Here is a 288,358-nt window from a genome sequence, read left to right as displayed (position 1 = left end):
CCAGCATGCAAGGAACAGAAGCTTCCATTTATTCCCAAAAACACAAGGTAGAATGTGTTTATTTTCTTCACTGGCAATTTGTAATAAAATGATGAAGATAAAATAATATAACATACATGAGTCTTACCAAGCCTTAAAAGTGAAAATAGACTCACCATTTAATAAATAATAGAAAAGTCATTAATGTAAATAAGTCACATATATGTCAGGGTACTATGTGCTATTGACAGGTTGCAAGATGAGCAAAATAAAATTAACTAAAATTTTCTTGTAATTCAATTTTTAAAGAAAAATAACATTAATGTAGTGACACATTCATGGCTTAGAAGAATTCTGCTGCTTGTGGTGTTATGTGTTCAATTAAATATTTGTCCATCCCCATGTATATGTAAAGTCCTAACATCAGTAGCTCAGAATATAACCTTTTTAGAAGTCAGGTCATTGCAAATGTTAGTAGGTAAGCTGCAGTCATAGTGAGGTAGAGTGGCCCTAAATGACCCTCTGATTGTTAGCTTCATAAAAAGGGGAAATGTGAATACACACAGATACTACCATGTGAAAACAGTGTTAGTAATTACAAGCCATGGATGGAGCACATTCTTCCTTCACAGTATACGGTGTGAACAAACCCTATATCCATGTGATACCAGATTTCTAGCTTTAAGAACTGAAAGATAATAGAGTTCTGTTTTTTAAGCCACTCAGGTTTCAGTACTTTACATGATAGCCCTGGAAATCTAATACACAGGATGTTTGCAAACATGCAAATGATGAATTTGAACTCACCACTGAGTTCAGACCTAGATAATCAATGAGCTGTAGTATGATTTCAAAAAGTCACATACTTAAACATACAAGGGACAGGGAAAGATAAGGGGTGGGGAGAGAGAAAAAAGAAAGAGAGAGGGAGAGAGAGAATGAGAAATGAACTGGCTTATTTTAAGGGGTAGGGTGTTGGCACTTCTGCTTCCTCTGGGCAGATGGGCATCAAGAAACCTCAGGCAAGAATGGAAATTGAATCTCCAGACACAAGTCAGTAAATAAAATTCAAGTCTTTTTTGATGTTGCTTAACTTCAGTTCTGGCTTTAGAACACAGGGACTTGTGCATGCTAAATAAACTTTCTGCCTATGAGCTGCATCCCCAACTCTTTATTTTTGTCTTGAAGTAGAATTACTATTTCTCTCTGAAATTGAGGTGGGGGTTCTCTGAAGTCATTTAATTGATTGTATCAGGCCCAGACATAACCAAGAGTAATTTCCTTTACTTAAACTGAGTGTAAATACTAACCATACGTATAAGATCATTTCATAGTAACATTTATATTAATGTTTGCCTAAAGAATTTTGCACCATACAATAGCCAAGTTGGCAATTCAATTGGCCATCCTGCAGATACATTGTGTCCTTCTCTTTGGATGAATCTCAGGCAAGAGTTTTCACTCAATGTTATACTCAGGTAACAATTTTAAAAATTATTTTACTATTAGTATAATTAACATTCTTTATTCAATTATTAAAATTTCTAATGCATTAATGAAAATTACAAGCTAAACCTAATGATATCATTTTCAGATACATCCAGTCAAAATTCATATATACTTATCTTCTTTCCCTTTCAAAACTCTACTAAAATAATGTAAAAGACTGATCATACCAAATTCTGTCTAGATTATGGAAAAACTGGACATACATTTTTTGTTCTAAATTGAAAATAGAAGTATGTTGAGAAAGCCATTTGAAATCTGCTAAAATTTTACATGTACATTTTCAATAAATGCCTATGTCCACCAGTAGACATGATAGGAGTTAAGTTAATAACTTTAATGATAGGAGTTAAGTTAATAATTCATTAGAGTATCAGTCCACTTTTTGTTACTATAACTTATTACCTTATGCTGGGTACTTGTAAAGAAAAGAAGTGCTTTTAGCTCACATATTTGAACAATAACAGTCAAAACAGCATAGCACCGGTTCTGGTGAAGTTCTTGGCTGTATCACCTTATGGAATGTGGCACTACAATGAAAAGATTGCATGTGAAAAAAAAAAATCTCTCCAGACAGAAAGTAGTGGCCAGGTTGTTTTTTTATAATGACACTTTCCTGAGAACTGACTCATAGTCCTAAAAGAACTTCTTTAATCTTGTATAAGGGCAACATCTCCCACTCCCCAAAAAGAACCTAATGGCTTTTCTGTACACCTCATCTTTTTTTTGAGGCAGGGTCTCACATTTCAGCCTAGGCCAATCTCAAAATTGTGATCCTTCTGTCTCCACCTCTTGTAGTAGTCCCCACCTCTTTAAGGTGCCACCAACTTTTCGAATACAGCCCGGAGATGAACCATCCAACACATGAACACTTGAAGAACAAACTTCATCCAAACCTTTGCAATTATAAAAGCATAAAATTTTGTACATTCATTATTAAACAAATAATGTAAATAAAAATGTATTGAATCATGAAAGATTTTAGACCATTAAACATGTAAAGTAATGGCAATATGATTTTATTTATAGTATATTCAAAAATGGGTAAAGCATTTAACAATGATAGTTCGACTGGAGGCAATGAGTGACAGGAGTTAGGAATGGGGCTTCCATGTGTTACTGTGAAATTCATTAATCTTTGCCATTTTAAGAGTTCACTATTTAATTTACCTACAAACTTAAGATTACTGTGTTTTTCTTAGTGAATTACACCTTAACTAATGTATTAAAAAATAAAAATCCACATTGACAAAGAGAATGGGAGAAAGTATAATAATTCTGGATCTTACACAGATGGATAAGTGATAAGTTTGAGTGCTATGTATTGATTCCTTCTAAAAGGAATTTATTGTTGACAATGGCTGCATTTGTTGTAGCAGAAAATTGTTAGTTAAATGGACTTTGTTATTAGCTGTGTCTAAAAATGTGTAGATATCAAAGCTAAGTGACTTCTCTGTACTGCTTCTACAGCATTTGACAAATGTAATAAAAGTGCTTAATGGCAAATATTCCCAATGTACTGAGAATGGGGAGGGTGTTGGTGGTATTACATTTTTTTCCTTTAAATAAAACATACTTCAAGCCAAATCATCTTTCATTCTCACTTTCACAGATACTTTGGGACATCAATTCGTGATTTGAAGGAATTTCTGCACTATTAGTTAGATTGCATCTCAGATTCCATTATTAATAGAAGATTGTATTTTCTGGTGTCTTCTAATAAATTTATTAGTTCATTTATCTTTTTCTAACTATTAAATTAATTTTTAATTAGTTAAATAAGTAATATAAATTAACTAAGCAAGTTAACTTTAGTAACAAAGATATTTGAGATAAGCCAAAGCTCCCTGAGTTACAAAACTGTTGTTAATCTTTTCCACAGATACTAAACTGATTAAATGGAATTAAGTTTAAGTTCATGTAACAAATTAATGTATAAAGTTATTCATCAATTCAGTTCAAAGAATGACATTTTAGGATATAGTCTCTAAGTTTCATATCTCAAGAGTTGATTTGAATTAAAAATATAATAGCTTCCTTATTCTCCATGGGGAACACATTCCAATTCTCTCAGAGAATACTTGACACCATGAATGTACTGAATGAACCCTGTACATAATATACTTTGTTATTCTTTCCATGTACATACCTATAACAAAGTTTAATTTATAAGTAAGCCATAGCAGGTGAATATTAACAGCAAAATAAAAATCACTGATAAGAACACATTGTAAGACAAATTATGAGAATATGGTCTCTGTCGAAATACCTTCCTGTACAGTACTCATCTGTTGATGAGAGCTGTGGCACTGCCTCTGTGATGGGATGCAGTGTGAAGATCAATGCATGCCATGTGATGTAGCTATAGGCTGCTAGTTAAGCGTTGGTTGAGCACAAGCACGGACATACAGTTGTTTGTCTTACTGAGATAGATACCACATAAGTAAAGTGTAGGTGATATATACAGCATGGCTATGCCTGTCAAAAGGACATTTCACATCTCAGGTAAGACTGAATAAGATTGTGTGAAAATCCCTAATACTATTCAGAACTGCAATCAATCTACTACTTATAAATGTTTATGTTTTGATTTTTGGAATTTTTCTGGTTAGTGTATTCAGCCCATAGTTAATTAAAGGTTATTCAAACCCCGGAAAGCACAACTATGAGTAAGAGGAGATTTAGCCCATGTCCATAATAGTGCTGATTTCAGGGTTTCCAAAATATAGGGGTGGCTAGTGAGGCCATCCTTATCATCCTTTTCCCCTATACTTTATAGTCTTCTTGAGAATCCAGTGTCAAATAAAGGTTTTTGGCTCAGAGTTTTATCTCTGTCAGAGCATAAACCTCATATACACATAATATTATATCTGAGATTCTACATCACCTAAACCTTTATCAGGAATCCACCCATCATTCATATTTTATTAATTTTGCTCAAATAAATTGACTTATCTTTGCTGAATACCCATTTATTTTGTCCCAAATCATGCTATGTCATAAGCATCTCTATAATTCTATGTGAATTTCATCGAGCCATCCCCATTCTGCCATTCTGATTGTATCAAAATAGAATAATTACATTAACATAGTATGTATAGTTAAACACTATAACTTGCACTCTATTATGTTACTACATCTATAATCACCATTTTTGCCAGAAAACCTAGTTCTAATACAGTGTATTCTCTTAGCAGAATAAACTGCAAAAGACAGTTATCTTTAGACACATCAGTGATGTGAAGGCCCTTCTTAACAACATAGACCTAGAAGTATTGGTGGGTCCTACCTTTATTCTGTAGAATATAAACATCTAGTTGATCTTCCAGCCACACCCAGAATGCCCATTGCAGTATGAAATTTGGAGAAGATGGTCAACTTCTGTTCTCCCTCCACAGGATCATCTCTTTATGCACCATGGTCTTGATGTCTTTGACTCTAGAGTTCAATGTCCCCCTTTTAGAAAGGAATCATCAGAATTGATTAGGACCCACATAATATAGGAGATAGTGTACATTTCCTAGATGCTGTGAGTCAACATAACTAGCAAAGGCATTATTTACATCCTTTCCTAAGCTGCTACTTGATTGCTAAGCCTCTTTAGAAAGAAATGAATCAATATATAGGAATAAAAAAATATTAATTTTAGAACTGACTTAAAGTGAATCTGTTATTAGAATAAATAACCTAATGAATAATGCCTTAAGCTCTTCTCAGTTTTCAATAAAAATATAAAAAGAGAACAGGAGACTAATTCAGAGCAAAATCTTCTTAGGAAAACAGGACAATGTGCACAGAGAAATGAAAACATTTTAACAGCAGGAGTTTTATGCATAAGGTGGGATGATATTTGCTGCTTAGTGGTTTGATTAAGAATTATAAACTGCAAGACATTACTGAAGGGCAGAGAATTGTAGCTGAGACTGATAATTGTGCCATTTATTATAAAAGATTAGATATTGTTATATCTCAGAGAAGAGAGGGAAGATATTACAACAAATGTATACTTGCTGTATACACTATTCATTTTAAAGGAATAGCATTAAAATAAGATTTGTCTGTCAGATACAACTGAATAAGAAAATTGTAGTGCACCACATGAATAAGCATCAACTCCCATGCATCAGAGTGTTATTTGTGAAGAATTTGATCTAAGTTATGCTTATCTACTCTTGGCTTCAAGTTTCTGTTTGGGTCTAGATTGGTCCATGTTATCAACATCTTTGTACCAGCTAACCTAGTATGTAGAAGTACAACAGGGCAGATAGTAAGAAAGGATTTATCTTAAGTCTTAACTTCATAACTGGCATAATGTAACTGTCAGCCATTATTTGGTCAAGTGACCTAACACTAAATCAGGTATAGTTTGCTCATTGTGAAAATGATGGCAAAGTAATCATAAATTATATGCATGGGGGATTATGTTTGTGAAAGTGTGAAAAAGAGGAGCCAAGTATACTATATAACATCACAGAAATTATTATAATCATTTATATTACAACAGTATTGTTGAGAAGCTGCTCCATTTCAAATAGTTCTCATTTTCTCAGAGATGAATTTAAAGAATGGTGGAGGGGGTGAATTCAACTATGATATAGTTGATACATTGTAAGAACTTGTAATTGTGGGGGTAAATGCCACAATGTACCCCCACCCAGAACAATAATTAAAAAACTAATGATGAGTTATAATAACAGCTAGCATTGTTATTTAAGAGGTTTACTTGACTATCCATAGACAATGGGTACTACACTCTGTTAAAGAAATGTAGCACATTTCCACAAAAAGAGCAAATTTGTTCATATCAGTTTTTTTTCTGGCTGGTATTATAATACATTAGATACAAATACTCACATGTAGATGTTTGAGATACACAATTAGTTTCCTGAAGCTAATACCGGCTTCTTGCACATTGAACTATAAGCTTGAAGAGTAATCTTCATAAGAAGAGAGCCTTCCGGTAGTGACAAGAATGACTTTAGGATGTGATTGTAATTGTGGTGCTCACTACATGAATTAAGGAGGTATTCTACTACCACTGAATTCATGAAAAGTTAGGCAAATTATAACATAATTTAATAGAGGTTTACAAAGTTTTTAACACACCACTGCTGACTTATGAAAGAGGTCACTTGGCAAGGAATGTAGCTAACTAAAAGGTGCTGAGAAAGACGACCCAAGGCAATAGTTGGCAATCACTAAAATGTTCATACCTATTGTTGCAAGACATTGGGTTTTACAGACAAGCAGAACGATCTTGGAAGCAAATTATTCACAATATACTCTAGAAAAGAAAGAAACACCTTTCTTTCATCACAGAATTCAGGTCATTTCCAAATCTCTCATTTAGAGAGACAAATACTTGCATTATTGAAAGCTACGAGGTAATTTCGTTTACAAAGTACACCATGACAGAACTATAGTGACAAAAGTGATAAATCACTATATACATTTAATATTGATTCATAAAAGGGCACTTTATATTTCTATGCTATCATTTACAAGCAAACACAAACTTTAAAGCTACCACAGGGTTCTCTGGTAAATGCTTGTAGTTTCAGCCACTTGGACAGCAGATATCAGGTGGATTTTGGTGTGAGGCCAGACTTTGAAAAAAGTTAGCGAGACTCCATTTAAACAAATATGGTGGTCATGGTGGTACATGTCTATAGTTCCAACTGCATGGGAGGAATAGACCAGACCAGACTGAGCCAAAAGCAAGAGAGTCTATTTAATAAAAGTATAACTAAAGCAAACAGGACTGAGGGAATATGGCTCAAGTGGTAAAGCACTTACCTAGCAAGTGTGAGGTCCTGAGTTTAAAACCCTAGGACTGCCAAAATAAAAAACATAGATTATGTTCAAAGCATTTTTGGTTGGCTTGGCACTCAAAAGCAGCAATCACAACTACATAGCATACACATGATAATTTAAATGGTTTAAAGAACAACCTGCTACTCAACAATTCTATATACCCAAAAAATATTCAATGATTATAGCAAAAAGAAATACTTAAGCAAAATAAAAATTATTTAATTATGTAAATTATAAACTGAATTAAGGACAATTTGAAAGGTTTAATGCCTGTTGAAACTGTTCCATGGATTGAGGAGGGAAGTATACAGGAAAATTGTAGAGTGGGCAAACTAAAGTGTGATGTGTTTGATAGATTCGAAGGACCTGTATAAAAGCCACAATATACCTCTACCCAGAACAACAATAAAGGAAAGAAAGAAATAAGACAGTAATTCACCCCAGACAGACAGACTGATACATTACAAGAAATCCAAAACAAAAGAATTGTTGAGTATTTTGTTGAACTAAAAATATCACTGATTTTATGTACTTTATAACAGGAATTGAAAAAATCTTAAAGGGCAATATAATAAATACTCTAAAGATAAGGGCAAAACAGTATCTGCTTGGAAGCTAGGGGATGGGAACAAAAGAGAGGAGGGAAGAGGGGGGTTAGGAAAGGGAGGGGGCAGGGGGAAGGTGGAGTAATGACCCAATTGTTGTATGTACATATGAATAAAGGAAATAAAACAATAAATAAATAAATAAATTCTCTGAACTTTATTCACCAGTCACTGATATTTAACTGAGTTGCCATACTGTGAAAACAGCCATAAAAAACACATAAATAAGTGGGTGTGGCTATTTTCTATTGAATTTTATATACATCAAAAAGCAACGAGTTTTAATTTGCCAAATTTTGTTGTAAAACATCATAGAGTATGTGTGATAAAAAACTAGAGTGCAGAACAAAATTAAGTGATAATAACATGTAAGTTGGAAGAAGATAGTGAAAGTTACTTGTTTTAACATCCCAAATGGTGATATACATGAAAGAAGACAAAAATAGAGTAAGGAGGCATAATTTCTACATAGTACAGACAAGTTAATGATAATAGGTATGTAATAAATTGAAAAGATTAAATGAAGAGGAGTAAAACAGACAAAATATAAGATGATGAAAACACAGATTAGGTGGCTTATTTTAAACAATTATGTATTTAATGCTAAATAAAAGTGACAAAGAAATAACAAATAATGCAATAAAAACATCATTACATAAAATATTTATTTAAAATGAAGGATACTGGATGTCTGAAAATAAAATAGCTATAAATAAACTTTGACACAAATATTAACCAAAAGAAAGTCAATGAAATTATTGATACTGCACAGATAGACTTTATTACCTGAAAAAATCATTAGTACAGAGGTTCACTTCATAATGACAAATGGATTTATTGAAAATATGCAGCTCTACACATTGTGACTATTCAGGTTTTATACTTTGGTTTGGGACATACCTCAGTAGTAGATTGCTTGCCTGGTACGTAAAAAGCTTAGGTTTGACAACTAAAAGTACAAAAAGTTGAAAATAATAGTATAGCTAAAACATAATCATAAGCAGCTAACTAAAAAGTAAATAAATGCACAACATAATGGAAGATTATGCACATCTAGTTCAAAAATAGAACTTCAGAATTATAGTGCAAATATGAATTATTTGAATGCTTCAGTTAGTAACATATAACATTAAACTTCTGAAAATATATTTACAAGCACATAGAAAATAATTACAAAAATTAATCATGTTATAATAAAACCTAACAAATACCAAAGGACTGAACTCTCATGGTATATCAAACAGGATCACAACAGACTAAAGAATAGAAATTAATAACGAGACTGTTAAAATGATTCTATTATGCATAAAAACTTAATGAGTACATGTAGAAATAATTCATAGAAAAAGGGAAATCATAATAAAAATTAGAAAACAAAATTGACTAATGATATTAAACTACTGCACAAAAAAAATCTTATAGGATGTAGTAAAAACTATATGTAAAAAGATAAATTAAATTTACATATTTAACAAAACAAAAATGGAACTCACATAAGCCTCCAACTCAGGAAGCTGTAGATGTAAAAGCAAGTTTAACTTAAAAAATAAAATAAAAGTAAGTGAAATTGACCAGTGTAAGAAGCAATTGCATAAAACAAGTATACATTATAATACCTAAAGCAGTTGTTCTTTCATTAAATTATTAAACAAAGAAACAACCTTAAGAAAAACTAGCCAAGAAAAGAAGAGAAATAGGTAGAAGGAAAAAAGCAAGTACAAATAATCAGTTTCAGAAGTGAAAATGATGACATAATTTTAGATACTTTAAAATGTATAATTATAGAATACTAAAAAAGCTTTTAAAGCAACAACTAAAGATCTAAATAAAATGAGCACATTTCTTCCTTAACTATGTGCTCTCAAAACAAAATTATTTGAAAATTCCTCTAACCAAAAAGCAAATAATTCTTTAACAAAATACAAAATGAAATCAAAATCTTTGTTGTCATTTTCTATTAAATTTGCATTTCCGTTTTCTTGATTTTGACTACTTTTAATTTCTTATTATTATCAGGTTACATAATGAATAGAAATTGTTATAAGTATATTCATAAATATATTAAATAAGTTGTTTTTAAGTTAAATCACAAGGGTAAGAATTGATTAATTGATAACAGTGTGACCATGAGTCCTCAGACAACTAACCCTCTATTTCTTCCAGGAACAATAGCTCCACATTAACTAACTTAGTGTTTATGGTGACCAATTGGGAATTATCTACCACAAATAGCAATTGTATACTATAATTCTTTATTTACAATCATGTGGTGATAGTTTCAACATCCATCAACACATTAGTCATGTCTGTTTGTGAATTACACCACAAATATTTAGAAACTTATTTTTATATAAAATACTTCTGTGTTTATATAATACACATAGCTGTATTAAAATATTTTATTTCTATTTGTTTTATAAAAGTGTACATGGATAATTGTTAGTTATACAAATATCTAAGTCCAATAAGAATATGCAGAAAAAATCAATGCTAAAAGTAACAACTATCATTATAAGGTCAGCATAGGGGGCTTCACAAATTATTTGGTGTTCACTAAAGAAGCCATGGGAGCCCAATTAGTTTCCCTCTGATGGGAAGAAGTTCTTATGAGGCAGATAATAAAAATGAATTCTCTTGCCTTCTGTAGGAGCTGCTTTCAAGTACATAGAATTATTAAAAAGATGATACCCTGAAAGAAGTTTGAGAGATAGTACTACCTCCAAAGAAATAGCAACTAGAATAATAATGATTACTCAAAAGAAAAGCCCCCATTAAGAGGTCTCCGAGTGAAAGTTAAAATACTGGAGATTTAAAGATCTTCAAAGTTTCCACTTTAGGATTATAAATCTGTTATAATAACATCAGGCTGTTCTCATTTTAAGTGATAATTGTGACAACTGACATTAAAGAAAGTGTACTTAATACTAGTTGGGAAAGAAGCCACAATGTAAAAAAATATATGCTCATGTATGAAAAGGGAAAACTGAGACCTATAGAAATTATTTTAGGAATTTGAGGAGGAAAGGAGAATGATAGAGTGAGTGAATTCAACTATGATATATTGAAGAACTTTTATAAATGTCACAATGTACCCTCAGCACAACAATAATATGATAATGACATGAATAAATAAATAAATAAATAAGAAGAGAGGCTAGAAACGAGTACAGATTTTCTGTTTCTGAGACCAGTTTTCTGTCCTGAACTCATGTCTCAAAACAGTCTCCTAGTACAAACTAGAAACAGTACCTCAATAGCTCAAAGAAGTGGTCATAAAGTTTAAATCTACAATAGGTCTTTGGAGTGAAAATATGATACCCAAGAGAAACTTAAAACATTAATGTTCCTTACTACTTAGTGTTTGATGGTTGAAAAGCTCCAAGTAAGAATATTCTATGACATCATTGAATCTCTCCAGAAACCATGTAAAACCACTTAAAGGACACCATTGTAGTTATAATTTAAGAGAACACAAACCCTGGACAACCAAATATGATGACAAAATAGTAAGGGATGCACTAAATTAAAAACAAAATGAAAATCTTGTTTCCCATGGAAATTTAAGAATATAGTAGAATGACATACATCTTTTAAATAAAAAACATAGTGCTTATATCATCTTAAATACATCATTAACAGATAAACCCAAAGCATAATATAAAAATATTGAAGTATGAAAGAGTGCAAGGCATTTAGTCAATATCCAGGGAAATTTAAGCAGTGACATATCAAGAAAATTAATACAAAAAGGGCTAATACTTTAAGAAAATGTAAAAATAATATGCAGAAAGTTTTGCAGTAATATAAGAACTATTGATAACTGAGAATAAAAGGTAACATGTTCTAAGTTCAATCTAGGACAAAAGAGGAAATACTCAATTACCAAGTAGAGTGCAAAAATTTTATAAAGATCTAATGAAATATTTTAATTATATACATTCCAGTAGTGAAAGAAAGATCTGTTAAAGTAAAAAAAAAAAAAAAACGTAGTTCTAATAATAGAAAGGCAAATTTCACAAAGAAAACAAAAATAACCTTTGATAATATAAAATCTTAAATAACATACTAAATAGTATTACTCTGTATCAAAATCTTCAGTTACAAAATGTTAAACTTACATATATTACTTAAATTCTCAGAATAAATAAAAAATTAATTTGGTGTAAATGCTATGTACGTATGAAAGAAAAATGGCAACATAAAATAAAAAGCAACAAATTGGAAGTAAGATATTAATCAAAATTGTGAAAATGTACGAACATCAATATCAATGAATCAATGAAGCTGTCTATAAGGGAAAATGTTTTATATAATTAAAAATCAATTCAAATTTAAAATAAAAAATTACTAGAAAAATAAAAAGCTCTTCTGAAGTTATCCACCCAGCAAAACTTTGCATGTGTATATGTGACTATGTATATGTTAATAAGTAAAATATGTAAATATACACTTTATGTGAGTGTGTGAATATGTCCAAATACAGTTACATATCATGGCAGATGGACTTTTAAGGTGATCCTACTCCTCTTGATTTTCATGTGCTTATGTGATCCATTCTGTGAAGTTAGATTTTCTGAATGCAAAGTCTTAACTTCTAACCAATAGAAGAAGGCAAAAATCATGGCAGAAACACTACATGAGGATGATTTCACGACCATTTTTAATACAGTTTTAGAACTTGTCTGTGACTTTCTGTTACTAATTGTGGGAAACAATCCACAATATTATAATACTCCATATGGCAAGGGATCATGAGTTGCTTCCCAGAACTGAGAAAAAGTAGCTGTGAGTGGCCTCGCTATAACACTTTTCAGTCACCCTCAATTCTCAGATAGGTCTATACCCAAAGGAACTGAAATTCACCAGCACGCACTTGAGTGAAGAGGTGATCTATCCTCATTTAAGCCCTTAAGTGAGAACTGAGACCTGACAAAAACCTTGATCACTGCTTTGTAAGGCCAATGTGAGCAGCACCTGCACTCTCACTCACAGAAACTATCCCACAATAAACGTATATTGTTTTCAGGCAGGAAGGGTATCAGAAGGATCTTGTTTTTAACAGCAGAAAGTTTCCATCAGGATGAAGAATTCAATTGAACTGAAAGCTGAGAAACCTGCCTGGTAGCCAAACATTGTTTCTCCTGCTTCTGAGTCAGTGCCCAAAGGGGTTATAAGCTGGCAAGTCGATTGGTCATACTACCAAGGGGATGTTTTCTTGATAAAGGAGTATATATGGAATGTGAAAAATCCTGTAGTGTGCCTCTTATGACTCCCAGGGTGTATGTTTGAGGCCAATGAAAAACTACAAAACTCTTATTTGGGCAGGAATGCTAATGGATCATCAATCATGGTTTGATCACAACCCAGGCAGTAAACCAAGAACAGAGATGTGTTTGTTGAGAACAAAGAGAGTAGGTAAAGAAAATACTTAAAAATAATATCTTTCTAAAGTTTATCTGATGGAAGCTGAGAGTAGAATGGTGATTAATACAGGCTGGGACAGAAAGCAAAGACAGAAAGATGGGAAAAAGTTTGATCTACAGGAACAAAGTTAGGAGAAATAAGTTCTGGTGTACAAATGCTAACACAACAATATTGTACTGTATTTTTCAAAAAAGATAGAAAGGGCTGGATGTGGTGGTGTAAGCCACTAATTCCCGCACTTGGTAAGCTGAATTGGGAGGATCTAGATTCCAGGCCAGCTTGGGGTGCATAGTTAGACCCTGAACAAAAAAAGAAGAAATGAAATAGGAAAGCAAAGATAGAGGAAAGGATTTTGAATGTTTTCAATACAAAGAAATCATAAATGAGAAGAAAAGCAAGTTTATTCAGATTTTAATGTTATAAAATACCACCAGGTGTTGGTGACTCATACCTGTAATCCTAGCTACTCAGGAGGCAGAGATCAGGAGGATCACGGTTCCAAGCCAATCCCGGTCAAATAGTTCAAGAGAACCTATCTCAAAAAACCCGTCACGAAAATAGGGCTGGTGGAGTGGCACAAGATGAAGACCCTCAGTTCAAATCCCAACATCACAAAAAAACAAAACAAAACAAAATATCATAAAGTATCACATACATATGTAAATTTCATGTACTAATTAAATAAGTACTAGAAATTATCATATAGTAATCAATAGATTATAATAGTTATGAACATAGAAAAGGAAATATGAAATATACATAGAAGAAAATTGATGATTTTATCAAAAAGTGCTAATTTCCCAAGCATGATAGTTCATATTTGTAATCCCAGCACTCAAGATTCTGAAGCAGGGGGATCCTAAATTTGAGGCCAGCATGAGCTACACAGTAAGAACTTTCTCAACAACCAAAACGAAGACTGGAAATTCAGCTTACACAACTAAGAAATCCGGTTAAACCTGTAAGCAATGGAGTAACAACTATAATTCAAATGCAAGCATTCCTGCAAATGCCCATTATATATAAATTAAACTAGTTATGGCCAATAATATACAAACTCATAAATAAAAAAAACTCCTCTATACTTTATAAACACTTTCAAAATTTGAAGCACTCAAAGATTCACCATTTTATTCCTAAAGCTGAAATAGTCTAGCTAACACAAAAGGAGATTCATAGAATACAAGAAAGAAAAAAGTACAAAAACACAAAATGAAATATTGAAGTCAAATCCAGCCATGTATTTTTAAAAAGAAGATACCATTATGTCATCACTAAATAAGATTTACACCAGGAATGCAAGAACATATGCTAGTTTTGACACAGTGAAATTAAACAAGATAAGCTTTTTGGTAATATAATAGTCTCAGGAAAGTTATCTGCAATCTTTCAATATGTTGCTCAATAAAATTCTTAGTAAAATGGGAATAGCAGGATAGTGACTTAATGTGATAAATGATATTTACCAAAATACAGAAGTAAAGTTTGTATTGAAGCATGATATGTTTCTAGTACATAAGAAGGATTACTACCATTCTTTTTAGCATTAAATTAGTTTAAAATTCTGCAGTAAGACAAAAATTCAAAGGTCAATATTATAAAACAAAAATTTAAAACAAGGGGATGGAATACGAACTAACCAGTTATATTGCTTATGAAAATATAGACCGTACAAGGTAGAAAAATGATATTTGGAAAGGGTAAATAACAACATAAGTACTATGTTTATTGTTGAGGTCTGGGACTGTGGAAATAGAAAGTCAAAGACATTGTTGATGATAACTGTAATACCTTAATTCTGAAACAACTAGAGCTAATATTAGTATTTGTTCAGTTTGAGAGACAGGTAAATAGGTATTACATTTTTACAAATTTAAAAGATCTGAGTGTGCTTGGGGGTCACATGTATTTTATACACATATAAATGAGAGACAAAGACAGGCTGTGTGTTAGGTTGAGAAAAGTGAGTTCACAATTGCTCAGCATTTGACTGATAAAAGTCATGCTTTACTCAATAAAATTTCACTTTGCATATAAAATTTCACAATGGTAAAACAGAAATTATGATATAATGTAAGTTATTTGTTATGGGCATTTCTATAATGCTCTTCCTGGTGATTATTGGCCTTGGTTTTCTACAAATTATTTGTACAGAAGAAGTTAATAGCTAGATTTCAAAAGTTGGTCTACTTTCTTTCATTCTGTTAAAGGTATGGGGACCTATTCTAAATGAATGTGCTTACAAAACATGCACACCACCTTGGAAATGATAGGAAAGGTGAAAGTTCATAGATTTTCATTTAATGTGTCAATGAAACAGAAGAAGGAGCCTGGGAAATTTTATTCACTGTTGCTGCACAGAGTGACAAAGACATTATAAATGACTGCTTCCCAGATGGTTTTGGACATAATTATTTCCTTCGGCCCTAAGCAAATATCATAAATTGATTTGGTTCATAAAAAACGAACAATAATAATAAAAGGAAATGATGAATGCAGAAACTGAACAGACTTTTGTTACTTCAGTCTCTCTTTTCATATGTACTTTATGGTTTAGAGTCCATATACCTACATCTTAAAATCAATATAATGAGAATTGATGTGAATCAAACAGCTGTTTGGGGACTGAAACAAGAAATTTAAGTCTGATTTTATCATGCTAGTTTGAAGCAGAACAGAAAAATTTGGCTTCTTTCAATTGGTTATCAGCTTGCTTAATTAGAGAAGATATAATTTTCCAAATTTGTTCTGCAAGAGCTACTTCTGACTTAAGCATGCCATGTGTCCCAAGTAGACAGTCTCTTTTGTAATTTTATGTTATTCTAAATATTCTGTTCAAAATGAGTTTTGCCTATACTATATTTTGTAAACAATTTGCTTCTTTACCACATTTCAACATCTTTCTATACTTATTTCCATTTTAAAATTTTTAAGTTCCATATACTTATTTCTTATGTTGATTTTAGTCTCTCAAATTATAAGCTAACATTTTCTAACATGTTTCAGAATTCATATTTTTACGTTAATGTTTTTGCTTTAATACACATAGTATTTCCTGTGAACATCATTGTTTAATACCAGCTCATGTATCGACGCATAAATTTACTTTCAATAAATATAGCATATATTTCAAACTTTGGATAATGTATTTATTCATTGCTAAGTATGTTCAAAAAAGTCAGCTGGTCAAATTGTTTTCCTTCACCTTAAATAAAGCCCCATAATTTTATCAGTGATGATTTTGGGCTATAAAACAAGAAACATCCACATAAATCTTCACAAATAACATCTCAACTACAAAAGTATTCTTATAGATCAAGTATTCTTATATAGAGATATGTATATACCTCTATATAAGTTTGCTTACATATTCTAATATGTCTATCTATCATATAGATAGATCTTTTGTTGCTATAAAATATTCTAATGTACAACTTTTACAAAACATTTTTATCTTGGGGGGCATTTTAATTGTTCCTAAGTTGGACTATTCTGAGTAAAGATATTATAAATATTCTTAAAGTAGTATGGTTCTAGTATCATATAGACATTAGCATGCATTTTTCTTATAAGAGCTTAGAATTTCTGGGTAATATGTAAAGTAAACCTTTACTTATATCAAATATGACCAAAGAGTTTTGTAAACTCAATTGAATAATTTCACAATTACACCATTAATAAATGAAATTCCACTCACTACACATTCTCAGCAACATGTTAGATTTCAAGCTTACTTGATTTTTCTCTTTTGGTAGATATGTTTTTAAAGCTCCTTTTGGCTTTAATTTGAAATGCTGAGCAACTAGTTTAGGTACTTATTGGCAAAATAGATATCTTCTTCTTTGGAAATAACTATTTAAAAATTAGTCTAGTTTTCAGGTTTTCTTTTCTTTTTTCTTACAGCATTTTAAGATTATATAAAACTGAGTTACTTCCAGATATGTTAATCTGAATATCTTATCTCATTTTGTAACTTAACAAATTATGTGCTTAATACCTTTTTAGATAAACCTAAGTTTTGAAATCATTTATGTTATACATTTTCACATAATTTAGTTCATATTCTATCTTGTGAAAGTCAGTTGGCTTCTAATATTTTTTAGGTCCATCTTATTCAATGATCTAGGGATCTATCAGGATGATTTGTTTTGGGTTTTGTTGGTTTTGTTTTGGTTTGATTTTGAGACAGGGTTTCACTGTGTACCCCAGGCTTGCATCTGGCTCAAAATTCTCCTAACTCTTCTTCCCAAATGGTAGGATAAAAAGACTGCACCACCACACTTGTCAAAGTATTTTTTATTTTAAAGAAAAGATCACTACATTTTCTCTTAGTCTTTTGTAGTATAAAAATTTAGGAATAGAACTTCTCATAGATTCTCTTTTACAGATTAAAAATAATTGACTTTGTTTTATCTGTTGATTTAGCAGCATCCTACAAACTTTGCTGTCTTATTTTTACACTTAGTTCAAAAATTTTTGTTTATTTTAATAGTTTCTCCTATATTTTTGAACTATTTGATTTAATTTCTAAACATTTGCTATTTTTGAATTTTCTTATTTTATTTCTAGTTTTATTTTATTACAGTAAAATAGTAGTGTAATGTTAATCTTTTAATTGAAATTTGTTCTATAGTTTAACGTAGGGTCTATTTGGCTATTTTTTCCTGTACAATTCAAAATAATTCCTTGTTGAGTTGCCCACTTTTAATAAAAGCTAATTAGTATAGATTGGAGAAATATTAATAGTACACTTAGTTATAGCATTGAACATACATAGAGGAGATACAGAAAATGACAACATGAGTCTTAATGGTGACTTCGTGGTTAAGAAAAATTGATTAAACTTAGATGTAGCAGAAGCAACCAACATTAGGTACTTTTAAAAAGTTAATTCAATGTGTAGTTTTCTTAGCCTGGATTCACAGTGACTGAATCTTGCTGTCTTCTGTTGTTTGCTTCCTGTACTTTCCTCTCACCTCATTCAGGCTCTCCTCACCATTTGAAGTCATTGTTTATTACCACAATCATTTTATGACAACATCCATATGGCTTCTGCAATTTGATGACTTTTGCTGGCACATAGAGATTTAAGTGGAGCAATTTACTGTGTGCTTTCAAACTGCAGGGTCATTGCAATACACAGTGTCTTTCTTTTATATTCAAAGGAAGAAACAAATGAAACTTCTTTGTGTTTTCTTGAAATGAAAAGAACAGAAAATATAAGCAACATTTTTCTCAGCACAATAAAATATAATTTATATACAGATAAGTTAAATTTTTCTTTGCAAATACTAATAACTATATTTAGAATTCTATGTTTAAGTTTATTAACAAATGTTTATGTGAGATATCCAAGATGGTGACTAGGGTATAGAAGCAGAAAGCCTAAGCTCCGTCACTCCAAAAACCTCCCTGAGACATTGGCATCACAATTGGGTAATTCTGACTGCTGCTAGCCAAAACAATAACTGTCATCACACTAGGTACAGAAAAAAATTCAAAGATTGACTCACAAATCAGCCTTTAATTGCACCTAACACCTGCTACCTACTACACAGCAGCAAGGTGAGTCCAGACCAAGGAAACACTCCTCCCCCAATGCAATTTTTTTTCTTATCTTTTTGTTTTCTTCTACTCTCCTTCCTCCATCAAGAGGAAGTAAAGCATCAGCCAGAATCAAACTGTTGATGTAATGAACCCCTAACCCATGGAAATCTCCCCATGCCATGTTACACTGAGAAATTTTGGTGCCATTACTTGCTGCCATTACTTGCTGCCACCACTGCCATTGCTGCCAGATCCAAACCTGCCTGCACATCAATTGACAGAACATACAGAGGAGTGCCACACACTGTGGGAATCCCCTACCCACCCAGAGGATCACAAACCAGCACAACCCATGGACAGACTGATCCCCCCAAAAGAAGCTGAATAACAAACAGCAAACTGTAATCAACATGAAAAGTAAAGGGGACAGGTGGAACATTGAAACTGCAGAGGAGAAAGGAGGCAAGGCAAGGAGTTAAACTCAGCACAAAACTATCAGTAAATAAACACAGGAAAGGCAGTGAAGACTGAGAGCAGGTGGGCAGTAAGCCACTCTCCAACACAGGAAAGGTAGTGGATCACAGAGATGATCTCCTGAGCCAGAGAGCAGAATCCAAAACTGAACTGTCCTGTAAAACTGAAAACCAAACAGTGAACTGTAATCTAGCACAGACAGCATAAGGGGTGGGTGAAGCACTGAATCTGCCCCAGAAAAGGGGGTGAGGCAAAGAAATAAACCCCCCAGCACTGAACCCTCAGTAAACAAACACAGGGATAAGCCACCTCCAAAGCAGGGCAGGTAGTGGATCACAGAACTGATCTCCTGAGCCAGAGGGAAGGATTCAAAATTGAACTGCCCCACCTTGCTGGGGGAGGATCTGACAGCTGAAGATAACATAGCTATTATCTGGGGATAACAATTTCTATAGCTAGCCTAACAAACATTAACTGCCCAACTCCCATTGCTTATAGATACTACAACCAAGAAGACTTTTATACAATATATAAACAAATGATCAGGTTTTGAACCTATGAATTAGTTATTACTAAATTATAACTGCAGACCAGGGACAGAAATAGCACACTAACAATAGCTCTGACCACCCTGCATGATCTGGCAAACCTACCACAATTCACAATTTCAATTAAACTGATAGACAGAAGAGCACAACACTACTTACAAGGCAATCACCTCGTGAGACCATGTCAGAACTTCGGCTTATATGCCAATATCAGGATTAGATGCTGGAGGAGTAACTCCAGAACTTAAACTAAGACTGAAATTCTATTGTTTCTGAACCTGGTAATTTTTTTATGGGTTTTTTTTCCTGCTTTTTGTTTGTTTCTTTTATTATTGTGGGGTGTTTAAAAAAATTTATTCGTTTTCTCTCTTTTTCTTTCTATAATATCAACTTTACCTTCATCATCTTCTCATCCCTACTTTCACCCCCTTCACATTCCTTTCTCCTGTGCTAAAATCCATTGTTCTCTTTCCCAACTCCTCTTTCTGCCCCTTCTAATCCACTCTCTCTCCCTGCCCTCACCTTTCCCTGCCATTCTCCCCCAACATGTCACCAGACTACTCCTTCCCACACACTCAAAACCTGCTGGCCAACCTACTATATCAACTTTATACAACCCCAACCCCTGCAATCTCTGACACAAGCACCCTACACTACAACAAGAGAAATACACTGAAACACATGGCACAAAACCCAGCAGCCCCCACTCTGCTTCCCTTACACACCCACCCAACTTCCTGTCCCCCTTTTAGTGCCACCCTAAACAACTTCCCAAATTTCTATAGCTAGCATAACAAACATTAACCGCCCAACTCCCATTGCTTATAGATACTACAACCAAGAGGACTTTTATACAATATATAAACAAGTGATCAGGTTTGAAACCTATGAATTAGTTATTACTAAATTAAACCTGCAGACCAGGGACAGAAATAGCACACTGACCTAGCTAACAGCCAAGACAGCCAAAACACAAAAATTAAAGAAAATAGTTGACTAAAACCATTAACTAGCTTATCAAGAACATAGTTTCACAGTACCAAGTGGAGTGATGGGAAGAAGAAGAAAGGATGGAAACCACTCTCCTCAAAAAATAATTTAATACAGGATCCTGGTGTCAGGATACCCAGTTCCTGACAACAACAGAACAAGGATAAATGATGCTACAAACTCAAATCTGCCCACAAAAACTCCCTCAAAGAAGAAATCTTGGAAGAAATCACTGATTATTTCATGGAGAAAATCCCAGACATGGTTAACCAAAATGTTCAAGATGCACTCAAGAAATATCAAGTCACCAAAAATTAAGAATAGAAGAAGACACAGAAACAAATAAATGAATTCAGAGGAGCCCAAATAACCACCAAAGTGAAACAGAGAATGTATAAATAAAGAGATAAATGGGTTAAAGATGAAAATCAAAAATATGAAAGAGAAAGTGACCCAAGATATGGAAAACCTGAGAAAAGAGAATGAAACAGAAACACAAAACACAGTGGAAGGCCATTCCAGCACACTAGAAAAAGCAGAAGACAGAGTCTCAGAACTCAAAGTTAAAATAGAAATCAAAGAAAAAAAACTGAAAAATGTTAGTCAAACATCTCAGGTGCTGTGAAAGGAATATGTAAGAACTCACTGACTCTATCAAAACAACAAACCTGAGAATCATGGGCATTGAAGATTGAGAAGATGACCAAGCAAAAGGGATTCATGATATATTCCAAAAAATAATAACAGAAAATTTCCCAAACTTCAAGAAAGCTTTGACCATTCATGTACAGGAAACCTCCAGGACACCAAACAGACTTGACCAAAATAGAACCTCCCCAAGGCATATTATCATTAAAACCACAAGCACAGAGAATAGGGAAAGAATACTGAAGGCTATAAGAGAGAAAAAACAAATAACATTTAAAGGTAAGCCCATCAAAATCACAGCAGATTTCTCAATAGAACCTAAAAAGCAAGAAGGGCTTGGAGTGAGGTACTTCAGGCACTGAATGAAAATAACTTCAAATCTAGGAAAGTCTACCCAGCAAAACTATGATTCAAAATAGATGGAACAATAAAAATCTTTCAAAATAAGCAGAAACTAAAACAATATATGACCACCAAGTCACCAGTACAGAGATTCTCCAAGGAATTCTGCACACAGAAAATGAAAGCAAACACAATGATGAGAGGACCCACAGTACCAACCACAGGAGAAGAAAAAACAAGGAATCAGAGAGTAACACTGATTCAGCTGCTCACAATCAAACCCATAAACAACAAAAACAACAAATTACAGGAATCACAACATACATATCAATATTAACATTGAATGTTAACTGACTCAACCCCTCTTTCAAAAAACACCATTCGGCAAACTGGATTAAAAGGAGATCCAATAATCTGTTGTTTACAGGAGACCCATCTCATTGACAGAAACAAGCACTGGCTTAGAGTGAAAGACTACAAGATTTACCAAGCCCATGGCCCCTGAAAACAGGCAGGAGTAGCCATACTTATCTCAGACAAAGTAGACATCAAACTTCATTGATCAAATGAGATAAAGAAGGACACTTCATACTAATAAAATGGTAAATACCAAAAGGATGAACAATTATTAACCTGTATGCACCCAACGTCAATGTACCCAGTCTCATTAAACATACTCTAAAGGGCTTAAAAGCACATAGAGATTCAAACACAGTGGTAGCAGGAGACTTGAATGCCACCTTACCACCAATAGATAGTTCATCCAAGCAAAAAAATCAATAGTGAAATTGCAGAACTAAATCACATCGTAGATGAAATGGACATAGCTGAAGTCTACAAAATATTTCATCCACCATCCACACAACATACTTTCTTCTAGGCAGCCCATGGAACTTTTTCCATTTGTCACAAACAGGCATCAGCAAATATAAGAAAATAGAAATAATCCCCTGCATTCTATCTCATCACAATATATTAAAACTAGATCTCAACAACAAAAATAGTGGCAGAAAAAATGCAAACAATTGGAAGCTGAACAACCCAATGCTCAATGATCATCTATGAAATAAATGAGGAAATTAAAAGGTTTGTGGAAAAAACCTATGGAACACAGCAAAGCCAGTCCTAACAGGAAAGTTTACCCATGACTACATATATTAAAAGGAAAGAAAGATCTCAAATAAACAACCTAATGTTACATCTCAAACTATTAGAAAAACAAGAACAAGAAAAACTGAAAACAAGCAGAAGGAGGTAAATAATAAAAATAAGGGCAAAATTAATGAAGTAAAGACCAAATAAAAAACATACAAAGAATCAATGAAACAAAAAGCTGGTTCTTTGAAAAATTAAACAAGATTGACAGGCCCCTGGCAAATCTGACTAAAATTAGGAGGGAAAAGACCCAATTCTGTAAAATCAGAAATGCAAAAGGGAAGATAACAACAAATACAAAGTAAATCCATGGAATCATCAGAGACTAATTTGAGAACCTATATTTCAATAAATTTGAAAATCTTTATGAAATGGACAAATTTCTAGATACTTATGACCATCAAAAATTAAACCACCAGGATATTAACCACCTAAACAGATCTATAACATGAAATGAAGTTGAAGCAGCAATAAAGAGTCTCCCAAAAAGGAAAAGTCCAGGAACTGATGGATTCTATGCTGAGTTCTATCACACTTTTAAGGAACTAATACCAATCCTCCTTAAACTTTTCCACAAAATAAAAAAAGAAGGAACACTGCCTAACTCATTCTATGAAGCCAGTATTACACTAATCTGAAAACCAGACAAAGACACATCCATAAAGGAGAACTATAGGGCAATATCCTTAATGAACATAGATGCAAATATCTTCAATAAAATAATGGCACACTGAATTCAACAACATATCAGAAAAATGTTTTATAATGACCAAGTCAGCTTCATACCAGGGATGCAGGAGTGGCTCAATATTTGAAAATAAATAAATGTAATACAGCAAGGACAAAAACCACTTGACCATCTCAATAGATGCAGAAAAAAGCCTTTGATAAGATCCAACACCATTTCATGATAAAAGCTCTAAGAAAACTAGGAATAGAAGGAATGTACCTCAACATTGTAAAGGTTATATATGACAAGCCTATAACCTACATCATACTTAATGGAGAAAAACTGAAACCATTCCCTCTAAAATCAGGAACTAGACAAGGTGTCCACTCTCCCCATTGTAATTCAACATAGTTCTGGAATTCCTAGACAAAGCAATAAGGCAAGAAGAAGTAATAAAAGGAATACAAGTAGGTAAAGAAAGTATCATAGTATTCCTATTTTCAGACAACAGGATTCTATAACTCAGACCCAAAAAACTCTACCCCAAAACTTCTAGACACCATAAACAACTTCACCAATGTGGCAGGATACAAAATCAACTTACAAAAATCAGTAGCTTTTCTATACACCAACAACAAACAAATTGAGAAAGAGTATATGGAAGCAATTCCATTTACAATAGCCTCAAATAAAATCAAATACCTAGGACTAAACTTAGTAAAAGATGTGAATGACCTCTACAAGGAGAACAACAAACCTCTGAAGAAAGAAACTGATAAACACTACAGAAGGTAGAAAGCTCTGCCGTGCTCATGGACTGGTAGAATCAGCATAATAAAAATGGCTACCCTACCAAAAGCAATCTACATGTTCAACACACTTCTCTTCAAAATCCCAATGACATTCATCACAGAGATTGAAAAATCTACCCTAAGTTTCATTTGGAAACACAAAAGGTCACAAATAGCAAAGGCAATACTGAGCAAAAAGAACAATGCTAAAAGTACCACAATACCTGACTTCAAACTATATTACAGAGCCATAGCAATAAAAACAACATGGTACTGGCACAGATACAGATATGAACACCAGTGGAACAGAATAGAAGACCCAGATGTGAATCCACACAGCTATGCCCACATTATTTTTGACAAAGGTGATAAAGACATAAGATAGAGAAAAGACAGCCTCTTCAACATATGTTGCTCGTCACTATTCACAATAGCCAAGTTATGGAAACAGTCAAGATGCCCCACTACTGATGAATGGATCAAGAAAATGTGGTATCTATACACAATGGAATTTTATGCAGCCATGAAGAAGAACGAAATGTTATCATTCTGTGGTAAATGGATGGAATTGGAGAACATCATTCTGAGTGAGGTTAGCCTGGCCCAAAAGAACAAGAATCATATGTTCTTCCTCATCTGTGGACATTAGATCAAGGGCAAACACAACAAGGGGACTGAACTTTGATCACATGATAAAAGCGAGAGCACACAAGGGAGGGGTGAGGATAGGTAAGACACCTAAAAAATTAGTTAGCATTTCTTGCCCTCAATGCAGAGAAACTAAAGCAGATACCTTAAAAGCAACTGAGGCCAATAGGAGAAGGGGACCAGGAACTAGAGAAAAGGTTAGATCAAAAAGAATTAACCTAGAAGGTAACACACACACTCAGGAAATTAATGTGAGTCAACTCCCTGTATAACTATCCTTATCTCAACTAGCAAAAACCCTTGTTCCTTCCTATTATTGCTTATACTCTCTCTTCAACAAAATTAGAGATAAGGGCAAAATAGTTTCTGCTGGGTATTGAGGGGGTGGGGGGGAAGGAGGGAGTGGGGTGGGTGGTAAGGGAAGGGGTGGGGGCAGGGGGGAGAAATGACCCAAGCATTGTACGCACATATGAATAATCAAAAAATTAAAAAAAAATGTTGCTCGGAAAAGTGGTTATCTGCCTGCAGAAAACCGAAACTAGATCCATGTTTATCACCCTGTACTAGTATCAACTCAAAGTGGATTAAAGACCTTGATATCAGACCCAAAACTCTGAAGTTAGTACAGGAAAGAGCAGGAAATTCTCTGGAAGCAATAAGTATGGGCAAGGACTTCCTCAAAAGAACTCCTGCAGCCCATCAACTAAGAGAAAGGATGGAGAAATGGGATACATGAAATTAAAAAGGTTCTGCACAATAAATGAAATGCCCTCTAAACACAGAGACCACTCACAGAGTGGCTGGCTATACATCAGATAAAAGACTGATAACCAGAATATATAGGGAGCTCAAAAAAAAAATTCTCCCAAAATCATTGAACAGATAAAGATGTGGGAAACTAAACTAAACAGAACATTTTCAAAGGAAGAAATCCAAATGGACAAAAACACACAAAAAATGCTCACCATCTCTGGCCATAAAGGAAATGAAAATCTAAACCACACTAAGATTCCACCTCTCACCCCTGTTAGAATAGCCATCATCAAGAACACCACCAACAACAAATGTTGGCAAGGATGCAGGGGGAAAAGGACCTCTCATACTGCTGGTGGGAATAGAAGCTAGTACAACCACTTTGGAAGACAATATGGAGGCTTCTTAAGAAACTAAACATAGATCTGGCTTATGATCAAACAGTAACTCTCCTAGGGATATACCCAAAGGAATGCGACTAGGCTATTACAAAGGCACCTGCACGCCCATGTTTATTGCAGCAGTATTCACAATAGCCAAGTTTTGGGAAAAACTAAGCTGCCCCACTACTGCCCAGTGGATTGAGAAAATGTGGTATTTATACACAATAGAATTTTAATCAGCCACAACAAAAAAATGAAATTTTGTCATTGACAAGGAAATGGATGGAACTGGAGGAGATCATCTTAAGCAAAGTTAGCAGTCTAATTTTTGTCTTTAGAAAGACAAAAATTGCATGTTCTCCTTCATATGTGAACTTTACACCTAAAACAATTGCAGTAATATTACTGGAATGGGTCACATGCTAAGGGGAGAATGTGTACAGGAGGAAAAGGGAAAAGGAAGATAATCTAAAACTTGAAAATGTTTGATGTGCCCACTGTAGAGGAGCTAATAAAGTAATCCTAAACTGACAGAGGGCACTATGGGAAGGTGACTGGAAGTAGTGAAGAGGTCTGGTAGAGATGAAGCAATTCGGGTTGTAATACACATGTGCATGGAAGCAATGCTAGGAATCTCTCTGTATAGCTATCTTTATCTCAAGCTAGCAAAAATGCTATGTCTTTTTATTATCACTTATGTCTTCTCTTCAACAAAATTGAAGAAGAGAGCACAACAGTTTCTGCCTGGAAGTGAGTGGAGTGAAGGGGAGGTAGAAGGGATGGGAGGAAATGGGGTAGAGATGGCCAAATAATGTATACACATAAGAACAAATGAATAAACAATAAAAAAATGTTCCCTTGCCATTGAGAGTTTAGAAATATGACTTATTTTGAATATATGGTTTGTTTTATCATAAATTTTACTGTTAGTCATGTAAATATTTTCTATTATTATCCTAAAGTGCTATACAAATGTAGGTATTCCCTTTTATATTTAGTGAATATTTACTATATGCAAAGCATTATGATGACTATAAAATCTATTAACAACCTTCTTAATCCACACCCAGGGAAGATAAATTATATTCAAATAAAATGTTAATTGCTCTGCTAGCTAATTAGAAAAAAAAAGTAAAAACTCATGAGCCTCTCATTATTCACCTAAAATTATGTCACAAATTATCCTTCAATTTAGCATCATAGACAGCAGACATTTCACAGGTTTTTTTTTTTTTTTAGATCAAAGTGCCAATAGCAGCTTTGATGATTGGATATAGCTTAGTGTCATTCATAGATTACAAGACACAATTCAGGCTCTACATATCTGAATGTCTGACGAGCTGAAGTACACATACTCAAGATAGCTTCTTAGCATGGCAGTTGTCTTCTTGCCTAAGTTACTGGTCTTCAGAGAAGCCTTCATTTCCTCACTAAGTTGGACTCATCATATGGATGCTTTGGTTTCTTTTCATCATGGCAGCTGTGTTCACTTCATTAATTCTTCTGAAAGGAAGGTGAATATCTTTTAGTGTGAAGTGATAGGAATAATACATCAAAAATTTTGCCATATTCTCTTTCTCACAGAAATTGACTCTTGTTTAAAGGGGGAAGAAGAAAACAGAGAGCATGAATACCAGAAATTAGAATCCTTTGTTAGTATCTTAGAGGCTATTTTCCACACACTTATATTCTCACATGTAAATATGACTTTCCAATACCTTGTCCCAAAGAATTCAATGACTTCCCAAGAAGAAATGATAAAATGTAAATTAGTTTGTAAAGTATAAAATGTTATTCTTGATCAGGTCCCTTCACAATGTGTTCTATTTTGTGTTCCATTAGTGACTACCCAAGTTCATATTCCATCAGTTCTTGAGTTTCTTGTTCAGGACTATTGAAGTTATAATAAGGATGATGATGGTAATTTCCATGATACTTAAAAATTCTGTACTATTTTGTGAGAGACACTAATACAGTACATTTACTAATTTAATTCATTTAATGCTCAATAAAACTTATGTCATACATGCTATCATTCCCTTTTTTAAGTTGAAGAAAGTAATGGTTAATATCTAGGTTCACGTGAGTACTAAGAGGTGGAAGTAAATGAATGATATTATATCAGTTAATGACATTTCCATTTAGCTGCAGGTTTACTCTGCTAATCATGAAGCTCATATTATAACAACTATTCTCTGTCTTTTTATAGACCATTTCAAATATCTGCAATGGTCATTTGGAAACTTGGAATATACTCTAAGTGTTTTTCCCATTAATAACTCAATTTAAATTTAAATATTGGTCTTCATAATTCCCAAACGCACATATATGTTAATCCATTATTATTCACTACCTGTCATCCATATCTAATTATTTTACTATATTTTTTTCCTTTACTAATAAGTTTAAGTATTAATTATCAGTTCATTTTACTTGAATATACTGAGTGGTATGTGGTATATAATTGAAAATTAATTCTTGAATAATTGAAATTATCATTGAAAGACATAATACTTATTTCATGAAAGGTTTGTGATATAAAATGATAAAACACTTGTGTGATGATAAAGGTATTTATATTTATAGTACTTCTACTAATGACTAACTTGTTTTGAATGTGTATAAGCAATAGGCATAATTCACAGCTCATATCAGATTTTATCATGTTTGCTTTTTCCTATCATACTATAGAATTTATAATAATTTGTCACTATTTTACAGATTATAAATTTAAGACAGAGATATAATTGGGTGATGGTAAATGATTTGAGTGAGGACTCTAATTTGAAATCTTTATCCTTAGTCAAGTGATTACTGGGGTTTATGGCCTATACTTTATTCAGTAAATGCAGAAGACATTATTTAGCATGGAATTGACATGTTTAAATGATATATTATGAAAACTGTTAATTTTGCTTTGTAGAATGAACTGAGTTAAGGAGAAAATTTAAGCACAGAGAAACAGAGTTTATAAATCTTAAACTTCATGTGTATACAACACAAAAGCACTTAATTATATCATATTGAAGTGACAATTTAAATATATTCCTCAATGGACTTTTACTTTACAATTCTATATATGGGTCAAGAAGTACACAAAAAGGAACTGGTAAAAATTGAATTATAAAGTAACAATCTATGGTCATATACTACAAGGAAATTAAGAAACTTGGGACTGAGATATTTCTTGAGTTTATATGACAAACTAAATTTGAAGATAAAGCTTATATAAGCAACATTCAGTTGTCTCTATTCTAGATTCATTTCTTCCATTAAAGTACAACTAGTCATTAGTTTGTAACTTCTTGCTGCAACAAGAAATATTGAACTTCTAGATCTATGAAAAATTGGAATAATAAAGATAAATCGGTATTGGGAAGTTTCTCTGGTGAATACTTAATGCCATATCAATTCAGAAAAATTATTCAGAGTGAAATATAAAGCAATTGTTTTGTTGTGTTTGTATTTGTCAGTAGCTCCCATTTTGTCTATAATTCTCATTATAGTTTCTAATTTTCAAACAGTTTTAAAAATTATTATTATCTCCATGTTGTCCATAGCAAGGAAGAAAATTTTGCATTTCATGTTAAGTGGGAAAGAAATACCCCAATTCATCATGCTAAAATAGCATTACAATATCAGGTATTGGATATCTTAATAATTTTCTGCCACACATTCTAGCAACCCATTTCTTACAATAATGAATCCTATGCAGAAACTCAACTCCCAAGAGCAAAAAAGATTAAATCTGATTTCTCTTCTCTCAAGATGCAGAAAATGAAAGTTATTAGTGACATTTGAACTCTTTCTATGCTGTATCTCATTTCTAAGTTATATGCTAGAAATGCTAAAAACTACTCTGCCATAAATGTAAGTCTTTTACAAGATTCATGGACTTTGCTGGTGCCCCTTTCACCTTTCAGACTCTTTCAAATATGGTTCATATCAGTTGTGACACAAAATCATTATAGAATAACCTTGGTTCATAGAAAGCAAACGGGTGGTCTCTGTTAAGTGTCCCTACATAGCTGACTATATTATAAGTGCTTCCGTGGCTTGTTTCAACACTGAAGTCAAAGGTTGAGTCTAGATAGAGATGAAATTCTATTATGAATCTTCGAGGGGAAATCAAATCCCCCTTGCAGAAGTAATATCTTCCTCATCAGAGCTCTCATAGTAAATTAGCAGGCTGTCTCTTCTGATGCTTCCCACTTTCTACCTTTTATTACAGTAATTCATATATATATTTTCATAGGAAGTTCTTGAAAGTAGAATCTTTATTTACCTTTGCATCACCTAGAGCACACAGCATAGTAGAGAAAAATATTAGTAGCCTAATTCATAAGAATACAAAAACCGTCTAGACCAAAACCTCCACTAAAGTTTGTAAAAAGCCATAAGTAAATTACATTCCAAAATTTTATGTTATGGAACTACAAAGGATCATTTCAGAATGTGAATTATTCCAAGTGTTGTAAAATAATTTTTATAAGTTGAATTAGACAGGATTAAACCAGAACATTAACATCAGTAGAATATATATATTAAGTGGTATATTGAATGGAAATGCTACATGTGAATGTGAGCATGGGCAAGAGTAGTCCAAAATTTGTAGGCCAGGATATCAGAAGGGATAGGATGTACTATCAGAGATAAACAGAAGTTACTACTTGGCAGGTTTTCTTCTTCCTCAGGGGATTCTCAGTTCTGCTATTAAAGTATTCCAAGTAAATGAATCAGCCCTGTCCAATTTATCCAGCATAATCACCCTTAAAGTCAACTATCAACTTTAATCACCCATATATAATATCTTCACATCAAAAACAAGAATCATCATTGAGTAATAGGAGATTATGTCCTAGAACAATTGACAGAAAACAGTGATGACAATATAGATTGTTGATAAACGTGATGTTGCAATCCATATCAGATAACACAATCATTGAGAAGTGAAAAAAAATTCACTTACATAACTGAGCAAAATGCCAAATCACATCTGTGATCTTCAAATATCTATTGCACCAAAGAAATTAAACAGTGCTAACCACACTCCAGTTTAAGGATCATTTATTCCATGTGATTATGCTAAGATTTCTGGTACCAATTGAAAGTTCAAGGGTCTACTGGGCTATGTTCACTTGGTTGAAGACCAAGGATATAGCTAGGCCATGAATTGACAAAATATTATGAAATTATGAAAATATTCTTCAAGAAAATGAGAAAATGACTCCAAGGGAGATCATTCGGGCTGCTTCATTTGTTCTAACGCTTGGCGATACCTCTGCAACAGATTACATGGCCTTAACCAGGAGCCTTGGGTATGTATTGCCTTGCAGATCTATGGAAGTGGGAGCACCCACGACCACATTACAGACCCTGAGTTGGATTAGCCACAAAAGCAGAATTTCCTCTGCCTAATGTAAGTAGGTTTAGAAGGCGGGATCACCACCAGGAAGTCATTAGACTAAAGAGGATATTTTTCATGCCTTAAGTTCTAAAAAATTTACCTTGCTAGGTTTTTGGGAATCATAACCCATTTTATCCTTCCATTTTTTAAATTTTGGGATGAGAGTTATTCTGTGTGTCTTACCTATGTATTTTTAGAAGCGCATAACTTTATTAACTTTGCAGGTTCACACCTGGAGAAGAATTACAGCTCATGATGAAATGCATATTAAGTCTTGCCATATTCACTTTAGATGATATTTACATAAAACTTTGGACTTAAGCTATTTAGACTTCATGCTGAAGTGATTATAGACTTTGGGTACTGTTATGATGAAATTTCTATAACTTGCATATGAGAAATATATTAATTTTGCTGCCCACCAAAAGAATTTTATAAATTGAATTATTTCCCTCCCCACAGAAATGGCTGATGTTGAATCATTAACATCCAATGTGGTTCTGTTTGGAGTAGTGTCCCTAAGGAAGTAATTAAGATTAATTAGGTGATAAGGGTGGGAGACTGATGAAATAGGGTTAGTATCCTCTTAAGATAAAACACCAGAAAACTTGATTGCTGCCTTCCCAAATAAGTATCAATAAAGACCAAGTGAGGATAAAGTAAAAGATTGCTTTCTAAAAGCCAAAAAAGATCCTTCCTTATAAACTGGTCATATTAGCACCTCCACCTTGAACTCAGTATCTAGAGCTCAGAAAAATGAATTGATGTTAAACTACATAGTATCTATAATAGTTTGCTATGGCAGTATGAACAGACAAAAGCTATGTATGTGTATATATATATGTATAGAAAGATATGCATATCTAATATATATACTCAAACACAAGCAAACACAAATACACATATGTAAATATGTGTATGTATACATGTATATACACAATGTGTATGGATTTAGCTACATGGCAATTTAAGTAAATATTATTCTGGAATTATTTTTTATAAATAATTTATTATTTCTATATTTGAAACTAATATATATTACTTTTTATAATAACCTTGCTTTGTAGCTATTCTTGTATATCTCATGTTCATTTTATTTCTGTTAATCTGAGTCTTAAATGTTTCTGTGCAGCCACAATACCGAAAGGTGAGTTGCCCCTGAACAATGTATTTACTAATGCTCCTTCATCTTCAAGGAAATTCAATCATACTGGCAAACATCTTGATACATTTTCTTCAAGTTTGAGCTGGGAGAAAAGCAGAATCAGATAAAGAAAAAAAGTCTTTTTACTCTTATAAAACATGGATTAGTGCCTTATTGGTAAAAAGTAAACACTAGAACCAGTAGTTTACAATCTGTTCAGTTGATCTAATTATAACTGCTCACTTTGACCATGTATCACAAACTCAATCAATGATTGCAATGATTCACTTTTAGAAGTGTGCGATTCAGCAACAATCTCACATCAGTGAATGAACTTCTGAAAATTAAAAAACAAAACCTCAATTCTACTGAAAGAATCACATTCCATACTGATCCTTAACCTCGCTCTGATAGCCATTTCTAAATATATGCTTTTCAAAATCTTATATTAAAGTAGAAATTAAAATTGTAAAATAGGCTTAAATGTGTCTATTATGAGCATAAAATAGGATCAAGTAGGTAAAGTCCTTGAATATAGCATCTCAGATAAAGATGTTCCAAAAACGGTAACTTTATTACTTATACTTTTTCAGCCATTGCCTTTTCATTAATTATTAGGAAGAAAAGAAGATAGAAGAAAATAAACAGAAATGGTAAGAAAGAACAAATGAATATTCCTTTAAATTCTTTTGTTAAATCATTGAGGTATAATTAGTGTGCAATGAAATTTACATATTTAAAGTGTATGATTGGATAAATTTTACTATATGCATACATTCATGAAGCCATCACTGCAATCTATCAAGACAGTAACATAAACATAACTGCCAAATGACTCTTTGTGCCATTTTGAAAGTCTTGCCTCTTTTACCTCTCTATCTCCTCCATCGCAAGGCAATAGAACTGGAGTGGGAATAAAATAGGATGATGGAGGGGGTGGTGAATATGATCAAAGTACATTATACATCAATGAAAATGTCATAATGGAACCCATTATTTTGTACAATTAATATATGATATTAAAAAGAGAAAGAAAGAAATTCTACTATCACAACTGAAGTTTTAGATCTGGTCCTTGAATTTCACAGGAGATGAAAATGTCCAGTATTGAAGACAGAGAAAGGCTAGTGATCCTCTTTGGAAACAATGGACCTGTAAGTCATCATTTTCTTTGTTCCTTTCTGTGGAAGCTCATACATCTCATATAATACACTCCTTTGGCTTATTTATTGAAATGAAACAGACTTAAATAATTCCAGAAGTTAAGCCTGCTTTCATATCTACACATTCTCATCATCTTAGATTAAGGGCACAATATATGAAACCTTCTAAGATATGCTCAGTGTGGTGTTAACCTAAGCTTGCATAATTGACATTTTAGCATTTCACCTCAGTGGGAAATCTGTTTTTTTTGCCTGTAGGCATTGATGTATCTGGAATACATGTGCTTTGTCAATGCTGGAACTATATTGTTGGTGATAGGTATTTGTAAACATAGGTAACATTAGCATGGAAGTAGGAGGATACTGTAGAAATGCAGGAATAATAAATGACATCCATTATAAGACATAAAACACATTTTCATCTGCAAGGATGCAGTGATTACTTGTATTTGATAAAAATTACTCACTACATAATTCCAATAGCAGTAAGAAAGGAAATATGTTTATAGTAAGATGATTTGTTAGAAACCGGAAGATATTTATAGAAGCAAAAAGTACATGCCCCATAAATATTTACTTAAAAAGACAAACACAACTTCTTTTTTACATTTACAAAATTATTAGCCTATGATAGTTGTACAGGGGGACACATTGTGATATTTACTTGTGTGCTTACAATGTATATGTTACATTAATGCACTTGTCCCTCCTTCTGAGAACAATTTCAATAGGTTTCATTCTTCTTTTTTCTTATATGAATACAAAATATATTCACCATGTTCACCCTTATTTGCCTTATTCTCAACCCTAACATTAATACCTGCTCCCAGAAAAGTCTGATTTTACCCTCCTGTCCTTCATTTTTTAAAGTTATATTAATAGTCCAAGGGGGGTGTCAGTTTGGCACTGTAGGCCTGTGTATATTGTGTTTTAACAAGTTAATCCCCCCTTTGCTTATGCTTTTTCTATCACAATATTCCCATAATATTCAACAGCTTACAGTACACTACATTCTATTCATATGTACATGGGTTGTTTGTATATTTGTTTCCCTCTCCCACCTCCCTCAGTCTCCTAGACGGACTCACTAATACAATCTTGTTTTGTCTCTCAATACATATGCACGTATAAGTATATAAATGTGTGAATGTATATACATATGTATACGTAGATATAGATTATCACATGTGTTTTTAAATACACATTTATAGGTCTAGATTCCACAAATGAGAGCAAACATGTGACCTTTAATTTTTTGAGGCTGGCTTAAATCTCTTAACATGAGGTACTCTAATTCCAGCCATTTACCTGCAAACAGCATAATTTTATTCTTCTTTATGGCTGAATAAAACTCTGTTGAACATATGTAACATGTTTTCTTAATCCATTCATCAGTCATGGGGCATCTGGGCTGTCAAAATGGCTATCATCAATAATACGAACAACATCAAATGCTGGTGAATATATGGGGGAAAACAAACACTTCTACAGTGTTGGAGGGAACGTAGATTAGTGCAACTACCAAAGCAATATGGAGGTTCCTCACAAAACTAGAAGTAGAACTATGATATAATCCAATGTACTAAGGATCAAGATGTAGCTTTGTTTTTTAAAAACTAATTTTTTCAACAAATTTCTGTGAGTAACTGAAGTATTTATTTCCTCCATTGAATTATTTTGACAGCTAGGCCAAAATTATTCAACCATGGCTTTTTTTCTGGAGTCTGTTGTTTCATTTTTCTATCTATCTCCTCTTAGATTCAAAATAAACCTTGATATAAGATAAAAGTCTTCCAGCTTTTTCTTACTTATCAATATTATTTTGGGCAATATAGGTGTCTTCCATTTTCATAAACTTTTTTTAAATTATCAATTTCTGAAAGAGACTGGTAGAATTTTATAGACAATATATTAAATCACCATATAAAAGTATGATATACTTGATATATTCTAAAAACTTTTGTAAATGCCACAATGTATCCTCAGCATAACAGTAACAAAAATAAATAAATAAAAAAATTGAAACATAAATAATCTATTACTCATATTGACTGTTCCTTAAAATTATATATCTCTCCTTAGTGTTAAGACCTAACATCTGGAATTTCTATTTTAAATGGCTTAAAGATTTTAGTGTTTAGTATTCAACATATTTTGCAAATTTAATACTTGTTTTTCAGTTTTATGTTCCAATTTTATGCATAGGAATTTAATTATATTAATTGCCTACTATTCTGTGATCATAAAAATACAAGTACTTGACTTCTTTGAAGAGTTGCTTTTAAAAACCTGCAACATAGTTACATGATATAAAAATAAAAACAATTCCCCCTTGCTGGAGGACTCTATTTCTTTATATTGACTTACTGCACAGGTACAGAATACCATTGCATATTAGAAATGGATATACATACTTTAGTCACTATCTTATTGGAAATGTTTAAATAATTCTCCCTTAAGTATGATGTAAGGTTAAGTATATTGTTTCCATTTACTGTCATATGGAAGAAACTTTTAGGTTTGTTATGCTTTTTTGTCATACTTAAGGACCTTTTGCCTAACTCAAATTCTAAAAAATTTTCTTCTATGTTTTTCTTTCAAAACATGTTATAATTCTAACTTTTGCATGTAGATCTTCAATTTATTGCAAAGTAATTTTTGTTTATGGTCTCCAACTAGCATTGTTGAGACCATAACATAATATAATGTGTGCTTCATATAAAATTTGGAATTTTCTTTTATATTCAAGGGCAAAAGTAATTTGAAAGAGCAAGATACAAAAAAAACAACAAAGAGACATGGCAATAGAGTGGATAAGGTTATGTGGTTCCACAATTCAGATCTTGAAACATAACTTCTGAAGTGACAACCTTTAATGTGGAGACTTCAGTGGATAATAAGCTCATGAGGATGGAGTCCTCATGAGTTGGTTTAGTATACTTATTAAAGAAACTCCTGAGAACTCACTCACCTCTTCCATCCTGTGAGGACACAGAAAAAACACAGCTATCTATGAATCAGAAAATTGGCCCTCACTAGTCACAGAATTTGCTGACATGTGGATTTCTTGGTCTCCAGAACTTTGAGAAATACATTTTTGCTTTTATAAGTCCTCCAGAATATTGTATTCTACAATAACAGACTGACCAATGTAAGATGGAACCAAAATGACTAAAGTGGGATAAAACAGACATTAAAACAAAAACAATGTTATTAGTGGCATAGAGTGATATTTTTATAATGCTCAAAGAAACAGTTTATCAGGAGGCAAATTGTTTAAGGAATACCCATTGTTATAAAACAAATACTTCTGTAGAAATCAAAGGACTTTTACATCTTTGAATATAAAGAATAAATATATAAATGGAATAAATACAAATAAAAATTCAGCAGCAGAGATATCATTAAGAATGCTAATTTTAAAAGTAAACAAATCATACATATTTTTGAGACAGATGTAAATGAACAAAACATAGACAGCGTCATTCATTCATCATTAAATAGCTGTGCTCTTCAAATGTAAACAACTAAAGAACAAGACAAACTATTTGAGCCAAAGACATTGAATATTTGACAACAAAAAGAATAGAATTGTGGCAATTGAAAGAAAAGAAAGAGATTGGATCCTGCATAACTGACCTGACTTTCTGTTTGAAAGCACATTCTACACCACTTTACAGGGAGGCTCAGCACAAGCAGACCACATCAATCTTTCTAAAGTAAGCATAGAATAGAAAGACAAAGTTGGTTAGAAATTTTTAGAAAGGGGCAAGATAAAAAGAAGCTATGGAAACAATCAAGATGCTCCACTACTGATGAATGGATTAAGAAAATGTGGTATTTATACACAATGGAATTTTACTCAGCCACAAAGAAGAATGAAATTTTTTATTTGCAGCTAAATGGATGGATCTGGAGAATACCATCTTAAGTGAAGTTAGCCAAACTTAGAAGATCAACTTGGGATTCACTGGATTTTCTGCACTTTATGGTTTTCTGTATTTCTGGATTTACACTTTTTATCTGTCTTATACAATTGTATATATTTTCCTACTCAGGAATAAACTTGTTATAAACTTAATTTTCTTTTATTCCAATAAATAGGAATTTTGTAGAGTAATTTATTATATAAATATTTGTTTCATCAATTTAGAATGTTAGTGATGTGGATCCCAGCTCTGTAATCAAAATTATGATGGAAAAATTATAAGAAATATGTGAAAATCTGCTTCTTATTGAGGTGATATGCTATGGATAATTAAAATCTTTTTGTGATGACAATTGGCAAAGTTTTTACCCACCCAATACCATGAATTGGTTCAGGATGAAAATCAGAAATTATAAAGAGAAACAGGGTGAAGGGTCTAAAGAATCCTACTGTTTGATTAATATCATTTAATGAATGGGATTGAGCTTTAGTACAATGTATGTAGAGACTCATCCAGGAATACAGCAGGGTTCTGAAAGATAGTGTGGATTCCTGTTGAGCTTATGATGTATAAATGTTAGGTGTCCAAGACATGTTATCTGGCTGTTCTTAGGCAAAGTCAACTGCTACTAGAGTTTAGTTGGGCACATCACGCAACTTCATAAACATTTATTGGATTTGTTATGTTACAAATGTCATGCTAACTGATATAAAATTATTGTCAAAATCCATTTGTGACTCTTTTGACTATACAGTTTTCATAATTATTACTCCTTAAAGTACAGTATGTTTTATTATGTATCAGGCTGTAATCAATGTCCTCTTTTGCAGATATATTCTTCTACAGGCCATGAGAAAACCTTATCTTGAAAAAGTTCAAGTATTCTTTGAGTCTTTTCTATGTGAATACCACTTAAATATGTAAAATTATGATATTTAACTGTGCAGAATGTTCATGTTTAACAATGCATATTGTTGATGAGGTTTCCTGAGATCTGCTTTTAGCTTTTATCCATATGCCTCTTGTAATTTATCTTTTGTTAAATGAGCACTTTTTGATTTATATCTTTGAGTTTGTATAAAAAATATTGCTTATTATTTCTTTTTTTGTAGTTTTGTTTTATAAATTTTTATTAGGAAATAGTCATTATGCAAGGGGGATTCATAGTGACAATTCCTATTAGACTTATATTGTACATTATTTACATTGCCCCCACTGTCTCTCCCCTTCTGACCCTTCCCTGACCCACTTAAAGCAATTACAAGAGGTTATTTAGTTCTGTTTCATATAGTATTTGAAGTCCATCAACCATATACCATCATGTTAATCTCCCTCCTCACCCTCCCCACACACATTGTGCCTATTTTTCAGTCCTGATTTTCATTATTAATATTTAAGTTGAAGTAAAAAGGGGTGGCTCAATGTATGATCTCTGTGAGTGTGTTTTATTTTGTTCGGTTCAATCCTTTCAAATACTCTTCCTTATCCCTTTGCTTCCTTTCCCCTGTTTTTCAACAGTTTTCAATACACATCATTATATCCTCTACCCTTACATCTTATGGAATGTGATACTACTGATGCTCTGTCATTCTCTTTTCCTTTCCCTCTTTCCCTAAGTACAATAGACTAGTTCCACTACTACATAAATATTCTACACCTGAGTTTGCATGTGATCATGCTTGTTCTTGTATATATGTTTATCTTTGAATCTATCTTCCACATATGAGGGAAAACATTCTTGTTTTGTGTATCTGATCCTGTCTAACTTCACTTAGCATGATTTCCTCCAATTGCATCTATTTATCTTCAAACCCCCAGGTCATCATTCTTTGTGGCTGAGTAATACTCCATTGTGTATAGGTACAACATTTTTTTGATCCATTCATCAGTTTTATGACATCTGGGTTGTTTCTAGAGCTTTGCTTTGTGACTACTGCTGCAGTAAACATTGGTGTACAGGTGTCTTTACTGTATCGTTCTTTTGGGTAGATGCCTAGGAGCAGTATCACTGGATCAAATGGAAGTTCTAGCTCTAGTTTTTTGAGGAATCTCCATACTGCTTTCCACAGTGGTTATACTTATTTGCATTCCCACCAGCAGTGTATAAGGGTTCTTTTTCTGTCACATCCTCACCAGCATTTGTTATTATTATTACTCTTGATTATGGCCATGTTAAGTAGGGCGAGATAAAATTAAGTGTTGTTTTGATTTGCATCTTTTTTATAATCAAGGAAGTTGAACATATCATGTATGTACATTACTGGCCATTTGTATCTTTCTTTAAGAATTCCCAGTTTAATTCATGTGCCCATTTCTTCACTTGGGCGTTGATTCTTTGGGGGCTGAGTTTTTGAGTTCCCTGTAGATTCTGGATATTAGTCCCTTATCAGATGGGTAGCTGGCAAAGACTTTCCCATTCTGTGTGCTGTCTCTTAAGTCTGGTGACTTTGCTATGTAGAAGCTCTTACAGTCTCCTTTGTTAATTGTCTCTCTTAGCTGCTAAGCCTTTTCAGATCTGTTTAGGAAATTCCCTATACCCATCTGTTCCAGAGTATTTCTACTGTTTCTTGGAGTTGTTTTAAAGTTTTAGGCCTTATATTAAGGTCTTTGATCCACTTTGAGTTGATTTTGGTATAGGGTCAAAGAAAAAGATCTAGTTTCAGTCTTCTGCATATGGATATCCAGTTTTCTCATCAGCATTTATTGAAGAGGCTGTCTTTTTTGCTTCGACCAATCCATGAGCATGGAAGTTCTTTCCATCTTCTGATGCCTTCTTCGATTTCTCTCTTCAGTGGTTTATAATTTTCATTAAAAAGTCTTTTTAAAAATCTTTCTTAAAAAAAAAAGGTCCTTGGTTTCTTTTGTTAAATGTATTCCAAGGTACTTTATTGTTTTTGAGGCTATTGTAAATGGGATTGTTTCCTTGTGTCTTTTCTCAGTCTATGCATTATTGATATATTGAAAAGCTACTGATTTCTGTATGCTAATTTTATAACCTGCTACTTTTCTGAAAGAGTTTATGGGTAGAATTTATTGGTAGAGTTCTGTGGTCTCTTAGGTATAAGATCATGTCATCTGCAAATAGGGATAGTTTGACTTATTCCTTCCCTATTTGAGTCCCTTTTATTTCTTGCTCTTGTCGTACTACTCTGTCTAGGGAATCCAAAACTATATTGAATAGGAGTGGGGAAATCAGTCAGCCCAGTCTTGTTCTTATCTTTAAGGGGAGCAATTTCATTTGGTCTCCATTTAGTATGATGTTGGCTCTAGGTTTGTCATATATAGCCTTTATTATGTTGAGGAACATTCATTATATTCTTAGTTTCTTCAGTGCTTTTATCAAAAAATGGTGTTGGATTTTGTCAAAGGTTGTTTCTGCATCTCTTGAGAGGATTATGGTTTTTTTTTTTTGTACTTCCTCCTGTTTATGTGTGTATTACTATTATGGATTTACATATGATGAACCATCCTTGCATCCCTGGAATGAAACCAACTTTGTCATGGTGTATGATCTTTTTGCTGTGTTGTTGGATTCTGTTTGGCAGTATTTTGTTGCAAATCTTTGCATCCATACTCATTAAAGATATTGGTCTACAGTTCTCTTTTCTAGTGACATCTTTAATACTGGGTTCATAAAATGAGTTTGGTAGTGTCCCTTCCCTTTCCATTTCCTGGAAAAGTTTGAGAAGTATTGGTTTTTGTTCTTCTTTAAAGGCTTGGTAAAATTTGGCCTTGAATTAATCACGTCCTAGGCACTTCTTTGTAGGGAGACTCTATTACTGCTTCAATTTCATGATAAATAACAGGAATATTTAGATGGTTAATATCTTCTTGGTTCAATTTTGGTTTGTTATATGCATCTAGGAATTTTTCCATTTCATCTAGATTTTCCAGTTTACTTGAATATGAGTTTTCAAAGTAATCTCTATTTATTCTCTGGATTTCATTGGTATTTGTGGTTATGTCCTCTTTTTCTCTCTGACTTTATTAATTTGGGTCTTCTCCCTATTCTGTTTTGCCATGTTGGCTACAGACTTGTTAGTCTTTTCAAGAAAACAACTTTTTGTTTCATTTATTCCTTTTATAGTTTGTTTGATTTCAATCTTATTTATCTCAGCCCAGATCTTTATTTTTTCTCTCCATCTTCTGGTTTTGGACTTGGTTTGTTCTTGTTTTTCTAGGAGCTTAAACTGCATCATTAGATTGTTTATTTGAGAGGTCTCTGTTTTTTTAACATAGGCACTTATAGCTATAAAGTTTCTGCTTACTATAGCCTTTGCTGTGTCCCACAGATTCTGGTAAGTTGTATTTTCATTTTGATTGCATTCCAGGAACTTTTGATTTCTTCCCTTATTACTTTGGTCACCCACTGGTTTTTCAGTAGTGAGGTGTTTAGTCTCCATGTGTTTGAACATTTTTTGGGATTTATTTTGTTGTTGATGTCTAGTTTTATTCCATTTTAATCTGATATGATACAGAGGATTATTTTGATTTTCTTGAATTTGTTGAGACTTTCTTTGTGTCCTAAGATATGATCTATTTTGGAGAAAGTTCCATGAGCTGCAGAAAATAATGTCTTTTCCCTAGTGTTGGGTGGAATACTCTGTAGATATTAACCATGTCTGTTTGGCCTAATGTCTGGAGTTTGTCTGAATTTTCGTTGCTGATCTTTTGTCGGGATGACCTATTTATTGGTGACAGTGGGGAATTCAGGTCTCCCCTTATCACTGTGTTTGTACCCATCAGTGCTGTTAGGGTCATTAGAGTTTTGTTTTGTTTTGCTTTGCTTTGTTTTAACGTAGATGGGTGCACTGTGTTTGGTGCATATATGTTAAGGATTGATATTTCATCTTGATAAATTATTCTTTCATTAATATGAAGTGACCTTCATTGTCTCTTCTGATTGATTTTTATCTGAGCTCTACTTTGTCAGATATGAATATAGCTATTCCTGCTTATGGGGTCCATTTGCTTGGAATACTTTTTTCCAGCCTTTGACTCTAAGGCAGTGTTTATTTTTTCCGGTAAGATTAATCTCTTGTAAGCAACATATGCTTGGGTCTTGTTATTTAACTCAATTTGCTATTCTGTGTCTTTTGATTGGGGCATTGAGGCCATTTACATTCAGTGTTAATATTGAGAGGTGCTTCTTGTTTCCCTGTTGTTTAGTTTTACCTATTCCTTGTTTATTTGTCTACTTCCTCAAAAGTGTTTTTTCTTTCTTGAGTTTTCCTGTCTCACACTAGTTTCTTCTTCCATAAGTAAAAGTGTTTTAAGCTACTTGAAAGAATAAAACCAAATCCAGTAGCTAAGAAGAAAATTTGTGAAGTATATCATGCAATTAAAATTTTTTAAATGGGGAAAAGTATGCAACTAAACAATGAAAACAACCTATAATTGGAAGAAAAAGCAATCAATTTAAACAACCTACAAATGATACAGAAGATAAAAACTGTCAAAATCAGATATTAACAGGGTTATTATAAATAAAATGAAAGTTACAGCACATATGTATGTGCTTAAACTCTCTTTATATGCTAGTATCATAGATTCTCCCAGAAAGCAAAATGCATAATTGTCTACTTAGTTTCCACTTGAATATTTGATAGATATCACACATTTTATGTGCCAAATTCAATTTATGTTTTCTCAGCATCAGTCCTATTACACCAGCAATCCACTCCATCTAAAAGTACTAATTTTATTTTTCTCTACAGAACTTTAAAGTCAAAATTGGTTGATTTATCTTTATCATCTCACAACCCTATTTGAATCCACCAGAAAATTCTGATAGACTTAAGCTAAAATTGTATAGGGATTCCTTTACATACCATCTTTGTTACCACAGTTTAAACTCCAAAACTCTCTTGATGTAAAATGCTAAATGAAGTGTAGATGAAAACCAAATACAGCACACATCGTGTTCAGTTTTCCTAGAGAACAGGCAACTGTGTAACCACTGGCACTAGGGGAAAAGATCAGAAATGAGATGGGGTCTGTCTTACTCTTCACAATCACTCTTCCTCACTCCTCCAAGGGCCAGTTTCACCATTGAAGAATTCTATTGATTAATAAATTCTAAACAAATGGAACCATACAGAATGCATTACTTTCCATGTCAAATATTTCCCTCATTGTTATATTTATGTAGGCTATTCATAATATTCATGTAGTTTCATCATTATTGTTGTTTATTTTGTGTTCAGTTGTCAAAACATTATGAAATGCTTTTAGTAATTTTACAAATTATATAAATGTCAAGTGTTCTTAATTTTGACTATTGTAAATAACAGTTCTATCATAATTTGTATACCTCCATTGTTGTAGGACATACATATTTTGTTGAAGATATAAACAAGAGAAAAATTAGGACATCCTGGGAAATGCTTGTGTTGAATTTAACACATTTTGTCTTAATGTTAATGAGAGTTGCTTGATTTACAAAACCACCAAATGGTTTCAGGCTTATGAATCTCATATTCTTCCCTACATGGTATCAACAGTTTTCTTATTTTAACCATTTTAGTGAGTACTCCCTCACATTATTTTTAATTAGTATTTTAAAAATGATTAATAAAGCTGGTTAATTATTCAAGCTGAATAATTGACCATTTGATTTGTAATTTTCCTGTTGATATCTTTTTGCCTCACTTACATATTTGACTATATCAACACTGATTTATTATTAATTTTCAGGTGCTTTTTCCATTTTATATTGTATTTTGATGCAAGTGTAACAAATACCTTCCCCTCTATACTCAATGAGTATTTCTGGTGAACAGCACTACATCATTTTTTTCAAAAATAGTTTAGCTGAGTATAGAATTCTTGTTTGAGAATCTCAGAACTTTTTTCCACCTCTTTTTTTTTGTAGTGTAGTCTTTTATTCGTTTATTTTTTATTGTTGTACTGGGTGGGAGTACATTGTAGCATTTATGACAGTTCTTACAATGTATCAAATATATCACAATTGAACTCACCTCCTCCACTGTTCTCTTTCATCCCCCCTCCCCTGATTCCTGGAACAGTTTCAACAGGTGTCATCTTTGCACTTATATATATGTGTATATATTTTTTGAACCATATTCTTTATTCATTCCTGTGCCATGAGCACATTATTTTAAAATGTTTTTAGTATTTTTATTAGCATATATTAATAGTATAAGAAAATTTCTTCGAGATAATTCCACAGATACCTATAATATACTTTGAACAAGGTCATCTGCTCTACTATATTTCCTTAATATCCCTCACTCCTCCCCATTTTTTTTTCAAGTGGTTTCTGGTGGATTTCACTATGCTATCTTTGTGTGTGTGTGCATGTGGGTGTATGTGGGTGTGTAATGTAATTTTATCCTCTTCAACCCCCAGTAACACAGTGTGTCTATAGCCCAAACTAGCATCAAACTTGCCATCTTCCTACCTCAGTCTACAAGTGCTGGAATTGCAGGTGTGTACCACATCACCTGGCTTCTTTCATAGCTTTGAATGTTATTCCTTTGTCATTCACCACAGTGGCTTCTGAAAATAAACTAGTTGCCTAACTGATGAGCCCATGCAGATTAATTCACTATCTGCTTCTCAATAGTTCTACTGTGACAGCCCCAAGAGTGGAGTTTTTTGTTGTTTTTTATTAAATATGTCGATTAATGGTTTTTATCAGATTTTGAAACTTTTAAAATTTTTTTCTTCAGATATTCTACTTGTCCATTTTTTCTTTCTCCTTTCCTTGCAGGACTACTTTATGTGAATAATACTACTTTATGTTATGCCCCCAAGACACTGAGTCTACACAGTTTTTACTCTTTTTCTTCTCTCTGCTCCTCAGATTGGATGATCTTCAACTGACATATCTCCAATTTGTACATTTGAAATTCAAATCTGTTTCACCTCTCTAATGAATTTACCTTTCTATCCTAACACCAATTGTACACAGTGATAGTTATCATGTACTCAAGATTCAGTTTTGTCTTTCCTATGGTACTTCAAGTTTCTCTCCTCTATCTATTTAAGGTCATATTTGCTTATCAAAATCATTTCATTGCTTCACATAGATTCGTATATAAGTAACTTTTAACTCTTTAGGCACATCTTCCTGAGGTATTCAATAGGAAATAATTGACTCTATACATAGTAAATCACAAAGCTAAATGAAGTGATTCTGGCCATCATTTTGTCTCATTACCATTCCAGAGGAAATGTTCTTAATGTTTGCTCTTAAATACCATGTTAACTAGATATATTCTGTAATACTATCATTTTAGGAAATTTGTATTTCTCATCCATTGGGAGACGTATTAAAAATACATTTTTCAAATTAACACATTTCCAAGAAAACATTAAAATCTTGCTTTATGACTATAGAAATAAAAAGCACTAGATTCAGTTTTAATCTGTCATCCAACTTCACTAAATCAATTGATCATTAACAACTTGTTTCACTACATATAACTACAAAAGCCAACCCATTAATGACACAGTCAAACTTTTTAAAGATTGCTAATCAGCAGTGAAATTGTTTCTGTGATCAACCTTCTTAAAATACCTAGTCAACAATAATCACACTGAACAACAATTCTCTCAAGGCTATCCTCAATTTTTTTTTACTCTGTACAACTAACCCCCAAACAATTGTTCAACCAAAATACTGAAGTAAAATCAAAAGTCTCTTATGATTTAAAGGTCTTTGCATCCCTTTATTTAAATATCTCAAACTAGTTGTTTAACATATTCTTTGATAATCTCTTTCTACCAGTGGCTCCATTAAAATGAACATAAAATTGCTTTTCCTTTACTTATTGAGTTTTAAATGCCAATTTTCAATCCATGTGTAATAACTGTAACAGTAGATTAATAAGCTTTTAACCTCTCTCCTACCTTTGCCATGTTGTCACATATTCTTTACTTAGAAGCCAGAGTGAGAGCATCATTTTTCCTTGCTTTGGTTTGTGTACTTTGATTTTTCTCTTTCAATAATTTACAACAAAAATGAACTGAGATTATTGTAATACAAGGCAGATTTTCATGTCTACAGTATGTCAATAACAAGTGAAAGCAATGTCTTATAGTTTAGATGAGCTAAACAATAAATAAAAATTCACATTTAAACACTGGAAGCACATTAGCAGAAATAAGTGGTTATTTCAAAGGAAATATTATAGTGATTCTCAAAATAATAAATACTGTAAATATGTGAATAATTAAAATTATATATCTATGAAATGCAGAAAATTATAATAGAGCACAAGCATCTAAGAATCCCATTTTTTTTTATGAAATGAAATACATTACAACACCTAGATGTGTATCTACGTTTCAGTGTTTTCACCTCTTATAGGTTACATTTTCATAAGAACCTTTAAAATATTCATTTCTGTAATTATTAAACTGTATATTAGATTATAGTCTTTATCCAACCCATATAATTCCTATGCTTAAATCACTTCACTTATATGCCTTTTTGTAGCAACAACAGTCCACATTTCTATTGAATGTGTATAATGCTGTAAAATTTAATTTTGTTCTCATTTTTATTAGGTTTATCAAAATTGGAAGAGGCATCTGCTTCTTTAGTAATTTATATTAGTATGCTGTTGGTGCAGGATATGAAAGATAGCATGTAGAATGATTGTATCAACTCCACAAACAAAATTACCTTGTAGGCAGTAGCATTGTGTACAGGAAAACATCCAATATTTACCATGTGGCCCAAAGTGAAGGTATAATTAACATATCTTTGATAACCAGATATTAAAGGTCAACAGATGTGAAAAAATAAGTAATATTGCTATAAAGGACAACTGATAATATCTTTCCATTACAAATTATGAGAATGTGTACTTTTCCAAAATGTACAAATGTACAAAATGTACAAAATGGAAAATGTTGCTCTGTTAGGACATAGGTCAAATAAAAGGCAGTTGGTTTCCATGAAAAAAGGAAGACAGAGGAGCTTAACTCTGACATAATGTTTGAGCTAAATCAGACAGTATGGCTTTACAGAAAGTCTTATTGATTAACTGTTAATTTACAGTTCTGTGTTTGAATTCTTCCTCTATTTATATACTATCTTTATAAAATGTATTGTTTCTGAAAACTTCTTAAAGCAAAATCAATAGTACTTTGTCTCCCATTATGAAATGTTATGGATTATCTTTCCAAAATTTCTCTAAGCTTTGGTCTCACATCAATCACTTTTATATGTATTTCTTCCCATAGTGTGACTTAGTGTGACTTAGAGTGGAAGTAACTAAAATGTCCTCTTATATAAGTGTGTTTGAATATCTGTGATCACTTATGATAAGGATTGTAGAATAGAGATAGTATCCCCTATCATTCAAACAGGATGAACATGACACAAAATTAATCCTTAAAATTAACCAGTGGTAACTTGTGATAAGATCTTTCTGTGTGTGTGGCCCTGGGGTTTGAACTCAGGGCCTCACACTTGCTAGCCAGACACTCTTACCACTTGAGACACCCATGATTAGATCATTCTTAACACTTCTCCCTTATTTCTGGACTGTCGGAAAGGGGCTTACTCCTTATGCAGCCCATTACTTTGGACTACAATGTTAGAAATGGAATCTCTGAAATAATGGAAAACTATTCTTTCTGTGGTATCTAAGCTTTGTCCAATTTCAAAATTCTAATTCATTAGAATTAAACTTGATTTGTGATGATTGTATTAATTTCTGATATCTCTCACTCAGTATGTTACTTGGGTGCATTAGCTTATATCTCAAGATGATTTTTAAAGGAATGATGGTTTTATAGGAATCTATGCAATATAGGATATTAAAGGAATAAGAATAAAATGATTTTCCTTTGTTCAGGAAATAATTAATATTATTATTAATTATTTACTCACATTTTTCAAAGTAAGCACATGTTTCTGCTATGAATTTCAAGAGACAGAAATCTCTTTCTTACCAAAAAGAAAGAATTTTAATCATGTGCAGCTCATCTGTCTTTGAATTGAAAGCAAAAAATACCCATTTGAGAAAATCCACAAGGTACCATAGCAATTTCCTTAGTCATACTGGCCAGTAAATCAATTTACTTCTTCCTTATTTAACTCTGTTGCATATTGGCAACATTTGCAAAATTTACAAATTGTTTGCATTTAACAGTGCTGCAATACAAATATTAAATTGTATAGAATGACAATGCTTTAAGAAGTCAACTATGGATTGGGTACTATAATTCCAACTATTGAGACTGTAATTCCAGCTAGTCAGGAGGTAGAGATTGGGAAGATTTTGGTTTGAGACCAATTGAGAAAAACTTTGGAGGACCCCATCTTAACCAATGGCTGGGTGTCATATTCCTGGCATCCCATCTACATAGAGAAGCACAAATAAGAAGATCATAGTCCATAAAACAAGACCCTATCTCAAAAATAACCAGAACAAAAGGAGCTGTAGGAATTATTCAAGTGGTAGTCTACCTGCCTAGTAATATTGAGGCTTTAAGTTCAACTCCAAAAAGTGAACCATAATATTTGTTATAAAGTTCTAAGTTAAATAATTTATTCAATTGAAATCATAGATGGAAATCACAAATTTGTAAATGTCACTTGTTCTTAGGTCAAGATTCTCATGTTCAAAATAGAAAATTGGGTAAAAATTATGATAGAAAAATCTTATATAATTCCATATGCAAGCACACCAGATTTTATTATGCTTCACTTTATTATGCCTATGAAACATTGTATTTTTATTTTTAAAATTTGAACTTTTGTTGTGGCAATTCTGCATTGAGTAAAACTATTGTCACCATTTTCCAAAAGCATGTGCTATTTTTATGTTTCTCTGTCAGTTTGACAATTCTTGTAGTGGTACTATTTCAGATTTTTCATTATTGTATCTGGTTTGATGGTTTGTTGTCAGTATTATGGGGGGGATACGATGATGCAGGCTCATAGTAAACTTAACTTATAAATTATATGCTAGTTCTGACTGCTCCATTGGAAGTCAGACTTGTGATTATCTCATCTGTCAGACCATCTTTGGACTTCCCTACTCTGAAAGACACAACCATATTAAAATTTATTAACTTACAATGGCCTTGGAGATCAAGTGAAAGAGTACCATGTCTCTCACTTCAAATCAATAGACAGAAATAATTAAGCTTCATGGAGAGCACTCGTTGAAAGCCAAAATAGACCAAAAACTAGGTCTTGCCTGCCAAACATTTAGTCAGTTGGGAAAACAAATCAAAATTCTTGAAGGATGTTAAAATTGCTAATGTATAGAATATGTAGATATAAAAGTGAAATCACCTTATTGCAGATATGGAGAGAGTTCTCACGCTCTGGATGGTCATCAAGTAAGTGACATTCTGGTAAGAAAAACTTAGTCCAGATCAACAGCCTGTTTTCAATTTTTTGGAGGCTGAGAGAGGTGAGGAAGTTGGAGAAGAAAAGTCTGAAAGCAGCAGAGGTGGACTTGTAAGCATTAAAGAAAGAAATTATCTTTGTAAGATAAAAGTGTGAGGTGAGGCAGCAAGTGCTGATATGGAAGCTGTAGTAAGTTAACCAGCTTTACCTAAGACAGTTAATGAAGGTGGCTACACTAAAGAAAGCAACAGTTTCTCAAATGAGATCAAACAGGAATATTTTGGAAAAAGATGCTATATAGGACATTAAGAAATAGAAAGAAGAGGTCAATGCTTGACCTCGAAAAAAGAAAAAAGCGTCTGATTCATTGTTAGGGACTAATACAGCTGGTGATTAAGTTAAAGTCAATACTCATTTACCATTCTGAAAATTCCAGGTCCTTCAAGAACTACATGAAATTTACACTGCTTGTGCTCTATATATGGAACAACAAAATCTGTGTGACAGCACATGTTTGTGACATGGTTTACAGAAAATCTGAAGCCCCTGTGGAGTCCTACTATTAAGAAAAAATAATTATTTCAAAGTATTATCACTTATTAAAAATGCATCTAGTAACCAAGAATTCTGATGGAAATGTGCAAGAATTTAATGTTGTTTTAATGTCTGTAAATAAAACATGGACTCTTCAGTCCCTGGAAAAAGTAGTAATTTCAGCCAACAAAAATTATCTTTTAAGATATGGATTTCAAGAGGGTATACCTGCCTTCAATTATGATTTCTGTGATGGCTCTAAGAGTAAATTGAAAATATTATGTGAAGGTCTTACCATTCTAGACATCATTAAGAGCATGCATGATTCTTGGTATGAGGTGAAACTGTGACCTTAACGTTTTAAAGAAGTTGATTATGACTTTCAAGGATGACAATGAGGGATTGAAGTCTGATGGATAAAGTAACAGCAGATGTAGCAAGAAAGCATCCTGAAGATGTGACTGAAATCTGATTTAGCCTCATAATAAGGTTTTAACAGATGAGCATCCCTTCTCAATGAAGAGGCAAAGACAAAGGATTTAGAATAGTACAAAAACTTACTTCATAAATAAGCAGCAGATTTTGAGAGGATTAACTTCAGATTTGAAAGAAGTTCTATCAAAGGTAATTTCTTTTTCATTACTGGGTATTGAACTGGACCTCACAGATTGATAGGCAGGCCAGCTGCCACTTTAGCACTCTTCCAGCCTCCAAGGGTAAATTGTTATAAAACAACATTTCACACCACCAAGAAATCTTTTATAAAAGGGAAGAACCAACAATGCAACAAAACTCTTTGTCTTATTTTAAAAAATTGTTATGTCCAGCTCAACCTTCAGCAAGCACCACTTTGATTAGTCATTGAGGTGATGGCTAAGGCAAGAAACTCCACCAGCAAAAGTTATGACATACTGAAAATCTAGTAATTTTAAAGCAGCAAAGTATTTTTAATTAAGTATATACATTGTTATTAGACATAATGCTATTGCACACATGATATACAGTATATTGATAACCTTTGTATGTACTAGGAAACCAAAAATTTGCTGTGACTCATTTTACTGTAATATTTGTATTATTATGGTGATCTGGAACCAAACACACAAAATCTCACAGGTATGGCTCTATAAAGTTGTTCAAAGCATTTAACCATGTGATAGTTCTGAAATTCTTTCTTCTGCTTCATCTAATATATTGTTGACACATTCCACCAATTTTTTAATTGAGCGTTTTATTTCTAAGATATTTGGGGGTTTGTGTGGTTTTGTTTGTTTTGTTGTCCAAATTTCTATCTCAGCTGGTCTGGCTCCTTTTCCCAGAGGATATATTACAATTCAGGCCCACAATAATTTTCAGAATGGCTGCTTACTTAGCCAGCAAAGAGGGGAAGCCTTGAGTTTTAATGTTGTGAAAACACAGGAGGTTTTGCTCCTTAAAACTGAAAGATTTGATGGTAAGCACTATTTTAAGTTCATTTCCCACCACAATACCAATGAGCAAGCTACGAAGCACAGACACCACTTCTCCAGCATCTGCATGCATCCAAGATCACAGCTTTCCTTAAGTTATATATTTTTTTCAGTGTTGGATTGTGTGACTTTGGGCAATTCTTCCTCTTCCTGACCATATTCCTGGAGTCCCATGTTAAGAAGAAATGTTTCTTTTACAAATCTAAAATTCAATATATATGAAATTCACCTAGTCTCTGTTTACTATTTACTGTTGCACTCTCTTGCCTTTTCACACCACCTACCTCTGCCTGCTGCCACACATCTGAAGTTCTTTCTCAGGTTTGTGAAGATGCAGGAAAGTTCCAAGTGTCAAAAATCCACCATTTCCCCATACTGGATTTCCAGTACTTATTTCAGGGTAAATGAAACATTAGTCATAAAAGTTAAATTTCCCGAGGACATTGAACCTATATTATAAAGCTGAGATCTGAATTTATGCAGCTTGTTTCACAATTTGTTATTATAATATTATGAAAAGTAAGTGGTATGGAATTTTAATAAGGCATATTTTATCTTGTGTATATTATGTGTGCAGAGTCTTAGAGGTGGGAAAAGCTCTGACCTATGCCTAAGATTTCACTTATGGGACCAGTAGGAAAAGGAAATAAAAACCTTTTCTTTTGTCCTCAAGATTTTCCTTAAAAAAGAAGTCATTGTGTACTGAAGGAAGGTACAGTTATTCACAGGTATAAAAATTTTTGGCCCAGTCTATAACTTTTATAAGCATAATAAATAAAATATAAACCTGTAACAAAAAGTCATGGTAAAATACAAGAAATAAATAAATACATAAGGATATGTAGGAATTAATTAAGGCAACAGAATTACACATGATATATAGGCTAAAAATGCCCCTCCAGGTATGTTCTTCATACAAGTAGTAACATAACTTTGGATTTAACAGAAATATAAATTATTTGGAACTTTATAGAGTTCTTGAATCGTAATGCCTGAGGTACTAAGAAGGAATCTATAATTTCAGGGTAACTTCACACAATCTTACTAAAGTAATATGATTTGTTTTTTAAACTTTTTTTAGCATTTATTAGTTGTACGGGGGATTCACTGTAACATTTCTGTATATGCTTACAATGTGTTTTAGTTTCACTCACCATCTCTCCCTTCCTCCCTGCTTAAAACATTTGCAGCAGGTTTCATTGTCTATTCCATATAAGTACATAAGACACACAGCCCATTTCCAATCTCCTTTATCCCCTCTGTTTGCTCTCCCTGCCCCCAGAAACATCCACTCACTCACAGGACGTTTTACAATCCTGTGCTTTATTTTAAAGTATGTATTCATTGTTAAAGGTTTTTGATAAGGAGCTCAAAAAACTAAACTCCCATAGAGTCGACAACCCAATGAAGAAATGAGCACATGAACTAAATAGACAATTTTCAAAGGTAGAGGAACAAATGATGAATAAAAAAAGAAGAAATTCTAAACTTTCCTGGCCATCAAAGAAATGCAAATTAAAACTGCATGAAGATTTCATCTCATCCCCAGTTAGAATGGTTATCATGGAAAAACACAAACAATGATAAATGTTGGTGAGAATGCAGTGAAATGTGAACTTTTATACACTATTGTTGGGAATGTAAATTAGTGCAACAAATATGGAAAGTAGTATGAAGATTTCTTAAAAACTGAAAATACAATTGCTATATGATCCCGTGATCCCACTCATGGGTATATACCCAAAGGAATGTAAGTAGGATACAATACAGGTACTTGCAAAGCCATGTTTATAGCAGTACTGTGCAAATAACCAAGTTATGGAAACAGCCCAGATGCCCTACAACTGATGAATGTATCAATATAACGTTTTGTATATAAATAATAGACTATTAGTCAGCCATAAAGAAGAACAAAATTATGTTGTTTGCATGTCAGTGGATGGAAACTGGAGAGCATTCATGTTAAGCAAAGTAAGCTAGGTTTAAAAGACAAAGGTTGCATGCTTTCTCTATATGTGGAAGATAGAGCTAAAATATAAATATTTACACAAATATACACATGATCATATACACGCTTATATATAGAACATGTTTGCAATAGTAGGACTGTTTAAATGGGCTTCAGGACAGGAGGGAGAGGAAAAAAGAATGATAGAGAGAGAACAATATCGAAATACATTGCACCTATAAAGGAATATGTCATATCAAAAAACACTAAAAGGTGTTGAATCACAGGGAATATGGAGAAAGGGCAAGAGAGAGTAATAATGGGGGTTAATGTGACAAAAGTAATGCTTTTAAACAAAGTTTGGTCTTTCTGAAATAATAAGAATTGTGTATATTTTTCTGAGGAGTAAAACAGAATCTACCATACATGAGAGTTTCTGACCTTATTACAAAGAAGTGTTCCTCTATGGCACACTAAATCTAAATGCTCACATACAGAAGCCCATGAATACACATTTTGATAAATTCATAATGACTCATAATGACTAAAAAGCATTAGCACAACTCTTATGAAACCCCACATTATCAAAAAACTATAAAAATTATTCTTTTGTTTACTTATTTCAACTTAATATCCACTGACTAGGATTTTGTAAAAAATCTTATGCTACTTATAAAAACAATTCTAAAAGTTGAAGCTTATGATACGAATGATGTTTGATTATCTTTTGGTTTTCATATTTCATTCTGTAAAACCTAGAAGAAGCAAAAATGTTTTAAGGTAAATTAATTTGGACTAAAAGAAAATTTTAGTGTACTTTAAATTTTGAATTTCTTTGGTCTTGTCATATTTGTGATAATATCTTTATTTCCTTGAAGTAAAGGTATTTGCAATTTATTTGTTGTTATCAAATTTGAGCATTCATTGCAATACTGAAGCCAATGTGTATGGCAGTGAAAATTAAGTCAAGAGTTATAAGTCATGTTTGTAATCAAATCAAATCAGTTCTTAAAAATCATAAAACTTCATATGATCTACCTCTGAAGAGTAAGTTTTCAGTTAATTTAGTAGCTCTCAAAACAATATCCAGTGTGTCACAATGAGTTCATTTGCTCCAAAAGATGCACAGAGAACATGAGCCTAAGATAGAACTATTATTAACTAGGATGAACAAAACAGATCATTTGATTATCAGTCTGAATCTAAATCAAAATGACTCTTAGTTTGCTGGTATATAAAATAATAATTCAATAGGGAACTAAAACATGTTAGAATGGTTAACTTTTCCATAAGTAGTCAATTTAGTTGTTACATGAGCTAAGACTTTGAGAGATACATTTTTGAAGTTGCTTACATCAAGTGCATTTAAATGTGAATATTCCCATAAGTAATGACACATTCATTGCTTTAGCAAACTTTCACAAAATAGATAACATTTTATTGTACTAAAAGGTCAAATGTCTTTAGAAATAGTAAGCACACTTACCTATCGCTACTAATACTGCTAGAGAGCAGCTAAGTTTGCGTTTGCTACATGCAGTATCTTTCATAATATATATTTTCCATATTAAGTGAAACATTTTATGCAAAAATTCTTTTGATAGTATTTAATAAGGTGAACTAAAAATAACATCACACTTTTAAAAGAATAGATAGATCCTTTGCACAGTTTAACATTTTAGTTGTGCCATCATTTATTTATGTATTCATTCTATTTGCAATAATCATTTAAGAATATTAGATTTACAAAAATCTCTCGTGAGCCATCTGTCAACTGGATGGCAACATTTCTTGAGCTTATCCATATGCTGAAATCATAGTAGCTATTTACTTTTGTGGATGTACTGATTGGATGCAAATTGATGGAGTAAATGGACCTCAGAAAGGAAGAAGAAATGCTGTTGAGTGTAGCTTGTTTGAGATCACCTAAGAGCATCAGCCATTCGGCTCACTGTGTGTTCACTGAAGCACAACATCTGACAATATGGGACAGTCACCCACTGCTGAGAATCAACAAAAGCAGCAATGTTAGAACTCACCAGTGCAACTGGCAAATCTTTAAGATTGTCATACTCTTTTCCCCCAGGGAGGGCACTCAGAGAAAGTATTGTTTGTCATTTATAAAATTAGAGTTTTGAATGGAAATTATCCTGATAACATGTCCTTAAGTCACTGTGGGAGGAAACATAAAGAAAAAAAAAGCCAATATAAGAATAAGTGATTTTTGAAGAAGAGACATAAATAATGGTAGGAAATATGATTAAGCAAATATTGCAAGAAAATTGTACTAATCTATAGAAAGTGCTCATTTGAAGGGGACACCTTAAGTTTCAAGTACTATTGATAAAAAGACATGTATCTATGCATTCATATTAAAATTTGGGGAAGTATAAGTATAAAGGTTAAATCATACAAACTTATAAGTATAAAGTAAATGTCAACAAAATAAAAGATTTCTGATGTCAAGACATTTTTATCTGCAGCATTAAGATGGAATACAGGGAATAGCTTGTACATTTTGCATAAAGTAGTATCCTAAAAATCAAATGATTTAGCAAAGATAACATTAATCTGTCATAAAGAAAGAAATACATCCAGTGATATTCAAAAATTCAGATGGCACCCAATAGCTTAACTGAGGTGAGTATATTTGTGCAATCACTTATAAATCAAAAAATGATTTATAAAAAATGAATAGGAGGAGAAAAGCAGAGATTAACATTGAATCAATCCTGATATATGTATAACTTCCTATTTCTGCTTCTACAGAAGAAAGATATAAATGCAGACGGTTATAAAATATATAGAGGAGTATAAAAGTGAAATTATAAGAACTACATGTCTGATATAATAATTTAGGAACTGAAGAGGAAGGAGCTTAGAAAACCTACAATGAGATGGAAGTGAAGGATGGAAGGAAAATATCTCTAATGCATGAGGTGTGGAAGCTTGGGAGTTCATGGAAGGTAGCAAAATATCTAAGCAGATTTAAAAGTTCTATCTTGCTTACAAATTATACTAAAATCATTTACATCTTTATATAAGAACAAAGGAAAATAATTCATTTTGTGTGAAAGCAAGTTACCATGATAGAAAAGAACAGAAAGGCAGCAGAAGCAAACATCTACACTGGATAAGGTGGCTCATGTCTGCAATCATAGCTATTTGAGAAGCTGATAATTGGGAGGATCACAGTTCCAGTCCAACAGGGGCAAAAATTTCATGAGAACACACTTCAACCAATGGCTAATGTCACCATGTGTGCCTATCATCCAGCTACAAAGGGAAGCACAAATAAAAGGTTCACAGTCCATGCTGGCCTGGACATAAAGTGAGACCTTATCTCAAAACCACCTAAAGCAAGAAAGGATTGGAGGTGTGGCTCAAATGGTGGGGCACCTACCTTAGCAAGCGAAAGTCATTGCCTTCAATCCCAAGACTGCCAAGAAAAAAATCTAAAATTTCATATAGGTTTGGTTATTATAAACATCTTTATTATGTTAAGGAAGGATGGACATACCTAGGGTTGATAACGATAAATAAATTTAAAAGAAGATTGCTTAATAAGGCATGTTTTCTCAGCCCCAGTTTTCTGCAGAAGAGAAAGTGTAAAATAGACAAGATTTGATATTTACCAAAGGCCATATTTCCAGGAAAAAATAGAAAAGTAAGCTGAAGTATATGCATGAGAAATATTATAATAAATTTTCTATAGAATGAGATTTCAAGAGGATACAGAAAATAAAAGGAATAGCAACATTTACATTTGACAAGGCACAAAGATTAATGGAGTTGAATTTCTAAAAAGAATGTGCAAGTCTAAAAACTGAAGAAGCCACCAGAAGTTTGATAAGTTTTAAATTAATTTGACCAGAGGAGTGAGTTGGTTTGTAAAAGAAGGGTTAGACATAGTGCTGGAGCCTAGCAAGTGAAAGGCTCTGAGGTCAAACCCCAATGTCATAAAGAAGCAATAAATGACAAAAAAAAAGATAATTTATCTTTTTATTTTTTACCAAGAAGATTCAACCTTGTGATGACAACCTTTGAATGAGAACAAGTTTAAAACAGAAGGTAGAAAGAAAAAAATAGAGGAGATGAGCCAAATGAGGTTATAATAATATAAAACAAGGATGTGCCACAGGAATCTCCCCATATAGTTGTCTTAAACAACCGGAAATGTCATTTTTTTTCTTTTCTTACACAAAATCAGAGAACAGAAGATCTAGGTCCTGCATTGACTTAAATCTCTGATTTTGAAAGCTTTTGGTAATACAGCAGACCTATTTCTTTTATGACAAGTACATACTTAACTATGTAAAAATCAAGGGGGCTACCTTTTATTTAATCTTGCTTATTTAAACATTATTTTAATAATATTCAAAGAAAATTATCCAGCAAAATGTCTTTCATCTTTTTAACACAGTCTGCTTACTGATACCTACTTTGCTCACACTGATTTGAATGGTCAGAAATTTCAGATTTTCTAAGGATGGGATTAGATAAAACATTATAATTTTCTTTTCTTTGCTAATATTTTTAGGCATTCTTGGTTTAGATTAAACTAACGAGAATGCTTGAAACACAACAGGCATTAGAGCTATCATGCCTGATATATGCTGAATCTTGGTAGATAATTCAAGTCCAATATTCAGGAAAATACTTATTTATGGCATTTGAAAAAAACAAGGACACAATGGTCCAAAGAATGAAAAATGGTGTACTATTATAACTGACTTGAAAATGGACTTTTACAGGAACAAGGAGAAATCTAAACCAAAACATAATGAATGTACAGAATTAAAATTGCATCTCTAAGTCTTCATTTTTATTCTTTATATTTATCACAATGCATGTAATCACCTTAGCTTTTGAGACTTCCCACTCAATACAGAGTCATTTTCCTCCAACTACCTGAATTTTATCTTAATATAGTAATTATTGAAGTACCTATCATGTTGCTCAATTTCCAAGTAATTTCTTTGATAATAATTAATAAAGATGATGTCCTTATATTCTGTAGTTTGGGAGAATTTTTTCATATTTAAAATTTTCACTTTAGATGTGGCTGCAAATACTTAAAATATTTTCTTGAAGTACATAAAACTGACTTGTAGATTTCTGTCCCCTTTGCTTTTGCTTCCTCAATTATTAACCAAAAATTTCTAGGAAATGTAAATAACAAATGCATAATTTTCTTACATGACTACTCAGAAAATGTTACCATTTTCTCCTTTATTCTTCCTGATTTTCCACATTCCAGGAGTATTTCCCTGTGTTCTTTCCTCTCTCTTCTTAAAAAATGATGGATAAGCATTTAATTCTCTGTACTAGCTATCCCTTCCCAGAAAAAACACTTAAAGCATATTTTGTTTTGAGAAAAACTTTAGTGTTAAAACATTTAAGTCAATTCATTTCAACGAACACTGATCCAATTGCTTCCTTTTATTCAAAGAGTTCATGTCACTTTTTTTTTATTCATATGTACATACATTGTTTGGGCCATTTCTCCCCCCTGCTCCCCACCCACTTCCTCTTCCCCCACTCCCCTCACTTCCAGGAAGAACCTGTTCTGCCCTCTTCTCCAATTTTGTTGAAGAGAAGACATAAACAATAATAAGAAAGACATAGCATTTTTTTTAGTTGGGATAAGGATAGCTAAACAGATTTCTAGCATAGCTTCCATGTGCAAATGTATTACAACCCGAATTGATTCATCTCTACCTGACCTCTTCACTACTGCTCACATTCTCCCTTGTCATTTTAAGGTATAAAATAGCAAGAAATATAAACACAGGGTGGCTCTTGGAACAGTATGAAGAAGTTAATCACTTTAGACATAAATCAATCTTAATTGGCTTAAAAACAAAAGGTTAACCAGCTTACAAAATAAAAGAGTATTTTATATAACGTAAACTTATTATTATTTGAATTGTGTAAATAATGTTTTTGGTTATCTAATATATTTGAAAGTCTTATAAGTATATTCCTTGTTACTTAATTATAACCATGTCTAAGGCACCAAGCTAAAAGCACTATCCTAAATAATGTAAACTATAATAAATAAACATTAATTCAAGCTGGGCATAATGCCCAAAGAACTAACTAAGTGAAAATGGGCAAAGAGCTCCAGAAAAGGAAAGCAGCAAGAGAAAAGGTAATATAAATAAGAAATAGCTAAAGGTATACACACAAAAATATCTTTCTATTTTAATTACAATCAGGAAGCATTTTTGCATAGTGTGGTGCTCAGCAATTATTTATTTAGAACTAACTTTGTCCTTTCCTCAGTTTATAAACATTTCTTAAGATTGAAAGGTAAGATTTAAAATATTATAAATTGGGGTAAATAAAAGTACAATTTTACAAGAACAATAATTTCTCATGACAGTTTAAATAGAGAAACACAAGCCTTTACAGAGAGACACGGCTAACAGTGTTAGTCATCAGTAACAAAGAATATCACAGAGAAATTTAATTTCCCTCCAGAGTCTTAAGGTATCAGGACAATCTCATAGTTGCTTTTCTTTTTTCACATACTTTGAGTGATAGTAGCTCTAATATCAGTGAAATATCTTCCAAAATCCACTTGAGAACAAAGTTTAATCTGAAATGTAATATAAAGGGGGAAATTACAAGAAAGAAACATGAAGCTACTATTATTCATTGTACAAGGAGTCGAATATATTCACAGCAAAAACAATGTTTTTAACTTTACGTACATTGTTAAAATCGTGACAAATCTGATGTAATCCACAAATGAAGCTTACTTGAAGTAAGCTTTGACTTTAATGTGTTATTTGGTTGACCATATGCAAAAGAAGAGAAAAATAAACAATAGAAGGCAAGGGAAGAGGAAAGGGAAAAGCTGAGAAAGAACTGTAGACCGAAAATAAAAATAAAAACAAAGACAGGAAGGAAGAAAGTAACAAAGGAGAAGAGAGAAATTAAAACAAGCAAAATGTATATCAGATTAGAAATACTAAGAATGGAAAGAGACAGTAATAAAGGAAAGAAACTGGGAAAGGAGTACAGTTGTCAAAATTGCCATCAAAGATCCCACGCAGAAGGTGAAAAAATAACTTGATTTATGATGTCATAATCTTTAAAAGTGATCATGCAGATATATTTAATTTTTATCAAAATATACTATAAGGTTTTACAAAGCGAGGGAAACTAGGTTTTTGCAGTGTAGCATAGTGCTAGGTATCTGAGGGTAGGAAACTTACAACAAGGTTTTATAGCACATGATGTGCAAGCAATTTTTAACTATATCATTGCTATTTATTTTATTACTAAAGTGTATTTTTTATAAAATTACATTCACTTGTTATATTTTCAAAACAAAGCAGACACTAATCTCCTAGGACTCAAAATATGAATAAGTAAAAGATCTTTTTAAAAAAAGCATGCCAACCAAATTGCAAGGTATTTATAGGTTAGATTGTTCTATACAGTAAACAACTTTTATTAATTGTAGTAAAAGATGCCAAAATCTCACTGAATTTTTTTGGCTACATCAGTTTTTATTCCATTAGGAATCTAGAGAGACCAGTGATACACAATTATACCTCTATTCCCCTCTGCTATTGCATAGGAACATGTCTACATTACAGAGTTGGAAATCTTTCTGACATGTCTACAATCATTTCAGAAATAAAAGAAACACTAATAATCTCAGAAGAAATGGGCATGTCTGCTAAAGTGATCATGAATATTAACCCAGAAAATTCATTGCAATGCTTAGCACATAGCTGGGCACATGGAAGCATTTAATTAATGTTAGTCATTCTCATATGTTTTTAGTACTAATACTGTTTCTTAGTTTTTTAGTTTTAAAAACTTTTTTGAAACACTTGAAATTTTGAAGAAAATATTAACTTTAAACTTGGAAACAAATACTGAAAAATCATTTGAACCACTGGGTAACCTGTGATTTTGAGTAATCACTTTCTATAACTTCCAATTTTTCCCTCACCTTCAAAAGTTCCCCTGCCATCACTGATTATGCCCATTGATGAATTTTCCAGTGTTTTGTTAAACAGACTACATAGCTTCATTCGTACTGTTTCTTCGTGAATTCAGACATATTTTCAAGATGTTCTACTCTATTTAAAAAAGCATGAAGAGTGTACAAACATAAAATTTAATGCAACTACTTTAGAAATTTTGTAGTGTCTTATAAAATAATTAAGTCCAAAAAAGTACCTAAAACTTTTGTCCATTTTACAAGAAGTTTTACTGCAGTGACCTCAAATTTTCTGTGAATTTCATGATTTCTATCAGAGCTCTAACTTCACCTTTTAATACAAAGAAATTCTATACAATCATTTAAAAAAAGCTTCTTACTTTAGATTTAATCATGTCCTTTGTTTTTTTGTTTGTTTGTTTTGCTTTTGGTGATACTGGGGTTTGAACTCAGAAATCCTGTCTTAAATATCAAAGAAAACTAAGAATCCATGTGGACAACTGTTGACGATATCTATGCGTTAACAGTATTTTCTGTGACCTTTGCAAAGGCAGTTTCCTGCTGCTGATGTAACAAGTTATTACAAGTTTAATGGCTGAAGTACTTCCCTATATTGTGGAACAAAGCTGGAGTTTAGAAATCAGTCTGGGTTAAAGCCAAGTTGTAATAATGGGTGCATTCCTTCCAGAAGTTCTAGGGAAGAATCACTTTTTTTTCCTGGATCCCTTAATTTACACCCCTCTTTCTCTTCCAAGTCAGCATATTCATTTGTCTAACCTGTCCCTGGTCAAACCTCAGATTCTAATCCTCCTTCCTGTGTCCCTCTTAAACTATGTGGAAATTTGTGATAACTGTGTTCCAGAGAATCCCGAAAAATCTGTTCATCTCATATATTAATCACATCTGCAAGGTCTCTTTTCCCATGAAATTTAATGATCACAAAATTTTTAGGACATTGATACCTTTGGGGAAAGCATTATTCTGCTGAACACACTAATGTCTTGACTCTATACATTATGTTTAAGCTACTCAATTTTGATTTAGGAACTATTGGTAAGAATTCATTCATGACATTCATTCCAGAAAGATGTGTTTTCCTTCATCTTTATTTTCTGATTTTAAATTACTCTATTTTTGGTAATAAGTAAAATAGAATTCTTTTCTTCTTGAAATAGTTACGTATAAAAATATTAATATTATTTTAATATTTATCTATTAATTTAATATTTTCAGCTTATTTCATGATAAAAAATACGTCAGCTAATTTGCCTACAAATTCAAATTTCACACTCTCTCTTAAATTGTGTTTTTTCTTGCGTAGTTGTTGAAATTGAATTTTGAGTTTTTCTTTAAAATAGAAGTTTCTTGAGCTATATTTCTTTTCAATAGTCAAATTATGATTCATTTTTTCCATACAAGTTAAGGAATACTTCATTTTTATAGCAGTATTTTCAGTCATTTATATTATTTAGTTAGATGGGTTGTTTGCTATTTAGTAACCAATATTCACAAATTAAAAGAATTGTATTCTGCATTGAACTATAATATATGCCATGTCTAAATTGAAGCTATATATATAATATATATATATATTGATTCATTTTGCAATGAGCAAAATTCAGCAACTATTTTGACTATCATCACTTTTTATTCACATAGCAAACTCATGGGCATTCTGTGAGAAAGCATTGCAATACAGAGATATAATTTCAGATAACTGTTTTATCTAGGTTAGAAAATTATAATTGACTATATGAGAGGTGGGGACTGAGTAAAACAGAGTAGTAATTTAGTACCAATTGATAAAGGGATGTATGAATCAACCAATGTTAATCCACGGGCAGCACAATGTCAAAAAGTGGACCAGAAATTATGTTAGTTTGGAATGAGCTAACTTGAAGTACATTTATGTGAAGTCTTACATCTGAAGCCTTGTTATATTTACCATTTTAATACATCAACAAAAATTATGATAGGTATGGTCTAATTTACCTAACTGATTTCAAACCTTCTTTGATAGTTTTAATGCATCACATTTTTGGCATAATGTATTTTCTCCCACTTGGGAACTGAGGGACTTAGTGCCTTCCATTTCCACACCAAGGCTTTAAATTCATTTTAAATCTCAAATCACTCGGTAATGTAAAAGCCTAAATGATATAGTCAAGGTAAGGGTATATTTTAAAAAATTAGGAAATTAACTCAGAATCATAGATACTGAAAGACCACTTAGCTGACCAAGATTGACCCCAGTGCAGAACACTACAGTGATAATAAATTGCAAAAAAAACCAATGACATAGTGTTGTGCCAGATCGTGAGACCCCTCCCCCCCCCAAAGACCACTCAGGAGTATGTAAAAACAAGGAGCCTTTATTCAGGCTTAAGCTCGGGCTCTCCAACCTCACCGACGCAACGGATCTGTGCAGAGAGCCCAGAACTGCAATTAGGCAGGGCTTTTATTGAGGGGTAAGCAAGGGAAGGGGCTTTCCAACTTGGCAGTTATGCAATTGGGTGTTATTTGGGTAATGTACTCTTGGCATATCGGGATTGGTCGGCCCTAGCTGCATCCGGGCTTACAGCAGCCAGGCCTATTCCTTATTTGGGGCTGTAAGGAATGCAGCCAGGCCTATTCTTTATTTGGGTAAATATTTACTCATCTTGAACAAAGGGACTGTCTTGTTCGTTTTTGATTGGCTCAGGACCGAGATGGTGCATTCCAGAGGAAATCTGTGGTTTTTCCAGTAACTCAGGGTCAGGCTTAGGTTAGCTCTAAGATGGAGCCTAGTTTCAAAATGGAGTTAACTCTGTCATTTTAGCTAGGGTCCAATAATAGCTTATTTCTGGCCAGAGTGCTGGGGACTATAGACTTTGCAAAGAGGGTTGTATGGAAAAAAATGTTACCCCTGTTTTTCTTCTTTATCCATAGAAATTGAAAGAACTCTATGAAAAAAACTCACCAATACCTACCTAGAAGACTACCTTTTACAATTTTAATCTTGTAATAAAACCTTACCACTTGTTCTGATGCAAATGACAGGCATGCACTTCAAACTGTAAGATTGACCAGAGTAGTAAAAACTAGTTTATTGACATAGTTACTCACAGTTTCAGTATAAAATAGAATTGGATGACAAAGGTATTGCTTTGTAAAGATATCCATAACTGACAAGCTGTTTTAAAGCACCATTTATTATTTTAAAAATATTTTTATGCATCATGAGTCAGTGTTTTGGTCAAGAAACAGCTGAGCTGGAGTGAATGGCAGGGCTGCTGAGATTCACTCCATGAAAATGATGGTTCTAGCTCCAAGTAGAACCTGCTGTCTGCTCCATGTGTAGTAGTTCTGAAGTCTGGGCAGGCTCTAAAGGAAAAATGATACATTTTGAAACTATTCCAGGAGTAGAAGGAGAGGGGGATGAAAGAGAATGGTGGAAGGGCAAATTCAAATATGCTATATTTGACATATTGTAAGAACTTTTGTAAATTCCATAATGCATCCCCAGCAGAACAATAAAAATAAACAAAGAAGAAACAAGCAAGGTCCCTGGAGGCTTGTAATCCACAATGCTGCAACTTCCTGTCCATATCATTGAATTAGCCACGATCGAAATTCCATGAATTTGAATACTCATATTGTGACATTTTGTGATGTTTTTCTTTTCTTTTTCTTCTTTACATTCACTATATTACACTTCTCTAGGAACATTGCTTAATCAGAATCATGATGTTCTTATTAAAAAAATAGAAATAGCTGTTCCTTTTTCACATTATTTTTACTTGTAAAATTGATAATTATGTTTGGAAAACTGATGTCTTCTGATGTTTAAATGACTAGTTTCCTTTCCATCCCAGGCTATTTCACGTCTATTAAGATTTAAGAGTGCATGCATGTGTGTATCACTCACTCACTTCATTCTTATTCATATTTACTTTTAATTTTCAACGTATAGGCCCATTGTATGAATGCAATGCTAATGAGTTCCAGCTTATTTCAGTTATTCATAAACTATGGGAGTTAAGAGGAGGGTAAATGCAAAAATATGTAGAAAACATAGAAACATGTTGGTCTCATAGCCCAAAGTCATGCATTCTTTTCATGATCTGTTTTACTTCAGCATTTGGCCAAAAAGCGTACCTCAGCTTTCCTTTAAATTAGGAGTGATCATATGACATTTTTGCACAAGAGAACTTTTGTTTGTTTTTTCAGTAATAGAGATTTAACCTATAGCCTCACATATGCTAGACTTGTGCTCTGGCTCTTGAGTTATGCCTCCTACCCTTATATTTATTTTATATTTTAATTTTAAGACAGGGTCTTGCTATATATATATATTTTTTTGACTGAACTGGCCTCAACTGCAACCCTCCTATTTCTGCCATCTCTGAAGTGGCTGGGATTAGAGGTGTGTACCACCATGCCCACCTACAAAACAATTTTTAGGGCAATGGAACTGGATATGTGAGAGTTTATTCATGACTGGCTTTGTTAAAACCTATAGAACTGTACATCCAAAAGATTGAGTTTTGTTGATGAAATAAAAAATGTCAACCAGAATATTAGCAGATTTGTGACAGATGAACCTAGCTGTAATCTAAATGTATGATTCAAGAAGGTGGGGCACACATAAGTAATTGGAAAGCAGCTTTTTTAGTGAACGTTTAATACCAAAGGAAAAAAGAACTTTACAAATATGCAATATTCTCATCTGGAAAGTTTACTTCTTGTAAGTGTATTATGGCTTTGTAATTTTGAATTTATATGTGTTTTTGAGTTTAATAAGAAAGTAAATATATTGCTTATAGTAATGAAAGTCAGGTTTCTTATTTTCAGAGAATGAAGTTACAAATAAGCAAAAGGTGATAGAGGAGAGAGGCTAGGCTAAAATTACAAATGCAAATACAACTACTGATAAATTCGATAGACAAATAAACAGTTATCTCTGTATGCAAATGAGTTACAATGAATTCATACTTTTTAGCTCCACATATGAAAAATGTCTAAACACAATGTCAGTACAGTAGAAATGAACACAGCTAGCACCCAGATCTTATTTGCTAATGCCATTCTTCCATAAAAAGAAACTATGGTCCATGGGAAAAGAAATGGTTGATTCTGGGCTGGACATGGAATATACCAAGTGAATCTCATATGTCTTGTAAGACCACAAAGTAAACATATAAGAAAAGAATAAGAAAAAAAGAGGGAAAGAAAGAGTAGGAGGAGAATGGGGAGAAGACATTTCAAAAGAAAAGAGTCAATCTGAAAGAGCTAACCATGGTTAACCAAGGATAACTTGAACAAGAAAAATAACACTGATGCTAATATATTATCCAATAAGTAAAACATATATTCATAAGCACATACTGGTAAATTATGACTGTTTTAAAGTGTAGATATACTTAGTCATTAAGCCATACTTAGGTGGAAGACTTTGTGCATTGTTTTCTTATTGTTATGTATTGCTTTTGAAATAAATGTGAAGTATGGAAAGAAAACAGTTCTTATAAACAAAAGTGTTATTCTTCTTAGCCCAGACAAAAACTTGCTAAAGCTAAATGTGGCAATTATATTCAATAATTATAACGGGATCTAATGTCCCTAAGTGCAATTTTTAAGCTATTGCTCAAATCAACACAGTCATAAAATCATAAGTTTGAAACTTTTGCAAATACTTTTCTAAAATTAGATTACAAAACACATGATGTCTTCTCCTTTACCTGAGTAGTATGTAGAGTATGCCCCAGCTGCTGTCCATGTACTTGCATTGGCACCTGGGAAAATCCCTCTATTTATGAGTTTCCTGCCTACATTGATTCAAATCAAGGGAGAGATTTTGAAGTAAATTGCTAAATGAATTACCTCAATTTTCAGGGAAAATTGATTTACAATGAGACCCATAACCAGAGATGTAACAGACTGTATTACTCATGCTGAGAACTCTGGATTCAGAGTGAAAGGGGCAATGTAACCATTAATTTTTTTCTGGTCCATGTCTGAAGTGCCCAAAGGAATAATGACTCCAGCATATTATTTATTTTTATTTTTCAAAGAAGTGATATATACATATGGCAGAAATAATCATGTATATAAATTTTTAGTTTTCTAAAAGAGAGTTCATGTCATAGAAACCCTCAAAATTGCCTTTCTATTTACTGAAAAATAAAATCAAATTAACTCAAATAACAAATCCTGACTCATAAGAAAAATTCTCAGTAGGTATTCTGACACTTTCTTTATTCAAACAGTTTTGAGGGAGGCAAAATAGTGACTACACAAAAATTTCTGCACCCAAATACACAAGACCTTTAATGTTACCCTGTATGGCAATAGGAAGTTTGCAGCTGTGATTAACACTACCAGATTTTGAGATCGAAAGATATGAACTAGCAAAGCCACCCCACACCAATCAAATGACCTCTTAAACTGGAGAACCTTTCTTCAGAAAGAGGTGAGAAAATGAAAATGTCCAAAAATGTGATGTCACAAGAACTCAGCCAGCCATTGACAATAATGGAGATGAAAGAAACAGTCCTTACAGAAGAATATATGACCTCTAGAATCAGGAAAAGCAGGGAAGCCAATTCTCTTCTTCAAACCTGCAGAAGGTAATGTGACCTTGGTGACACCATAATGTTAGCCCTGTGAAACCTATAACAAGAGTATAAGATAATGAAAATATGTGTATTGTCTACATCAGCATTAAAAAAGCAAGTATATTTGTAAGAACTGAATAATAGCAAATATATGTTTGCTTCTATAAGTTGCTGCTGCTTCTCAGTTTTTCAAAATTTGATCTTCAGATCATTAGGATTTGGTAGTGAAGCTATGATATCTTGTAAAAGTAATTGTTCTATTTTTGAAAAATAGTTTTTAACTCTAGTTGGAGACTAATAAATTAAATAGGGGCCATGAGCACCAAAAGCATGAAAATGCTAAAGAAACCTATTCCTGATTATTTCTTTTGTCTTTCTCAATCTGAAAGTATGGCTCTGAAGGAAGTTGTTTATAATTAAATAATGGAGGAAGATTATTATTTTATCCTAATTTATAAGTAGTTGAACATGACATGGTGGCATCAATGACCAGAAAATAACTGTAGTATAAATTTACATTATTATGACCCATAAGGGCAATAGTAAATACAAATATACTCTAAGGACAGATGTTTGTTCATTTTCCCTGAAAATTCATATTTAGACTTATTCCTGGACAGTGGTTAAGTGTACGCTAGACTGTTGGCAGACTCTGATGGAAAATAATTGGAAAAATCAATTGGAAGACTTGTGGTTAAATTGCAGAAAAGTCAAAAATTATGAATATATAGATGCCCCAACGTATTTAGTGAATGTTAAGTAAATGTGCCACAAAAAGTTACTTCAACATAAAGCACAATAAAGGCTCAACCCTGTAGGAAACACCCAGAGAAATAGATTTTCTTCGGTTTGGTATAAAGAAACATTATAGAAAATACTTAAGAAGATAGAACATCGCTTACATGCAGAGAAAGACTATCATAGCACATTATGATTCTAATTCTAAATGCTACATTAGGTAAGATGATGATTAAAAATCTTCCTTTAGAAAACTGAGTAGTGAAATAGATCTTACACTGAAGACAGAAAAGGGTTACAGAGAAACAATGAACAATTGCCATATAAAAAATATTTCCTTGACACCAGAACTTCAGATGTGTCATTTAAATTGACCAAGAAATGACAAAGATGTGGCATTCCTCATTAATGCCAGATCTTCCTGTGATCAGTGATTATGTGTGGATATCTTTTGGGTCCTTTTTCATTATTTTGTTATGCTTTCTGTTATTAGGGATAGAAGATAAATTCATTTCTCTTGAGTAGGTTTGCAATTGAACAGTACTTCATAATTTCTTGTCATGGTTAAAAATGGATCTGAGAGACTGGGTGTGGTATGCATATACTTTCAATCCCAGTCCTAGGGAGGTTGAAGCAGGCAGATCCAAGTTCGAGGAAAGCATGTTTTACATAGAGAAACAGAACTAAAAATTATTTAAGGCATCAGTCCTTTATGTATCTTCTCATATTACAATAAATGGTTATGTGGTAATAGCTATAAAATATTTCTTACTGTGAGAGTTGGGATAATTTTCTTAGACAAAGAAAGACAATTATAAAACTCTTTAACCCAACTTGTCAAGTTTCTCCAAGAGAGAACAAGGACTAGTTACGACATGCATTGTGAATTTTTTCATGTGAATATGTTAGTTACACTATTTCAAAGATAACATAGAAGAGAAATTAAACTGAGCCATCATAAAGAATATATTATGAAATGCATATATTTTTATATCATATTGTTATTTATAACATCTCAAAACCTAAATTATTAGGCAATGCTGCTTAAGATAGCAATACAGAGTTTCATTGTGACATTTCATTGCCTATATGTATTATAATACTAATTGGTTCATTCCTTTTATTATTCTTTTTATTCTAGTCTTTTTTTTACATCTTAATGATTTTTATTCATAACAGAAATGGTATTTTTGTAATATTGTGTTCATAAAATATTTATTTATTTATTTATTTATTTTAAATTTTTATTTTAATCATATGTGCATACAACGTTTGGGTCATTTCTCCCCCCTTCCCCCACCCCCTCACTTACCCACCACCGCCTCCCTCTTCCCCCCACCCTCCGCTACCTGGCAGAAACTATTTTGCCCTTATTTCTAATTTTGTTGAAGAGAGAGTATAAGCAATAATAGGAATGACCAAGGGTTTTTGCTTGTTGAGATAAGGATAGCTATACAGGGAGTTGATTCACATTGATTTCCAGTGCATGTGTGTTAACTTCTAAGTTAATTCTTCTTGAACTAACATTTTCTCTAGTACCTGGCCCCCTTCTCCTATTGGCCTCAGTTGCTTCAAAGTATCTCCTTTAGTTTCTCTGCACTGAGGGCAACAAGTGCTATCTAGTTTTTAGGTGTCTTACCTATCCTCATACCTCCCTTGTGTGCTCTTGCTTTATCATGTGATCAAAGTCCAATCACCTTGTTGTGTTTGCCCTTGATCTAATGTCTGCAAATGAGGGAGAACGTATGATTCTTGGTCTTTTGGGCCAGGCTATTAATCTTCTTCTTATGGTGATTTCTATACATGCCTACTTATCTTCCTTCTTTTAAAGTCCCTCTTCCATTAGGGACCTCCCTTTAGCATGACCTGCTTTTCATAATATTGCTTGTATTTGTATTGGGCCAATATTCCACATAGGAGGGAAAACATGTGACCCTTGGCTTTCTGAACCTGAAAAACTTCATTTAATATGATGTTCTCCAGTTCTACTCATTTACCTACAAATTACAAACTTCATTCTTCATGGCTGAGCAAAATTCCAATATATATAAATACTACATTTTCATTAATAGTCTTATTTTGAGCTATTGTATTTTGCTTATAAAATTGTGAAAGGAACTCATGTATTTAATTGATTATAATCTTTTACATTATGAGAAATTGCAATTTCATATGTTGAAATGAATGGGCACATAAAAACTATGAGATGATTTTATAGATTTAAATTTTTTTAATTTTATACATTTTCAGGCTTAAAAATTTTTCCTTTAATTCCTATATAGAGTATATTTAGACTTTTAATATTTCATCTCTAAGAAAGAAAGAAAAGAACCTACAGAAAAAGCAGATATTGGATATAAATACCAGAGGGATAACCATAATGGGGAGGATTCTGAATAAATAATGAAATAAACTTTTCAAAATGACCAATAGAACATATTTTGATATGTTTCCAGAGTCCTTTATTTTTCTAATGTATTTATGAAAAATTGATGGTTTATTAAGTATACAATGACTTACATAATATTTCTTGATATTAATTTTGAAGAATTGTGAAAATGTCACCTTGCCCCTCAATTTTAATTCACATTGAGACAAAAACTGATCAACTTGCTAAGTCTTTTATCAGAAAATGTCTTTAGACAAGTATGGATCATTAATAGAAAAGGGAGTGTTTGAATGTCATTTTGTCATTCTTTATATCTTCTTAACATGCAAAAGATATGTTCCTACTTTAGAACCCTTTATGTATAAGAAGATGAGGGCCACTGAAATTTGACCATTAATACTCACTTATTTTGAAAAATCAGAACTGTTAAAAAGTAGGTTTCTGATATAAGCAAAAATATCAAAATACTAATATTTCAATTCCATTCCCCAAAATTGCTATTTATTGAAACTCAAATTATGCAGATGTATCCCTCCAAATATATTATGAATCCATCATATGAACACTTTATAGAGCACACTATGGAATGCAAATCCTGTTACTTTTTTTTAATTCATTCATTCACATGTGCATACATTGTTTGGGTCATTTCTCCACCCTACCCCCCTACCTCATCCTCTCCCCCGTCACTCTCTCAGTTCCAGGCAGGTCCTGTTCTGCCTTTCACACTAATTTTTGTTGAATAAAAGACAAAAGCATAATAAAGAAGACATTGCTTTCATGTACCCATGTGTTACAACCAACTGATCTTTACACTGGTTCCTGATCCCCTTCTCATGTTAACCTCTGTCACTTTAAGGTTTCTGTATTAATTCCTGTTACTTTTTAAAGTCGGAAATGTTTGCCCCCAAGCTTGTAGAGTACCCCTCTGGCTTCCAGATCATATATATGTGGTGACAGTACTATGTTTGTTTAACTTTCGATTTCTCCTTTTGCTTCCTACTCGGGTTCTATATACCACAAAAGAATACATATATATATGTATTGTGACTCATATAACATATATGGGAGTAGAGCTAGACCTAGCAAGATTTTCTTTCCAAAATGATAAGGAGACCAATAAGAACCAATGGTCAGGTAGAAAGAATCTAATCAGGATATTACAGGTGGACTGCGTTTGCATAAGGAGTATTTTCCTTAAACTAAAAAGATTTCCCTCACCTGAAGTTGAGTAAGTGACCCTTAAGTTTTAAAGAAGGGTTCCTCAATCTTACTGTCAGACAGTACTGTGACTGGGCCATGACAGAACCACTTCTATACATCAGCTATGCTAGAACCAGCTACAAAATATTCCTGTGATCTAAGGCTGACACAAAATCCATACCTACTGTTGCTGAGTGAACCCTGGTTATGATCAGAGGATCCCAAATACCAAGAAACTTGGAAGAACTCTCGGGTACATCGTTTAAAGCTGAATATCCCATAAGAATAGCATGACAGGAATGTAAAAATACCACAGATTTATTTGTAAGGAAGGAAAGCAAAATCTTTTATTCTTATCTAATTTCCTGGGTTAAGACTCAATCACATACAATTTGGTGCTTCTGAAAAAATTAAGTAAATACTTTCTGTATAGAAAATGCCTCTGATTTACTTTGATTCTGTGAGGTAAACATAGTTAGTGAATTTTTCATTTTTAATCTCATAGAACCTTCTGAAAACTAATGTCACGGAATACACTTGACATTGTAAAAGCTACCACATTCAGAAAATAAATTACAGGCAGTCATGATGTGTCATAGTTGAGTTTTCTTTAATTCTTTTGAGAGCTAATGTGACAAATTTCAGGAACTTGAAATTCTATTTTTACTAATTCACAAAATTCTATGAAGATAAATTTATAAACTTGTAGCTCTTGTCTAATGAAAATATAGAGAATATATTATAATATACTGAATCTATGAACAAAAATATTTAGTTTTGAATGCCTAAATATGTGTCTGAAAATATTTAAGTATTGTTTAATATATAATGTATTACTTTCATTTGTCTCTAAATATATTCTTTTGTTTTTTGACAGTACTGGGGTTGGAACTCAGGGTCTCATACTTGGTAGGCAGGCACTCTACCATTTTATCCATTCTGCCAGCCCTCTAAATGTATTCTTTTATGAATAAATAGCATAATACTTTTTTTTCAGAAATCTTAAACCAACTGAAACTATCATAAGAAGAGGACTAAGGTAAAATGAAGAAAATTAGAGTAGATAAGCCAATTAATTGGGGGTTATAATACATATATACATGGAAATATCACAAGGAACTCCCTGCATAACTACCATTATCTCAAACAAGCTAAAATACCATGTTTTTCATTTTATCTATTCTTTTGTTTCTTCTACAAAATCAGGGAATAGGAGGGCAGAACAAGTGTTTCCAGGGGAGAAAGCTGGCACCAATGGGAGGGGGGAGTGATGGGGAAAATGGGTAGAAGGGTGAATGCGGTGCAAAAACTGTACACATGTAAGTAAGTGTAAAAATTACATCTGTTGAGACGACTCCAGGAATCGGGGGAGGGAGGTATGAAGAAGAATGGTTGAAGAGGTGAATTCATGTATGCTATATTTGATACATTGTAAGACTTGTGTAAATGCTGCAATGTACACCCACCCATCACAACAATAAAGGAAAAAAATGCAATAAAATCACAGTATCTTACCACAGAATAGGGAACTGTTATTTAACGTGTGAATTCTCTTTTTTCAATTATTTTCCCATTATTTGGTTATTTGCTACATATTATTCCAGCTGGTCTGTCATCACAAAATAACAGATTTGGTTAAACAAGAGAAATGAACTTTCTCACAAATTAAGGTGCCACTAGTTGGTTCCTGGTAGGAACTCTCTACTTAGCTTCCACATGGTGCCTTCTTGCTATACCTTCTTATGGCTGTTTCTCTTTGTGAGCAGAGAAAAAGTGAGTTCTGGTCTTTCTTTCTCTTGTAAGGACATCAGTTCTATAAGATTATGATCCCACTAACATGTCCTCATTTAATGTTGTCTTCTTAAATAACATGTATTATTTACTTTATCTTGTAAAACAAAATAAGTGCTCTGGCACTTTATAAAGAAAAGTGATTTATTTAATTCAAAGTTGTGGAGGTTCAAGAGCATGGCTCCAACATCTGCTCTGCTCTAACCAAAGCCTCATGACAGATGTCATCACAAAGGAGGGATCTTGTGACAAATAGCTCACATGGCAAGACAGAAAGTAAGAGACAGTAAGCAAGAACCAGTATTGTTCTTCATATAACAACCTTTCTCATAAGTACTAATTCACTAACAAAGAATTTTCTATGGCTAATACCAGAAGGAAAACTCAAAGAGATTTGAATTCTGAGAATAATGTGCCATTGGCATGAATATGGAGCAGACTATGTGCAAAGATTGACAAATGACCTCTATGAGTTGAAACAGACTTTGAGATAACAACCAGAAAAGAAATGGGGAACTTTAATTTACAGAATAAAACTGATTTTTGCCAAAAATCTGAATGAGCCTTGAAGTAAATTCTCCAAAGTTCTCAGATGACAACCCAATCCATTTGACACCCAATATCAACTTTGTGAAATCAAAAGGTATTAACACCAGGCTTGGGAGATAATAAGTGACTGTTATTTTAAGCTGTTAAAACTCTGATCACTTGGTACATGCTAATGGAAAACTGATGTAAACATTTCCAGATATACTGAGCTACCCCACACATACTCCGTTCTGATCCAATTAGTGTCTGCATGCAATCCCAGTCGGAGTGATTAGACACAACAGTAACAAACTAATTGGTTTTGTGCTTGTTATGGGGAAGAGCATGGTTCATTTTACAGTGATTTCCTACTTTATTTTAAAAATTGTTATAAAACATATAATAAAAATTTTGCTATCTTAACCATTTTAAATGTTCAGTTTAGTAGTGATTATGGTGTTCCTGTTGTGTGACCAGTCTCTAGAACTTTTTCAGCATCCAAAACTGAAACTATAGTCATTAAAAAAATCTTCATATTTTCCCTTACTCCTAGTTCCTGACAATCAACATTTTGCTTTCTGTGTCTATTATTTTGACTATTGTAATTACATCATATATAGAGCCACATCATACACTATTTGTCCTTTTGTCTGGTTTACTGCATTTATCATAATGCCCTCATATCTTGTAGTAACACTGTTCATCATTTAAAACAGGAGAGTTTTCAGAATTTTTACATCCTTTGAGAATAGTATAAGTCATCATTCTATAACCATAAAATTGTTCTCATCGCAGGCCTACGTGCTGGCACTCTGAACTTGAACTTCTAGCCTTCTGGACTGTGTAAATTTCTCTTGGTAATAAGTCACCAAATCTGTGACATTTTGTTACAGCGGCCCAAATTGATGAAGACATACCCAGACATGGACTTTCTAGAACACATGGTAATTCTATTTTAATTTTTTTTGAGGAGCCACTATGCTGTGTCCCATAACAGCTGCATCATTCCACATTTTCACAAATGATGTGTATGTCCTTCAGTTTTTTCACATCTTCGCCAACATTTGTTATTTTCTCCCCGTTTAATTAAAATAATCACACTAATGAGTATAAGGTGGTATGTAATTTTGATTTTGTTTTGCATTTCAGTGATGATTAATGATTTTGAGCACCATTTCATGTGTATGTTGATCATCCTTGTATCATTTGGAAATTTTCATATTTGAGCCCTGTGCCCATTTTTAAAGTGGGTTATTTGGTCTCTTACTGTTTTGTGATTGCTTCTTAAGGTTTTTCCTTGAGTGCATAAAGTATTCACTAACTGCACTTACCCTCAGGAGATGGTTTCATATCTTCACTGTTTATATAAAAAATCTCTCAGAAGTTTTATTCCTTTATTTTTAAAATACCCTTGAGAAAAAAGATACACATTATTTTTTAAGTGGGTATCCTCTCTATTTGTTCTCTCAGTTTCATTTCCATTCTATATTAGTATTTCCTTTTCTGTGCTTATGTACTGCAGAGGCACTACGTATCTATAGGATTGTATGTTTGTATACCCATTTTTCAAGGTGTAGGATTCACCAGTAGAGCATCATGATTAAAATACTCTGGAGACTGGCTTCCTGACTTCATCTTCTCGTTTTGCTCTTTGCCATGTCTATAGTCTGTGTCATGTTTCCATGGTCTCTGTATCTCATCTGTAGTTACTATGGTACTGCACTTGTTTCACAGAGTTTCCATGAGGATTAGATGACTTCTTGGTTGTATAATTGTTAGCATATATCCTTGAACAGAAAAAGCATCATTTAAATGTTTATTTAAAGTAAGTGATATTTAATTCTGATTAAATGTTTATGAGTTACATTAAATGACATTCAATTCAACCTCAGTGCTTGCTCACAAACTGGGCACACTAGTTAGTATTCAACTACTTGAATTATTCACTATGTGATTTCGATGATTTTTACTACTCTGCTCTTACCAGTCAATCCAGTTTGTACTAGTCATTTTATCTGAACTGCTTAGTAAATATAAGGACCTTCTCAGCCTATAGCAGTATTATGTCCCAATAAATCTTTTGTAACTAAAAAATATCATAAGCTAAATGTGCATTTAATGGCCCCAAATAAAGCCATCATAATATTGAAATTTAATAAGGCAGTGCATAGTAAGCCAGTTTCTGTCTGCGTTCAATTTTTGGTTTCATACATTTGTATATGAGTTTCATCTATCCAAAACTATACTAAAATGACACATATAGGATTATATTGCATCAACAGACATTTCTAACTTCAGCCTGTTGTTGTCTCATATTTAGATAAATATGCTTTCTCATGTGAGAAATATTCACATTGAAATTTATTAAAATAAAATATAGACCTTTTTGTTAATTTGTCAATATTTAGCTTAAAATATTAAGAATACTAAAAACTGTTAATTATAAGTACATGAAAGCTGCCTGTAGACCAGCCAGCAAGAATTATTAACTGTTAATATTTTATTTTCCTGAAGATTTTTTCACAGAGGTAGAAATGTACACTAAATATACTACTTGCTACCTTACTTCTCTTGACCCTTCACAATTACAGGAGTCCAGGAGACCAGCTCTGACAATTGATATGGAATAAGTTTCCTGTGTCACTATTGGGCTGAGAAACAAGAATGTCCCTAGGTTATTATCCAGCCCCTTCTTTTCTTCTAGTCTGTGAATGTTTGGTGCTCTAGATTGTTCATTCAAATATAGTTGATGAATTTTTATGTACTATAGAAACCCTTTCCACTCAATATGTATTTAATGTACTGAAAGCAAGAAAAAAAATACTTATTAAAGGTTCTTTGGAAAAAGCTTCTCTGATGCATACTTAGGTATGTTTTTTGCATATAGTTTCATGAAAATATGTGCCTTAATACCTTACTTAAATTTTCATGACATTAAATTTTCTTTAAAATCAAGCTTTCATGATTTCCTCTGCTGCTGCCACAATTTAGTGAATTTGTATAATTCAAATGTAAATATGATTGCTGTGTCAATGACCTATTCTCTTATGAATGGGAAAACATAATTGCGTAAGAGTACATATGATACACATATTATCTATGTAGTTATATTTAGAATAAAAGGGAGAGGAAATTTCTAATATATTTAATCCTTGCTTTTCAGTATGAATTTACTGTATGTCTTTGATAGCTTTACATATGACCCTCAGACATAAAATTGGTTTTCAAACTTCTTGACATACAGCAGCAAATGTGACAATACTTTCACTTTCAAAGAATTTTTTTGTGGCATTTCCACATTAAGAAAAAAATTTAAGGAATTTAGTAATTGATTTCCCATATGCAATTACAATTTTGGAAGTGATGGAAATGACTTTGAAATTTGACATTTAAGGAGGTATAGAAATCTCAAGTTGTTAAACCTAAAGACTGTAGATGGATGTATGTTGCCACAGGTTGTTGTAAATTTGAACTATGATACAGTTATAAAATCAAGGTGTGATAATATTGTAAGTTCTCTTATTCCCTAATAAGCATTTCAAAGTAATAAATCCACATTTGTGTGATAGATATAATAATTTATACTCATTTCACAACAGAAACAATCACATCTGCAATGTCATCATATTTGAGGTGGGTAAGCTCATGATCGCAAACTTTACCTGTAAATGCATGTCTTCTAAGAGGAAAATTTTATTCCTGTGAATCTCTGAAACTTTTCAGGCAAGAAGATTTTTCTTCAATACCTTCCATTCTGATTAACAAAAGACTAATGGAGCATTGCATTCTCATTATTTTTGCAAGATTCTGGCTATAGACTGGTCATTAATATAGTCCTACGTTAATGATTGTTATGTTTTCACCCCAATGAAGCACCAATTTTTTCAAGTGCAAGAAGGACACATGCTAAGCAGAGTTCTTATATAATATCTCTGTGATGTGATATACATCTAAGTTCAGCAACCTGTGAGCAATGTAATCACCATTATCAATAAATCATTATCAACACCAATTAATGACTGCATATTTTGTGGAATTCAGGTTATGTGATGTAAGGCAAGACCATGAACTGAAAGCACTTACAATCAGATAAGAGAATCATGAAAAAATAAGATGTATTACATTAATTGGAAAATATTGCAATATAGTAAAAACATAAGGATAGATTTTGTTTGACTACCATTCATAATTACATTTTAATTATCTAAAATTTATCCTTTCATAAAAATTTTAAATTCAATGGTTACAACTTTATTTATAACTTTTATTATTCAAAATGCTACTTATAAGTCAAGAAAATGTTTACAAATTTTCCAGTCTTATCAAATAATTAAATAACTAAATAATTATTTTAATAATTAAAGCACAACAAAACTACAAAGGATAGTTTGAATTATGTCTTTATCAATCCCCCTAATATCAGAAAATTCTGAAAGCAGATTACATTTTCCTTCAAATAGCTACTCTGAATACCACAGTCCATTTCCCTTATATTTCCCTTATGAAGGCATTTAAAATAGTCATGTAGTCAAAATTCAAATAATGAGAATCTTGGTCTGCACTTGGCAATTCTTCAAGGCTGTGAGTCAGAATATATTATGTGTCTTTATTACTATTACATTTAGCTGCTATAACTGTACATGTACAATAGTTCTGACTGGCTGCACCATATAGGTAGAACAGCTGGTTGCCTGGGGCAGAAAAATATTAGAGGAGTAAAGTATTTTGTGGCTGTTTATTATGTGAATGATTACTTGCTAGAAGGAGGAGACATTTTTCATATAGCCTGGGGCAGTAGAAATCCTCAAGTCGGCATTCGTCTTGTTCTTTTAGTAAGAGACACAGTCATATAATGCATAAATGAACATCTCAATTCAACATAAGCCGTTATTCTGTATGTTAACACTAGGTTATTTAGGGCATGATAAATGGCCCCTGAGTGGCTTAATTTTTGCCTAACTAGGTATTGCATGATTAGTTAATGATACTGCGGGAAGTATTATTCTAAAATACGCTGCTTCTTTTATACCTCTTCCGAGTCACATTCCTTAATAAGTTGACTCATGGTGACATTAACTTTTAAACTTGCTATTATATGCTATAAAACCTGGATAGCAAAAAGAATTTAAAATATTGTCATAAAGGCAATGATATACATAACACATATAACACTTATTTTTATGTACCCTCTACACAAGGTTAATTGTCATATTTATAATTCTCATGAATGATGCTCAGACTTCCTTCTTACATCAATAATATGCTGAGTTGTTAGTAAAAAATCAGCAGCAGCAAGACCTGATAGAAAATTACTGCAAGTGAATATATTCTGATTATATACCTGGAAGCTAAACAACTACTTTTCTACAAAAAACAAAATGATAAAACAATCGGATGGGAAGCAGCACTTGAGAATAGTTTAAAATAAGGACATGTTTTGTCAACAAAGTGAAATGCAAGCAGAATCACAAGTTTAGGGTATGATTCTCTCTTGATGTAGAATGTATTGAAGGGAGATCATCTAAATGTACAGTGCTCAAATCAATTAGGTAACCCTAGAGAATAGTGAGAAACCAAACTGGAAAAATGCAATGAATTACTTTAAAAATGCAGCTTCACTTTTCATTTAGTATCCACGAATGTAATCACAATCAATGCTAATATTGTTAATGCAATCACAAAACAAAAAACAAAAACTGATATTGTATTTTGGAAATGATGTTTTTTGCAATCACTAACAAAAGTACAAAATTTTCACATAGGCATGTGTATATAGAACAGATTAAAGTAGATGGATAGATGATAGATAGATACATAGATGATAGTAGACAGATAATGAAGTCTTTTCTATCAAAAAATGGGATAAAATTAGTGAGAATACAGTGCAAGTTATTTTCAAATATGCATTAGGGAAAATGCAGAGTGATGAAAAGACTGACAATATTTCATACTAATAGGCTAAAATACTAAAGCAAACATCCAATGAAATTTTACAAGGAAAGATGTTAGCCTGACTGTAGATTCTATTTCTGATAAGTACCATGACGGAACTGATAGACAATCAATTCTGCTAGTCATCACAGAAATGACTGCTGATGGATTTTATTGCTTTAGACTCAGGGACATCATATTGAAAAAAAAAACTTTCTGCAGATTGAAATTCTTGTCATGCAATCAAAGTTGCAGGAGCACAGAAGTCTACGGAGAGAACTGTCACTAAGAACAATTGCTACCAAGCGATCTATAGGATCAGGTCAAGGATTTGTGAAATGTTTACACAAGATGAAATGTCAGCGTTCTAAAAGTATTTATGTGTAGCTCAGAAACTTTATTCTCAGCAAAGAGGCCATTTATGCTTCTGCTGAGATAAAACAAAATTCTTTATTTAATTGTTCGTTATCTCAGTAACATGAAACTCTATCACAGAAGTGCAAAGTTGGGCATTAATATGACATTTAATCATTTGGTACTTTTGTATTTTAGGCAAAAATAAGTGTGATATAATTTATTCATTCAAATTGTATAATGATTGAACTATGGAGATATGACGTAAATACAAATATGAATCACATAAATTACTATTTCTGGAGCTCTGACAATATGACACAGTGGCTCTATTAGATAGTTGAAATATAAATATACATGAAATATGTTATAGGTACTGGATGTTGGTGGCTCACACCTGTAATCCTAGCTACTCAGGAGGCAGAAATCAGGAAGACTGCAGTTTAAAGCCAGCCCAGGCCAATAAATCATGAGACACTACCATGAAAAACCCATCACAATTTAAAAGGACTGGTGGAGTGGCTCAAGGTATAAGCCCTGAGTTAAAGCCCTAGTACTGCAAAAATAAATATGTAATAGATCATAGCCAATGAAATATATATTTAGTAAAACATTTTCAGTATAATATTATAAATACTTGATAATTAGCTAGAGATATGTCGTTCAAAATTTAGAAGCAAATTATTGTTAATGTGCAGATTGATGGCCCATATTCAAGAATTTTTTTTTTGTAGTATACCTGTTGTTGGTCCAGAAATCAACATTTTAAAAATTAGACACAGTTAACTTCTGAAATGAGTTTTCCAAACTCAAGGTTCAGTGCACAGTCTTCCACATGGCTATCTTCACTCAAGTAACCTCCTACAAGTGGTCGTCAGCCTGAACTCATCTGCAACCAACTAGCTACAAATTTGAAGGTACTCTTGTACATGCTATATCAATACTAGAATAACTCATAAAACTCAGGAAAGTGACTAGAATTATGACTGCATTTTTATTATTGAAAAAGTTTATAAATCAAAGCTAGTCAAAAAAATGAAGTACAGGAGTAAGATCTGTGAAGGTTTACAACATGAAACTTCCATTGTCCTAAGAGCGGCATTATCCTCCCAGCACACTGATGTGTGCCAGTATGCAGAATACCACTAACCAAGGAAGCCCATCTCATTTCTAAACTTCAGGGTCTGAATTTTGTTGTAGTTTTATTGCATGAGAATTATTGATTGAACTATCAACCGCATGGTCAAAAATAAATCTCTAGGCCCCCTGGTTAACCAGAGGTTAGACTAAAATCACATAAAGCCCCAAACAACTTTTTTTGGATACTCTTTCTGGCATAGTCCCAACCCCATCATTAAGTCATCTGTTTAGCATAAACTCTATAGGAACTCACCATAAGTCATCTACTTGACATAAACTTATCAGGTATGGTATAATTTTATGACTTTCCATGAACAATTAAGATGTTCTTATCACTTATAAATTATAGGAATTTGAACATAATCTTTCAAGAGTCAAAGACAAAGGCTACCCAAGTTATTTATCACACAGTTCCCACTGTTGTGTGTTTTGCATTACCTTCATAGCCTTTAATCGGGCTGGGATGTAGCTCGGTGGTACAGCTCTTGCCTAGCATGCGTGAGGCCCTGGGTTCGATCCCAGCACCAAAAAAGAAAAGACAAAAAAAAAAACCTCTCCCCATAGCCTTTAATCTAAGATCTTCCAGTCCTTATACATTTTATTTCACTGACATTTCAATAATCACTGTCATTTTGTTTGTTAGAATATTATACCATCTGAATTTTGTTAGAGGGTGGGGGGGAGCACAGGAAAGAAATGACCCAAACAATGTATGCCCAGGTGAATAAAAGAATTTTTAAAAATCCCATTGGGATGAAAAAAAGAACATTTTATTAAATCAAAGGTTAAAAAAAAAAAAGGAACAAAGCCCCAACTGTGTAGATGCTATAAACAGAAGAACTGGTGACCTTTTTTACAGAGAACTATCATAGAGTTAATATTGAGATAGCTTTTGACATGCAAGTTAGAAGTTAGTGGTGACAGAGATTTCTTGAATTAAAAGTCTGTACACACATAAAGTGTTTTTGTATGTGAGTGGAGAATAAGAGACAATGGAAAACTGGTAAAAATAATAGCTATGAAGTTTCCAATACACATATACTTTTCTAAGATATAAGGATGAAAGACTGTTGTAATATGCTTATATGAAACTACTTTAGCAGGCTTTGTTTTGTTGCCTCATTGAAAACTATTTTAGGCAAAGAGCTTTCATGAATACAATAATCACTATCAAATATATCATAAATTTAAGTTCATTGCACTGGTCCTCATTTGGAATTTCCACTAATATTCAGTTTAGGAAAATGGCATCTGAAGAAGCTGTGTTGAAATTTTTTATATTATGTTGAAGTATCAGTAGATCTTATGAGAAAACCAGGAGTGGTAGTATCTGGTTGAATGCAGTGATTGTGTTTACATAAAGTTGAAAAGATAACATTGTATCTAGTGCTGTTTATTTTATATTTCTGCTATAATTAAAAAGCCACCATTTAATAATCCCAAATATAAGAACTTGTTCAAGCATGAAGCAGCAATAACGTAAAATACAATGTGTGGAAAGCTACTGGAAAATAAGATATTTTGATAATGTCAATGTATTCCCACACAGATTATTTACTAATCACAGGTGAAAAAATGTCTGTTGAAGTGGAATGTTATTGGTTGTCATGTACTGTAATGGTCAGTATTCTGGTATTATGAGCATTCAGATTGAAATAAAGCTTGGTACATCCACTGTGAATTGTTCCACACAAAACTAAATTAAAGAATGAAATGAGTTCATAAAAATTCAGATGATATAATATTCTAACAAACAAAATGACCTAGATTATTAAAATGTCAGTAAAATAAAATATATAAAGACTGGGAGATCCTAGATTAAAGACTATGAAGATGATGCAAAACGTGCAACATATAAATCTTCACTAGTGACTCAAGATAAATGGCATCTATAAAAACTCCTTGGGGAAAAATGGCTCTTAGATGTGAATATGGAATGGATATTACTAAATATGTGTAAATAGGGGAAAAGCACACATAATAAAATACTAGCAATATTTGAGTCTGTGTTCATTTTACTAGTTTTTATTACAAGTGCTTTATTTTTTTTAAATAAATTTTTGGAAAAAATAATATTCAGACCCCCAAACTGATATCAAATCATACACTGTTTATTGTTCAGCTGGGGAATGTCAAAAAGACAAATTAATATACAAATATGAACTTATGGAGAGATTTTAGGACTATAGACATTGGCAAACCAATGATATTCTAAGCAATGGGATCAATTAGGTCACTTAAGAAGAATAATTAAGACCACACTTTGTAATTCTTACATACTTGACATTCAGAAATCAAGGAGAGTAGTAACCAAATATGATAAAAATAACTCTTTAGGAGAAGCAGACAAGTAGAAAGAGATGATGCTGGCACATGAACCAAAAGAACATAATTAGTGAAACTAGGAGAATAAGCCAGATGAAGGGAATAGTAAAAGAACTATTGAGTTTCAGAAAGTTACTATAGAATTTTGGAAAGTTACATAAAGGGTATAAGCATCCTTCAAATTTCATGGAAATTTGATTTACTAGATTAACTGGAAGTTCCAGAAGCTCTGTGGTTCTTACCTTTAGAGAAATTTGTGAGTCATCTTTTATAAGATGTTATTTTTCAAAGTAGGTTTCCTGGACCACAAACAACAATATCAAATAGAAACTGTTTGATATTGTTAGAAATGAACATTCTTAGTAGTTCCATCCTACTCACTCAGAAACTCTGGAGATTGTGTCCAATGATATTTTACAAGCTTGACAAGTGATTCTCATGAATACTGAATTCTAAGAAAAGTTAATATAAGAAATTTTTAGTAAAAAAACATTAAAGAGGTAGAATTTTGAATCAAACTTATAGGAAGATAGATTTTTAAAATCTAAGAAGCATAAGAAAAGAATTAAGTTCTTAAAGAATGGGCTAAAATTCAAGATACTTAACTAGCAGTCTCCCTGATTAGGTCAATGCCATTTAGAACAGTTCAATTTAATGTTTACTTCGTCTGAAGTCCTAAATAATTTGCCGTGAGTATCCTGTAATAGGTGTTACATCTGCCTACACTACACTCATTCTACCTGCCAGACAGCTTACTTCTAAAATACACAGACACACTCACACATACTCTTAGAGAAGCCTGTGGTAGGTTGATATCCCTGTTCCAAACAGCACTTACAATCAACAATTTAAATTCATAGTGGTTCCACAAATATGATTTTTAAGTGTTCTGATGTTGTCTTCTTAAACAATGTCATCCCAACATATAACAGAAAAACTAATACATAATAGTGTCAAAACATGCTTGATAAAAGATTAATTTATCAGTTAAGTGTATGCTATTCTTGCATGATAACTTTTTTATGTATCTTTGCACTTTAGAGTGATTTTTGTATATGCTGAGGATTTTGATTAGATGGATGCTAAATAAAAATTGAGTTAATCTATATTAACCTATGTAGTTCCTCAGTGTGTTATCAGCCAAGGAATGGTAAGAGTAGACTGGAAGCTGTTAGTGCTTCACTGAGTTCAATCTCACTGAAATACATCATGGCCTATAGAGCTAAGGAATTATTCAAGAAAACTACAATAATCAGTGTATCAAAATTTATGTTGTCATTTTACTACCAAGTTCTAAAGTCACAATCTTGATTCTGATATGACTGGAATCATACGGGATAATGGCAGAAGAAAAACTCATGTTAAAGATAGAATGGTCTAAGAGAGATATTATCAAATATTCACTTTGTAATTTGAATTCCTTTCACCTTTTTCAAGTGCCATAATTAAATTTCATTAGCAATGATGATGATAGTGGAGACAAAGTTTAACAAAAATAACTTTAGGGACATCTTTGTCTTCTATGCCTTGAAGAGTACAATGGGTAACAGAGTGATTCCAGAGAGGGAACTAATCTCTATAGACAGTTGGTAATATTGAATATCTAACTGAAATTCATGTATTTGAATTAATCTACTAAAACACTTTGCTTAGTTTAGAGAAGTGAAATATAACATTCAAATTAAACACTTGAAATGATGTGTATGAGAAGTGTCTGACCTAAACTTCTCTGGAATGTAAGTGTTCACTGACTTTTCTGACTTTTTTTTTGATGTCCTTGGTTGGCCTGAGCTAAAAATGCTAATGCTACCATTGGAAGCAATCCCCTTTGGGGATAGAAAGGAATAAATTATAGTTCTGGAATTTTAATTCCAAAACATCTTTTGTGCTTTTATAATTTATATGTAGTTTCACTTAACCGTCATTTAAAAATTATATGCTAGGAAAACTTTATAAAAATTTTAAGTAACAAAATCAGTTCTCAAATTTTACAATGTCTTCTGTCTACAAAAATGTTATTTTAGTTGGGGAGAATCCCCAAAATTTGTTAAAAACTATTATAAAGCCTAAAAAAGTTGTAATGTATTTAGTGAATATTGAATTTTAAATGTTTTAAACATGACATACATTTTGAGAGGGCCTACTTGAATTATCACTACAAAGAAGGAAATAATTACTTAAGAAAATAAAAATCAGTTATAAATTTCATAAAATCTCTAAATTGAATATGTAATATTTAATTTAATTATTGCATGTATAATTATTTAAGGAATAAACAGATTTAATTGAGATGATAAATATTAAAAGCAATGCAGCCTTTTCAAAATTAATTTCATATTTTGTATTATATTGAAATTTTAATTACTAAAATTGTTAGATTATCCTAATATGATAATGTAATAATGTAAACTCTTAGTGACAATGGACAAAAACTACTGTCCAAAAGAGTTTTGACTTTTTTCTGCTGTGCTTGTTCCTGTTTGAAGGATTTTTCCCACTGTCATGGACTCCTTCTTGACCAAACTTCAGTTGGGCTCATTTGATCTCTCAAAAGACAGAGCCTTGTCCTTGGCTGGCCCAGCTCCATTTAGGACTGATCCTACTAAATCAATTTAGGGAGAATTCCTGTCATGTGTGACATCCCCCAACTGTATCTAATCAAGCTCTTCTATCTTGAAATTTGTCCTTGGTGCCATCAGTCTAGTTTTGACCAAGTTTTTAAAATTCACACCAATACGTTAGAAATATTTTATGTTAAATTTTTACTACCATTAAGCTTTATGGAGAGAGTAAAATTATTTAAGAACCAAGTTTAAACAAGAAAACATTATTTCCCATTCCATATGGATGAAATGAAGGGGTTCCATCTGTTACTCTTTGATTAGTCTAGAAAGGCATGGTAAGAATATGTTGAAATAGGAATCATATAAGAAGAAACACTGCAGATAGATGCACTGGCTTAAAGCGGTAGAACATTCTTTTTTTTTTACATTTAAGTTTTATTTTTATTTTATGCTTCTTGGTGGTATTGCGTTTGACTCAGGGTTCTGTGCATGTCAGGTAGGTACTCTACCACTTGAGTGATGACTCTAGTCCTTTGGCTTTAGATGTTTTTTCAGGTAGGGTCTTGTGATTTTGCTATGCTAGCCTGGAGTGGGATCCTCCTACTTTTAACACCTGCATGGCAGAGAAGACAGGTGTGACTACCAAATCCAGATATTTTGTAGAGATGAAGTCTTGCCAAGTTCCTTCTCTCCTTGGTCTAGTCTTGAAACACTATCTTCCCTATCTCTGCCTCTCAAGTAGGTGAGATTACAGGTGTGAGCCTCCATGTAAGACCTAATGGTTTTTAGACCTAATTTTTATCTATGTATTAGACTTTGGTTTTTTAGAGCAGTTTTATGTTTGTAGAGGAACAGAGAAGAAGGTACAGAGATCGCTCTTTCTGTAGCCACAGATGAATCACCCCTCAACATCATGGTAACTGTTACAATTGATGAACCTACATTAATGCATCATAATCATTCAAATTCCAGTTTATTTTAGGGCTCGCTCTTGATGTCAAAATTTTGTAGTTTGGGACAAATATACAATGACCTGCATTCACCACTTTAGTGTCATACGGAGTAGTGTTACTGCCCTAAAAACTGTTTGTAGTTCATCCATTTCTATGCCACTGATGTTTTCACTCTCTCCATAATTTTGACTTTGCCAGACAATGTCTGGTGGTTATAGTCATAGTGGGGAGCCTTTTCTTTAATATGTTAATATGTATTAAGATTCCCCATGTTTTCTTTTTATTGCTTTTTTCTTTTTGAGACAAGATTTAGCTAGGTAGATCTTGAACTTATGATCCTCCTGCCTCAGTCTCTAGGATGCATTACAGGCATGAGCCACCACACATGGCTCTGTATTGTTGTTAGTTGTACATATTAACGGATTTTTTTTCAGTAGTTGGAGTTTGAACTTAGAGACTCACACTTGCTATACTGGTCCTCAACTGCATGCTGTTGTCCTTTTTTGGGTTTAGTTATTTTTTGGGAAAGGTCTTGCATTGTTTGCCTGGGACCACTCTCAGACTATGATCCTCCTTCCTATGTCCTGTGTGCAGCTCCCATTAGAGATACTAGTCACTATGCCCAGATTATTTGTTGAGATGGGATCTTGATAATTTTGCTGCCTGGCTTCATGCTGAAATCACCCAGATCTCTGCCTCCAAAGTAGTTGGGTTTACAGAAATGTAACACCACATTCATCCCTAACTTGTATTAATTGTACAAATTAATGCTTTCTACTGTAACATTTCCGTGCATATTTTATCATGCCCCAATCATGTCTACACTCCCTTCTTGTATCAGAGTATCTTGATCCCACACTCTCCATCCCCCCACCCCAGTTTCTGCTGCACTTCAGTAATAATTCCTTTCTTAAAGGGATAGTTCATTTTATCTTGTCCTCTGGATTGACACCCACAGCAGTTTAATGTTGCTATTATACTGACTCAACCAAGATTATATAATATCAACTGTAATTAGTTTTATAGCTAAAAATATTATTTTATTCACTCCAATAAAAGAAATAAATTCAAAATGTTTGGATGAATGTGTTTCAAGTTTCTATGATAATTTCAAAATAAATTGAATATCTTTTATACCATTTTAATATAAGATATCTATAAAAACTGCTTTTAAATGAATTCCTTACATATTCATTTATTTTCTTCTCTGTTTTGGCTGTTGATTAAGATATTTGCCTTTTTCCTCTGTTCAGCTTCTTTTTACTTATAATTTTTCTTCTCAAAGTACCTGTCTTTCTCTACTTCTTTTTGGTAAGCAAAATTTCAAACCATAAAAGAAGCTGCTGAAATTCAAATGGATAAAATGTTTTAGGCAGATTTTTTATTTATCCCTCTGAGTGAATTGAGTGTTTAAGAAGAAAATAAAATGCTACCAGGTATCAAGGATACAGACGTATTATATTATATTATATAATGGGCAATGCTACTTGAAAGGAAATTGCCCAGCTCTTATGTAGTAAATTCTTTTGAAATGGTGGTAACTATGAATTACAGATGCTTTCACTATCACTTCTTTATATAAAGCATATTTGCTATCATATATTTAAGTAATAATTGTCATATATTTTCCTATGAACCCATACTTACCTCCATGAGATAATGGTGACTATTGAAAATGTTTACATCCAAGTAATTGTCAAATTGCTTTGCAATTTTATGTAATTCTTCAAAACACTGTGCCAAATAACCCTACATTATGACATTATGAACATGTGACAATATAGTTAAAATATTAGTTTTGTTAAATTATGAATTAATATTAGATCATAATTCATCATAAAACCCCTAATCAAGATTAAACTCTATAATTAAGCTTGATAAGGATCAGGACAAATATGGCATTTAGTTTATTTCTTTGGTATTACCTCCTTTCTCTCACCTCATGCCAACCTACTTCACTCACATTTTGTTTAAACTAGCAAATATGGTGTACTATCTGAACTTAGTCTTAGGTCTCCATTTATTTGTCTCCTACTTTTTTTTTTTTTGCAGTTGTTTTCATTCATTTCATTGACCTCAGTTTCATTCCTTACGCTCATCATTCTCAAATTTCAATCTCTAGCTCAGGCTTTTCCTTTGTAGTACTTGTATTGTACATTGTGTCACCTGCTTGCATCTTCACTCAGAAGTTTTACAACCATCTCATCTTCATGTATGCCAAATGTATATCTCTGGTAACTAATATTTCTGTCTTCTCTTCCACCTTTGTGCTTCACTTCTTACTAGATAAAGCCTTAGTACAGGATAAAAATAAGGAAAGCATGGATTTTTTGTTTGTATTTTTCCACAAGAAGCAAACTTCTATGAGCCCATTTCGACTCTTTTTCCATGGTTACCTTTTTGCATATCTGAACCTGCTAATCTCAGTAAAAATTTGGGGAATGATGTGTGTTAAAAAACACATGAGGAAGGGTTTCCTATTAAAGCATAGTAGGAAACTGGTAGGATTTGGAACCAGATAAATCTTGTCTTGAATTTGTCTCACTATAGTAGCTGTGCTATTTTCACCAAGTTACTGTGCTTCAGGACATCACTTTCCCTACTTTGGAAACTAGAAAAATAAATCCTACCTCATGGCCTAGTTGAGAAGTACTATACAATTTCAACAAAAGAAATAATAGAGGCACTTTTGGAATACCAAAGACATTGATCACAAAAAGAAATTAGTTTAAGATAGAGAATCTCAAAGAATAACTGTCCTTTGCTATTTAAATTGGTTTCAAACTTTGCAAAGTTGTATGTAAATTATGAAAATAATGCATTAAAATTAAAAGAATAATTTATAAAAAGTGCGACATAATGTGAAGCAAAAGAATCAAAAGTCAGTTTTTAAAATCAAAATAGCGTGCTCCAAGCAGAAAAGTGGAATGTTCTCTACCCACAGTGACAGAGTGGCTGGAAGACCCTTAGATTTAGTGGAATTCACAAACTGTACATTGCATAGTCTGTTCCTACACACAAAAATTCACATGGAGAGACTGGAAAATGCATACAACATTTATGCAAACTGCTCAGGTAATCAAAATATGTCAACAGTATCATTGTATCCCTACTATTAAATTTGAGAAAAGAAAGAGACCTCAATGTAGTCAGGAACTTTCATAATTTCAAGTGTTTTGTTTTGTTTTTAATCTCTATGTCCCTCCTATCTGGTTATCTTTATGACCATTTTCCATGCAAAATATTAAAATTGAAGACTGTATTTTGAAGCTGTCACTGCCGAAGACATTATTCAGTAGAACATGGTAAGAGAGTTTGCTCTTTAAACAAAACAAAACCCTGTGGGTTGTCCTAGACATATAACCAATTGTCTACCCTCTTGTCCATACACCTTTTGTTATATGAATATTTTTCATAGTACAAATACTTTCAAGAGTCAAAAAGATGCTTTAGGAAATTTTCAAATGTGTGTTACATTAAGAAAAATTGATAGGCACTTATACTAAGGACGAGTCAGTCTTGACCACTGTACAGGAAATACTGTGTAGTGCCAAAGAGATAAGCAGATAGCTGCACCAATTACTTCTGATTTAAGGGTGATGACGCTTAGGATAATTTCAAAGCTATATGTGCAGAGGACATTTCAGGTTCCTGTTTTTTAGTTCTGTGTGATTTAAGCTGATCAGGAGGAGTAAGTTCTACATTGCAAGGCACAAAGCATGTTCACTTACACTCCCACAGTGAGAATCTTGCAATTGATGGAAGAGAAAAGAGGATGCATTTCTATCTTGTTTTTACTCAAATCTTATTCAAGTCTATTTAGAATCTGCCCTGTCCACATAAACTCAGTCAAGAACATGGTTTAGTTGAATATTTACATGTAATTTTTTATTTTTTGTTTTCTTCATTATACTCACTGTTTCTCTCTCTCTCTCTCTCTCTCTCTCTCTCTCTCTCTCTCTCTCTCTCTCTCTCTCTCTTTCTCTTTCTCTCTCTCTCTCCCTCTGTCTCTCTCCTCCCCTACTTTGGTGTGTGGTGTGTGTGTGTGCATGTGTTTGTGTTTATGTATATGTCTGTCTCTTCCTGTTTCTCTCCTCTTCTCAAAACTGTCCCCCTCTCCATAGTCACACAGCCACACGAAGATATTGGACAGGATAATTGTAATGACTAAAACAGAGATACAGCCTTAAAAGTATGACTTATTAAGAAGCTATGAGACTATTGCAGAGATTTGTGTTCTATTTTTATATCCCCCCTTTGGCCATTTGTCATAGTAGCCTTGGCCCTTATAAAAATAATAATGGTAACTGGAATATTTGCAAACAACATTTAGAATCATGTGCTTCCTCTTCTTTCATTAAGAAATAATTTTTACCTAGCACCCATTTCTTGAGTTTTACCTATTATGATTCCTTTCTAAAATATGCAAATAATCCATTCTCTAAAAGCTGGTTGTTTGATTATGCCATATTGTGAAAGATGAAATAATTCTTAAAGGGTTAAAAGTGTTAAAATTTTTAATCTAATCAGTAACATTAGATCATATTTAAGTTCTTCAATTTGCTGCAGTTATTGAGATAGTTTAACTCCTCTTGTGGGGAAAGTTATTCTGGGAATATCATTCTTTCCCAATTTAACGTTAGATTCAAAAGGACTGAGGTTGAGTACCTTTCCTGAATTCTGAGTCCAAGTCATGCTCTGAAGTAAAGTCCCAAAGTTGGAGTGGAGTGAAATGCCAATCTCAAGAAGGTTTTAAAATTTCTCACTGTGTTAATTTTTTCCTGCTTTTTCTAAAAAGGAGAACGAATTCAAATATGACATATTTGGTATATTGTAAGAATTTTGTAAATGCTGCAATGTACCCCCAGCTCAACAATAATTGAAAAAAAAGTAATAAATTGGCTTAAAAATATACACGATATATAATTTCACAATTAACATCTATTACGTGTACAGTTTATTGGCATTCAATGCATAGCCCTATTGTGCTATCACCACCACCATCCATCTCTAGAGGTTTCTCTTCTTCTCAAACAGAAACTTATTTACACATTAAAAAATACAAGCCTCACACCCCTTCTACCAGTCCTTTGTAGTGCCATTCTGTATTCTTCTCCATGAATTTGACAATCTAGGTAATTAGTATAGTATAATTGAACTGACACAATATTTGTCCTTTTTGTGACTTGCTTATTTTGGTTAATACAATGTTTTCAATCTTCATCTTTATTATAGTATGTATCAAATTTTCTTTTTTTGTGAGATTGGATTTGTGTATAGGCAGCATTTTGTTAGGCTTTTGAGGGATACGTTGTTGATCTTTAAATTTCAGAATTCTAAATTTGAAACATTGAAACAAGTGCTGCATTTGTTTTCTGTATGTGTCAATTCATATATTTTCATCTATGAAGTATTTGTATTTGTTCAATTTTGATAAAGATACTATAGGTCATCTTACTTTGTAATAGAGATAATCAGAAATATATAAAATGAGCAAGACATGTGGGGCACCAAAACCTTATTCAAGAATTTTAATATCACATCAGGATTTATACACTGTATTCAGATGCATAAAAATTTATAAAGTATCATGTAACCTGCCTCATGAGACTTTAGTTATATTAGTTGGTATTTACAACAAGGGTAGAAGTAAGCCAGATTGGTAAAATCAGACCAATCTAATGACTTGTTTAAAAACAACCTCTATAGAGGACAATTTGTGTTTTGAATTAAAATTGAAGCCTATAATCCTAGCTAACCAGGAGGCAGAGATCAGAAGGATCATTGTTTGAAGGCAGCCTGGGTACATAGTTCGCAAGACCCTATCTCAAAAAAACCCATCACAAAAATAAGGTTGATGGAGTGCCTTGATGTGTAGGCCCTGAGTTCAAATGCCAGCACCACAAAAAAAAATTGAATGTCTATTTGGTTCCATCTCTCATTCATCTTTGGTTCATCTCAACATCTTTTTCAGATGTTGACAGAATATAGAACAGATGTAGGGATTCTGCTGATAGTTGGGGAGGAAGGCTTGACGTTTACCTCAGATATTTTTCTTATGTCTGCAGCTGGACTCTTCATATTTGCCTAGTTTACAGGATATGCTTTGAAACGTAACATCTATCGGTGGCCAAATTGTAATTTATTGGCCACATCTTAGTCAAGAACGGAAAGTCCACAATACAGATTTCTAACACTGGGTACAGCTATAGTGACCATTTAACAAGGCCTCCTGATAATGTACAGTCAAAGTCTCAACCTCTTTTAGGAGCATACCTGTTATGTAGTAAAACCATATCATATTACTAAGTTTTTTCTGATTGAATTTTCTAAACAGATATGAATAGAAAACTATGCAGACTTCTTAGAATCTTGCTATTCCTTTCAACTTCTATATTAATGTCAGCATATAGAAGGGAGATCAAAATATAATGTATTCTTTTTCTGTTCATTCAAACTTTTTGACTCTTCCCTCTTACGAACCCATCTGGAAGGGAGTGGTGTATCTATTTCAAAAACTGATGCTACTACTAGCAAAAATTATCTTATTTATTATTTTAATTAAATCCAACCAATAATAATAGAATAATCAAATAAACATGCATCTAAGTATATACTAAGGACTCAACATGGCAACAAATCTATGTTGACGATTATCTGAAAATTTTAAGGCTAATATCTACCTAAAGAAATAAAAACTGTACCCTATAAAAACAAATAGCTACAGTTTGCATTCAAAGATATTTGTTACTTTAGGATGAATTAAAGTGAAAAAACAAAAACAAAAACAAAGTGTTTTAATGTCTGTATCTTCATCAATTTAAATAAAGTTTAAAGCCATTACTAATCATTATTACTAAAAAAAACCACATTCTCCTTTAAAACATAATTAAATAACTAAATTGAGTGTATTGCGGTGTATTGAATGCCAAAGAGAGTCCTTTATTCACTTAACATATGCTAACATGAGGATAAAAGCAATTATTAGCAAATAGGGCTTTGGCACAAAGCCATGAAGGTTCTTAAAAGTTCAAGCACAATCATGCTTCCAAGTTTTGATTGATTGAAACAGATGTAATGATTAAAAAGAAACTACAACGTTAAGTGAAGTAATTTTGATAAAATGAAATATGGTTTATTTACACCAAAGCTACTTGTTTAACTTCAATTTCTGAATTCAAAAGCCTCATATCAAATGCAAGGTTTGTATAAAACATAGATATCTAGCAATCACCTTGCATTTTTTAAGTCAAGTAATTATCATTTTTCCATTTTCTGGTAGCTTTACTTAATGGTCCGGAGACATGTGACCTTACACGAAGGTAATTTTACTAAATGGACTTACATTTTATCATTTCCAATTTGCTTTTAACATTTCATATGTAGTGAGCATAACAAGCTCTTGTGTAAACAGCACTCTAATTCATTTATTAAAATTTATTTGTATATGTGCTGAACAGTGACATGGAGAAGCCATGACAGATTTTGATCGCACCTTCTTCAAAAGAGAACTATAATCACACCAAATTAACAATGTTCTCATGATAAATAGCTAAAGAAAACAAAACAAAGTAAGCAGAAGAAAACCTTCCTTTACAGACTTATTCTCAAGGTAAATGTGTCCTTTGCCCTGGTTCACCTCAGTTCTCAATCCTCCTATACCTACCTCTTAAATAACTGGCAGTACAGGCATATTCCACCATGCTTGGCCCAAAAAAGATTTCTTAAAACATAAGAGCTAAGTCATGTTTTTCAGCAACAAATGAATCCAAAACAGGAGTTATTTGAAGATCCAATTATAATGCATTTTGGTGATAAGTCTAATAATATTTATTAATCTAATCCAAAAAAAGGTCTTTCTTTTCTTGTTTGTAATATGCTTCAAAATAATTGAAAACTATAATTGTTACTGTCAACTATGTTGTGGGTCTAAAATAAATGGCAAAGGAACAAGCTTTATTAAAGTTTTCAACAATAGAATGCCTGTGTGTTCACAGAAAAACATTTCATTTTGAAGCAGGAAAATTATATTGAAAAAGATGCATCTTGATTTTTAGAAAATAGCAGTACTATGAAAAATTGAATTAAATTAATGTTTATATTAACTATTTCAAGAATTACTAATGCAGAAGAAACTTCATTTATTGTAGTATTATCAATATATCCTACTACATATGGCCAGAAGACTAAGTTAAAATGTATACACTGGGAGTGAGAATTTTAATTTCTTCCCACTATTTAGAGAGCTAATATATTGGCAGCCAGATATATGCATCCAGACAAATGGGGGACTGCTCACCTAAAACCTGAAAAGTTTTGGCATACTCGTGCTCCTTTATACAAAACAGAAAAATCATTTCTGACAAGACCACCATGTGACACACCAGTCAACAAGCTCCAAGTCATGCCTCGGTCTTCTATATAAATTGAAAGCTTACAATCACAGCATCTTGCATTATAGACAAGAAGTAAAAGCTAGAGAAAACCAAGAATGATGGTCAGATGAGAATGGAGAGAGATGAAGCCATACTCTAATACCCTCAGTTAGTGAGAGAGCTCCATAAAAAAGGAAGAAGTTGCTGATGGAATTATACAGAAGAGTCTTACCCGAACAAGAGACTATCAATAGAAGAAGCAGAAAATGATCTTGAAATGTCAATGGGTACCACCAAGGGCACAAAATTAAACCATGCAGGGAATCCAAAACTCAGTAACTACGACCTCAGAAGACTATTGGGGAAGCTGTACTTACTGTTCTCAGCCACTTTTGAAGATAATTTATTTCTGGAAAAACATCTACATTTGATTTAAATTACAAATTATTATCATTCCACTAATTTGTGAGAACTAACTGCCACTAATAATTTACAATGATGAATATGTCTAAAACAGAATAACTGACAAAAAACTGAAATAAAGGGTTAACATAAATTCTTGTCTTGTGCCTTTGTTTAGGGTAGCCTAATGACCTATCATTCACTACAATCTTATTTATTTGCCATTTTCTAATTTATAGTTTTATCTAGTGTAATTGCCCTAAATTTGAGATTATAGACAGGACTTGTGATGAGGAGTGGTAGACGACAGCATTTCCCCTGTTCGACAAATCCGTAGTTGTTAAGTCTGAGCTTATTCTCCACACATTACTACATAAGGTGGCAGCATCAGTATCCACTATGGTCACCAGCAGATGTGGCAAATGATTAAAAATACTCTTAAGAGGGGATGTTTATGAATTTTGTAAGTATCATATATTTATTTAATGAATTAAATTAACTTACATGTTGATGAATTTAATGATTTTGTCATTTTCAGCAATATTTTTCAATAAGACAAAGGAACATGAAATAATTTTATGATTTACCACGTCATTCATTCTGAATATATTTCAATTGAAATAAATTGCTACTTACCACACTTTCATGTTTCTAGATCAAATGTATTTCCTAGCATTTTAGACTTTTCCTTATTTTCTTCTAAAATGCAAAAGTGAAATATCAACACACAAGTTTCCTAGAAATCAAGATGCACCCTTTTCAATATATAGAGGCATTTTCTTATTATAAACTTTAGTTAAGCTTATTTTTACTATTTATTTTAGACCCACACCATTGTTAACAGTAATAATTTTAGTTTTGCATGTTACAAACAAAAAAGTTCTATTTTCACCTCTTGAGAGAAAAGAATGACCCCTTATTTGGGAATAGGTTAATAAATAAATATTATTAGGTTTATCACTAAAATCCATAAAAATTGGCTATCCATATCAAAACATTGTGGATAAAGGCAGACAAGAGCAAAATGAAAGACTGTATCTGAAAAACAAGCTAAGGGCAAAATGAGACAGGGGGCATGGCTCAAGTGGTAGAGTGCTTGCCTAGGATTATATAAAAAATATTTAAATAGCCAAGCAATCTCTAAAGCAAGTTCATGACACATTTTTTCATTGAAATCATGTAAATATAAACTGCACTGCTTAAAGACCCAAGAATTGTCTAATGTTAAATATTTATAAAATAAAGAAGGTACATTTTCAAATATGTATTCTTAAGGAGTATGTGTCTTTGAATTGGGTCTCATGTTCCTTCCATATTAACTGGTAGGATTTATGATTTTATAGCCAGAAGCTAGCCTTGGCAATGAATCAGGCTTAAAATCCAGCGGCTCTGAAAACAATTATAAATGACAGCTTCATCAGAAAGAAAAGATCAAGATACAGTTTGCTACAGCCATTGGTAACAAGAGAAAAGCAAGTTTTTGAGCCCAGAAAAGAGATAAAGCAACATATTTGCCATGGATTCTTTTAGTTTCCCTTAGGAAAGAAACACTATTCTAAGCTCCCCCTTTCTGGTAAGTTTTTATGGGAAGAAGTACAAATAGAGTGTAGCTAGGAAAGGCCTGTGTAAAGTGACAGAAATTGAACGTATGTTACACTTAGGGCACTCTCATTCCTCACTTAGGGCACTTCAAGTGAGAAACTGACAGGTGAGAGCAAGTCTTTGTTAGAATATAAAAATCTACTGAAAGGACAAAAAAGACACAGTATTTGTCTTAGTTCAAGGCAAAAATTCTTGAACACGAAAATGAAAGTTCTAGTTAAGTCCTGGATTCTTTTCTATTCTTGGAGAGTATAAAATTTGAGCTACAGTTTTACTGTGCAATGCTGAACTCAATCAAATAGTTTCTAAGAGAACTTTAGGGAAAGTAAAGTATATGCATAATTAATCATCTCACAGATGTCAATATAGATAGTGGTGTAAAATTTTAATGATTTTGTAGAAGTAACACAAAGTTTGTGAAGCATTGACTTAAAAAATTGACGAAGGTAACTCTTCCATTATGATTATAAAAGACAGAGACATTATATTTTCTAGCGAGTATATTTCATATGTTTTATAATAAGCAATGCATGAAAAAGGGACTACAAATGTATAAATACTTGTCAACAGGGAAGAAGGAGAGTCCACAGGGGATCAGTACATATTTTGCATCCAAATCTTGTCCATATTCAGTGCCTTAAGTGAAAACCATCCCAAGTCAATGGAATGAAGCCATCAAATAGTTTTCTGTCTAGTAGGCATTCATAAGGTAGATAAGAGGCATTATTTTTATCTTTATATGATACCAAACCCCTTTACTCTACAGTTGGTTAAATGTTCAAATTTTTATCATATATGCCATTTATAATATCTTTATTTATAAGGAAGGATGGTTCCCATAATTAGTAATAAGGGAGTTTGGAAGCAAGGGAATATTGAACAATTAAGAAAATAAAATTCTCACTTGAGCATGTTAGTGGAGGGGGTCTACGAATTTAATAATATTTGTATAAATTTGCAAAAGAAAATATACAAGAGGGACAATTTGAAATTGGATTTAGTACTTTGATGATAAAAGAAATGTTATAATGATTAATATAAATGAATACTGAAATATTTTTAGTAAAGCCTAAAAATAAAGATGTCATACAGCATAACCTAATATGGTTTCTGAAGATAAACAAGCAATAAATGGAAATGATAAAGCAGAATATATGGAAATAATGTTTCATTCTATATTTTTGGTTAAGGAAAATAAAATTAGAAGTTGTCATGCTCTTCTTTAATGTGTTATAGCTTTAGTACTTATGTAGTATTGATTTAGTTCACATATCTTAAAAAAGATGACACACCCCTTTAATCCCAGACACAGGAGAGACACAAATGGGAGGATCACCATTTGAGACTAGCCTGGACAAAGGTACTTAGCAAGACCTTATCTCAAAAAATAAGCCAGGTATGGTAGTTCCCATTTATAATCCCAGCTATGCTGGAGGAGGAGATAGGAAGATCATGATTAGAGCCTCTCCTTGTGCAAAAGGGAGACCCTAGCTGAAAAATAAACTAACCTAAAAAAAGCTGAAGGTGTTCCTCAAGTAGCAGAATGCTTGCCTAATAAGCACAAGTCCGTGAGTTCAAAACTCAGTATTACCAACAAAGCAAAGCAAAATACAGCAAAATAAACAAGCAAACAAACATCATGCAACACAACTATTGAGGAATTCTCACTAATTCATACAGAATAGCTAAAATCATGTTTCCCTAAAATTATTCTTAGAATTATTGCATAAGGCAAATGTCAACTGTTGAGAAAAGTAAATTAGTTTCTTTTTTTTTTTTTCTTTTTACTTTTCCCTTTCTTTCAGTTGAGTATTTATTTTGCTTTATTGGTTAATTTGTTGAGGCAAATTTACATGCAGTAAAATTCACATTTCCATGAGTCGTGACAAATGATAGTCCTATAGTCATCACCATGATCAAAATAGAGAATAGCCCATCACTCCAAACAGATCCCTCAGGTCCCTTTGTGGTTGACCTAGGGTTACCAGAGTTAGCAAGGTTAGCTGGGCAGCCTACTGTTTATCTGGCAACCCTCTGCCCATCCTTGTGTTATTTAACTTATACCATTATAATCCTCAATAATCACATAATAAAATAAACTATGTATATTTATCCATATATATTTTCTACTTTCAAAGATAAATCCATATAATGTTTGAACAACAAACTAATTCACTGGGTGTTATGTGGCTGTGTAAGCCAACAGGATGTTGCTTTAGATACCAAGAGAATTTGTTTACAATGCATTATCTCCTTCAATACCTACTAGTTCCTAGACATTTTTATGCAACTTTCTACATATTAATTCAGGCCCGTGGAGACTGAGCCCTAGGCAAGAAGTAGCCAAGTGTTTCCATCCTCCATTAAACTCCGTATTTCTCAGTATTACTTTCCAGTTTTGGTTCAGTCAAGGTCAGATCTCCTGACCTTAGTAAAGAATTCTGATTACTTGTTCCTGTCTGAGGAAAAGAGTCTTTTCTATTAGTGTTGGGGAAATAGGTCACAATATAAGAAGCAAATTTATGGGCTATAACACAGCAAGACTTTCAAATTTATTTTGCGCACATGTCAAATTCAGAAAAATTACATGACAATGGAATTTAGAAATAATGTTGTCTTTGTGATAATATTAGAAATGTAATAAGGGGATAAAACATTTTATGATTTTGAGTATGTTAACTTGTAGCACTTACAAGATGTATAATAAAATATAAGTAATTTCTCTCATAGGTTCATTGTGGTTACTTACAGTATGCAGAAAGGTTGGAACTAACTGCATACATGTTGGAGTGGAACGGATTTAATGGCATGTGTGCCTCATGTCTATTTGCTACATATGCTTAATGTGACTTTCTTTTTCAGTTTTTTTTTTTTGGTGGCACTGGGATCTGAACTCAGTCCCTCACACTTGCTAGGCAGACACTATTACTACTTGAGCCACTCTATCAGACTTTTTGTGTGTGTGTATGATGAGCTTTTTGAGATAGGGCCTCATCTCACAAATTATTTGCTGGGACTGGCTTTGATCTACAGTCCTCCTGTTCTTTGCCTCCTGAGAGCTAGGACCACAGGTGTGAGCTGCAGGTGTATGGCTTGATGTGACTTCTATTATGATCTCTGATCCTATTCATCCAGTTGACAAACTGAGGAGAAGTGAATCTATTTAAGTCATTTCTAAAGTTTGAAGTATCAGTAGATGAAGAAAGTTATTTTACATGTAAGTTCATGTCAAATGCTTTCTATTTTTTGAAAAGATCATTGTGCTGAACTAATCAAATTACTGACTCCCAGATCTAATTTTTTAAGTTTATCTAATGTTTCCACTTGGATATAAAATATGAATCTGTGGTATGACCCCCAAAATTCCCACTCACTGGTGTATGTGTCCTGAGGATTCCCTCCCTTTCACTGTAAAGGTATCTGTAAATTTATCTGGTAGGATAGACTTTCCCTTTGTTATTTTATTGCACCATCAAAGTAATGACATAGTCACTATGATTATAATATTCATAGGTATTTCCTTGGAAGCTGACTGTGGGAATTTTCCTTAAGGCACTGAACAAAAACATAAATAAAATAAAACCTGTCCTGTTTTGAAGAACACCTGCCAAGAAACAGCATATGGCTTTTAAGAACTGAAATGATCTATAATTAATATTAAAATGTCAAGAAGCACATCCTACAGTTTCAAGGAATGTAACCCTGCTGCAGACCTGAATGATCACCTGAGAGGACACTGAGCTCTCAGGGAGAACTCCAGGCCTGACTTTGTCTTATGTAACCCTAAGGAATGAATCCTATGAAGTCCAGTTCAGACTTTTGATCTAGAGAAACAGTAAGATAATATAAATGTTTTGAGCAATTCTTTGCAGAACACTAAATAAATGAATAACAGATTGAATATAAACTCCTGACTCTCCACTCTTAATTTTCCTCTGAAAATTATAATTCCATTTTCTAGCATTTTCTGACATCAAAACCTTTATTCATTTTTAATTTTATTCCATATTTTGTACCTTGCAAAGTTCATCTGTAAATCTAGCTGGCTCTAATATTCAACATCCCCTTTGATCACTACATGAATTCTTATTACCTTCCTTCTTTCTTTGAATTATTCCAAATACTTCCTGTTTTGTCTGTTTTCATATCTGCCCTCTAAAAATTATTCTTCACATAGAAGTCAAGAAATAGCTACAAATTGTAAACTGAAAAACACCACCAGACTGCCCAAAACCTTATAGTAGCTTTTAGGCCCCACAGAAAATCTTAGTTGCTTTAGGAACTCAATGGTCCATAGACAGAGGTCCACAGACCATTCCGAGTGGAACCTGTGCTTTTACTCTATTGTGTTAGTCAGCTTTCCATCACTTTGACAAAATGGCTGAGATGATCAACTTACAAAAAAGAAATGTTTATCTTATCTTATAATTTTGGAGACTTCAATCCATGATTACTTGACCATGTTTCTTTGGGCCTATGATAGCATAGTGTATCTTGGTAGGTATACATGGCAAAGGAGGCCTGTCTATCTCATGTCATCCAGGAAGCAAAGAGAAAGGAAGGGGCGAGGGTCCCAAAATCCATTTTAAGGACACATAAATGATGACTTAACTTCCTTCCACTAGGCTCCACTTAAAGATTCCGATACAAGCATGGTCTGTGACCAATCCTTTAACATGTGGGCCACTGAAAAACATTTCACATCTAAACTATAACTTACATAAACCGTTGTTTCCTGTCAAATCCTTTTTGATGAACAAAATGTGGTATTTGTTGCTCAACAAATTTTGTTGTGCTCAAACTTATTGAAACTTAATTCTAGAGGCTAACTGTAATATTTAAAAACTCATATTTGAGCTGGCACTGGTGACTCATGCCTATAATCCTAGTTATTTGGGAGGTTGAGATCAGCAGAATGATGATTTGAGGCTAGCTTAGAGAAATAATTTGTAAGACCACCATCTCCAAAAAATAAACAGAGCAAAATGGACTAGAAGTGTAGCTCAAATAGTAGAGAGCCTGCTTTGCTGGCAGAAATCCCTGAGTTCAAGCCCCCAGTCACACCAAAAAAAATGTCACATTGGTATTTTGTGAAACATCTGTGTTGGCTTTAAATTTGTGTTTCTAGGAAGATTTCCATGTCATTCTCGTCTCCACTAAACCTCACTTCATCAAAGAGCGTCTTAAAAATCACTTTACTTTGTCATTAAAGTTTCAAAATTTGAATATAATTAATAAAAAGACAAATACTCTGTGAAAAAAAATGTTTCAAAATTAGCAATTCCCTTAGCCTAGCTTCGTATTCACCATTATGTAACTTCAATTTCTTCATCATGACTGTAATAAATAAATATTAACATTATGCATCTAAAAGTGACATTAAATAAAAATGAGGACATAGAAATATATGCATATAAAGTTACCACTAATTTTGTAATTTACTACAAATATAGTGACATAAATAAAGATATTTCAGTATGCTGCACCAGGACTGAAGTCATGTGTATCTTTGTATGACCATTTTTCTGTGTGCTATAAGAAGTATGTATATAACTGATTCTATCATTGTTATTTCTGCCTAACAGATTTTGAATGTATTGTAAGTGGAACTTCTCTCATCAGTGACTAGGGCATTTCCTGGCCTGTTTTGTTAGTGCATAAAACAAGGTCAATGTGTGTAGGTAGACCAAGACGTGATGACAATCATTTTACCTTGCGAACTGTATCTCCTAAATAAAATTATAGAACCTTAAAAATAATTAAGCACAAACATACACTCACACATTTCTCCTAAACTATCACCACATGTAGATTACAGATATTTATTATTTAACCAGTTTTGTAATCTTATTTCATGAATAATAAATTAGAGATCTCTCAATAAGGTAATTTAATGTCTTTTCATATGCGTCAGAGGATTAATTTTCTTCTAATTTTGAATCAATTACGAAAAACAGTATTTCATCTAAGCTAACCAACCAATCTTAACTTTTATGATGATATTAAAAATTAAATGCAAATTGTTTATATAGGAGTTGGAAAGATTACATTTCTTTTACTATATTACTAATAATTTTATTTCAGGATTAATACAAAATTAGTTATATTATTTACCTGATAAATTGAAAGAGTACTACATTGAAGTTTAGTTACCAAGCTATTATCATTTTTTAGGCAAAAAATAGCAGATTTTAGTTATCACAGTATTCAAATATATATCTTCCTATTTATTAAAATTCTAATGTAGGTATAAAATAATTTATTATTTTTGACAATCATTTATGAATTCTAATGAAAACACAAGAAACTGGACTTATACATTAAAATTAGTAATTCTTCAAATTTTAAGACTGGAAACTTTTTAGTGTATATTGTAGATATAGTCAGGATGGAGAGAAAAGGAGAAAATTCATTCATTTGTTCTATAAAGGCCAGACACTGTGTTGGTTCTGTGGAAAAGCCATGAATCAAAACAGACAAACATTTTGTTTTTTATGAAGCTTAAGCCCAAGTCAGGGCAGATATCATAAAGAGAAAATATGCCATTTGTCAAGTGGGATAACTGCTGTGAGGAAAAACACATGAGAGGAAAAGGACAGAAAGTGATGGTGATAGGAGAGTGCCCTGCCATATAAAATGGAGATCTGTCTTGAGAGGTGAGATGCAAGCACAAGTCAGACAGTTATCCAGACAAACAGCTTCTCAAACAAAGGACAAACAGTGGAAGATAAGATAATAATTTTCTACTTTTATGTTTTGCTCCATGGAAAAGTATGACCTCTGTTTAATTAAAAATTCAGTGTTTATTTCTGACAATTCAAAATGAGAATGTTAGATGATTTTTACAGAACTGCGTACCTGACAGCAGGTTGGCTAGGAATGACTCCTTTGGGTAAAGATCAACCTCCATTAAGCATCTTCTAAGAAGTCTGTGTAACATGGTTAGACACCCCCTTTATACAACTTTACTTGTTTTCTTTATCTTCATTGCTACATAATGCATTTTAGTTTTCTGTTAAGCATTTTATAATCAATTTATCATTCTTACTGTTATACATTAATTCACAATGTACTTAATCTAAACCCTATTATTGCCCTTTTAAAAAAAACTTGTCATGAGCTCCTTATCTTGAATATACAAGTCTTCCTTTATCAAAACTTACTTCCTTTTGTATTTGAACTTCTGTATCATAGAGATATCCACAGATTTCCTGACAGATGGAGCAATGAGCAGATCATATGTAATTATTATTTCTTTTAAAATATGGCTATCTAATGCGGGTAACTAAGAACTATTTTTCCACCTTTAAGTAGAATGTGTACTGCTACTGAGAGTTATACAGGAAAATGAGTAACAAAAAGTAAAAAGGAAAACTTAGTGTCTATGACAGAGGCAAGAAAAAAATCACCCATTGTGAGAATAGTATAATGCCAATTGCCTGTTTTTCAAGAGGAAAAAAAATCTGATTTAGATATATCTTGAGGATGAGAAACTATGTCTTTCTGAGTTCATACAAATCTCCTGCATAAACAGAGTAGGAGGCCTGCCAAACTGTCATTCAACAATAAAGTGACCCAGGTTGTACATGAGAAACTCCACAAAGGATACAAAAATCTCTCAAAATAAGTATTAATGTTTTATGCTTTTAAAGATTATTGTATTCAAGAAAAGTAAACAGAACAGAAAAATGTTTACCAAAATTTCACAATATGAGTTTATTCAATTATATAATGATATAGTTAAGTATTACAATGCTAAAATATTTTACTATTAAAAGCAATTAAAATTAAAATATCACTAACAAATTATAGTTTTATGGCTCAAAGATTAACTTATCTAATTGCTAAACTACCTTTATTTGAATTAAGTGCAATGCCATTTAATACTAAGAAATAATACCTACCTAGAAACTGATAATTATTTAATATAGCATGGCAGCTATATAATAAAATTTTATGGCTACTTTTCAGTCATGCAATTACATGTTTTGAGAAATAAAATATTTCTATTTTTATTTTTTTTGCCTGCTAGCAATGAGGAAGACGTCCTTCTTTCAGATAAAAACCCTCAATTACCTCAGGCCTACATTGGTAGTACATCTTCTTCAAATCATATGAAGGGAAGAAAGATTTATTTTTATTGTATGATCTTCATTAAATCAACTAGCCCGATAAGTTAACTGGGAAGTAGTTCATGTTCTGATTTGATGTAAAAACCATGAAATCTTTGAAAAAGATGTAGTAGCATTTGAAAGAAAATAGTTACAAATATTAAATCAAAATAAATATTTCCATGTGATCTAGTAAATAAATATGTTTGCTCCTGAGGTACTTCAAATCTTATTAATAGGTCAGCACATGAAACACAGTAAATAAAATACTTTCAATTATAAGATCAAGTAGTTAGGAAAATTTACATGAATTCTCTGACATAGAAAAAAATGAATCTGGATAGCTTCTTGATATCATTGGTCCACAAGGGTACACTCAGAGAACTGTGTGTGATAGCCTTTCACTGTAGAGGAGTGAGTACAGTAATCTTAAACTGGCAGAGGCCACTATGGGAAGGGGACTGGAAAGTAGAGAAGAGGTCTGGTAGAGATGAACCAATATAGGTTGCAATATACATGTACATGGAAGCAATGCTAGTAATTTCTCTGTATAGCTATCATTATCTCAAACTAGCAAAAATGCTATGTCTTTCTTATTATCTCTTATGTTTTCTCTTCAACAAAATTGGATAGCAAAGGGCAGAACAGGTTGGACAGAACCTGTGGAGGGAGGAGGGGGAGATGGTGGCCTGAACAATGTATACACGTGTGACACATGTGACTAAATGTAAAAACAATAAAATAAAAAAGAATTAAAAATAAATAAATAAAAAATAAAGCAAACACACACACACACACACACACACACACACACACACACACACATCCTGAGTACATTTTAAAAAATTCTATGAAAGAAAGGTACAGAAAGTTGAGCTGCACCAGGCCATCTGTTCTGCTGGAAGAGCATTATCCCATTAAAGCTAGTGTATGGCAGGAATCAATCTTTACCTTCAGCCAAGTGTGTGTTACCGGCTGGACTAGGCCCAATCCTATCAAAGGAGCTTCTGTTTGTTAAAATTTAAAAATATGATCTTAAACATTTATCTCTGTACAAACTATGGGGTGTTGCATTTATACCATGTATTTTCCAAATTGGCAGATGGACCTTGGTGATTTAAATATATGGTAAGTATACCTTATAAATTCCTAAATGTGGCTGGCTATGGCTTTAAGTTTATGTACACTAGATCACTGACTAGGAAGCAGAGTAAGCACCTTACTGCCACTGTCATTGAACAATCAGGTTATTCATATAAGAAGAACATGTGTAATTCTTGGTAATTTAAGAATAATTTTATTCTTGTGCTATTTCTCAAGTTCTTTGGTTTTCTAACTTCATTGTTTTCCAGATTACAACTTTCTGATATGTGTAATACACATACACTTCCACAACATTATATATTTGGGGACTGTCATCCAGCAAAAGAATCATTTTTAGCCTCTTGACTTCTGCTAGAGGAACAGATGGCTTAGAATCAGGGAAAAAAGTAAAAGAAAAGGATAAAGGAGATGCAAAAGTAGACAAAAATATTAAGTACATGTTGAAACCCTAGTCCTTTAAGAAAACCTGCTGTCAAGTTCATGACTGCTTAAACATCTAGCTGTAGGTTATTAGGGTGGAATGCCCAAATGTAAATGATTCTAGCTGAGCAAAGGGATACTCAGTTTTAGATAATAAACCACATAAGACTCCATTGTCTCTGCTGTTATTCTTTCATGCCATTCTCTGCTGCTGAAGTTTTAAGTGTCATGAATTTAGAAGTCTTACAGGTATTAATTGAATTCAGCAAAATTTGACAAATTGAAATGCATGCTAATGAGTGAAGTATAAAGGTTTTTTGGAAAGCTTTCAATTACTTTGGCTTCCAGAGGCAAAAAGAGTATAGGTAAAAGAAGATTTAGAGACATTTAGACTCATAAGTAGATGTTCAGTATGTTAAATAAAAATCAATTTGCATAGTTTCCACCCTAAAACATAGAACCGTAAGATTTAATTCTGCTTGGTCTCTATAATTATGCAATGTCACAAATGGTGCTAGATGAAAGTTATGATATATTATAACTTTACTAATAAATTCAGAACCTAAGAGCATTCAAACGAGATGAGGGCAGAAATTCGATTTTCTTTAAAAATGCTAACATGGCCTAAAATCCTCAGACATAGTCTAAAATATATTAAAGCATAATGGCCTCTGGCCAATGAAGAGATAAGAGCAGAAGGCAATGCCAAGTTTTGCAAAGTCAGGGAAAGACATTGATCTTAATCCCATGTCATTCAGTGGGAAGTTCTAAGTCTTGCACATAAAACCACAGCTTGATTAATTGTCTTGGCTTCCCAGTTCTTGATCTGAAGATATATCAGAAAGTGTTATTTTCCTGCTTGAAATATGGCACAAAAATTATATACCTAGAAATTTAACAACTAACCTTTCATAGTTTCTCTTTCATAGTCTCCCAAAATGTAAAACTTCAGTTAATCCACAACTTTAACAAAAAGACAAGTGCAAATGATGTGATGAATAGATAAACCTTCCACACTGTTGGTGGGAATGTAAATTAGTACAGCCATTATTGAAAACAGTATGGAGGCTCCCCAAAATTTAAAAGTGGAACTACAATATGTTCCAGAATTCCAACTATTGTGTATATAGTCACATGTTCATTTCGGTACTATTCACAATAATCAAGAATACATGTATCAAAATATTACATTAGCTCCATTAACATGTTCAATTGTTATGTTTTTATGTATAACTTGAAAATAAACTTAAATATTAATGCAATTTACCCTGAAAATAATCATTTTGAAGTGTACTTTATGAAATTATCACAAATAAATCTTCTCATTAATGTGTTCTAATTAAAAAATAAAATAAAAAATATGTAACATGAAAAATGTCTTGTGAATAAGACTTTCTTTAAATATCACCAGGATAAAATTTTGAAATATTAGTGAATAGTTCTCCATAGAATCAATCCACATGTCCTTTTAAAACTATGGCTTTCTTCTTAACAGTAATATAAAAGGCTATAATTTCCCCTAGAATGAAATTTCCATTAAACTGCAAAAATAATGACTTATTGGCTTTCATATTAAAACCAGAATCTAAGTATAAGACTAAAGGATTTTGATAGAGTGTCTTTTTAAAGAAAATCCAATTCTCCTTCTTTTCATTTTGTCTCAGTAAATTCTTCTAAGCTCCTCTGTTCTCAATACTTTTTATTTGAAGGTAGAGAGAATAAGTTAGATATAGTGAATGGTCTTTAAAAGTGTTTCTCTACCTCTTGACCATACGCTCATGTTAAAACAAATCAAAAAGTATGAGAATGTTTAACATCTGGATCCAAGTTGCAATTTGAAGGTGATATGACCTGTTTTGAACTTGCCATATGCTACTCTTAGAAATATATTCAAGAGTCTCTCACAGCAGCATGCCATAGAATGAGTAGAAGAGTCATACCTGAGTGGCACTCTTCAGGGGCATAGCGCAGGATTCTTTTGGTCCTGCAATAGTTATATGAAACATAAGAGAGACTGAAAGACAGATGATCCAAAGGGTTTTGTATTCATGCTAAGGTAAACTTCTGAAGCCTCATCTTAAATCTGAAATGACAGAGAACACATAAGATTGGGTAATTATGATATTTCCTAACAATAGATGAAAGAGCGCTCTTAATAGATTCAGAAACTAAGAACATTTATAGAAAATCAAAAATCACATGTGAATATGTAACTTGAAAGTTTACATGGTGTTCAACCTCGTTGTAGCACCTTTTGGTCTCCATGCATTTCAACTGTTTTCTCCTAGGAAACGCTGGATAAATTATTCTGTGTAACTGCAGAACCTGAAGTCAAATTATCTGTTCAAGATAAGAGTGAAATTAGAAAGAGTTGGGGCAAACTAAGGGAAAATTTTCTTGTGATTTTAAAGTATTCTGTTATTCAACATTTCTTGCTGTTACATAATATAAACATATAAAGAACGAAGGATGGAAATAATTATTTTCACTCACAGTTTCAGCAATTTTCATCCATGGCAGGCTGTGCCCATTATTTGGGGCCTGAAGTGAGGCAGATAATCATGGAAGAGAAGGTATAGTAAAAGGCATAGTAAGGTGAGAAGCTGCTCTTCCTTATGGCACCTGGGATTAATGAGGGAATGGGAGCAAGAGATGAGTCAAGAAAGAGAGAGATAGATAGGAATCTTTCAGGGACAAGATAAACCCTCCAAATAAAAATCTTTCTTCCATATACATAATCATATTATGTCATACAATTTTTAAGGTACATAAAGAAAATTATGAAGAAAAAGTCCTCCAATATAATTTTAGATTAAATATAATAGAAAAAATATTTTTAAATGTAGCTATAAGGTTTTTTTTTAATTAGTACAGATAGAATTTGTGAGGTTGTTACTGGTGTTTGAATTGGGGCTTTGTGCTTGCAAAGCAGGCACTCTAAACCTTGATCCATGCCTCTAGTACATTTTGCTCTGGTTATTTTGGAAATAACTATTCCCCTGGAATAGTCTTAAAACATGATCTTCCCAATTTCAGCTTCCCAAGTAGCTAGAATTATAGGCATGGCCACAAACACCAGGCTACTAACAGGAAATGTCTACCTGCATTGATAATTTTAATAAGCGAACTTCTAATTTGTTTTCAAATACAGAAATAAGCAGAAACATCACTGGTATTTCAATGATAATTTACCCATTTTTATTGAGATTGGGAAAGCGTGTGATTATTTTGAGCTCAAAAATAAATAATTTTTATGACTTATAGTACCTTCTTCATCCACAATGTTAATTACTATATCCAACAACACATAATAATGTTGACATAGAATCTACAATTAGAAATTATTACAAAAATATTAGGTAACAGTAGTTGAGACTTCTTTGTCAACCTTTGCATCTGCCTTCCTGACAACCACGCAAATGAATTCAGGAACAAATTCAGGAATTTCATTTTGAAGCCCAGTACTTCTTGAGGATTTGTGTGAGCTTAACAAGTATATAATCCTTTACTGTGAGCAATGCAATAATATGTTCTCATGTTTTAGAAAGAAGATAAGAAAATGAACAAGTGCTCTCTCCTACCAAGCCATGAGAGTAGTCACTAATTTTTGTTGTTCTTATTCACTGCTGTATCCCCGCTTCCTATTATTTTTGAATTGGAAATAAAACTGCATTTAATCACTTCTATTCTGTACATGTTTTTCATGTTTTATTTACTGTTGATGTGGTTGTCATCTTTTGTGTATTCACAATGGATCTCAGCATTTTGGATGAACATGATGGAGATAACAGTAGAACTCTTTAACAGTTTACCACCAATAGCCTGAAATTTACAGAGTGCAACTCTCACTAATGATGGCCAAGGATAACTCTGAATATATAAACTGAGAGACAGGACTTTTTGGAAGTATGAGGGACATTGAAATAAACACATGTTTGTGATTTACAATTGACCAAAATATGTCTGAAAGTTCTACTTCCATAAAAATTGAACTAACGGTTCTAAATGAAAAAAAATCAGGTAGAACATTAACTTTCAAAGTGCAGTATCTTAGTGAAGCACCAGTGGCTCATGCCTATAATCCTAGCTACATGGGAGGATGAGATGGGGAGGATCTCCGTTCAAGGCTAGTTCTGGTAAAAAGTTTGTGAGACCCCATGTTAACAAGTAACTGGGCTCAGTGTCATCCTAGCTACTGTGTTAAAACTTAAATACGAGAATTGTGATACAAGGTTGACTGGGCAAAAAAGAGAGACCCTATATCAAAAATTACCAGAGAAAAAAGGACTGGATGGTGTAGCTGAAGCAGTAGAGCTCTTGCCTAGAAAGCACAAAGTCTAGTTAAAACCTCAGTACTGTAATATATATATATATATATAATATGGTTTAGTAAGTAATGAAAATTACACCAGTTTGAAAAATATAACAAAATATCCCAAGAGTAGCAGAGTTAAAACAAGAAAATAAACGTAAATAAAAAACATGCTAAATTTGAATACATTTTTGACCAATAGACCTAAAATTGTTGATAAATTATGAAGTGCATTCCACAATTCTACAAAAAATGTGTACACATGTATGTAAATGCAAAAATGATACTTGTTGAAACTGTTCCAGGAATTGGGGGAGGTGTGAATTCAAGTGTGGTATAATTGATACATTGTAAGAACCTTTGTAAATATCACAATGTACCCCTGCCCAGCACAGCAATAAAAATGAATAAATAAATAAATAAAACAGTGCTGGGTCTCAAAAACAGAGTCTTTTGTTGTTATTTCTAATTCCTGAAGAAAATTACAAACCAGATACCATCCTTCACGTCTGAGCCACTTCCAGCCAGTCGTCCAGGTCCTGCATCTTGCTTATTCTTCTTTGTGATCAGACAGTGTGATTTTCATATTCCAAGTGAAAAGAATATAAGGGTAAAGAAGAAAAAAATCTCTTAAACTTTACAATGCTTTCTCTTCTAAATAAAATGCTTCGAAGTAAGACATTTGAACTTTAAATTATATGTAAAAGTAAAATGTGTAACAAAAAAGCATGAAAGCCTAAAATGAATGAATAAATAAATACTGCTTTAAGTTCTTATGCAAGAAATAAACTGTCATAAGTAAAAGGTATATACTATCAACCAAAATCAATGATTAAAATCACACAAAAAGTGCTATAACTAATAAGAAAACAAGCGAGATCATATTGAATTTTAAATTGTAAACTAACTTGAAAGTTAGAAAAGTAAGGAAAGATAAAGAAGAGATGGAACTCCTACAAAGGAAATAGAAGTATTTACCATTTAAACACTAAAATGTCAATTATCATATTAAATGTAAATATTTGAAATTCTACATTCAATGGTAGAAAAATTCAGACTGAAAACAGATTCAAAATCTGCTGGATATACTGAGGCAAGGCTGTGATCTTATCATTCAGGAGGCTGAGGCAGGAGGATCATAAGTTCAATACCAGTGTGAGGTTATACTGAATTCCAGATCAGCCTGGGTCACAAACTCTATGTCAAGAAAAAGAAAAATCCTGCATATGTTGCTGCTAAGATAACTGCAGGAGAAAAACAAATGAGTTAATTGTAAAAGAATAGAAAAAGATGTATCAGGGTAGTACTAATCAAAATAAAGCTATGGTGACTATATTTAGGACAGAAAATTGAATTTAAGGAAAAAAAGTAATAATAGTGACAATAAGAACTTCATCGTAATATTGGATACTTTAAAGAAGAGTACATAACAATGCAAAATATGTATGTACCTGTTAATTTATCTTCAAAACACATAAGAGTAAAAGTAATGGAATTTCGAGGACATATTGTAAATAGCCACAAAAGTTGCTGAAGATTTCAATACTTCCGTCTGAGTAATGGATGCAGCATTAGTCATATAATCAGTAAGATGCAAGAATATAAAACTTGAACAAAGACTGGAGGCATACACAAGTGGTAGAGCATCTGCCCAGTAAGTGCAAAGCCCCAAATTCAAACCCCAATACCACCAAAAACCAATCAATCAATAGAAATTCAACAGCACTCCCAAGAAACTTCACATAACTGACATAAGTCATTTCACCCAACAACAAAATTTTCTCCATGCACATTAAGTATTTACCAACAAGGATACACTTTTTAAAAAGTCTTTTGATAGTACTGAGATATGAACTCAGAGCTTCACACTTGCTTGCCTAGTGCTCTAATGCTTGAGTTATGTCTCTAGCCCTTGTGCTCTGATTATCTTAGAGGTAGGGTCTTACTTTTTGCCCAGATCTGCATGGACCACAGTCTTCCTATCTTTATGCTCCTTCTTTGGGCATGCCTCACCTTCTGGTTGAGTTGGTGGGGTTGGAAACATTTTACCTGGGCTGGATTCCAACCGCAATCCTCCTCATCTCAACCTCACAAGTAGCCACCACACCTGGTAAGTATACTTTTTTTGCCATAAAACTCATCTCAAACAAATCAAGTGTCCTTTAAGATGTGAACCAAAAAAAAAAAAAATTGGTATTTGCAAACAACTCAATAAAAAGAATGCAGTTGTACTGGTATAGCAAAATAATTACACTGAATGAAAAAAAGCAGACAAAAATGGGTGATGATAGATGATAGCTAAATAGATAGATAAATAAATGGTAAGTAGGTAGATAGATAATAGATAGTTACATGCACACATAAATAAATACATAAAAAGAATAGCAACTATACAACTGCATTTTCATAAAATTCTAAAGCATCAATCTAAAAGAAAGCAGAAAAGATGCTTGCCTGGCTATGGAGGGAAAAGGTAGGATAGGAGTGAGAAAGATTACAAATAAGAATGGGACAACTTTGGAGGTAATATGTTTTTGCATTATATGGATCACCACTACATTTTATGATGCACAGACCTGCCACAATTTTTCATAGCTTAGACATTGAGTATACGAAGTATATTATATATTAAGTAGATCTCAGTAGGCTGTTAAAATATTCTTTTATTTATAGGAGTGCTTTCATAACACTAATCTAATTACAATATTTCAGAAAATAATGACAGTCCTGGATTTGGTCATTGGTAATTAATTGTAGATTTTTTTGAGACCTAGAGACTTTTTTTTACTTTTGTATTTTTCTTTTCTTTTTTTTAAAATGTTATTGTTATTGTGCTGTGTGGGGGTAGCAAGGTTCTTACAATGTACCAAATATATCATACTTGAATTCACCCTCTCCACTGCTTTCTTTCACCCCCCTCTCCTGAACAGTTCCAGCAGGTATCATTTTTGCATTTACAAACGTGTGTATACACAATCTGCACCATATTCATCCTCTTACCTCTTTCCATGCTACATCCACCCTTTCTCCAGTGCCAACCCCACCCAACCCTTCAGAGCCTGTTCCACCCTCTTGTTTTCCCATTTTGTAGAAGAAAAAACATAAGAGATAATCAGAGAAACATGGTGTTTTTGCTAATTTGAGATAAAGGTAGCTACACAAGGAGATTTCTTGTGTTTTCTCCATGCATTACAACCCCAGTTGATTCATCTCTACCAGTACTCTTCACTTCACCCGAGTTTCCTTCCTATGGTGTCCAGCCAGTTTAAGATTTCTATATTCGTTGCAGTACAATGAGCATATCAACAACATTCAGGATTTTGGTATCCTTCCCTGTGCTATCCCTCCCACGTGTAACCTCCCCCTGGTGTGACCCATGTCCCATAATATTGCTGCATTTGTTTTAGGTCTAAAATCTGCATATAAGGGAGAACATGTGGCTTTTGGCCTTCTGAGCCTAATTAACTTAAGTTGATGTTTTCCAGTTCCATTCTTCTACCTGAGAATGACAAAATTTCTTTCTTCTTTGTGGCTGAGTAAAATTCCATTTTGCATATAAATACCCAATTTTCTTAACCCATTCTTCAGTAGTGGGGCATCTCGGCTGTTTCCATACCTTAGCTATTATGAATAGTGCTGCAATAAACATGGATGTGCAGGTGCCTTTGTAGTAATGTGACGTACACGACTTTGGGTATATCCGTAGGAGTGGTACTGCTGGATCATATGGCAGATCTATGCTCAGATTTTAAAGAAGCCTCCATATTATTTTCCATAGTGGTTATAATAGCTTACTTTCCCACCAGTAGTGTGTGAGGGTTCCTTTTCCCCTGCATCCTTCCCAACATTTGATGTTGCAGTTCTTGATGGAAGCTATTCTAACAGGAGTGAGGTGGAATCTTAGTGCGGTTTTGATTTGCATTTCCTTTATGGTCAGGGATGCTGAACATTTTTTCATGGGCGTTTTTAGCCATTTGGACTGCTTCCTTTGAAAAAGTTCTGTTCAGTTCAGTTGCCCATTTCTTTATTGGGTCATTGGTTTTTTTGGAGCTTAGTTTTTTTGAGCTCCCTACATATTCTAGGTTTCAGTCCTTTGTCTGATGTATAGCTAGCAAAGATTTTCTCCCATTCTGTGGTGGGGGGGGGCTCTTCAATTTAGAGACCATTTCTTTTGTTGTGTAGAGCTTTTTAATTTCATGTAGTTCCATTTGTCATTCCTTTCTCTTAGTTGCTGATCTTCCTGAGTTCTACAGAGGAAGTCTTTACTTATGTCTATTGCTTCCAGTATGTTCCTTGATCTTTCTTGTATTAACTTTGAGATGTCAGGTCTGATATTAAAGTTCCTAATCCACTTTGGGTTGATACTAGCACAGGTGATATGTATGGATCTAGTTTCAGTTTTCTGCATGCAGATATCCAGTTTTCCAGCAACATTTGTTAAAGAGGCTACTTTTTCTCCATTGTATGTTTTTATCACCTGTCAAAAATGAGATGGGCATAGTTGTATGGATTCATATCTGGTCCTCTATTATGTTGCACTGGTCTTCATATCTGTTTTTGTGCCAGTACCATGCTGTTTTTATTGCTATGGCTCTGTAGTATAGTTTGAAGTCAGATATTGTGATACTTCCAGCATTGCTGTTTTGCTCTATATTACCTTGGCTATTTATGGTTTTTGTGTTTCCAAATGAGCTTCAGGGTGGATTTTTCAGTCTCTGTGATGAATGTCCTTGATATTTTGATGAGAATTACATTGAACATGTAGATTGCTTTTGGTAGTTTACCCTTTTTTACTATGTTAATTCTGCCAATCCACGAGCATGGGAGATCTTTTTACCTTTTGTAGTCATCTTTGATTTCTTCCTTCAATGATTTGTAGTTTTCCTTTTTAAAGTTTATTCCTAGGTATTTTTTTTGAGGCTGTTGTAAGTGTAGTAATTTTCCTATATTATTTTTCAATCTGTACATTATTCATGTGTAGAAAGGTTTTATAAGTTAATTTTGTATTGTGCTACTTTGCTGAAGCTGTTTATGGTGTCTAGGAGTTTTTGGGTAAAGTTTTGGAGGTCTTTTAAGTATAAGATCATGTCATCAGTGAATAGGAATACTTTGACTACTTATTTACCTATTTGCATTTCTCTTATTTCTTATTTCTGCCTTATTGCTCTGGCTAGGAATTCCAAGACTGTTGAATAGTAGTGGGGAGAGTGAGTACCCTTGTCTCATTCCTAATTTGGGGGAAAATGGCTTCAGCTTTTTTCCATTAAGTATGATGTTGGATATAGGTTTGTTGAGGCACATTCCTTCTGTTCCTAGTTTCATCAGAGCTTTTACATGAAATGATGTTGAATCTTATTGAAGATTTTTCTCCATCTATTGAGATCACCAAGTGGTTTACGTCTTTGCTTCTATTAATCTGCTGTATTACATTTAATTATTCAGGTATGTTGAACCATCTCTGTATCCCTAGCATGAAGCCAACTTGGTATGGTATATGATCTTTCCATAATGTTGTTATATTTGGTTTGCCATTATTTGAACTGAGGATTTTTACATCAATGTTCATTTAGGAGATTGGCCTATAGTTTTCCTTTTTGGATGTGGCCTTGTCCAGTTTGAGAATGAGTGTAACACTGGCTTCATAAAAAGAGTGAGGCAGTGTTCCTTCCCTTTCTATTTCATGGAAAAGCTTAAGTGTTAGTATTAGCTCTTCTTTAAAGCTCTGGTAGAATTCAGTGGAGAATCTGAAAGGTCCTGGACTTTTCTTTTTTGGGAAACTTTATTGTTGCTTCAATTTCGTTGCCTGTTATAGATCTGTTTAGGTGATTAATATCCTCTTGGTTCAGTTTTGTATGGTCATAGGCATCTAGGAATTTGTCCATTTATTCTAGATTTTCCAATTTATTTGAACATAGTCCCTGTATTTCCTTGGTGTTTGTTGTTATCTCCCCTTTTCCATTTCTGATTTTGCTAATTGGGATCTTTTCTCTCCTCATTTTAGTCAGATTTGCCAAGGATTTGTCAATCTTTTTTATTTTTTCAAAGAACCAACTTTTTGTTTTGTTGATTCCTTGTTTTTTTTGTTTTTTGTTTTTTGGGTTATTTATTGGTTTCTATTTCATTGATTTGAGCCCTTATTTTTTATTATTTCTCTCCTTCTGCTTGTTTTGGGTTTAGCTTCTTGTTTTCCTAGAAGTTTGCTTTTTTTTTCCTTTTTATTCATTTATTCATATATGCATACATTGTTTGAACCATTTCTGCCCTTATTTCTAATTTTGTTGAGGAGAAAGTTAGGCAATAATAAGGAAGAGAAAATGTTTTTGCTAGTTGAGATAAGGATAGCTATACAGAGAGATTCCTAGCATTGCTTCCATGTACAAATGTGTTACATCCCAAGTTGATTCATCTCTAAGTGACCTTTTCACTAATTCCTGATCCCCGTCTCATATTGACCTCTTGAGATATAGCATTAAGTTGTTTATCTGAAATCTTTCTGTCCTTGTGATACATGAACTCATGGCTATACACTTTCCTTTTCAGACTGCCTGTACTTTGTCCCATTGGTTCCGATAGGTTGTGTTTTCATTTTTATTAAATTCCAGGAACTTTTTGATTTCCACCCTTATTTCTTCTGTGACCCACTAATCACTGAGCAATGTGTTGTTCAACCTCCAATTGTTTGCATATTTTCTGCTGCTGCTTTTGTTGCTGAGCTCTAATGTTACTGCATTGTGATTAGATAGTATTCAGGGGGTTATTTCAATATTTTTAGATTTATTGAGACTTGCTTTGTGCCTGAACTTAATATTTTGACTAGGCTATTTGTATGAGATCAAAATCATACAAAATTATAACAGAACTTTTAGCAAGAAGAAAGACTATGTTGTCAAAATCCTTAGTGAATATGTAGCTGAGAAATGAAAAAAACACCATGACATGATTGCTACAAGGTGAAAAGAGAATGACAAAAAATAGATTTCCTGAAATATGTCTAACGGAATCTACATGAAATCGGACAAGTAATTATCTGGAACTGATAATAGGAAATAAACTTATTTATTAAATGTTGAGACTTACATGAGGTTGAATAGAATGAGAAGGCTCAACTTTGAAGGATTTAAAGAGAAGCAACTTTACTATTAGAAATAAGGAAAGAAAAAGTATATTTTGAAGATAATTGAAAGAGAATAATTGAAGAATTCCCTTATTTCTAGTCTTGTGTTCAATGTCTTTGTTTTGTGTCCCTGTAGCACAATAACTGGGTCTGGGTAATTTATAAAGAAAAGTTTTCATTTAACACATAGTCCTAGAGCTACATGGCACCTGCTTGGCTCTGGTGAAAGCCTTTTGGTGATGGTATCACAGGGGTGGCACTCAAGTTGAAGACGTCACATAGTAAGACAGGAAGCAAGAGACAGGGAGGGGACAGGCTTCTTGTAACAACCTTGTGGGTACAAATCAACTCACATCATACCTGATCCACTCTGTGAGAACAGCATCAACTCCTTCTCAGGGCAGTCATGACCTGAAACTTCTCACTGGACCTCATCAACATTGTCACACAGAAACTAAACTTCCAGTACATGAACATTTGGGAGACAAACTATATCCACATCATAGCACAATTATACCTCTAAGCAAGATCTCCTAGGATTTGTAGGCTCACTCATGACTTTAATTTTAACAGTGGAATTAGTTTTTGTTTCTTTTATTTTTCTTTCCCTATTGTGAATATGCTGTGACTCTATTATCCATGCTTGATTACTATAAGGCTTCCTAGTTCTTATTCATTCCTTTTTGAACATTATGTTTCCCCTGAAAAGTGCCTATTTGTAGAAATCACTTTGAATTCTTTTTAATCTGTCCAATTAACTTAGCTAAAAGCAGAATGTAAAAGAATTCTGCTTTCCCATTTCAGATACAGACTGGGGGACCCAGCTGTCTGTCTCATTCTAGACCATGTTGTTCATTCTGTGTCCTCTAGCACTTCTGTGTCCTTTACTTTAAGACTCCAATAACCCTTTTTTTCCATCCTGTATCAGTATTAATACATCTACATCCTTTAAATGAGACTATTAAAAATACTGGAAATAGCTTTTACAATTACAGTTACAATGTAACTGCCAGTCAGATTACCTTTCCTAATTATTGGAGCAATACAGATATTTGTGAAATTAATTTATTCTGAAGGTCATTGATAAAAAGCAATAATAAATATTGAAAATAATATCTAAGTTGGGAGAAAGTTTTTTAAATCCTCAAATTATGATTTCACATGTAAGAAAGTTATATAAATTCTATCAAAAAATAAAAAAGATAAATCCAACTGAATTAAAGTGTGTAAATTTTTTGTCTGTTGGTTATATTATATTATGCAGAAAAATAAAAATTGATGATAGGAAAGTTTGTTAGTTCATGCTTACAGAGTAAATTTTTGTCAAAAAAATCAACAAACATGGATTTCTGATTACTACTATTTATGTGGTAAAGTTTGTAAGGATTTTATTTAATAGTATGAGAGAAGTGAGCCTCTTTGCACAAGTTTATTTAAGATCACAAAATTACTAATCCTAGATTTTGTTTCATAGGTCTTCTCACAACACTGAATTCAGGTCCATTGTTATTTTTTAAATGTCTTGTATTTCCAGATAAAATTACGGCAGTATAAAGGCTCAAACTCAAACCAAGACTAATATCCTCAAAAGGAAGAGTATTAATGGGAGATCAGAGGGCAAGAATAACTTGAGTGAATGGTAAGTAAAATATAAATGTCTTAGCTCACATTCTATTTCTATTTCTGCAGTTTTATTAAATTTCATTTACATGGAGGTTGAGTAACATATGTTAATTCATATAATTTTCACTATAGTCTTATGAGGTAATTTTACATTCTCCATTTATTGAGCAGAAAACTGAAACTGGGGTTGAAGGTTAATTTTCAGGAATTCTAACATGAGTCTCTTTTATGCCAGACCACATATTCATTGCTTCATGTCCTGCTCTGCCTAAAGTACCCCTTAAAAATGAAAAGAAAAATACTACTTCAATTACATTAATTCAATTATTTATAGCAAACTTTCTTACTTTAGTTATTTTTATATTGTCCATAAGACACTTCTGATTACGTTAGAATTTAGTAGTGGTTTCTGTGTTAGTAATATCTAAAATTTTACTTCTATTTTATATGTAACATTTTGTATATGAATGACTATGGTTAAGTTTCATAATATTTATCAAACTCATGTATGTGTCTGAAAATTGTAGATTACAGGAAGTAACATTTTATATACACACACACTCTAATCAGATTTTTGGAGCTAAACATTAATTATTGGTTTTATTTAGTCAGTGCTATTTAAATGCGTTGTCCTTAACATGTCAGTGCCTGTACTATCATCAGTGTTTACAAACATTATTAATCATAAACTTAGTAATAACTTTACACTCTTGAAACGGGTACTAAATTGCAGCACTGCAATGTGATAAGAAGAACCACTTCGCCAGATGGCTGCTCTCTCAGGGAGGAGAGACCGGTCTATGAAATTAGCAAGGCTGACAATTTCTTTTTTCTTTTACCTCACTAATATACTCTTCCTCCAACTTACTTTAAAAGAAAAAAGTTTTCCAAATATTTCTCTTACATTACTTTTCAATCCACAGGGTCTATTCATAGTAAATTACATTCTTTCATCTAATGATATGAATAGGTCAGTTTATTTGGTCACCCCAGTTTTATAGCTACAAGTTCAATAGCTTTAAATTCTTGAAATATGCAGAACTGAAAACATACTTCTCCTCCCCTTGTTTGTATTCTCATACAGCATTATAGACACACCAATGCCTTGAACATTCTCTCAGAATGCTGAGAAAAATGGATTTGTCTAGTATGTTACTACTCGTCATTTTGAAAAAATGTCACTATTTATCCTAATTGTACAGAGAATATTAACCAAAGGTTCCTCGGTATTAGCATGAGTTACACAAAAATCTTTTCATAATTCCATGAGTAAATATTTTGGAGGGATATTTTTCATCATTTTCTCATCAGAAAAAATTAATATAGAAACAGTACAAAATAGTAAGCCAAAGAACTGTTGACGCCTAATTCAAAATTCACCACTATTTATGTGTCAACTGTTTTTTCTAAACATATGAAATAAATTATTTTAGTTATACTTTACTTTAACATTCATTTTAGGTTCATTATCAAATTCATCTTCTAGCCTCAGTTATCTGGATCACATTTATTTTATTAATTTTCAAATAATGTTTTTAAATTTTATGTAAGTAGTAATTTTCCTACATCATTGAACAACTGTTTCTCAGTAATTTTGCATTACTTAAATGTTCAAATCACATTTATATACACAAATATTTACACATATATTTGCACATATATAGACATACATATGTGTGTGTGTATTCCACAGCTTTTTCACCAATGTGGTACAATATTCTGTGAATTAATTTAAGAAGAAAACAAGAAAAAAGGGTGCATTTCAGTAATTCATTAGCATTATTTTCCTGAAATATATTGAATGAGATAACTATTAAAAATATGGGTACATTTGCTTTAATCTTTAAATTTTTGTTTTAACTTTGGAAAGTGTAGGGTATTTTTGGCTGACACATAGTCACATGGCATGTAAAGATGTTTCAGTAACCAAGAGACCACATATACAAGGTGGTCACATAAGTATCATCCCCAAGTGATGTCATTTTAGTTGGCATAAAAATAGTTCACAAAGTTCACATAACCTCCAAATTATATACACATGCATTTCTCAAAATGTATCTAATTGTTAATTAAATCATGGTTTTCCACTAAAAATTAATTGTAAATATTCAAGGTCATCATGTGCTTAGCTGAAATGTTTTAATGATATGTTTTTTAAAAGTCATCCAGAAATAATGCTACATTTAGAATTTTACTAGATATTTTTGGCATATAAATAACTCTAATATATAAGTTACAACTCTAGATAAAATGAATGTTTCAAATGGAGAAACACACACACAGAAGCAAAAATTGTGGTGACCACACTTCTAATCCAAATCACTTGCAGAATTGCATGTTCTATGATGACCCAACTTGAGTAAAAGCTTGTTTTGATTTTCATTTTTGAGACAGAATAGTCTAAACAATTTATCTTAAAAATGCAATAGGTGATTAACCTAATGTTATAAATATATCTATTACCAATCAACTGGTTGGGATCCTTTTGCTTTACCTAGACAGGAATCAAGGGTAGACAAAGAGAAGTTCTTCTGGTGATAGTAATTCTAGCCTCCTGATGGCTTAGCATTCCTTAGTTTCTGGTAGTACAGAGCAGTGGAAGCAGATAGCAAGAAGAAGCAGTAGACGTCTATAGTGTTACAGCTCTTGTGTAAGCATTGGGTTCTGGGACCCTTAGCCTTTCAGTGACAAGTGTTAACATTCTCTGGCCTAGGAGGTTGAGATCCTCAATCATTGACAGTGGTGGTAGTGTTACAGCTTTTGTCCATGAATGTCAATAACCTTAAAATTTGATAGTAAGGGCCAGTGCTGTAGCTCTGTGGAACTCTTCAAGGCACCAAGGGACATAGTTTCTGTGTCCTTATAGCATTCTGTCTCCTTATAGCATTCTTTCTTCAGCCTCAACCCTACACCTACTTCCACCCACTCTTAACTCTTGCTGTCTTTTGTTGTCTCTATTACTTCTGCTCTAAAACATTTTTGCCTTGACTGTTGTCACCTCTGTTGGCAAGTAACTGCCCCTGCCATGAGAGTCAGCTCTGCTGCTGCCTCTGCTACTACCACTACTTACTGTCACTGCTGCTACCATGGGGACAATGGCTGCTGCCACTGCACTACTGCTGGCCCTTCTACTAACATCTTCTCCTTTCTCCTTGTTAACAGCTCAGCCCTTTTCTGCTAAGGATGAAGATGAAAAGTACACAAGAAAAGACCCCTGGATAGAAGTATTGATTTGGCCTAATGTTGCAGCACTAATAAATAGCATAGGAGTGTGTCTCCTAGCTGTCAACTAAGTAAGCTGAACAGACTGCTTGTGTAACCAGAAAAGAGGTGTGAAGCATGTCTGTAGCAATCTTGGCAGTGCACTCATATAAATGAAGCACTGTATTTGCACTAGTCACAGGCTTTCTGTTAGGCTGATAAGGGAAATGTTCCCCCTCTGACCTGAGTAGAAATGCCTTCAGAGCCATGTAGAGCTCACTAAACCTTGTGATGGTAAATGGTCCAGTAAAATTTGTTTGAAAAATTGTGGCTGGAACAGTGCCTTGAGGAGCAAGAGTTGTTCTTTAGCAGCAATCAGCTCAGGTTGTTGTGTAGCTTTCTCACGGCATCTGTGGAATGTTCAAAGCAGCCAGTGTTGACATGAGGCAGCTTAGTTGTCTGTTCTGCAATCAAGATTACCAGGGCAGTAAGGAAAGGTTGATCAAATGTCAATCAGGGAGACAAATCATCCCAGCCCATAATGCCTTATCTTATTTAAAGGAAAAATAATCATTAAGATTGATGTTTAAAATAAAAGTTTGCTAATAACAGTGATTTAATAGTTTTATTTAACCATGCCTTAACAGTGCTTAACTTATTCCTTAGTACCCTAGATAGAGGTGGTTCCCTCTAATACATTTCCTATTCACCACCAAGATTAAACTGCCGGAAGTCACCTCAAAAATTCTCATAATCTATAGCCTAGAATGATTCAGATTATCATCATTTAAGAAGAATTAAGATATAATAAAAATACAGAAATATTATGAGAAAAGGTAAAACTAAGCAGAGGTCACATAAGAGAAGGAGAGAGTAAAAGAAGGAAGTTAAAAAGGTGAATATGTTTGATGTACTTTCTATACAAGAATGAATATGAAATTTTTAAAACTGCTGAAGCCACCATAAAAAAGGACAAAGGTGGAAAGAAGAAAAGTAGAGGGGATGAACCACTTTGGGCTTGCAAGGAAACTCCCTGTATAGTTATTTTAAACAAGCAAAAACTCTTTTTTTTTCTTTTACAAAATCAGAGAACAGGAGGACAGAATATGTCCTGTCTGGGGTGACTGGTACCATTGGGATGGGGGACAGGGTGGGGAAAGTGTGTAGGAGGGTGAATATGGTGTAAATTCTATATATACATGTAAATGAAAAAAATGATTCTCATTGAAACTTTTCCAGTAATGAGGGGAAGGGAAATAAAGGAAAAGAGTGGAAGGGGTGAATTCAAATATGATATATTTGATCTATTGTAAGAACTTTGGTAAATTCCTCAAAGTACTCCTTCCCAGTACTATAATTAAAGAAAAGAAGACAGGATAAAACATGAGTAATTTTTTTCCAGTTTTGTTAACAATCTTTTGTCTTGCACCATATGTAGCTATGTCATGCTACTGATTAAAATATGCCACCAATGAAAAGTTTATAGTATTTACTAATGGACTTTTCACATCTAGGTGACCTCTTGTGTTGATGATTAACACAGAATTTCATAGGAAACATACACCTGCACTAAATCTGATTGCCAGATAGAATTGTCCTATAATACTTCAGTGAGACCAGTCCTGTTTCACACTATGCTGTCTCTTGCAACATGAGAACAAATAAGTTTAAAAAAAAAAGTGAGTGCCTTTGTCCACTGCAATCAGTTCTCCTTTGTAAAAAAAGCTGTTTTGTGTTTTTCTTGGGCAAAAGTCTCTTTAACTTTGGCAAACAACACTAACATAGAAATCTAAATCTAATGTCTAAATCTAAATATCAAATGTCTACACTTATCATAAAGCAAGTAGAATTATTTTATTCCAACAATACTGAAAGCATAAGCTATATCTTCTCTAAAACAAAGTAATCCTTAAAATAAATACATCATAGTAAGTCTGTGATTTTTCACTTAGTTCTGTTTCCACAACAAGCAATAATTAAGAAATGATATAAAAATTAAATTTCATCAGCTTTGACCAACTTTTAAATTGACTTAGAAGTTAGATTAAACTTGATCCCTTCAGCATTTAACTTGACACAGGCACTCTATACTTAGGATAGGGAAGGAGTTTTGCTACCCATTTATAATTTTTACTGTCCAGTATTTCTGTTGAGTTTTAAGTTCCACTGTGAGAGGCACTGCAGAGAAACATACATCAGTGCCACAGACAGGAATATGATCTAGGAATACCAACCAGATTTGTTCTGTTTATTATTTTGCTTTGCTTTTATAATAATTTTACCTGGCTACAGCAGCCTTCTCTCTAAAAATATTATTTCTTTAATTTATTAAAAACAAAAACTTGCTTATTACTAGGTATAATTCATGGATTTTATGCTTGATGAAAATAGATCCTATGAAAGACAGTCAGAAAGGAAAAATTTGACAAATGACACTTTTAAATTTGTGTTTTTGTCACCATTGCTAATTATAATAAAAAAGTTAGCATACAAATTATGAGTTATGTAGTTTCTAAAAATGCCCAGTGGAAATGAAGACCATGAAGCTGGAAAATAATTCCCTCATATGCCACAAAAGGAAAAACATAGCCTATATGGTAAACAAAATTAAACTTGCAAATAGATTACAATAATGAATTTGACCTTATAACTATCATTCTGTTCTCCTATTCTGTTACTGTCAGAATGCTAGTCTGGAGACTATGAACATCTAAAGAGGTGAGATGTTTATTTCTATATTCTCTTCTTTCTTGACAAAATTGTGACATGCTTGATACCATACTTTTATTTAAACTCTCTGAACACTTGATAACCAGGGCAATATTTTCTCTTGATAACCTAAGTCATGAAGATACTTCTACAGTTTATGACCACTGAATTTTAGCAATTTAAAAGATTCATCTAGTGCAATTACATCATGATGGTCTTAATGAAAATCAAGGTTGAAAAATGTTCTTATAAAACTTGTTTTTTTTTTTCAAAATACAGTTCTTATATTACTGGATTATGAAATCAATTTTATACATTAAGCCAAGCATTATTTAATGAAGTGAAATAAATTATAATAAAAGATACCACAATCAGATTAGATAAAGCAGACTAGATACTAAAATATTTTGTATTTCAAAGGAAAAAAATAACTCACAACCTGGAAGAAAATCTTTGAAAATCACATGTCTCATAAAGATCTAGCATCCAAAATATGTAAAGAACTTTTACAACCCAAGAGAAAAAGTCAACTGTCTTCATTAAAATGGAAAAAATTTAGAAATTTCTCTAATATAGATAGATACATAGACAGATATATTTATATAAATATTATATATACATTATATATGATGTATGTATATAATCATTAGTCATTAGAGAAATACAAATTAAAGCCACCATGAGATACCACTTTATATAAACCAGGAGAACTTGTAGCCAAAATTACAGAAAATAACAAATATTTCTGAGTACATGACAACTGGAACTCTCATATAGTATTCTTTAGTGATTCTATTATTTAGTAGCTGTGTGAAACAATTGATTTACTGAATACAGAGAGATGTGCCCAGTTTGACAGGAGAGGAGGGAATGTCCCTTAAATCAAGGCCTTAACCTAATACCCAGAATCAGACCTACTCTGGTGAAACCTCTTGCTGAACAAAGCTCCAAAATCCCTGTCCATCAGACTTTATGAGTAGACAGACTCAGGAACTCAGAATGGGAAACAACCTGGTAGTGTTGGTGGACACAGAGTATAACACAAATGCTTGGCTTCTTCCAGGAGCCAAAAAGAATAATATCGAGTGTGACCACCTGCTTGTTATGGGGTATTTGGGCTTACTCTGGCTCTATGGAGAAATTCAGAGAAATGGAATACCTCTCTAGCTTCTCTCCCAGGTTGTGCTGAGTAATAAAAAGCTATTAATTTAGAATGAGCCAAGGTTTGTATAACCCCTTAATGCTGAAATAAGAACAGCACACTAGCAATCAACTTACATACTTAGAGGACCATCTAGTTCTGAAATAGTGGAGGTGACATGAGGCGAGTAAAAATTAGGCAACCTGCTTAAAATTTCAGGAAAGAAAGGCAAAAAAGAAAGTCAGCAATTTGGAGGCTGAGGCAGGAGTATTATGAATTTGAGTCAAGCCTAGGCTACTTAGAGAGAGCCTGTCTCAAACAAAAGCAAAAATAGAACTACCATATAATCCTTCAGGCCCATTACTGTGTATATAACCAAAGGACGTAAAATCAACACATTAAAGAAATACTTGTACTTGAATGTTCATTGCAGCACTGTTCAGAATAGGCAAGAAATGACTATTGTCCATCTTGGCACATCAGCTGATGAATGGATGAAAAAAATTTATACATACATTCAATGGAATATTGGAAAGTCATAATAAATAACAAAATCCTCTTATTTGTGAAACATGAGTGGAAGTAGGGATTATTATGGTAAGTGAAATAAGCTAGACACAGAAACTTCACCTGAGAGTGGGATGGTTGTTACCAGAGGCTAGAGAAAAGGGGAAGAGGAGATATAAAAAAGTTGATCACTGGATGTTATGAGCAAGAAGGTCCTGATCTACTACTGTATAATGTCATGACTGTTCACAACAATAATGCACAGTGTCTTTTTAAAGCTAGAAATACTTGGAATATTTTCACCACAGAAATGACAAATGTTTGAAGAAATATACTCACACACACACAGTGTGTGTGTATGTGTGTGTGTGTGTGTGTGTGTGTGTGTGTAGTACTCCATTTTGTAGTACTGGGGCCTGAATCCAGGGTCTCATGCATTCTAAGTAAGCATTTTATTGCAGCTATGACAAAACATTAGTAAGTATGTTTGAAAAAGACAATTGAATAAATTCACCAAGTAAAAGTTGTGAAGTTTAAGAAAACTATTCATGACCAGCAAGGACTATTCCTAAGAATATTCACAGGGTTAGCAGGGAATTATCAGGACAACAGAAACAGATTTTAGATGACTAATTGTTTTGTTTATTTTGTGCATGAGTTGTCTTTTTTCTGGATTCACCTTGGAAAAAGAAAACTGATTCTTACCAGTAAAAATTGAGCTATTGGGTGAGTCTAGGTCATAGAGATTATAAAATACAGATGGGCATTGCTATGCTGATGAACAGTGAAGGGTTGACTACATCAAGTTCATTATAATGGTCTCCTCTAGAGCCATCTGGTGTTGTTTTCAGATGTACCTCCAAGGAGTCATCAGAGCCTGAAAGCAGTAACTCTTTTCTTACTATTCCAACTACCATAATAGAATCAGCTGCTACTTCTGCACCAATAATCGTTAGAAAGTGTGTTTTAGTAGTTAAAACAAAACAAGTGTTATGTTTTCCAGAGATTAATGTAGGTAATTGTTACCATTTATTTTTTCCCCTTTAGTTCTCATTATTCTGTGTATAGGATATCACCAATGAAATAGATCAGTAATAAAGAAGATATCTAGAGTGTGTGATTCATGGGTTTGCACATGTGCTTATGCATCTCAGTATAGAGGTATATGAACATTCTTAAAGAAGAAGCAATGACATCAGGGATATTCATTATTAGAAGTAACTCAACTGGACCTTGAAAAGAAAAGAGTTCCATTAACTCCCTTTAAAAACTGTATCAAAGATAAAGTTATGATAATTTTCTGAATGTCTTGTTTTAGAAGTCAGTTGGTTAGTTTAGGAAATAAGACCAAATTAGCAATAAAATACAGAAAGAAAAATCATAGTAGACTATTTTGCTATTTTGGAATGTGTCTGTTAAAATTTATATATTTATGTAAATTAGATGGCCCTAGCTATAAACTGTGAAGTTGAGGTTGCTATGAAGGACAGACTTAAAAACTAGATGAAAAAGCAATAGCTTCAAAATCATTGGTTTGTGGAAATGAATTTAAATTATTAAAACTTATTCTGTGTGTTGTAAAAACAAGCTGGGTCTTTGTAGGCAAAAATCAAGCACTAAATGCACAAACATGCCCAAAGTATGCTAGAGGAAAATAATAAGAATTAGTTATTTTAAACAGTGGAAAAATCTATTAACATCTTTTAGGTCTACTATATAAAACCATTTTCCTCAATAATTAAAAATACAGGAGTGATAATTCTTCTTTCATATCTGTAAGTAGAACCAAGTTAACATAAATTCATCCTACTTAAATGGAAAGACAATTCATAAATTCACTCATAAATATGTGTGCATAAATCACAGCAATTAAAGCAACAATGACAACAAAAACATTGCACAGGGAATTCAGAAGACAGAGCCTATTGCACAGAGATGAATCTGAGAAAACCAGAAGAAATGGGACTGCCTGGTAAAATCTTCCAGGCCTATTGAGTTTTCTCCCATTTCTTATTTTTAAAAATGTTTTCATTAATATATGATAGTTATTCAGGGGGGTTCATTGTGACATTTCCATATGTTCAAATATTTTACTCCAGTTTGATTCCTTCCATCCACTGTTCTCCCTTGTGCTCCATTCCCCTTCTTAAAATGACTTTGACAGATTTTAGTATTCCATATTCATACATATATAGAAAGCACATCAACCATATTTACTTTCCTTTACCCTTCCCTCCTGCTATTATCTTTCCCTTAACATGAACCTGTTTTATATTCCTGTCTTTTAATGTTTAAGGTCCCTTCATTGTTCAGTGGGTTTTTGCCTTGGTATCTTACCTGTAAATATATTGTACATTAATGAGACTAATCCCATCTGTTACTCTTCCTACCCCCTACCCAGTATTGTTCAACAGTATTCAGTGTGTTTCATTATATCTTGTATCTATGCTGATGTGAAGTATTTCATTTTTTTTATTATAAAAATTTTTATTAGGATATATTCACTATATGGGGATGGGGGCAAATTCATAATGAGAGTTCCTGTATTGTACATTGATTAGATCATCCCCATCCTTTCTCCCCTCAATCACCTCACTGCCCCACTTAAAGCAATTAAAAAAGGTTTCTTTGCTATATTTAATAAAAGTATATGAAGTCCATCAACCGTATACCCTCAATTTAATCTCCCTCATTCATGCTCCCCCTCCCAATGATACCCCTAGACACACTGCACCTATTTCACAGTCCTGTCTTTCATTATTAATATTTAAGTTGATGTTCAGAAGGGTTCCCCTATGTATCCCCACTGTGAGTATACTTCATTTTGGTTGATTCAAACTCTTCTATTACTTTCCCTTGCCTGCTTACCTCCCACCCCCTACTTTTTTAACAGTTTTCAATACATATCCTTCACAGATGTTATGTTTTATAATATTGTGACATTCTATCATGCTCTTTTCCTTTCCTTTTTTCCCTGAGTTCCACTATTACAAACATGTTCTACATATGAGTTTGTATATGATCATGCTTGTTTTTGTGTATATGTTTATCTTTTGGAGCTATCTTCCATATACGAGAGAAAACATGTCACCTTTGTCTTTCTGAGTCTCTTACTTCACTTAGCATGATATCTTCCAGCTGCATCCATTTACCTTCAAACCATATGTACTTATTCCTTATGACTGAGTAAAACTTTATTTTATATATATATATATATATATATATATACATATATATATATATATATGAACATTTATATGTTCATATATATATATATGAACATTTCCTTGATTCATTCATCAGTTGTAGGGCATCTGGTTTGTTTCCATAGCTTGGCTATTCTGAACAGTGCTGTGATGAACATCGGTGTACAGGTGTCTCTATTTTATCCTGACATACGTTCCTTTGGGTAGCTGTCCAGGAGTGGTAACTCTGGATCATATGGCAGTTCTATCTTTAGCTTTTTGAGAAATATCCATATTGCTTTCCAGAGTGGTTGTACTAATTTACATTCCCACCAACAGTGTATAAGAGTTCCTGTTTTGCCACATCTTCCCCATCATTTGTTGTTTTATAGTCCTTTAATATGGCCATTATAACTGGGGTAAGATGAAATCTGAGTGTAGTTTTGATTTGCATCTCTTTTATAACATAAGAAGTTGAACACTTCATATATTTACTAGTCATTTGTACCTCTTCCTTTGAGAATTCCATTTAATTCGTGTGCCCATTTCTTCATTGGGATGTTGATTCTTTGGGGGTTCAGTTTTTTGAATTCATATTGGATGAATAGCTGGCAAAGATTTTCTCCCATCCTTTAGACTGTCTCTTGAGTCTAGTGACTTTCTTATGCTGTGAAAACTCTCATTTGATGCAATCCCATTTGTTCATTCTTTCTCTTGAATGCTGAACCTCTTAAATTCTACTTAAGAATTTAATTTCTTTATTCACTCTTTATCATCCTTTTTTTTCTTTTCCTCCTCCCTTAGTCTCCTCTTACAGTTCTACCTTTGGAAACATGTTTGTATATATTTATATGTATGTATAATAAGGCTCATATTTGTATTGAATCTATCTTTCACATATGTGAGAAAATATGCAACAATTGTCTTTATGAACCTGGCTTACTTCACATAGAATGATGTCCTCTTGTTCTATCCATTTACTTATGAGCAACAAAATTTGGTTCTCTTCATGGCTGAATTACATTTCATTGTAAATTAAAGCTTTTATAATTATTTAACTTGGTGTAGGGTTATTTTAAGTGGGATTTTAATACTTTCAACCAAAATAATCTACTTGCACTTTCAATTAGGTGATGCTATAAACAAGTGGTTTTAGTATTATTTTTATTTCATTTCATTTTTGACAGTTTTATGTTTTTGTTTTTACTTTTTCTACATTTGTCTAATTTTATTTATGCATTATTTATTTTGTAATTAATTTTTGTCCTCTATTTTCATCTTCCTTATGCTATTTTTCTTTCTTTTCATTACTTTTCCCTTTCATCCTTCTTTTCCCCCTTTCTTAGTCCCTCATTATTTCGTTCTTTATTACCATCACTTGTAACTTTATTAATTTTTAAAATTCATAGTTTAGTGTATATTATTTTTCCTTTTTTATGTGGATAATCATGGCATAATAGTTGTCTTTAGTTCATATTTACTATATTTGTATATCTGGTTCCAGGGTGTTGTGGCTGTTAAACAGGTTACTTTTTCCCCTCAGAGATGTGCAGAAGTTGACACCTCAAGAGAAGAATACTCACTGTGAAGACTCCATATAAAATCAAGGACTATGTATCACAACAGATGCATACATCCCAATAGAGAAACTAAAGGAACACGAAAATGCTAAGATTACATGACTCTTCCAAAAGTTCAGTAACTGAATTGAAACACATTGAAATGGTGAAAATGCCAGAAAAAGCATTCAAAAGTACAGATTTTTATGTGATCAGTGATCTATAAAAGAATAAAATAAACAAATAAGTCAGAGCATGGCAGTGCAGACTTCTAAGCCTTGCTACTAAGTAGGTGGAGATTGGGTGAATTATGAATCAATATCAGCCTTGTTAAAAGGTTAGCAAGACCCCATTTCAATAAATAAGGCATGGTGGTACACATGCCAGCTATGCAGGATTTGCAGATAAGAGCATTACAGTCTAAGGCCACTCCTGCACAAATATGCAAGATCTTATATGCAAAATAACTAAAGTAAAAAAAAAAAGCTAGGGACATGGTTCAATTGATTGAATATCTATCTAACTACTGTGAGGCTCTGAGTTCAAACCTCAGAATTACCAAAAAGTAATGTTAAAGTAATAAAATAAAATGAACAGGTGAAGTAAAGGAGACAATTCAATACTTGCACAAGAAATTCAACAACATGGGCATGAAAATTTGCAACTTGGATGATAAATTTGGCAGATTATGAAAAAAATCCAAATATAAATCTAGGAAAGGAAATGCTCAATATATCAAAGAACAACATCAACCAAACTTATTGCCAATAGCTTAAACAAGGTAGGAAAAAAAGACTGTCAGGTATTGAAGAAAAGGCAGAGGCATTATTACATTTAGACAGCCATAGATAAAAGAAATCATGACTAAAACCTTCAGAATCTCTGCTCCATATTAGAGATCAAACCTATACATCTGTAATACATATCAAGGAACCAAGAAGCAGAAGGAGAAACATAGAAAATATTCCCATTAAATCATAGAGAAAATATCCTATTCAATGGGACAAATTGTCCATCTAAGTTGAGGACTCATTTAGAAACCTAAATAAACATGACCAGAGAAGAAACTATCCACTTCACATATTTAAAATGCCAACAGTATAGAACACTGAAATAACTCTGAAAACTGAGAGAAGTGTCAAGGTGCTTATGAAGGCCAAACCATCATAATAGTAGATGTCCCCTCAGAAACTCTAAAGTCCAAGTGCACATGGATGGATGATTTTCAAGTCTTTGAAATGAAAAACAAACCAACAAACAAGCAAAAACCTGACAACCAAGATTACTATGCACATCAACAGGACTGTAAAACAAGTCCTGTCCTGGGAAGGGTAAAAAAAGAGGGTTAAGGAGTGAAAATATGGGGATGAACTTTGTACATATATATGAAAATGATTTCTTCTGAGAAGGAGGCAGCAGGATTAGGGAGAATGATGGAGGGGTGAACCTAAGACACACTATAAATGTCATCCTTTATACAACTAATATATGCTGATAAAAGTACCAACATTAAGAAATCAAAGGAAAACTGAAGATTTTTTTTATTGTGCTTGGGGTATATGGTGATATCCACAAAAGTTCTTACAATACATCAAATAGATCATACTTGAATTCAATCCCTCCATCATTCTTCTTTACCCCCTCATTCCTGGAACAGTTTCAACAGGTCCCATTTTTCCATTTACATACATCTGTACACAATACTTACACCATACTTACCATCCCATGCCCTTTCCCCACATCCTCCCCCTCCCACAAGTACCAACACACCCAGGCAGGACCTCTTCTGTCCTCCTTTTTTCCAATTTTGTAAAAGAAAGTGACATTTTTATTTGTTTAAGATAACTATACCAGGTGTTTTCTTGTGACATTTCCACATATATATGCATTATAATCCAAATTGGCTCATTTTCTGTTTTTCTCCTGTCTACCTTAGTCTCCTTATGGTGATTTCAACAGGTCTAAAAATTCTATATTTGTTCTTATATAGAAATTACATCACCCACATTGACCTTAGTAACTTCCTTCTTTCACATCCCTCTCTCATGTATGACCTCCCCTTAGCATGACCTGTTTTTCATAAAAATGTTGTATTGTATTATGTCTTTATTGCACATATAAGAGAAACCATGTGGCCTTTGGCCTTCTGAACCTGGCTAGCTTCACTTAAAGTGATGTTCTCCAGTTCTATCCATTTACCTGCAAACAACAAAATTTCATTTATTATGGCTGAATAAAATTTAGTGAGAATAAACTAAAACAATTCATAACCACTCAGCCAGCATTTCAGAAAATACTTAAAGGAATATAGCTATTGTAACATGAAGTAAGACACATGCAATCAAGACAGCTCAGGAAAAAAATAAATCTCACTAGTAGAATAGACAAATAAATGAAAAGTAGGAAGAAAATGATTAACTTAGTGGAGCAGCAACCCTCTAAGATGAAGAGGGGAGATTGAGAACATCCATTTCAATAATAGGCCTGATGTAAGTGGTCTAAACTCTTCAGAGTTTTAAAGAAAAATCCAGTGTGATAATGCAAAAGAGAGAAGAACTTATGTTCTTATTCACTATGCCAGACTCTTATGAGTATTTTGTGTGCTGCTTTCATGTGTATGATTTGCCTGCAATATCCAGTGGTGGAATGCTAGTGAAATCTCATATCATATACTTTGTATCCTACTTCCAACAAGGTATGTGGAACTTAAGGGACTAGTGAATAATAGGAGGTGACTCAAAGAGTTATAGGAGTCACAGAAGATAAGTCTTTTGGTTTCTCTGATTTGTGATCTTAGAATAAGGAGAAATTCAGAGTTGAGACCTAAGAAGCATTCTATCATGGAACAATTTTCCAACTGTAGCAACAGAGGGTGCATACAAATAATAGCAAAGACATCATGAGGCTTGCTATGAGAGTAAGAAGAAAACTGAGATACTAGAGCTTAAGAAGCACTAAGAAGTGATTCAGTTTCAATTGATAAGTATAGGGAATCTTCATTCATAATATCAGATTTTGGTTCTTAAATTGAAAACCAGCACATTCTACATTTTATCTACTAAATTAAAGGAAGGAAAGGTCTTCACAGGACTTGAAAAGGTAATGGTTTAAATTCTAGTAGGTTAGAGGAGTTCCATAAATACCATGTGCATATTTCAGATACATTATACTTAAGTGTAAAACCAACACCACATGTATCATGGTATTCAGCCAGAAACTGGGCTTCATGGAAAGATTATTAGAAATGAATAGAAAGAAAAAAATATGATTAATGGTAAATGGAAAACTTATACAACATTATCAGATGCTGAAATGCCATCAGTAGTCTGTTTAGTAACCTAAAATTTACACTTTTCATATCTTGTCAATATATAAAGGAATTAAATGAAATGAATTCTTAGTGAATGAAGATATAAGGACTACAACCTGAGGGAAAAGTAAAATATATTATTTAGAACTGAAATATAAAATAAAAGATATAGTAATCTCACCTAATCAACTTAGCAGATGAAAAATGGTAGAAGAGATGTTACATGAATGTTGACTGATCATTAAGGTAAAGGAAAAAGAACCAAAAGTGCAAAATAAGTGGAGACTTATTGACCTTTGTGACTATATTTAACATGGTGTCCAGCATGTATTTGAACTCCCAAAAGAAAACAACTTGAACATTGAAAAGAAGAAAAAAAAATGAAAAAAAAAAATGGCCCAAACAACAATCATCAAGTTTGTAAATTATTGAAAATCATTAAATTTCAAATACAGAAAACTGTTTTAACACCAAGTACAAAGAATACAAAGAAAACCAAATCCAGGAACATGACAGTCCAACTACTGGAAAACAAATAAAACCAAAAAATGTTGAAAGAAGAACTATTAATTAAACAACTCAAGACCTGTGAAAAGAAAATGCAAGAATTCACTGACTCCATTAAAAGACCAAACATGAGAATCATGGGCATTGAAGAAGGAGAAGAGGTGCAAGCAAAAGGAATGCATAATATATTCAACAGAATAATAACAGAAAATTTGCCAAATCTAGAGAAAACTATGCCCATACAGGTACAGGAAGCATCCAGAACACCAAACAGACATGACCAAAATAGAACTACCTCACAACATATCCTCATTAAAACAATAAATACAGAGAATAGAGAAAGAATATTGAAGGCTGTAAGAGAGAAAAAACAAATAACATACAAAAAAAAAACCTATCAAAATCACAGCAGACTTCTCAACAGAAAAATTAAAAGCAAGAAGAGCATGGGGTGAGATCTTCCAAGCACTGAATGAAAATAACTTCAATCCTAGGATAGTTTACCCAGCAAAACTATCATTCAAAATAGATGCAACAATAAAAATCTTACATGATAAGCAGAAATTAAAACAATATATGATCACCAAGCCACAACTACAAAAGATTCTCCACAGAATTCTGCACACAGATAATGAAAGCAAAAAAATCCATGAAAGGGCAGGCAATACCAAACCACAGGAGAAGAAAAGGAAAGAAAGTAAAGAGTAACATTGTTTAAGCTACACATAATCAAACCCATAAACAACAAAGACAACTACATGACAGGGATCACCATGTACTTATCAATAATAACATTGAATGTTAATGGACTAAATTCACCCATTAAAAGACACCAACTGGCAAACTGTATTAAAAAGGAAGATCCAACAATCTGCTGCCGGCAGGAAACACACATCATCGACAGAAATAAGCACTGGCTGAAAGTGAAAGGCTAGAAGAAGTTTTACCAAGCCAATGGTCTCTGAAAACAGGCATGAGTAGACATATTTATCTCAGACAAAGTAGACTTCAAACCTACATCGATCAAAGGAGATAAAGAAGGACACTCCATACTACTAAAAGGGGAAATACACCTAAAGGAAATAACAATTATCAACCTATATGCACCCAACATCAATGCACCCAATTTCATCAAACATACTCTGAAGGACCTAAAAACATGGATAAACTCCAACACAGTGATAGTGGGAGACCTAAATACTCCCCTATTGTCAGTAGATAGGTCAACCAAACAAAAAATCAATAAAGAAATTCTGGAACAAAACTACACCATGGGTCAAATGGACCTAGCTGATGTCTACAGAATATTTCATCCAATTTCTGCACAATACACATTCTTCTCAGCATGCCATGTAACCTTCTCAAAAATTGAACATATCTTAGGGCAAAAAGCAAGCTTCAGCAAATATAGGAAAATAGAAATAATATCATGCATTCTAGTTGACCACAATGCATTAAAACTGGAAATCAACAACAAAAACAGCAGTAAAAAACATGGAAAGAATTGGAAGCTGAACAATAATTGCGCAATGACGAATGGGTCATTGATGAAATAAAAGGAAATTAAAAGGGTCCTGGAAGTTAATGAAAATGAAAACAAAACCTACCAGAACTTATGGGACAAAGCAAATGCAGTCCTAAGAGGAAAGTTTATACCCATAAGTGCATATATTAAAAGGATAGAAAGATCTCAAATTAATGACCTAATACTACAGTCAAACATGTAGAAAAACAAGAACAAACAAATCCCCAAACAAGCAGAAGGAAAGAAATAATTAAAATAAGGGCTAAAATCAATTAAATAAAAAACAAAAAAAAATACAAAGAATCAATGAAACAAAAAGCTGGTTCTTTGAAAAAATAAATAAGATTGACAGACCCTGGACAAACCTGACTAAAATGAGGAGAGTAAAAATACAAATCAGTAAAATCAAAAATGAAAAGAGGATTTAACAGCAAACACCATGGAAATCCAGGAAATCATCAGAGGACTACTTTGAGAACATATACCCTAATAAATTTGAAAATCTTGAAGAAATGGACAGATGTCTAGAAACTTACAACCACCCAAAACTGAACCAAGAAGTTATTAATCACCTGAATAGATCTATAACACAAAAAGAAATTGAAGCAGCAATCAAGAATCTCCCAAAAAAGAAAAGTCCAGGACCTGATGGATTCACTTCTGAATTCTATCAGATGTTTAAAGAACTAATACCAACTCTCCTTAAACTGTTCCATGAAATAGAAAGGGAAAAAACAGTGCCTAACTCATTCTATGAAGTCAATATTACTCTCATCCCAAAATCTGACAAAGACACTTCCAAAAAGGAGAATTATAGGCCAATCTCCTTAATGAATATCAATGTAAAAATCCTTAATAAAATAATGGCAAACTGAATCTAACAACACATCAGAAAGATCATACATCATGACCAAGTTGGCTTCATCCCAGGGATGCAGGGGTGGTTCAACATATGCAAATCTATAAATGTAATAAAGCACATCAATAGAAGCAAAGACAAAAACCACTTGATCATTTCAGTAGATGCAGAAAAAGCCTTGACAAGATCCAATACTTCATGATAAAAGCTCTAAGAAAACTAGGAATCTAAGGAATGTACCTTAACATTGTAAAGGCTATTTATGACAAACCTATAGCCAACATCATACTTTATTGTGAAAAACTGAAACTATTCCCCCTAAAATCAGGAACAAAACAAGGGTGCCCACTATTCCCACTCCTGTTCAACATAGTACTGAAAACCCTAGCCAGAGCAATTAGGCAAGAAGAAGAAATGAAAGGAATACAAATAAGTAAAGAAACTGTCAAAATAACCTTATTTGCAGATGAAATGATCCTATAGCTTAAAGACCCAAAAATTCCACCCAAAAACTCTTAGACACCATAAACAGCTACAGTCAGGTGGCAAGATACAAAATCAACCTACAAAAATCTTTAGCATTTCTATACACCAACAACAAACTGAAAAGGAATATATGGAAACAATTCCATTCACAATAGCCCCTGAAAAAATCAAATACCTGGTAGCAAATTAAACAAAAGATGTGAATGAACTCTACAAGGAGAATTATAAACTCCTAAAGTGAGAGATCAAGGAAGATTACAGAAGATGGAAAGATCTCCCATGCTCATGGATCATTAGAATCAACATAGTAAAAATGGCTATACTACCAAAAGCAATCTATATGTTTAATGCAATTCCCATCAAAATCGCAATGACTTGGAGGTTCCAAGATGGCAGCTAGAGGGAGGAAACAGAATGTGAGCCTCCTATAGTGAAATCTTGGAGAGACGCTGCAGACACACTTTGCAGGAATAATCACTGAGAAAAGGCATAATTTGACCCTTCCACACCTCCAGCTGGTGCAGAGAATCTCCACTTCACATTAAATGGAGAAACCAGGAGGGCCCCCAGGCCGCAAGTCACCCACGCCCAGATGGCTTGGGAAGACGCGGACCAGGTGAGCTTCGTGGTATCGCGGTACTCCCACAGACAAGCCTAGTCCAGAGCAGCATAGCACCCGTGAACAGACTGATCTCCACCCGGGAAAAAAAGAGAAACTGACTAATAAGCAATAAGAACAATAAAGACACACGGAAAAGAGGGTGGGGCACCCTGAGCGCCAAAGATTGGGGGAAGGGAATCCTTCCCGGGACTGTAAATAAACAAGCCAGGCGGACCGGAGAGGCTCTGGCGGGAGCAGGTACGCGTGCCCAGCAAGCAGGAGTGGGAAAGCTTGTGAGAGTGGCGGAGGGAGAAAACTCCACAGGAGAGGGGGGAAGACCCACCTCCCACATGAACTGTAAATAATAAAGCAGGCCTGACAATGCGGGTGCAGTGTCACCTTTCCCAGTGTGCTTGGAAAGGAGAAAGCTTGTAGCAGAAGCTCCTGCACAGAAGAACTCCGAGCAAACAAAGCCTGCAGGGCGAAGTGAGTGCTAAGCTCACCCCAGAGATCTGCATAAATAATGCCACCAGCAACAGCAGGCTGACAGCAGCAGGCAGGCAAGCAACAGCTGCAGGTACCATTCTCAGAACTGTCTCCAGATTCTATTTTTTCTTTTCCTCCCTACCTTTGATGAGAGAACAACCGAATTACACCTGCATGCTGAAAAACTTACTGAAAACTATTGCATTTGAACTTGGGACACTTGGTGGGTTTTTTTCTGTGTGTGTGTGTGTGTGTGTGTGTGTGTGTGTGTGTAGTTTTGTTCTACTTTATGCATCCCCTTTGATGAGACAACTACAGAACAACATCTGAGGCACCATCTCCAGGATTGGAGACTGACACAGACACCCAAACTATTAAGACTGAAATTTTATTGCATTTGAACTTGGAGGTTTTTTGGTTTTTTGGTTTTTTGGTATTTTTTTTTAATTTTCTACTTTTCATTTTATTTTAATTCATTTTTACACATAGGTATTTCTTTCATTTACTTATTTTTTATTTTTACTCTTATCTTTTTTTTATTTTTGATTTTCAATCCTCTGTCTCTCTAATGTCTGTTCAGCTTACTGTAAATTAGTACACTAATGCTCCCTGTTTATACCTTTGAACTTTCTTGTCTGATACCTTGTTCTGTTTTCTCCATCTTGTCTGTGTATTTGTTTTCCCCTTTTCTTTAACTTCTTGCTTTCTATCTCAGCTCACCCTTCCATTCTAAATATTAAAATTGTTATTATTACAAGCTAGAAAATACTTAATGGCACACAGTACAGGGACAGTAACAACACCAAAGACAATGACGGGAAGACAGAAAAAACAGGGAAAACATTTTCCCCACAGCAAAAAATTAGTACAGGAACCAGAGGGGAATGAAAAAAACAGATACTCAGATCCAGACTCCAACAAAATGAAGATAAACTATGCCAAAGGACCCAATGAAGACCACAAGAATAATTTAAAAGAAGACTTACAACAAGTACTCAATGAGAATTTTATAGAGATGATACTGGATAGGGTCAACCAAAATGTACAGGAGACACTCAAGAAATTTCGAGACAACAAAAATAGAGAATTTGAAGAAGCAAAAGAAGAAATAAAGGAAACCAAGATGCACTGTAAAAACAACAAAGTGAAACAGAGAACATGATGAATAAATGGATAAATAAACTCAGGACAAAAATACACAACATTAAAGAGGAAACCACCCAGGATATGGTAAACCTCAGAAAAAAGAACGAAACTGAACTGCAAAACAAAACGGAAGGCCAATCCAGCAGAATAGAACAAACAGAAGACAGAATCTCAGAACTTGAAGATGAAATGGTAATTAAAGGAAAAACCGAAGAACTATTAATTAAACAACTCAAGACCTGTGAAAAGAAAATGCAAGAACTCACCAACTCCATCAAAAGACCAAACTTGAGAATCATGGGCATCGAAGAAGGAGAAGAGGTGCAAGCAAAGGGAAAGCGTAATATATTCAACAAAATAATAACGGAAAATTTCCCAAATCTAGAGAAAGATATTCCCATACAGATGCAAGAGGTCTCCAGGACACCGAACAGACCAGATCAAAATAGAACTACCCCGTGACATATCATCATTAAAACAACAAGTTCAGAAACTAAGGAAAGAATATTGAAGGCTGTAAGAGAGAAAAAACAAATAACATGCAAAGGTGAACCCATCAAAATCACAGCAGATTTCTCAATAGAAACATTAAAAGCAAGAAGAGCGTGGGGTGAGATCTTCCGGGCACTTAATGAAAATAACTTCAACCACAGGATACTCTACCCAGCAAAACTATCATTCAAAATAGATAGAGCAATCAAAGTCTTCCATGATAAGCAGAAACTAAAACAATATGTGACCACAAAGCCACCACTACAAAAGATTCTGCACGGGATTCTGCACACAGAAAGTGAAACTCAATGAAACCATGAAAAGAAAACAGGCAGCAACAAAGCACAGGAAAAAAAAAAAGCAAGACAGTAGACAGTAACCTCAACTTAGGTACACACAATCAAACCTTCAAACAACTAAGACAACTAAATGACAGGAATCACCACATACCTATCAGTACTAACACTTAATGCTAACGGACTTAATTCACCCATCAAAAGACACTGCTTGATGAAATGGATTAAAAAGGAAGATCCAAAAATTTGTTGCTTACAGGAAACCCATCTCACTGACAGAAATAAGCAAAGGCTTAGGATGAAAGGCTGGAAGAAGATTTACCAAGCCATTTGCCCCCGAAAACACACGGGAGTAACAATACTTATCTCTTGCAAAGTAGGCTTCAAACCTACATTGATCAAACGAGATAAAGAAGGACATTCTATACTAATAAAAGGGGAAATAGACCAAAAGGAAATAATAATCATCAATCTGTATGCACCCAACATAAATGCACCCAATTTCATCAAACATACCCTGAAAACATATATAAATGCCAACACAGTGGTTGTGGGAGACTTTAATACCCCATTGTCATCAATAGATAGGTCATCCAAACAAAAAATCAATAAAGAAATGCAAGATCTAAAATATGCAATAGATCAAATGGACTTAGTTGATGTCTACAGAACATTTCATCCAACCTCTAGACAATATACATTCTTCTCAGCAGCCCATGGAACTTTCTCCAAAATAGATCATATCCTAGGGTACAAAGCAAGTCTCAGCAAATATAAGAAAATAGAGATTATATCATGCATACTATCTGAACACAGTGCAGTAAAAGTAGAATTCAACACCAAAGTAAAGACAAAAAACATGCAAACAGATGGAAACTAAATAACTCATTACTTAATGAAGAATGGATCATCAATGAAATAAAAGAGGAAATTAAAAAGTTCCTGGAAGTCAATGAAAATGAAAACACAAATTACCTGAACCTATGGGACACAGCTAAGGCAGTCCTGAGTGGAAAGTTTATAGCCATGAGTGCATATATTAAAAAGATTGAAAGATCCCAAATCAATGACCTAATGATACATCTCAAACTCCTAGAAAAACAAGAGCAAGCAAATCCCAAAATAAATAGAAGGAGAAAAATAATAAAAATAAGAGCTGAAATCAACAAAATAGAAACCAAAAAAACCATACAAAGAATTAATGAAACAAAAAGTTGGTTCTTTGAAAAAATAAACAAGATCGATAGACCCCGGCAAACCTGACTAAAATGAGGAGAGAAAAAACCAAATTAGTACAATCAGGAATGCAAAAAGGGAGATAACAACAAACACCATGGAAGTCCAGGAAATCATCAGAGACTACTTCTAGAACCTATATTCAAATAAATTTAAAAATCTTAAAGAAATGGACAGATTTCTAGATACATATAATCATCCAAAACTGAATCAAGAGGAAATTAATAATCTGAATAGACCTATAACACAAAATGAAATTGAAGCAGCAATCAAGAGTCTCCCCAAAAAGAACAGTCCAGGACCTGATGGATTCTCTGCTGAATTCTATCAGACCTTTAAAGAAGAACTGATACAAACTGTCCTTAAACTGTTCCACGAAATAGAAAGGGAAGAAAAACTGCCTAACACATTTTATGAAGCCAGTATTACACTTATCCCCAAACCAGGCAAAGACACCTCCAAAAAGGAGAACTATAGGCCAATCTCCTTAATGAACATTGATGCAAAAATCCTCAAGAAAATAATGGCAAACTGAATTGAACAACACATCAAAAAGATTATTCACCATGACCAAGTAGGCTTCATCCCAGGGATGCAGGGGTGGTTCAACATGCGAAAATCAATAAATGTAATACACCACATTAACAGAAGCAAAGACAAAAACCACTTGATCATCTCAATAGATGCAGAATAAGCCTTTGATAAGATCCAACACCATTTCATGATAAAAGCTCTAAGAAAACTAGAAATAGAAAGAAAGTACCTCAACATTATAGAAGCTATATATGACCAATTTACAACCAGCATTATACTTAATGGAGAAAAACTGAAACCATTTCCTCTAAAATCAGGAACCAGACAAGGATGCCCACTATCCCCACTCCTATTCAACATAGTACTGGAATTCCTAGCCAGAGCAATTAGGCAAGAAGAAGGAATAAAAGGAATACAAATAGGTAAAGAAACTGTCAAAATATCCCTATTTGCAGACGATATGATCCTATACCTTAAAGACCCAAAAAACTCTACTCAGAAGCTTCTAGACATCATCAATAGCTATAGCAAGGTAGCAGGATATAAAATCAACATAGAAAAATCATTAGCATTTCTATACACTAACAATGAGCAAACTGAAAAAGAATGTATGAAAACAATTCCATTTACAATAGACTCAAAAAAAATCAAATATCTAGGTGTAAACCTAACAAAAGATGTGAAAGACCTCTACAAGGAAAACTATACACTTCTGAAGAAAGAGATTGAGGAAGACTATAAAAAGTGGAGAGATCTCCCATGCTCATGGATTGGTACAATCAACATAGTAAAAATGTCGATACTCCCAAAAGTAATCTACATGTTTAATGCAATTCCCATCAAAATTCCAATGACATTCATTAAAGAGATTGAAAAATCTACTGTTAAATTTATATGGATACACAAGAGGCCATGAATAGCCATGGCAATACTCAGTCAAAAGAACAATGCAGGAGTTATCACAATACCTGGCTTCAAACTATACTGCAAAGCAATAACAATAAATATAGCATGGTACTGGCACAAAAACAGACATGAAGACCAGTGGAACAGAATACAGGATCCAGATATGAAGCCACACAACTTCAACCAACTTGTCTTTGACAAAGGAGCTAAAAATATACGATGGAGAAATAGCAGCCTCTTCAACAAAAACTGCTGGGAAAACTGGTTAGCAGTGTGCAAAAAACTGAAACTAGATCCAGGTATATCACCCTATACCAAGATTAACTCAAAATGGATCAATGATCTTTATATCAGACCACAAACTCTAAAGTTGATACAGGAAAGAGTAGGAAATACTCTGGAGTTAGTAGGTATATGTAAGAACTTTCTCAACAAAACCCCAGCAGCATAGCAACTAAGAGATAGCATAGATAAATGGGACCTCATAAAGTTAAAAAGCTTCTGTTCATCAAAAGAAATGGTCTCTAAACTGAAGAGAACACCCACAGAGTTTGAGAAAATATTTGCCAGCTATACATCAGACAAAGGACTGATAACCAGAATATATAGGGAACTTAAAAAACTAAATTCACCCAAAACTAATGAACCAATAAAGAAATGGGCAGGTGAACTAAACAGAACTTTCTCAAAAGAAGAAATTCAAATGGCCAGAAAACACATGAAAAAATGCTCACCATCTCTAGCAATAAAGGAAATGCAAATTAAAACCACACTAAGATTCCACCTCACCCCTGTTAGAATAGCCATCATCAGCAACACCACCAACAACAGGTGTTGGCGAGGATGTGGGGAAAAAGGAACCCTCTTACACTGTTGGTGGGAATGTAGACTAGTACAACCACTCTGGAAAAAAATTTGGAGGCTACTTAAAAAGCTGGACATCGATCTACCATTTGATCCAGCAATACCACTCTTGGGGATATACCCAAAAGACTGTTACTCCAGAGGCACCTGCACATCCATGTTTATTGCGGCACTATTCACAATAGCCAAGTTATGGAAACAGCCAAGATGCCCCACCACTGATGAATGGATTAAGAAAATGTGGTATCTATACACAATGGAATTTTATGCAGCCATGAAGAAGAACGAAATGTTATCATTCGCTGGTAAATGGATGGAATTGGAGAACATCATTCTGAGTGAGGTTAGCCTGGCTCAAAAGACCAAAAATCGTATGTTCTCCCTCATATGTGGACATTAGATCAAGGGCAAACACAACAAGGGGATTGGACTATGAGCACATGATAAAAGCGAGAGCACACAAGGGAGGGGTGAGGATAGGTAAGACACCTAAAAAACTAGCTAGCATTTGTTGCCCTTAATGCAGAGAAACTAATAGCAGATACCTTAAAGCAACTGAGGCCAATAGGAAAAGGGGACCAGGAACTAGAGAAAAGGTTAGATTAAAAAGAATTAACCTAGAAGGTAACACCCACGCACAGGAAATCAATGTGAGTCAATGCCCTGTATAGCTATCCTTATCTCAACCAGCAAAACCCCTTGTTCCTTCCTATTATTGCTTATACTCTCTCTACAACAAAATTAGAGATAAGGGCAAAATAGTTTCTGCTGGGTATTGAGGGGGGGAGCGGGAGAGGGTGGAGTGGGTGGTAAGGGAGGGGGTGGGGGCAGGGGGGAGAAATAAACTAAGCCTTGTATGCACATATGAATAATAAAAGAAAAATGAAAAAAAAAGAACTTTCTCAAAAGAAGAAATTCAAATGGCCAAAAAACACATGAAAAAATGCTCACTATCTCTAGCAATAAAGCAAATGCAAATTAAAACCACGTTAACATTCCACCTCATCCCTGTTAGAATAGCCATCATAAGCAACACCACCAACAACAGGTGTTGGTGAGGATCGGGGGAAAAAGGAACCATCTTACACTGTTGGTGGGAATGGCAACTAGTACAACCACTCTGGAAAAAAATTTGGAGGCTACTTAAAAAGCTAGACATTGATCTACTATTTGATCCAGCAATACCACTCTTGGGGATATACCCAAAAGACTGTGACACAGGTTACTCCAGAGGCTCCTGCACACCCATGTTTATTGTGGCACTATTCACAATAGCCAAGTTATGGAAACAGCCAAGATGCCCCACAACTGATGAATGGATTAAGAAAATGTGGTATCTATACACAATGGAATTTTATGCAGCCATGAAGAAGAACGAAATGTTATCATTCACTGGTAAATGGATGGAACTGGAGAACATCATTCTGAGTGAGGTTATCCAGGCACAAAAGACCAAAAATCATATGTTCTCCTTCATATGTGGACATTAGATCAAGGGCAAACACAACAATGGGATTGGACTTTGAGCACATGATAAAAGCTTTAGCACACAAGGGAGGAGTGAGGATAGATAAGACACCTAAAAAATTAGCTAGCATTTGTTGCCCTTAACGCAGAGAAACTAAAGCAGATACCTTAAAAGCAACTGAGGCCAATAGGAAAAGGGGACCAGGAACTAGAGAAGAGGTGAGATCAAAAAGAATTAACCTGGAAGGTAACACACACACACAGGAAATTAATGTGAGTCAACTCCCTGTATAAGCTATCCTTATCTCAACCAGCAAAAACCCTTGTTCCTTCCTATTATGGCTTATATTCTCTCTACAACATAATTAGAAATAAGGGCAAAATAGTTTCTGCTGGGTATTGAGGGGGTGGGAGGGAGAGGGAGGATTGGAGTGGGTGGTAAGGGAAGGGGGAGAAATGACCCAAGCCTTGTAGGCACATGTGAATAATAAAATAAAATAAATCCCAATAACTTTCATCACAAAGATAGAAAAATCTACTCTAAAGTTCTTTTGGAAACACAAGAGACTGTGATTAGCCAAGGCAATTCTCACCAAAAAAAGCGATGCTGGAGGTATCACAGTACCCAACAAAAAAACTATATTACAAAGCAATGGCAATAAAAACTGCATGGTACTGGCACAAAAACAGACATGAAGACCAGTGTAACAGAATAGAAGATCCAGATATGAATCCACACAACTATACCCACCTGATTTTTGATAAAGGTTCCAAAAATATACAATGAAGAAAAGACAGCCTCTTCAACAAATGTTGCTGGAAAAAATGGTTATCTATCTGCAAGAAACTGAAACTAGATCCATGTCTATCTTCCTATACTAGTACTGACTGAAAATGAATCAAGGACCTAAATATCAGACTTGAAACTCTGAAGTTAGTAAAGGAAGGAGCAGGAAACACTCTGGAACTAATAGATATAGGCAAGGAGTTCCTCAATACAACCCCAGCAACCCAGAAAGGATGGACAAATAGGACTTCATAAAATTAAAAAGCTTCTGCACAACAAAAGAAATGGTCTCTAAACTGAAAAGACTACCCACAGAGTGGGAGAAAATATTTGCCGGCTATATATCAGACAAGGGACTGATAACCAGAATATACAGGGAACTTAAGAAACTAAACTCTCCGAAAATCAATGATACAATTAAAAAATGGGCAACTGAACTTAACAGAAATTTCTCAAAAGAAGAAATTCAAACAGCAAGAAAACACATGAAAAAAATGCCCACGATCTCTACCCATAGAGGAAATGCACATCAAAACCACACTAAGATTCTACCTCACCCCTGTTAGAATAGCCATCATCAAAAACACCACCAACAACATGTGTTGGTGAAGATGTGAGGAAAAAGGAACCCTAATCCACTGCTAGTGGGAATGCAATCTGGTACAACCACTCAGGAAAAAAATTTGGAGACTCCTTAAAAATCTAAACATAGACCTGCCATATGATCGAGCAATCCCACTCCTGGGGATATACCCAAAGTAATGCAACACAGGTTACTCCAGGGGCATCTGCACACCCATGTTTATTGCAGCACTATTCACAGTAGCCAAGTTATGGAAACAACCAAGATGCCTCACTATTGATGAATGGATCAAGAAAATGTGGTACTTGTACACAATGGAATTGTACTCAGCCATGAAGAAGAATGAAATCTTATCATCTGCAGGTAAATGGATGGAACTAGAGAACATCGTTCTGAATGAGGTCAGCCAATCTCAGAAGACCAAAAATCATATGTTCTCCATCATATGCAGACTCTAGATTTAGGGCAAATGCAGCAATGTGGTTGGACTTGGATCACATGATAAGGGGAGAGCACATTTGGGTGATGTAGAAATAGGCAGAAAACCCAAAACATGAAAGCGTTTGATGTCCACACTCCAGAGGAGCTAATACAGAAACCTTAAAGCAACAGAGATTATCATGAGAAGGGGATCAGTAACCAAGGTAAAGATCAGTTAGAGATGAATCAACATGGGTCATAACATGTGTATAAGAAAGCAATGCTGGGAATCTTTCTGTATAGATATCCTCAACTCAGCTAGCAAAAACGCTTTGTCCTCCTTATTAGGCTTGTCTCTTTTCTTCAACAAAGAAAAGATAAGGCAGAACAGGACCTACCTGGAACTGAGAGGGGTAGAGGGGAAAGGGGAGGGAGGGAGGAGGGGGAAGAAATGAGCCAAACAATGTATGCACATGTGTTTAAAAGAATTTAAAAAAAGACAAAAAAAGCCATTAAGAAAAGAAGGACATGTTATAAGGACCAATGTTGCACATTATGTCTGACCTCATTAGAAGCAGTGATGTCCAGAGAAATTGCATGGCATATTTAAATAATTAAAGTGAATACAATCAATAGAGATGTTATATAGACAACAGACTGAAATAAAAATATTTAAAGACTTAACCAAAGCCAATTTATCATCAAGTGAACAGAACTAGAAGCAATGGTAACTTAAATTCTTCTGTTTTTAGAAAAAGAATACTAAGGGGAAATTTGATCTGCATACATAAAAGAACCAGAATGATAGATCTGCTTATAAAAAGAAAAGTCATTTTTTTCTATTTTTAACACCCAATAAATGACACTTTTTTAAAGTTTAAAAATTTTTTAAATTATGGTAAAATTAACACAGTAAAAGAGTTTACAACTTTGACAAGAGTAAGACAAAAAAATGTAAATATGTCTTTCTCAAAAGAAAGCTTCAAAACATACAAAGAAAATGCTTACCAAACAATAGGAGGAAACAGACAAAATTAAAAGTTATAGTAAATGATAAGAAAATAAACAAAGTTATACAAATTTCAGTAACAACACCAAATAATGTTTACTAATTGACAGAAAAATACACCCACATTACATTGTTCTCTAGTACATATTGACTCTTCACCAAGTGCATCACACAATTTTGAAAACTGGAATTATGAAACGCATGTTTTCTGACCACATGTAATTCAATTAGAAACTAATAGCAATAAGATATTTGGAGAAAATGCAAATATTTGGAAATCTAAAAAATATACTTTTAAATAACCCCAGGTAACAAAATAAATACATCATAACAGTCATCTAGGATAAATAGAATAGTATTACAACATTGTATTTCAAAATTTATAAGATGAATTTAATCAGTGGAATCTATTTTTGTACATTGAAATGCTTTTATGGAAACTATTTTTAAAATAAAAATATCAGTTCAAGTGCAAATAATGTTGGTATCTTTTGACACTTATTTTTTCTCCCTATACGTATTAAACAATTAGATGAACAATATGAAAATATTCTTTTCCATTGTGCATACCAGGCATCATGGGAATGTCATGCAGAAGATTGTGCTAGTAAGGTGATCCATAAATTTCCAGCATTTTCACCTAGGGTAATTTCCAGGATTCAACAAAGGATGGAACTTCAGAAGATCACAGTGGGCTTCCTGAGTTGAGAACAACAACAATAAAAAACAGATTGTGTTAAGTCTTAGTTAGCTGAAAATGATTGAGCAGAATATCAAAAGGAAGGAAATTCTGTAGGAAAATATCTATAGATGAGACATGATGTGTTCTTGAACTTTTACTGAATAAATAACTCATGGGGTGACTTTAAGCCTTTGCAGAATTTGAGCAAAGTCTTAGTGAAACTCCATAAGGCTAGGCAATAATCTACTAGAAGTTGTGAACCAAACAATGCACAGATCATATGGACATTGCTACCAGGATTCAAGTTTCACTAGCCAGAGTCACAAGACTGAATAATTTTGTGTCAAATCAAAGATTATGCAACATATAAAAAACAGAGAAGTGTCACCCATAGCCTGTAGAAATATTGGTCATTAGGAACTCACAATTAGAAATAATAGCAAAGATTTATTTATTTAGCTCACAGAGTTAAGTCAACCATTACTGATTTAAGAATTTAAAAGAATCTAAAACAAAATACAGAGAGCCATAGGAAATGTATCAGTAGACATTCTAGACATAAAAATAGAATGTGTGGAATTCAAAAATAATAATTAAATGATCCTAACAGCAAATTAGACACTGAAGAAATGCTGAATGAGCACCATAAACTGAAGCACAGAGGAAATTAATTGATAATAAATGGAGCCACTGGGACTCTTGAAAAGTCAGAAATAGGAAGTAAGGAAAGTATGTGACTGCATAATGGCCAAATTTTCCCCAAAATTTATAAAATCAATAAGCTCAGAAATCTAATTTGAAAGAAAGTTTAAGTGATGTTTTCTGTTTATAGAAGGAGAAAGTATATTCAGTTAGAACTTTAAAGTTGTAAGATACAATATAAAGAATATTCTGTCATGCCATGTTTTAATAATTACTTTAAAATTTTAAGATTTTTGAATAAGTATGTTGAGAAATATTATTCATAATACTCTTCAATAATTGATTATAATTTTATTTTTGATTTATGTCAAATTACATTTATTTTAATGGGAGTTGGGTTTGTAAGAGAGCGTGTGTGTGTGTGTGTAGTATCACATGGCATAAAAATCACTGTGTCTAGCCTTCTATCTATCTCTGTATACCTACCAATCTATGCATGTTTCTCTGTTTCAGTTTTTCCAGTCATTCATCTGCTTTTCACTGTATATCCATTGAACATTTTATATACATATATGTATATACGTATATATACATGTATATATATGTACATATGTGCATATATACATATATATATATACACATATAAATCTCCATAACAAATGGTAATGATCTGATGATAAAATACTATGTCAACATAGTGACATTCTGGAGATTAAATTAGTTGCATAATATTTTTAATCTTTGTTTTCATTGTTTAGCTTGAGTTCATGATGGCCTTATTAAAATTAAATGAATATATCCACCTTCAACACTTAAGTTTTACTTCCATCGGTGTATGCCTCACAGAGAAGGGTGACTTTCTTCTAAGTCTATCACACAGCACTGTGCCAATGTTCCCATTACACACACAGTAATTCCTTGTTACATGAGAAACATGTTCTTAGAAAATGTCACTCAATGGAAAAATGCATTAAGAGAACACAGTAAAAGATTAGGAGAAATAGCTGTGCTGAGAAGGTGTTGCAGAATATTTTTACAGTCACTCCTCATATGCTTATCATCCCATGCTGTTCAGTAGCTTGGTTTTAGAAGGTGGTTTGTTTTTATGTGCTCTGGAACTACATACAAATGAAGCTATTCAGCTGCCTGAAATACAGTACTTTATATTCTCTGAGGCTTTACTTCTATGCTGGAGAGAAAAAGTAAAGGACCTTGCTCATTAATATGCTTTATGCTTATTATTTATTGACTAAAGTGAATTTTGTCAGCTAAGAAAATCTGAATAATTAAAAGCTATCAAACTGAATAAAATGTCTATAGTACATTTTTTATTTATGAGAAGCTAATGCTGCCATTGTCTATAATTACTGCTATTATTACCTCAAAAATTTGAAATTACAAAGGTTTTTATATGAAAGTTAAGTCTGAGTTTAATTTTGGGGGGAGTGAGTATTTCTAATATAGTAAATGTGGCATGCATCAGGCTTTTCAACATCATTGCCACTGGCATGGGCCTTATGAAAATATTCCTGATAAAGTCACTTTATTTTCACAAAATATTTTTTCTGTTAAGGATTCTTATAGTCTTCTCCAATGACTCTTAGTTGCATCCAACTGCTGCAATTTGCAGTCCTACATTATTTACAGCATGTAATTTGCCTAGCATTATTATTTAGACAATGATTTTTTATTTACATATTTATTTCTGCAGCATTTATAGACATTGAAGAAGCTTCATGTGCCATGTCAGGATGAAAATGTTTATACAGTGAAATATTTCCTAAGCAGACAGCTAATAAGGGTTAGACAACACATATGATTTATTATAGATGCCAACTTCACTAGATTAAGAAACTGGATATAGAAACCCAGAAAGACATTATCTTTGGTGGGAATGTGAGCATATTTTCAGAGGAGGGTTAGCTTGTGGGTCTGAGTGGACAAGGTGAGGAAGACTATATCCCTCAATATGAGCCATCTTACTGGCCATAGGAACTGAGGCAATAGATATGTTAGGTGATTTGATATTTACTCACAGAGCTGGAATACATTTGTCACCTTCTGGATACTAGAACCCCAAATTTTCTGGCTTTTGGACACTCAGACTTATATAAATAGTTCCTTCCCTTCATTATCAAGTTTTCAGATTTGAACCAAGAGATACTCCATCGGATTCCATGGTTCTGAGGCCTTCAAATTACGATGGAGACATACTATTCCTTTTTCAAAGGAAGAAGTCCAAATGGCCAAAATACACATTAAAAAATGCATCCCTGGTCATGAAGGAAATGCAAACCAAAACCACACTAAGATTCCACCTTGCTCCTGTTTAGAATAGCTATTATCACCACCAACAACAAATGTTGGCAAGGATGCCAGAAAAAAGGAACCCTCATACACTGCTGGTGGAATACAAGCTAGTACAACCACTTTGGAAAACAATATGGTGCCTTCTTTAAAAAGCTAAACATAGTTCTGCCATATGACCCAGCAATACCAGTCCTAGGGATATACCCAAAAGAATGCAACTCAAGTTATTACAAAGACACCTGCACATCCATGTTTATTGCAGCACTACTGACAACAACCAAGCTATGGAAAGAGTCAAGATGCCCCACTGCTGAAGAATGGATCATGAAACTGTGGTATGTATACACAATGGAATTTTACTCAGCCACAAAGAAGAATGAAATTTTGTCATTTGTAGGTAAATGGAGGGAACTAGAGAACATCATCTTAATCAAAGTTAGTGAGGCTCAAAAGGCCAAAAAATCAAATTCTCCCTCACATGCAGTTTATAGACCTAAAACAAATGCAGTAATATTATTGAACATGGGTCACACACTAAGGGGAGAACATGCACAGGAGGAATAGGGAAAGGGAAGGAAACCAAAAACTTGAAATTGGTTGATGTGCACACTATATATATATAAGAACAAATAAAGTAACCTTAAACTGGCAGAAGCCACTATAGGAAAGGGACTCAGAAATAGTGAGGAGATCTGGTAGAGAAGAACCAATGTGGGTAACAATACACATGTACATGGAAGCAATGCTAGGAATCTCTCTGTATAGCTATCCTTATCTCAAACTAGGAAAACTCTAAACTTTTATTATTATTCTACATGTTTTCTCTTCAACAAAATTGGAGAAAAAGAGAGTGGAACAAGTTCTCCCTGGAAGCAGGATGTGGGGAGTGGGGGTAGGTGACCCAAACATCGTATACACATGTGAGTAAATGTAAAAATGATAAAAAAAGAAAACTGTAAATTAACTGATCACCAATAAATAAATATAAACAAAGAAACAGTAAATAAAATTCTAAATTTTCAGTAACTGGTAAATTTTTATTATATTAGACCTCTTTATTCAAAAGGAGATGGTACGATTGAAACATCAATATAATTTATCACGATTTCTACTATTTTTAGAGCTAGAAGTGGTCATAAATATATACTATGCTTTAATCAATTGTTCAAGCTAAATACTTTTAGTTTAACAGTCCTAATGTGACATAATTTGCACTGAAAAGTCAATGAAAATCATAACAATTGGCATATATACATTAAGTGCTTACTTTTATAGAAAAGACTGCATTTATTTCACAATTTTTCAAGATTGAAGGAAAAAACCTGTTTAATTTGAACTCTTAATTTAAACCTTAACTTCTTCATTTTTACCTGTGTTAACCAGACAAAGTTGCTTTCTATTACTTTCAGGATAAAGATTAGTAAACTTTTGCCTTCTTCATATTTTTGTATTTAATTTATGCTGTCATGTTTATTGGCATAAAACTTCATATCTGTCTTTTATTATTTTCTGTATGCCTTACAATGATACCCTATATATCACTTCTAATTTGTTTACTCTCTTTTTTTCTCAATAACTCTGGAATTATATCTAACATTTTAATTACTTTTTAAAGGAAGCCATTTTGATTTTATTTCTCCTTGTCCACTTATTTTCTGTTTCTATTTTATGTGTTTGTATTTGTATCTTTGCATTTTCCTATCTCTGTTTTCATTTTGGTTAGTGGTCTATTTCTTTTTTATTATGTTAATATGACAGAAAAGTATTTTGAAATATTTCTGTATTTTTGAATAATGGCATTAAAACAAGAGATTTTCCTTAAATTTTTTTTCTACTAACTTTCATATTTTCACTTCAAAACACATTATAATTTTATCATTTCTCTTTCCCCTTCCTCTACATTGTTACTGTGTGTAGAACTATACATTTTTAAAGTCATAAAACACTACACTACTTTTTAAAGGACTGTATAGTTAACAAATAAAGGATAAGAGATTAAAATGTGTTTTGCATGCATACAGACATTTATTACTTTATTTTTGTTATTTTCTTAGGGTATTGTTTTAATGTGTTATCATAAGATAATGATAACATAATTTACCTGATTTTTGGCAAGTGTATCCTTGACAATTTTTTTAAATATTTCTTTACCTATTTCCCATTTATTCTAGGATGATTTTTTTTCTAGAGGCAGAATTCTGGTTGAACTTTTCTGTGTTCTCTTTAAGTTGTTTTATTCTCTTTTGACCTGCATGGTTTCTGACTGATCATGTAATCCTGTATGAGTATGTTGTACTATCTTCCTTCACTCAACTTTTGCTGTAAATTTTTTGGCTTTAAGCACTTCAGGTATAATGTATCTGACACAATTTGCACTTATTTTGTTTGTTCACCTGGTGAACAATTTGGGGAAATCTCAATGAGTTTTCTCCTGAAAAAATCTTTTTCCCTATTCTTAATTTCTCCTATTTGTTATTCCAGTTACAAATATTTCAGGTTCATTTTTATTTGGGATTTTGCTCATGTTTTCAATGTACTTTTACATTCTTCACCCTGTAGTGTATACATTAATAAATGTGCAGTGTATGCTTTCCTTTCTCATTTCCATTTCACCCTATCTATCCACACAATGCTTTCCGATGCTTGAAAACTATAGTTTTAGAATTTCTTTTTAATTATTTTAGTTTTTCTTTCTTTATTGAAAAAACACGAAATTTCGTGTATTAAAATGTTTCTTTAATTACTTGAAATTAGTGACAATAGCCACTGAGATCTTTGTTTCTTATTTCTAATAGCTGATTCGTCTCATGGCCAGTTTTAATTACTTCAACTTTCATCTTGGTATATGTATATATTCTTATATCTTTACAGTAAGTGATTTTGGATTTCATCCTGGGCATTATCAATGACAGTTTATTTCTCTTTTTACATATAGCAATTTTAATAATACTATCCAATGTATATTGTTTTTATAATGTGTGACAATCTTGACTAGGGTTGAGCAGTACATTCATTTTCTCATGTGCTATATATTCACTCATTCATATGTTTATCTTTATTTGGCTTGTATTGAGTTAAATTATATCTGATTCAATGGTCAGAAAAGGATACATTGGACAAAGTTCAGGTAAATTTATTTCTTAATTTTTTTTCTCTTGAAGCATTTCTCCAGTCCCAACTTCATTGTTTAATTCAGAATGATTGTGAGCTTTTAACATGTGTTCTCAATTTGAAAGTATATGAGATGTGTATACCATGCCAGGTTTCCTCTCCTTTAAATATGTGCATACTTTTGCCCACTTTCTTCCATCTTTGGTAGTTTAATTGTCTATCATGTCCCATTATCACAGTTGGTCCGAGTTGCGGACATATTTTTTAGTGAAATCTTAAGTCTATCATATCAGGAAACAATCTATCACTTGTATAATTTGTTATGTTTTCTGAGTTCATTCTCTAATACTGAATAATTAGTAACTAGCCCACATGTTTTCAAGGTGAATAAAATTAACCAATAATGCATTCATACCATACAAAAATATAAAACACCTAAAGTTAAAAGAAGAAATAATGTTCATTGGAAATTATAATATTTGCTGAAAATACTTTTGAGATTTTTGTCTGTAATTCTCCCTACTAGTTTTCTCATGAGTTCTTATCTTTCATATTGACTGCAATATCATATTAATATATTGGTGTCCCATATTATGTTTTGAATCTAAATTATAGCAATATCAAATGATGGTAAATTATCAATGCTAATAAAAACTTTAATATATTTCCACATTTGCTATAAATACATATATGCATACATATGTTTTGTAAGATATGCAAAAATGACAAATTTCCATCTTTGACTTTTAAAGCTTGGACTGATTAGCGTGAAATTTGTTGTGCTAAATAACCTGAGAAGAGGGGAGCATGAAATTGACTTGACATATTAATATCATATTTTACAGTGAGTCACATTATAATTAAATGGAAATTTTATTGTAACTACACATGATGTCTTTGCCTGCAGAAAAATCATACTCTAAGTAATTCTTGGGGAACACTCTCAGTTCTTAAAAGAGATCTGTTTGTCTGACAGCTGCTAAAGTTCCTAAGATTTATGCATCTCCAAATTTAAAGATACATTGTATTTGAGCATTCAGATTGTGTGTTTAAGACCAAAGAATGTGAAAGCCAGAAGAAAATTATATATGAGATCTCCAATTTTAGCTATGTTGTTAAACTTACACATGCTGAATATTTTTATGCTTGACCCAGAAAAGTTATTCTGTGCCCTGATAAATACTGAAATAATAACTTAAGTCAATGTCAAAGTTGAAATATCTAGCTATTGATGAAAACAATATAGTAAAATTTGTGCCATTTTAACAATGAGGAAAGTAGCTATTTCCCTAGAAATATTAGCTGTGCTTTTGTTTCCTCTCTAGTCAAACTTTAATCAACATATAAAAATATTTTTTGCAACCAGTTATTCAATGTATGGGATTGTATTATACACTTGTATTTAGTTTTCATGTAAGAATTAGGTGAGTTTTGGCTACAGTTGGTATCCTAAAAAGGGTTACATCTATTCAAACAGTTCTTCAGCTCATAATTAGAACCATGCAAATAATGTTGACAGTCTGGTTTAATGCTTTTTTATTTGATTTTAATGGGTTTATCCCTAAGAACAAAGTGAAGATCAAAAAACTTATAATTTTGCTAAGGTCACAAATTGATTTACACATAGATGGATGCAAAGTCATAAGTCCAATCTCAACTTTCTTTTTTACTTTTACACAAACCTTTACAAATCTCTATTTGCAATTGTGCCCAGTAAAATGGCATTTCATTCAAAATCTATGTAAATTTTGGCTGATTTCTACATTGAATACTGTGTCGGCACAATGTCTTTTAAACTGAGTATTTCAAGACAATTTAGAACAGCTACAAAATTATATAAACAAATAGTACCTGCACATTTATCATCTTTACAAAGTCAGTTAATGCCTATTTTGTTATGAAGGAGCTATGACATTAAGTGGTTACAGCATGGGCACTAGAATAGAATTACCTGTGTTAAAAAAATTTCTCTGAAAATTCCTAGCAGTGTGACATCACAAAAGATACTCTGTACTTCATTTTCTTATCTGTAAAATGTGCACAATATTATTTATAAATTTCACAATATTTTGTTAGCTTTTGCTGAATTAATATTCACAAACGACATGCAGCTGTGTCTCGTGCTATTCTTACTGTTAACTGTCTTGTTTGCTCTTTTACCCTTTTATATTGTCAAAGTATGTCCAAATTTCCAATGAGCAAATTATCATTTACATTATTTGATAAATTATTTGATTAAATAACACAAAATATTAGAAGATTCTCTTTTGTTTTTATACACTAAAGTCTCTATGTTTTCTTTTTCAAAAATGATAGGTTAAGTACCCTAATTCAGTAGATTCTGAGTATTGGAAGTCAGAAAATTGGAAACATTATATCAAAGAAAGGTAAGACACTATCAGATAAAACCTTCTGTGTATTATTTTCCTCGGTGTGGAATGTTAATCAGACTTCTGTATTCATTCAGGTGCTTGCATTACAGTGGCTTGCGTGCCTGGATAGCAATGTCTGGGAACAGGTGGACTTAATACTTCAAGGCTACACTTGGTTAGTAATAAATTGAATTTACCAAAAGCAAAACAAAACAAATCAACAAAAGAGCTTATTTGGTAATGGCACAATATCAATTCTTGGGAAGTTAGTTGAAAGAGTACATAAAAAGCTGCATAGATCAAACTACTAAATAAATAATATATTGTGCATAGTAATTTTCTTTGATTTATTGTCAAAAATCGTCATTCACTAAACCCTGGCCTGTGTATACTCATCAGTCTTCTGTTTCTAGTATCTATTAAAAAAAATCAATGAATTCCTGATGCAATGTTGTCACAATGAAGTCGACTTTGCTTCCCTTCACCATCTTTACCGTAGCATTTGTTATCTTTTCTGAAGTCAAGGCACTCATTCTGGGCCTGCTGACTTCTCAACTGTATTTACATGTTATTTGTCATAATAGAAAAGAAAATCACATGAATATCTTTTGATGAAGAAATAACTGTTTCTAAATAGTGCTAGAAAGAAAACAGCTCTTTTTTTAATCAATGAAAGATGTCTTTAAGTATAAATAAAAATCATTGATAAAGTTCAAAAAAAGTCATTTAAAGTTTTTGAGGACCGGTAGAGTAAAAAGCTACATTATTTGGTTCTAAACATCTTGAAAAAATATGCTGAGCAAGGTTTGGAGGATATACATTTCTATTCCTTGATTTATGTTACCCACTATCTAATATAATTCATAATAGGGAAATTGAATTTTCAGTATAAACATGAATTTGAACATTGAAGATACTTGGTCCTCTCACAAAAATAGTTCTTTCTTTGATGCAAGGTCTATTAAATTAATGAAACAATTATGCTGGTTTTACTAATTTTAAGCAACTTGAGAAAGGATGAACTTTATGTTAAAAAATTTGAAGACATGAATATAAGCTCAAATTGTTTTCTAAATGTATCATTACTTTTGGCATTTGAGGATCTAAAATGTACAGGAAACTTCATTGGAGATCATATATTTAAAACTAGAATTAATCTTTTTAGAAGAAGTGTTTCTAAGAACTCTGTTGGTTATAATTTGCCATTTTATATTTATATTTTTAAAGAAAATAAATCATGATCTTAACCTACCAAAACTTTTTCTATAAATAAGAAAATTGAGAAACTACCTTTTAACAATTATTTAATTAAATTTATCTACTTACTGTGTTTGAACGACTATGTATATAATGTGTTTTCAGCATTACTAATAAATATAAGTATCCTGATTCTTTTGTGTGGAGTGTGCTACAAATAATATTTGGAATTTTTTATTTTAAACTAGTCAAGATTCACTTTCCTGAATTTAATTTTTTCTTTTTTTTTTTACCTCAACAACTTTTATTGTAACTTTCACAATGTGCCTTTAAAATTCATTATTTTTTTATTATTTATTCATATGTATATGCATTGTTGGGGTCATCTCTCCCCCTCCCCCCCCACTTCCAGGCAGAACCAGTTCTGCCCTCTTCTCAAATTTTGTTGAAGAGAATACATAAGTGATAGTAAGACATAGCGTTTTTACTAGTTTGAGATAAAGATAGCTCTACAAAGAGATTCCTAGCATTGCTTCCATGCACATGTGTATTACAACCCAAATTGGTTCATCTCTACCAGACTCTTCACTACTTCCTGGTCACCTTTATATATTGGATTGTAATTATAATATTGTAGGGATAATAAAACTATATCTGTTTTTAAAGTTGTTAAATTTTCATCATAAGGAATTAATATCTGAAAGTCCTAGTGAGCTATTTAAATAAACTGAACTGCTCACTAGCCTCTCTATAGTGAAGAACATTACAACTTCAAGCATGTCTGACATGAGAACTTTAAGACAGAGAAGTTAAAGAGTATATGGAAAGCATTCAAGAATCTGGAATAAAATGTACACATCCTTTAGGTTATTCCTCATTCATTGATTTCACAATGAATTCATTCATTAAATAGTTATGAGGAGTTTATTGCATGCAAGGAACTTTGTTAGGTAGGAAATAATTCTTACAATCACATAAATTGTTTTACCACTTTAGCATGGCCCTTAGTAAGTCTAGCCAATTAAAGGAAATAATTTTCTAGTAGTTTGTACCATGTAGTTTTCATGTACAAACTCTAAGGCTTCATCTTAGAGTTTTCTTCTTGTTTTTTCTTACACATGGTATATTTAAATGTTGTTATGTTGTAAACATAATTCTAAATAAACTTTTTGTTTGAGAGTAGTTTTCTATGTAGAGAAAAATTTTGTGAGCTTCTATTTACTTCATACCCAGGTTCTCCCATCATTGACATCTTATTAGTGTGATGTATCTGTCACTATTAATGAGCCACTATTTATAAAATATTTACTTATAAAATTTTTAATTTATCTGTATTTTCTAAATTCTTACTTGCTACCTTTACCTGTTCCAGATTCCCTTGTAGGATACCACCTACAATTGAGTAAATCATATTTACTCAATTGTCTTCTTAGATTTTTCTAGGATGAACAAAATTCTTAGACTTTCCTTGTTTTGATGTTCTTAACAGTTTAAAGGAATATAATTCTGGTATTTTAAAGAATGTCTAGAGATTAGTATTTGTCTCACATCTTTTATGCTTAGATGAGGATTATGAGTTTTTGTGAAGGCCACAAATGTAAGATGCCATTCTCATGTCATCCTACCAAAGGTACCTAATATCACAGGTATAATCATGACAGGTGCTAATTTAAAGAATCTGGCTTGAGAGAGCATTTATTTGGCTTCTCCAATCCAACATTTGCCTGTTTTATACTGAAATGTGAAAAGAAGAAAATATGTAAAACTGACACTCAAAGAGGGAAAATTGTGCCTAATTTCCTAATGAGTTTATTACTACAAAAATCATTTGTAACTATTCCACCCCCATTAAGTTATTATTTATTTGAATTTAGACTTGATATTAATTCTATGTTGTGGGAGAAAATTCAAGAATATGTGGAAGATTGTAATGTTTGCTTACTTTGTTCCACCCGTAGTCATTGAAATCTCTTCATTTGATTGCTATACCCTGTTGAAATACACTGCCCACCTATTTTTTAGCAGGTCCTTACTTTCTGGTACCATAAGATGCTTTAGGCTCATTTTGTGTAGTTGCTATCCTAATTCTATAACTAGTTTTTCATTCAAGTCCTTGTTCTTTTAATGGGAGAACAGCATTAAAAATAGTATCTAAGGGCTAGTAGAGCTTAGAGCTACTGGAAGTCCTTGTCTCTATACATTCTCAAATGAAAGGCCAAAACATATGTGTGCATACTACCTCATGTATATGGTAGACATAACCACAGGATTCCATGACACTCAACCCAGATAAAGATGCAACAAGAAAGAAATTGTAGACCAATTTCTGTGATTAACAAAATTCATAAATTTTCAGTAAGATAAAAACAAACCAAATTCAACAACACATTAAGATATCATACATCATGATCAAGTTAGTTTTATTCCAGGGATGCAAGATTCACTCAACATACACAAATCAATAAATTTAATATATTTATTGCATATTAACAGGATTATGCATTCAAATTGAATAATAATTTCTGTAGATGCAGAAAAATTATTTGGCAAAATTCAACACCCCTTCATGATAAAATCCTTATAGAAAGTTGGAATAGAAAGATCATATCTTAACATGATAAAGGCTACTTATAAGAAACTGGAAGCCAGTTTTACATATTGAAGGGAAAATATAGCCACAGTGGTTTCTACTCTTTCCACTCTTTTCAATATAGTACTGGAATTCTTACACAGAGCAATTAGCTAAGAAAAAGAAAGAAAAGAAAAGGAATAAAATTAGGAAAGAAAATTTTGATTCGTCTCCTTTTCAGATGATATTTTAAAAGCCCTGAACACTACATCATAAAACATTTAGCTCTATAATCAATATTCAGAAAAGCATGTTCAGAAAAGATGTCAAATTAAAATGTGAAAACAACCAGCTTGTCTAGATAATAGTAAACATGTGGAGAAAGAAAACTTTAAAACAATCCCATTCACAATAGCCTCAAAAAATATCTAGGAATAAAAACCTAAGGAGGTAAAATATATCTACTATGAAAACTATAAAATACTTATGAAGAAAACTGAAGAGACACTAGAAGATGGAAATAGCTCCCATGTTCATGAATCATAGAATGGATATTGTGAAAATAGCCATACTATTACTAAAATTAATCTAAAATTTCAATGCAATACCCATCAAACTTTCAATAACAACCTTCACAGAAATAGAAAAAATTCCCTATTTTCCTGTGCTTACATACAGCCAAAGCACCCCTGAGCAAAAAGAGCACTGTCCTGTATTTTGATAAATTCAGCATTGCTCTTTTATCAAAATACCGGACCTTGAATTATGCTACAGAGCCATTGTAACAAAAACAATAGTCCTGGCACAAAGGCCAACACATAGACACTTGAATAGAACAGAAGACCTAGAAATAAACCACATAGCTATAGTTATCTTTTTTGAAAAAGTCACCAAAAAACATACCTTGGAGAAGAACTTAAAATGCTTACAAATGTAAATAATCAGAATATTGGAAAAATGTAAGCTTTTTGTTTATAATGAAATTTCAATTTAATTGAGAAATAAATGAAATCAAACATTAGTGTTTGGCTACCAGTAATTATGAAAAAGAAGGAAGTCAGATTTCCACTTTCTGAAAACTGAAATGAGATTCCAGTTCCTCACCTTGTGCTAGTATCAATTGGAAGTAGATTAAAGATACGAACACAGGATCTGAAATGGTGAAATTAACCTAGGAAAAATAGGGAACATATTGGACCATATTGGCATAGCTAATGACTTTTATTAATAGAACTCTAGTAACTCAGCAATTAAGATCAATAGGACTGCATGAAACTAAAAAGCTGCACAGCAAAGAAATGGTCACCAGACTGAAGAGACAGCCTACAGAATGGGAGAAAATCTTTGCCAGCTATATATTTGACAAGAGATTAATAACAAGAATATGCTGAGAGTTCAAAAAGCTAGACTTTCAAAGAATTAAAAATCCACTGAATAAATGGGCAAATGAGCTAAACAGATAATTTTCAAAGGAAATACAAATGGCCAAAAAACATGAAGAAATGCTCAAAATCTATGGCCATAAAAGAAATGCAAATCAAAATGACATTGACATTCCATCTCACCCCAGTCAAAATGGCTGTATCAATAACATAAATAACAAGAAATTCTGCTGAAGATGTGGGGAAAAAGGAACACTTCTGCACTGTTGGTGGGAATGTAAATTAGTGCAACCATTATGGAAAGCAATATGGAGACTCCTCAAAAAACTACAGGTAGGACTACCATATGAAACAGTGACATCACTCCCAGGCATATACCAGAAGGAATATGCTCCAGGATAAAATATAACCTCTTGCACATCCATGATTATCACAGCCTTATACATAATAGCCAAGCTTTGGAAACAGCTTAGCTGCCCCACAACTGATAAATGGGTTAAGAAAATGTGGTATAAATGCACAATGGAGTTTTAATCAGCCATAAGGAAGAATGAAATTATGTAGTTTGTATGTAAATGGATGGAACTGGAAAACATCCAGTTAAGTGTAGTAAGCCAGGCTTAAGAAGTCAATGATCATGTTTTCCCGCATATGTTGAAGCTAGATGTGAAAGTTATGTGTATATATAAATGCATATAAAATCATCTGTCTATCTACCTGTCTGTTTGACTGTCTATCTATCTATGTGCTTACATACATATAGTCACAGAGAGAACAAAACTGGATTAGTGAGTCTGGCTGAGGGCACTGTTACTCTATAGAAACAAGACATCATTGATGATGTGACACCAACCTATATATATAAATATAATATAAACTCATGCTTAGAATTAGAAAAGAATCATGATTCATCCATGTTCCTTACTTAATAAAGTTTTTATAATATCATAAAGACCACTTACTATTATCTTATTAACATGTGTACTATATTTTCATTACTAACATACTTGAATTCACCAATTCATCTTACTTATCATATTCAGATTATGAATAACCTTAGAGATATAAGAAGCCACAGAGATACTCATAAAACTGCTATGGGTAAAAATGCCCATGGTCATGTTACATAACATGGTTTTGGTATTTTATTTGTTTGTTTGGCTTGGTTTGGTTTTTTCAGCTTTAATTTTATCATTTTTACATTTACTTACATATATATATATACATTATTTATGCCACCTCCCACCCACCCATTCAACCCCCAAAACCCTCAGCTTCCTGTCAGAACCCATTCCATCCTCTTCTCAGATTTTGTTGATGAAAAAACATAAAAGATAATAAGAAAGACATATTGTTCTTGCTAGTTTGAGATTCAGAGATTCCTAGTGTTGCTTCCATGAACTTGTATATTGCAATCCACATTGGTTCATTCCTACCCAAACTCTTCACTAGATCCTGGTCCCCTTCCCATAGGGGCCTTTGCCAATTTAAGATTACTTTATTCATTCCTCAATAGGGAGCACATCAACTACATTTAAGTTTTAGGTTTCCTTTCCTTTCTCTATTTCTCCCATGCATGTTCTCCACTCAGTGTGTGGAGAACATATGAGGGAGAACATGTGAATTTTAGTCTTCTGAGCCTGGCTAACTTTGCTTAAGATGATATTCTCTAGTACCATCCATTTACTTGCAAATGACAGAATTTCATTCTTCTTTGTGCCTGAGTAAAATTCCATTATGTATAAATACCACATTTTCTTGTTCCATTCATTGGTTGTGGGGCATCTTGTCTGTTTCCATAGCTTGTCTCTTGTAAATAGTGCTGCAAACATAGGTGCTTTTGTATTTTACAAAAATACCCTAGGAGTGGTATTGTTGGATCATATGACACATCTGTGTTTAGCTTTTGAAGGGGCCGCCATAGTGTTTTACAAAGTGGTTGTTCTAGCTTACAATCCAGTCAGCAGTGTATGAGGGTTCTCTTTCATGGCATCCTCACCAACATTTGTTGTTGGTGGCATAATTGATGATAGCCATTCTAACAGGGGTCAAGTGGAATCTTAGTGTGGTTTTGATTTGCATTTCCTTTATGGCCTGGAATGGTGAGCATTTTTTCATGTGTTTTTTGACCATTTGTATTTTTTTCTTAGAAAAAGTTCTGTTTAGTTCAGTTTCTCACTACTTTGGTTCATTGATTTTTGGTGAGTTTAGTTTTTCGAGCTCTCTGCATATTCTGCTTATCAGTCTTTTTTCTGATGTATAGTTAGCAAATATTTTCTCCTACTCTGTAGGTGGTCTTTTCAATTTGGAGACCATTACTTTTGTTGTGCAGAAGCTTTTTAATTTCATATAGTCTCATTTATCCATCTTTTCACTTAGTTGATGTGCTGATGGAGTTCTACTATGGAAGTCCTTGCTTATTCCTATGTTTTACAGGGTATTCCCTGCTCTTTTTTACTAATTATAAAGTTTTCAGTCTGATATTAAGATCCTTAATCCACTTTGAGTTGATACTAGTACAGGGTCACAGACATGGATCTAGTTTCAGTTTTTTGCAGGTGGATAACCACTTTTCCCAGCAACATTTGTTGAAGAGGATGTCTTTTCTCCATCATATGTTTTTTGGTGCTTTTGTCAAAAATAAGGTGGGCATAGTTGTGAAGATTCATATCCAGATCTTCTACACTGTTCCAGTGGTCTTCATATCTGTATATGTGCTAGATCCATGGTGTTTTTATTGCTATGGCTCTGAACTACAGTTTGAAGTTGTGTATTGTGATACCTCCAGCATTGCACTTTTTGCTCAGTATTGCCTTAGCTATTTGTTGATTTTTGTGTTTCCAAATGAAATTTTGGTTAGATTTTTCAATCTCTGTGATGAATGTCATTGAAATTTTGATCGGTATTGCATTAAACATGGAGATTGCTTTTGGTAATATAGCCATTTTTACTATGTTGATTCTACCAATGAATAAGCATGGGAGACCTTTCCATCTTCCATAGTCTGCCTCGATCTCTTTCTTCAGTGGTGTGTAGTTATCCTTGAAGAGGTCATTTATGTACTTTGTTAAGTTTACTCCTAGGTATTTCATTTTTTTGAAGCTATTGTAAAGGGAATTGTTTTCCTGTTATCATTCTCAATTTGTTCATTGTTGGTGTATAGAAAGGCTATTGACTTTTTAAGTTGAGTTTGTATCCTGCTCCATTACTGAAGCTGTTTATGGTACCTAGAAATTTTTAGGTGGAGTTTTTTGGGTCTTTGAGATATAGGATCATGTCATCTGAAAACAGGGATATTTTGACTATTTCTTTATCTATTTGTATTCTTTTTATTTCTTCTTCTTGCCTTATTGCTCTAGCTAGGAATTCCAGGACTTGTTGAATAGGAGTGGGAATAGTGGGCACCCTTGCTTCATTCCTGACTTTAGGGGAAATGGTTTCACTTTTTCCCCATTAAGTATGATGTTGACTATAGGTTTGTCATACATAGCCTTTATAATGTTGAGGTACATTCCTTGTATTTTCAGTTTTCTAGGAGCTTTTATCAGGAAGTGGTGTACCATCTTATCAAAGGCTCTTGCTGCATCTATTGAGATGAACATATGGTTTTGTCTTTGCTTCTATTAATGTGCTGTATTACACTTATTTATTTGCATATGTTGAACCATCCCTACATGCCTAGGATGAAGCCTACTTGATCATGGTGAATGATCTTTCTGATATGCTGTTGGATTCATTAACATATTAATTTATGTTTTTTACTTGACTATGCTCAAAATTTCATAGAAGGCAGAACTGATTTACATTATCCCAAGTTCCAGAGATAATTTTTAAAGATGGGCCATTTAACTGGACTGTAATTAGAATGCAAATTATTCAGTTCTTCTAGAGATTTTCCCTATCGTAGATGGACATCTCTTTGGTTTGGATATTTTAGACTTAAAATATGCTGTCTGTATAAGAAGCATTTTTCCATCTTGAAAACATCCAGGGTATTCCAATGCATGTATCTGATGATTTGATAGAACTGGAAACAGGAACTTATTCGATTGAAGACCAAATTTTTCTGAGCAATGTATAGAATTTCATTTCATGTAGTATCAGGATATGATATATGGTATGTTTCTTTGGAAGTTAAGCACTAAGGTAAATGCTTCCATGTGTTGGCAGTTGCTGTGGGTTTATGGGAAACGGAATTTGACAAGTGATAATTTAGTTACTAGGTTGGAAATCATATTACAAACACTTGAGTCAAATCTCAACAAGTGTGTATTTTCTAAAATAGTTGAATATGGTGAGTATTTGCAGATATTATAATGAAGAAATTGTCCCAGCTGTGTGTGTATATATGTTTATGTGTGTGTGTCTGTGTGTATGTGTGTGTGTGTGTGTGTGTGTGTGTGTGTGTGTATGTGTAACTACATGACTGTTTTGCTCTTTTACTTCGGCTTTCAATAGAGTGAAACAAGAGCAGATGAAAAATAGAGTTCAATCTTTCTGGAATTAGGCCAAATTCAATTTTTTTAACTATGTAGAGTGACTTGGTTCCTGTCTGAGAAAAATTTGAGTTTCATCCTTCTGTTTCATACTTTTAAGCAGCAGCAGGAGAAACAATTGGAGCAAAATCCACAACAGCGTTAAATATGTTTTCCTTTTAATCAACTGGAACATCTGTTTTATTTCTAATAACCAAATACTTTAAGTGACACAGGAGTTTCTGTCTAAGTGGTTATATTTTTAAATAGCATTTAAACTGAATACATGTATTCACCTTTAAAAAAATGAATTGTGAAGATTATTTCAAGAGAAATCTTTCTATAATTTGATTTTGGGGTTTTTTAGTATCTTAATAAAACCCCTTTTTATTTTTTACAAGCAATTTGTCTGTTTTCTCTCCTTTTATTTCATCATTTTCACACTTACTTACATCTGTATACATTGTTTGTGCCATCTCTTCACCCACCTCTCCCAACCCCCACAATTACCCACTTCCAGGCAGAACCTGTTCAACCCTCTTCTCAGATTTTGTTGAAGAAAAAACACAAGAGATAATAAGAAAGACATATTGTTTTTGCTAGTTTGAGATTAAGATAACTACACAGAGAGATTCCTAGCGTTGCTGAATTGTTGTTGATAGAATGAGGCATTACATGATACAGAAGTAGACTGTGAAACAAAATCAATGTCTCATTTTCATTATGTTTTAACATTGTTGGGATCACTCAGATTATTTAGTGTACATAAAATTTGTTACTCCATGTGCTTTAGAATTTATGACTGCTTTTAAATGACTGATCAGCAATGATAGCTTAATTTATTAAAAATTACCTCCAACAAAGTCTACTTCTATATAAAGAGATGTAAGACATTCTAATTGAAAAGGATAAAAAGACTATATTGTTTTAAAGTACTTGAAGACAAAATGTCAAAAATAATCTGTATTTTTAGAAACTAAAGTAGCTTCTCTAGAAATATCTAGGGAAAAAATCAAAGAATACTTTTAAACATACATTCCTAGTAAAATCCTGCACTGTTGTGATCTAGCTCAACATGGTTTTCTCCAAAAACTATTTTCCTGACCACACAAAAACTTGTAAGGACTCCTTTTCTACCTGTCTACTACCCAGACTCTTCTCAAGACAAATCTGAAAGTGTGGCTGCAGGGATGCTTTTGGGATAACCTCCATTTGAAAGCCAAACTTTATCAAAGTTAAATTTCTTATGAGGAATGTCAGACATATACCCTAACTGTATTTGCCAATAGTAGGAAAATTCCTAAGGTATACATTTTTTCAAGAACAGGTGTATAATATAGTGGGTAAAAATACCTGTTTCTGGAGTCAGAACCTTAATTTCACCTCACGTCATCTTTGTGATTGTGTGTAATCTCTTTCAGCTATTAAAGTCTCCATTTCTCTTACATAAGGAAAGAATATTAAAATCACCTACTGCATATATTCTTTTGTGATTAATGTGATGAAATCCACATAAAATTATGAACACACTGTCTGGCATTAGTATGTAGTCAATTAGAGGTTGCTATAAACTAATTGTATTTAGGTATCCTGTTTGTAAAACAGACAAATTGGCTTTTTTTTGTTTTCCTAAAAATAACATTTCTTAAGTGGTTAATCTAGAAAACGTATTTTATTTTTTCAATAACACAAATATTTAAGTGACTACTATGTGTCAGAAACTATTAGAAGTAATAAAATCTCATGCATGGAGAATAGATTATGTGTGAAAATATCTACCATTATTTTGGTGCATGATTAAGATTATGTAATAATTTCTAGATTGTATAATTATAAATTCTCAAATTTATAAGAGCAAATTTTAAATAGATAGTTGTTGAACAAAGTTGGGACAAACTGCTAACTCCTCTATTCTCTTTTAAACCAAAGGACATTACACATTTTACCCTGTATAATACTGTACAGCCTTTTGAATTCAAAGCCTCTGATGCATGAAATGATTGATGATGATACTTCTGATGTTGTAAAGTTGTAATCTGTCTCTTGCTCCAATGGGATGCTGAGACAACTAATAAATTCCCTAACACTAAAGAGAAAGGCCTATGGCATGTAGAGCTTCAGACAGAAGAGAATAGATTCTTATTCTTAGCTTCCTGAAGTACAGGTCCAAAATCCCTTACCCATAAAGTGTTTTTCTTAAGTTTTCAGCAATTTCATTTGACAGTAAAATCTGAAGTGAGTTATGGAAGGATATTATAGTCTTTAATCTGTGGTGATTGGAGTGAAAATCCATACTGATATGGTTTACTAGATTGTGCTGTCTTAGACTCCATTGGGTGTTTTAAACAAAATGCAATCTACATAGTGTATTGTCTACTAATAATGTAAATTTCTGAAATATATCTGGACACAAGGGCTCTAGATGTGTACCTTTTATAAGAAACTGAAAGAACGGTTATTTTTCTTCCAAATATTTCTTTTCCTATTTTTACATTTCACTATGTAATATAAGTATATGGTTACAATTATATTACACATTTTGTGTGTTATATAATATGTATTTGAACATGTATACATATTCTAATATATGTTATAATTGTTTCTTCTAGAATATAAAATGAATATGAAAATATAAATACCTTTTTACCTTCCTTTGGCATAAATTGTATATATTGATCATGTAAAACATATTCTTTTGATATATTAGAAAATGACCAAATCAAGTGTATATACAGAATATTTAAAAATGAACTTAAAAGCCAGTGCAGGAGGCTTACACCTGTAATCCTAGCTACTCGGGAGGCAGAGATCAGAAGGATCAGTTTGAACCCAGCACAGGCAAATAGTTTGTGAGAGACCGTATCTTGAAAACACCCATCACAAGGGCTGGCATAGTGACTCAAGGTGAAGACCTTCAGTTCCTGCACCAGTACTGAAAAAAATTTTTAAAACTTCTCAAAGAAATAGGGTTTAGAATAGTAGTTACAAAAGGACAGAGGTGGGACAGACAGTTATTTGTCATAGAATACAAAGTGTCAATGAGATTGAAAGAATGAGTCAAGAAATCAATTTATTGTACAACACAGTGAGTACAGTTAGAAATTGTATGTATTCTTGAAATGTATTGCATTCTTGAAAGTTGCTAAGAGAGTATATTATAGGTGTTTTCATCAAAATTATAAATAATGCACAAATAGTACAAATTTTTAGACTCATACAAATAATTTTAGACTGAAACACCATAATAAATTGTTTTTCAAAAATTCATGTAGTTTTTCTTTATTTCATTGTGACTATTATAAATACGACTATTTTAAAATTGCATTTCCAGCATGCCAAGTAAACTAGAAGTATTTGAATACCCTAATACCTTGCATCTTGTCTTCTGTGACTAATTCACTTATGTTATTTGCCAATTTTATAAAGAAAATTTTGAGTTCCATTGTTTCATAAAGTCTCTTTGTATTTTATGTCACACCCTTATTACTTGATGATTAATATTTTGATACAGTTATGCTATTGATATTTTCATTATACTTTAATATTCTACAATATTGAAATTCACTACAACTATCTAAACAAACTTCTTTTCAAGAAAAACTGTTCATTTGTCCCTTTGATTATGTTTTGGGTTTCCTACATAAACTTCAGTTAAATATTCACCAATGAATGTTTCTGTTTCTTTTGGCAAAATCTGTAATCTTTATTTTAGCTATATTGATATTTTCTTTTGTGTGAAATATAAAGTGATAGAAATATATTTTCTTCTAATAGTTAATTAATTTCCCTGGAATCTTATTTAGGCTGTGTTTTGAATATTCATTTATTTCATTAAATTTCTATAGTTGTTAAATTAAAACAGCACAGTAATCAGCTTATCTTAGAGCCAATTTTTATCACAGGAAAATGGTTATAAGTAAAAAATATGATGAGAGCAGAAGAACTTAGTAAGAGTCAGCTATCTCATTGAGGAAGATTGGAAATTGTTAGTGCAGTTAAATCATGTGAGTCAGGGAATTTGATTTCTGTCTTATTTTTCCTTGAACTTTAATTAGTCTCAGACCTCACATGAAAAGTATATTCATTGTAAAATGTTTTTTTATTTTAATATCTAACATTAAAATTATATCACCATTTTTCATGTTCTCATACTTAGTACTTTCAGATAAGCCTTAAAAAGTATAATAAACATAAGTATAATAAATAACTTCATGGAAATATCTTTCAATATCTTAACTAACTCATAGATAACTGACACAAATATTGCTATTACTTTGTTTCTTAGAAAACGTTACCGGTGTTTCACTGATACTATTAATTCTATTCCAACTTTCAAGATTCTTCATGTTTTAGTTAAGTAGAGTTTTCTAGATAAGTAATCAGATTTCCCATGAAATAACATGTCATTTTATGGCCTAAAACTATATTGTTTATGCACTATGCCAGAGTCTATAAGAACTAAAACTTTCCTAATTATTTTTGTTAAAAAGATAATAATAATGGTACATATTTATCCCCAACTTGACTTAAATTGGAAAGACTGAAATGACCTATCACAAATAATACTAAATTTAAGATTTTTTGCTCTTCTAAAAAATCAATATAGTTGGTTTGGTAGATGGTAAAAATACAAGGATTATGCATTATCACACTACGGTTCTATGTACCTCTTATCTTAGTAATTGAGTACTGCTCCTTTACCTACTACTTTTTACACATCTGGACACATAGGTGTAGTGATAAAGAGATAAGATAGTTAGATATATAGTCATATGTGCTTTTACATTTCCCCTCTTCCTCCGTTCTCTGACAAACTTGAAACACTTTGTGTGTTTCCTTTACTCTTAGAGTTCAACATTTTAAAACTTCAGTCTTTTAGTTGAATAGTATCCTTAGCTTTCTTATGGGTTCAAGTAATGTTCTGATTTTCCCCATTGTTGCAGCAAGTAGAGTAGAGTGGTGTTCTGGGTCTGGAATGAAACACAAACTTCATACATTTTTGATGGGTCACATTGTTGTGGTTTAGTGTGAAATATTTCTATAGTTCATTAGGAGTGCTTAAATGTCCAGGTTAATTTCAAAATATACTGACAGTAAATATAAATTCATATATAACAGAAACTACATATAGCAGAAATTAATCCTGTAAAAATATTTTAGATACACATATATACAAATAATTTTTAATTTACTTCTGCCATACATTTTTGAGATTAACTTGATATTAGCACTTGGATAAACTTGAAAATTGTTTTTGTATAGTAGAATAATAATTCTTTGTATACTTAAGTATACATAGATAGATGATAGATTGATACATACTATATACATGCATAATTACACACAGGGTAATAGACATGTCCACACACACAAATATAAATAGAGAGACAGAGATGAAGAGGGTCAGAGTCATACTATAACAAACAGGTAGAATTTCATATGTGAATGATTACTGTGTTTCTTGCATGGTTTTTAATATAATTTACGTATCATATCATAGAATAATTCAGATATCAAAATTATATTAAAAATACAGAAGTATGCTAAGACATTGTGTAAAACAGTGCTATGAGCATGATTTTTAAGAATGTCTAACAAAAGTTTAAAAACAATAGTGACAGAATACTGGTTTATACTTGGAACACAAAAATTTAAAGAATATAATATGTATTAGACCTTGAAGACAGCTGCCTATTCAGTTTCCTGTGTTACAGATTTAAGAGCCAAGAAATACTTTCCCAAAGCTAATTTTAATTGAGTTTATCTGATTTGCAACCAGAACTCTTCATAGTCAAGTGGCTATACAAAATGTGAATACCCTTTTGTAATTAAGATAACGATGTAATTTATCATCCAATCTGGGACACTTGAGAGAATGAAATGGAATACTATTGGTAATTTGTACTTGACAGCAAGCATAAACTCAAGTTATTCAGGAAAGCTTTAGATGTCTGTGCATACTACCTGTAATCAATTTATAGACAATCATAATTTTGGCAATGGCATATTTTGTCACCAATTCTAATATCACTGGATATCTTATTTATGGGTAAGTAGATGTAGAAGTTGCATAACTTATTAAGCATTATTTCAAATAAATTCATGAATGATATATATATTTACTGTGACCTATTTATTCATTCTCCATCATTAAAATCCAAGTTGATATTATCTGTTATAAATGCCACTGATTGATAGAATTCCAGACCAAGACTCTAGGCCAACATTGTTCAAGTAATCCTTGCTTCATATGGAGTTAGGATAGCATACACTTAAAATTTTTAATAACTCTGAGAATGTTTAACAAATTTTATTGTGTTTGACAAGAGTTACTCTGAAATTAAGGAAATGAAAAGTAAACATTGGGAATCAATCATGTAATAGCTTGTTATATATATAATCAAGTAAATTATGATGCTATATCTTTCAACAAAAAATATCAAATTATCACACTCTACCACTAAAAGAGGTACAATTATTTATTATATGTTAATTATAAAAGGGTTTATTTTGTGCTAGGTCCTTTCTTAATACTTTACATATAGCATATTTAATCACCATATTTCAAGGTACACAATTCACACACATAGGAATGGCACCCGTAGGGCTGGTAAATTCTGTGATCTTATTTAAATCTTGAAATCTGTAAATATTATTATTCTTATTGTTCCCATTTTATGGATACAGTGAAATAAACTTTACAAACTTATTCCAAGTAGTTTGGCTAGTAAACTGGGCAGCAGTTTTCACTGATAAGCATGTGCATGTGTCCAGCAATATTGTATTCAGCAGTTCCTCATAGACACTGTGCTAAATTCCAATGACATGATTGGGATTGGCTCTTAGAATTAGTGGTCTGAATTGATTGCTAGAATACATTCCATTATATATATCAGTTACATAGCTCATTCAATATTCTCTTATTATTATTCATTTATTTACATGTGCATACATTGTTTGGGTCATTTCTCCCCCCTTCCCCCACCTCCACACTTTACCCCCTTTCCCTTTGCTTCCAGGCAGAACTGTTCTGTGCTTACCTCCAGTTTTATTGAAGAGTAGAAATAAGCAATAATAAGAAAGACAAAGCATTTTTGCTAGCTGAGATAAGGACTATACAGAGAGATTCCTAGCATTGCTTTCATGTACAAATGTGTTACAACACAGGTTGATTCATCTCTAAGTGATCTCTACACTGTTTCCTGATCCTTTTCTCATGTTCACCTCTGTCACTTTAAGGTTTCTGTATTAATTCCTCTGGAGTGGAGACATCAAATGTTTTCAAGTTTTGGGTTTTCTCTCTAACCCCATAACTCCCACATACATTCGCCCTTGTCATGTAACCCAAGTCCTATAAAATAGCTGTATTTTCCCTATATCTAAAAACCATATATGAAGGAGAACATAAGATTTTTGGTCTTCTGAGCTACTGATGTTGTCCAGTTCCATCCATTTACTTGGAAATGAAAGGATTTCATTTTTCTTCATGACTGAGTAAAATTCCATTGTGTATAAGTACCACATTTTCTTGATCCATTCATCAGTTCTGGGGCATCTTGGTTGTCTCCATAACTTGGCTATTGTGAGTAGCGCTGAAATAAACATGGGGGTGCAGGTGCCTTTGGAGTAACCTATGTCTCATTCCTTTGGGTATATCCCTAGGAGTGGTATTGATGGATCATATGGCAGATCTATGTTTAGATTTTTAAGAAACCTCCAAATTTTTTTCCAGAGTGGTTGCACCAGCTTGCATTCCCACCAGAAGTGTATGAGGGTTCCTTTTTCCCCACATCATTGCCAACACATGTTGGTGGTGTTTTTGATGATGGCTATTCTAACAGGGGTGAAGTGGAATCTTAGTGTGGTTTTGATTTGCATTTCCTTTATGGCCAGAGATGGTGAGCATTTTATCATGGTTTTCTTTTTGCCATTTGAATTTCTTCTTTTGAGAAAGTTCTGTATAGTTCAGTTGCCCATTTCTTAATTGGTTAATTGATTTGAGGAGAGTTTAGTTTCTTAAGTTCCCTGTATATTCTGGGTATATTCTGGTTACCAGTCCCTTGTCTGATGTATAGCTGGCAAATACTTTCTCCCACTCTGTGGGTTGTCTCTTCAGCTTACAGACCATTCCTTTTGTTATGTAGAAGCTTTTTAATTTTATGAAGTCCCATTTATTCATCCTTTCTTTAGTTGCTGGGCTGCTGGGGTTTTATTGAGGAAGTCCTTGCCTATACCTATTAGTTCCAGAGTGTTTCCTGGTTCTTCCTATATAACTTCAGAGTTTCGGGTCTGATATTAAAGTCCTTGATCCATTTTGAGTTGATACTAGTAGAGGGTAATAGACATGGATCTAGTTTTAGTTTCTTATAGATGGATAACCACTTTTTCCAGCAGCATTTGTTGAAGAGGCTGTGTTTTCTCCATCATATATTTTTGGCACCTTTGTCAAAAATAAGGTGGGTATAATAGTATAGATTCATATCCAGGTCCTCTATTCTGTTCCACTGTTCTTCATGTCTGTTTTTGTGCCAGTACCATGCTGTTTTTATTGTTTTTGCTTTGTAATATAGTTTGAAGTCGTGTATTGTGATACTGCCAGCATTGCTCTTTTTGCTGTGTATTGCCTTGGCTATTCATGGTCTCTTGTCTTTCCAAATGAACTTTAGGGTAGATTTTTCAATTTCTGTGATGAAAGTCTTTGGGGTTTTGATGGGAATTGCATTAAACATGTAGACTGTTTTTGGTAGTATAGCCATTTTTACTATGTGGATTCTACCAATTCCTGAGCATGGGAGATCTTTCCATTTTCTGTAATCTTCCTCAATCTCTTTCTTTAGTGATTTGTAATTCTCAATATTTAACATACATTTCTATGTATCTCCAAATAAGAAGATATGGTAAACAAATAAATGGTAGTATATTTAACAGAAATTATGCTATTTCATTGTTTCAAGAAAAAAAAAGAAAACAATAGAAGGGGATATCCCAATTAGGGTGGCTGTAGTGGAGAAGTTTCCACTATTTGTCACCTGAAATTAAAGTATTGCACAGATGAATGTGAAAGTAAGAGGAGGATTGAGATAAGATAGATAATAATAAAACCATCTTAAGGTGGACCACAGTGTGAAGCATGGTTTAAATCCAAATTTAACTCAAGGGTATACTTTTTGTTGCTGTTGTTTTTATCCATAGTTTCTTACTCAACATAGACTGCCTTTCAAGTTAGTGCTTCATGAGATAAGACCAACACAGAGATGTTACAAAGTGATGCAAAACCTGAGTGAAGAGGTAGAAAATCATGTAGATATAATTGGAAGCTGTGAAAATGCTTTGTTACTCTCCTAAACCCCACATAAAAGTCACAGCTCAGGAACAGCGAACCTGCAGAGGGTTCCTAATAGTTGACAGAAAACTGTTATTGTTTTGTATTATTTCAGTGAAGCTTTTTTCCAGCAAATAATTTTTATTAATGGTATAAAAAAATTTTAAGTATATTCTATGAGCTCATGTAAATATATTCTCTGAACCAAGACCTCAATTATAATTTAAAATATAAATACATTGTATTAAAAAATTTATATAGGAACAACATATAATTTAAACAAATATAAAAAGTCTCCTGTTTCTAGGATATTTTGTTTTTGTTTTTATGTTTGACATTTTAACAATTTTTCTTTAATATAAAATTAAAAATATTACATTAGTCAAAGATTATAGAGAAAAAATTACCTTCTGAGAAAATACCATTATATTGGGGGACAGAAAATTATGTGTCTAAATTGTTTTTATTTTTAGTTTTGTTTTGGGACTTGTTAATAACACTCTGACCATAAAGTGAATTTCTATATTATATATTTAGTGAGGAGAAATGCCATCTAAATTACTTGTCACAAATTATATATTATGATTTAAAAATGTTTCTTAAATCTGTAATTAGACAAATTAGTTACTTGTGAAAAATGATTAGGTCACGGAAGCAATTGCTAAATATTGCAGCTGTATTAGGAAATGTGAGTTATCTAATTTATATGTGTCTTTTCTAAAAGAATACAGAAAAAATGCTGTTTTATATCTTTAAAAATATTTATGACTATAATGGTGCTTACAAAAGGGTAACCACATTAGTAACATAAGAGACATCATCTTTTCCTTCTTCAAAAAACCTTTACATAATCAAAAATTATTCCAGATACAAAAATCATTCCTTATCATTGGTATTTCAAACAGTTTCTATAAATTCAATAAAGGATTTCTGGTTTTTAAGCTTGTATTGTCAGCCTATGTATGATTCCTTGCCTGAAAACTTTTTAGCCACAATGCACACTTACTGTGATTCATTTTTAAATAAATCCAATGACTCAGCTCATTTTTCATTTTTAATACAAATTAGAAGCAGATTATTGGCAATTTCCAGTTATTGTGCTTTGTCAAATCCCTCATTTACTATAATTTGTTAAATTTTCACATTAAATGCAGATAGAGTAGGACTGGGTAAAATTGCACCAATTCTTATTATTCTGGAAGAATGTTCACAGAGTGCAGTTTGTAGAAACAAGGTACTTTAATAGTCTAAATTCTAGTAGAAACATTGCTAGTTTGGAAACTTATTAAGTATAATGTTTAAAAAATTCTAGGTAAAGTTTTTCAATGTCATTAATATTGCATACTGTATTTTTTAAACATTTTTTCATATATTTATTATCCATTTATTCTTCTTCTTTTGAGAAATATTTGCTCAATTTTTTGCCCATATATTAATTGAATTATATTTTTTTGGTGTTTAATTCTCTGGGCTGTATGTATTTTGGATATTATTCAATGTATTATTCATACATTGTTTGGGCCATTTCTCCTCCCTGCCCCTCTTCCCATAACTCTCTACCCCACCTCCTCGCTTCCAGGTAGAAACTCTTCTACCTTTTTCTCCAATTTTGTTAAAGAGTAGACATAAGCAATAATAAGAAAGGTATAGCATTTTTTTCTAATTGAGATAAGGATAGCTATACAGAGAGATTCCCAGCATTACTTCCATGCAAGTGTATTACAAATGAAATTAATTCATCTCTACCAGACCACTTCACTAATTCCCCGTCACCTTCCCATATTGACTTCTGTCATTTTAAGGTTACTGTATTGGAACCTCTGCAGTGCGCACATCAAACACTTTCAAGTTTTGCATTTCCTACCCTTCCTATTCCTCCTAAATGTGTTCTCCCTTAGCGTTAGACCCATGTCTAATAATATCGCTGCATTTGTTTTAGATCTAAAGTCAGCATATGAAGGAGAACATATGATTTTTGGCCTTCTGAGCCTGGGTAATTTCACTTAAGATTATGTTCACAAGTACCATCCATCTACTTGCAAATAAGACAAGACTTCATTCTTCTTCACAACTGAGAAAAAGTCCATTCTGTATAAACACCACATTTTCTTTATCCATTTGTCAATAGTGGGGCATCATGGCTGGTTCCATAACTTGGCTATTGTGAATAGCAATGCAATAAACATGGGAGTGCAGGTGCCTCGGGAGTAATCTGAATCTCATTCCTTTGGGTATATCAATAGGAGTAGTATTGCTGGATCATACGGCAGATCTATATTTAGTTTTGTAGGAAGGCTCCATATTGGTTTCCAGAGTGGTTGTACTAGCCTGCATTCCCACCAGCAGTGTATGAGTGTTCCTTTTCCCCACAACCTTGCCAATATTTGTTTTTTTTTTTATTTTTTTTAATTATTATTCATATGTGCTTACAAGGCTTGGGTCATTTCTCCCCCCCTGCCCTCACCCCCTCCCTTACCACCCACTCCACCCCCTCCCTCTCCCCCCCACCCCCTCAATACCCAGCAGAAACTATTTTGCCCTTATTTCTAATTTTGTTGTAGAGAGAGTATAAGCAATAATAGGAAGGAACAAGGGTTTTTGCTGGTTGAGATAAGGATAGCTATACAGGGCATTGACTCACATTGATTTCTGTGCGTGTGTGTTACCTTCTAGGTTAATTCTTTTTGATCTCACCTTTTCTCTAGTTCCTGGTCTCCTTTTCCTATTGGCCTCAGTTGCTTTTAAGGTATCTGCTATAGTTTCTCTGTGTTAAGGGCAACAAATGCTAGCTAATTTTTTAGGTGTCTTATCTATCCTCACCCCTCCCTTGTGTGCTAAAGCTTTTATCATGTGCTCAAAGTCCAATCCCATTGTTGTGTTTGCCCTTGATCTAATGTCCACATATGAAGCAGAACATATGATTTTTGGTCTTTTGAGCCAGGCTAACCTCACTTAGAATGACGTGCTCCAATTCCGTCCATTTACCAGTGAATGATAACATTTCGTGCTCTTCATGGCTGCATAAAATTCCATTGTGTATAGATACCACTTTTTCTTAATCCATTGGTCAGTGGTGGGGCATCTTGGCTGTTTCCATAACTTGGCTATTGTGAATAGTGACACAATAAACATGGGTGTGTAGGTGCCTCTGGAGTAACCTGTGTCACAGTCTTTTGGGTATATCCCCAAGAGTAGTATTGGTAGATCAAATGGTAGATCAAAGTCTAGCTTTTTAAGTAGCCTCCAAATTTTTTTCCAGAGTGGTTGTACAAGTTTACATTCCCACCAACAGTGTAAGACGGTTCCTTTTTCCCTGCATCCTCGCCAACACCTGTTGGTGGTGGTGTTGCTAATGATGGCTATTCTAACAGGGGTGAGGTGGAATCTGAGTGTGGTTTTAATTTGCATTTCCTTTATTGCTAGAGATGGTGAGCATTTGTTCATGTGTTTTTTGGCCATTTGAATTTCTTCTTTTGAGAAAGTTCTATTTAGTTCACTTGCCCATTTCTTTATTGGTTCATTAGTTTTGGGCAAATTTAGTTTTTTAAGTTCCCTATATATTCTGGTTATCAGTCCTTTGTCTGATGTATAGTTGGCAAATATTTTCTCAAACTCTGTGGGTGCTCTCTTCAGTTTAGAGACCATTTCTTTTTTTTTTTTTTTATTATTCATATGTGCATACAAGGCTTGGTTCATTTCTCCCCCCTGCCCCCACCCCCTCCCTTACCACCCACTCCACCCCCTCCCGCTCCCTCCCTCAATACCCAGCAGAAACTATTTTGCCCTTATCTCTAATTTTGTTGTAGAGAGAGTATAAGCAATAATAGGAAGGAACAAGGGGTTTTGCTGGTTGAGATAAGGATAGCTATACAGGGCATTGACTCACATTGATTTCCTGTGCGTGGGTGTTACCTTCTAGGTTAATTCTTTTTGATCTAACCTTTTCTCTAGTTCCTGGTCCCCTTTTCCTATTGGCCTCAGTTGCTTTTAAGGTATCTGCTTTAGTTTCTCTGCATTGAGGGCAACAAATGCTAGCTAGTTTTTTAGGTGTCTTACCTATCCTCACCCCTCCCTTGTGTGCTCTCGCTTTTATCATGTGCTCATAGTCCAATCCCCTTGTGTTTGCCCTTGATCTAATGTCCACATATGAGGGAGAACATACGATTTTTGGTCTTTTGAGCCAGGCTAACCTCACTCAGAATGATGTTCTCCAATTCCATCCATTTACCAGCGAATGATAACATTTCGTTCTTCTTCATGGCTGCATAAAATTCCATTGTGTATAGATACCACATTTTCTTAATCCATTCGTCAGTGCTGGGGCATCTTGGCTGTTTCCATAACTTGGCTATTGTGAATAGTGCCGCAATAAACATGGATGTGCAGGTGCCTCTGGAGTAACAGTCTTTTGGGTATATCCCCAAGAGTGGTATTGCTGAATCAAATGGTAGATCGATGTCCAGCTTTTTAAGTATCCTCCAAATTTTTTTCCAGAGTGGTTGTACTAGACTACATTCCCACCAACAGTGTAAGAGGGTTCCTTTTTCCCCGCATCCTCGCCAACATCTGTTGTTGGTGGTGTTGCTGATGATGGCTATTCTAACAGGGGTGAGGTGGAATCTTAGTGTGGTTTTAATTTGCATTTCCTTTATTGCTAGAGATGGTGAGCATTTTTTCATGTGTTTTCTGGCCATTTGAATTTCTTCTTTTGAGAAAGTTCTGTTTAGTTCACTTGCCCATTTCTTTATTGGTTCATTAGTTTTGGGAGAATTTAGTTTTTTACGTTCCCTGTATATTCTGGTTATCAGTCCTTTGTCTGATGTATAGTTGGCAAATATTTTCTCAAACTCTGTGGGTGTTCTCTTCAGTTTAGAGACCATTTCTTTTGATGAACAGAAGCTTTTTAGTTTTATGAGGTCCCATTTATCTATGCTATCTCTTAGTTGCTGTGCTGCTGGGGTTTCATTGAGAAAGTTCTTACCTATACCTACTAACTCCAGAGTATTTCCTACTCTTTCTTGTATCAGTTTAAGAGTTTGGGGTCTGATATTAAGATCCTTGATCCATTTTGAGTTAATCTTGGTATAGGGTGATATACATGGATCTAGTTTCAGTTTTTTGCAGACTGCTAACCAGTTTTCCCAGCAGTTTTTGTTGAAGAGGCTGCTATTTCTCCATCGTATATTTTTAGCTCCTTTGTCAAAGATAAGTTGCTTATAGTTGTGTGGCTTCATATCTGGATCCTCTATTCTGTTCCACTGGTCTTCATGTCTGTTTTTGTGCCAGTACCATGCTGTTTTTATTATTATTGCTTTGTAATATAGTTTGAAGTCAGGTATTGTGATACCTCCTGCATTGTTCTTTTGACTGAGTATTGCCTTGGCTATTCGTGGCCTCTTGTGTTTCCATATAAATTTAACAGTAGATTTTTCAATCTCTTTGATGAATGTCATTGGAATTTTGATGGGAATTGCATTAAACATGTAGATTACTTTTGGGAGTATAGACATTTTTACTATGTTGATTCTACCAATCCATGAGCATGGGAGATCTCTCCACTTTCTATAGTCTTCCTCAATCTCTTTCTTCAGAAGTGTATAGTTTTCCTTGTAGAAGTCTTTCACATCTTTTGTTAGGTTTACACCTAGGTATTTGATTTTGTTTGAGGCTATTGTAAATGGAATTGTTTTCATACATTCTTTTTCCGTTTGCTCATTGTTAGTGTATAGAAATGCTAATGATTTTTCTATGTTGATTTTATATCCTGCTACCTTGCTATAGCTATTGATGATGTCTAGAAGCTTCTGAGTAGAGTTTTTTGGGTCTTTAAGGTATAGGATCATGTCGTCTGCAAATAGGGATATTTTGACAGTTTCTTTACCTATTTGTATTCCTTTTATTCCTTCTTCTTGCCTAATTGCTCTGGCTAGGAATTCCAGTACTATGTTGAATAGGAGTGGAGATAGTGGGCATCCTTGTCTGGTTCCTGATTTTAGAGGGAATGGTTTTAATTTTTCTCCGTTAAGTATAATGCTGGCTGTAGGTTTGTCATATATAGCTTTTATAATGTTGAGGAACTTTCCTTCTATTCCTAGTTTTCTTAGAGCTTTTATCATGAAATGATGTTGGATCTTATCAAAGGCTTTTTCTGCATCTATTGAGATGATCAAGTGGTTTTTGTCTTTGCTTCTGTTAATGGGGTTTATTACGTTTATTGATTTTCGTATGTTGAACCACCCCTGCATCCCTGGGATGAAGCCTACCTGGTCGTGGTGAATAATCTTTTTGATGTGTTGCTGAATTCGATTTGCCATTATTTTGTTGAGGATTTTTGCATCAATGTTCATTAAGGAGATTGGCCTATAGTTCTCCTTTTTGGAGGTGTCTTTTCCTGGTTTTGGGATAAGTGTAATAGTGGCTTCATAAAATGTGTTTGGCAGTTTTCCTTCCCTTTCTATTTCATGGAACAGTTTAAGGAGGGTTGGTATCAGTTCTTCTTTAAAGGTCTGATAGAATTCAGCAGAGAATCCATCAGGTCCTGGACTTTTCTTTTTGGGGAGACTCTTGATTGCTGCTTCAATTTCATTTTGTGTTATAGGTCTATTCAGGTGATTAATTTCCTCTTGGTTCAGTTTTGGATGATCATATGTATCTAGAAATCTGTCCATTTCCTTTAGATTTTCAAATTTATTTGAATATAGGTTCTCAAAGTAGTCTCTGATGATTTCCTGGACTTCCATGGTGTTTGTTGTTATCTCCCCTTTTGCATTCCTGATTCTACTAATTTGGGTTTTTTCTCTCCTCATTTTAGTCAGGTTTGCCAGGGGTCTATCGATCTTGTTTATTTTTTCAAAGAACCAACTTTTTGTTTCATTAATTCTTTGTATGGTTTTTTTGGTTTCTATTTCGTTGATTTCAGCTCTTATTTTTATTATTTCTCTCCTTCTATTTGTTTTGGGTTTTGCTTGTTCTTGTTTTTCTAGGAGTTTGAGATGTATCATTAGGTCATTGATTTGGGATCTTTCAATCTTTTTAATATATGCACTCATGGCTATAAACTTTCCTCTCAAGACTGCCTTGGCTGTGTCCCATAGGTTCTGGTAGGTTGTGTTTTCATTTTCATTGACTTCTAGGAACTTCTTAATTTCCTCTTTTATTGCATCGATGATCCATTCTTCATTAAGTAATGAGTTATTTAGTTTCCAGCTGTTTGCATGTTTTTTGTCTTTACTTTTGTTGTTGAGTTCTACTTTTACTGCATTGTGGTCAGATAGTATGCATGGTATTATTTCTATTTTCTTATATTTGCTGAGGCTTGCTTTGTGCCCTAGGATATGATCTATTTTGGAGCAGGTTCCATGGGCTGCTGAGAAGAATGTATATTGTGTAGAGGTTGGATGAAATGTTCTGTAGACATCTACTAGGTCCACTTGATCTATTGCATATTTTAGATCTTGGATTTCTTTATTGAGTTTTTGTTTGGATGACCTATCTATTGATGATAATGGAGTGTTAAAGTCTCCCACAACCACTGTGTTGGCGTTTATATATGCTTTTAGGTCTTTCAGGGTATGTTTGATGAAATTGGGTGCGTTGACATTGGGTGCGTACAGATTGAAGATTATTATTTCCTTTTGGTCTATTTCCCCTTTTATTAGTATGGAATGTCCTTCTTTATCTCGTTTGATCAATGTAGGTTTGAAGTCTACTTTGTCAGAGATAAGTATTGCTACTCCTGCTTGTTTTCGGGGGCCATTGGCTTGGTAAATCTTCTTCCAGCCTTTCATCCTAAGCATATGCTTATTTCTGTCAGTGAGATGAGTCTCCTGTAAGCAACAAATTGTTGGATCTTCTTTTTTAATCCATTTTGTCAAACGGTGTCTTTTGATGGGTGAATTAAGTCCATTAACATTAAGTGTTAGTACTGATAGGCATGTGGTAATTCCTGCCATTTAGTTATCTTAGTTGTTTGAAGGTTTGATTGTGTGTACCTAACTTGATGTTACTCTCTACTGTCTTGCTTTTTCTTATCCTGTGGTTTGGTGCTGCCTGCCTTTTCATGGTTAAGTTGGGTGTCACTTTCTGTGTGCAGGATCCCTTGCAGAATCTTTTGTAATGGTGGCTTTGTGGTCACATATTGTTTTAGTTTCTGCTTATCATGGAAGACTTTTATTGCTCCATCTATTTTGAATGATAGCTTTGCTGGGTAGCGTATCCTGGGGTTGAAGTTATTTTCATTCAGTGCCCGGAAGATCTCACCCCACGCTCTTCTTGCTTTTAATGTTTCTGTTGAGAAGTCTGCTGTGATTTTGATGGGTTTACCTTTGTATGTTACTTGTTTTTTCTCTCTTGCAGCCTTCAATATTCTTTCCTTAGTTTCTGAACTTGTTGTTTTAATGATGATATGTCGTGGAGTAGTTCTATTTTGATCTGGTCTGTTTGGTGTCCTGGAGGCCTCTTGCATTTGTATGGGAATATCTTTCTCTAGATTTGGGAAATTTTCTGTTATTATTTTGTTGAATATATTACGCATTCCCTTCGCTTGCACCTCTTCTCCTTCTTCGATGCCCATGATTCTCAAGTTTGGTCTTTTGATGGAGTCAGTGAGTTCTTGCATTTTCTTTTCACAGGTCTTGGGTTGTTTAATTAGTAGTTCTTCAGTTTTTCCTTTAATTACCATTTCATCTTCAAGTTCTGAGATTCTGTCTTCTGTTTGTTCTATTCTGCTGGATTGGCCTTCCATTTTGTTTTGCAGTTCTGTTTCGTTCTTTTTTCTGAGGTTTTCCATATCCTGGCTGTTTTCTTCTTTATTGTTGTCTATTTTTGTCCTGAGTTCATTTATCCATTTATTCATTGTGTTCTCTCTTTCACTTTGGTGTTTATACAGTGCTTCTATGGTTTCCTTTATTTCTTCTTTTGCTTTTTCAAATTCTCTATTTTTATTGTCTTGGAATTTCTTGAGTGTCTCCTGTACATTTTGGTTGACCCTATCCAGTATCATCTCTATAAAATTCTCATTGAGTACTTGTAGTATGTCTTCTTTTAAATTATTCTTGTAGGCTTCATTGGGTCCTTTGGCATAGTTTATCTTCATTTTGTTGGAGTCTGGCTCTGAGTTTCTGTTCTCTTCATTCCCCTCTGGTTCCTGTACTAATTTTTTGCTGTGGGGAAACTGGTTTCCTTGTTTTTTCTGTCTTCCTGTCATTGTCCTTGGTGTTGTTACTGTCCCTGTACTGTGTGTAATTAAGTATTTTCTAGCTTGTAATAATAACAATGGTAATATTGAGAATGGAAGAGTGAGCTGAGATGGAAAGCAAGAAGTTAAAGAAAAGGGGAAAACAAATATACAGACAAGAGGGAGAAAGCAGAACAAGGTATCAGACAAGAGAGTTTCAAAGGTATAAACAGGGAGTGTTAGTGTACTAATCGACAGTAAGCTGAACAGACAATAGAGTGACAGAGAGAGGATTGAAAATCAAAGATAAAAAAAATAAAAAATAAGTATATGAAAGTAATATCTATTTATAAAAATGAATTAAAGTAAAATGGAAAATAGAAAATTAAAAAAAACAAAAAAAACCAAAAAACCAAAAAACTTCCAAGTTTATATGCAACGCAATTTCAGTCTTAATAATTTGGATGTCCGTCTCAATCTCCAGTCCTGGAGTTGGTGCCTCAGATGTTGTTCTGTAGTTGTCTCATCAAAGGGGATGCATAAAGTAGAACAAAACTACACTCACACACACACAGAAGAAAAAAAAAAAAAAGCCCCACCAAGTGTCCCCAGTTCAAATGCAATACAGTTTCAGTAAGTTTTTCGGCTTGCAGGTGTAATTCGGTTGTTCTCTCATCAAAGGTAGGGAGAAAAAGAAAAAAAAAGCGTCTGGAGGCAGTTCTGAGAGTGGTATCTGCAACTGTGGCTTGCCTGCCTGCTGCTCTCCGCCTGTAGCTGGCGGCGTTATTTATGCAGATCTCTGGGGTGAGCTTAGCACTCACCTGGTCCCACAGGCTTTGTTTGCTCAGAGTTCTCCTGTGCGGGGGAGGGGGGCCTCTGCTACAGGCGTTTCCCTTTCCAAGCACCGGGAAAGGCGACACTGCCCCGCGTTGTCAGGCCTGCGTGTTTATTTACAGCTCACGTGGGAAGTGGGTCTTCCCTCCTCTCACAAGCGTCCCCGCTCCTGGTTGCTGGCGCGCCCCGCTCCCGCCAGAGCCTCTCCGGCCCGCCCGGCTCGTTTATTTACAGTCCCGGGAAGGATTCCCTTCCCCCAATCTTCAGCGCTCAGGGCGCCCCACCCTCTTTCCAGCGTGTCTTAACTGTTCTTATTGCTTAGTACTCAGTTTCTCTTTTTTTCCCGGGTGGAGGTCAGTCTGTCCAGGGGGCTATGCTGCTCTGGCCCAGGCTTGTCTGTGGGGGAACCGTGGTACCGCGAAGCTCACCTGGTCCGCGTCTTCCCAAGCCGTATGGGCGCCGGCCACTGGCGGCCCGGGGGCCTCCTCGGTTCTCCGTTTAACGTGAAGTGGAGATTCTCTGCGCCGGCTGGAGATGTGGAGGAGTCAAAGTTATGCCTTTTCTCGGTGATTATGCCTGCAAAGTGTGTCTCCAACGTCTCTCCAAGATTTCACTATAGGAGGGTCGCTTTCTGCTTCCTACCTCTAGCCGCCATCTTGGAATCTCATAGAGACCATTTCTTTTGATGAACAGAAGCTTTTTAACTTTATGAGGTCCCATTTATCTATGCTATCTCTTAGTTGCTATGCTGCTGGGGTTTTGTTGAGAAAGTTCTTACATATACCTACTAACTCCAGAGTATTTCCTACTCTTTCCTGTATCAACATTAGAGTTTGTGGTCTGATATAAAGATCCTTGATCTATTTTGAGTTAATACTGGTATAGGGTGATAAACATGGATCTCATTTCAGTTTTTTGCAGACTGCTAACCAGTTTTCCCAGCAGTTTTTGTTGAAGAGGCTGCTATTTCTCCATCATATATTTTTAGCTCCTTTGTCAAAAACAAGTTGGTTATAGTTGTGTGTCTTCATATCTGGGTCCTCTATTCTGTTCCACTCATCTTCATGTCTGTTTTTGTGCCAGTACCATGCTGTTTTTATCATTATTGCTTTGTAATATAGTTTGAAGACAGGTATTGTGATACCTCCTGCATTGTTCTTTTGACTGAGTTTCCTTGGCTATTCTTGACCTCTTGTGTTTCCATATAAATTTAACAGTAGATTTTTCAATCTCTTTAATGAATGTCATTGGAATTTTGATGGGAATTGCATTAAACATGTAGATTACTTTTGGGAGTATCGACATTTTTACTATGTTGATTGTACCAATCCATGAGCATGGGAGATCTCTCCACTTTTTATAGTCTTCCTCAATCTCTTTCTTCAGAAGTGTATAGTTTTCCTTGTAGAGGTCTTTCACATCTTTTGTTAGGTTTACACCTAGATATTTGATTTTTTTTGAGTCTATTGTAAATGGAATTGTTTTCATACATTCTTTTTCAGTTTGCTCATTGTTAGTGTATAGAAATGCTAATGAATTTTCTATGTTGATTTTATATCCTGCTACCTTGCTATAGCTATTGATGATGTCTAGAACTTCTGAGTAGAGTTTTTTGGGTCTTTAAGGTATAGGATCATGTCGTCTGCAAATAGGGATATTTTGACAGTTTCTTTACCTATTTGTATTCCTTTTATTCCTTCTTCTTGCCTAATTGCTCTGGCTAGGAATTCCAGTACTATGTTGAATAGGAGTGGGGATAGTGGGCATCCTTGTCTGGTTCCTGATTTTAGAGGGAATGGTTTCAGTTTTTCTCCATTAAGTATAAAGCTAGCTGTAGGTTTGTCCTATATAGCTTTCATGATGTTGAGGTACTTTCCTTCTATTCCTAGTTTTCTTAGAGCTTTTATCATGAAATGGCGTTGGATCTTATCAAAGGCTTTTTCTGCATCTATTGAGATGATCAAGTGGTTTTTGTCTTTGCTTCTGTTAATGTGGTTTATTACATTTATTGATTTTCGCATGTTGAACCACCCCTGCATCCCTGGGATGAAGCCTACTTGGTCATAGTGAATAATCTTTTTGATGTGTTGTTTAATTCAGTTTGCCACTATTTTCTTGAGGATTTTTGCGTCAATGTTCATTAATGAAATTGGCCTATAATTCTCCTTTTTGGAGGTGTCTTTTCCTGGTTTTGGGATAAGTGTAATAGTGGCTTCATAAAATGTGTTTGGCAGTTTTCCTTCCCTTTCTATTTCATGGGACAGTTTAAGGAGGGTTGGTATCAGTTCTTCTTTAAAGGTCTGATAGAATTCAGCAGAGAATCCATCAGGTCCTGGACTTTTCTATTTGGGGAGACTCTTGATTGCTGCTTCAATTTCATTTTGTGTTATAGGTCTATTCAGATTATTAATTTCCTCTTGGTTCAGTTTTGGATGATCATCTGTATCTAGAAATCTGTCCATTTTTTTAAGATTTTCAAATTTATTTGAATGATTTCCTGGACTTCCATGGTGTTTGTTGTTATCTCCCTTTTTGCATTCCTGATTCTACTAATTTGGGTTTTTTCTCTCCTAATTTTAGTCAGGTTTGCCAGGGGTCTATCAATCTTGTTTATTTTTTCAAAGAACCAACTTTTTGTTTCATTAATTCTTTGTATGGTTTTTTTGGTTTCTATTTCATTGATTTCAGCTCTTATTTTTATTATTTCTCTCCTATTTATTTTGGGATTTGCTTGCTCTTGTTTTTCTAGGAGTTTGAGATGTATCATTAGGTCATTGATTTGGGATCTTTCAGTCTTTTTAATATATGCACTCATGGCTATAATCTTCCTCTCAGGACTGCCTTAGCTGTGTCCCATAGGTTCTGGTAGGTTGTGTTTTCATTTTCATTGACTTCCAGTAACTTTTTAATTTCCTCTTTTATTTCATTGATGATCCATTCATCATTAAGTAATGAGTTATTTAGTTTCCATCTGTTTGCATGTTTTTTGTCTTTACTTTGGTGTTGAATTCTACTTTTACTGCATTGTGATCAGATAGTATGCACGATATAATTTCTATTTTCTTATATTTGCTGATATAAGACTTGCTTTGTGCCCTAGGATATGAGCCATTTTGGAGAAGGTTCCATAGGCTGCTGAGAAGAATGTATACTGTGTAGAGGTTGGATGAAATGTTCTGTAGACATCAACTAAGTCCATTTGATCTATTGCATATTTTAGATCTTGGATTTCTTTATTGATTTTTTGTTTGGATGACCTATCTATTGATGATAATGGGGTGTTAAAGTCTCCCACAACCACTGTGTTGGCGTTTATGTATGCTTTTAGGTCTTTCAGGGTATGTTTGATGAAATTGGGTGCATTGACATTGGGTGCATACAGGTTGATAATTTTTATTTCCTTTTGGTCTATTTCCCCTTTTATTAGTATGGAATGTCCTTCTTTATCTCATTTGATCAATGTAGGTTTGAAGTCTACTTTGTCAGAGATAAGTGTTGTTACTCCTGCCTGTTTTCAGGGTCCATTGGCTTGGTAAATCTTCCAGCCTTTCATCCTTAGCATATGCTTATTTCTGTCGGTGAGATGGGTTTCCTGTAAGCAACAAATTGTTGAATCTTCCTTTTAATCCATTTCATCAAGCGGTGCCTTTTGATGGGTGAATTAAATCCGTTAACATTAAGCGTTAGTACTGATAGACATGTGGTGATTCCTGTCATTTAGTTGTCTTAACTGTTTGAAAGTTTGATTGTGCGTACCTAAGTTGAGGTTACTCTCTACTGTGTTGCTTTTTCTTTTCCTGTGGTTTGGTGCTGCCTGTCTTTTCATGGTTATGTTGGATTTCACTTTCTGTGTGCAGAATCCCTTGCAGAATCTTTTGTAGTGGTGGCTTTGTGTTCACATATTGTTTTAGTTTCTGCTTATCATGGAAGACTGATTGCTCCATCTATTTTGAATGATAGTTTTGCTGGGTAGAGTATCCTGGGGTTGAAGTTATTTTCATTCAGTGCCCGGAAGATCTCACCCCATGCTCTTCTTGCTCTTAATGTTTCTGTTGAGAAGTCTGCTGTGATTTTGATGGGTTCACCTCTTTATGTTACTTGTTTTTTCTCTCTTACAGCCTTCAATATTCTTTCCTTAGTTTCTGAACTTGTTGTTTTAATGATGGTATGTTGCAGGGTAGTTCTATTTTGATCTTGTCTGTTTGGTGTCCTGGAGGCCTGTTGCATCTGTATGGAAATATCTTTCTCTAGATTTGGAAAATTTTCCATTATTATTTTGTTGAATATATTACTCATTCCCTTTGCTTGCACCTCTTCTCCTTCTTCGATGACCATGATTCTCAAGTTTGGTCTTTTGATGGAGTCAGTGAGTTCTTCCATTTTCTTTTCACAGGTCTTGAGTTGTTTAATTAATAGTTCTTCGGTTTTTCCTTTAATTACCATTTCATCTTCAAGTTCTGAGATTCTGTCTTCTGTTTGTTCTATTCTGCTGGATTGTCCTTCTGTTTTGTTTTACAGTTCTGTTTCATTCTTTTTTCTGAGGTTTTCCATATCCTGCGTGGTTTCCTCTTTAATGTTGTCTATTTTTGTCCTGAGTTCATTTATCCGTTTATTCATTGTGTTCTCTGTTTCACTTTGATGTTTATACAGTGCTTCTATGGTTTCCTTTATTTTTTCTTTTGCTTTTTCAAATTCTCTATTTTTATTGTCTTGGAATTTCTTGAGTATCTCCTGTACATTTTGGTTGACCCTATCCAGTATCATCTCTATAAAATTCTCATTGAGTACCTGTTATACGTCTTCTTTTAAATTATTCTTGTGGGCTTCACTGGGTCCTTTGGAATAGTTTATCTTCATTTTGTTGGAGTCTGGATCTGAGTTTCTGTTTTCTTCATTCCCCTCTGGTTCCTGTACTAACTTTTTGCTGTGGGGAAAATGTTTTCCCTGTTTTTTCTGTCTTCCCATCATTGTCTTTGGTGTTGTTACTGTCCCTGTACTGTGTGCAATTAAGTATTTTCTAGCTTGTAATAATAACAATTGTAATATTTAGAATGGAAGGGTGAGCTGAGATGGAAAGCAAGAAGTTAAAGAAATGGAGAAAACAAATACACAGAAAAGAAAGGAAAACAGAACAAGGTATCAGACAAGAAAGTTTCAAAGGTATAAACAGGGAGCGTTAGTGTACTAATTGACAGTAAGCTGAACAGGCATTAGAGAGACAGAGAGAGGATTGAAAATCAAAAATAAAAAAAAAGATAAGAATAAAAATAAAAAATACATAAATTAAAGAAATATCTATATATAAAAATGAATTAAAATAAGATGAAAAATAGAAAAAAAAAACCAAAAAACCAAAAAACCCAAAAACCTCCAAGTTCAAATGCAATGAAGTTTCAGTCTTAATAATTTGGGTGTCTATCTCAATCTCCAATCCTGGAGATGGTGCCTCAGATGTTGTTCTGTAGTTGTCTCATCAAAGGGGATGCATAAAGTAGAACAAAACTACACACACACTAAAAAATAAAAAAAAACCCACCAAGTGTCCCAAGTTCAAATGCAATAGCGTTTCAGTAAGTTTTTCAGCATGCAGGTGTAATTTGGTTTTTCTCTCATCAAAGGTAGGGAGGAAAAGAAAAAAAAGATTCTGGAGACAGTTCTGAGAATGGTACCTGCAGCTGTTGCTTTCCTGCCCGCTGCTGTCAGCCTGCTGCTGCTGGAGGCATTATTTATGCAGATCTCTGGGGTGAGCTTAGCACTCACCTGGCCCCAAAGGCTTTGTTTGCTCAGAGTTCTCCTGTGTGGGAGCTTCTGCTACACGCTTTCTCCTTTCCAAGAACACTGGGAAAGGTGACACTGCACCCACGTTGTCAGGCCTGCGTGTTTATTGACAGTTCATGTGGGAGGTGGGTCTTCCCCCCTCTCCTGTGGAGTTTTCCTCCCACCACCACTTTTACAGGCTTTCCTGCTCCTGGTTGCTGGGCACACGCCCCCACTCCCGCCAGAGCCTCTCTGGACCCTGGCTTGTTTATTTACAGTCCTGGGAAGGATTCCCTTCCCCCAATCTTTGGCACTCAGGGAACCTCACCCTCTTTCCCATGTGTCTTTATTGTTCTTATTGCTTATTACTCAGTTTCTCTTTTCTCCCCAGGTGGAGGTCAGTCTGTCCAGCAGGCTATGCTGCTCTGGCCCAGGCTTGTCTGTGGGAGTACCGCAGTATGGCAAAGCTCACCTGATCTACGTGTTTCCAAGCCATCTGGGCGTGGGTGACTGGTGGCCCAGGGGCCCTCCTTGTTTCTCTGTTTAACATGAAGTGGAGATTCTCTGCAATGGCTGGAGGTGTGGAGGGGTCAAAGTTATGCCTCTTCTCAGTGATTATGCTTGCAAAGTGTGTCTCCAGTGTCTCTCCAAGATTTCACTATCCAATATTTGTTTATGGTGGTGTTTTTAATGATAGCTATTCTAGCAGGGGTTAGGTGGAATATTAAAGTGGTTTGATTTGCATTTCCTTTATGGCCAAGGATGGTGAGCATTTTTTTCATGTGTTTTTTGACCATTTGAATTTCTTCTTTTGAAAAATATCTGCTTAGTTCAGTTCCCCATTTCTTTATTGGTTCATTGATTTGGGGGGAGTTTAGTGTTTTGAGTTCCCTTTATATTCTGGCTATCAATATCTTGTCTGATATATAGCTAAGAAACTCTCACACTCTGTGGGTGGTCACTTCAGGTTAGAGAATATTTCTTTTTTTGTGCAGCAGCTTTTAAATTTTATGTAGTCTCATTTGTCCACCCTTCCTCTTAGTTGCCGAGCTGCTAGGGTCCTATTGAGGATGTCCTTACCTACACATATTGCTTCCAGAGTATTCCCTGCTCTTCCCTGTACTAACATCAGAGTTTCATGTATGATATTAAGGTCCTTGATCCATTTTGAGTTGATACTAGTACAGGTGATAAACATGGATTTAGTTTCAGTTTTCTTCAGTGAGATAACCACTTTTCCCAACAACATTTGTTAAACAGGCTTTCTTTTCTCCACTGTATTTTTTGGTGCATTTGTCAAAAATAAGGTGGGCATAGCTGTGTGGATTCATATCCGGGTACTCTATTCTATTCCACTGGTCTTCATATCTGTTTTTGTGTCAGTACTATGCTGTTTTTATTGCTATGGCTCTGTAATATAGTCTGAAGTTAGGTATTGTGATACCTCCAGCATTACTCTTTTTGTGAGTATTGCCTTGGCTCTTCACTGTCTCTTGTGTTTCCAAATGAACTTTAGGATAGATTTTTCAAACTCTGTGATAAATGTCATTGGGATTTTGATTGGAATTGCATTGAACATGTAGATTGCTTTTGGTAGTGTAGCCATTTTTACTGTGTTGATTCTACCAATCCATGAGCGCAAGAGATATTTCCACTTTCTGTAGTCGTCCATGATTTGTTTCTTCAGGGGTTTGTAGTTCTCCTTGTAGAGGTCATTCACAGCCTTTGTTAAGCTTACTCCTAGGCATTTGATTTTTTTTGAGGCACATGGAATTGTTTCCATATACTCTTTCGCAATTTGTTCATTATTGGTGTACTTAAAAGCAAATGATTTTTATAAGTTGATTTTGTGTCCTGCCACCTTGATGAAGCTGTTTATGGTGTCTAGGAGTTTTTGTGTAGAGTTTTTTTGGTCTTTAAGATATAGGATCATGTCTTCTGGAAATAGGGATATTTTAACAGTTTCTTTACCTACTTGTATTCCTTTTAATTCTTCTTCTTGCCTAATTGCTCTGGCTAGGAATTCCAGAACTATGTTGAATAGGAGTAGGGATAGTGGAAACCCTTGTCTTGTTCTTAATTTTAGGGGAAATGATTTTAATTTTTCTCCATTAAGTATAATATTGGCTATAAATTTGTCATATATCTCCTTTACAATGTTGAGGTACATTCTTTCTATTCCTAGTTTTCTTAGAGCTTTTATCATGAAGTGGTGTTGGATGTTATCATAGGCTTTTTGGGCATCTATTGCAATGATTGAGTGTTTTTTGTCTTTGCTTCCATTAATGTACTGTATTACATTTATAGATTTGTGAGTGTTGCACAACCCTGCATCCCTGGGATGAAGTCGACTTGGTCATGGTGAATGATCTTTCAGATATGTTGTTGGATTTACTTTGCCATTATTTTGTTGAGGATTTTTTGACGTTCATTAAGGAGATTGACCTATACTTTTCTTTTTTGGCAGTGTCTTTCTCTAGTTTGGGGATCAGTATAATACTGGCTTCATACAATGAGTTAGGCAGTGTTCCTTCCCTTTCTATTTCTTGGAAATGTTTAAGGAGAGTTGGTATTTGTTATTCTTTAAAGGTATAACAGAATTCAGCAGAGAATCCATCAGTACCTGGACTTTTCTTGGGGGGAGACTCTGTTGCTTCAATTTCATTTTGTGTTATATACTCTTGGTTCAATTTTGGATGGTCATAAGTATGTAGAAATGTGTCCATTTGTTCAAGATTTTCAAAAATATTGGAGTAAAAGTTCTTGAAATAGTCTCTGATAATTCCCCTGGATTTCCTTGGTGTTTGTTGTTATCTCCCCTTTTTCATTTCTGAATTTACTGATTTGGGTTTTTTCTCTCCTCATTTTAGTCAGATTTGCAGGGCTCTGTCAAACTTGTTTATTTTTTCAAAGAACCAGCTTTTTATTTCATTGATTCTTTGTATTTTTTTCTCTATTTCATTAATTTCAGCCCTTATTTTTATTATTTCTCTTCTTCTGCTTGTTTGTTTTTTGTTTGTTCTTGTTTTTCTAGGAGTTTGAGATGTAGCATTGCATTAGGTCATTGATTTGAAATCTTTCTGTCCTTTTAATATGTGCACTCATGGCTAAAAACTTTCCTGTTAGGAGTGCCTTTGTTGTGTCCATAGGTTCTGGTAGGTCATGTTTTCATTTTCATTAACATCCAGGAACATTTTAAATTATTCTTTTATTTCATTGATGACCCACTGATCATTGAACAATGTGTCATTCAGCTACCAATTTGCATATTTTCTACTGTTGTTTTTGTAGTTGAATTCTAATTTTAGTGCACTGTGATCAGATAGAATGCAGGGGGTTATTTCTATTTTCTTATATTTGCTGAGTCTTGATTTGTGCCCTAATATATGATCAGTTTTGAAGAAAGTTCTATGTGCTGCTGAGAAGAATATATACTGTGTGTATTTTGGATGAAATATTTTGTAGACATCAGCTAGGACCATTTAATTTATGATGTGATTAGTTCTAGAATTTCTTTACTGATTTTTGTTTGGATAACCTATCTATTTTTGATAGGGGAGTACTAAAGTCTCCCACTACCACTGTGTTTGAGTCTATATGTGCTTTTAGTTCCTTCAGAGTATGTTTGATGAAATTGGGTACATTGGCACTGGGTGAATATAGATTGATAATTATTATTTCCTTTTGCTGTACTTCTCAATTTATTAGTATGGAGTGTCCTTCTTTATCTCATTTGATCAATGTAGGTTTGAAGTCTACTTTGTCTGAGATAAGTATTGCTACTCCTGACTATTTTGGGGAGCCATTGCTTTGGAAAATCTTCTTCTTATCCTTCACCTTAAGCCAGTGTTTGTTTCTGTCAATGAGATGGGTCTCCTGTAAACAACAGATTGCTGGATCTTCCTCAATTAACATTCAGTGTTAATATTGATAGGTATGTGATGATTCCTGTCATTTAGTTGTTTTTGTTTTTTAAGGGTTTAATTGTGTGCAGCTGAACTAATGTTACTCTCTGATTTCTTGTCATTTCTTCTCCTGTGGTTTGGTACTGTCTGTGCTCTCATGGTTTTGTTTGGTTTCACTTTCTCCGTGCAGAATTCCTTGGAAAATCTTTTGTACTGGTGGCTTGGTGGTCATATATTGTTTTAGTTTCTGCTTTTTTGTTGAATAGTTTTAATTCTCCATCTATTTTGAATGATAGTTTTGCTGGGTAGAGTATCCTAGGGTTGAAGTTATTTTCATTTAGTGCCAGAATACTTCACTTCATGCTCTTCTTGCTTTTAAGGTTTCTGTTGAGAAATCTGCTGTGATTTTAATGGGTTTACCTTCATATGTTATTTGTTTTTTCTCTCTTACAGCCTTCTTTATTCTTTCTGTATTCTCTATGCTTGTCATTTTAATGATAATATGTCGTGGGGTAGTTCTATTTTGGTCAGGTCTGTTTGGTGTTCTGGAGGCTTCCTGTACCTGAATGGGCATAACTTTCTCTGGATTTGAGAATTTTCTGTTTTTATTTTATTGAATATATTAAGAATCCCTTTTGCTTGGATCTCTTCTTCTTCTTCAATGTCCCTAATTGTCAGGTTTGTTGTTTTGATGGAGTTCATGAGTGCTTGCATATTCCTTTCACAGGACTTGAGTTGTTTGACTAATAGCTCTTCACTTTTTCCTTTAATTTCCATTTCATCTTCATGTTCTGAGATTCAGTCTTCTGCTTGATCTAATCTGCTGGAGTGACCTTCCACTTGTTTTGTGTTTCATTCTTTTTTCTAGGGTTTTCCATATCATGGATCATTAATAAATTCCTCTTTAATATTGTCTATTTTCATCTTTAATTCATTTGTCTCCCTATTTATAGTGTTCTGTTTCATTTTTGCATTTATTTAGGGTTCCTATGAGTTTGTTTATTTGTTTCTGGTTCTTCTCATATTATTTTTGCTTTCTTGAAATTTCTTGAGTGCCCCTTGTACATTTTGGTTAACCATGTTTAGTACCATCTCCATGAAATTCTCAGTGACTACTTGCAGGATTCATTCTTTGAAGCTGTTCTTTTGGACATTGTTGGGTTCCTTGCTGTCATTTATCTTGTTTTTTTGGAGTCTGTATCTGGGTATCCATTTTCTTCATTTCCCTCTGAATACTGTTTAGTCTGCCAAATACCTCACAGGCAGGTTTGGAGCCAGCGGAGGCAGTGGTGGCAATGGCAGTGGTGTCAGTAGCCCACTTGTTTTCTTAGTGTAATGTGGCATGAAGAAGCTTTTTTATGGGCTAGGAGTTCAGAGTGTCAAAGTTCTGATTTTCCACAGTCCTTTATTTCTGCCAAGTGTGGCTCCAGCATCTCAGCAAGGTTTTGGAGTCACAGAGTTGGTGTCTGGTTCCACACCCTATTTGCCATCTTGGATCCCTCCTTCTGTATTTTTAATAAATCTTTCTTTTTTGGATACTCATAATTGTACAACAGCTTTCACAAAAAATTACTACTATGTGGGATGCATGATAGTATTTTCTATTATCTTTACTTACTTCATTTTGTTAAAAGCTACTATATGAAAAATTAAGTTAATTTTGTGATGAGTACCTAGAATAGTTGTATCTAGTAAAAAGAACATAGTGTGTCCTGGTAAATGTATGTGAAATTTAATTGAATTGAATCATAAGAGATGCAATAAACTACATTTCATTTCCTATAGTAAATATATTATTAATATTTTGGCTCCTCAAGCATGAAATTATTGACTCATCCATTCATCTATTAGCACATGGAATATTAATTGAATATTATATACAGAGATTGCAGAAATTTGGGGAATTATGAAAATACATAAGACAATTCTTTTAATGAAAAGGTGCTAATAAATTCAAAAATAAAAAGACAAGAATTACAAGGAAAATGACAATGAAATTTTTGTTTGAGATATTTGTTTTCCATGAGCACTTGGGACTTTGTAAATTAAAATTAGAATACTTTAATTCAAAAGAACGATATTAGCTAAATCTATTGAAATAAAAATGTTACATTTGAGTGAAAGTGAATACTTTTCATTCACCATTCAAAAATATTTAGTCAGCGTCTAATAAAAGTTTACGTTTTCCATTTGGTACTACCAATTTTCTTTTTTTCCTTTCTTTTATTTTATCATTTTTACATTAACTTACATGTGTATACTTTGTTTGTGCCACCACCCCATCCTCCCCCACTTCCAAGCAAAACCTGTCCTGCCCTCTTCTTCTCCAATTTCATTGAAGAGAAAACATGGGAGATGGTAAGAAAGACATAGCATTTTTGCTAGTGTGAGATAAAGATAGCTACACAGACAGATTCCTAGCATTGCTTCTATGCACTTGTGTGTTGAAATACACATTGGTTCATCTCTGCCAGACCTCTTCACTACTTCCTGGTCCCCTTCCAATAGTGACCTCTGCCAATTTAAGATTACTATATTTGCTCCTATACAGTGTGCACATCAACCACATTCAAGTTTTAGGTTTCCTTCCATTTCACTATAACTCCTGTGTGCATTCTCCCCTTAGTGTATCATCCATGTCCAATAATATTACTGCATTTATTTTAGGTTTATAATCCATGTATGAGGGAGAAAATACAATTTTTGGCATTCTGAGCCTGGCTAACTTCACTTAAGATGATGTTCTCCATTTCCATCCATTTACTTGTGAATGACAAAATTTCATCTTTCTTTGTGACTATGTAAATTTCTACTGTGTATAAATACCACATTTTCTTAACCCATTCATTTCTATTGGGGCATCTTGATTATTTCCATAGCTTCACTGTTGTGAATGGTGCTGCAATAAACATGAGTGTGCAAATGCCACTGGAGTAACCTAAGTCACATTCTTTGGGTATATTTCTAGGAACGGTATTGTAGGATCATATGGCAGGTCTATGCTTAGTTTTTACGAAATCTACATATTGCTTCCAAAGTGATTTTACTAGCTTACATTCCTACCAGCAAGTTATGGGGGTTCCTTTTTCCTGTGTCTGCACCAACTTTTGTTGGTGGTGGTGTTCTTGATGCTAGCTATTCTACCAGAAGTGAGGTAGAATATTACTGTGGTTTTCATTTGCATTTTTTATGGCTAGGGATGGTGAGTGTTTCTTCATGTGCTTTTGGCCATTTGCACTTCTTCCTTTGGAAAAGTTCTGTTTAGCTCAGTTGCCCACTTCTTTATTGGTTCATTAATTTAGGGGGACTTTAATTTTTTGAGTTCCCTATGTATTCTGGTTTTTAGTTCTTTGTCTGATGTATAGCTGGCAGATATTTTCTCCAACTCTGTGGGTGGTCTCTTCAGTTTACAGACCCTTTCTTTTGTTGTGGAGAAGCTTTTTAATTTCATATAGTCCCATTTGTCCATCCTTTCTCTTTGTTGCTGAAGTCCTTGCCTATACCTATTGTTTCCAGGGTACTCCCTGCTCTTTCATGTACTAACTGCAAGTTTTCTGTTCTCATATTATGGTCTTTGATATACTTTGAATTGATGCCAGGACAGGGTGACAGGCACAGATCTAGTTTCAGTTCTCTGCAGAGAAATAACCACTTTTCCCAACAAATTTGTTAAGAGGTTTTTTTTCTCCATTGTATTTTTTGGCACATTTGTCAAAAATAAGGTGGGCATAGCTGTGTCAATTCATATCTGGATACTCTGTTCTGTTCCACTGGTCTTCATATCTGTTTTTGTGCCAGTATCATGCTGTTTTTCTTGTTATGGCTCTGTAATATAGTTTGAAGTTGGGTATTGCGATACCTCTAGCATTACTGTGTTTACTCAATATTGCCTCAACTATACCTTGTCTTTTGTGTTTCCCAATGAGCTGTAGGATAGAATTTTCAATCTCTGTCATGAATATCATTGGAATTTTGATAAGAATTGCATTGAACATGTAGATCATTTTTGGTAATTAGCCATTTTTACTATGTTGATTCAGCCAATCCATGAGTGTGAGTGATCTTTTGGTTTTCTGTAGTCTTCCTCTATCTCTTCTTTGGTGTTTTGTAGTTCTTGTAGTGGTCATTTACTGTCATTGTTAAGTTTTTTCATAGCTATTTGTTTTTTTTGAGGTTACTGTACATGGAATTATTTTCCTGTATTCTTTCTCAATTTTTTCACTGTTGGTATATAGAAAGGCTATTGCATTTTGTAAGTTGATTTTGTATCTTGCTACTTTACTGAAGCGATTTATGTGGTCTAGGAATTTTTAGTTGGATATTTTTGGGTATTTGGGGTATAGGATCATGTCATCTGCAAACAGAGATATTTTAACTACTTATTTATCTATTTATATTCCTTTTATTTTTTTCTTGACTAATTTCTCTCTAGGAATTCTATGACTATGTTGCATAGGAGTGGGGAGAGTGGGCATCATTGTGTTGTTCTTGACTTTAGAGGAAATGCTTTCAGTTTTTCTCCATTAAGTATGATGTTGTAGGTTTGTCATATATGGCCTTTGTTATGTTGAGATTCATTCCTTCTATTCCTTGTTCCAGTTTTAATGCATTGTGATCATAGGGAATGCAGTGGGTGCTTCCTATTTTCTTATATTTGCTGAGGCTTCCTTTGTGTGTAAGATATGATCTATTTTGGTGAATGTTCCATGGGCTGCTGAGACAAGTGTATATTGTGCCTTTTTTGGATGAAATATTCTGCAGACATCAGTTAAGTCCATTTGGATTATGGTGTCATTTATCTCTAGGGTTTCTTTGTTTATTTTTTGTTTGGATGACATATGTATTGGTAATAGAAGGGTACTAAAGTGTCCCACTACCACTGTGTTGGAGTCTGTATATGCTTTTAAGTCCTTTAGTGTGTGTTTGATGAAATTGGATGCACTGACATTGAGTAGATGTACATTGATATTTTTTGTCTCCTCTTGATGTATTGCCCCTTTTACTAGTGTGAAGTGTCCTTCTTTATCTCATTTGACCAATGTAGGTTTGAAGTCTACTTTGTCTGATATAAGTATTGCTACTTCTGCCTGTTTTCAGGGCCACTGGTTTGTTAAATCTTCTTCCAGCCTTTTACCCTAAGCTAGTGTTTGTTACTGTCAATGAGATGTTTCTGTCAATGAGATGGGTCTCCTGTAAATAACAGATTGTGGGATCTTCCTTTATAATCCAGTTTGCCAAGTAATGTCTTTTGATGGAGGACTTGAGTCCACTGACTTTCAGTGTTAATATTGATAGTTACATGGTGATTCATGCCATTTAGTTGTTTTTCTTGTTTAAGGATTTGATTGTGTGCAGTGGAATCAAAGGTACTCTCTGATTACTTGTTCTCGCTTCTCCTGTGGTTTGATGCTTTCCGTACTCTCATGGTTTTGTTTGCTTTCATCTTCTATGGGCAGAATTCCTTGTAAAATCTTCTGTAGTGGTGGCTTGGAAGTCATGTATTGTTTTAGTTTATGTTTATCATGGAAGATTTTTATTGCTCTGTCAATTTTAAATGATAGTTTTGCTGGGTAGAGTATCCCAAGGTTGAAATTATTTTCATTCAGTGCCTGAAATACCTCATTCTATGCTCTTCTTGCTTTTAAGGTTTCAATTGAGAAATCTGCTGTTATTTTATGGGTTTACCTTTATATGTTATTCATTTTTTTCTCTCTCACAGCATTCAATATTCTTTCTCTGTTCTCTGTGCTTCTAGCTTTACTGATAGTATGCTGTGGGGAAGTTCTATTTAGGTCAAGTCTGTTTGGTGTCCTGGAGGCTTTCTGTACCTGAATGGGCAAAACTCTCTCAAGATTTGGTATATTTTCTGTTATTATTTTCTTGAATATATCACATATCCCTTTGGCTTGAATCTCTTCTCCTTCAATGCCCATGATTTTCAGGTTGGTCTACTGATGGAGTCACTGAGTTCTTGCATATTCCATTCATAGCTCTTGAGTTGTTTGAATAAGATTTCTTATGTTTTTCTTTTATTTCTATTTTATCTTTGAGCTCTGAGATTCTGTCTTTCACTTGTTCTAGTATGCTGAAGTGGCCTTCCACTGTATTTTTTGTTAAACTAATGGAAATTTTTTCCCCTAGATTGCTGTTTAATTGTTTTTTTCTGAGGTTTTTCCATATTTTTGTTCAACTCCTCTTTAATGTTTGTGTTGTCAACTTTAATTCATATATCTCCCTTTTTATATGTCCTTGGTTTCAAGTTGGTGTTTGTTAAACTCTCTCTGAGTTCCTTTATTTGTTTCTTTGTCTTCTCATGTTCTTATTTTTGGTGTCTTGAAATTTCTTCAGTTCTTCTTGTGCATTCTGGTTAACAATGTCTAGTATCTTCTCCATGAATTTCTCAGTGATATCTTCCAAAATGTCTTCTTTGAGCATTTTTATGTGGGTGTCACTGGGCTTCTTGGTGACATTTATCATTGTTTTGTTGAAGTCAGAAACTGGGTATTCTTTTTCTTCATTTCCCACTGAATTCTGCATTGAATCTTTTTTTTTTTTTTGAAGAGAATGGTTTCTAGCCCTTCTTCTTCTTCCCATCTCTCCAAGTGGTGCTGTGCAACTATGTTTTTGATAGGCTAATAGGTAGGTTTGATTACCTGATTTCTTTCTGTGATTTAATTTTTGTGTTGTGACTGACTTGGATGTTAGGTAGATTGATGTACTCTTTCTGTCTCTGGACTAGAGGTGTAATATAGCAATACCAAATTCACTGGATCAATGCCAGACCAGTTCTTTATATATTATTTAGAAAACCCTTTAATGATAGTATCTATAAACAGTGGAAGTTGGGGTGGGTGATGGCTATTATGTTAGTTACAGATTTGGGGGAATTCATAAAGATGGTACTAAAAGGAGTAGTGAGAAAAAGAGTGGATGAGTGGTAGAAGAGGTATGGGGCCTGCTGGTTTTTGAGGCACTTGTGTTTGTTTGGGTGCATTTCTTTTGTTGTAGTGAAGGGTGATTATGTCAGGGATTGCAGGGGGCTGGGGTTGTGTGCACTTGGTATAGTCAGGTGTTCAGCAGGTGGTGAGTGTGTTGGAGGAAGGAGTAGTGTGGTAACAGGTTGGGGGAGAGTAGGAGGATGACATGAAGGCAGGGGAAAGAGTGGATGAGAAGGGGCAGAAAGAGCAGTTGATTGAAGCACAAGAGAGGAAGAGAAAAGGAAGAGCATAAAAATAGGGATAAGAGAATAGTGATAGTGAAGTTAATAATGTAGGAATAATAAAAAATAAAATTAAAGAAAAAGAAACACAATAAAAAACACCAGACACAGGAACCACAGAAAGTCAAGTCTTTTGGTAAAAGTTCTGGAGTTTTTCTCTATATGTCCAGTCCTGGTATCAAAGCATAAACTTTGATATGGTCTCATCAACTGACTGGCTTGTGAGTAGTATTTGATCCTTCTGTCCACAAGATTAGTTGGAATTGTGAGGTGAAGTAAGATTCCCAGCTTGTACAAGGTGGTCAGAGCTGTTTTCACCAGGCAGCAGCTGGGTTGACCTTCAGCTGTGCATCTGTTTGGTCAGCTTCTCTCCATGCAAGTTGGGGCAGTTCAGTTTTAAATGCTGCTCTCTGTCTCAGAGATCAGCTCCAGGATCCACCACCTGCCCAGCTTTGGGAAGTTGTCCTGCCACCTCACCCCAGCTTTCAGCCTTTGTGTTTTTCCCAATCTCTGCTGGGTAGCCTGTTGGTAACCTAGGAGATTGGCTTATTGTCCTGCTCCTCTTTTCAGGCTTTGCTGCTTTACATGTGCATCAGTTCACTGAGAGTTCTTTGCTAAGAGTTTTGCTCCTTGCCCCAGCCTGTTCTCCCGGGCAAGTTCAGTGTTCCACCCCTACCTCCACTGTAGCTGTTAGATTACAGTTTGCTGTTTATGTTTTTCAGTTTTGCTGGGGTGGGATCATTCTGCCCAAGGGCTATGCTGGATTATTTTTCTGGGGCTTTGGTAGAGTAGTTACATGTGGTGTACAATGCTCACCTGTCCTTCTGCAGTCTCACATAAGCAACTATGGAGCCTTATGGCAGGGAGAAATGGGTCCGCTTTTTTCAGTGCAGCATTGCATAGGGAGTACTACATTGAGTGTTGAGTACTATATACAAAGATAGCAGAAATTTGTGGAAATATGAAAATTAATAAGACAATTCTTTCAATTTAAAGGTGCAAATAAATTCCAAAAAGGAAAAAAAAAAGACAAGCATTAAAAGGAACGTGAAACAAAATTTTTGATTGAAGTATTCATCTTTCATGAACTCATAGGACTTTGAGAATTAGAATTAAAATACTTTAGTTCAAGAGAAAGATATTATCTAAACCTGTTGTCATAAGATATTTACAGCTGGGAAAAGGTGAATGCTTTTCACTCATCATTCAAAACTATTTAGTCAGAATCTAACAAAAGTTTACATTTTCTATTTGATGTTATCAAATTTCTTGATTAATTATAATTAAATAATCAAATATCATTTAGTGATTCTATTTACTATTAACCAAAAAGTATTTTTTTTCTTTTTTCTTTAATTAAATGCTCTTGTTTTAGGTTAATTTAGGTCCTTAATCATTGAAGAAACTGTGATAATCTTTGTGTCATCTCTGAGTTGCATTAGTTTAATTAAACATATCATACATTTAATCTACATTATCTACAAATGTCAGAATGATTATTGAATGATGGAATAAATTTTTTAAATTGGTTTATTATGTTAGCAATTAATTTTCCAGATCTGCAGTCAAATTCTGAAAATCTTTGAATGATCTCTTGCAATTTAGAACACAGTGCTCCAATTTCATTAGTGTAAGAACATAAAAAAAATTCTTAGATAATCAATACATTCAGATAATAATTTAATTGGCTTAATTCTAAAAAGTCCTTGGAACTATGGATGATTTAATCTAAAAATCTCGAATTGTTTGTGGAATCTCCATACATATTTCATAATCTGGTTGTTCTCATATTCATTTTGCTCATTTATTTCTTTTCCTAGTTTCCTTCCCAACAAATTTTGAGATATTGATCATTTGAAAATATTTGAATTGACTTGAGTTGTTTTTACAAATTCTCTCTGTCCTCTTAAAACTACTTTTGAAATTGTATTAAACTAGATCAATTATGAATCTAAGTAACTCAAAATCTGAGCATGGAATAAGTTTCTTCTATAAATAAAATGCATAATCATGCAACATCACATCCTTAGCAAATCTTCCTGAGATATTCATTTTAACACAATAACTTTATAAAGTCTCAAAACTACTATGTCCTCATTTCATTTTCTATGGGTTATCAAGCAACACAAATTATTTAAAAACCCAATTTCAGATTGTACCATGTTCCCTTATAGTTGGAAAGTATTTGTTTTTAATGGGGAAAGTGCTCTAAACCAGAAAACATGAAAGGATATAAAGTGCTTTAAGCCTTTAAATAACACAAATATTACAAATGTATATTGTTTGTAGATACAGTTTTATAAATATCTTTATTTTCGGTCAGCTCATTTAAACCTGCAATTTAAACTTCACTTTCAACTATTTCCTGAAAAATATCAAATAAATGCAAATATATGAGAAAAAGTGTTACATTTATGCAAGGGCAGAGAGACTTAATTTTTTTTTGAAAAATAATCTGAGAATTAAAACACATGGAATTGGAATGAAGGCAAAACAAGTGTTGACTAGTCTATGATTTGGCACAACCTACAAAATGACCACATGAGACAAAAGAAAAAATGTGAACACATGGAAGACTGGAAATAAATTACTGAAGCAGTAAGGAGAGAAGGCGGTTTCCTTAGTTTTGTGAAACAATGATTATTATCTATTACACTATCAGGACTATAGTTTTGATGCAATATAAATACAAAACATCATAGCTCAGGAAAAGTGTAAAACTAGAGTACTTAATAAAGTTACCAAAGCACCAAAAACTACCTCTCATGTATACAGTTAGAGCTAATAAAATATTATAAAAGAACTCAATTAACACAGATGTGTTTATTGTACATTCTTTATCATGGAGAAGCCTGTAGCCTGTAGTCTAATTAAGGAGAGCCTGCTGGTATCAGCAAATACTTCTCTGGGTAATATGTGTCACCTCCCACAGCATCTTACCATGGGTCCCTCCTGGATAACAGCTCTCTGCTTACCCTTTTTGGTAACTACACTATCTGCCATTATGACAATAATATAATTACTTTATTTTTCTTCATGTTTAACTACATATCTGCATTATTAAACAATGTAGCTTAGTTTCATCTCTTTTTATTGTAGGGATGAAGATATTCTTTGTGTGATTTTTGTTCATTTGCTTCTTTTTGGCAATACTGCCTTGCTCTGTTCTCCATCAATGTCTGTATTTACCTATGTCTCTCCCTGTCTGGCTATCTTTCTGTGGCTCTTAATATGCTGAGTCTCTAAAAAACCTTGGTTAAAACATTTGTGTCTTTCTTTGTAATGTGTACTTAATTTTAATAGTTATAAATAGTCCTGACATTTTTTTGTTTTATTTTTAATTTTTATTTTTGGCTCAACAAGTGGTTTTTACTAAGAATTAATATAAACCACACAATAAAACATGTCACAGTAAATTTGTAATTGTCTTGGTAGCCATAGAAGTTTGAAAATTAGTAGAGTAGTGATAAGCATGTTAATACTGTCCATGAATAATTATGATGTAGAAGTTGAAGAACTGGGGATATTTAAAGTAGAGATATAAGTAAGAAACAAAACAAAAATACTCAACCCACAAGGTTACTTGAAGGCATAATAAAAATGTAGTTTCATTGTTCTTGACATCTGCATCTCCTAAACACATTTATATCTTTCTCTATCCTTTCTTAATTTCTCTTTTATGTATTTCATCTTAATAGTTTCTTCTTATTGTTGACCAGTAAATAAAATCTATACCCCTGCATTTGCATATAAATTATCTAAATCAAACATCCTCACAAATTTTTTTCACATTCTGTATATTTTGATGTAGGTAACTTTCTTGTATTGGGCTTCTATACTACTACTTATTTTATTTTCCTAAATAACACATGTAAAAATTATTGTGTTATTTTACCAATTGCTACCTTTAAAAGGCATTGAGAAATGTTTTTTCAGTGTGCATACCACTATTTCATTTGAATTGAAATAATTTCTTATATCAGAATTTAATTTGAGCCAGGCATGTGTGGCTCACACCTGTAATTGTAGCTACTGAGGAGGCAGAGATCAAGAGGATCATGGTTTGGAGCCAGTCCCAGCAAATAGTTCACAAGACCCTATCTCAATAAAACCCTTCACAAAAGAAATGGCTAGTGGAGTGGCTCAAGGTGTAGGCCCTGAGTTCAAACCCCAATACTACAAAAAAAAAAATTTAATCTGATATTTGTGACTGATTTTTTGAAAATGTTTTCTTTCTGTCACTGTTTGTTTTTTAAATTAAAAAGAGCTGTTTTTATATCAAACACCTTTTCAGTAATCAATATTTTATTTTGTCCATGGTATGTTTTTTAAAAATTATTTTATATCTCTTTGTGGAATTTTTAAACTTACCTGCTTCATATAAATTTAACCATTATTGCTTTTTTAATATTGTGTTTAAAAGGTTTGGGGTTTAATTTATGTTCATACCATCTTTTTCCATCTGATTATATCAAGTTTTACCTTCTCCTTCACTTCATTTCATAGGAAGTATCAATCACCTGTTTCTCTATATACATAAGGCATATTTTATAAGGCCAATACAGTTTACCTACTTTCTATTAGACATTTAATCATTTTTCTTCTATTATTTATAATATAATATGAGTAAGTTTTATTTTAAATTGATGTATTGTCTGGGGTGTGCTGGTACCAGTAGAAGGGGGAAGGATGTGGAGAAAGTGTGTAGGAGAATGAATATAGTACAAATACTATATTCACATGTATACAAATGAAAAAATGAGACTTGTTGAAACTATTCCAAGGTTGGGAGAAGGGGAAAATAAAAGCAAATGCAGGAGTGAGTGAATTCATGTATGATAAATTTGATACATTGTAAGAACTTTAGTAAATCCCACAATGTACTCCCAGCACAACAATAAAATTAATAAAGTAAAATAAAATTGATTTACTGATTCCTCCAATATATTTGTTATTTCCTGAGAATTAAGCATAATTTTATGGTTTGAGATATATGTTTACCTTCTTCTCTATTTACTGAGCTGCTTAGGTGTGATATATTACTGAGAAAATTAAGGGGTATTACTCTCCATGGTTGTAATGATATCAATTTGACTGGACTATGGTATATTCATACAATTTGGAAACCATTATTTATTCCCAAAAAACAAGACACTGAGTCCTCTCCTTTTTTTGAAAGAGAAACTCAGGTGGAATTGCTTTAGATTATAATTACTGAGATGTTTGTGTCTGTGACTATTTCCAGAAGAAACTGGCTTGTTAGTCAGTAGATGGAGTAAGGAAAAATTCAAACTCAATGCAGAGAGGCATTGCCTAATTGGCTGGTGGTTGGATGGAGCAAAAGGTTGGATGAAAGGATAACTTTCTTTCTCTTCTGGAGCCAGAACATCTTTATTCTATTGCCTTAGATGTCAGAACTCCAAGTTTTCTGGACTTTGGACAACAGCATCTCCACTAGAATCTTGAGCTAAATGAGAATTACACCATGGGCTTTTGTAATTCTGAGTCCTTTGGATTTTGAATGAATCATTCTCCCAACTTTCCTGGTCTCTATCTTATAGATGGTCTATCATGGAACTTCTCATTCTCCATAATTACGTGAACCAATTTTCCTAATACATCCTTTTCAGTATGCTTATGTGTCTGTGTTATTGGTTCTTTCTGTCTTCAAACCCCTGATTTAACAATGGTCACATGTGTTTTACTATTCAAGTATTAAAAACTATAAGTAATGTTAAATGAAACAAAACAGTAACATTAGTTGAATCAGTATTACAGATAACTAGAGTAACAAAACCAGTAAATGAAAAATAGTGCAGAGAAGACCCAGGGACACGTGATTGTTGATTCTCAGTAGAGATAAGAAGCAAAAACTAGCTCTCAGCAATAAGACCCATGCCCTCTACTACAGATTTCAATAGAGAAGTTGACACTGTGCTCAAGATTTTGATTTAACAACTTTAATACTTTGATTCAAGTTAGGGAGATATTTTTAATTCTACCATTAAAAGTAGAATGCTGGAGTTAATATCCTCCTGTAATTCATGTTTGATATATAGCATTACGTTATCCATTGGGGTAATTCTAAGAACCCTAGTTAATACCAGAAACTGTAGACAGTACTGAGGTCTATGTATACTATATTTTCCTCCATGTAATCTCTTGGATTGCTACATAGTGCCAGAGTTAATCTGATCTGTCTTTTTTTTTTTTTATTCATATGTGCATACAATGCTTGGGTCATTTCTCCCCCCTTTCCCCATCCCCTCCCTAGCCCCCCCTGCCCCCTCCCTCTCACCTCCACCCCCTCACTACCTGGCAGAAACTATTTTTCCCTTATCTCTAATTTTGTTGAAGAGAGAGTATAAGCAATAATAGGAAGGAACAAGGGTTTTTGCTAGTTGAGAAAAGGATAGCTATACAGGGAGTTGACTCACATTGATTTCCTGTGCATATGTGTTACCTTCTAGGTTAATTCTTCTTCATCTAACCTATTCTCTAGTTCCTGGTCCCCTTCTCCTATTGGCCTCAGTTGCTTTAAAGTATCTGCTTTAATTTCTCTGTGCTGAGGGCAACAAATGCTAGCTAGTTTTTTAGGTGTCTTACCTATCCTCACCCCTCCCTTGTGTGCTCTGGCCTTATCATGTGATCAAACAGCCAAGATGCCCCACTACTGATGAATGGATTAAGAAAATGTGGTATCTATACACAATGGAATTTTATGCAGCCATGAAGAAGAATGAAATGTTTTCATTCGCTGGTAAATGGATGGAATTGGAGAACATCATTCTAAGTGAGATTAGCCTGGCCCAAAAGACCAAAAATTGTATGTTCTCCCTCATATGCAGACATTAGATCAACGGTAAACACAAGGGAATTGGACTTTGATCACACGATCTGTCTTGTTTTGTGTCCTGGTGCCTCCTTTGTATTACTATTTTCACACTTTGGTAACATTATTAAGTAAATTGAGGGTTACTTGAACATAAGCACTTCCATACCACTATAGTCAGTCTTATAACTGAGGCAGATACTTAGTGACTAAAGGGTTGCTAGCATATACAGCATAGATATATGGGAAAAAGGATGATTTATGTCCCATGTGGGATTTAGTAGGACTGCATGAGAATTTATTATGTTCCTCAGAAAAGCATACAATTTGTAAATTATGAATTGTTAATTTATGAATTTCTCACTTAATTTGGGAGGTTATAGTTGACTTTAAAGGATATGTATATATATATATATATATGTATGTACAGAAGCATATATACATGTATGTACACAAGCATAAATATGTATATATATAAACATATATATATTTCATTATAAGGGATGAAATGTTATTGACTTATTTATACATCACCATGTCTTTGGGTTTTAGTAATTTACTTCATGCTAATTAGAATCATAAAACAATATTTTTCAAAATTATATTCATATATGTTTATATATCTATATCTCTCTATATATTCATTTATTGCATTTTACATACTTTCTACAAAAATTGTCATCTCCTTAAAACATTCTTCAAAAAGGGATACTTTAATGGAATTTAGTAAGTTTTGTATATCAAATGAAATATTAATTTGAACAGATTATATCAAGGTAAAATGATGGAAAGAGAAACCATTAGAGGCAGTGAACCAGAGGGAAGAGGAGACTGTAATTAAATTTATGTGTGTAATGTGTTCCAAATGGCAATGTTTAAAAATTTTAATGTGATATTTTAAAATATTCTCATATACTACTAAACATCCAGAAAAATTTAAAACATCATGATCTCAATTAAAATAACAGGTGCTTCCAATATATCCTTTGTGGTCCACAATTTAAGTTTTGATTTTGCAACATAATTTTATTGAACTGGAAAATAGCCTCAGATCCCTTAATTATACACTAGCCACTAGTCAATTAATTTTCTTATATTTATTTCTTATTCCATTGAGATTTTCTTTATTTTCATCAGACACAGTCAATACATATTCATGTGACTCAAAGTGTAAATTACTTTGTTGCATTACTGGCAGGATGATGCACAGAATTTTCAGTGGAATAGTGTCAGATAAAATTAAATTTTTCTTAATAGTGAACACCACTGTTCAGTTGTAAGCTTAGTGGTGAAACATCAAATGTGCTTGGCCTGTGCGTTTTTTAAATCATAATGTCCCTGAGATTTTTTTGTAATTAACTTTATGCTAATTAAAGCAATAATAATAATTTTTCAAAATTAAGCCAAGCATGTTTTAAAAGTGATATTTCAAACATTGATGGGGAAATAGTGACACTGTCATACTGCTAGTATTAAGCAATAAAAACTTTAGAGAACAATGTGGTAACAAATATCCAGAAAAATAGTCTTCATATTTATTTTCCATAATTTGTCATTAGAAAATAATTAAGAAATCAATAATATGTATATGTATAATTTTCAGAAAGTTTTAGGATAGTATATATATTTTTCTCTCTCAAAATATGAGCTCTTATTATTTACTCAGTATTAAATATGATGTACCCTATTATGATATAGTAAATGAGACAAGAGGAGAAATATTCTTAAATATGTGTCAACATTTGGATTCAGACTTAAAGGCATAGGTAAAGATGTATTTATTTTTTAGAATTTTTAAATGTTCTTGTTTCCCAGTATTCTGAATAATAATGAAAATAATTAATGAATATCATTGAAAACATTCAAATATGAACTTAGTATCATAAAATAAAGAGTTAAATAAAATGTGTTTTATTTTATTCAGCAGTTTTGATTCTTCTAAAGCTGTGAGAAAGGATGGAGTCCTTCAACATACCTTCTAGATGGCTTCATCTGGATCTTTATTCTTCACATGATTGACTCGTTCTCCAAATTTACTATTTTTTATAACAACACCAGTCATGTCATAGGATAGCCAGTACTGATAACCTCATTTTAACTTAATAACATTTGTCACGATCCTATTTAAATAATGTCACATTTTGAAGTACTAGAGTTTGATACTTCAACATTTGAATTTTGAATACTGGGCATGCTATCATTTGAATATTTTCCCAAAAGCCTACATTGAAAATATTTCTATTTTATTGATTTTACATTTATGTACATGTGTATATATTGTTTGTGCAAACTCCCCAATGCACCCCTAACTCCTGCTTCCAAGCAGGAGTTTTCCACCCTCTTCTCCAATTTTATTAAAGAGAAAACATAAGAGATAATAAGAAAAGACATAGCGTGTTTGCTAGTTAGGGATAAAGATAGCTATACAGATTCCTAGCATTGATTCCATGCTCTTGTGTATTGCAAGCCACATTGGTTCATTTCTACCTGACCTCTTCACTACATCCTGGTCCCCTTCTCATAATGGCCTCTGACAATTTAAATGTTTTTCACTCCTCAACAAGGAGACAGAAACCACATTCAAGTTTTAGATTTCCTTTCTCCTCCCTATTTTTCTCATGTGTGTTCTTCCCTCAGTGAGTGACCCATGTCTAAAATATTACTGCAAACTTTTTGGGTCTATAATCCACATAGGAGGGAGAGCATGCAAATTTTGGATAACTTTGCTTAAGAGATGTTCTCTAGTTCCACCCATTTATCTGCAAATGACAAAATTTCATTGTTTCTGTTTATCATGAAAGATTTTTATTGCCCCATCAATTTTGAATGATAGTTTTGCTGGGTAGAGTATCTTGGGTTCATTCTGGTTGACCATATCTAATATCTTCTATAAGAATTTCTCAGAGATTTCTTCCCAGATTTCTTCTTTGAGGTTTTTTTTTTGTTGGTATTGCTGAGTTTTTATTTACATTTATCATTGTTTGTTTGAGGTCAGGAACTTGGTATCCGTTTTCTTCATTTTCTACTGAATCTTGTATTGATTTTTTTTTTTTTTGAGAAGAGTAGTTTCCTTCCCTTCTTCTTCCCATCACTCTACTTGCTGCTGTGCCTCTGTATTTTTGATAAGGTAGTTGGTGCATTTGATTGCCTGATTTCTTTCCCTGATTTAATCTGTGCGTTCTGGCTGACTTGGTTGTTAGCTAGGTTGATGTCTATCTGACACTGCTCTGGTGGTGTAATTTAGCATTAATAAGTTCACAGGCTCTATGCCAGACCAGTTGTTAACATATTCTATAGAAAACCCCCTGTTGATGATTTCTATAAATAGTTGGAGTTATTAGGGGGGTGGTAATGGTTATTAGGTTATTATAGATTGTGGAGAATTGATAAAGGTGTCACTGAAAAATGGGTGGTGGGGAAAGGAGTGGGTGGGTGGTTTCAGAGTTGTGGGTGTTGCAAGATTTTGTGACCCTTGTGTGTTTTTGGGTGTATTCTTGTTGTTGTAGTGGAGGGTGTTTTTGTCAGGTATTGTAGGAGGCTGGGGTTGTATGCAGTTGGTACAGTAGGCTAGTAGCAGGTGGTGAGTGTGTAGCAGAGAGCGGTAGTGTGGTGACAGGTTGGAAAAGGGTGGGAAGGTGAGGTGAAGACAGGGAAAGAGTGGAAGAGAATGGGCAAAAAGGGTAGTTGGGAGGGAGAACAATGGATTGTAGTACAGAAGAAGGAGGGAGAGTGAAGAAGACAATAATAGGGATAAGAGAATAGTGATGATGAAGTTAATAATACAGGAATAAAAAAAGGAAGAAAGAAAGAAAAAAGTAACACACACACACAAAAGTAACACACAAACACTCACACACACACAAAATCACTAGGTTCAGGAACCTGGTTCAATATTTAAGTCTGTTTGTAAAAGTTTCTGGAGTTATTCCTTAGGTGTCCAATCCAGATTTTGGTGTTCAAGCAGAAGCTCTAATGTGGTCTCACCAGGTGACTGGCTCGTAAGTATTTGGACCTCTGTCCACAACATTAGTTGGAGTTGTAAGGTTAGATAAGATTGCTAGTTCCTGCAGTGTGGTCAGAGCTGTTTTCAGCAGGTGAAAACTATGTTGTTCTTCAGCTGAAGTTCTGTTTATTAAGCTCCTCCACCAGCAGGGTAGGGTAGTTCAGTTTTGAAAACCACCCTCTGTCCTGGAGATCAGTTCTGGGACCCAGGTGCTGCCCTGCTTTGTCAGTCCATTCAGTTTCTTAGCTTTTACACATCTCCCAATCTCTGCTGGGGGCCAGCAGCAACTCTAGGTTGTTGGTTTTGGGCCCAGCTCCACTCTCAACATTTACTGCTTTATTGTGCATCACCGAGAGTTTGGTGCTGAAAGTTCAGTTCTTTGCCACCCCTCCCTCCAGTTCAGCAGTGAACTTTGCCCTTCACCTATTCTCCAGGGTGGGTTCAGTGTTTCACCACCCCCATCTGATGTCAGTGTTAGATTACAGTTCACTATTTATGGCTTTCAGTTTTGCTGGGGGGTGGGGGTTTAGTCAGCCCAGGAGCTGCACTGGATTATTTTCCCCTGGTGGGGTGGTGGGTCTGAGAGCTGTGCATGGTTCATGATGTTCACCTGTATCTTCTGCAGTTTCATGTAGGCAGCTTTGGAGGCAGCTGTCTGGGAGAAATGGCCTCCTTTGGTGTGGTATAGAGAGGCTTTCCACAGACTACAGGCCCAGGATGTCACAGGGTTTTATTCTGATTGATGCTCTGTCTTCTGCTTGTTGGGAGAAGAATGAAAAGAAAAAACAAAAAGAAAAGAGAAGTGACCGGGCTTTTTTTTTTCCCCCAGGGCCTGAGCTGTGTATCCCTTGCTGGCTGTGCAGAGCATGATTTTTGCAACTGTTAGGTGCAATAAAAGATGGATTTAAGGATAAGTTTTGAGTTTTATTTGCACCTAAAGTGATGGTGGATATTATTTTTGCTAGGAGCAATCAGAATTATCCAAGTGTCTCTCCAGTGTCTCAAGATGGTTTCTGAATCATGGAGCTTAGGAGATCTGATTCCCTACCTTAGCCATCATTTTTTTCCCAAAAAATATAAGCCTCAATATAACAGTATTGGTGATGGAGCCTACTGATTAGTAAATTAGTTTATGAGGGCACAGTGAATAAATTAGTGGAATAATCACAAGAGTGAGTTAGTTATTGTAAGAGCAGTTTTATTATAAAAGGTGATGTTTAGATATTTCTATTTCTCTCTCTCTCTCTCTCTCTCTCTCTCTCTCTCTCTCTCCTCTTGTTCTCTTCCCTCTTTCTCTTCCCTCTCCCATCTGTCATGGACTGATACAACAATAAGGTTTTCATTAGATAGTGGTAGTTTGAGGCTGGAGGAGTGGCTTAAGTGATAAAAGTACCTGCATAGCAAACATAAGGCCCTGAGTTCAACATCAGTGACACCAAAAAACAAACAAACAAAAAACCCAACAATAGAAGGTGGCAGCTTGATTTTGAACATCCAACCTCTAGAACAGTGAGAAAAAACTTTGTTATAAACTACTCATTCTCTTTTATTTGGTTACTCTGTTATATTAGTACAAAAACGGACTAAGAGGGAGGCAGATGCTATTTAACCCATAACACTACGTATTGCCTTTTGCCCCCAAAATATTCATGTGATTATCACATGCAAAATACGTACATCCCATCCCACATCCCCCAGAGTATTAATAGATTCTAGTTCACCTTCAAATCCAATATCTCATTTAAATCTAACCCCAATCATATAAGGCTGAGATTAAAAATAGAATCATCTTGAGGTCCAATTCCTACCACCTAAATAAGTTATTTTTATTGAAAATAAAATAGTGGGACAAACATTCCCTTGTTTGTTCCCATTTTCTACTTGGTGCTCCTGCAGCCTGTTGTGGTGGTCACATCTATAATCCTAGTACTCATGAGGTGGAGGCAGTCCAAAGTGCCTGAACCTTTGGCACTTTGGACACATTGGAAATACTTCTTCACATCATTCTCTTTACTAACTTTACTTCTTTTTTTTATGGTGTATGCCATTTATTTATTTATTTACTTATTTATTTACTATTCATTTATTCACATGTGCGTACATTGTTTGGGACATTTCTTCCCCCGCTCCCCGCTCCCCATTGCTTCCAGGCAGAACTTGTTCTGCCCTTATCTCTAATTTTGTTGAAGAGAAGACATAAGCATAATAAGGAAGACAAAGCGTTTTTGCTAGTTGAGTTAAGGATAGCTATACAGACAGATTCCTAGCATTGGTTTCATGTACAAATGTGTTACAACCCAAGTTGATTCATATTAACTTTACTTCTATTCTTTATTTTTTATTCCCTAAGTAATAATTCAGGTTGACAGACAGCTATCTTGATTGTCTCATTCTGTAGAACCCAGGATGCATTCTCATCTTCCATTGTTCCAGTCTATATCTGAACCCTTTAATCCACACTGGCAAGACTTCTGCTGAAATGGTTTATTGAATCCATAGTCACACATTAAATCTCTTTAAACAATTGTTATCCTGAAGTACACCTGCCAATCTACTCAAGAGATACTTTCTTATTTTTTGCAAAATTGATAGGCAGAGAAATTCTAAACCTTCAAGTTCTGGTTTCCTTTAACTTAACAATTATTTCTTGAATATACATATGTCCTCCCTAATTTTACTATAAAGAGTTGGGAGGAACCAGATCACATTTTTAGCCCTTTGATTAGAAATCTCCCAAGTGTTCATTATTTATGAGTTTTATTTGCCAATTAATTTAACACAATTCAGCTAAGTTGTCTGCCATTTCATTACAAAGATCACTTTTCATCAAACTTTTAAGGACAAATTTCTCATTTTCACTGTGTTCTCCTGACCCATTTAATAAGTGACCTGAAAAACTGCTAGTTCTGATGGACCTGAAGGCTCTGCTATATGTCCAGTTTTCAGTAAAGCTGCTCCACTACTTTGACAAATGATCTCATAGATCTAATTGTTTGTGAAGAAACAATGGAAGACAGAGATGTTTTACAGGAGTTTTTTGGCAGGATTTTATAGGTGAGAAATAAAGTAGACACTTAAAATGTTGAAACAAAGTCCAGCTATCACTTACAGGTATCTGATCCTCTTTTAAACCAAAAGGTTTCTTTTCATTACTGTTTCTTGTTAGAGTCTGAACACTTAATCATAGACCACAAAGTCACATGTAACCTGAGTTTCCTTTCATTAACTTGTGTCCTTTTACTCACAAAGCCATAAAAAGGTTTGGTGTGCACATCAGTACCCTAATATTGAGTGCAAATGTAAAAGAAGGCCCTGATGACACAAGCAAATTACTTTAACAGGTGGTCATATTGCTTATGACTTTCTCTCCCACCATCCTGACTTCTCTCTTGCAGTCTTCAACTGAGACATCATGGTGGGCTCCCTAAAATCAATTAACAGAACAATATAAATGTTGGCATGAGTTTGGGGTGGTTCTGTACAGTATTCAGGCACTCCAAGGAAGAGGAAAGTTTCATAACAGTTGCCCCTTTCTGGACATCCCTAAAGGATTGTAAATAGGTGCACTATATAGTTTATTTTGCCCAGAAGAAGAAATATAAAAATGTGTAGTGGTCAGAAATTAGAAAGATTATTATAGGAAAATAGGTAACAAAAAGATCTTGAAAAGTGATAGGTGGGCAGACCTTTATAAGTTGGTGAAAAAAACAGATAGTTGTGTCCCCTGTGAATACTAACCATAAAATAACTTAATAACTTTAGTAGGGGAGGTTTTAATAATTATATGAATAGAATCACTATATTCTAGGGATATCAGTCAACATTATCCAGCCATTTCTATTCTTGTCCAATGGGTCATGAACAAAGAGAATGAAGGATAGATACTATACACGTGCTCAGCAACATGTACTCTGGCAGTGTAACCTGGCTATAGCCACTAGAGCCTAGTGCACTGGCATCAGAGACCAATAGTAAGTCTCCAATATGGCACCATGACCCTGGAGTATCTGAAAGACACCTGGGACAGGTTGATTACATTGAACCATTTCCATCAGAAAAGAGGAAATATTTTGTGTTCATAATAGACATTAACTCTTGTTATGGGTTTGCCTTCCCTGCATGCATTGATTCTGCAAAAGTTACTGTTTACAGTCTTACAAAATACTTTACACACTGTCATCTTCTGAACAGCATTATTTCTAATCAAGTAACTTATTTCATAACTTAAAAAAATGTGACATAGGCCTATGATCATGGAGTTTTCTGATTTTACCATAGTTTTCATAATCTTTTAGCAACTACTTTGATAAAACTTTGGAATAGCCTTTTGAAGACTAAGAGTACCATACAGTTGGATGGTACTTTACAAGGCAGGGACAGCATTCTCTATAAGTCTATATGTATTCTAAGCAAGCATCCATTATGAGGGGCCTTTTCTTGTATAACTAAAATTCATAGATCCAGGAATTGAAGAGTGAAAATGTGTATTGCCAATATCTTTAGTGAACTCCTAGCAAAATTTTGCTTCCTGACCTCCCAAGCTTATTCTCTTCTGGAGAAGAGGTAATAGTCCTAGACGTAGGAATGTTTCCATCAGAAGACAACATTTCCTTGAATTGGAAATTAAGACTGTTACCAGGCACTTTGGTTTCCTCATGAGTCTAAATCAAAACATAAAGAAGCAAATTACTCTATTGGCTTGGGTAATTATTGCTGATTATCAAGAAAGATAATGGATATTGTTCCATACTGGAGATAAGAAGCACTATATCTCAAGTATAGGACATTCCCTATGATACCTCTGGTAGCATCAAGCATTATTACTTAAATTAATAGAAAAACTACATATCAATTCAGGCAAAAAATCTAATGGCACAGGCTGTTTAGGAGTGAGTTTGGGTCACCCCACCTGGTTAAAAACTATGATCACCTAAGTAGTTGCTGAGTTCAAAGAGAATAGAGAATAAGCAGTGGTTGAAGGTGGTTATAAATATTATTTACAACCATATGACCAATTATAGTAATACAAACTTATACTTGTTGCTATTATTTCTTCCCCATTCTCTTATGAATGTTTGTACATGTGTATGTATATAGAAAGTACTTTTCTTTGCTCTATTATCCTCTTGCACAGAACATACATTGTATTGATTTTATGTGATAGAATTTAAACATTACAATTTTGCACCATTATATTTAAGTAACTTCATCCAAAGATTTTTGTATCCTTTTCTGGAGAAAGGACATGAGAGTTTGGAGTTACACATATTACTATTGCACAATGATAGAGTGAAAGATAATGTATTAGCTTCTTCTCATCGCTGTAACCAAAATACTTGACATAAACCATATAAAGGAGGAAGTATTTAGTTTGGCTTATGGTTTCAGAAGGATTAGTCTATTATCACTTAGCCCCATGTACATCATAATGTTTGGAATATGTGGCAAAGGAGGATTTCACCTCAAGTCTGAGGGGAAGTAGAAAGCAAGACAGGAAGACACAGGGTACCAGATATTCCCCAGGACGTGCCCCAAGTGAGCTACATCCCTAAGTGAGGCCCTACCTCTTCAAGTTTCCAGAACCTCCTAAAATAATGCCACCAGCTGGGAACCAAATGCCTAACACATTGGTCTATTAAGGACATTTCATATTTATTTTTTTAACTTTTCTCAGGTAGAAAGTGCAATGTTTTTCCTTTATTGTTGTGCTGGGTGGGGGTACATTGTGGAACTTGCAAAGGTTCACCATAACAAATGACATTGGCTTTATCATCTTTATTTGGAAACTTAATATGGTTTAAGGAAATGTATAGATTTGAGTAGATGAAAAGAAGTAGGCTGTGTTATTTAATTTTGTGTGTCAACTTTATTAAACTATGGTGACCAGTTCTATAGTTAAACAGTATTTTAAAATTTGCCTTGAAAATATTTTTAGATGTGATTAATATTTAAATTAGTGGGCTTTGAGTGAAGTAGATTACCTGCATCATATGAATGAGTTCCATCCAAATCATTGGAGGTTTTAAGAAAATTGTCTAATTTCTCTTAAGGCAAAGAGCTCTGTTAGTATTCTACATCATAAAAATTCCAGCTGAGTTTCTTGCCTTAACATAAACCTTGCCAGAGCATTGAGCCTGATGCCTCTCCTAACTATTTTAACTATCTTAACCCTAACAATCACATAGCCAACTACTCTCAATCTCTGTCTCTCTCTGTTTCTCTGTCTCTCTCTCTCTACCTCTCTTTCTCTCTCTTTCTGAACAAACACTAATCCTAATACATATATGCATTTATTCATACATTCTATTGGTTCCATTTCTCTTAAACATGTTTCTGTACTGTACACATGTACACATAATTGCACAAAAATTCATTTTCTGTCATATCCCTAATTAGCAGAATTTGAAAAATAGAAATTATTTACATACTTTAGTAGTTATGGTAATAGTGCTAATTCTTTAGACTATACAGATGAGACAATAAAATTTAATTGAGGGTGAAGTGAAAACAAGTCAGTACACTTGTGTAGTTGATACATATTAACATTGAGATCAAGATGGGCCCTGGTGACTGTAATCCTAGCTATTTGGGAGGCTAAAATTAGGAGGATAATGGTTTCAGGTCCACACTTATCAAAAAGATTTCAAGACACCATCTGAATGGAAAAAAGCTGGGCATAGTAGCACATGCCTGTCATCACAGTGATGGTGGGAAGATTAAAACAGGAGGATCACTATCCAGGCAGGTTTGGGCAAAAAGTAAGACCCTATCTCAAAAATAAACAGAGGAAAAGGCATGGTTCAAGTGGTGGAACACCTGTCTAGCAAGTGCACAGCTTCCAGTTTACAACCCAGTTAAGCCAAAAGATTAAAAAAAAGTGAAATGAAATAAAATTTTCAGAAATATATTCATTTGCAGCACAGCTGGAAGTTCCTGAAAGTGTTTTCCTCAAACTAGGATTCCGAGATACTCAAATTCAGTGACATTTTCTTTCTTTAGTTTAAGTGCAATCTGATATATACAATATTCACACAGTCTAGGGGAATCCATGTGTCCATGTAATATCAATGCCCCAAAATGTTGCTTTCTGGGTACTTAGAGTAGCAAGAGTTTCTCTACATTAATAGCTTTTAAGATTCAACAAGCTGGCAAGCATGCCCAACAGCTGTCAGGAGGTCAAATGTGTATCAGAATGACAATCACAGGTCTTTGCCCCTGAGGCTTATGGGGAATGTTTCTGTTAGTTCTAAAGAACATTCTTTCTTGCGCACTGATTAATTTCACTAAGAGACATTTCTACAACATATACTATATTTCTACTTGTTTATTTTAGATATTGATCTCATGAAAGTTACATGTTGAGAATTAAGTTTAAATAAGTGGACTTAAATAGTATTTTTATTTTAGTTAAATATCAAATGATGTGTTAGAATGTTAAGAACTTTTTATAGTTCAGTTAAAGAAAAGATAATTTTTCAAATGATGTTGAGTTCATGTAGAAATCATTCCTATATTTGCATTGCAAATCATGAATTATTTACTTATGGTGCCTAACTAATATGCCTAACTGCACTATGCAGTCATCTCTGTAGATTCTTTGTTTCCTTCAATAATTGCACTACTATTTTTATAAAAAGAAATCCAGAACTAGTAGTATATAGAGACATATATAAGTAGATTTTCAAATGATCAATGAATCCAAAGTGAATTATCATGAAGGAGTAAATATACATTGAAGAAAATTAAAATGTGTTTTTACTAAATTTATTTCACAGTTTGAATATAATTTTAAAGTAAAAACTAGTGACACAAATGATTACCAGTTACTGAAAGTATAAAAATGAACAAAAGTATGTGTAAATGCATATATTTATTACTTATATGTATGTTTAGAATCTGCATATTAGAGAAAGTATATAGTATTTGTCTGAGTCTGGTAAATGTTTTTTAAATGGCAAATTATCTTTCACATCATAAAATAAGATTTTCTGTACTTTTATCTTTTGTTTTTATTGTAGTGGGGTTTGAACTCAGGGCTTATACCTTGAGCAAACCTTTTCTTTGTGGTGGGTTTTTCTTTTTTTGTGATAAGGTCTTGCAAATTATTTTTCTGGGCTGACTTTGAATTGTGATGCTCCTGATCTCTGCCTCCTGAGTAGCTAAGATTACAGGAATGAGCCACCAGCTAATGAAATTGCATTGCAAAGTTAACATAAATGTGTTTCATATAAAATAAAGTCTATCACAAACTCTCATAAAATTACTCTGAGTCTACATTATTATAACAAGTAAGTTTACATTTTCCTCCTTGGTCATTTTGATGGATAAAATGTATTTTCCAGATTAGAGATATGTTTAAATTACCCCTGAACCTTTATTCACAACACCAGCTAATCACTATTTCCTGGCTCTTTTGCCCTTAATGTACTCAACAACTTGGTTATGTGTAAAGTTACGCAAGGTTAGATTATTTCCTAGCAACATGATACCATGTTATTACAAAGACACATTTTAAAACAATTCCTACAAATCATCTAAAGATCTTTTAAGAAACTATTTATTTCCAAGAAGTTTCACAGCAAATCACTTAGCATATTGTGTATATTCTATGAAGCTCCAGCTGTTTATACTTTCAGTGCTGCAAACATACATTTTGAGAAAGGCTTTCTCAAGGAAAATGCAGTAGTGGATCACACTTAGGAAATTCTTTATCTTATAGTTACTGTCAAGTCTGAAGAAAATTTTCAAAACGTCCAGACTGAACACAGGACCATTGTAGGAATAAAGCTTAGGGTGCCATTCTTAAAGATATGAGGTAAGATTTGGATTCTTACTTTACATTATTGAAAATCTGGACCGTATCTAAAGGATTCTGGCCAAACCATATATTATGAATACAGCAAATTTCAACAAATGTCACTATTTCACCAGTGATTGTAATAATCATTGAACCATTAATTTTAATTTCACCGACACGCATACATTACACTCACTAAGCTAATCATCTGATTGTGATCAGAATTAAAGAAAACTGAAGTGCTTGTATTGTCAGCCTCTGAACTGTGTCCTTTCTCATAAAACATGAGGTGCCATCCTCTAATACACTCACATACACATTTGATGACAAAACTAACTCTAACATGGTGTAATTTAAAGTTACACATCCTTACTCAAGTTACCATACTGGGTTGAAGAGTTTTAAATATATTACTGCCCTAACACTCAAGCTTAACTAAGAAGGTAGCAATAGGAGATGTTGGGAAAGAAAAGTGTTGAAAGGGGTATATTCTACCCGAATGGAATTGAACAACAACAACAACAAATATGAACAAAAAAATCTAAAACATTTGGAAATGATTGGGCTCTACATGTATGTGCATTAGATTAAAGTTTAAAGCTAGGTATGGAATCATTTTTATGACATATAATAGGGTAACTACTAAGAAGTTTGATATACCAATTTTACTGTGCAGTATAAAAATCACATATTTTCAGAAGGAAGTACAACTTTCCATTTACTACAACAATTTGCTTCTATACTATTGTGTATAAAGATAAGTCTCTACTTCTAAAGAGGAATATAGTTTAAATCTGAGAAACTGGTCACATTCAAACTGTTTTTTAAATTTTAGTGTGTGTCTTTTCAAATCAATGCTTCATTAAGTATGGGTACCATTTTCCTAGATTTTTAAGGTTTGTAGCATTTGAAATTATTTTGCTGAAAGTATGTCGATTATTAATAATGTCCAGTATATCTCTTTTATAATTCCATTTGTTTCTTTGATTCTCTATAATGAAAATGAGTATTATATTTATATATGTGTGTGTGTGTCTGTGTGTGTATGAGAGAGATTCATGTTTTTAAAAGGTTGAATAAACAAGTGTTTAATCAATCTTGATGAAAAAATTTTGTGAAGTACATTAGAGAAGGGAATTTATCAAAATTGACATGTGTATTTGCAGATTATTTTATACAACTTACAAAAAGGAAACTATATACACAAGGTATTATATATACCCTTTATGAAAATCAATACGATAAAATAGATTTTATATATTTATAAATGACAACTATTATAAAATGAATTGAATCAAATATCTTTAATGAAATAGTGAAAGTAGTATGTGATTATTTCATTGAAATCATTATAGTATAGAAGATAGTATAGAAATGTATTAATAAGCTCTTAGGTATGCACAACAATGGAATCAAATTGCTTTATGGTATCCTAAATAGTTCTCTTTCTTAATGTGGTATTCATAATGTACATCTGATGTGTTCTGTGGAAAGAAATGTAGGATTTATTCTTCCAAAGAATTGTGTTATAGAAATATCTTTTATCCAAACTTCCCCAACTACTAGGTTCAGTGATGCTTTTGATTACAAAACTGTAATAAAGTTCTGGCCATAGAATTTATAGTCACAAGCTTGAAAGATGTTTTAGAAATATGCCATAGTCTATCTCTCTATCTACCTGTTCGTCTAATAATATATCTTCACTTACTTTTTTTGGCTTACATTTTAAGTATACTAAAGAGTAGGATTAAATGAGATGAAATTACTGCATTGTTTTGCTGACCTTTCTTTAGCAACCAAGATTTTCAGGATGTAAACATGAGTATCAATCTCTTTATTAAACTGAAATCAGTTTGTTAAGTAAGAATAAAAAGTATAAAACTTTAGCACAAAAAACTAATAAAATTTCACGTACTTTTTATGATTTAGGTGCATTTCCATAAAATTAAAATTTATGCTGTATGTTACTGATATTGAGATGAGTATGTAAGAAAATCTAAATCTAATTTCAACAGAGGATTGAAAAGTCCCTAAATCTCAACTTCTTAATTATAAGGAAGCAAATAGTAATAGAACATAAAATCTCGTTCCTTGAAATTGAGAAATAAAAATCTCATAGGACTAATTCAGAAAACTTCATTTCTAAGACAGACATACATAGAAGAGAAAACACATGCTGGAAATAAATGTAGTGCCATCAGTATATTTGCACATATGTGTTTCCACCTATGTCTTCACCTGTTTATTTCTACAGTAGACTAATATATCATGTTAGAACAATTCCGGCTAAGTTAGCCATGGGAAAAATTATTTGATTATGTTTATTCTACTATTTAAGGATTTTCTGTGTCTTTTTGAAATATGACTCTTTCCATGAGTGTTTTCAAAAGAATAATTTCTATAAATAGAAATTTCTCACAAAAGAAAGATAAAGGAATTAGAAAAGGAAAGAAGGAATTTCAGTCAACCCCTCATCATTAAAAGGTATTCATTTTCTCACACATACTTCAGCCAAGCCACGTTGTGGATTTAATTCATGAGAATTAAAAAATATGAAAAAAAATTTCTATAAGAACAGTGGACTATATCACCGTTCACAATCTATAACACCTGTAAATAATGACAAATTGATATCATGAAAAAAGTTTTAACTACCCAATCTTAATGGTATGTTTATAAGTACCATTTTAAAATAATAAATGTCAAACTGGTTTGTCAACATATGGTATATTTCACAGGAAGATGGAACATTGTATCTATACTCATCATTAAGTTGCCTTATTTACAAGTATAAATGAACTTTTTCAGATCATACTATGAGGAGCACTTTGCAAATAAACAAAGATTCTTTATCTATGTATCCACTCAGTCAGGAGCTAACAAAAATTAAGGAATTTGTCCACAAAAAGTGAGTTTCAGAGTTTTTGCTCTTCCATTTCTTCACCAGGCTTCAACAATACATGTATGAAGTACTGGTCACCATTTCATGCCACTCTTTCTTGCATTTTTCTTCACTGATCAATCTTCTGTGATCTGGGTTTGTCCCATAACTTCTCTGAAATTATTTGCATTGAGATCATTTAGTTGGTCACACATTGACATCACTCTAGCTGACACATTCAAAGTATTTTTTCAACTTTATTACTATTTTTTAACTTTTAAATAGGACTTCACTGTTCCTAGGCAGACACTCTATACTTGAGCCAGGACCTTCAACTTTTAAGTTGCCACTTGATCTCATTGTTGAATTTTGACACTGCTGCCACTACCTCTTTATTGAGGAAAAAAAAAAACTCTCTTCTGATGTTTCTGAAATATTTTTCTTGGTTCCCCATCTAAAGTTTCTGCTTAGTTTCCTTTGTGGACTGCATTTTTTAGTGACAAATGCTTAATGGGAGGATTCCTTACAATTTTCTAATAATTTGTATTTTAATAACCTCAATTTATGCACATTCTGCTATATTTCACCAGGAAGGATGCATGCATTTGTCTTTTCTCTGCATAAATTCAAGAGATTGCCAAAATAGACTCAATTTCATATTGAATATGATAGTGTTTCTAATAATTTAAAGCCTCCTCTTTATTTCCTAAATAGTTGAAGTATCTACCAATACCAATATGTCAGAACATTCACATTAAATTTGAGATGTTAGTACGTGTGTATTTACTGTAGAAGAAAATTATAATCCAAAGAAACTGATATATTCTTTTATCTAATATTTTATTAGCATATATTAGTTATACACAGCAGTTTCTTTTTGACTTTCCATATATGCTTAGAATGTACCTTGGTTCAATACACCCCATCGTCATTCTCTCTCATCCCCCTCCCCCTTACTTAAAATGATTTCAATGACATTCATTGTCCTATTTTCATGGAAGGATATAAGGTACATCAACCTTATTAACCCTCTCTATTCACACCCTCCTCCCACTACAATCTATACCCTTACAGAATCTGCTTTACATTCCTGTCCTTTATTTCAGTTAGTATATATTCATTGCTCAAAGGGATTTTGCTGAGGTATTTCATCCATTAATTTGTGGTACTCTAACGAGATTAACTCCCTTTATTACTATGTATTTCCTACCTCCCTCTATTATTCAACAGCATTCAGTGCATTTCATTATGCCATCATTGTACACAGATGCAATGGATTTCATTATTATTCACATTCACTCTATCATTCTCTTTTTCTCTTCCCCTCCATTAGTACCTTTAAACATTACCACTATTATAATATATAGATTTGATCATGTTAGTATTGAGAGGTTTCTTGGAAGTGCTGCAGTTTGAACTCAGGCACTAAGGCTTGCTAGGCCGGTATTATATCTCTAGAGGTACTCCATCAGTCCATGTTAGTATTTGTGCATACATTTATCTTTGAGTCTGTCTTAAACATATGAGAGAAAACATGTTACCCTTGCCTTTCTGAACCTGGCTTACTTTGCTTAACATGGTGATCTCCAGTTCAGTTCATGAGTGGGGAGAGTAGACATCCTTATCTTCTCTATGACTTTACAAAGAATGGTTTCAGTTTTTCACAATATAGTATGGTATTGGCTGTAGGTTTCTTGTGAATAACTTTTATGATGCTAAAGTATATTCATTCTATTCTTTGTTTCTTTAAAGCTTTTATCATGAAAGGATATACAGTTTTGTCAAAGGCTTTTTTTTTTAACACCAATTAGGATGATCATGTGATTTTTGTCCTTGATTATGTTTATATTCCCCATTATATTTACTGATTTGTGTGTATCAAGCCACCCTTAGATACGTGGAATGAAACTAATTTGATCATGGTATATGATCTTTTTGATGTGTTATTAAATTCAGTTTCCAAGTAGTGAACAGAGAATTTTTGCATCAGTGTTCACTAAAGAGATTGACCTGTAATTATTTTGTTGTGTCTTTGGTATGGGAAGGAATGTATTACAGGCTTCACAGAAGAAGTTTGATAGTGTTCTTTCAGTTCTATTTCAAAAAAATAACATGGAGAGTTTTTGTACTAGTTCTTTTTGAAGATTTGGCAGAATTCACCAGTGATTCTGTTGCATTCTAGGCTTTTTGTTGTTGTTGTTGAGAAACTCTTTATTAGTCCCTCAATTTCATTGCTTGTTATAGATCTATTTAGGTAGCTAATAAAATCTAGTTCAATTTTGGTTGGTCAAACGCATCTAGAAATTTATCCATTTCTCTTAGATTTTCCAGTTTATTTGAATATAGGTTTTCAAATATGCTGTAATGATCTTCTGGATTTCATTCATATTTTGATATTCCTTTTTTCATTTCCAATTTTATTAATTTAGGTCTTTTCCCTCCTTCTTCTAGTCAGATTGTCTAAGGTTTTATCAATCTTATATATCTTTTTGAATCCTCAACCATCTTTTGCTTCATTGATTTTTGGCACGGTTTTCCTTGGTCTTTATTTCAGTGATTTTTGCCCCTTATTATTATTATGTTTTTCAATCTCCTAATTTTGGGTTTAGCTTGTTCTCATTCTAGGAGTTTGAGGTGCAGCATTGCGTCATTTATTTGGAATCTTTTCTTTTTAATTTGTTTGTTTGCTTTTGGTATATGCACTCATAGCTATAAAGTTTCTGCTTAGCACTGCCTTTGCTGTATCCCATAGGTTCTGCCAGGTGTGTTTTCATTTTCATTTTGTTTCTCCCATTATTTCTTCAACTATTTCTCCCATTATTTTGATCAACAATATGTCATCCAGTCTCCAAGTGTTTGCATATTTTCTGTAGTTTCTTTTGTTGTTGAGTTCCAGTTGTATTTCCTTGTAGTCTGATAAGGTACAGGAGGTTATTTTAATTTTCATATACTTGTAGATACTTGCTTTGTGTCCTAAAGTCTGATCTATTTTAGAGAAAGTTCCATGGGCTGCTGAGAAGAATGTGTATTGTGTTGTTGCTGGTCGAAATCCTCTATACATGTCTGTTAAGCCCATTTAGTCAATAATGTCATTTAATTCTGATTTTTCTTTGCAAATTTTTTGTCTAGATGGCCTATTTATTGTAGACAGTGGAGTAATGAATCTCTCACTATTAATCTCTCATTATTATATATAATTATATATATAATTATAATCTCTCATTATTAATAGTGATAATGTTTAAGGGTACTAACGGAGGGAAAGAGAAAAAGACATTATATGTGTATGTGTTATGTTAACAATTATCATTTCCTCTTGATATAGTTTTCCTTTTATTTATATAAGGTGACCTACTTTGACTCTTCTAACAAATTTAGATTTGACATCTCCTTTATCAGATATAAGCATAGCTACTCCTGCCTGTTTTCAGTGTACATTTCTTAAAGAGTCTTTTTTCAACCCTTTCACCCTAAGGCAATGTTAGTTTTCACCAGTGAGATACATTGCTGGGTTTTGTTATTTAAGGTACATGCCTTCTAGTCCTAATTTTTTTTGAGTTTTTATCACGAAGTGGTGTTGAATCTTATTGAAGGCATTTTCTGCATCTATTGAGATGATGAAGTGGTTATTGTCTTTCCTTCTGTTAATGTGTTGTATTACATTTACAGATTTGCGTCTGTTGAACCACCCCTGTATACCTGGGATGAAGTCAACTTGGTCATGGTGAATGATTTTTCTGATGTGTTGTTGGATTCGGTTTGCCACTATTTTATTGAGGATTTTTGCTTCGATGTTCATTAAGGAGATTGGCCTACAGTTCTCCTTTTTGGAGGTGTCTTTGTCTGTTTTAGGGATTAGTATAATACTGGCTTCATAAAATGAATTAGGCAGTGTTCCTTCCCTTTCTATTTTGTGGAAAATTATAAGGAGGGTTGGTATTAGTTCTTCTTTAAAGGTCTGTCAGAATTCAGCAGAGAATCCATCAGGTCCTGGACTTTTCTTTTTTGGGAAACTCTTTATTGCTACTTCAATTTCATTTTGTATTATAGATCTATTCAATGTTTTCAAATTTATTAGAATATAGATTCTCAAAGTAGTCTCTGATGATTTCCTGAATTTCTGTGTTTTTTGTTGTTATCTCCCCTTTTGCATTTCTGATTTTACTGATTAGGGTTTTTTCTCTCCTCATTTTAGTCAGGTTTGCCAGTGTTCTGTCAATCTTGCTTATTTTTTCAAGGAACAAGCTTTTTGTTTCTATTTCATTAATTTCAGCCCTTATTTTTATTATTTCTCTCCTTCTGCTTGTTTTGGGTTTTGCTTGTTCTTGTTTTTCTAGGAGTTTGAGATGTAGCATTAGGTCATTGATTTGAGATCTTTCTGTCCTTTTAATATATGCAGTCATGACTATAAACTTTCCTCTTAGGCCTGCCTTTGCTGTGTCCCATAGGTTCCATTGGGTCATGTTTTCATTTTTAATAACTTCCAATAACCTTTTAATTTTCTCTTTTATTTCATCAATGACCCATTGATAATTGAGCAATGTGTTGTTCAGCTTCCAATTGTTTCCATGTTTTTTACTATTGTTTTTGTTGTTGAGTTCTAGTGTTAATGCATTGTGATCAGATGGAATGCATGGGATTATTTCTATTTTCTTATATTTACTGAGGTTTGTTTTGTGCCCTAAGATACAATCAATTTTGGAGAAGGTTCCATGGGTTGCTCAGAAGAATGTGTATTGTGAGAATGTTAGATGAAATATTATATAGACAGCAGCTAAGTCCATTTGATCTATAATGTGATTTAGTTCTAGAATTTCTTTATTTTTTGTTTGGATGACATATCTATTGGTGATAGGGGGATATTAAAGTGCCCCACTACCACTGTGTTGGAGTCCCTATATGTTTTTAGGTTCTTCAGAGTATGTTTGATGAAATTTGGTGCATTGACATTGGGTGCATATAAGTTGATAATTGTTATTTCCTTTTGGTGTATTTCCCCTTTAATTAGTATGGAGTGTCCTTTATCTCATTTGATCAATGTAAGTTTGAAATCTTCTTTGCCTAGATAAGTATTGCTACTTCTGCTTGTTTTCAGGGGCCACTGGCTTGGTAAATCTTCTTCCAGCTTTTCACCCTAAGCTAGTGCTTGTTTCTGTCGATGAGGTGGGTCTCCTGTAAACAACAGATTGTTGGATCTTCCTTTTTAATCCAGTTTGCCAAATGGTGTCTTTGGATGGGGGAGTTAAGTCCATTAACATTCAGTGTTAGTATTGATTGGTATGTGGTGATTCCTTTCATTTAGTTTTTTTTGTTGTTTAAGGTTTGATTGTGTGCAACCGAATCATTGCTACTCTCTACTTTCTTGTCATTTTTTCTCCTGTGGTTTGGTACTGCCTGTCCTTTCATGGTTTTGTTAGCTTTCATTTTCTATGTGCAGAAATCCTTGAAGAATCTTTTGTAGTGGTAGCTTGGTTGTCATTATATTGTTTTAGTTTCTTCTTATCATGGAAGACTTTTATTGGTCCTTCTATTTTGAATGATAGTTTGCTGGGTAGAGTATTTTAGGGTTGAAGTTACTTTCATTCAGTGCCCAGAATACCTCCCTCCATGCTCTTCTTGCTTTTAAGGTTTCTGTTGAGAAGTCAGCTGTGATTTTGATGGGTTTACCTTTGTATGTTATTTGTTTTTTCTCTCTTACAGCCTTCAATATTCTTTCTCTATTCTCTGTGCTTGTTGTTTTAATATAATATGTTGTGGGATAGTTCTATTTTGGTCAAGTCTGTCTGGTGTCCTGGAGGCTTCCTGTACATGAATGGGCATAGTTTTCTCTAGATTTCAGAAATTTTTCTGTTATTATTTTGATGACTATATTACAAATTCCTTTTGCTTTCACTTATTCTTCTTCTTCAATGACCATGATGCTCAGGTTTGGTTTTTTAGTGGAGTCAGTGAGTTCTTTCATATTCACAAGTCTTGAGGTGTTTGACTAATGGCTCTTCAGTTTTTCATTTAATTTCTATTTTATCTTCAAGTTCTGATATTCTGTCTTCTGCTTGTTCTAGTCTGCTGGAATGGCCTCCATTGTGTTTTGTGTTTCTGTTTCTTTTTTCTGAGGTTTTCTATATCATAGGTTACTTCTTCTTTAATATTGTCAATTTTCATCCTTAATTCATTGATCTCTCTATTTATGGTGTTCTCTGTTTCACTTTTGTGTTTATTTAGGGCTCCTATGAGTTCACATATTTATTTTTGTGTCTTCTCATACTGTTTATTTTTGTTGTCATGGAATATCTTGAATGCCTCTTGTATATTTTGGTTGACCATATCTACTAACATCTCCATGCATTTCTCAGTGATTACTTGCAGGATTTCTTCTTTCATGGTGTTCTTGTTGGCTTCACTGGATTCCTTAGCATAGTTTATCTTTGTTTTTTTGGAGTCTGATACTGGGTATCCGTTTTCTTCATTTCTCTCTGAATCCCATATTAATTTATTTTGGGGTGCAGAATGATTTCTGTACCATTTTCATCTTCCCATTACTCCACTTGGTGCTGTTTTTGTTCCTTGTCTATGTGTAATTTAGTATTAGCTAACTTACAATAGTAAAACTAACCAAACAAAGTAAGCAAGGAAAAAAAACAAGGAAGGAAATCAAAGGGATCAGCTTGAGCAGTGGTAGACAGACAAACAGGGAACAAAACAAACAAAAAAACCAACACATGCAAAAATTGTTCAGGAACAATAGAATTTCAGTCTTAGTAGTTCTGGTGTTACTCTTTCTGCATCCATCCCTGGTGTTGGTATTTAAGCAGGAGCTCTGTCTTAGTCTTGCCAGGTGGTTGGGGAGACTTGCTAGTCTTTTTTCCCATTTTTCAGAGACAGCTGCTCAGTTATTTCCTCCCTAAGTGAGGTGTGGCTTGTCCTCAGCTTCTGAGATGAGCTCTGTGTTTCACCAGCTATCCTGTTTTAGAGTTGGGTTTTCTCTGTATTGGCTTACTGGAGGCTTGTGTCTTTGCCTTGACCCCTTTCCCTGGAACATGGTCTGAGATCCATCAGCCAGCTCATTGTTGTCAACATGTTATGCTGATTTTCTGATTGTTTTTCAATTTTGCAACATCATTTGACTTTATATATTGCTTACCAACTCAGGAGATGAGCTTTGTGGATGGCTATTTTCCCTATTTCAGGCAGCAGATTATCACCCACCCACTGTCGGCCCGTCTACCTTTCCAGTCTTTGTTTACTGCAAGTTTCCTCTGAGATCAGCTCCTTGCTTCTCTCCCCTTCTCCAGTGTGCTTAGAGAGCACCCTGCCCCCTCTGCTGCATGTTCCTTTTCAGATCCTTGTTTATTATTCAGTTTGTTTTTTTGTCAAGGTGGGGGGTCAGTCTGTCCAGGGGGCTATACTGGTTTATCCCAGGAGTGGCTGTGGAAATACTGCACAGCTCACCTGTTGGTCTTCTGGATGTCTCCCAAGAGGTTTGTAGCTGGAGTCTGGTGGTGTGGGAACCCTTCTGTTTTCTCGGTGTAACATGGCATGGAGAAGCTTTGTATGGGCTGGGGGGTTCAGGGTGTCAAAACCCTGATTCCTCTTGGTTTTTTTTTTCCCTCCAAGTATGGCTCCAGCATCTCAGCAAAATTTTTGATTTACAGAGCTCACGTGGTCTGCTTCTGCACTCTAGTCACCATCTTGGATCGTCTATGCATGTCTTCTTTCATCTCATTAAGTATCCTGATCATCATTCTTTTGAGCTTGGAAATTGAGATTTCATCCCCTTCACTATGCATTGTTTTTTCTTGTGTGATTCTTGACCTGTTGATGAGTCATATTCCCATGAATTTTCATATTTCTCATGCCTTTATTTTGAGATTTATTTATCTGTTGCCAATCAGTTGGTTGGGATTTTGAGTTACCTAAAGTATTTTCCTTGAATTATTTTCTATTTTCTGACAGGACTGGCTAGGAACTAGGTTATTGTGCTGTTTCTGACTACTAGCCTGGGGATATAACTTAGCAATTGCAGTTTAAGGAATTCAATACCAAACCAGATATTTATATGAAGTAGATTACCATTGGTTGCATTATTTATATAGCTAGTCACATTATATATGAAGGGGAATAGATTTTTTTTGGTAAAATAGTGGTTATAAAAGTAAAATTTATTTACTCTGAATTAAACTTTAGGTAGTAAAAATGAGGGGCATAGGGCAGGCAATAAGAAAGAAGATGGGTAGAAATGGACTAAAGTGTGAAGCTTGCAGGTAAACAAAACCATAGTGTGTTGAGGTATATTTCAACTGTAGAGAAGAGTGACATTGTCAGGGATTGTAAAAGGACAGAAGGATTGGGAGTAATATAAGGAGGTAGATTTGACCACCAGCTGAATAGTTTATAAACAAGAGATAGAAAATGTGAAGGAAAAAGAAATAAAATGAAAAATGAAAGAGAAAAGGGCAATATAAGAGCAATACAAAAATTGAAACTGTAAAAAAAATTAAAAGGCAGCATTTTATTACTTTGAGGAGAAGAGTTGATATTTTCTGTGCTGTGTCATACTTTATTTTCCCTTCCAATCTCTGCTCTTCAGATTTTCACCTGAAGTTCTCTTGTATTTACTCATATGTCCTGTAGGATCCTGGATTGCCAAGATATAACCTAGTGATAAAAGAGCTCTGGATTAGGGCAGTTGCTAGAGTGAAGTGGGTACAGTTCCAGATGTGTGAGCTAGCTATTGTGTGTCATTTGTGATTTCTATGAGCACAGCCAGTGCATTAGAAATACTCTCCAAGTTTCAGAGCTTATACTTTTCCCAGTTCAGGGAATCTGGCTTGCTCATGAAGAGTTTTCCTGACCCTTTCCATCTAGGCTTCCAGTTTAATGTTTCATTTGGGAAGTAAGGATGAATAGCTCCTGACACTTGTGCATATGCACACACTTCTAGGTTGAGTAATACTTTTAGGGCTCTCGCTATCTCACCAGATCACTTTGGCACCATCCTTGTTTTAGGATAAAAGCCTGGATGCTAAGCTCTAGCTGACTAGTCTCGTTGCTTCCTGTCCTTCTTTTTGGTAGAGACACTGAGCTAAGCAACTTCACTCTGCCCTGCAAGGCCAGTCTAGGAATATTCAATAAGTTCACTTAAGTCAAAGATTTTCTCAGAGGTAGGGTCAGATTTGCATGCTTAGCTAAAAGATTTCTTGGGAGTTGGATGAATTTTTCTAGCACTCTGAGCTGGCCTGCATGATAGACTTCACTAGCTGGCGTATCTGATAAAACTAGCTGACATATTTGATTGGCTTCAGTTGGGCTTTCTGGTCTCCATGGTGGCACACATGCTGGTGGGTTGTTTTCTGTCCAGTAAGTCTTGTCAACTCTGAAATATTCTTAGGATAGTTGGATAACCATCAACCATTTACTATTATTATATACTGTTCATTTATATTTTGCTAATATTTACAAACTTTAAAGTATATAAGTAAAATTAAAATTTGGTTTAATTTTTAATTTAGAAATTTTAAAATGGGCTTTTGACATTACATTTAAAATACATACAGGTATAGATTTTCATTTTATTTAAATAAAACTATTTTATAGCTAAAAATTGACTAGTAATGTGTGAAAATCCAGAAATATTATATTTGCTTTTGTGCAATTTTACCTTTAAAACAGAGAATTAAGAAATATGTCAAATTGTCTTAATGGTTAGGGTAGTCATTTTTATACAGATGTGAATATTTCTTTAAAAGCCAATTTTTGTCCCTGAAAAGTCATATATTTTGACAAGATTGACATTTCCTATTTTGGGAATTGCATTTTTCTGACAATTTTAAATGTAAAATTTCAGTTCAAGTCTACTTGCATCTCTTTAAACCAAGTTTAATTCAAATAAAAGGAAAGACAATACCTGAAAAATTAATATTTCTCCTTCATCTGGAAATTTGATAAAAGAGACTGTGCATAGCTGAAGTGAATACAAATAAACAAAAAGTAACTAATCAAGGGTATGAAAACAGGGTAGGATGGTTGAACAATTGTATAAAAAATTAGATGATAAACAGTAATGTCTTTCCAGTCTACTTCACAATTTTCTCCTACCCAAAGCTCCAAGAAAATAGATTATATTAACTCCGTTGCTATTCAACAAACTATTCAAATTATTGAACTAATAGTGATTTTTTTACATCTCATTTTCCCTTTTCCTCCCTATGCAATCATCAAGTTTGATTAGCTATGGCTTCAAAACAACCACAAAAGTGTTCACATACTAGCTTTTCTTTTACTTCTAGTTGAACCTACAAATATCTCTTCCTGGAACAGTAGTAATATCTTCCTAATGGTTAACCCTACTTTTAATAACTATCTAAAGCCCATTCTCCACATAGAAGGCTGTATGGTATTAAATATAAATAAAGGTTATAAATTTCTTCTGTTCACAGCTTCTACCAGCACCACCATAAACATTTTTAGTTTTCAGGCAAAATTATAAAGTGATAGTAAAGCATATTGTTTCCCTGAATTTGTTAAAGTTATAAGTAATGTTAACAAAAGTTATTGTCTGCTTGGCTTAATGATACGACTTCATAAAAAGTGAAACTAAGGACTTATAATTTTCTCAGAATTCTATGTAATATATGGTATCCTAGATTAAATTGCATTAGGTTGCAAAGACCCAAGCCCAAACCAAAATCCTCTCTCCCATTACTCTGTCTTAGATCTCATGGTACAACTTGTTTATTAATTTGAACATTCCAATACTTATGTTCCAACTGTGCTCATACTCTTTGAAAATAGTAACTTTGTCATACTGTGAGACTGGCTTAGGTGATGTACCCTCTAAAGAAAAGTACTTAGTAGGCCTCTAAAGCTAACTTAGAACTACATGGGCCTGAAATACTGGAGTCTTAGACACATGAAGCTTACTTTAGCTGAACTAAGAGGAGAGAGTACATGGAAAGCTCACACCTTTGTCCTGTGACATACTCATCATTCAGTGAGGAAGTAATATGCCTAGAAGAATCAAAAGGGAATTTGTAAAAGAAAAAAGAACAGATTAATTACCTCTCTTGCCTGGAACTATGAGGGATTCTTAGTGAAATCCAAAGTACTTGTAATGATCTATAAGACTATACTTTACATGGCCTTTCCCCATCTCTCAAAGTGTACTTCATATGATGCTCTTTTTGCTTATTTTCTTATATTTGAGGATTAAGTGTCTGGGCATGGTTCAGCTGGGTGACTTGCTTACATCTCAGAAAACTTCAATCAAGGTGTCATTGGGACTGCATTTTCATCTAGAGTCAAAATTAGTGAGTTTTATGACCCCAGCACTACATGGCAAGGAACAGTGGGCAGTATGTAAAAATCTCAGGATGACTTTCAACTTAAACCAGCAAATAATTTAATTCTGCCAAGAGCCTGAGTGAGCTTGCAGAGATTCTTCCAACTTTGATCCTCCAGATGAGAATGTGGTCTGGCCAATACATTGGCTACTAAATAATTTTCAACAGGCAAAAAATTAAGAAACATTTGAAGCATGGATAACAGTGTATATTTCTAAATCTAGAAAGAAGAGATCTCTCCATTATTTAATTTTCTGTACAATTGATCAGCATGGACTTTTGAATTGACAAGAGGATTTGTAATACTCAAATCAGAAGAGCAAACTCCTGAGAGATAATAAACTTGAGAATTGTAGGGGTTATTAGAAAAGCAGATATAGCAATTCTCAAAGCTACTAGCAATTTCAGTTGATTTTTCTGGTTGAAAAACTCTAGCTGATGACTACAAGTCAATTACAGTTAACTTATTTTCCCCCATGGCTCTAAGATTGGACTTGAACAGCAAGGGGCTTGTTTCTATGAACAGAGGGTATCATAAACAATTGAGAAAGTTACTTTCTCGGTAGGGAACATTGGCAAATTGAAATAGTATAGGAAAAAAAAAACTTTAAAAAACTAGGAAAAAATCCTGACCAGTTTATTTTAACAAACATCCAATCACTTATTTTGAAGTATTTGTAGATGAAGTCTCAATAAAGAAATCAATCTCAAATTCATTTTCTTATACCTATATAAACTATTTATCATATGAAAAATGGCAGATTACTTAAACATCTGCCTCTTAATAAAAAATATTATCATGATACATTAATAAATGAAAAGATAATACACAGGCACTAGATAATATGTTATAAGGAAAATATAGAGTAAAATATTGGAATTCAGTTTACTTATTCCTATTTCATTAGATAGTTTCAGAATGAAATTCATAAAATTCTACATGATTTCAAATTGTATGCACAATTTGCCTGCAGATTTGGAGGAAGAAGGGATATAAAGTTAGAATATTTAGGCTCAAGTAAACATCACTCCTCATATTTGAACTTTAGTTTTGAGGTGGTTATTTTAGATTTCCTAGTCTCAAGTATCTTGCAAGACAAAAATACTAATAGATATTGCTTAATGTAATTATAATACATGATGAAGTAAAAAAATCAATAATACTAATTGTAAATAATTTTATATGCTAAGTAAAATTGATACAAAGGATATATTTTTAATTCTCTTTATTTTTTTGGTATAGTGAATCATAAATGGCATTTTCAAGTCCTTTACTCCATAAGAGTCTATTTTTATTATCATTTCTTTGGACCTTAAAACCTTTCAGAATAATTAGTGTTTAGTAAAACTAGCAAAAAAAATTAATATGATGTTTGAGAATGGTGAAAGGCTTTCAAATAGACCACATTTTTATCTATAATCTGCACAATACTGTTTTTGCTTTTAATTTAAAAACATATTTTATTTTATCATATTTTCAAAAATACATAATCTTTAAAATTCTAATGCAAGCCATGCATTGGTGGCTCACATCTTTAATCCTACCTAATTAGGAGGTTAAGATTAGGAGGATCATGTTTGGAGGTCAGCCCAGGTGAAAATTTTGTGACACTCCATCTCAACAAATAGTTAGTCATTATGGTACATGCTTGTCATCCCAAGCTAGGAGGGAATCTAAGATCCAAAAAATCATGGTTCCAGGTCATTCCAGGCAAAAAAAGTTTTCACGATCCCATCTCAATGAAAAAAGCTGGGCATGGTGATTTGTGTCTGTCATGACAGTTATGGAAGCCCAAAACTGTAGAATTGGGATCCTGGATGGTCTGGGCAAAAAATGAGACTCCATCTCCAAAATAAGCAGAGAAGAAAAGCCATAGTGTGATTCAAGAATTAAAACACAAACCCCAGTACCACCAAAAAAAATTTCCAATGAAAATGGGCATAAAGAATATTACTTGGATAAAGGTGTTTAGAATACTCTTTCATATGTGATTGGGAAAACATAAATATAACATATCAAATAATGTGACTTTTTTGTTCAAAATAAAATTTTGCCATAGGTAGCATCTTAAGTGAATAAACAAAAATAATTATTTATTAATGTTTTTGCATATTAAACTTTATCAAATATTTTAATTATGTAATTGTGCCTACATGGATTTTGATATTGTATATTTTTAATGCTTGGAAACATAAAGGAACTGCAAGCATATTTTTCTACACTTCAAAATATTCTCAGAAATACTGAGATACCACTTTAATTTGGTCTCATAATCAAAGTAAAAATGGAAAATATTGAACTTTCTCTCAAAAGTGATAATTACTACTCTGCTGATCACATTTCTCAATGCTTCAAGAGAAAATACTTAGTTGATTCTTTAGTACAGAAAAATGATTGTATCATAAGCAATCTGAATGATTTATTCCTATAGCACACAGCCTTTTTAGTCAGAGGTAAAAATTTTAATACTCATATTAATGAGATAAATCCACAGCTGCATTATATTGACACACTCATTACCTTTACATTTAACAATATTTCCATTGTGGGAAAGTAACATGAGGATTATAACCAATTACCACACCTAAATCAAAGCATTCTATTTATAAAAATATATTACCATTTTTATTATTAGCATTTTTAAATTTTAGAGGAATATATCTAAATATAGATGATAGAGCATTTATACAAATTTCATAGTTAGATAAGTAAAGAACATCATTTCACCATTATTTTCTGCAGTGTTAATGAACAAATTTGAACCAAGAAACAGACCTGGGAAGCCCCTGATTCATCATAGGCAAAACTACAGGATAGATCAATATTTGGATTGCTGAACTTCTGCAGGAATAATATATATTAGTATACTTGTGATTTCATATAACCTACCTTTGTAATGTCCTTCATGTGAATGCAAGTCACCTGTAAAAGGATAAGATAAATTACAATCTTAACATATGAGTGAAATGTAGGAGACTTTTAGAATCAGTCTTTAACTGAAAAGGTTGAAGATGCAAGGTATTTAGAAATGTTTGATATAATAACATACACCATTATTAATTTTAATTCTAATAAATATTAACATTTTTGAAATATTTTACTTCTCATTGTTTTCAAATATATTGCTAATTAATTTTGTATTTAAATTGTTCTCATTTAATATCATTGTGGAAATTTTTGAAAGTACAAGAAAATTAGTTGCACCTGCTATAGTTATTCAGCATGCATGACAGCAGGTATTAAACATTCAGGACTCTGGTATTTTGATAATAAGGAGTAATGTGAACAATGGGCAGTGTTCTGTTTGAATGTCAAGGGTGAAAATGGTTAATTAAGCTGTTCAGATGTCTACAAAGCAGACGAAGTGAAACACAAATGAATAGAAGCAAACAATAGAACATACCACAGGAAACAGTTCATGTGACTACTCTTCAAAAATACAGGCCAGGAGTAGTATTTATCCATTGGTCCTGTGAAGAGTAATCTTAAAAAATGGCACCACCAGAAGGTTAAAAAGAAGACATCCTTTCATTAAATCTAAAATTCAAGCATTGGGAAATATTTATTATTGTTTTTAAATAAATGAGAAGGAATATGTGATAATAAAGAAGCTGTTTAAAATAAAGCAGTCACACATTAGAAACACATTTTCTCATTCAGAAACCATTTTTAATTGTTATATGAGATTTATTTAAGTATAATTTTCCAAGGAAGGATTATAAACTAAAATATATCCAATTGGCTGTCTGCATAGAATTTAATAACAAAATATACCAGCAATATAAATCTGAATAGTACAGAATTTTAGGCAAATAAATTATTGAAAATATTTTAACAACTGTAGCATGATATTTTGAAATAAATCTACCCTTTCTAATAACTCTCTGGATGAATTAATGCTAAAAAGACAGTGTGAAGGGAGAAAAATCTGACAATAAAACAAAAAGAAATATTCACAAAATAACAACTGGTCAATTATAGAACCAAGGGAAAACATGTAGCAGAAATTTATCCCAGAAATATATTTTTGGTTATCTACTTAAAACTAGGCAGTAAGGGATAGAACTGTGATTAAAATGTACGGGAACACTTCAAAGATTACTCTGGTTTCTATGAGAATATAAAAAGTTGTGAAATTATATAAAATGTGATTCCATTTCTGGGTTGATAATGTAGACTATATTTTCTATACGTCAAGATGTATACAATTAGAAACTCTGCAAATTTGTGTGTTCACCCACATACAGAGAAGACTGTAATGAGAAGAGAAGGCAGATGACTAGTGTCTTCAAGACACAACATAGATTTTGAGACTGTTAGATTTTCCTTTTGTCTACTTATCATAGAATGGGTTCTTCAATACCCAGCAACATAACAATGTCTGTGGGAACACACAAAATATAAGTCTTAACAAAATCCTGCTTTTTCTCTAGCAATAGGACCAAGAAAGAGAAGCCTAACAAGACAAAAAAATGGATAATAATCTACATATCCGAGTACCAGAGAAAAATATGTGGTCCCAGTTCTACCATAGCCAGGAAAGACTGTCAACAAACCCGAACTACAAGTAAAATTATTAGTCAATGGAAAGTGATGTTTAATGATTGGATATCTTAAACAGCAGTGAAAAAAATTTCAGAGAGAGAAATTTTATATCATGATGATGAAATCAATCTGATAAAAAAACGCTGTGTGTTAATGCACCAAGCAAAATAGTCACTAAATATAAAAGGTAAAAGCTAAGATAATTAAAAGGAGAAGTAGGCAAGTTTACAATTATATTTGGGCATTTCAACATGTTTTTCTGGACAATTAATAGGAAAAATAGACAGAAAATCAGAAAGGACATAGAAGAATATAATTGTATCACTAACCAGCATGATAAAAATCAAGGAAGGAAAGAAAAGAGTAGTGAAAAAAAAACACATTGAACTTGCCTCCTAAAATGGGTTAGAAAGTGTTCACTTCAGCTCTATATTTTTTATTTTTTATTATATTATTATTGTGTTATTTTATTATATTATTATTGTATTTTATTATGTTATTATTGTACTGGGGGTACATTGCGACATATGCAAAAGTTCTTACACTATATCATAGTTGAATTCACCTCCACCACCATTCTTCTTTATCCCCTACTTCCCATTCTTGGAATAGTTTCAACATGTCTCATTTGTCCATTTTCATCCATGAGTACAGAATATTTCCACTACATTCAATCTCCTTCATCCTTTCCTCATAAACTCCCCACTCCCACTGGTATTAACCCCAGACATGACCTGTTTTACCTTGCTGATCTCCATCTTAATTAATCAACAAAATGAAAAGGGCACCCCATCATATTGGGAAAAAAATCTGTAAAACATATCTGATAGAGTAAACGTAAAAAATTACAAAGAATGCAAAATCTCAATAGCAAGAAAATATAGAAACCAATTAATACTTATGTAAAGAACCTGAATATACATGTCTGCAAATACACAAAAAATTCCCTCAAGTATATGAAAAAGTGCATCAGAAATATATAAATGCAAAAGATTTGTGGTATTTCTTTTCTTGGGGAGGCTTTTCAATTATCTTACTAGCTAAGCATCCACTCAGATTTTTTTTTTCATTATTTACTTTTGGTAGGTTTTTTGTAATCTTTAAAATTTTATTTATGGCTTCTAGCTTAACAGCTCTTATATTTCATTGATATTTAAGTATTGATTTCTATCTTAACAAAAACTGAAGTAACTTGATAGCTGATAAACATGTTAATTTTAATACTGATACCTGTAGTATTTTTACATAAAATTGGTTTGTACTATGAAAAGGGATATATTAGAAAGACTCTTGTGACTGAAACTAGATCCATTCCTGTCACCTTGTACTAATATCAACTCAAAGTGGATTAAGAACCTTAATGTCAGACCCTGAACCTACAGCTAGTACATGAAACAGCAGAGAACACTATGGAAATAATAATATAGCCAAGGACATTCTTAGCAGAACTCCAACAGCCCAGCAACTTAAGAGAAAGCATGGACAAATGGGACTACATAAAATTAAAAAGTTTCTGCACAATAAAAGAAATAGTCTCTAAACTGAAGAGACCACTCACAGAGTGGGAGAAAATATTTGCCAGGTATACATCAGACAAAGGACTGATAACCAGAATATACAAGGAGCTCAAAAATCTAAACTCCCTCCAAATTAATGAACCAATAAGTAAGTGGGCAACTGAACTAAATAGAACTTTTTCAAAGGAAGAAGTCCAAATGGCCAAAACATGCTCACTATCCCTGGCATAAAAGAAATGTAAATTAAAACCACACTAAGATTCCATCTCACTCCTGTTAGAATAGCTAGCATGAAGAACACCACCAACAACAAATGTTGGCAAGGATGCTGGGAAAAAGGAACCCTCATACATTGCTGGTGGGAATGGAAGCTAGTACAACCACTTTGGAAAACAATATGGCAGCTCCTTAAAAAACTAAACATAGATCTGCCATATGATCCAGCAATACCACTCCTAGGTATATACCCAAATGAATTTGACTCAAGTTACTACAAAGGCACCTGCACACCCATGTTTACTGCAGCACTATTTTCAAAAGCCAAGCTATGGAAACAGTCAAGATGTCCCACTACTGATTAATGAGTTAAGAAAATGTTCTATTTATACACAATGGAATTTTACTCAGCCATGAAGAAGAATGAAATTCTGTCATTCACAAGTAAATGGATGGAACTGGAGAACAGCACCTTAAACGAAGTTAGCTGGGCTCAGAAGGCCAAAAATTGCATGTTCTCCTTCATATGCAGATTATAGACCCAAAACAAATGCAGTAATATTATTGGACATGGGTCACATGTGCCCAGGAGAAGTAGGAAAAGGGAAGAAAACCCAAAACTTGAATGTGATCGATGTGCTCACTATAGAGGAGGAAATAAAGTAATCTTAAAATTTCAGAGGCCACTATAGGAAGGGGACCAGGAAATAGTGAAGAGGTCTGGCAGAGATGAGCCAGTGTGGGTTGCAGTACACATGTGCATGGAATCAACACTAGGAATCTCTCAGTATAGCTATCCTTATCTCAAACTAGCAAAAACTCCATGTGTTTCTTATTATCTCTTATGTTTTCTCTCCAACAAAATAAGAGAATAAGAGGGAGAAACAGGTTCTGTCTGGAAGGGGGGGTGAGGGGAGGAGTAGGGAGGTGACAAAATAAAAGAAAGAGAAAAATAAGGAGTCCTATGTACTTTCTGCCTTGGTGACATCACAATAAAATGTGTTTCAGATTAGAATATTGTTGAGTTTGAAATATTCACATATTCTTAATGAGATATTTCAGAGATGGAACCCATGTCAAAATATGATATTCATCTTTGCATCATATTCACCTTATACACACCTCACAAAAGTAATTTCATACAATGCTTTTAAATATTTTTGCACATAAATCAAAGTTTGTGTACACTGAACCACAGAAAGTAAACGTGTCATTTTTTCAGCCAAATGAGTGAACACTCTCTGACTGCCTGTCATCACTATTATTCCTACTCTGATTTTATATGCTACCAATAAGTACTCATTTTCTTACAATTATCCGTAGATAGGTACTTAACAGTAAATGTTCCATAAAATAAATCCAGTGAAAGAAACAATGTGTTCAAGGACATGTGGTAGCACCGTTGCATCACCAGAATCCCATTATCAGCTGCTAAACAACAGCAATAAGGAACAATGATAAGATTCCAGTGTCTGCCTATAATGCTGTGTATTTTTTAAAAGATACTGAGAACTATATTTCATTTTTCAGATAAGAAAAAACAGAAGCTATTAAGTGACCCAGACACAGATCCTTTAAAATGAAAAGACATTCAGCTGAGTGGCTTTTAAAAGTCTTTCCTCTAGATTCAATTAGTATAAGTTAGCAAGGTTTTTATCTTAGAAATTTCTATGGTTTTATAAACTGAGAAAATTTCTTGTTCTGCTTTGAATGCATGCTTTTCTAGCCTTACAGTAACTCCATCACACATTTTCAGTGTGTTATCCATGCCAACAGTGACATCTTTATCATCACTATTACCCTGTCTACCTTCATTCAAAACCATTTTGGCTATTTTATTTTGGGTCAATGGGTGAACCAAGTGGATCCTCACTTTCACTGATAAAAACTTTTTCAATATGCACTTCTTCCAGGTTATCAGTGGACTCTGATTACATATTTTCAGAGAAAGAGAGAGAGAGAGGTGCTACATCAATTTTTCTCACGTGACATAAGAACTTCTTCAGAGTCCCTATTTATTATCATCACTGATATAGTTACAGGCCCGATGTTGATCTAGGCAGGCACAACTGTGTCTGCAAGCACTGCATTCTAAGCAAGTATTCATCTTCATGAGGAACTCCTGCTAAAACCCTTCCACACTCACGATTGTGTTAACTGTTCCAACATTTGATTCACAACAGTATTTTCAATTATATTACTAATCATATCTAAGGATAAAGTGATCACATGTATAAGCTAATTGAATTCACATTTGGAGGAAAATTCATGGCATGAACATATTTTGGTGAGAATTTCCACTGGAGGAAGAGTAGAAAAATTATCACAGACTAACAAAATTTTGCAGTCATCATTTTCTCCAACTTCCCTGCAGCAAGCACAATCTGCTCGAACATGGTACTTATGAACCCATCACAATAGATATTCCTGTGTCAGCACAAAAATGAGATAGTGAGAAATCCATTCCTTTAAAATGGAAAAGACAACATTTTTCCTATTCACACCAATGCTAAATGCTTATGTGTCTGCTGCATTAGCACATCACAGCACAATTATTCTCTCATTAGTATCTTTATTCTTATAGAGATTGAATCATCAACCACAGCCAATGCTTATTTCGGACAATAATGCCAAAATAGTGATTTTTATTGGCATTGTAGACTTTTAATAATATTTATCAACAAATCCATTCAGGACTTTCTTTGCTGCTTTGTGATGAGCAGATGACTTATCACAACAAATATTTAAAATAGTTCAATATATTTTCTTTTTTTTTTTTTGTGATACTGGGGTTTGAACTCAGGGCCTACACCTTGAGCCACTCCACCAGCCTTTTTTTGTGAAGGGTTTTTTGGAGATAGGGTCTCATGAACTATTTGCCTGGGTCTGTCATTGAACTGCAGTTCTCCTGATCTTTGCATCCTGGCAGCAAGGATTATAGGTGTGAGCCACTGGTGCCCAGCTGTTATCTTTTCTTAAATTTCTACAACTAGCCAGTTGAAAATTTACAATCCCTTTCAGTTTTCAGTTCATCTTAAAGCCCTTTGCTTTTGCACTATCAGCAAGCCACTAAGTGATACGTGTTCTTGGTAATATTAATGTATCCTCCATTTCAATACCTAAACAAGATCCTCATTTTTACCCTTATGCAATGTTTGTTGTTTATTTTTCACTAATTTCTGCTCATCATTTTCAACATAAATCCTTCTGTTTCTTCAGGTCATGCATAATGGCCCATGCAACACCATACTTTTTCTGAGATATTTCAGGCTTATGCTGCTATCCCGTGTATCCAGCAGGCAATGAATATGAAGGCATCTTCTTTTTCTTATTCCTGCAACCCACGGGGTATCTTCAGACATTTTTGATATTGTCAACAATATCTTTACATCACAGAACAGAGAAGGAGCAAGCACATATTACTAATAGTTTAAAAATAGAAAAAATAATTCTTAAAATTTGATTTTTTTTCTTTTTTCTATTTGGTTTGTGCCTTTTGTGTGCTAAGAAATATTTCTGCCCTCTGTAGTTGTAAAATTGCCCTTTTTTTCTTCTAGAAACTTTAGATACCTTTTACATGGTGCATATGAACCATTTTGACCTAATCTTTCATGTTTTGAGATAAGTGTTGATTTTAATATGTATTACAGGACTATATAGTTATTCTAATAATGTTACTGTAAATAACAGCTTTTACTCATTGAGTTATTTTAAGCATTTGAAAATTTACTATATATGTTTGGGTATACATATATGTAAATATATACAAATATGGAATGGAATGTCACCTTTCTGTGGCAGTTTTCAAGATTTTTCTCTTTACTTTAGGCTTTTAATAAATTTAATACATTGAGCTAATTATTTTCATTTTCTGTGTTTTTATACTGCAATGATTTGCTTATTTCTTGGATCAGTAAATTTACATGCATAATAAATTCATGAAGTTTTTATCCAGTTATTTCTGTCTATTGCTTTTTCTTTCTTTTCCTGTCCTGAGACTTCAATTGCATTTGTAAAATACTTTGACATTTCCTTATATATCTCTCATGCTCTGTCAATATTTTCACCAATCTTTTCACTCTTTTCATTAGATTTTATTTTTTCTTAATCTATTTTTGTTTGATATTTCTTTCTTCTCTTAACTCAAATCCAGTATTAAATCAGTCTTGTTTGTTTTTCCATTACAATAATTATATTTTTCAGCATGACAGCTTTTTTCATAGTTCTCATTTCCCTGTTGAGATTTCCCATGCAGTCACATATCAAGGTAAGTTTCATATATTTTGTGCATAGATCCCTTTAATAACTTGAATATACTTATAATAACTACTTTGAAATCTTTGTTAAGAATTCCATGAGTCCATCTAGTTTTGGTTTCTACTAGTTGTCTTTATTTCCTTATTATATGGTATACTGTGTGATGTAAGGTGATTTTTGTTGGAAAACTTCACACTATGTAGCTGGGCACAGAGACACACATCTGTAATTCCACAGGTATTCATTCATTCAGGATTTGTGAGGTTGATGCACGAGGATAGCAATTCTGAATAAGCTTGGCTTACATAGCAAGATCCTGTCTCCAAAACAAAACAGAACAAAGCCCCAAAACTGACATTGTAAATGGTATATTATTGTGGCTATGAATGCTATTTTCTGTTGTCTGTAGTTCCTTGCTCTAAGGGATTTACCCTTGATTCCCATTTATTCTGCCAACCTCAGGATTTGTCCACTGACCTTTCAAACTATTAAGACTTATTTGATTATGATTTGGGTGGTGCACAGTTAGGTGCAATCAGTTAAAAATTAGAACAAACCAAAAAGACAATGAAGTCCCAGATTTCACCGAATGCACTTTTAAAAAAAAATAGAGTCCTTCCCTTTCTTTACTTGAATTTTTGATGACTTTCCCATGATTCTGCAGTATAGATGATAGCCAGGAATGCTGATTTGGGAAATGAACCTTTCTGAGAGTCTTTAGCTGCGCACTATTCCTCTTAATATTCCAATTATTCTTTCAGCATTGATCTTCTGTTTATTGGCATTTTCAGTAGACAAAAAATATTTCTTCTGCATATTTTGTAATAGCCCTGAAAATTGGGAGAAACATTTGGAACAGAAAGCAAAAGAATTTCAGTCTTCATACATTCTAATTGCAAGTATTAAAGAATAAGCTCTCTTATTTGCATGGTTTCAAATTTCCTTTAGTTTTATATACAGGAAGAATCAAACTGAACACATCTTGTTCATCCTAATATACATTAATTTAGAACATATTTTTTAAAATATGAGATGAAAAACAGAAAGAATGAGTGTGGTAGAAGGGAATTAATTATTAATAGTTACTGAGAAAATTTAAAGAATTTGTACATTACATGAAAACTGTATAGTGAACATGCTCCTTGCCTGAAAGACACTTGCTTCCACTGAGAGGCTGTGGTATTTTCCTACAGCTACAATGTAGGGATTTGCACTTCTTTTCCCCATGTTTCTGAAAGCTAGAAACTGGAAATGTTACCATGTCCCTGACACTGTTGACAGCTAAAATTAGGTTTTATTGGAAGAATTATTTTGATGTTTGCACACAAATAATAAAAAGAAAGCAAATCAAACATTTTTCTTTCATTCGTTGCTTTATTGAACCTCAATTTACCATTAAAATGTACCATTTAATGGTTTTTATTATATCTACAGAGTTTTCTTCCTCTCTAACATAGCCTCCACTTTGCTGTTATCTCCTTCCTGAGCCCATGAGGGCTCTCCACATTCTCAGTTTCCAGAACCAAGACTGCTGCTTCCTCAAAAGACCATGTGGAAGTTACAAGAATTCATCTCTCATACTTGAACTGCAGATTGTGCCACTGAGCGATGGCTCCAGATAGTGCACTCTGAAATCCAACACTGAGCTCACAAGGAAACCTTGCTTTCATAAACCACTAGAACCAGTGATTGAGCATAGTGGAAATGTTAAAGTGAGAGTTTCCTGGGAAATACTGGGCTTCTCTATTAAGCAACTTTGAAGACTCTTCTGGCTTTGCCTAAGTTATTTTATTCCTGCACTGCACCAAAAGGTGCTGACATTCTTCCTTACTGTGTCTTTCCCTCTATCCTTTTCCCCTCTTTCTTCCCTTCTTTCATATAGAGCCACACCAATATCATAGTCTGACAAAACTTAGACTTTCCTTTTTCCCTCTCTTTTGTTTTGAATACATGTATTGAACAATTAATCTCCTCTTAGCATCTGCTTCTTAAGGAACTCAAAATAAATACTATAGCATACCAGCTCTCCTGGAAAACTCCACTAATAAGTATATAGACTCTAAAACCTGTGTGCATATGTGTATTTAGTTCAATATATTTATATAAAAGTCATATATTCTGTTAGTGGCATGAAATTGACATTCAAAGTTATTTTTCCATAGTTGTTTTTGTAAGGTGTTCATAGAAACTGCTTTCAAGCAATTAATGTAATCCTTAAGCACGTAGTAGGTTTTTAAAATGGAGATTGCTATATTAACAGAATTATTATTTTGGAAATCATCACAATCTCAAAACAATTCCTATACAAGAGGTGGGTGTTATTAAAAGGCAAATAATTCACTTTTATTTTATTTATGAATATATGTTATTTTGCAAAATTTGATATTTTAAGTGTTTATTCTGAAATCATTCTGTGTTGGGCTTTATAAGATAAATTAATTTAAAATTCATTTTTGTACATCACTACACAATTTTGTGAACAATATAGAGACAGAAAAATTTGAGTGTTTAACAAGAAAGTAAGTTTATCTTTCCTTAAAACCAAATAGCATCATTCATTGTTCAAACAGGAAAAAAAAAAGGAAAACCTCTTAGACAAAAGAGTCCTTTACAAAATATATTCTGTCATTAGGGAATGGGAACTAATTAGCTAATGAAACTATATCATTTTATACTGTGTCCCAATGTAAGATACCAGTGATGGGATTTAAGAAGGTTGCCATAAATTCATACATCTATTTAAGATATTCTATTATACTTCTCTTATCATTGTTGCAATTAAGCAACATTTTGCTGTACTTTATTTTTTCATTCTTATTTTGAGGATACTGTAAGAGGAAAAATACACTTTAATTTTCACACAAATAGTCTTTCCTCAAGTACTCATGGGCAGTTTACTCTCTGGGAATGTATATCATTAGGTAAGGAAATAAAAGCTAAGAAATTAATAAAATAATTACATGTATTCTCTTGAAGCCTTATCAAGATGTAGATATAAGAGCTCAGTTCATTTTGTTCAAACATAGCCTGTAGTGGTAGCTGAATCACAAGGTATAATTCAGCCTAATAGCTCAAAAATCTCAGTTCAACATTCTTCCATGAGAAGGCTGAAATTTGGATTTCTTGGAGGATACATGATCTCTTTAAACTGGGACAATTTTTGTATAGAACTATATTGTTTGAAATTACTAAAGAAAATTACATTGCTTGTATAAAAGAAAAGATGCCCAGCAGGAAATTGATGGAATGGATGGGAGGATTCAGACAATGTGAGTTTCTGACTATGCAACTTCAGTTATGGAATGTAGCAAATGATAGAAGGAGAAATCCAGTCAGTGTTAGATATGACCATAGATGAAAATGCAAGATAACCATGGGAGTGTAGAGCAACATACAGGGAATGTTGAATGAGAATGACTATGCAGAGACAGGCCACAATGATTAAATTGTCTAAGATTGAGGAATTCATGTGGACTGTATGGCACTTGAGAGTCTATCTTTGAGAAGTTGCAATCACCTAACTTCCCTACTTGTTAAGGATTCCTCTGCCTCCCAAAAATGCCTTAGGCTAAGAACCAAGCCCTTAAGACTTAGGCCACTGATGGACATTCAAGATCAAATCATAGTAGTAATAAATTCCTGAATGACAGATATTGACACCTTCCTTTCTGCATAGGATAACATGCACTGGAAATTATGCCTCACTCATTCAGGTTCTATGGCAGGTTGATGAAGTCTGGAAATGCAATACACTGCTCATCCTCAGCAGCGGAAGGTGTTGGAGTTCAAGGTACTGAATGCTGATAGTATGACACATAAGTTCCAAGTAGCTTCTCTCTCAGGAAAATGGCCTTTGGGCTTGTTAACTACACACTAGAACATCTTGGGAAACACATAATTTCACTGGTTTCCATTTATAAGATCTTAGGAGAAAGACAAAACAGTAAATGAAGCATCACCTGTTCACAATTCATGATCTGTATTGTTTAAACCCAGTCACGTGTTTGTGACAATCTAGTTAGATTTACAGACTCTAATTTGATCTCAAAATTAGGCAATGATTAAGCAAATATGGAGGTGTAACCAACAACTTCTTTATGTTTTTTAGCCTATAACATGATGAATATCAGCGATTCATTATGGTAGTGAAGGTCATGAAAGAAATAGTGACACCCACAATTATAAATTGTATCCAAACTGAATCTTTGAGAAATAATCTCAGGTTCTCCCCATATTTTGTTTAAAGAAGCAAATAATATTTACAATAAGTTTTTTTCAAGTTTTAAGCATGACTAATTTATGAGAGATTTAAAATTTAGTATAAACATGAATTAAATCAACCTATAGTGCTGCATTTTATGTTAAATTTAAAAATCATATATATTTGTTACATAATCATTTCAAATTATTTTAAAATTTTTTACATAGTAGAAGTGCAATTAAGGCTGACAGAGTGGCTCAAGTGGTAGAATGCCAGCCTAGTAAGCATGAAGCCCTGAGTTCAAACCCAAGTACCACCAAAAAAAAAAAGGGCAACTGATTAATTTTATAATTCTAATTTTAATGAGTGTAACTGTGAAATTATTATAGATTTACTAATTTAATGTTGATTTACTATTCAGTTTTGTGATATTTAAAAGAATGTAAGTTTTAACAGCATGTTAAATTTATAGGCATTATTTAAGCATTCAGGAAGGTTTTATTTATTAATTAGACAATGGGAATACTTACAAAGAAATTGAATATATTAAATTTATGAATGCAGTTTAAAATGCTGAAGGTTTTTAATTAACTAAGTTTGTAAATGGTACCAAACATTATTCAAAAGACTATTAAAATAGGTGGTAAAAATTTACTAGGTTTAGAAATATAATATTCATATGTAAAGCTTAAAAGCTTAAGGAAGAAATAGCTTTGGGATTTGTAATTTTAATAAATTGAATATTAATTTTTAAAACCAAAGTAAACTCTAAATAATCTATCTGAACATAAAATCCTCCTTTGAGAACATAATGAATTTTATAATAATAGTTAATTTTGCACTGCATTTGGCTAAATACAGCTTAGTAGCTTTGCCATATGGCCAGCTGGTTTTTTTCCCTGTGGTTCTCAATGTGCACAGCTACTCTATGAATGCAAAAGGACCTCTGTTGTCCCTCAGCATTTTGTTAGGGACATCACCTTGAGCTCTCTCTTTTAGCCCACTCTTCCTGAGAACCTGATTGTTCCTCAACTACTGACTCCCTGCTTCAAATTAAATATGCTCAACAAAATCAGAACTTTCCCACCTATATTAGGGTACTCCAGAGAAACAGACTCAATGGAGTCTCAGTGGAGACTCAATGGGGATAAAAGATGACAGATAGATGGATAGATGATGATGATAGATAGATAGATAGATAGATCATAGACATTATGAAAGACTGACTTACACAATTATGGAATGTAAGTTTCATGGCTCTGTCATTACAAACTTGAGGCATAGAAATTCAGTGTTGTCCTTCTAGTACTAATCTGAAAGCCTCAGGACCAGGAGTGTGAATGGTTTAAGTCACAGTCTAAGTAAAAAGGCTCCTGAACTTGAGAGGTATAAATACTTGTTTGAGTTTAAAGTTCTGATAACCAGAAAGACTGAAGTCTAACAGCAGGAGAAGAGGGAATGCTCACCTCAAGCAGAGAGACAATTCCTATTCCTCTGAGTTTTTGCTCTTTTCAGGCTCTAAGGAGACTGACTTGTTGTTGCTCACCTATGTTCTTGAGGGTGTTTCTGAAAAAAGCAAGTCCAAACACACCTAGAAGTAATATTTTACTAGATATTAAGCATCCCTTAGCCCAATAGAGTTGATGCATAAAAGTAATTATTACCCTATCTACTTACTAACTCCTCAATATCTAAAAACCTGACAGTATGCCCTACCCAGTCTTTAAGACTCATTGGATATAAGATCTTTTCTGGGTCCGGAGTGAGTCCACTCAATTCCAGTGGGTTGTCATTTGTACGCCACTTGGCTCCTCTCACCAGCCATTTTTGTATTCTTCTTCTGATCCCCTCAACACATCCAGATACCCCATTTATGAGGTTTTATATTATATATAATTGTAACTGTCACAACAGAAAAAATATTTTCCAGAAATATTAACATATACATGGAGAAATTAATATCATACTAAGATTATATAATTTGTTTTCTGGGTTAGTGCAAAATAATTTCTTCACCACTATTACCAGATGAGTTTAAGTGATATCTAACTTTACATAAAACATTCTAATAGTCTCCTAACTGGATTGAACTGGTCTTCTGATTCACTTTTCCATTTACTCAACAATAAATCAATTCTTCATTACAGTCAATGTACACTTTCAATAAGTCTTATCTGTCCAGGTATCATTGCACTTAAATTCATTTAATTATGTCCCTACTTTGCTACAATAAGTCCAAATCTTTTAAGGAATATAATGGCATACAAAATTTCCTGCTAGTCAATGGTTCCATCAAGTTATCACATTACCATTGTTTCTCTTTCCATACCTTCAAAAACTATGTTCAAGCACTCTTATTAAAAACTCTTATTATTTCAGTTCCCAACCAACCATCTAAGCTCCAACTTTGTCAGTATCTCTGTGGCTAAACATCTAACATATTTTTACTATTGGAAGAAAAATATCCTTGGATTTCTCATTTTCCTACATGGTTTTGGCTTTCTAAGAAAATAACATATTTCAATAACAAGTAGACTTCTAAGTTAGAAAGAATGTGTTCCACAGGAAGAATTAGAAATGTACCTACCCAGAGATGTCCTATGGTACTAAAGGTAAAATCACTTCATTACTTCTTTGCATATACTTTACTTTTCTTTACATATACTTTACATTACTTCTTACGTATAAGATGGTAAACCTAGACATGGCTCTCATTTCTTCCCCTGGAAGTAGCGGTTGTGTTCTCTCTTTCTCTCAATCTCTCTCTTTTTCCTCTCTTTTCCCTTCCTCCCTTCCATTACTTCTTCCTCTCTTTAGAAAAGAAGACCACACTTATCAGCACTCTTATAATGACTCTTGGTCTCCTAAAGTTTAAAATTTCTCTCCTGTAATGCATCCTACTATGCATAAAGAAGACACGTGGCCCTTATACAATAACCCTTTTGACATTGTACTGTGAGAGTTGACACAATATCTATCTCCGTCTGCTGATGTTGTTGTGATTAGAAAAAATAATTGTGTTTAATCCAGTGGCCTGTGTTCTGTGTATGTGTTAGACACATATGCACTGGAATATACACACATACGTGTGTCTGTGTGTGTGTGTGTGTGTGTGTGTGTGTGTGTGTGTGTGTGTGTATGTGTGAAGGGAGAGGGAGGAAGATAAATGGAAAGATTTCAATTGTGAGAGAAGTTGCAAGAAAGGAGAGAAATGGAGGGAGGATGAGAGGAAACAGATGAAAAGACCACATTGCCATTTGTTGTACCTTCTTTTGTAAACATGTCTGCATTACAGGGGCCTTGCATGGGCTGGTCGTTTAGCAAGATCTCTTCCTCACCTTTTTCATTCAGTGGCCTTGATTTGGCCCAAGATTCAAACAGAAGTTTTCTAGTTTTTTGCACAGTGAGGTCTCTTAATTGCCCATTTAAAGCAGTTCCTGAAGTAGGGGCCAGGCACAGTCTGCATACTAGATCACTACTTCTACTTTGCCTGTTCTCTCAGAATTATTTCCTGGGCCCTGCCAAGTCAGACACAATGTGCTCCAGGCCTGGAATACACAGTGGCAACCTTACAGCTTTGGCTTTCCTGTGTTCTGGAGGGTTTTAATTGCTATACTAGAAACTACAAATCAGTTCCCAGAATTCTACCACCCAGGGAACTGCAATGACATATTCTTTTGTGAGGTCAGAAACCCCTTTAAGGTTTGTTGTTTCTTCTCTATACTTTCTTCACACGTGGTATATCATTCACAAACACTATCTTTGCAGTTATTCTCTTATTGTAACTTCATAGTTTTTATACTGCTGATTGATCTTGATAAGCAAGTATGTTGAGATTATTTCTTCAAGCTATACAACTGGAAGACTAGCACCATATCAATAAGGATAAATTCTGCAGGTTGACTACACATAAAAGAAGTGAGTTGGTCTATGGATACAGCTCAGTGTAGAGCACTTGCCTACAATGAGCAAGGCCCTGGATTTGACCTCTAGCATGGTAAGAGAAAAAAATAAAAGAAATGTCTCTTGCTAAGATACTGGCCACATCCATCTCCTCAGATGCAGTTTGTTAACTTTCCTGAGAGATAGTGTCAGATTTCAGACATAGACAGAGGACGTTATAGAAATCTTTCCAGCTATAAACTTAGCAGTTGTTAGAAATACACCTGTATCCACTCCCGGAGATGAATGATATCATGCACACTTCTATCTACAAAATTCTCAGAACTATTGTGATACAAATTCTTAATGGAACATGGAAAATTAAAAATGATCCAAATGATGGAAGAGGGTGTGTTTAGACCTAATGCCATCTATTTTCATCTTTACAAATGAAAATGGAAAATGCATTGACATTGCTTATAGATACATAACTGATGATCTAGCAAGAAGAAAAATGTCTACTTTATATAGAATATTTATTTTTAAAATAGTGGTATGACCCAATAAATATAATTTTAAAATTTTTTGTTGACTTTAGAGGTATGTTTGTCCTTTAAACATTGAAACATAAATGCTTTCCTACTTGATAAGTAATTGCTTTGGGTCAGCATATATTAGTAGATATAGATTTATGTAAAGATATGGATATATTTCTAAATTTTAAAATGAAGAAAACTGAGATTATTTTTCTGACCTAAATGGAAACTGAAACTTATAGTCCAATCTCATTTTCATATATCATCAGTAGTTTAATTAAGGATTAGTTAATATTATTGAATATTATTCAGGTTCATTTTCATCCACCTATCAATCTCTAGTTAAATGTGTATAATTTGATGAGACGGTGATTTCATTAAAAGTTATGATGAACTGAAAAAAATAGGACCTAGATAATCTCTGATTGATTTGGATTCCATAAATTAAGGGTAAGTGATAATATTAACACAGACTTAAATTAATGTGCACAGTAAAAAATAAAGCATGCTAAAAGTTAATTTATTTGATATGGGAGTAAAGATATTTAGATTGTGAAAGGGACATAGTTTTCTAACTTTTAGTGCTATTTATTTGCATACAAGCAATGCACTGCTTTTACATAAATATTTAGTGTTCACTAAAGTTGGATATGTAGCACAGTATCATTCTGTAAATAAGGTGTCAGCCAGTTGTGTGCTACTGTTACAGATGCTCTTTGACTTAGTATGGCATTGAGTCCTGATAACCACAGTATAAATTTGAAAATACAATAAGTCAAAAATGTAATATACCCATCCTACCAAACACAGTACAACTTAGTCTATCTAAAATATGCTCAGAACATTTCCATTAGCCTACAGTTGAGCAAATCACAAAACAGAAAATAAAGTACTGAATATCTCAGGTAATTTATTGAGTGTCTGTAGTCCTAAACTCTAACACAATAGACATTAGAGTATTAATTATTTGCATTGTTGGTAATTTACTGGGGGAGCTACCATGGCCTTGCCTATACCTAGCATTGGAGTATAATACCGCATTTCATTAGCATGGGAAAAGACCAAAATTCAAAATTCAAGAAATAGTGCCTACTTGAGTATCACTTTGGTGCCACCATAGAAGTAAATAACATAAATCAAAACATTAGAAGTTGGGGGCCACCAATGTTTGAAAATCATAGCAAAATAATACTACTTTAAAGAATTACATACTTCACACTTAAGTTTACATCAGTTAATCTAACTGACTGTGAAATTCACATTTGGCCTGATTTTATTCCAATTGAATGCCACTTAATTCTTTGAGTTCAAAAAAGAAGCTTCCAGTTTTACTGCACTAACAAAATCCTTATAAGTAAAATTAAGGCATTGGTAATATTTAAAAGAGAAATTATCTATCAATATCTTTAAAATTAATATTTTGAGGAATTAAATTCTAATTATCATATACTTAAAAGTAAAATGAATTGTAGGCAAGTAAATTAAAATATATAGAGTATCATTTTGAACAGAAGAACTAATGCTAGGAAATGACCCTAGTGAGTGAAAATCAAATAGTATGTAAAGTAAATTGCCTAGGTTTATCCATTAAAGCAATAATAAATATGTTTCCCAATGGAAATCTCTCCCTGACCTATGCTTCCAACTATGTTTGGAATAAGTGCAAACATTTTTTTATAAGTGCAGTATATTTTATGTTTAATTTTTTTGGATCTCTGTACATGTTATCTTTGTCTGTTTTGATAGTGATAATGAATAACCTTATCAAAAATCTGACGGCCATTTTTATGCCTTCTATGGGAAAAAATAATGTCTATTCAGGTCCTTTGCCTGTTTTTTAATTGGTTTAATTGTTTTTGCTATTGAATCATCTTAGTTATTTATATATTTGTACATTAATTTCTTGCCAGGTACCTTGCTAGCAAATATTTTATCCTAGTCTATTATCTAACTTTTCATTGTTTTATTTTTATTTTTACTTTTTACATTTTGTGCCACAGGTATTTTGTTTAATGCAATCCCACTTACTTGTTTTTGCTTCTGTTGTCTGATGTTTTTGCTTCTGTTGTCTGAAGTTCAGGTGTAATATGCAAAATATCATTGCCACAGCCAATTTAAAGGCACTATTAATATAAGATTTCATTTAACAATCCTTGACTTCATGTCTTACATTTAAGACTTACTCCATGTTGTATTTATCTTGTGTATGGTATAAGATGTGGGTCAGATTTCACTCCTTTGTATTTGGATATCCGGTTATCTCAACACCATTTATTAAAGAAATTACAGTTCTCATCATGTTTTCCTGGTGAACTTATCAAAAATTAATTATATTTATTTGGCTTTATTTCTGGGCTCTAATTTTGTTCCTAACTCTATTTACTTTTCTTGTATTTGGCTCATGATTCTGTAGTATGGGAAGTTCAAGAGTAAGGCACTGGCATTTTCCAAGAATCTTTAAACTAGGTTATCCTATGGGAAAATGAGAAGGACAAACATGTGTGAGAGACAGAAAGAAGAAGGGGGACTAATTTATCTTCTCATCATAAGCCCATTGCTGTAATAAAGCTAACCCATTCCCATGACCTTTGGTACATTCCTTAAATCCATTCTGTCCTCTTAGAATTCTGGCCTCGTGATGGAAGGGGCCTCCTCAAAGTTCTCTAAAATACTTTCTAGGTCATTCTATTGTCTTTATGGTCTTTTGTGTCCAATTTATCAACTTGGTAATTCCATCTTTAAATTATTGTTTGCCTTTTGCATTTACTATATGTAGTTAAAAGTGATCAGACAATAGCTTAAATGTCTAAATATCTTTATAACTTATGTATCTTCACCATTAGATACTGCTTTTAATTGTTGCATTAAAATAAGCCCCATGGCATAGACAAAATTCAGCCAACGTCTTCAACTATTCATAGCAAGCATGGCCATTACTCCATTTCTCATTTCTTATGAAACCTTATCAGAATGCTCCTTACACTCTATAATTCCTCTACCAGCATTCTTTTGGCATCTAATTAAGTAAACTCTATGAAATTCCACCCTTTCCTTATAGTTCTTTTTTTTCTAAACTTTCAGCAGCATTGACTTTTCACTTTACTCACTGCAATTTAGGTTTTTTGTATCCTACTCCTCCACATTTATCCAGCCTCTATCTGTTAGCCAATCTGCTTCCAAATTTGCAGATGTTTTATATCACCACAATTTATACTTCCTAATGCCATTTTGTGTTTCTATAACAAAGTATAAGAGTGGGTAATGAATAATGAACATCATTTATTTAGCACATGGTACTGAGGGCTAGAAAATTCAAGAGCATGTACCAGAATTTGGTGAGGGTCATCAGGTTGCATCATTTCATAGTGGAAGAAAGAAGAATAATAGAACATAGATAACAGAATAAGGAGCCCATGATTATAATTTTATCAAGAGCTACCTCCCATTAGCAACCCACTCTCATAATACTGGTATTAATTAATTTAATGAGGGCAGTGTTTTCATTGCCTAGTCAGCTCTAATTAGGTCCTACATCTCATTGTTTATTTGGGTAGTCATATTTCCAACCTATAAATTTTGGACACATTTAAAGCATAGAAGTTCCTATGTTCTATGTGTCTCTTTTTAATGCAATTGCAATTATAATGTTTTTATTACCTAGAGTAATAACATTGCTCTTCTTTCATAAATTGCTTTAGATATTTGTGATTATTCATAGATCAATACAGATTTTGGAATTTGGGGATTTTTTTATTTCTGTGAAAAAGGCCATTGGAAGTTTAATAACTATATTGAAACTATACAATATTATGAATATTATAGATATTTTAACAACATGAAGTTTTCTAATCAATGAACACATGATTTCATTCCATTCATTTATGTCTATTTAAATTTCTTTCATTAATGTTATAGTTTTCAGTGTATAAAAGATTCAGCCTTTGTTAAATTTATTCCTAAGTATTTCATTATTTTTTAATCAATTGTAAGTGGATTCTTATCTGTTGATTTCTGTGTTGGTAAAATTTTTGTTTTTCTGGCAATTTCTCTTCTTAGAATATAGTCAAAGGTAAGGACATAAATAATGCATGGGTATATTTACATTCTCATGTTTATTTCATCATTGTTCAACAAATTCAAAACAGAAGCAACCTAAATGTCCATCAATGGCAGTATGACTACAAAATTGTGATATGTATCTACAAATATATGTATAGACATGTATATATAGTGTATATGTACATATGTATTCATATATGATAAGATATTATTTGTCTTTGAAAAGAATATCTTGTCTTTTGAGACAACATGGGTTAACCTGAAGAACATTGTATTTAGGAAACTAAACAAAGCATGTGAAGAAAAATTTTGCATGGCCTCTCATTTACATGAAATCTAAAACTAAAAGTCAAATATAAAGACCAGGCACAGTGGTTCAAACTTGCCATCCTAGGTTATCAAGAGGCATTGGGAGGATAATGGTTCAAGGTCAGCCTGGGCAAAAATTTCATAACAGCCCATGTCCACAAATGGCTTGGCAATGTGGCACATGACTGCCCTCCAGGTACACAAGAAGCACAAATAGTAGTATTGCAGTTCAGAATGGGCTGGGCATACCAACACCCTATCTCAAAAGTAATCAACAAAAAAGGACTGAAGATGTGGCTCAAGTGGTAGAACAACTATCTACAAATGCAAAGCCCTGAGTTCAACCACCAGTACTGCCAATCAAAAAGAAATGAAGAGAAGTTCAATACACAGAAACAGAAAATATAATAGTGTTTACTATGACTGGGAACAAAGAAAATGGGGAAGTATTTTTCAAGGTACAAAGTTGCAGTTATGTAAGACAAATAAGCATAGAGAGCTAAAGAATGGAATAATGGCTATGATTAAATATATCTTGAAATTTTGCTAAGAAAATAAATTTCAGATGCTGTTAGTATAAAGAAGGTAAAAGTAATGATGTGAGGGTATTAATATGCTAATTTATCTGATTATACTAAACATTTACTATGCATTTTTATATGATAAAATCATGTGTCATGTCTTAAATAAAGTACACAAAACAAATGCAGTCTATTTTAAAACAATGATATATAGTTTAATCTGCTACTCTGTAGTAAAGACTATAAAGAATATGAAACTAACTCCTATAATCCTAACTTCTTAATCAATATTTTTCTTTAATTTAACTTCTTATCTAGTTTCCTAAGAGAGAAAGTCTTAATCAGAGTATCTGGTTTTGTAGTAGTAGTTTTCTTATATATTTAGGTTTTAGCCTTTAATTGTATGTCAATGTCTGCTAATTCTATAAATGACTTGCTATCATAGTTCAGAGCTTATCTTGGCTAAGACTAATTTGGACAGTGACAATTTGACCATTACTGCCACCTTAGGAGAACTATCCAGCAGCTAAATACATTTCTTTTGTTTTGTTGCAAGAGATGTTTCTACTCAAATGTTTCATAAATAATTCAAATAAAATTGATAATGCTGTTCAAAAACAGCATTCAATATTACGATTATGAACATTGATGTTGTAATTATTATATATATAAATCTAAGGAATTTATAATCATATCAGTGTCAATGCTTTTTTTCTTGATTGTTCTATGTGATTATTCACCAAGTAATTTCTGTACAACCAAATTGTTTGTTCAATTTCATACTATTATTCTTGCTAAGCACTTCAGACTGATTATTTTTCAATATAACTTGTAATGCATTTCTAACATATGACTAGAATGCACATTGATTTGTTTATGAATATTAACAAACAATGTCATTATAAGTAAGAACCAATAAAAAATAAGTATTATGGATTTCAATGTTAAAAGAACCACATGCAATTTGGTTATCCTCAGTAATGGAAAGTTTAATGTCTGAAATGATATGAAATGCTTTTCATTTAAAGTTAACCACTGAAAATTTATATTAGACAACTAAATAAGAGATTTTTAAGCTTAGGTTATCTGTCTATGTTGTAAACTTCATTATATAACTGTAAATAATGTGTCTAATAATCATCTTAATGAAAAAGGAAATTTTTGCTGGGCTCATGCCTGTAATCCTAGCAACCCAGGAGGCAGAGACTGGTTGAATCTTGAGTCAAGGTCCCCCCAGGCAAAAAAGTTTGCAAGACCCCATTTCAACCAATAACTGAGTACAGTAGCAAACAACTGTCATTGCAGTTACACTGGAAGCTGAAATCAAGATCTTGGTTCCAGAATGGCTTGGGCAAAAAAGTGAAACCCTATCTCAATGAGAAAAATTATGGCTTCTGTCATCCCAGCTACAGTGGGAAACATAAATCAGAGGATGTAGTACAGCTTGACCTGGGCAAAAAGCAAGACACTATCTCAAAAATAATCAAAGCAGGTCCAAGATGTCAGATAGTCAATAGACTGTGGAATCCTGAGCTTTCAAAAGTCTGAAAGAATATGGTAGCAAGCACTAGGTAACCTGGCTTTTTTGCCAAGTAAGGTATCACAAATACATTAGGGGAATATAATGTACAACAACTGACCTTTAAATTAGCTTTTTATAGCCCATAATAGCCTGGAAGCCCAGGTGCTATGGGCCTTAAGCTATGCCAGCCCACCTGCTGGAGAGCTGTTTCTCAATCTTTTTTTTCTTTTCATTATATTTTCCTCTCTCCAAAGAGCAAAAACTCAATGCAGAGAACTGCAGAATGAGTTCTGCAAGCACCTGGGTTGCCCTGAGCCCATCAAAATTCATGGACATTGAACCTCTGACTGACTCCTACTTGTGCTGACCCAGGAGAACCCCAATACCACTGAGTGAAACAACAAACCCTCCAGATGAGCATGCTGCATCATCTGCTTTGGAGAAAACAACATACTCTACAACAGCTTGTGGGCAGATTGCACACTTTCTGAGCAAAACAGGTGGCCTAATCCATGGAGAGAAAATTTCGCCTCCACCTGGTGGTGCAGCAGAGTGCTGAGGTGATCCACCCTGTGTGGGATGGGGTGGCTCAGCTGCAGTCTGGAGAAAATAGCAACGCATTTGGCCACCTTGGAGAAACTGGTAGTGAGTTGAAACTAACACTCTTTCCAAAGAAAAGCAGCTGACCAAACTTCTGAATTTCAGCTCTCAGTGTTGTCCTGCGGGCAGAAGGGGCCGGAAATTGCTCACATACTAGCTCCTTGTGGGACCACTTCAAAGACCCTGCCTACAAAACTAAGCTGACTTAAACAACCCCTCTCCACAAGAAAGACCTGAGAAAAAAGCCCTGAGCCAACCCCACCCCCAAAGCTGTCTGGTAAAGAGGGGCACCATCAATTACTGCATAACCTAGAATATCAACCTTAAGGGTGATCAGGGAAACAATGAAAGCCCCTGTCAGAAAAGACAGCATGTGGATTAGAAATCAGAGGAAAGCACCCAGAACCCCCATTGAACTTACATAAAACCCACTCCTCTCCATCACAAGGAAAATAAAAACACACATATATATATACACATATATGTATATATATATATATATATCTTTTTTAAAGATTTTAAATTTTCTTTTCCTTTTTATTGTTACCTCTTTTTCCATTCCTTTAAAATTGTATTTGGCTTTGTCCTGTCTTTGTTCCACTTTCTTTTCTTTTCCCCAGTTTTTTTCTTTTCTTTTTTCTTCCTTCTCCTTATCTTCCTCTCCATGTACTTACTCCTCCAAACTAAGCACACACTGAGTAGTCCATTATATTAAGTTTACACATTACCCCAATCTTAACTATCCCTCTGCAATTCCTGACAGCAGAACCCTCCCCTACAATCACTGAACTATGCTGTACACACATTAAAGCCTTATCACTCTGTAGACCCCACAATTTATACCTCTTCTCCCCCATGTCCAATCCCCCAGTCTTCTCTTCTAGCACCATCATTTTAATTACTTAAGTATTAATCTCTATGCAAACAACTGCTGTCTCCCCAATACTAGCTGTTTATAGATACTGTTGCTGAGGGTTTTATATTTTATGCAAATAACTGGTTCGTTATTGAATACATTAATTTGTTATGCATAAGTTATACCTCTAAGTCAATGAACAGAAACATTACAACAACTTAACTAACAATTAACCTATCCAGTTATAAAACTTAAGTCCAGGGAAAGATAACAGGTGATTAAAACACTCAACTAAGTAATTAACAACATATGAGCAAAACTCAAAATAGAAACATGAGCAAAAAAAGAAAGTAGAAGAAAATTATTTTCAAAAGGCTAACAGTAACACAATAGAGCATTTGGTGGATGGTGAAGGGGATGAATCCTCAGCTGCTAAGGTCAGAAAATGATGATAAAAATGTTTTAATGAGCTTGAAAAGGACATACAGAAACAGTTCACTAAATCCCAAGAGAACACAGATAAATAATTTAAGGAACAGAAACAACTAAATGAACTCAAAGGGGATTTCAGCAAACTCCTAAATAAAATTAAGAAAAGTATAAAAAAACCAAGTAATGAAATAAAGAAGATAGTAAAAAATATAAATGAGGAGCTTAACAAAAATATAGAAAGTCTCAAAAAAAGAACCAAACAGAAACCTTGGAAACAAAAAATTCTTGAAGTCAAATTAAAAAAAATAGAGTTGAAAGCCAGTTGTCTAGTAAAAGTGAAGACAGAATTTTAGAGTTTGAAGGCAAAGTAGACAATAAAGAAAAAAACAGAAGACAGACAAAAGGCTGAAGAGCTACAAAGGAATATGCAAGAACTCTGTGACTCCATCTAAACACCAAATCTGTGAATCATGGACAATGGAGGGGGAGAAGAGGTTCAATTCTAAGGTATACATAATATATTCAACAAAATAATAGAAAATTTCCCAAATCACAAGAAACAGATGCCCATCCAGGTACAGGAAGCCTCTAGGACATGAAAATAAACTTTTGTGGCATATTAATGTTAAAAACAACTAGCACAGAGAATAAGGAAAGACTATTGAAGGCTGTAAGAGAGGAAAGGCAAATAACATATAAAGGTAAACCCATCAAAATAACAGCAAATTTCTCAACAGAAACCTTAAAAACAAGAAGTACATGGAATAAGGTATTTTGAGCACTGAAAGAAAACTATTTTAATCCTAGGATACTCAACCCAGCAAAGTTACCATTTGAAATTGAAAGAGGAATAAAAACTTTTCATGATAAACAGAAACTCAAACAATACATGACCACTAAACAGCACTTTAGAAGATTCTGAAAGGAATCTGACAAATAGAACAGGACAATAAACATAGCCACGAAGGATGCATATTATTAAATCTTAAGAGAAGAGCAGACATGTTGTCAGAGAGTAGCATAGAATTAGTCGCACAGACACAAACCCCTACACAACAAAAATACTAAATGGCAGTAATCACCACATACCTCTCAATATTAACACTGCATGTTAACAGCCTCAACTCTCCCATCAGAATACACTGTTTAGCAAACTGGATTAAAAAGAAAGACCCCACAATTTGTTATTTACAAGAAACCCAACTTATAGACAGAGACAAACAACAAACATTGGCTTAAGGTAAAAGAGCAGAAAAAGATTTATCAAGATAATGGGCCACCGAAACAGGTAGGGATAGCTATACTTATATCAGATGAAGCAGACTTTAAACCTAAATTAGTCAGAAGAGACAAAGAAGGTCACTTCATAGAAATAAAAGGAGCAATATATCAAGAGTAAATAACAATTGTTAATTTATATGTGCCCAATGTCAGGGTAACCAACTTCGTTAAACATATACTACTGGACTGAAAACCACAAATAGTTTCCAACTCAGTGATGGTGAGAGACTTAAATACTTCTCTTTCACCAATAGAAGTAATCCAGACAAAAAACCAACAAATAAACCTTAGAATTGAATGAAACCATAGATCAAATGGAGCTAACCGATGTTTACAGAATATCCCATCCTATAACAGCACAAGGTACATTCTTCACAGCAGTCCCTGGAACTTTCTCCACTAGACCATATGTTAGGTAACAAAGCAAGTCTCAACAAATAAAAGAAAATTAAATTAATCTCCTGCAAAAAGCTGGTTTTGAAAAGACAAATAACACTGATAAACACTTAGGAAGGAAATGACCCAAATTAATAAAATGAGAAATGAAAAATGGGATATCACCATAAACACCAAGAAAATCCAGGGAATCATTAGGGACTACTTTGAAACCATATATTCAAATAAATTGGAAAACCTAGAAGAAATGAACAAATTTCTAGACAAATATGACCATCCAAAGTTGAACCAATGGAGAAAAGTCACATAACTAGCAATGAAATTAGATCAGCAATAGTCTCCCAAAAAAGTTAAAGACTAGGACTTGACAGATTCACTGTTAAATTCTACCAAAATGTTAAAGAAAATCTAATACCAACACTCCTTAAATTTTTCCATAAAGTAGAAAGGGAAGGAACACTACCAAATTCAATCCATGAAGCCAGTATTGCACTCATCCCAAAACCAGACAAGGACACAACAAAAGTATTATAGGAAAGTCTCTTTTAAGAATTTAGATGCAAAAATCCTCAATAAAATACTGGCAAACTATGATCATACACCATGATCAAGTTGGTTTCATCCCAAAGATTTGATGATGGGTCAACATATGCAAATCATTAAATGTAATACAGAATATTAACAGAAGCAAAACCAAAAACCTTATTATTATATCAAGTGATGCAGAAAAAGGCTTTGGCAAAATTCAACATCCTTTCATGATAGAAGCTCTAAGAAAACTAGGAATACAAAGAATGTACCTCAACCTAGTAAAGGTTATATATAACAAACCAATAGGCAACATTTTACTAAATGGGAGAAAATTGAAAGAATTTCTTCTAATGTCAGGAATCAGAAAAGTGTTTGCTCTCTCTCTACTTTCATTCAACATACTCTTGGAATTTCTGGCCAGAGTAATATGACAGGAAGAAGAAATAAAAGGAATACAAAGAGGAAAGGAAGAATCAAACTATCCCCATTTGCAAAGAACATGATCTTATACCTAAGGACCCCAAAATATACTAGACATCATCAACACCTTCAACAAAGTAGCAGGATACAATATCAATTTACAAAACTAAGTAGTCTTTCTATATAGCAACAATGAGTAGACTGACATAGAATACAGGAAAGCAATTCAATTCCATTTTCAGTAGCTCAAAAAATAAAATACCTAGGAATAAACTTAACAAAGGATGTAAATGACCTCTACAACTGAAACTATAAACCACTGAAGAAAGAAATCACAGAAGACTACAAAAGATGGAAAGATCTATACTCATGGATTAACAGAATCAATATTGTGAAAATGGCTGTATTACCAAAAGCAATCTACATGTTCTATGCAGTCCCATCAAAATTCCAATGAAATTATAACAGTGATTGAAAAATCAACCCTAAAGTTCATTTGGAAGCACAAAAGACTGTGATAGCCAAGGCAATACTAAGCAAAAAGAGCAATACTGAAGGTATCCCAATATCTGACCTTAGGGCCATAGCAATAAAAACATCATTGGATTGGCACGAAAACAAATATAAAGATCAGAAAAACATAATAGAAGACCCAGATATGAATCCATGAAATAATATACACCTGATTTTGACAAAGGAACCCAAAACATATGATGGAGGAAAAACAACTTCTTCAACAAATGTTGCTGAGAAAACTGGATGTCTATCTGCAGAAAACTAAAACTAGACCCTTGTTTATCACCCTGTACAAGTATCAACTTAAACTGGAAGAAGGATTTTAATATAACCTAAAACTTTGAAGCTAGTTCATGAAAGAGCAGGGAATACACTAGAACTTATAGGCATAGACCATGACTTCCTCAGTAGAACTCAGACGGCTCAGCAGCTAAGCAGCTAAGAGAGATGATTGATAAATGGAACTACATGAAATTAAAAAGCTTTTGCACACAAAAAAAGTCTCTAAATTGAAGAGACTTCCCACAGAATGGGAGAAAATCTTTGCCAGCTAGACATCTGACAAGGGATTAAAAACCAAAATATGCAGGGAGCACAAAAAAGCCAACTCCCCAAAAATCAGTATCTCAATGAATAAATGGACAAATGAAGTGAACAGACCTTTTTCAAAGGAAGAAGTCTAAATGGCCAAAAAACACATGAAGAAATGTTCAACATCCCTGACCATAAAGGAAATGTAAATCAAAACCATGTTGCCATTCTATCTCACTCTTGTTAGGATGACTACCATCAAGAATGCAAACATCAAAAAATCTTGGTGAGAATGTGGGGGAAAAGGAACCCTCATACACTGCTAGTGAGAATGTAAATTAGTACAACCACTATGGAAAACAGTATGGAGGCTCTTCAAAATACTAAAAATAGAACTGCCATATAAACCAATACCAGTTCTAGGGATATAGCCAAAGAAATCTAAGTCAGGTTACAACAAATGCGCCTCCACACTCATGTTTATTGCAACATTATTCACAATAGCTAAGCTATGGAAAGAGCCAAGATGCCCCACTACTGATGAATAGATTAAGAAAATGTGATGTTGATACACAAAAGAATTTTATTCAGCCACAAACAAGAGTAAAAAATTGTCATTTGCAGGTAAATGGATGGACCTGAAGAACATCATCTTATGTGTTTTAGCCAGGTTCGAAAAGCCAAATACAATATGTTTTCTCTCATATCTGGAACATAGACCCAATAATATTACAAGGAATGTTAAGAAAAAGAAGTCATGCCAACGGGAGATCATATACAAGAGAGGGAAGGTAAAATAGGGAAGTTAAGAAAGTGACTATGGCTGGTGTACTTCCTATATAAGAATGGACACAGAATTTTCAAACCCATAGAAATCATCATAAGAAGCAGATTAAGGTGAAAACGATAAAATACAGGGGATAATCCAACATATATATGGAAATTTTACAATGAAACCCTGAATAGCTATCTTAAAGCAAACAAAAATGTCATTTTTTAATAAAATGGACAACAGGAAGGAAAAACAGGTGTTTTCTGGGAGATTGGTACCTCTGTATAGAAGTAGGGTTAATATAGTGAAAATATTATGCATACATATATGTAATGGAAAAATGAGACCAATTTAAACTATTCCAGGAATGGGGAGAGGGGGGATAAAGGAGAATGATGGAGGGAGGGAATTCAGATATGATATATTGTAAGAACTTTTGTAAATGTCAAGATGTATCCCCAGGACAATAACAATAATAACAAAAAATAAAAATAATCAGAGCAAAAAAAGACTCGAATTGTGAGTCATGCAGTAGAGCATCTGCCTAGCAACTGTGAAATCCTGAGTTCACATCCTAGTACCACCAAAAGAAAAGAAAGAAAGAGAGAAAGTAATTTGTAAGAGAAACAGGTACATAATTTGACTATAGGAAACTCTAATTCTATTATTTAATGTATATAATTTGTATTTACTGCACTTTAAAAATGTAACTATTTTGATAGCAAAATTTTAGAGCATATTACTTACAAAACTAGCAAATAGTGAGACTTTATATGTAAAATGTCAGTGTCCAAATCTGACCTTAAAACTGTATGCCATTTAAATATGACATTTCTAAGTGTAACAAATACATGACTTTATAATGAATTTGAGTATGTTCTCCCAACTCTGTTTAAGATATTAAAAGGAAAGTGTGCTCTCATATTGGAATACTATTTTTTAAATTGCTTTTGTTAAATTTGTCATGTTTTTGTTTACCAAATTACAAAATATCTCAAACTGCTTTGGTGGGTACATGTTTTCCCTATTATACTTTCAGCTATTAAAATATATATTAGTGTAAATATAAAATATAAAACAACACATATCAAAACAAATGAAATAAATACAGAGAATATACAACATATAGTTATAAAGAAAATATGCATTTAAGTACCATGTAGGTGAAGAAAGAAAACATTTTTTCATACCAGATCTCTGCTTTCATGAAGTTCATATAATGCAGCTTCATTGGTTCTATGATCAGCACTGGACAGATAACTCCTGATACAATAGCTGCATTACAGAACCTGCCTTTCTTATTTATCCAAGCAGCTGGAATTTTGATTTAATATAGCCATTTCCAAATTTGAAACAGCTGCAAGAAAACAAATCTTAATCTGTTGATGACTCTGACAATTGCATCTAATACTACAAGTGGTATTATTAAACCTCAGGTATTGTTATCCTCAGGTAATCTTTTCTGCAAGCCAAATTGTACTTTAGGATTTCTCCCCATTTTAAATTTTAAACCCAGACAATCTTGATAAAATTGGGATAACACAAATTACACACAATGTTTCTAAAACTGAGTAAATTAAAAAAATTATTAACTACATAGAAAGATTAGTGTCCCACTGTGTACAGAAAAAGAGATGCCATTCTGAGGAACTGAATTAAATACTTTTATCTAAAACAAAAAATTTTTAAGAGCTTATTTTCCTTTAGGACCTGATTTTTACAAGAAATCTGATGTTTTAACTTCTCCTGATTATATAAACTAATGTTTATGGTATTATTTTAATTTGTAGAGCAATATTTTTAGATGAAATACTGTTTGCCCATCTAAATCACTTGTGTGTAAAATAAGGAAGCCATATGTAGATGATAAACTAATAGACATATGGTCCTCTTTCTACCTCTGTGAGTTTTGTAATACATACAATGATACATTTCAGAGATATATCAGCACCCATTGTCTAGCCCTTTGCTATTTTTATTTTTGCTTGTCTTATTATTGTTGTGCTGGGTGGGGGTGCATTGTGGCATTTTCAGAAGTTCTTGCAATATATCAAAGACATCATACTTGAATTCACCACCTCCTTCATTCTCTTTTATCATCCCACCACCATTCCTGAGATAGTTTTAACAGATCATTTTCCATTACATATATATGCACACAGTATTTGCTCTAAATTCACCTTCCCATGCTCTTCCCCATGTTCTCCCTTCTCCAACTGATACCAACACCTCCTCTCCCAGGCAGGACCCGTTGTGCCCTCCTGTTCTCTGATTTTGTAAAAGAAAAAATGATATTTTTGCTTGTTTGAGATAGCTACATAGAGTTACCTTGTGACATTTCCATGTATATATACATTATAAACTGAACTGTTGATCTCTATTTTTCTTTTTTCTACCTTAGTCCTCTTCTTGTTGTGGTTTCAGCAGTTATAAAAATTCTATATTTATTCTTGAATAAAGTACATCAACCAAATTCACCTTCCCAACTTTCTTCTTTTACCCTCTGCTTCTCATGTGTGACTTCCCTTTAGTGTGACCTGTTTTTCACAGTATTGCTGTATTTTTATTAGGTCTACTTATGAGACAAATCATGCAGTTTTTGATCTTCTGAACCTGGCTAATTTTGCTTAAACTGAAGTTCTCTAGGTTCATCCATTTACCTGCAAATGACAAAATTTCATTCTTCTTTGTGGCTGAATAAAATTCCATTGTATACAAATATCACATTTTCTTAATACATTTATCAGTAAGGGGGCATTTTGGCTGCTTCCATAGCTTAGCTATTGTGAATAATGTTGCAATAAATTTGGGTGTGCAGGTGACTTTATTGTAAACTAACTTACATTAGTTCAGGTATATGCCTAGGAATGGAATTGCTGGATCATATGGGAGTTCTATTTTTAGTTTTTTCCCATAGTGATTATACTAATATGCATTCCACCAACAGTGTATGAGTGTTCCTTTCACCCCACATCCTAGCCAAGATTTGTTGTTGTTCTCGTTCTTGATGATGGGTATGCTAACAAGAGTTAGGTGGAATCTTAATGAGGTATTGATTGACATTTCCTTTGTAGTCAGGGATGGTGAGCATTTTTTGAAGTGTTTTAGCCATTTGGACTTCTTCTTTTGATAAGGCTCTCTTCCTTACTTATTTGTATTTCTCTTATTTCTTCTCCCTGTCTTATTGCTCTGGCTAGGAATTTCAAGACTATGATGAATAGGAGTGGGGAAGAGTGGTCACCCTTGTCTCATTCTTGACATTAGTGGAAATGGTTTCATTTTTTTCCCATTAAGTATTATGTTGGCTATGGGTTTGTCATAAAAAGTCTTTTCATGTTGAGGTACATTCTTTCTATTCCTAGTTTCATTGGAGCTCTTTTATCATGAAGTCGTGTTGAATTTTATTAAGGGCTTTTTCTTCATCTATTGAGATGATCCAATGATTTCTGTCTTTGCTTCTGCTAATATGCCATATTATATTTAATGATTTGTATATGTTGAACCATCCCTGCATCCGAGGGATGAAGCCTACTTGTTCATGGTTTATAATCTCTCTAGCATGCTGTTCAATTCAGTTTTCCATCATTTTTTGAGGATTTTCACATCTATATTCATTAAAGAGATTGAACTGTAAATTTTCCTTTTTTGGTATCCTTATCAAGTTTTGGAATGAGTGTAAAATTAGCTTCCTATAATGAGTTTGGCAGTATTCCTTCCCTTTCAATTTCATGGAAAAGTTTAAGGAGTGTTGGTATTAGAGCTTATTAAGGTTTGGTAGAACTCAGTGGAGAATCCATGAGGTCCCAGAATGTTCTTTCTTGGGAGACTTTTTATTTCTGCTTCAATTTCATTGCATGTCATCAATCTGTTTAGGTGATTAATATTCTCTTTGTTCAATTGGATGGTCATATGTATTGGGAAATTTGCCCATTTCTTCTAGATTTTCCAATTTATTTGAATACAGATTTTTCAGTTATTCCCTGATGATTCCCTGTATTTTCTTAGTGTTTGTTGTTATCTTCCCCTTTTCATTTCTGATTTTATTAATTTGGACCTTTACCTCCACATTTTAGTCAGGTTTGCCAGGTGTTTGTCAATGTTCTTTATTTTTTCAAAGAACCAGCTTTTTGTTTTGTTGATTCTTTGTATTTTTTTGTATCTATTTTGTTGGTTTCAGCCATTATTTTTATTATTTCTCTCCTTTTGCCTGTTTTGGGTTTAACTTGTTCATATTTTTCAAGAATTTGAGATGCAGTATTAGGTCATTTATTTGAGATCTTTCTGTTGTTGTTAATACATGCCCTCATGGCTATAAATTTTCCCACTAGGACTGCCTTTTACTAGAGGATCTGATAGGTTGCTTTTTCATTTTCATTAAATTACAGGAATTTTTTATTTCCTCTTTATTTCTTCTATGACACATGATCTTTGAGCAACATGTTGTTCAGCCTCCAATTGTTTGAGTATTTTCTGCTGTTTCTTTTGTTATTGAGTTCTAGTTTTATTGTGTTATGGTCAGACAGTATGCAGAGGGTTATTTCAATTTTGTTACACCATATGCATGGATTTTTTCAATTTTCTTATATTTGTGGAGACTTGCTTTGTGGCTTAGGATATGTTCTTTTTTGGAGAAAGTTCAATGGGAAGCTGAGAAGACTCTACATTGTGCTGTTGCTGGATGGAATTCTCCATAGACTTTTGTCAGGTCCATTATATCTGTGGTGTCTTTCAATTCTAGAATTTCTTTGTTGATTTTTTTGTCTAGATGACCTACCTATTGATGATAGAGGAGTATTAAATTCTCTTACTACCACTGTTTTGGAGACTGTGATTTTATGTCCTTTAGTGTATGTTTAATGAGGTCAGGCTGATCAGCACTAGGTACATATAAGTAGATAATTATTATTTCTTCTTGATGTATTACTTCTTTTATTAATATGAAGTATCCTTCTTTATCTCTTCTGACTACTTTAGGTTTGAAGTCCACTTTATCTGTTATGTCTTGCTAGTCCTTCCTGTTTTCAGGGACCGTTAGCTTGGTAAATCTTCTTCCACCCTTTTACCCTTAGGCAGTGTTTTTTTCTGTCATTAAGGTGGATGTCTTGTAAACAACAGATTTTTGGGTTTTCCTTTTTAATTCAGTTTGCCAAATGGTGTGTTTTGATGGGGTAGTTGAGTCTGTTGAAATTCAGTATTAATATTGAGAGGTATGTGGTGATTCCTGTCATGAAGTTGTTTTTTGCTATTTAAGGATTTGAATGTGTGCAGCCAATTCTGTGCTACTCTATTAGTACTTGTCTGTTCTTCTCTTGAGGTTTAATATTTCTGGTCCTTTCGTGGTTAAGTTTGTTTTCATCTTCTGTGTGTAGAACTCCTTGCAGAATCTTCTGTAGTGGTGGCTTGGTGGTCATATATTGTTTTAGTTTCTGTTTATCACAGAAGACTTTTATTCCTCCATCAATTTTGATTGATAGCTTTGCTTGATACAGAATTCAAGGACTGAAATTATTTCTTTTATTGATCATAATACCTCACTCCTTGCCCTTCTTGCTTTTAAGGTTTCCATTGAGAAATATGCTTTTATTTTTATCAGTTTTTACTTTATATGCTATTTGATTTTTCTTTCTAGGCCTCAATATTCTTTCCTTGTTCTCTGTGGTAGTTGTTTTAATGATAATATGCCATAGAGAGGCTCTGTTTCAGTCATTTCTGGTGTCCTGGAGGTTTTCTTTACCTAGATGGGCACAGCTTTCTCAAGATTTGGGAAATTTTCTGTTATTATTCTGTTGAAAATATTACATATACCTTTGACCTGTACACTTTTCCTTCTTCAATGCCTGTGATCTGGAGATTTCATCTTTTAATGGATTCACTAAGTTCTTGCATATTCTTTTCACAGCTCTTGAGTCTTTTGTCTAAGTATTCTTCTGTTTTTCTTTTAATATCTTTTTGTCTTTAGTCTGAAATTCTGTTTTCCACTTGGTTTAGTCTGCTGGAGTGGCTTTCAGCTATCTTTTTTGTTTGATTTAAGGAACTTTTTATTTCTAAGATTTCTGTTCAATTCTTTTTTCTGAAGTTTGCTCTATCTTTGTTAAACTCCTCTTTCATGTCTATGTTGTGTTCTTTATTTTATTTATCTCTTTTTTTGATAATCTCTTTACTTTAGAGTTTGTTGAAGTCCTCACTGAGTTAATTTAGTTGTTCCCATGTCTTCTCAAGTTTTTTGTTTGTGTTGTCTTGATAGTCTTTGAGTTGTTTTGTGTGTTCTCTTTAAGCTTCTCTTGAAGCTCCTCCATGAGTACTTCTATGAGATTTTTTTTGAGATCTTCTTTGAGCATCATTTTAAGGACCTCACTGGGCTTACTAAACATACTTATTATTCTACTGGAGGCAGCAACTGGATACTCATTTTCTACTGAATTCTCTGTTCAGTTGTTAGTCTTTTGAGGGGTTGTATTCCCTTGCCTTCTTCTAATATTTCTATAACGTACTGTGCTCCTATGTTATTGATTGGGTTCCTGGGAGTTGTAATCACCTTTTATCTTTCCCTTGAATTAATTACTGTGCTGTGACTGGCTTAGTTGTTAGCTAGGTTGATGTGCTAATTCTGTTCTCTAACCCAGAGGTATAAATTAGCAATAACGAATTCACTGATTCAATGCCAGACCAGTTATTTACATAACATATAAATAGCCCTTTGGTAATATCATCTATAAGCAGTGGGAATTGGGGGAATAATGATTGTTTGACTAGAGAGAGATACTTAGGTATTCAAAATGACTGCTCTAGAGGAGGGGGGTAAGGGGGTGAGGTGGGAAGGGGTGCGAGGCATGGAGACCATAGGGTAAATCCCTAATGTGTGTTAAGGTGTAGTTTAGTCATTGTGGTGAAGGGTGCTATTGTCAGGATTGCTGAGGAATGGAAAGGATGGGGTAATGTATAATGTTGGTTTAATAGACTATTCAGTGGGTGGTGCATATTGGGGAGGTTGGGGTAGTAGGGGAGAGGGAAGTGTAGGAGAGGAAGATAAAGAGAAGAAAGGAAGGAAGAGAAGAAGAAAAGAGATGAGAAAAATACTGAGGAAAAGAAAAGAAAGTGGAGCGATAGAGGGTTGAATTGGCATTTGGACATAATAGAACATGGAGGTCAGTAACAGTAAAATGTAAGGAAAAATGAAGAAAATAAAAATAGTGTTCTGGACTTTTCCCTGTGATTTCAAATTCAGGTGTTAGCACTCTTTACAGGCATTTTGACCATAACATGGTCCCTTCTTAAGGTTCGTATGGTGGACTGGATTGCAATGGATGTTGCCCCTCCACAGCAGACAGTTTTGGGGGGTATTGCCTTAAGGTGTTTGAGCCCAGTCTTCCTTAATAGGATGGGGTCCTCTGGTATGAGTGGAAGAAAAGAAAGAAAAAGAAAGAAAAGAAAAAGCACCTTCCCAGCCAGCAAATGGACAAACCAGCAGGCCAGCAGATGCCTGACTCAGTGCCCAGCTGTTATGCACTATAAAAAATTAATTTAAGGGTCAGTCAATCAATATTATGTGCCCCCTATATAGTGGAAGTATCTTAGTTGACAGAAAAAGCAGGGTTAACTGATTTTTGGTACTACAAAAATTGGGAGTATTTGAAATCATTCAGGTCAAATCTTCAGGATTCATAAACTGTCTGCCATCCTGGTTTCTCTGCAGGTAGTCCTTTTAGAGAGATATTAGCTAACCTGAGGCCATTTCTATTTCATGTACAACTCTCAATTTGGGGATATGAAAAACACTAAGAGATTCTTATGTAAACAAGCTTTGGGATAACATGTGCCATCAACCTTCTTTCAAAGCCTTTATATATCTCAGGCAGATCAGACATCAGTCCAATCATCCTCTAAGGTCCATTATTGAAGCTTCTGCTTGTTCAAGATAGGGAAAATGGTTCCTACATATTCCAAAAGTTTGCTAAGAAGTGCCCATATATGAGTTTGATAGCCCTTACTTTTTATGAAAATTAAAACACAAAAGAATAAGAAGGTACGTATTAGAGAAGAAGATTAGACTGAAGGATGACTCCTTAAGCTTTTATACTTGCAGAAAGGCAAATTTCTTGCTTCACATTCACTTACAAATATAATAGTTACCCTTCCTATCTCTGAAGTGTAACATTAATTAAAAATTGTGTTCTACGAAATGTTATCATTTGCTGGTAAATGGATGGAATTGGAGAACATCATTCTGAGTGAGGTTACCCTGGCCCAAAAGACCAAAAATTGTATGTTCTCCCTCATATGTGGACATTAGATCAAGGGCAAACACAACAAGGGGATTGGACTTTGAGCACATGATAAAAGAGAGAGCACACAAGGGAGGGGTGAGGATAGGTAAGACACCTAAAAACTAGCTAGCATTTGTTGCCCTTAACGCAGAGAAACTAAAGCAGATACCTTAAAAGCAACTGAGGCCAATAGGAAAAGGGGAACAGGTACTAGAGAAAAGGTTAGATCAAAAAGAATTAACCTAGAAGGTAACACCCATGCACAGGAAATCAATGTGAGTCAATGCCCTGTATAGCTATCCTTATCTCAACCAGCAAAAACCCTTGTCCCTTCCTGTTATTGCTTATACTCTCTCTACAACAAAATTAGAAATAAGGGCAAAATAGTTTCTGCTGGGTATTGAGGTGGGGGGGGATGGAGGGGGCTGAGTGGGTGGTAAGGGAGGGGGTAGGGGCAGGGGGGAGAAATGAACCAAGCCTTGTATGCACATATGAATAATAAAAGAAAAAAAAATTGTGTTCTACTAAACAATTAAAATTTTTTTGAGTATAGCATCTAACACATATTTAATAATTAACAATTGTTCTTTTCCATACAGTTAAAATAGTATATGCTATAATTTTATACTGAAATTGTCTGAAAGAATTAATTTTAAGGAAACAGATCCCAATAAAGTAGAGTGGTTATATTTTGCCAATCCAAAGCAATGATTAAAATAGATTTTATTGGAATGAAAGTACACCTTTAACTCTTAAAAAAAATCCACATTGTTATTTTTCTATGTAGACAATGTACCTAGAGTCCTAGAAAATACAAAAATAAATAAAATTCTATTTCTGGAATAAACAAAATTAATATTGTGAAATTTTAGATATTTTGTTTTTATGTTGCTCTTAGTTAAGTGCCATTTAAAAAATTTGTTTCTGTCATTAATATTTCTGAACTTATATAACAATTAAGTTTCTCAAGTCTTTGAAATATGTTAAAATTTTAATGCACTCAGCATTTAAGAAAAACTTAATTTTATAAATGACGTTTTAAAACTTCATTTACTTAATCATCAATTAATCATTGATGAAATTAATTATTGATCTGAGATTCAGTTGCTCAGGTCTGTAATCCTACCTTTTCTATGCCTAAACAGAAAATCCTATTCAAATTATTCCATAGTAATACTGAGTGCTTCTGTTATGTGAATTAGAGTATAAAAGTCACTTTCCAATGTAGAGATTTAAGTTCCATTGAAAATACAATATTGGAAAATATTTGGTAACATTTTTAAGGAAATAAGGCTATATGGAAAAGTATAACACCTTCTCTCATAGAATAAATGTTATAATAAACTATCATCAAAAAATACTTAAAATAAGTTTTTAGAATTTTGTACATGTACAAATTGTGGAATTAACAAGACACGTATATGATTATCTAACCTCCCTCATTTGGGGATTATACACCAAAAACAAATCCAGTGATATTACTGGACATGGGTCACATACTAAGGGAAGAATAAGGAGAAATAGGGAAAGGGAAGGAAACCTAAAACTTGAAAATTTGATATACCCACTGTAAAGGAGTAAAGTAATCATAAATTGGCAGAGCCCACTATGGGAAGGTGACAGGAAGTAGTGAAGAGGTCAGGTAGAGATGAACAAATGTAGATTGTAATACACATGTGCATGGAAGTAATGCTAGGAATCTTTCTGTACAGCTATCTTTATCTCAAGATAAAGATATTAAACAAAAAGACTTAACAAAAATGTTAAGTCTTTCTAATTATCTCTTATGTTTTCTCTTCAAGAAAATTGGAGAAATGGCATAACAGGTTCTCCCTGGAAGCGAGGGGGTGGGGGGAAGGGATGAGGGCCAAGGGAGATAGATGACCCAAACAATGTATACAGATATGAATAAATACATAGCATTTTTTTAAAAAATAAAGAAGTAAAAAAAAGAAATTCTAGTGCCATCTTTTATAAAATTTGAAAGTAGTGCATCTCTATAAAGAAAGATTTATGTGTGCATAAGTTAGCAAGAAGACTTTATTAAAAAATTAATTGTATTATGGTTATGCAGAATTTAGGTGTACATATCAGTTGTATCTGAAGTGTAGCATAGTTTATGAAAATAATTTAATATTTTTATAACTTATTCCTTTGAAAGACAAATGTTCGTGCGATATTGATGTTTGGGTGTTTAATAAAAAGAGAACTAAAAATAAGGCTTAGCATCGTCAATATTCTCTTGAGTAGTAGTAATATTTTAACTTGAATACATTTTGTGTGGGTTTACATTATAACACAGTATGTGCATAATGAGCAGAAAATGATGGTGAAGGCTTACTTGGTAAGACTCTAATTATGTACCAGAATCAGTCCACTTGCACAAGTCCAGTAAGATAGAACATTTATCTCACAAAAGTTAAGCAAAGCAAATTTATTACTTGCATATAGGAAATAATAAAAGCACCAGATTTGTGGTGCACCTGTTTTCTATGGCTCACTAAACTTGCTCAAGGTGGATGAAGCCTTCTCTGGGCATGCCACATGTCACAGGCAAACTGGAAATTATGCTATACCTTGGGGTGTATGCCCACGGACAACAGAACATGCGGGGTTAGAGTGCTTTAGGGCATCAATTTCAATTATTTCCATGAGTGAATAAAAACCATCATGCATAATTGGTTTTATGAAGAGCAATATAAAATCATTATAAATAATGATAGAAATAAAACTTTCCTTCATTTCCCATTTTCCCCCATAGGAGTGATTCCTATAAATGGGAGAAGTAAACTGTAAAGCACATAAACTTTCTTTAAGGTGCCTGCACAATATTGCTAAATTGATTTTCAGAAAGGCTACCAGTCAATATTCTCACAAAGGTGAAAGTTAGTATATATTTTACTATGCCATTCAAGTACTGAATGTAGGCTAAATTTAGGCTAAGATGGAGAAAGAGGAAACTATTTATTCTCTCTGGAACATTCATGAAACCCCAAAACAAACAGGTGAACAAAATATATAAAACAAGAGTTCCTAAAATGGCAGATTAGAAATGTATATCAATTTCCTATGTCTCTACAAATCTGAAATGAAATCATCAGGTTCATGGCTCACAGATATGGTAAAGAAAGGAAGAGAAGACAATAGCAGATAGCAGACAGAATCCAGATAAAATCCAGAAATATTGAACTCTACATTTATTAAGAAGGCATTGGTGGTGCAAATTGAACTAATGAATCTGCCCTTGAAATCATTTTTGGAAGAAATCTTTTCTGAAATGTACACATTCATCTAGGAAAAATTAGAATGACTTTCAAACAATGTCACAGTCAGATATATGCATTTTAGCTATTTGGCCAGTTATCTGAATAACATTCATTTGTTTAAGATGACAATCTCTATTCACTTGAAATGATCATGCTTTTATCTTCTGGGAAGCCCTACTGCTAAATAATAGGATAATGAAATAAATCAAGACTGTTGTAGTAGCAACTTTGTATTAAATTTAGGAAGAATCTGTTTAAATTTGTAATATAACCTATGAGCAACTTATTTTATTATCTTAAATGTTACATTTTAGATCTTAATGTGGAATTAAGTAACTAATTTCTGCTTTGATATTAGATTTAATAATTTTAATTTGATTTGGTTGGTAAACAGTTTTAGACTGTGAAAAATTCAAATTCACTCTGTCCATTATTTAATTTATTACATTTCTTAGTTCCTTAATCATTATAAAAATTTTCTTTCTTTGTTAGAAACAAAACTGAATTATCTAAAAGAAATTGAAATAAGTTACAAATTAATTTTAAATTAATTAAGGATATTCAGATTTTAAAATGAAAATAATTATTGAAATAAATTTAATTTGTTATGCTAAGAAAAGACATAAAATTTAAGAAATCTTCAGGTATTTATTAGATTATAAATGTGACTTTTATGCTAAAATTAAATGAATATTAGAGTTTACATTTTGAAATTTTAATTATAATTAGTTCAATAATAGCTTTAATCAATTTTAAATTTTTATTGTGATATAGAAAGTTAACCAAAGGTTTTAAAAGATCACAAAAGAATTCGTTACTATGAACAAAGCAATAAATCTTGAAAGAATATTCAAGGAAATCAGTTATCAGGAACCTGTACATCCAGCTCATGGGAAGATAGAGTTGGAGGATCATTTGTGCCCACAAGTTTGAAAGTAGTCTGAGTAATGTAGAAAAACCTTGTATCAAATTGTGTAGGAAAAATAATTTCTAGATCAAGAAACGTTACTTGGAAAATTTCTCAAACAGAAATTAAATATTAGACAGTAAAATTATATAAAAGAAAGTATACAATTAAGGAGGTGGATAAATTGAGCACCAGGAGAAAAAATGATAGGATAAGTGATGGATTGAGTAAGAGATTTAAGGATACCGTAAGGTAAAATTATGACTGCTGGGCCCTGACACTGCACAGCTATTTGTGGGAAGTTGGTATTCAGTGAGGTGAAGAAACTCGGAAGACTTGAAGAGGGACAGTCTATGTGGGAGAAGTGCAAAGGGAATGTGAAATTAGTTTACATATGTGAAGTTCGTGGTTAACATATATTTAAGGCTCACAATGGATATACGAGGTAGATATATATGTTTGGGGATAATTTATGTATTGGTCAAATAAAATGTTGTTAGACCCAGTAAAATGGTGGCAGGAGTTTAAAAGTTCCTGAGAAGAAGACAGTTCAAGAACAAGTCTCAACAAACCCCATCGTTACATCAGAGTGAATGAACATACAATGGCACTGGTCACAAAGGAAGTGTTACCAGTATGGTAAGAGGAAAAATAGCAATGTCTTTTCAGTGAATGCACAGAGAGATTTTTTCTGTACAATATGCCTAAGAAGTCATGTGAAGTAAAATGTATAAAGCATCAAGTAATGTTAAAGACAGAGATTACTTGCAGCCTAAGTGATGTTAAAAGTATAAGTCAGGCAGAAATTAAATGAGGAGCTGGCAAGAAAGTTAACCAAAGAAATTTGTGTGCAAAAAGAAGTAGATGAAGAGGATAGGAAAAAGGAAGGTGTATGTGATCAGCATTGTGTGTTTCATACTTTTTTTAAGGTAAGAGATACTTGAATTTGTGAAAAACAGAAGCATTGAATGTACAAAAGAAAGTAGTTGAAATTTAAATTCTTAAACAGACAATAAGAATTAAATTATAATATGCAGTTTAAAGCAATGACCTTAAAGAGTTTTCAGGTCTCCTCTGGTACCAGAAAAGAAGCTGTAATCAAAAGGTAATTGTTACTTTTGGTAGAAGGCACTTTCATCTAAAACTCTCTACATAAAGAGTACTAGTAGAATATGTTAGATATTTATAAGGAATGGAATTTTTTAAGTCTTTTTTGTAATTTGGGACATTTGGGATTTGAAAGGGAATCATAATAGTATACTTCTACAGAGAAACAAAATGTCAAGTACTGTTAAGGTCAAACTTTAGGTTCTTGATCCTGAATTTATCACATTTACAGCATACTATTTTTTGACCATCTCTAATGACGGGTGCACACACACACACACACACACACACACACACAAATTCTTTGATGGCTAGTGTTTTTGTCATTCAAGAATAATGGAAAGTTAAGGAAATTTAGGTGTTTTAAGATTGAATGTGCTATGAGGTTTATGGTAGAAAAGAAATAAGTATTGAAAGAAAGGAGAAAGACATGAATTGAATATCCTGATGAAGAAGAAATACTTTCCTAAACCTTTCTGTATGAGTAAGGAAGTGAAAAAATTTCCTACTAAGGATATGCATTTTAGTTGGTGATTTTTAAAGGTTAGAAATGTGGCAGGACATTAAAATTTCCTGAATGCTAAAGAAGTATTCAAAAAGAAAAGGTATAAATCAGAAGGTTTAGAAACTGTGAGGCAAAGTGATCAAAATGAAAGTTATCCATATAGTTTATAAAACTTTTCAAAGAGTTATCCATTGTCTTTTGTGGAAAAGAAGGTTTCTAAGAGTTTAATAGATGGAAATTATTGCAGGAAAGTATGAGATTGGTAGAGGAAGAAGATTTAATTTGAAGCAACAGAGATGATCTGGGAGAACATTATGCTCATTGAAATAAGCCAGGGATCATTGTTTCAAAATATGTTATCCTCCTCCTTTCTTTTCCTTGAAAAACTTCTTGCCTCAATTTCCTTGAATATTCCTATTGTGTATTATGGCATGTGTATGTGCATTGCAATGCTTTGCTCTTCCCAAATAAATACACATTGCTATTCTTTGGGAAATCTCTCTCTGATTATTTTATTATTGTCATTCATTTATATTGATGGTAGTTGAAATCAAAAAACATTTTTTAAAAATTCATATCTGGACTTTGTAGGTCAAAAGTCCAGGAAAGCTTAGTTGTTTCCTCTAACAAGGATTTAAGAAAATTGAAGTCACATGGTCACCTATGCTAGGTTCTTTTCTGGAATATCTGGGGAGAAGTCTGCTTCCAAGTTCATGAAAATTGTTGTTAGAATTTAGTTTCTTAGGGTAATTTGACAAAGGAGTCCAAATCCTTACTATCTTTATATGAAAATAGTGAAAAACTTCTGACAAAAATGGAAGCAAGAATTAGAATGGTAGTGTCACAAACCAAAGAATGCTGTAATCCAACAAAAACTGGAAAATGAAAGGAAAGTTCTCATGTAGAGCCTCCAGAAGGACTATTAATGACTTGATGTTTGATTCCAGCTCCAGGAGAGTGAAAGAAAATTATGATAAATTAATACACCAGTTCTGTGGTAATTTGTTATGGGAACTAATACATTTAGTAATATTTTTAAAAGCAGTATAGATGCATATTGAAAATTATAAAGTACTACTGAACATAAAGAACAATTAAATAAATTCAGTGAAACTTACTAAAATACTTAATATTGTTATTTCCTTCCTATTTTATATTTCTCTTACAATTTATATAAAAATCTCAGTTGACAGTCTCTTTTACTCTTTTTTTTTTTTTTTTTCATTTTTCTTTTATTATTCATATGTGCATACAAGGCTTGGTTCATTTCTCCCCCCTGCCCCCACCCCCTCCCTTACCACCCACTCCACCCCCTCCCGCTCCCCCCCTCAATACCCCGCAGAAACTATTTTGCCCTTATCTCTAATTTTGTTGTAGAGAGAGTATAAGCAATAATAGGAAGGAACAAGGGGTTTTGCTGGTTGAGATAAGGATAGCTATACAGGGCATTGACTCACATTGATTTCCTGTGCGTGGGTGTTACCTTCTAGGTTGATTCTTTTTGATCTAACCTTTTCTCTAGTTCCTGGTCCCCTTTTCCTATTGGCCTCAGTTGCTTTAAGGTATCTGCTATTAGTTTCTCTGCATTAAGGGCAACAAATGCTAGCTAGTTTTTTAGGTGTCTTACCTATCCTCACCCCTCCCTTGTGTGCTCTCGCTTTTATCATGTGCTCATAGTCCAATCCCCTTGTTGTGTTTGCCCTTGATCTAATGTCCACATATGAGGGAGAACATACGATTTTTGGTCTTTTGAGCCAGGCTAACCTCACTCAGAATGATGTTCTCCAATTCCATCCATTTACCAGCGAATGATAACATTTCGTTCTTCTTCATGGCTGCATAAAATTCCATTGTGTATAGATACCACATTTTCTTAATCCATTCGTCAGTGGTGGGGCATCTTGGCTGTTTCCATAACTTGGCTATTGTGAATAGTGCTGCAATAAACATGGATGTGCAGGTGCCTCTGGAGTAACAGTCTTTTGGGTATATCTCTTTTACTCTTAAAACAATTTTTGTTCTTTCTTTTTTGTTCT

The sequence above is a fragment of the Castor canadensis genome, chromosome 5, assembly GCF_047511655.1.
Source record: "Castor canadensis chromosome 5, mCasCan1.hap1v2, whole genome shotgun sequence".
Lineage (NCBI taxonomy): Eukaryota > Metazoa > Chordata > Mammalia > Rodentia > Castoridae > Castor > Castor canadensis.
The sequence above is the reverse complement of the archived record's forward strand: the minus strand, read 5'-3'. Positions refer to the sequence as shown.